At 41.3% G+C, this 234031-nt stretch overlaps 1 protein-coding gene and 2 long non-coding RNA genes across 5 annotated transcripts; 1 reads left to right on the top strand and 2 right to left on the bottom strand.

Moving 5' to 3' along the window:
• Positions 1-1742: 1742 nt before the first annotated feature.
• On the bottom strand, positions 1743-163181 carry gria4b (glutamate receptor, ionotropic, AMPA 4b). Of its 3 annotated transcripts, none has more exons than XM_047378712.1 (16): positions 162887-163165; positions 151224-151382; positions 100440-100679; positions 79158-79342; positions 72059-72112; positions 71627-71785; positions 65108-65275; positions 64203-64307; positions 58298-58408; positions 45219-45425; positions 40454-40827; positions 21540-21738; positions 19994-20241; positions 14855-14969; positions 8499-8636; positions 1743-3253 (listed from the first exon to the last, which is right to left on the bottom strand). In XM_047378712.1, exons 1-16 carry the CDS (start codon positions 163026-163028, stop codon positions 3089-3091), a joined length of 2769 nt encoding a protein of 922 aa, XP_047234668.1. In that variant the 5' UTR covers positions 163029-163165; the 3' UTR covers positions 1743-3088. The 3 variants fall into 3 exon arrangements, with proteins under 3 accessions (XP_047234668.1, XP_047234667.1, XP_047234669.1); XM_047378711.1 differs by lacking the exon at positions 14855-14969 and adding an exon at positions 14151-14265 and having other exon boundaries at positions 162887-163164; XM_047378713.1 differs by lacking the exons at positions 1743-3253; positions 8499-8636; positions 14855-14969; ... (2 more) ...; positions 40454-40827; positions 45219-45425 and adding an exon at positions 56191-57679 and having other exon boundaries at positions 162887-163181.
• Positions 29386-39674, bottom strand: LOC124876164. The gene is made up of 2 exons (XR_007040237.1): positions 39517-39674; positions 29386-29714 (listed from the first exon to the last, which is right to left on the bottom strand). It is a non-coding gene; the product is annotated as an uncharacterized LOC124876164 (long non-coding RNA).
• Positions 163182-163347: 166 nt separating the features above from the next.
• Positions 163348-171321, top strand: LOC124876163. Its single transcript, XR_007040236.1, has 4 exons — positions 163348-163479; positions 163940-164017; positions 166108-166198; positions 171189-171321. It is a non-coding gene; the product is annotated as an uncharacterized LOC124876163 (long non-coding RNA).
• The last annotated feature ends 62710 nt before the right edge of the window (positions 171322-234031 follow it).

Below are 234031 nucleotides of genomic sequence, written 5' to 3' on the forward strand. Positions count from 1 at the left end.
CTGCCTTTCATTTCAAATCACAAACCAACTTTAGGTAGTTAATGTTAACATTGGCTCTATTATTATGCTAATAAAATCAAAGACAGCTAAGTAAAATCTTTCTATTCATCATTTAGAGGATTATATTTAGCCATCGACATATATTAGCCTTTAATGTTAACAACATGATTCCTCAACTGTTGGAGTAGAAATGTCTGTATGAAAAAAGCTCCTTGAGTTAAAGTGACTTTTAGCTACGCAGAACAGAGTTTAGGCTAGCGTGCTGTAATTATAAAACACTGTTTCTATTTTCAACACTTTATTGGGAGTTACTAGACATTCAGAACAATGGTTGTGGCCATGCTTTTTCTTTTCTTCAGCCTTTAACATGAAACTAATTAAGTGAAATTAGAGAATTGGTTTAATTTGTCTCTTTCTCTCTTCGTTAAACCTAACAAACATCAGGCAACAGCTGGACAAACCTTTGAAATCATGGATTTTATGAGTACAGAATGTGTAGGAGATACGTTATGCAGTCATGCATGGATGCTGATTGGAAGAAAATGCAAGTGTGTTTCTGCAGGTGTCGTGCCGAAATGCCCCCCCCCAAGACATTTGAGAATAAAAAAGGTTTAAATCACCTTGGAGTTGTTTGGATATTTAGACTGTCCAGTGTACGAGTCGTTCTTGAATGCACCATAACAGTTGGGAGATGTCCTCTGTGTTGTCATGGTGCAGGCAGCTAAAGTATTTGGACCTTAGCTGATTTTTCTCCAGAACCAGAGATGTTTCCATTCAGTTCTGGTTCCGCCTTCTTTTCTCCATTGTAGCTGCATTAAAAACCTTAATGTTCCCAAGTAGCAGAGTTCGGTGATAGCTGCGAATCCTCTCTGTTTTGTCCTGGTGTCACTTTTTTAAGTTGTCCTGGAGAACGTTGCATTAAACACTTGGTTCCGCACTCGAGTTCAGGTAGAAAACAAACTTAATTTTGGACACGTTGGACCAAACCAACAGGGCTGTATCGGATATTTTAACAGTACCATTACACCTCTGACCAGCAGGAATTGTGCATAAATCTTTGTTCTAATTCAGTGTCAAAGCTCTCTTTCAGAAAGAGCCTCATCTTTAAAATAATCAACCCACTGAGGCGAGATGTGGCCACGTATGCCTGATATCGCTCATCTGTTCTATGGGAAGAATTCAAATTAATCTGTATCATTTAGGCTGCACGGTGGCGCAGTTGGTAGCACTGTTGCCTTGCAGCAAGAAGGTTCTGGGTTGGACTCACGGCCGGGGGTCTTTCTGCATGGAGTTTGCATGTTCTCCCCGTGCATACATGGGTTCTCTCTGGGTACTCCGGCTTCCTCCCACAGTCCAAAGACATGCCTGTTTGGTTAATTGGTAAATCTAAATTGCCCTTAGGTGTGTGAATGAGTGTGTGCATGGTTGTTTGTGTGTTGCCCTGCGATGGACTGGTGACCTGTCCAGGGTGTACCCCGCCTCTCGCCCATAGACTGCTGGAGATAGGCACCAGCTCCCCCCGTGACCCACCATGGAAGAAGCGGTAGAAAATGATTGACTATCATTTAGCATCTCCTCTACTGCAAAATACCTCATTTTCTTAGATTATAGATTCTCACCCATTCCAGGACATGATGATCTGAAGTTTATAAGACACTGGACTTCTCAGTAGAGAAGAGCTTTAGATTTTTTAAAACCTTGTAGAATGCTGGACTCAGTATCTCCCAAGAAATGACACCACATTGTCATTTGAAATAATTTTTTTCTTTACTTAAAAAAGATCAAAATAAAGATGTACAATTAAATCAGAAGTAAAGACGCTTATGTCACGTGTCCGGTCTAGAGACAAATGGCAGGACGAGAATATGAGACCTGGACTCTGTGTAGCTGGTTTCTTCCCCTTCATAAGCATCGGCCTGTTGGAGGACGATCCGGATGAGAAGCTGGACTTCAGTGAAAGCGTCTCATTACGCCACTGAAGGCTCCGGGCGTCTCGTGTCCTCCTGCAGATTGTCCAACTGTCTCCAGGAGAGAGGACACTCTACAGCATGTCGAGCCTCCCCAGAGGATCCACAGTGATTCAGTTAGGACCGGCCCTGATCCCAGTTCAACACAACATAGTGGGAGAAATGGCATTGTTCCATTGATGGCATTGAAGTACTACCCTGATAGTACTCATTTAAATAAGTCATTTTCTTTATTTTTCAGCATAAAAAAATAGATCAAAGAATGGAAAAAATAATGTTCTGAGAGCAGAAATCGATTTCTAAAGCAGCTCTCTGGGTCTACGTCTGCACAGTGAGGACTATGGGTTGGGCTCGTAGGGTGGAGCTACTTAACATTCATCCTGGAATATATTTCATAACTTTTACTGCAACAGATATCAGAGTATTTGGGCAGTCGATACCCTTCACATTTAGAGTTTGGATGCTCCTAGATTAATATATTAACACAAAGTTCAGGTGGCATCATCCTTTTCATTATTGCGACGAATAAAATCTTCGAAGATAGTTTAGAAAAGGAGGAGAAGGTCTCTTCACTACAGCGTCTGCTATGTACATGTGTTTAAAAAGCAAGCACAGAAGTGGTTATGTACAGCTAGATGTAATCAGTTCTTCCTCAGAATATACATATTTACTAATGTTCACAGAATTCTAGATTTGCTCATATAATCAGTATCAATAAATGTAAATTTCTGCTTTTCTGAATATAAATATCCGTCTGCAGGTCTTCCTTCCTGCTGCCGCTCGTTGATATCTGCTGCTGTCTGAGAACAGTCCAGATTTTTCCACACGCTCAGAAAAGACGAACAAGTTTCAAGTTTGCAATTTTTTCTAGTCGTCGTCTCTGATGATATTTTTTGTCCACTCCTATTCCTCCTCAGCCACTGGTCCAATAAGAAAAGAAGAAAGTTCTGTCTCTGGGTTTGTCAGATTTTGGAGGTCCGCTGAGCCCACCTCGCAGTGGGTTTCACTCCTCCTGACCAGTAGAGACCTGTCGCCTGTGTGAATCCTGTGTCTTTGTGGTTCCTGTCTCAGTCGGTGGTGGTGGTATTATTGCAATAAGGCACTTGAGAGGTTTTTGGTTTTCAAGGAAGCTCAGAGGAAACCAGGGCCAGGCCCGAGCTCTGGCGGATGGGGGGCCCGGTGTGGACGGCCTTGGGACAGTCGGGCGTCAGAACCCGGCCGTTCTCCCCAACGCTACCTGTGATGGATAGACGAGCCTTGTTCCTCATGGCTTCTGTGAAGGTTAGCTGAAGAGAAACACAAAGAGGGAATGTGTGCTACACAGCAGCTGAGGTTCTGAAAACCTGGACTGTTGCAGATTGGAGTTACGGGTCAATACCTCAGCAACGGTACCAAGCATCTACCCTCTTACAGATTTACTCAGTTTTTGCTTCTTTGTCTCACATCAATGTTTCAGATAAAAACCTCATGACCAAACCAAGCCAGTGTTAAATCATGGATCAGCTGGTTAATCACATTCTGTTGTTCAGTTTCAGCAGCAACAACCAGGCGTTACTACTGCTGGACCTGTAGAATCAAGAAATCCCATAAGTAGGACCTGTCTAACAAAGTAGGGTTAAACAGCAACAAATGGTGCCCTGACCTGAAGAAATTCAAGAACAGGTGAGAAACAAAGTCACCGACATCTATCAGTCTGGAGAGGCTTTGGGACTTCAGAGAACCAGAGTGAGAACTCATTCAGGAGGTCCCAGAGGAACCCAGAACAACACCTAAAGGTCTGCAGGCCTCATTGCCTCAGTAAAGGTCAGAGGTCATGATTCAACAATAAGAAAGAGACAAAAACGGCCTCTACGAGAGAGTTCCAAAGCCAGAACCATTCCCGACTAAAAGGAACGCAAAGACCCATCTCACATTTACCTGAAACATCTTGATGATCTCCAAGACTGAGAAAATATTCTGTGGACTGAGGAGACAAAAGTGGACCTTTCTGGAAGGTGTGGGTGCCGTTACATCTGGTGTAAAACTAACATAGCATTTCAGAACCAGAACATCATTCAGTACCTACAGTCAAGCGTGGTGGTACCGTGGGGCGGCTTTGGTGTTTCAGGACCCGGGCAACTTGTTATAACTGATGGAACCATGAATTATGATCTCTAGCAGACCCAGAGGAACCCAGAACAACATCTAAAGCTCTGGAGGCCTCACTGCCTCAGTTAAGATCAGAGGTCATGATTGAATAATGAGAAAGATACAAACATGGCGTCCATGGGAGAATTCCAAGACCAGAACCAAAGGCCCATCTCACATTTTTAGAGTGGCCTAGTCAAAGTCTGAACTTAAATCTAATTGAGATGTTGTGGCATGACCCTCCAACAGTTGAGTGGGTCCATATTCCTCCACAGTGATGCTAAAGACTCATTACCAGTCAACACAAGCACACGGGTTTAACAACCAGGTTTTAGGGGGTAATTACTTTTTCATACAGGGCCATATATGAGGTTAAAATTTGATCTGAAACATTTTAGTGGAACAAAAAAGTAACCAGAAATCTCTAAGAGGGTAAAACTTTTTCTCAGCTCTGTATTTAAATGCAGACAAACCATAATTATCCAATAAAATGAAACAATAAGCAGGCGAGTATAATCAGACCAAATAATATTAAAAGGAATAAATTTGGAGGATGGTCTGTATATCAGTCTGTGGTGCAAACGTACTAAAAACCAGATATTAAAGATTTACATTTAGATTTCTTTGTAATCTGAAACATTTGTACATTTGTTTAAATCATGTTACAACGTGTTGATTTGCAGAAAATTAGAGAAACATAAAAAACACTAAAAGATTTTAGTGCTTTTGGGGGTGAAAGCTTGAAGTTTTAACTTGTTTGTAACTCTTCCTGCAGGGTTTCATAGAGCTGCCAGCTTCCAAAAGGTCAATGTTTGCACGTTAATTAATGGCGGACCTTTTCACCAAGAAACGTCCAGAAAACTCCAATCTGCAAAACCTAGAAAAGCACAAGACAAACCGTACAGCCTCCAAAGAGCCAGAGCTTCTTGTTTCTTATAAAGTGTCTTCATCATCAGTTCTCTTTGGACTTTGGCTGTGTTTCAGATCTGGTTCAGCCCAGGATCGATCCATTTGATTTGTTTTTTAATCCATGACCTTTGACCCATTTAGACATAAAACTCAAGGGATCAACCAGAGCTGTTTTTGTCCACACATCAAAGAGCATCTTGGAGCCCTTCATACCAGGAGTCAGTCGCATAGATACACCTTGTTTAGCTGAATCCATCAAAGTACCAAAGATAACATATTTAGATCCTAATCAAGATGCACCGAGAAGCTGGCTGTGGACCGGAATAAGCCGATTATCACCTCAATCATACCTGTACGGTGATTGGTCGGCCAGAAGCATAAAAAACAATCTACAGTGAATACTAAACCCTTTTCAGGTCACTTTGACCATGACCCTCTTCATTGTAGATGTTGTTACTGTGTGAGGAAGACTTGGCAACATTGGCAAAGAGATTTAAGAAACTGCTTAGAAGGAAACTACAGGGGTTGGACAATGAAACTGAAACACCTGGTTTAAGACCACAATAATTTATTAGTATGGTGTAGGGCCTCCTTTTGCGGCCAATACAGCGTCAATTCGTCTAGGGAATGACATATACAAGTCCTGCACAGTGGTCAGAGGGATTTTCAGCCATTCTTCTTGCAGGATAGTGGCCAGGTCGCTACGTGATACTGGTGGAGGAAAACATTTCCTGACTCGCTCCTCCAAAACACCCCAAAGTGGCTCAATAATATTTAGATCTGGTTACTGTGCAGGCCATGGGAGATGTTCAACTTCACTTTCATGTTCATCAAACCAATCTTTCACTAGTCTTGCTGTGTGTAGTGGTGCATTGTCATCCTGATACACGGCACCGCCTTCAGGATACAATGTTTGAACCATTGGATGAACATGGTCCTCAAGAATGGTTCGGTAGTCCTTGGCAGTGACGTGGCCATCTAGCACAAGTATTGGGCCAAGGGAATGCCATGATATGGCAGCCCAAACCATCACTGATCCACCCCCATGCTTCACTCTGGACATGCAACAGTCTGGGTGGTACCAGGCTGGTTCAATTTAGCCATGAAACCTCCCACACTAAAATGACAGGTGTTTCACTTTCATTGTCCAACCCCTGTATATTTTCTACATGCTAGGACAAAGGAAGAGAGATCAAGACTTTGAGCAGATAACAAAGGATGAGCAGAGGGCAGCAAACTTACAGTTTTATCCTGAAAGATGCAGAGATTTCTCCCTCAAACAGTTTCATCTTTGCTTCTAATAATTAATGGTCACAAAAGGCTGGAAGGTCAGAAGAAATCATTTTTACTGCTGTTCTTACATCCTAGTTCTTTCAGAGAAATCTGAATTGCCTATAGCAGGTACTGACAGGTCAAAGCTTTACAAAACCAGACCTCAAATATGTGACAAAATTCTGACCAATGCATCTGGACATTTTAGTTCGAACAAGGTCTTTTCTGGATGTTTTGCTTTTTCAAATTCTAACTTTCAGATTTTCCGCATCTGTTACTTTTTTGCCCTAAACTGGTCCATGTACCCATTCTTTGCACGCTACAGAACATGCCATCATGGTTTGGTACTGAGAAGGTTTGGAAAAAGCAGCCAAAGTCCAAAGAAAAACTTTGAAGACCTTCAGAAAGCATGGAGAGTTGATCAAGGAGTCCACAAGTCTGACTCCTTGGAAGAAAAACACAAAACATTAAAGTGGTTCTGCACAGAACTGTGTGCTGGATAAACCCATTACAAACAGGATGATTTCACAGCGATCGGTGCAGGAAGACGGGGAAGCTGACTTAGCAACAGTGAAGCTAATGAAGAGCTGATGGGGGGACACAACATTGGACAGATATAAGGTGGGGACAGAGCTCTGGAAGTCAAAAACTCAAAGCTGAGAGACATAAGCAGAAGGATAATGTTCTTGGACCTTGGAGGGTTCTGTTCCTGAGTACTTTAACGTTACCATATGCAGTTTCTGAACATAACGTTTATCATAAAGTGTTTCTTTGTGCTTGGGTCACTCCAGGGACAGATTTAAGACAGAAACGTCTCTTATCTCTTTAGGAGGACACTGAGAGTAAAATGGATAAATGCTCAGCAGTTTGATGTAACTTCCCCACAACTATAAAAGTGAGACGTTGGTCCTCATTTATCTCGTCCTTCCTAGAGGTTGAGAGGAAAGGCCAGCATCACCTCAGGTGGGACACTAATTCTAATTCATGGGTTACTGGTTCCAGCTGCTCAGAACTTCAAATGAACTTTAATCCACGTTTTACACTAAACTTATTGGGACCCCCCATCCAACATAAAACAAGTTTTCACCATTTTAAATTGATCAGAGCATTTAGGAGCTTCTATCTGCTGAAGGACGTTCCCACACCAGCCAGAGCTCCAGGTCAGATGGCCTTATGAGACCAGACCAAGTTAACCTGGAGGTTAACTCTTCCAGGACAAACAAGGTACCAGATTCTCTAACTGGGTCTCTGATAATGGCAGTACTGGGAGAACCAGAGCTCTCTGAAGATAATATATATCCCTCTAGGCCTGAATGAGCTGGAGATGGAGGGTGTCGCTGGGGGGGGTTGATGTCTGGGGTTTCCTTCTAGGACCAATACACTCAGAACCCGATGGATGGACTGTAGCTGTTAATTAGTTTCAGATCTCAACATGGTTTCCCTAAGAGCTGAATCATTTCAACTATTTTATATACGAAAGGTCTTTATACACATTAAGATTAGCCAATAAATAGACCAGCCTCTACAGTGCAGAATGAATAGATTTAGTCAGATTGCGGGTTGATGGGGTGCCAATAATGGTGGAAGACGCTGTAGGTGAGAAATGTTTCTGTATGATGATCTACGGTGGTTTCTCTGGAAAACTCAAGTTGAGAATTAGAAATGCATGTTCTGTTTTGGCAGGAAAAAGGTTTCTGTGTGATAAATGAGGTCCAATCTTTGAAGCCACTCAAACTGCAAAGTATTAGAGATGACATCAAGTCTGTGGATGACTCATCACTTCCTGTCACACTGAGGGAAAGCTCAAATGCAGACCAGGACGTCACATCAGCACAAAGTGAGCAGCTAGGACAGGGAGGTGGGAAGCACTTTGCCACTGGTCACCACAGTCACTCAGCATGGCGGAGCGAGCACAGGGAGGTGAGGCGGCAGGTTTCACTTACAGTCTCTGTGCTGGAAGCTAGTGAAGGGAGAGCAAAGGATTGGGTGGACCTTCTACGAAAACCACATCTACATCTTAGCCTCCCCGTCGCTGCCATAACCATTGAAAACCTCGCTAAACTCGGCTAAGTTGGGGATGCTGCCACCACGCATGGGGCTCTGGTTTTGGCTAGGCCCTGGACTATGGCGGGGGCTGCCGGAGGGGCAGGGGTAGCAGCGGCGGTGGGAGTGGTGGTAATGAGGGTGTTGGGACTGGGTTTGGGACGGGGACTGGGCCTCCACCTTCATTCTTTTGGCCTCGTTGCGTGACTTGTAGCAGAATTCAATGAGGGCCACCAGCATTGCCAAACCCAAGCCCCCGACGAGGATGTAGAAGACCCCCGCCACGTTGCTCAGGCTCAGGGCCTGGGACGACTTGTCCTGTTTCCAGTGAGGAGAGAAAAAACTGAAATCAGGACCAGTTCTGACAGAGAGGTCAAAGCATCAATAAATATACGTCAGGCAGGATAAAAATATCTCTTTAAATCCACATCATGCACTCACAAACACGCAGAACTCATCATACTTTAAACCAAACTACAATGAGCCTGTCACTTAACAGGCTGTCAATCATTTTCACATTTAGAAGAACTACAATACTTCAAAATATTACAGAATCATTTAAACCAAATTAAAAAAAGATTTTCTCACTTACCCCCAGGTTACCAGAACTACCAGTATTTAATAGTTTTACGCACAGTAAACCTTGGTCTGCATTTGGTTTTTACTGTATACACTGTAAATAAACTTGTTTTCCTCACTGTGACATTAAATCATATTAAACTGATCCTGTTTTAGGTCAGCTGGGATCACAGACATTATTTCTGTTAGCTACATGTCAGAATATTGAGAGAAAGAGACGTCCATCTCCTCAGTATTTGGTAGAATCACGTTTAAACTGGATCAGATGTTTTGGGTTTCCTTCCACCAGCTCCTCACCAGTTTGCTGAGGTTCTGGCCCTTTCCTCAGGCAGAACTGGTGTAACTGGGTCTGGTTTGTAGGACTCCTTGCTCACACACACCTTCTTCCCTGGGACAGAGATCAGAACATTAACCTTGTTGTCCTAAACCAGTGGTGTGATGAGGGACATTGTCCTTTTGGAAGACCCCTTTGTGTCCCAGCTTTAACCTCCTGTTTGATGGCTTGAGATGCAGTTTTAATATCTAAACATAATGTTTTCTCATGATATCATCTACCGTAAATTTCGGACTATAAGCCGTTACTTTTTTCCCACACTTTGAACACTGCGGCCTATTCAACAGTGCGGCTAATACATGTTTTTTTTTCATGCCGCCAAAAACATTTTGCCTGGTAACAGTAGACCAATCAAATTGATGAGTAGTTCAAAGAGGTCCAGTGAACTTGTACGATAAATCAAGAGCACTTTCACAATTCAATTACCGGTATTGTAAATCAGACATTAATATTCACCCTCATCAACATGGAAAATCACCAACGGGTTTCGAAAGGCTGGACTGCTGCGTGATGAAAGGAACCGGGTGCGCTCAAGTGAGAGCATCAACAAAGAGGCTGAAGTGAGAGACGAGATCCTGAGGCTCTTCAATTCAGACACTGAAGAACAGGACTTTGATGGTTTCAGTGCGCAGGAAGAAGATGAAGAAGGCGATCAATGACTTTTGACCTGGTAGGCTGCAGTGGATATCAGTTTGGAGATATTGGATGTTGTTTCTGCACTGTTCAGTAAAAAAGCATTTGCAATATGTGTGTTTATATTACAGATTAAAATTAAAGTTAAAAATGCTCACATCTTAATATCTTTCTGTGTAAATCATATTACAACGTGGGACACCCGCGGCTTAACATCCGCTGCGGCCTCTACAAGTACAACATTGGTTTTCTTTCTAAAATTAGAGCATGCTGCTTTTAATCAGGTCCGCTCTGCAGTCCGGAATTTACGGTACTTTGTAAAGTTCACCAGTTTCCCTTTCAGCAAAACACCCCCACAGCATGATGCTGCCGCCCTCATGCCTGACAGTTGGGGCGGTGTTTTCAGGCTTTTTCCTCCTAATGTAACGATGATCATTATGGTGAAACACAGTTTTAGTGTCGGACTACAGGACATGTCTCTGCTAATTAAGGTCTTTGATCCTGAGTACATTTACAAACTAATCTGGCTTCTTCTTCCCTGAGTGGCCGTTCAGTCCATGTTGCTGTGGATAATGACTCTTACCAGCTTCAGCAGCATCTTCACAAAGTCTGTTGCTTTTGTTCTGGTGTTGATCCACACATTTCAAACCAACACCTGTTTATTTCTGGGACACAGAACCTGTGACATGATCATCTGGGCTCTTCAGAATTCTAGCATTTAGCAAATAAAATGAATGTAGTTAACCCAAATGGACCCAAAACCCTGAAAGGTTTAGTTTAAATCAATGACAGACAGAATAAAAAGGTTCTGTGTCTTTTTATACAGTGTATGAAAATATCTGGTTCATGGACCCATCATTCATGTTATTAAATATTAATCAAATTGGAGGAAAGACCTAAACTTTTTAAAAGGTTAATTTTCTTTGATGATTCAAGGAAGAACCTAAAAACTATTTAAAATATAATGTATTCTATTGTTCTGTTACTTTGGGTTTTACATTTTGCTCAGAGGGTGGCAATCCTCAGCTTGACCCGTAAGTGGCTGATCAGGCACCAAGGTCGGAGAGGATTTCTGGTTCGTGGATTAGGGAAACTTTACTTGCCATGTGTGACATCTGTGAGGTGGTAAACGATAAAATTAAAGATGCTTTGAGAGATCAGCGAAATCTGTAACAGTTTCCAGCAGAATTTAAATGTCTGCAGCCTGTTTTCTTTTTAAGGTTATTTTTCCAAATTAAAGAAATCTGCAATAGTGAGAGCCCACACCAACTGGCTGAAACCTAGTTGTAATTCACATCTGGTACCACAAGATGGAAGCAACGGACCTGCTGAAGAACACATCTTGATGACCTTCCTCACTGCTGTCGTGGAAAGGTCTCTGCTGCAAATTGCGGAAAAAAAAGAGGAATGAGGACGAAGGACAGCTCTGAGTGCGGGAAATGACATCTCTCAGTCTGAAAAGGTTTCAGAGCCATCTCTACGTCTGTGACTCCAGAGAACCTGAGTAAGAACCATCATCCACACATGGAGAGAAAATGGTGGAGAACCTTCCCAGGAGTGTTGGACCTAACAGAATTACTCCAAAAGCTCATCAATGACTCATCCAGGAGGTCCCAGAGGAACCCAGAACAACATCTAAAGCTCTGCAGGCCTCACTGCCTCAGTTAAGATCAGAGGTCATGATTGAATAATGAGAAAGATACACATCCATGGGAGAGTTCCAAGACAAGAACCAAAGGCACATCTCACATTTTTAGAGTGGCCTAGTCAAAGTCTGAACTTAAATCTAATTGAGATGCTGTGGCATGACCCTCCGACAGCTGAGTGGGTCCAAATTCCTCCACGGTGATGCTAAAGACTCATTACCAGTTATCACAAGCACCTGTTGGCAGCTGCTGCTGCCAAGGTTCAACACTCAGTTATTACGTTAAGGGAGTGATTACTTTTCACATAGGTTGAGGTTGGTTTGGATGCATTTGTAGCTTTAATAAATTAAATCATTTAAAAAATGTATTTTCTCAGCCTATCTGTGTCTGATAACATTTGGTTGATAATCTGAATAATTTAAGTGTGAAAAAACCCAAATATGAGAAATCTGTAAGGATGCAAAAATTTTTTACAGCACTGTAATGAAAAGATGTGATTTTCTTTAGTGCAGCTAATGTTAAGCCACTGACTTCCTGTTATGTCATCAATGCCACCATGTTGTTACCTTCCTTGGTACCCCGAGGTAAGTGAGAAAATCTGGTTTAGTCTTTAATATAAGCTGCTCGTTTAAATTTTCCCCCTTTAAACAGAGCCTGTTTTTTATTTCAGACGTTCACCTTTGAACCTTTATTTTGTTCAAACAGCTGCAGCAGATCTGACCTCTGACTCTGGTTCCTACCTGATAAATCACCCACATCCTTCAGGCACATTCAACTCACAACCTTCTGGCACCAAACGGCTGCCTGTCATGCTTTTTCTCTGTGTGGATGATGGTGTGTGGGTGTGTGTGTGGGTGTGTGTGGGTGTGTGTGTGTGTGTGGGTGTGTGTGTGTAGGTGTGTGTGTGGGTGTGTGTGTGTAGGTGTGTGTGGGTGTGTGTGTGTGTGGGTGTGTGTGTGTGTGTGTGTGTGTGCGCGCTGCATGGATCTGATTAGAATGTGGAGGCTGCATGCAGCTTTGCTTAAATAAAGCTTGCTCCATGCTGCAGAACATCAACAGTGTGGATCAGTTGTAGGTTTCGGACTGTGTGACATACAGAGATGTCGGAGCATGCCTTGGGATCATCTGCAGTGGTAAATAAAGCGTATCTGTAGCTGTGACACATCTAGTCGTGGCCAACGGTTTTTAGCGTGACACAAATGTTTTTATTGTTAACTGAAGCAACTCCATGCATGGACTGCATCAGGAAGCCTCTCTGTTGGCACAGCACTGGACTCATGGTACTAGAGACCTTTTCTTGACCCAAATAATCAGGAGGAATCTTCAGATACATTTATTTTTTCCCCTTGTCTGCTGCTGCTGCCCATCCTTACTTCCTGCATATTTTCAGTCTGTCCTTGATGGTTTTCCTGGACAGGCAGCGTCTTATTTTGCTGCCGCTCTTCTCAAAGGCCAGTTGTCTAAAAGTCTTTGTCTTACTATGCGCACAGATAGACTCTGATCCACCAGCTGCCAGTCTTGGGCAAGCTCTGTACTGGTGGTGATGACCACCCTACCCCTTAGACAATTTGGTCCTTGGACATCTTTAAGCCTTCGCCTGTGACACTGAACCTCTGAACTTGGAGTTCTTTCAGCTCTAGTATTCTCAGCAGTAGTTTCCTGCATTGGTGGCCATTTTGATGCAAAGCAATGATGGCTGCATGGTTCTATTTGGTTTGAAGTAACCATTTGCATAAGATGACACCAAGCAACCACTCTGATGATTCTGCTGCTAGAGTGATTTCAGTTGGAGTCTTTCACAACTCCACCTTTGCTCATGACATGGCTCCACTGACTTAAAGTTAGATTATGACTAGGTACAAAAATATAGTAAAAATACATAGGGATGTCCAGATCTAGTCCCAAGTACTGGATTGGGGTCCTAATTAAAACACTGTCTTGGACTGCACTGAACTCCTGCTACGGGTTGTTGGTCATTACTACTGATGATCTAACAAGCGAGGTTAAGTGCTCTTCAGCCTTTCCAGCGATGTTCACAGTGAAAGGACTGGATTGGCTGCTGCAGTTTGTTGGCTATCTGCATCATGTGATTGGTGCTGTGTGCAGATTGGTGAACTCAACATGTTAAAGGAGAAAAAACTGCACAGAGAGCAGCTGAAACACAACTCACTAAATGTTTTAAGGGTAAAAACAAAGCAGTGAGTTTTTGAAGCAGCAGAAAAACGTTTCCTGTACGTTTTGTCTGCAAATGATTAACTGGAACAATAATGAAATATGTTAGGAGCTGAATTATCAGCACGTCATATCAAAACTGAGACTGTAGGTGTATGTGTGGCCACCCCCTGGCTCATCAGAAATAGGTTTTTGAATTAAACTTTTTAAGCTTTTTAACGCTTTTTGCAAAAAATCAGTTTTATAAAAAAACACCACATTTGTGTCACGGCAGAAACTCGTAGCCATGGCTGCTGTAAGTTGTGTTGATGCCTCCTGTGTGTCATGCGGTCTCCGCCAGGTTAAGCTTCTACCTGCATGTCTGTCATTGGCTGTTTGTCTGAAGGAACAGAACGGTGCTGCCAGCAGGACAAAAGAGTGCAAAGAGACAAAGAGAGGAGGGGGGCACCCAGGCTGGTGGAGACTAACCTTACTTCCAGAGTCCTTGGGTCCACACTCCCCTTTATCGTACCACCATTTGTTTTTCAGTTTGTCTAAGACTCCTGCTTCACTCAGTTTCAATACGGCAAGGTTTACGGGCGTTCTTCAAATCGAGGGGAACAGGGAAGGTTGCGGGGTGGGGAAATAACATAAATAACATCATAGGACATGTTATTTTATGTTATTCAGTCAGAAGAAGCCCAACAAGAGCAGCTTAGTACTCTTCACAAAGTGACGAAGCCAGAGAGGGGCCCCACGGTGGCTACATGTCTCTTTGCTCAGTGATCATCTGATCCCAGGTTTGCTTGAAGACGGGAGCAGAGCTAACAGACATATATGTGTGGGGCCCCGGCTGCATCGCTTTTCTGGAACGGGCGCATACTGCCGGGACCTTTGTAGGAACAACCATGGAGGCTTGTACTGCTGAACCAGAACTATTGGCTCTGTTCTGCATCAGAAACACCCAAAGCGGCCAGAGAGCTTGTCTAGAAGGTTCTGTTTGGAGGCTGAATATCCAAAAACACGGTTTATGAACAGCAAATATTTCTGCTTCAACAGTACTCCTCCTCTTCAAAGGTTTCCGAACGTTCTCCATTCCTTTAGGGATCGACCCGGCAGATGCTCCTGTTCCAACAAACATTTCTCTCCTACCCGCATCAAGGTCACATGGGCATAGCGACATAGCGGCTAACCTTCTCGCCACCGCCTCCGCTGCCACACTCTCCTTTGTCGTACCACCACTTGTTTTTCAATTTGTCCAACAGGCCTTGTTCATTGAGTTTTAACACGGCCAGGTTAACGGCACTTCTTGAAAACGATAAAGCATATTTGGTGAGAGGGTGAGTATGCTGTCCAATTTGGGAGGGAAGGAGGAAAAGGGGGAGAGGGGAGAAGTCAGAGAAGGACAAGGGTGGAAAACAGTTAATCCCAGTTAAAAGACCTGAATGCACTTTGAACACAAACCTCTCCTTTAATTCTTCAAGTAAAGATGATGAACATCTTGATTACATGGTTTAACGAAGCTTTTTGGAACCCATTTCCACCCCCTAAAATTTAATTTATCAGATTAATAAAAGCATTACCAAAACAATTTATTCATCAGACTCAAAATGTAACAGAACATCAACCTTTAACCCCAAAACTATCTACTCTTTATATTAATGGAATATCACTCACCAATAAAAAAAAAACTCAACAGCTACACAATTAGAAACAATCTAAATGAATCTTTATTCCCTGAGAAAATAAATCGAAATAATATTCTTTACAAATTTGAAAAAGAAAAAAAACTGTGGAAAAGTTAAGAATTTTGTATCTGAAACATAAATACAACCAAAAGCTAAAGAAACGCACTTTAAAAATTTTAAATGCAATTTACCCCTCTAAAGACTTACTAAGAAATAGATTTAATACTAAGGATAATAAATGGTCATTTTGTGAAAATGATATAGAAACAATAGACCATATTTTTTACTATTGCAACAAAACCAAAACATTTTGGAATAACTAAGAAAGTTGGATCAAACCAACAATTATACTTCCAGAATATATTTCTAGACATATGATAACATTTGGAATATTATTAAAGAACAAAAAAAAATTGAACACTGTTTTAATCTTATATTCTGTTTGGCAAAATCATTTATTCATAAACAAAGAGTCCTAAAAATCCCCCCCGTTTTCAACATATTTCTATTTGAATTTCACTTATATTCAAAATCTCTGAAATGTATAGAAAAATATGAAGACCTGTTTGAAATGTTAATGGAATTAATACAAATATGCAATAACCTGGACATGTACTCCCCCTTCTAATTATACATTTTTGCTCTTTTTATTTAATTGTTGTTTATAATTTAGTTAATTTTATGTATTTTTGTTAACTTTTATTCTTTTAGGCTGTGTTTAAGTTCGGTGTCACCGAAGCTTGCCTCTTTATGCCCATTGTGAGATTGCACAATTGTTAATTGCCATACTTGTTTGTACATTTCTTATCAAATAAAGTGTGGACAAAAAAAAAGTGCTGAACCCCCCCGCCTATGTCAACAGTATCGCCACCTACTGGACTGGATGCTATAAGCAAAGAGATTGAATGATTTTCTGTAACTGAAATAAATTTCCAACCTGAAATGAAAATATTTATTTTTCAGTTTCCTACTTTTCTTGATCCAAAAGCTGAAGGTGTTTTGTTTATATAACTATAAATAAGATTATTAAAGCAATTATAGATAAAGTGTGATTACAAAGACACACAGATCACCTATTAGTTTAGAGGTTGAGGTTAAATGTCAGTGAAGCCAGTGTGTGTTTTAATGAGCTGAGAGAAGCTTTTATTCTGCTAACAAAAACAACATTCATTTATCTCTGGCTTTAAACTTCATGAGGAACTCCAGGCTCACAGGATGACGGAGTTTTAAAAGACAAATGAAAACATCTATCACCAGCACAATTTTATAAATCAGATCAAATGTATTGTCTAACTGTTACTGATTCAACCCTGAACGTCTTCATATTTCTCCATCTTGCAACAACAAACTAAGATTATTTGGTAAAAGGTTAAAGGACTGAACTTATATAGCACCTTTTCAGCCATACTGACCACTCAAAGCGCTTTACACTAGATCCAAATTCACCCAGACGGACTCACTAATGCTCACACATTCATACACCACTACACAGATCGGTAGGTCTGTGTAGTGGTGGCTGGGCGGGGTTTCTTCTGAAGGTTGGACTGGATTTTATTTAGAGGTATCAGAGCTGGGGGGGCATGCACGTTTTTCCTCCCACTTCACCATTATGAGCTGTTTCCTGTTGGTTGGCTATTTTGAAACAAAGCAGGAACAAGTTAAAGGGGTGTTTCTGTTTTTGCAGGACACTGCACCTTTCATGATCTTTACTTTGCAATAAATCATCACAGACAGACCTAGATGGCAGCTGCTGCAATCTAGAAGCAAATTATCACATTTTAACCAGCCCCGTCTGTCCCAAAGTATCACCTAGTTTGGACCTGTTCAGTAAAGGTATGCAGTGTGTCTGAACCAATTCAGAGCTCACAGGATTTCTGGAACATCATGACTGACTGGTGTCAAATATCCTGTAAAAGCTTTTTGTGGGTTTTCCGCTGCTGTGGAAATGTCCCAAGGTGATCTAAGAAGATGTAGAGGTTTGTCTTTTTGTGCATTTAGATCCTTTTCATTTCTTTGAATCATTGAGAAAATAAAACATTCAGTGATGGGAGCAGATTACAGACAGAAAGCAACACAGTGAATATTTTCCATTACTGGTTAGTTTGCAGGCGGAGTCATGTGAACGTCCAGCCTCTGAGCAACGGTCCAGTCGGCTCTGCATGCTGCTGCTGATTTGTCAGGAAGTGGCTGACAAAACATGATGATCCCCTCCAAAAAACCACAGAGTGAATTCCTGGAGGAGAGGACAACCATGATCTGTCAGAGACTCCTTTTGGTCAAAGCAGCTACTGAAAACTGTCAGCAGCCTGGCAGAAAGCCCCAACCACAGCATCTTGCCCACAACTAACCGGACCCTCCGGAACAAACCACTTTGTCAGGAAATATTTATTAAATGAGGCTCCTGTGTTTTCATGTGAGAGCAGATTATAAAACTTCACTACAGCCTTATGCTCAGGAATGAATTAACATGTAAACCAGAGCAACACTGCATCAAAACATCTGCCTTTAGTGTTCAGGACTGTGCAAAAGTCTGTGGACAAGCAGACAAAGTCAGAACTCCGAAGCAGTCAGGGGAAAGATTTTCCAGGTCTGGATAAGGATTTGTACTTCCAGACTTTATTCCTGGTTTTCCCACCGTCTACATCGAGAACATCAAAAATAAAACAAATAGGTTCCTCAGATCAGATGTTTTATTCTGCACACAAACATACAGGGGTTGGACAATGAAACTGAAACACCTGGTTTTAGACCACAATAATTTATTAGTATGGTGTAGGGCCTCCTTTTGCGGCCAATACAGCGTCAATTCGTCTTGGGAATGACATATACAAGTCCTGCACAGTGGTCAGAGGGATTTTAAGCCATTCTTCTTGCAGGATAGTGGCCAGGTCACTACGTGATACTGGTGGAGGAAAACGTTTCCTGACTCGCTCCTCCAAAACACCCCAAAGTGGCTCAATAATATTTAGATCTGGTGACTGTGCAGGCCATGGGAGATGTTCAACTTCACTTTCATGTTCATCAAACCAATCTTTCACCAGTCTTGCTGTGTGTATTGGTGCATTGTCATCCTGATACACGGCACCACCTTCAGGATACAATGTTTGAACCATTGGATGCACATGGTCCTCAAGAATGGTTCGGTAGTCCTTGGCAGTGACGCGCCCATCTAGCACAAGTATTGGGCCAAGGGAATGCCATGATATGGCAGCCCAAACCATCACTGATCCACCCCCATGCTTCACTCTGGGCATGCAACAGTCTGGGTGGTACGCTTCTGTGGGGCTTCTCCTCACCGTAACTCTCCCGGATGTGGGGAAAACAGTAAAGGTGGACTCATCAGAGAACAATACATGTTTCACATTGTCCACAGCCCAAGATTTGCGCTCCTTGCACCATTGAAACCAACGTTTGGCATTGGCATGAGTGACCAAAGGTTTGGTTATAGCAGCCCGGCCGTGTATATTGACCCTGTGGAGCTCCTGACGGACAGTTCTGGTGGAAACAGGAGAGTTGAGGTGCACATTTAATTCTGCCGTGATTTGGGCAGCTGTGGTTAGCACCCGAACATCCCTTTCAGACAGCTTCCTCTTGCGTCCACAGTTAATCCTGTTGGATGTGGTTCGTCCTTCTTGGTGGTATGCTGACATTACCCTGGATACCGTGGCTCTTGATACATCACAAAGACTTGCTGTCTTGGTCACAGATGCACCAGCAAGACGTGCACCAACAATTTGTCCTCTTTTGAACTCTGGTATGTCACCCATAATGTTGTGTGCATTTCAATATTTTGAGCAAAACTGTGCTCTTACCCTGCTAATTGAACCTTCCCACTCTGCTCTTACTGGTGCAATGTGCAATCAATGAAGACTGGCTACCAGGCTGGTCCAATTTAGCCATGAAACCTCCCACACTAAAATGACAGGTGTTTCAGTTTTATTGTCCAACCCCATCTAACGACCTGGGTGGATGGATGGATGGATGGATGGATGGATGTTGGGAAGATGGGGGGATGGATGGATGAATGGAATGACAACACTGGAAAGTTGAAAGTAGAATTGAATTGAAGTCCAAAAAGGACCATCAGAAATCCTGGAGAACAGGAACATCTGGCTGCCTGGAACAAAACAGAATGCAATGAAGGGTGGTTTAAGTCTTTTGCACAGGACTTTATTTGTAATTTGGGATCAGTGAAACCTGGCTGGAGGCAGTTATTGATGAGTGAGGGCTGGACCTTCAGATGACCCCAGAGATTCAGCTCTAGTGCTGTAATAATAACCAAACAGTTAACTGTGAAGGTAAACTGGACCTTCTCAGAGTAATTACAGGAGATCTTCTAAATTTATAGAAACGAGAAGCTGACATGCAGTTTAAACATGTTTCCCCAAACAGCAAGCAGAGATTTACCTGGGCTGGAGATCTGTAAGAGATAGAAAACGAAATAACCACCACCCCTGCATCATCACAACGCAGCTCCTCATGCAGGCAACAAATACAGATGGCTGGAAGCTGCCCACATACAAACACATAACCCCCCCCACCACCACAAGCAGTGAGTGGAGACAGACATAGAAAGGCGGCACACCAGGGGAGGTGGAATACCATAACAACACGTAGAACATATTGTTACACTATTCCACCCACCTTAACTGTGAACCCTTGGGTGTAGCTACTCCGTAGCCTTTGGAGTCCAGGTTGCCTCCCACTTTCATTGTGTCGCAGGGTTTTCTCTGCTCTGTGTACTCGTTCATGGTGGACTCCAACAGGAAGGCGTATTTCCCTTTGGACTTGCGGACCCGCGCCACTCCTTCAGCCGTGGTCTTGGTGAAGACTGTGGGCTCGGCAGACTTCATGTAGCCCCACATCTTCTCGTAGACGGCAATCTTGGACCGCTGTAGGGTATCAATAGGGTTCAAAGGCAGTTGCAGAGTGAAAAATGGGAAACGACGGCCACACAGTATTTATTGCCCATTCTGTCCTTTTACAACCATGGACCAACCATGGATGTTACGTGACAGACCAACACAAAGGAGTAACCATGACCTTTACTCTGTTACCCTTAAATCAAATCAAGTAGAAAGTTCTGGAGAAATTTAAAGCAGGGTTAAGTTCTACAACAATATCCCAAGCTTTGAACATCTTCCAGAGCACTGTTCAATCCATCATCTGGACATGGCGAAAGGATGGACCAACTGCAGATCTACCAAGACACCTAAGCTGACATCCTGGACAAGGAGAGGATTAATCAGAGAAGCAGCCAAGAGGCTCATGGTAACTCTGGAGGAGCTGTAGAGATCCACAGCTTCAGAAGTCCTGTTTGCAATTTTCCACAGGCCTCGCAGGACACACAGCAACCATGAGGAAGAAGGTGCCCTGATCAGATGGGACCAAAATTTAACTGTTTGGCCTACATGCAAAACAAAAATTACACACCCTGGCCACATCATCCCCACTGTGAAGCATGGTGGTGGCAGCATCATGCTGTGGGACAGGGAAGCCAGTCAGAGTTAATGGGAAGATGGATGGATCCAGGACAAACCTGGAAGAAAAACTGAGACTGGGGTGGAGGTTCATCTTTTAGCAGGACAACGACCCTAAACATACAGCCAGAGATACAATGGGATGGTTTGGATAGTCATGTGGTAGAATGGCCTAGTCAAAGTCCAGACCTAACAGCTGAGAATCTGTTACTGATGTCTCCGTCCAAATCTGAACTTAAGCTGTTTTATAAAAAAGAACAGGAAGACAAGTCATTCTGTAGATGCTCAAAGCTGGCAGAAACACAGCCCAAAAGACCGGTTCTACAGAGTTCTGACTCAGGGGGGCTGAATACAAAAGCAGTCCACACTTTTCAGATTTGTTTCCTAACCATTCCTTCAGCATCATAATTATGTTCTGCTTTGTGTTGGTCCGTCATTCTGTTTGGTTTTCAGGTAACAAAATGAGAAAAAGGTTAAAGGGGTGCGAATACTTTCAAGGTGCAAAAAATACTCATTTTTTGGTTTTATTTTTTAAAAGCAATAATCAGTTTCTTAAAGCTTGACAACAAACAAAAGTTTAAAATTTCATGAGATGTTTTCCTTATGCTGATATCACTGCATGCTGGTTCTGTTTTTCTCTGATTAAATGCCTGGATTGGTTCTCCTGTCTTTTCTGGAGTGGACCATTAACACCAGCAACACCAACTCACCCTGAAGAACTCTTTGGTGGAGCCTGAGTCCAAAGTGCCATAGGCAATGTCGGTCTGTTTGGCCAGATCCTCTGCGCTCTCGATGGGGGAGACCATCCTCTCCACAGTGAGGAAGGCAGCCAGGTTGGCCGTGTAGGAGGAGATGATGATGAGGGTGAAGAACCACCACACCCCTCCAACTATCCGTCCAGATAATGATCTTTGGGAGGGGAAACCAAGGACGAGGGGGAGGACAGGGACGGTTTGGAGGGATTGGAAATAAAGACCAGATGGGGGAAAATGGAGGAAGATGCAAAAAGGTAGAGCAGGAAAATGATAATTGGGATGTTTAAACCGGAAAAATTAGGATTAGGAAGAGAAGAAAGTGAGATAAAAACGAAAAGAATCAGTTAGTATAGTCCTTAAATGTATTAACATCTGCATGAAGACATGAAGCATGAGGGCTGTACAACCACAAGGTGGAGCTGTGCCACTATTCCCAGCTGCCAGAGCTGTGCTTACCCCTCATTAGGGCAGACTGCCTCATAAAAACCTCCACATGCTTTTATTGAGCTGGTTTAATGAAGAAGAGGTGTCAACAGCGTCTGTCCCATCATCCCAAACCCTTCTTTCTGTTTGCTGATGGGATGAAGAGAGCTGCAGCTCCCCTGGTCCGCCACATCAGCCTCTTGTTCTTTTCTCTTGTTTTTTTATTTTTTCTTTCCTTGCTTGGGGGAGACGGATAGCTTGCTGCTTAGGAGCAGGGGAAGGTCGTGAGGAGAATCTTAAACCATAAATGCTGCATTGAGGAGAACAAACAAGATCTCCCCTCGGTGCAAATCAAACGGCGGAGCATACAAACCCCTCAGGCCTCCTGTCAGACGGAGAGGGATGGGGAAGAGACGGCCATCTGCAGCAGGCGGTGCTTTCTGGCCGTCTCATTGCTGACCCGTCACATTCTCTCAGTCCAAACACTCACAGGACACAGTTTGGGAGAACATCCCTTTGTTGGGCCCACTCTGCACACAGTGAGTGACCCGGTAAAAGCCAGCCGGCCCGGTTCCACGCTCAAACATCTTAAAGATATCTGGTTATGAGTACAAATAAAGACGAGCAAATAATGAGAGGAAGCTCCATTTGTCTCTGCCTGCAGCAGCTGAAGAGGAGCTGCAGTGGAGCATGTCTCCTCCACATGCAGGGGGAACTTTGCCCATGAAATAGACTTATTGATGTATTAGCTCTGGATTTGAATACAAATGACTCCTGCTCTCGCCTCAGCCCCATTTCCCCTCTCCTCCACAGTCTACTTCTGTGGATTTTCGTGAGAGCAGAGTTTCACTGAAACATAAGCAGAGGAAGATGAGTGCACTGCAGGCTCCGAATTCAGATTAAAAACAACTTTATTAGAAAGGAAATAAATCTTTATGGAGGCAAAAATAATGACAATACGCTTTAGAATACACAGAAATCTCTAAAATGTGTTTATCTACCACTCTACTAGTTATCTGGGTTTAAGGAACAATTCTTTTATTAATTCACCATTTTAGCTGCACGGTGGTTCAGTGGGTACCACTGTTGCTTTGCAGCAAGAAGGTCCTGGGTTTAAATCCTGGCCAGCAGAGTTTCTGCTTGGAGCTTGCATGGCCTCCCTGTGCATGCGTGGGTTCTCTCTGGGTACTTCAGCTTCCTCCCACAATTCAAAAACGTCACTGTTAGGTTAATTGGTCCTTAGGTATGAGTGTGTGCATGGTTGTCCTGTGATGGACTGGAGACCTGCCTCTCGCTCAATGACAGCTGGAGATAAGCTCTACCCCCTCATGACACAGCTACAAATAGTGGATGAATGGATGGATTTTAGAAAATGTTCTGTTCCATAATTAATCTCCCTGTTGCTACATCTTTACCGTATCATATTCTGCTCTGTCTTCTACAATGCAGTAAAAACACTCTCAATAAGCCCTAGAAAGTTTAATCTGATCATTAAACAGCTGTTCCCTCAGTCACTGAGCGACTGAGGACTAATCAGTTAATAGGGAACCCAGGTCATTATGTCCTCAGGTACGTTGAGCATAAAAACTCCTTGTTTTTCTTTCCTGAATGAAGTCACTGACGGAGCTTTTGTTGTCATTAACTCTGCACTCTTTGTTTTTCTGCGCATAAGAAGTTCTTCTGGAACAGGATACATCTCCTTCTTCTGCTCTCAACCCCAGCTAGTTGCAGCAGATGACAGTTGATCCTGGTTTTGCTGGAGGTTTTTTACTGTTCCTCTCCACTCTCGCTACTTGCTTACTCAGGATGTGGGATTGCTGCACATTTAACCCCCTTGATGAAAACGTTTTACATTAAATGACTGACTGATTTTGGCTGCATTGTGTTATAACAAGGATTGAACTGGAAGTCATTTAATCAGATTCGGACCCCCTGACTGGATTGTACTGGAATTTACTCATAAGGTCAGATTAAAATTAAATCAAAATTAAACCAAGCTGATTCAGTAATGCTGCTCAGTTTCTCATGTTATTTTCAGTATATCTCTGAGAATCCTCCAATCCAAGCTGACAAAGAGACGAGTTGCTGTCTGGGATGTTAGCAGGGCCGGAACAACAGATAAGCAACCCTTGTGACTGCTGAGGGCCCCTAAGATAGATGAATAAATACAATAGCTGAACACAAGTTCTACTAAAGAAAACCTTCACAATTTACAGGCTTTTTCAGTTCTAATTTAATGATTTCTTCTATCTGAGCTGAAAAACATTTCATTGAAAATAAATCTATGATTGTTTTCCAGTTCATCTCGAGCACATGTGGCTGTCATGTTTAATGTAATGTTTAAAAAAAACAATGTCTTTAAACATATTAAACTAATTAAAATGCAAAACAGCTGATTTATTTAATAACGTGTTGCTGATCAGGCTTCACATCCTGGAAATAATTTATTAATTTCATTACATTTTATGCTCTTTTCCATCACCATGGTTTTCACTCTGACTTCAACAGTCAGGAGCACCAAGTTAAATATATGAGGGTTAAACAGGAGAAACCTCCTTCACAATGCTGAGTGATAATGTCATAATGATGCCGCTGAGGTAAATCACCTGTGTGTAGTTTTAGCCCGTTTCCGTGGGTACGAATGTGAGAATGTCCTAATTTTATTCATCTTCTATACCTTCTATTCCATAGTGGGTCACGGGGCAGCTGGTGCTTATCTCCAGCAGTCTATGGGAGAGAGGTGGGGTTCACCCTGGACAGGTCACCAGTCCATCGCAGGGCAACACAGAGACATACAGGACAAACACACTCATTCACACCAAAGGGCAACAATTTAGAGAGACCAATCAACCTAACAGTCATGTTTTTTGGACTGTGGGAAGAAGCCGGAGTACCTGGTGAGAACCTACGCATGCACAGGGAGAACATGCAAAGTCCATGCAGAAAGATCCCCGCCTGGGACGTTCTTGCTGCAAGGCAGCCCTGCTACCAACTGCTCCACCGTGCAGCTCATGTCCTAATTTATTCGTCAAAAATGTATTCCTTAATACCACTTTAGAGTTTTTTTTGTAGTTTATTTGTACTATTATTTATTTTTTCAGTATTGGTAAAATTAATAATATTGAATATCCAAATGTCCAGAACATGCAGGATTTTGTCGGGGTTCTGATGTTTTCACATAATAGTTGCTATGGAAACCTTTATTGATAAATTGTTGAGCATTTGGAGGTTCTAAAGCTAACACATCTGAACCAAAAACATCCATCCATCCATCCATCCATCCATCCATCCATCCATCCATCCATCCATCCATCCATCCATCCATCCATCCATCCATCCACAGATCTTCACATCTTCCATCAAACAGTGGCTGAATCAGGCGCTGCATGGCTGAAGGACGTAACTTGCAAAGCGCCGGAGCTCCCTGATAGGGTTCAGATTTCTGATGAACAGAATGTGTCTCCATTAAGTTTGCACAATAAAACTGAACAGAGAACAGCGAGCTCCAGCTCTTCCTGTTTCTGTAATTTCATTGTTTGTTATTTATTTTTTGGGAAGGTCCTGTCATCATGTTCTCTCCTTTCTTCTGACTAAACTCATGTTGTTCTGTCTGCAGCTGTCTCCTTCCTTCTCTTTCCTGCTTTATTCAGGTCGAATCAGCAGTGGATTTGGGAGGTGTGATGCTGGAACAGGAGGAAAGTCTCTTTGCCATGCTCCCATAACGCTGTGCTGTGTGTTAGCAGGCTGATAGCTGTGACTTTGATCCACAATGACACACTGCTGAGCCTTGATGGGCCTGAAGTAAACAGTGTTGGTGGGGGTGGGTGGAGGAAAACTCAACACGGGGACCCTGGGTAATTTTCAGGCTACATCTATGTCTCCACTGCTTTTCTTCTTGATTTAATTGAAACTTTGTGGATTGCAAAAATAATTTTTCCCATAATGAAGAAGAAATATTTTATTTTGTAACAACTTTAATGAGATATATCGAAATGTCTTAAAATAACTTATGATAAGCAATACTGTACTAAAGTCTTGAGCAGTCCCTAGTTTCTTCTAAGCTTTTAAGCTGGAAAGATTTTCTTTGAACTTTGGTTGCTTTAACACTCTCCAGGACAGAGGTCAGTAATTGACAATTTTAAGCACAAACTATTTTAAATGGGATCTTTAGGAACTTTGGTACAAGCCACCTGCTACAAAAAAAAAAGTTTTTAGCTGAATCTTTGAAAACTACCAAAGATACCACTGTCCACAGACAGGAAACGGTACCTTTGGTCTCAAAAGGATGATTCCAGGAGTGTTCTAAGCTGAAACTGGACCTACAGTCAATGATCAACCGAAGGAGGATGCGTCTCTCAGGTCCTGCTTCAGATCTTTGCTAAGATGTAATTGGTGGTTTATACATTGAGGAGGATAAAGTTGCGGTATTCCAACCAGACACTGTAGGCTTTCATTACACACTGAAATAGTAATGCGTAAGTATAGTATTGTTTTGGAATTTAAATGAATGTAAAAAGTGTGACAACCAACCGGTTCTCCCCTATTGATCAAATGCTTTGCTGTAGGCCTTACACTCCTTTTGTCCTCTACTTGTTCACTTTCTGCTATTTATATCCTCCAGTTACGTTATTGATAATTTGCCTGTTTACCAGTTTCAAGTGAATAAGGATCCAGCATCGCCTTTCAATACTCTGACGCTGAAGCTCATGTAACACGATCTCCTGCTGAGCCAAGCTGAGTCAAGCTGCCACAGATTTTTCAGACATGTTGATAAAATTAATGGGATACACTTTTCAACCTTGGATGTCATATATTGGCTGCATCATAAATGCCACTGAAATGCTTTAAGAATGACCCGTTAATAATGTTACTTATCCTACAACTACACTATGCAGACACTCTGTCTGCACTAATTATTCGAATGCTTGTGGGTACTCAAACTGGGTCTGAAGAATTTTAATAATATCCCAAAATACTTTTCATTTACAAATGTGTTCAGGCTTGTAGCTCACAAAGGTGAGAAAAATGAATGAACAAGTGTGAAGGGGGGAAGGAAGCTAAAAGCTAAGGCAAAGCAGAGGTGGGTAGAGTAGCTAAAAACCACATTTGCTGTTTACTGTATCTTCACCTCCAAATAACTCAACAGACTCAGCAAATATAAAACAACACTAGAACAAGAAAGCTGGCGTGAAAACAAAAAACCTCACTTTTACATCAACTGTAGGTGTGAATCTGGTGCATATTCTTATTCCTCATTCAGTGAAGTTACTTGCAGTGGGTAGAGTAGCCTCTAGTAAGATAAGAGTTACTTCATTATAATATTAGTGATTTTCTGTTTACCTTGTACCTTCAGGTCCATGTAATAAAATGTTTGTCAAACATATTTAAGGAAACAAGCTATCCAGGTCTGACTTCTGTGCTGCATGAAGCTATGTATTCATATAAAAAGAAGAAGAAAGCTCAATTTCTCACTGATGCTATGGTGAAACTTGTTGGAGAGAACTTGAATGTCAGGATATATGAGCTCAGTTTTCCCCTGAGCGCTGGAAACAAGAAAGCCCAGACGGGAGAGTATTAGATGAAATAAAGTGGAAACAAAACAGAAATTGGCTCCAGTGTTGCTGCAACGGGTTTTTCACAGCAGCTTGCTGAGCCTTGGGGACTACAGAAAACTCAATATTGACCAGAAAAAAGAACACTTTCAGCAATTAGTCGGTGGTTTTCCACCATTAGTGCAAGTTAAACTCATTTGTATTCCTTAAATAGGAGAGAAGCACTGCATTATACCGGGGTCCGGCACCTTGTTCATCTGCAAATTCCAAACTTCTCCAAGTTCAAAATTCCCAATTTTCCAGATGTTTCTTCTGTAGTCAGGCTTTAAATGTGTAACCTCTAAAAATTTAGGCCACTCTATACGGTACACCTGTTCAATGACTAACAGTGAATAAGGGGAGCCAAAGACATGGCAGTGGCTCAATGCATTTATTCATCTAGACATGGTGAGGATGACTTGCTGAAAATCAAACTGAGCAACAGAATGACGAAGAATGGAGATTATGTATAAATGACTTAGAACGTAGGGTGATGGTGGTGCCAGACAGGCTGGTCGGAGTGTTTTACTGGGAATGTCAAAGAACCTTCCCTCAGGTTTACAGAGAGAAATCTGAAAGAGTTGAAACATCCAGTGAGCAGCAGCTGTGAGGATGAAGATGCCTTGTTGCTCTCAGAGGTTAGAGGAGAATGGGCAGACTGGTTCCAGATTATAGAAAGGCAGCAGCAGCTCAAATAATCACTGGTTCCAAACAAGGTCTGTAGAACACCATCTCTGAATGTACAACATGTGGAACCTGGAAGCAGATGGGCTATAGCAGTAGATGACCAGGCCACGTCCCATTCCTGTCAGCTAAGAACAAGAAAGTGAAGCTACAATTCATGTAGACTAGCCAAAATGTTGTCTGGTCCAATGAGTCCGGATTTCAGCTGCAATGTTCTGATGGTTGGGTCAGAAATAGGTGGAAACGGCATGAAAGCTTGGATCCATCGTGCCTTTTAGTAACGGTTCAGACTGTAGCTGGTTTTCTTGGTTCAATCTGGGCCTCTCAGTACCAGCTGAGCATCAATGAAGCTCCACAGCCTACCTGAGTATTGTTGCTGACCATCTCCATCTCTTTATGACCACAGTGGACCTATCTTCTGATGCCTGCTTCCAGCGGGATAAAGCTCCATGTCACAAAGCTCACCTCCAAATGATTTCCTGAACTCTAGTGGTCTCCACATTCTCCAGCAGAGAACCTTGGGAATGTGGTGGAGCAGGAGGTTCTCATCATGATCTGCTGCCACAGTGTGATGGAGTCTGACCTGGTACTAGCAAGGTGGACCTAACAAAGTGGTTTGGATGGATGGATGGAATTTGGAAAAGTCTGGAAAAAGAATATTTCTCCAGATTTTTTAGACTGCGTGAGAATCCTGATTATAGCTGAAATTTCAATGCAGAAACAGTGAAGTTGTTGTTTCATTTTGATAGAAGCGATCTGTTTGAAAAGCCTCCAATTAAAGTGACTGTGGAGCCACAAACAGGCTTATTTAGTTTTAAAATCTTTCTGAGAGCTTCAAAGCCCTCCTGGAACAGTTAGCATATAGATTATATGGCATATGAAATGATCTCGTCATGCAGTATGGATTGATGTTTTTCTTCTTTCCATCTACAGCCATAAAAACAGGCCATCTTATGAGAAAATCAGATTGAGACGCTTGGATGAAGATTCAGAGATAATAATCAGGATAAAAGCAAATCTCACATCAAGATGAATAATAGAACAGGCTTTGCACTGTTATCACTGACCAGTTAGCAGCACAGTGTGATGCAAGGCAGAAAAACTTTGAAGGATCTCCTCTTTTATTCGCACAAAATTGAAAGACGCTGAAAAGTTCAGGATGTCTGTGAAGGTTTTCAGAAAGACTTGTGAAAACATAATTAAGACAAGAGTAGAGACAGGGACAAGCTTGTCCTTGAGGAGCTGCTGCTCTTTTCCCTGGATGATACCTGGAGCGAGACCTCGCTGTGTGACTTATTTATGGGAGCAGAGCCGGAGATCGCTGCTGATCCGCACCTCTGCTCCTGGGTCCTGTCTTGTCGGCTGCAGGATCCAATTTAAACCTCTCCATCGCACCGTTAGCTCTCCAGTCAAGCTCTCTCCCATTTAAACGCTGCATAAAAATAAAGATTGACTTCAGGGTGAAAACTCTGACCTGACGAACACAAAGGACATCCAAAGCAACAGGAACATGTCCCACTACAGCTCTGAAGCTATAAAAACATGGATTACTGACATGTTGAGCCTTTAAACATCTGAATTTAAGAATAAACTGCAAAAATGTCCAGTTGTGAATAAAACCAGGATTTCAGTCACTGTGAGAATAAATAAATAAATTATGACCTGGAAAACATCAAGCGGAGATTTCTCAGTGGAAACTAGGAATAAAGACACACCTTTAATTTAACCAACAATGACTCTAACAGAGGTCATAATACCACAACCACCATTTCAGATTGACACAAGTAATTTATAATTAATGACTATTTACAGAGGTGGCGGGCTGGTGTGGGTTTGCTTGTTGCCCCCCAGGTCAGCCGTCTCGCGTTGGGGTTTACCCCGGTGGATGAGTCGTATCCCTGCGCCTTCGAGTTTGGCACAGGTCTCTGACAGGTCTCGTTTCGGCCTACGGGCTGAATGGTAGTGCGGAGTACCCGGGCTTCTTGGCGACCCTGTCGGGGGTGCTGGATAGTGCCCCTCCCTGGTACTCCATTATTCTGCTGGGGGACTTCAATGCCCACGTGGGAAACGACAGTGACACCTGGAGAGGCGTGATCAGGAGGAATGGCCTCCCCAATCTGAATCCGAGTGGTGTTTTGTTATTGGACTTCTGTGCTAGTCACGGATTGTCCATAATGAACACCATGTTCAAACATAAGGGTGTCCATCAGTGCACTTGGCACCAGGACACCCTAGGCAGGAGGTCGATGATCGACTTTGTTGTCGTATCATCAGACCTTCGGCCACATGTCTTGGACACTCAGGTGAAGAGAGGGGCTGAGCTGTCCACTGATCACCATCTGGTGGTGAGTTGGATCCGCTGGAGGAGGAGAAAGCCGGACAGACTTGGCAGGCCCAAGCGCATAGTGAAGGTCTGCTGGGAACGTCTGGCGGAGCTCTCGGCCAGGGATGTATTCAAATCATGGTTAACACGCCTCTTCAACATTGTGTGGCGGTGGGAGACAGCGCCTCTGGATTGGCAGACTGGGGTGGTGGTCCCCATTCATAAGAAAGGGGACCGGAGGGTGTGTTCCAACTACAATGGGGATCACACTCCTCAGCCTCCCTGGTAAGGCCTACGCCAGGGTATTGGAGAGGAGAGTTCGGCCGATAGTCGAACCTCGGCTTCAGGAGGAGCAGTGTGGTTTTCGTCCCGGCCGTGGAACACTGGACCAGCTCTATAGCCTCTACAGGGTACTCGAGGGTTCATGGGAGTTTGCCCAACCGGTTCACATGTGTTTTGTGGACCTGGAGAAAGCATTCAACTGTGTCCCTCGTGATGCCCTGTGGGGGGTGCTCCAGGAGTACAGAATCGGGGGCCCTTTACTAGGGGCCATCCGGTCTCTGCACAAGTTTGGTTCGCATTGCTGGCACTAAGTCGGACCTGTTCCCGATGCATGTTGGACTCCGGCAGGGCTGCCCTTTGTCACCGGTCCTGTTCATAACTTTTATGGACAGGATTTCTAGACGCAGCCAAGGGCCGGAGGGGGTCTGGTTTGGGGACCAGAGGATTTCGTCTCTTCTTTTTTCAGATGACGTGGTCCTGCTGGCCCCCTCTAGCCAAGACCTACATCATGCACTGGGGCGGTTAGCAGAACGAGATCCTGGATACAAGCAGCTGAAATGAGCTTCCTCCGTAGGGTGGCCGGGCACTCCCTTAGAGATAGGGTGAGGAGCTCGGCCATCCAGGAGGGGCTCGGAATAGAGCCGCTGCTCCTCCACATCGAGAGGAGCCAGTTGAGATGTCTCGGGCATCTATACCGCATGCCTCCTGGACGCCTTCCTCGGGAGGTGTTCCAGGCACGTCCCACCGGGAGGAGGCCCAGGGGACGGCCCAGGACACGCTGGAGGGACTATGTCTCTCGGCTGGCCTGGGAACGCCTTGGGCTCCCCCCTGAGGAGCTGGAGGAGGTGTCTGGGGAGAGGGACGTCTGGGCGTCTCTGCTGAGTCTGCTGCCCCTGCGACCCGGTCCCGGACAAAGCGGAAGACGACAAGACAAGACTATTTACAGAGATGATGAAAGGAAGAAAATGGTTTTTAAAACTATTTTATAAATTCAAACAGTGATAAATAGATTAATTCCATAGAAAATCGTTTATTTGAAGCATGTATTTCTGCTCATTTTGATGGTTTTGTCTTGTTTCTCAGAAAACTGTAATAAAACCTTGAGGTACGTCACCATGTGTGTGAAGAACAACAGCTCTCACAAGTCTACACACCCCGGATGAAACTATGAGAAATTATTTCCACACTTTTCCAAGAGAAGATGTGATGTTTATCCTGAACAATCCACCGGAAAAACTGATGAATCTGCTAGAAAGATAAAATAAAAAAGCTGCAATAACCTGGCTGCATAAGTCTGAACACGCCTGCATTAAAACCATCAGACTCACATTTCCATAGGTAACATTTGGTCACTCTGCCTTCAGAAGTTCTCCAGATCTCACAGATTGGGAGAACATCTCTTGTCTGTCTTTAGATTTTCTGTCTGATTTAGTTCTGAACTCCAGCTTTAATATTTCTCTCTTTTGTTGGTTTAGATGTATGCTTGGACTCCATGTGATGGCAAAATTTGTTTTATCACCTTTCTAGCTGACAGCTGACAATTTAGGGTTTAAATGATATTTGGGACTATTTGTAATTTCATCAACCTTCATAAAAACCCAATTTGTATCTGAAGAAATGTAAACCCAGAGCATGATGCTGCTACCACCATGTTTCACTTTGGGTATGATGTTCTGTAGGTGAGGTGCTGGCTTGTTTTGGTCTTTGATGATGAGCTCCAAGTCTTTCTCTATCAGATTTTTACAGCTGGATTTGCTCTTTTTTTCTTACAGGAGCCAGCACCGGCGCCCCCTAGGTATGGTCAGATTTTGTACATTACTAGATAATCTTCGCTCGCTTTTCAGGAAAAAATGTCAATGAAGAAAAAAATAAACAAAAAAGCTTGGAAATATTTTAAGCTAGAATATTTCTTTATTTGCATACAACATCTTCAAAGGCCTCGTCTCCTTCAACACCTTAAAAAGGCCCGTTTGGACTTTGTAATGGAGCACCAAACATGGGACATAAAAAGTTTTATTCTCTGATGAGAAATAATGTATCCATGACCGTCCTCAAGGCTTCCAACGTTAGTAGCATTGTTTTCTACGTGGCACAGTGGAGGGTTTTTTCCTTCAATGTAAACGCTTGCATCAAGCACGCCTCAATGACTGAAGTGATCAACAAGAAGGGTGGAGCCTCTCATTACGGACTCCTTTGTGACTGCATCTGTTTTGAGGGTTTTCTGTTTTTCAAGCTATGGTCTTAAACTTTTGATCATCTGATGAACAGCCAATTGTGTCTTGCTCCAATTTCATCGTGAAGCCCTACTTAGAACCTTCTTAAGATGAAAGCTAATTCTTGCCATTTTTTCTGGTCCTAAGATTTTGATCAGAAGTGTGTATGTTACATTATATGCTGAAATCGTTTTAAAATGATTTAGCAAAGTCTTAAAAACGTATCATTTAACAGGGATGTGTGGATTTTTGAGAGCTGTTGTAAATAAATGAGTATGAATTTTATCTGAATGAAGATTAAATGAGAAAAAAAGTTTTAAATTGCTCTAAAATCTTCTTGAGGCAGTGTTTAAAAGGCAGAGGTGTTTGTTTCTGATAGAAGCAGCATCATTAACGCTGGCTATCAAAATATCAAAGCAGAAAACTCTAAATTGGTGCTTGAGTTTGAAGCTTCAGGCCAGTGGTGAACCCAGCGCAATGAGAGCCTCCAGCACAGCCCATAATATGCAAGAACAGTGCGACAAATCAAGCCAGCATGCAGAGAGGCACTGCTGACATGAGCAATAAGCCATGCAGCAGAACAGCCCTGTGGCGGGCCGGGTAACAAAAGCTAATTGGCATTGCATTGATGGAGCAGTGTGAACGAAGCAGATAGAGGAACTTCAAAGTAATTTTCCTTTTCAAACACAGCAGCTTCTTCTGGCCTGAGCCCACAGCTCAGATTAAAAGTTTCGCCTCATCTGTAGTCGTCAGGAACATTTGCTTCACAATCCGAGCTAATCGACACTAATCAAGCCAGGCGCGGTGAACGACGGCATGACTCGGCAGAAGGGACAAAGATAATCTGTCTGTTGGAGGAAACTGAAACCACCTGGAGCAGCTAGGACCAGTTACATCTGTGAGGAGAGGCATGAGGCTGCTGCCATGTTTCTGATACAGCATCCTGCAGCCTTAAAAGACAAACTTCACTTCCATTCATCTGGCAGTTGTCAATTAAAAGGACTTTCGTGTCACCGTTTCAATTGAGCTCCCTTCTTCTCCTGTAACCATTGGAGACCGGCATATTAATCACTGAATTAATTATTATGGGCTGCCTTGAGGGAGCAGAAGGGGGTATTAACCCTTATTAAAAGGCAGAGGAAGTCGTTCTGAGCTATTTCCAGCTCCTGCTAGAGAGGTGTGGAGAAGCTAGTTAAAAAGATCTAGATTAAGAACAGGAGAGTAACGGTCCTGAAAGGACAGGATCACATGGATGAGCCATAGCTAGCATCACAGGACAATCAGGAGACTGGACGGCCACATACAGGGCTATAAAAAGTATTTGTGTCTGCTTTTTTGTGACACTTAAACCAATGTTTTAATCAGAAAAAGATAACCTTAGCAAATCCAAAAAGCTGTTTTCTACTGATGAATTTATTTATTAAAGGAAAAATCTCCCTGGAGTCATGGGGAAAAGTAATTGTCTTCCAGCACGAACAGCCTGTTTAAGGTCACGCCACAGCATGGCAATCAGATTTAAGCCTGGACTTTAACCAGACCTTTCAAAAACCTTCATTTTGTTTTTTTTTATCCATTCCGGGGTCCTTTGGATCATTGTCCTGTTGCAGAACTCAAATAAGCTTGAAATTAAAGTCAATAACTGATTGTCGGACTTTTTACTTCAGGGTTTTCTGCTAGAGCGCAGAATTCATGGTTCCATTAGTTATAACAAGTCATGTGGTCCTGCAACAGCAAAGCAACCCCAGACCATCACACCACCACCACCATGTTTCATTGTAGGCATGAGGTTCTGCTCTTGAAATGCTGAGTAACGGGATGTACACCATCCACAAACATCCACTCTGGTTTCCTCAGTCCACAGAATGATACATGTCAGTGACATTGTTTCTCTGCTGGTCTTGAATTTCTTTAGATCAGGACATGTGTTGCTTTTTGCCAACTTCGTGCTGTCAGACAGGTTCTACTTAAGTGATTTCTTGATTCTACAGGTCCAGCATTAGTGAGGCTGAGTTGCAGCTGATACTGCACTCAGCTTTGGAAGAAATGTGTTTCATCACAGTCAATTCATGATTTAAAAATAATTTATCTATTTAAACATAGGTCTGAATACATGAAGTGTTTTCTATTTACTCAGATCATCTTTGTCCGATTTAAAAAATTGGTCTGTTAGGGGTAAATAAATTTTAGGGGCACTGTAGGACATTAAGTTAGAGAATAATACAAAACCTGAACAAAACTTAATTGGTAAAATATTTTAAAACGGCATTTATGCTAATATTATGTAAAGATGAGTGTTTGTGTTGGATTTACATCATAGTAAGATATTAAGATGAACAAAAGTTTACTTGAATTCAACCCCTTAGTGTAACCTTTAAGGTAAACCATATTTCTGGCTTGTGCTTTATAAAGACTCTTTTCACCCACGTTTAACTTCATTTAATGTTTCCCCATATTTAGTGAAATCTGTGCATTTTTGTCAGTAAACATATCATCTTAATTTAAGATTTATGTATAAATAATATCTCTATAATGCATTACACTGAATTTATTTGACTCTACTGTTTTATAAGTAAAATTAATTCCTTAGAAGCTTTTATGAATTAGGGGAGGTTGAATGTTTTGAAATGTAATTAATATCCATATGCAACTACAAAAAATGAAGCATCAAGCTCAGTACTTTTTACCAGTTTAAAATGAGGGGTTCTGCTTTGAACTGGGACATCATCGATGAAAACTGACTGACCCAGACCGACCTCTTCTAAGCTTGAGCCCTGAAGCCAGCTCTAAAGCCCAGTCTCCTTTACTAACCGTCTCCCTGCACACTGTTCTTCCTCCTGGTGATGCTAAGGGAATGTGATGGGGTAGCGTCCCCTTTAAAAGGAAAAAAAAACGTCTAAATGTAAGTATTTTCAATAATAAAACGAATGTAGTGTCTAGATCTAAAGTGTTTAGGTGTTCATTTCAAATATCTGTCAGATTTCTTCAACCTATTGTTTTGTATAGTGTGATGTATTGTTGTCTATTTAGTTCTCAAGAATCCCACCCAAATAATGAATATCTCCATTAAAACAGACACACTGGAAGCAGTGATGGGCATGTAAATGAAATGTCTGAATCTGAAAAGAGCTGGCACATCAACAACCTGCACCAGAGAGCCATCAGGAGTGAAGGGATATTGTTGCCAGTTAGTTGCCAAAGCACCCAACAGTTTGGTAAAACAGTGAGCGTGGGTCAGCAGACGCAGAGGATGGTGGAGCGGGTCACATTGTGGGTTTGTGTGAGGCCGGGTTGTCATTACATGCAGGACATGGGGTGAACAACACGGTGCCATGAGGCACACTCATGCATCCAGTGGCTCCAACATCGCCCCACACGCAGAATAACAACCAGCTGTCCTCCTGTGAACCCAGAATGTGGCTTCATCACAGCCTTCGTTCTAGACGAGGCAACTTGAAATTCTTCATTAGAAGAAGAACATTAATGGTTTTATTGATTACCTGATGTTGTCAATTAAACTATCAGAAGCTTTTAAAGCCATGACTTCATTGTCTGGAATTTAACTGATTTTAATGGGAGAGTAATCCTAGTGTATGTAAACTTCTGAATCTGGAGAGTGATAAAAAATCTTATTCTATCAACGTTTAGCAAACAGACATAATATTGTTGATCCTAACTGACCTAAAACAGGAAGTTTAGTCTGATTAATGTCAGACAGAGAAAAATAAGAATCAGTGTCTGTATACAGCATATGTAAACATCTGGTTCCAGCTGTGTGTTTGGTTTTACCTTTTCATACAGACTTCTGTCTGCTAGTTAACTGTATACCTGACAGAAGTTCAGGGGTATTTATGTAAAACACTCAACATCAAAGGGAAACAACCTGGCTGCAGTGGAATATGTTACCCTCATAATGTTTGGATTCACATGTAATCCCTTTAAGCAATATAATTACAGTTTGTAATCTGACTGAAAATCAGACGAGTGTTTTTCACCTCTGACCTCGTCCCTCCCGCTGTGCCACCTAATCGCCCCTGTGTGAGGGCATCTGCATGCTGCCCTGTCAGGTTGAACCGGCAGAGAGGAAGCTCTCCTGTTGATGGACTGGGGCAGAGGGCCCTACGAGATTAGCTGTGACTGGTGGAAAGCGGCCACAGACAGAGAGAGGGGTGAAAGGCAGACTTTCCATTCTGATGCCGACATTGTACAGCTTTAAGGCTCTTATCTGCAGAACACAGGCAGGGATGTGGTGGGCAGCAGTGGTTATGGTGGCAGGTGAATGGTGATCTGCACACTTGTGAGGAAAGCAAGTGTTCTCTTGGAATAACTGTGTTTAATCACAGGCACAGGCCCACTTTAAAGTCCTCTATAGGTTGCTTACGTGAGGCTGGGCTATAATTTCAGAGAAGCTTTAATGTACCTCAGGGTCCTCCATGTTGTTTCTCTGTTCTCCTCCTGTGTGGGCGTGGCTGAAAGATATAGGTTGTCCTTTCATCTCCCAGTATCTTACCAACTCTATTACACTACAACAACCATAAGGGCTTAAAACAGATAAAAGAAGTAGCATATGAAAGAGCTGATAAAGGAGCCATTCTAGCAGCTTCTTAAAATAACCCAAGCAAACCAGCAGCAGGAAGTTTAAGCTTGACAAAGCCATTCAAACTGCTAAGATAGGCTTTGCACAGCATGAGAAACCACTGAGAATTTTATAACAGCGTTTTATAACAGCCTGAAGGCTTCACCATGCCTTAAAACGGGGAGCGTGAAGGACAGTGCACCGTGTTTACTGGGCACTGGTCTGTAGCTCACAAGGTTTTAGCATTTTAAAACAAGGGAGGAGAAGTCACAGACATGTAATGAAGCAAGCTTCTGACAGCTCGTCTGAGGAAACAGAACAAACGTGAATACACGAAAAAATGCACAACTGCTGAAGCTGATCCACGCTGAGACAACCTAACAACGAGCAGAAACCACGAGTACACAACAGACAGAGAAGAACGATGTGGCTGGAGGACGAGGAGACAGACCAAATCAATACCAGCAGACTCACAGTCATAAAGACATGAAAAGTATGATACCACAATTACAGCACACAGAGCAGCAGAAATCCCAGTGTAAATAATAAAAACAAGCACTATAGTTTTACTTATTACATCTAATTTATGCTTAATCTTAGTCCCCATTCAAACTCCCTTATCAACTTACAACTCACTTCTAAAACACAGAAGGATGAGTTCAGCATTTTTGGGAAGAGGAAAAAGACTTCAATAATCATTCATAACATCAATAAGAAGTTATTTTCTCCTTGTCTTTCCTTGTCTACTTACCTCAAATCGTTTGCAGCTGTAATTGTTTCAGCATTAAAACTCCAAGGAGAACCCACATTTTTTTCTTTTTATGAGTTTTTCCCCATTTAAAGGGGGGTTGTGCTGGGTAAGTATAAACAATCAGTATTTTACCAGCTATAAACAGCAATCAGACTGATCTCAGTTTGGAGAAACAGCCAGAAATTCACATGGGAGAGTCAAGCTATCAATAATGTAGAGAGAACTTCAGCCATCTAATGTGAGTGAAATTTAAAACCTTCTTCGCAGTTTAAGCAAATGCTATGTGAGGTATTTTTACATCTAAAGATCTATGCTGACACTTTCCAAGCACCCAAAACTGCTGAAAGTACACTGCCACATTGTACAGCTATTCAGCGTTTAATCCCAAATAGCATTAACAAAAGTAAAACTGAAAGAAAGGCAAACAAATTGTTTTTGGAAAACAGTATGACCCAGCTTATATGGAGGAAGAACTGCTGATAAAAGATGAAGAAACAGATGGCTAACACTAGCAGAACCAGCAACCACTGGTGTAGCAACAACAACCTTGTTCTCTTGACAAACAATGAAACAAATAGCTTCCTCGTGCTAAACTGATAGTATTTAGAACAGAAATAGTTTTTACTGCTGATGGCTGAAAGTACTGAATGTAAATTGGTGAATGAAATGTTAGAAATTCATACTCTAATAATGTCTCATAACCTGATAGCTTTAATGTGCATAACTGTGAGCTTTGCCTGAACAAATAATTTAGCTCCAAGTACCAAGTGCTCAATTCTGAGTGGCTGATTCCAGCTGAGTAGCTGGAGTCTGAATAGCGGTTGGCTGGGCTCTAAGTAGCTGATCAATTCCCGTTTGGTAGCCATTAGCTCTACTTTGACAAACTATGAGCTCATCTCCTCCCTGATAGCTAAATTAAAAATAGCTGTTAGCTTGTTACTGTCATCTGAAATACCTGTTAGCTTAGCTCCAAGTAGCTGTTAGCTTGCCTCCAATTCACTGCTAGCCTCTCTTTGAGTAGCGGTTAGTTCACACGAGTAGCCGTTAGCTTACCTCCAAATAGCTGTTAACTTTGGTATGAGCAATAGTTACCTTTGTAACGAGTAGCTGTTAGCTTGTCTCCAGTTAGCTGTTAGCTACACCAAGAGTAGCAGTAACCTTCGTCACGAGTAGCTGTTAGCTTGACACTGAGAAACTGTCAGGTTTGTTCTGAGTGGCTGTTATGTTAGTTCTAAAATGCTGTTAGCTTGTCTTTGGGTAGCTGCTAGCTTGACACTAACTAGCTTCAGTGTCATTCTGAAGAGATATTAGCTTACCTCTTTGTAGCAATGAGTCAGCTGTACAGTTTTTAGCATAAATCTAAGTGGCTTGTAATATTGACACCTTAATAGCTTTTAGCTTTGCTCCTATGAGAAGTTCTCAGATTCTTCAGACTGAGATCCCTCTGACCGTTGTCTGCTGCAGGCAGATTAAACCAATGAACAATATAACTTATTACATTGACAAGAAAATTTGATTTCACATGTCCCGTAAGTATTCCCAGAAAGGCCGAACTGTTCCTCCAAAACAACATTTATGTTGACACACTTACATTTAAAGATTTCACCTCAAGACAATTACATTCAAACAAAATCACATTGCTGGTAACCAGAGCTTTAAGGATTGAACACCATGCTGATGACTCTTTTTTTCCTTCTGCTCCACTGCCACAAACTACTGCTTGTCCCAGCAGGGTGTTAACACTCACTCAGCTCCCATTTGTGTCAATCAGACATGTTTGAAATATTGATGAAGAACTTAATTGGATTGACAGGCCAGGGATTTGAGCACACACTCCGCTCACACAGAGTGAGAACTGAGTTATGTGTATGATCCAGATAATGCAGCCTGACACAATGTCAAACTGTGAATATAATTGGCCTGGAGGTCATGTACACCCTGAGGAGATAAAGTCTGAGTAGAGTTTGTGGCAAACACTTAATGACTCTCATACTTCTGAGATTAAAGTTTGGTGAAAGTGTGTCCTTACCTGGGGGAGATGTCGCAGCCCTGCTGCATGAAGGCGCCCAGGGAGAACCAGAGGGAGTTGAAGATTCCAAACTCATTGGGGGGCTGGTCACTTGGCGGACCGTCGGTGCCCTCCTCGGGCTCCTCGGTGTGCCATTCGTACGGGCTGAAGCGGCTGACCAGGAAGAGCACCACGCTCACGCCGATATAGGCAAACACGATGCACATCCAGATCTCGTAGGCCAACGGGTCCAGGAAGGAGAAAACACCCGGCTTAGATTTTTGGGGCTTCTTGATCATGATGGAAATACCAAGCGACATAAAGGGTTTGGAGAAATCGATAACCTCCTCCCGGACCAGTGTGATAGTCAAAGGGGCCACAGCGATTTCCGCTTTCTGTGGAAATTAAGAGGAAGAGGAATCAGATTAGTTTCCATATCAAGATTGAATCAAGACTATGAGTTAGGACATACATTTAAAAATACTCTTTCTAATGGTCAAAGGCTTAGCTGCAGCTCTGAGAATCAGTAGGAAGGATAAAATAATATGTCTGAGAAATATGCTTAGAGCCCTGGACAGCGGAAAAAATTGATTGTGTCATCTCCTTGCTCTGCAGCTGTGGAAAAGTGCACACTAGCTTGCTGAAAATCCTCAAACCAGATTACAGTTAGTGCCTCAGCAACCTTGCCTGCTCTTCTTCGGAGCACAGGGCTTACTCTCACACAGAATTTAAACTTTCATCTCGGCCATCTGACTTGTAGGGAATGGAGGAAACAGAACCGGAGGAAAGAAAACAAAAGAGATTAAAGTTCTTACATCCTCAGCAGAAAGTATTAAGATGACAGCCTCGGAGCACTTAGTGTTTGCTAACATACACGGTGGGTTAAAGAGGCGCAGGGCGGTGATTTTGTGGCAGCTTGAGTTTTTTCAAGGAAGAAATGAATGGTCTGTGTAAAAAGTGCTGACAATTCCCATGTCCCTGAATGTTCACTATAAACAAAGCTCTGTTCTGTTCTTCAGCTACGCTGCACTTTTACCCCCAATCTTGTTCCTTTTTCTGGATTTGATTTTTCTCATTGTATTCAAAGTTAAAAGAGGGAGATACAGTGCTGTGAAAACGTTTTAACACCTTTATGAGTTTTTTCAGTTTTTGACTTTTTGTCACATTTCAGTGTTTCAGATCAAACTAATGTTAATATCAGACATTATCTGATAATCTAAAGAGCCATTTTCAAAAGATTTCACTTTTTTGATGGAAAACATCTATTCACACCAACCTGGAAAAGTAATAACCCCTTCAATAAAATTTAAGTCCAAACTTTGCAAAATCTTGAGGTAGTTTTTTTTTTTTGTTTTTTTTTTTGCTGCAGAACCCAAGTAAGCTTGAATCATGAACTCTGACATTATACGAGCAAAGTCAGGCATGAAAAGTTTTAAATGTTTTTCGGGGTTCTTTTGTGACCTCTGAGATGAGTCATCGAGGCGCTTTTGAATTAGTTTGGGTATGCTGGCCACTCCAGGGGGGATTCACTGTTTCATGTTGCTCCATCTGTGGATAATGGTTCTCCTTGTGGTTTTCTGGAGTCCCACAGCCTTAGAAATAGCTTTGAAACCCATTACAGAATGATCTCTTCTTGAATTTCTGTAGATTCGGGCATGATGTGTTGCGATTTGTGAGTTTTTAGCCTACTTCATGCTGTCAGACAGGATGTACTTCAGTGATTTGACAGCTCTGGCAGTAAAAACAAGGGGAATGAAACATTTTCACACTGAGGCAGGATAGTTAGATAACTTGATCATCTGAATGTAGGACAAAAGTACAGAAGAACCATTTCTAGACCAGAGCACTAACAGTACCCAGATGTGTCTGGTTTTGGAAAAACCAGACACATCTGTAGCGGTAATTTATTCCAACACAAAGAAATGTCTGAGACAGAAAGTCTTTCTGTTCATGGTTCTTATTAAAAAGATGGAAACAGAGGAGCTGCACCTCTTGCTGCTCCTGTGCTTTTGACCCGACTGCTTATCCTGCACACAGTGAGGGACTGTGCTGCTCCATCAGTCCTGACACATCCTAAACTGTGACTCTCTGCAGTCCACTTCACTGTGAGTCACTGCAGAGCAAACGAGGAGAAGGCAAGAGGAACAGAAGAAACAAAAACAAAAGCATCTCTTTGTTTCAAGTCCTTCTGTCCTGCTTCTCATTTCAAATATAGGACACCGCATTAATTATTCATTGTTTATGAATTAAACCATCACATACTGATGTCCAATATTCACTTTATTTATATCTAAGAAAAAATATATATAATTGAACTTAAATAATAAAAATAAAACAATTTCTAGCTCAGGTAAAAGTTAGGACACACTACCCCAGAAGTGGCCAACTCTAGTCTTCATGAGCCAGTGTCATGATGTTTCAGGTGTTTTCCTGGTCCAGCACACTTGTATCATATAAAAGAAGTGGATGACAGTTTTGAGGAAGTAATTTAATGATATGAATCAGGGTCACATTTAAAACGTGCAGGACACTGTCTCCTGAGGACTGGCATTGGCCACTCCAGCTCTACCCACTCACAACTAGCCAGTGAGACTCTTCCTGTAGCCATCTACCATCTCTGACATCAGTCTGAGTAACGTTTGCTCCACTCCTCACCTTTAGCTGTGAGATGTTTGAGGGGTTTCTTGTATATTTAGCCTGTTTCAAGTCGCCCCACAGCATCTCAATGGGATCCAGATCTGGGCATTGACCAGGCCCAGGATTTAATTTCTCATTTCTCAGCTAGTTCTTAGTGGATTTACTGGTATGTTTTGGGCCATTGTCATGTTGCAGGGTCCAGTTGTGCTTCAGGTTCAGTTTTATATTACAAATGGTCTCTGATTTGCTTGTGTTATTTAAACCATTTTAAATACGAATAAATATGGAGGTGTCACTACACTAGAGACTGCATTTTTATGACATTTTATAGGATACGTTTTTTTTTCAGTTTTAATTGTTTGGTTATACTGCTTGAATTTGTCATTATTATTATTAATATTGTCATTAAGTAAGGAAACCCAACAGCCTCTCAGAGGGAACCGTATTGTTTTCTCCATGGCTGTATAAACATAAGAAGAACCCATTTTATGTGGAACACTTATTCGCATCAATACAAGATTGTTTTCCATCTGTTTACCTGATAAAAGGTGCAACACGTGAACTGGAATCCCTTCATTACCTCACATTCCTGCATCTTCTTTGATCAACAGCAAGGTCAACAGCAGAAACACGCCTCGGTACCAAATCAAATGCTACCTCTTTCACAAGCTTGAAAAAGCTGCACACCTCCACATCTCCTCTTTGACCTCGTCAAAGGCTGGACTGTAGCACTGCAAACATTTCCTCCTGTCCCTGCCTGCTTTAATAACTGCTAACAATTTTATTTTGGACGGGCTGAATATATCAGAAACAAACACATGAAAACATCTTTTGTCCAAAGAGGAAGTGATGACTATTCAGCAAACTAATCTGGAGACTCACCAAGACACACAACAAAAAATATGGTGCAACTTTAATTGTTTTTGCATTTTGACCCCATGCTGCATACCTGAAACGGTGTAGATGTCTGGTAGTGGTGTGACCTGTGAAACACTTTATCCGCAGCTTCCATCTAGGCTAGAAACAATCATGAATAGATGTTCATTTTATTTTAAACAAGGTTAATGAATGTTTTAGGTCCAAACAGTACTCAGTGTGACCTCAGATGACTATTTAAACCTGGACATTTATGGACTCATTTATTTTTATTACAAACATGGACTCAAGCCCTGTATTTAACATTAACTTTAAAAAGAGTAATTAATGTTATTGCATAGCAACCCTGCACATTACGGGTTGTTGAAACACACTTTCTGTAGCTAAGAAAATGTAGCGACAAAGTAAGTACATCTCTGATGCAAAGGTGAATTAAAATCCAGCCATCAACAGGCCAGAACAGCACCACATCACTGCAGGCTGCAGATGAAGCCCCATCCATCACTGCAGCTCCATCCATCCATCTACAAGCACTTTTGAACAAGATTAAAGATTTTTTTGCTGTTTTTGCATTTCACACTTAAGTGTTTCACATCATCAAACCTTTAATATCAGACAAAGAAAACTTGAGTAAATATAAAAACCTTTTGTCAAATGATGATTTCATTTATTTAGAGAAAAAAGCTCCAAACCAACCTGGCCCTATGTTAAAAAGTTACTAACCCCTCTTAAATCATGAATTAACTTTGATTAACCACATTCTTTGGTTCAAACACAAACCACAGCCAGGCTTGACTACTGCTGGACCTGTGGAAACCACATAAATAGAACCTGTCTGACAACATGAAGTAGGCTGAAGATTGGGTCACACATCGTGACCCAATCTAAACAAACTCAAGAACAGAGAAGAAACAACGTCAATAACATCTAGCTCTCTGGAACGGGTTGCAAAGACACATCCGAGGCTTTAGGACTCCCGAGGACCACAGGGAGAACCATTATCCACACATACACATAGAGGTGACTGTGGCTCAGTAAGAAGAGTAGTTGCCGTGCAATCAGAAGGTTTTGTGTTCAATTCCAGCTTCCTCCTGCCTTATGTCCTGGGCAAGGCACTTAACCTCAAGTTGCCTACCGATCTGTGTATCGGTGTATGAATGTGTGAGTGTTAGTGACTGCGAATGGGTGAATGTGGCTCTAGTGTAAAGTGGTTTGAGTGGTCTCCACAGCATGACAGAAGCTACTTCATGAAGTAAATAAAAGTTACACCTACCCCGTACACCAGCTCCCCGACCATGCCGTTCCAGATCTTCGTCTCTGGGTCCCTGGCGCCGTACTTTCCATCCGGGACGATGGAGATCTTGTACTTGATACCAATGTGTTTGGCAATCTCAGAGGCCAGGTCCACGCAGTAACCCTCGTACTGGTCGTTGCCTTCGTACATCTCCCAGTTCTTCTTTAGCATCACATAGGGACCCTCCTACATGACCAGTGAAACCAAACCGTCAGACAGACCAACAGGCAGCACAGGGTTTGAACTGACACCGCCAGTCACAAAAAATGTTGCTTATCTCTGGCGAAAGGAACATTTCCATTTATTCAAATAGCGCTATGAAGCATTAACTTGATGAAAGCTCTGTTTAAATTCATAAAATGTTGGAAAATCCTTATTTCACAAACAGACTGAAGGTGGCAGCAACAAATCCAAGAAACATCAGTATCTGGCTGAAGAAAACTGCCAAGATATTAAAAAATGTTGGATTTAAATTTAGTTTTTCTAATACGATACGATAAAAGGAAATTTATGAATCAGCCAATTAAAAGCTTGCATTTTACAAAAGGGGGCACTGGAAAATGCAGTAGTACATATTTGAGATAAATGAGGGTTATATCATAATATGAGGGTGTTGGTTGACAAGAAAAATTCACAGATCCTTTCAGATTGACATGAGAATTTAATCCATGCAAAACATAAAAAGCTTAATTTTGATAATACTGAACTTAATAAACAATCACATAGAGTCCAGAATCCCCAACACAGCATATGACAACATTCAGGTGCTTCAATATTTTTCAGTTGCAGTTAGTCTTGAAAAAACAACTTTTTCATATTTTTTTCTGGTAACAACCACAAAGTGACAGAACAACACAAAGTAGTGCAGACCTGTGAAGTAGAATTAAAAGGATCCATCAGTTGAGTGCTTGACTAATAGCTGTCCAGTGGTCAGATCCCCCCACCTGAGCTATGGATCTCAGCAGCTCCTCCAGAGCTCCCGTGGGCCTCTTAATGCTCTCCTTGCCCAGCCGGTCAGTTTAGGTGGACCTCCATGTCTTGGTAGGTCTGCAGTTGGTCCATCCTCTCCCCATGCTCAGATGTTGGACTGAACAGAACTCTGGGAGATGTTCAGAGCTTGTTGTAGAACCTAACCCTGCTTTACACTGAGCCACAACCTTCTCCCTGACCTGTCTGTTGTGTTCTTTGGTCTTCAAGATGCTGGTTGTTCTCGCATGTTCTCTAAAAAAACTCTGAGGCCAGAAGCAGAACAGCTGCATTTATATTGAGATTAAATCACGCTCAGTTGGACTCTTTTTGGACTGAAGACCTGTCAAAGGACGACTGCTGAATTCTGTTTTCCTATTGAGGCGACTCCTGCAGACACTCGGTTGCCCTGGATTTCAATTAGAGGTGTTGCGATATGTTTGCAGAAACTTTTTCAGTAACAGTTTTAAAATCCATGTATCATTTTCTTTCCACATCATAACTGGGCTACTTTGTGCTGGTCTGCCAAATCAAATCCAAATAAAACACTGAAGTTTGTTGATTAAAACTACTTTCAATTCAGACTGTTGCACATTTGGCTCCCAGTTGGGTAATTTACAAACACTTTGTTACAATGCAGGGTGCTTATCTGACAACTGGGAACCATTTGCGTTTCAGGGTTTCATTCAAGGACTCTCCAACATGTGGACAGAAGGAGCCCCAGGTCGAACCACCAACCATGTAATTACGGAGCGGCTCAGTCTACTTCCTGAGGCAGGAGGCATCATGCTGGGGTTAATTTAGAGCCGTGTTACAGGTGTGACTGTACAATTCACCACCCACTGGTTTACTGGGATCTTTCATGAATTGAAGGCAATTTGTTTCCAAACCTAAATACATTAATTTCTTAACATTTAGAAACAGGATCTGCAGGAGAGAAGGTCTGATTATCTCCAACATCTAATGTAACAATGAACCACGATCAGACTTCAACCAGTGAGTCTCATTGTTACATAGGGTAATAAAGGTCTTTGCACGTACATAAAATAAAAACACACCAAATGACTCTCAGAAGCTAGGGTTAAAACTCCTCATTAGACAGAACCAGAAAGATACAGGTGTGTTTATGACATTACATTAATTCACCAATAAAAACTGTAGGGACATTAGACTGATGCTCGACACGACCGACCAAGTACGACCAACCAGCAGGACCAGTGTCCTGACCCAAACAGTATTACTAGACATCAGTTAGACAGTGTGGAGCACAGTGAGCTACAAGGCAAATGGAAAAGTCTAGAAGCTTCATGAATCATCTTTAGCCTCTAACCTGCAAGTGTCCAACTCATCCAAGCATATATAGGATATTAGTATTAATAAACTTGCATGGTTTTAAGTTGATTTAATAATGGAAGAAACATTTCCAGGAGGACAGTAACAAAAAGGTTTAGCATCTCAAAAGAATGAACTGTTACACTCAGACTTACCAGATTTTGAGGATATTTCACCATCTGCCTCTTTAATGTCCTCTAACAATAAAAACAAAAGCCAGTAAGAAGCTACCACAGATAAAGAAACAAAAACGATTCCAGATCTCAATAACCAAACCTTCTCCTCTTTATAAGATTAGCTCTGATAGCCTAGCATACATAATCTAATCCAAAGATAAACCCGGGTGCCACACATTCACATCACCACCACAGAATTCATATAACTGCCAAACAAATGTTCCCACAGTGACCCTCATTTCATGCTATGCTATGCAGCTGCTCTGTCTGCGCTGATAAAGATTCACTCATCCCTCTGGAGTGGCTGACACAGCAGAGTGCATGGCCTTGTCTTCTGAATATTTCCGCTAACAATTACCTGACCACATGGGGGCACCCATAGGCTGTGTATAGCACACTGAACCTTTATTTGCAGATGGTCAGGAGGCTAACTATAATGATGTCAGGGCAAAAGTAAGTAACTCTATCCTTATGTAGCATCACACTATCAGACTTACACGCTAAAATCACAAACTATATGGAACAGGTGCATCATTGCTAAATGCAGTCACTTTGTAGGTGATGTGTTACAAAATGCACATTTATTCTCTGAATCTCGATGTCAGATGAATTTTAGATACACCAACATATGTGGCAAAATAAACTTTCTGAGATCAGCTTAGGAGTACGGAACCCGTGAAGGGACACTTTTGCGTCCCCACGCAATACTTTTACGTTCGCTCGCAATACTTTTCGGGTTCTTACGCAAAGACATGGGTGTAGTGTTTGTTCCGTTTTTGCAGTTGTCTGGTGTGGAAACTATCCCATAAACTATTGCGAAATAACGCAAAGACTACTGCGTGAGAATGCAAAAAGTATTGCGTGGGGACGCAAAGGTATTGCGAACGAACGCAAAAGCTTTGCGTGGGGATGCAAAAGAAAACAAAATCCCCCCCATGTCCCTTTGCGGAATCTGTATATGAGTTTGTACGTAAACTTTACAGCGACAAAAGGGCATTTATCTCTGACCTAAAGATTTTTATTTCAGATATCCGAGTATTTCACAGCGCTCATGATATCATACTCAGGTAGTGTGGAAGAGAAATAGGCCCAGAGCATCATAGATCCTCCACTGTACAAAACACTGGGCACAAGCTGCTTTTGCACATATTCTCTTGTTAATGTCAGTTCCAGTTTTTAAACTGCTTAATTCTCTCTCTGACTGTGGAAAAGTACAAGTTTAGGCCAGTAGCAGTTTTCTTGTATACACTTCCCAACTTATGAAAATAAACACACACCTGCCTCACCTGAATGGCATGTTCTCTTGTTCTCTAATTTTGAAGAGTGGCTGAGAGACTCCAAACAGCTCAAATGTACTTAAAATAATTGCTGGATTTTTCAAAGTTTTTGCAACTTAAAAATAATTGTAATTTAGTGCAAAAGAGGGCAAAAATGGGTCCTTTTAATGTAACGTTGCCAGGGACCATGAGAAGAATAATATACAGGTCCTTCTCAAAATATTAGCATATTGTGATAAAGTTCATTATTTTCCATAATGTCATAATGAAAATTTAACATTCATATATTTTAGATTCATTGCACACTAACTGAAATATTTCAAGTCTTTTATTGTCTTAATATGGATGATTTTGGCATACAGCTCATGAAAACCCAAAATTCCTATCTCACAAAATTAGCATATTTCATCCGACTAATAAAAGAAAAGTGTTTTTAATACAAAAAAACGTCAACCTTCAAATAATCATGTACAGTTATGCACTCAATACTTGGTCGGGAATCCTTTTGCAGAAATGACGGCTTCAATGCGGCGTGGCATGGAGGCAATCAGCCTGTGGCACTGCTGAGGTCTTATGGAGGCCCAGGATGCTTCGATAGTGGCCTTTAGCTCATCCAGAGTGTTGGGTCTTGAGTCTCTCAACGTTCTCTTCACAATATCCCACAGATTCTCTATGGGGTTCAGGTCAGGAGAGTTGGCAGGCCAATTGAGCACAGTGATACCATGGTCAGTAAACCATTTACCAGTGGTTTTGGCACTGTGAGCAGGTGCCACGTCGTGCTGAAAAATGAAATCTTCATCTCCATAAAGCTTTTCAGCAGATGGAAGCATGAAGTGCTCCAAAATCTCCTGATAGCTAGCTGCATTGACCCTGCCCTTGATAAAACACAGTGGACCAACACCAGCAGCTGACACGGCACCCCAGACCATCACTGACTGTGGGTACTTGACACTGGACTTCTGGCATTTTGGCATTTCCTTCTCCCCAGTCTTCCTCCAGACTCTGGCACCTTGATTTCCGAATGACATGCAGAATTTGCTTTCATCCGAAAAAAGTACTTTGGACCACTGAGCAACAGTCCAGTGCTGCTTCTCTGTAGCCCAGGTCAGGTGCTTCTGCCGCTGTTTCTGGTTCAAAAGTGGCTTGACCTGGGGAATGCGGCACCTGTAGCCCATTTCCTGCACACGCCTGTGCACGGTGGCTCTGGATGTTTCTACTCCAGACTCAGTCCACTGCTTCCGCAGGTCCCCCAAGGTCTGGAATCGGCCCTTCTCCACAATCTTCCTCAGGGTCCGGTCACCTCTTCTCGTTGTGCAGCGTTTTCTGCCACACTTTTTCCTTCCCACAGACTTCCCACTGAGGTGCCTTGATACAGCACTCTGGGAACAGCCTATTTGTTCAGAAATTTCTTTCTGTGTCTTACCCTCTTGCATGAGGGTGTCAATAGTGGCCTTCTGGACAGCAGTCAGGTCGGCAGTCTTACCCATGATTGGGGTTTTGAGTGATGAACCAGGCTGGGAGTTTTAAAGGCCTCGGGAATCTTTTGCAGGTGTTTAGAGTTAACTTGTTGATTCAGATTATTAGGTTCATAGCTCATTTAGAGACCCTTTTAATGATATGCTAATTTTGTGAGATAGGAATTTTGGGTTTTCATGAGCTGTATGCCAAAATCATCCGTATTAAGACAATAAAATACCTGAAATATTTCAGTTAGTGTGCAATGAATCTAAAATATATGAATGTTACATTTTCATCATTACATTATGGAAAATAATTAACTTCATCACAATATGCTAATATTTTGAGAAGGACCTGTATATAGTGCAGGGAAACATGACTAAGCAGAAAAAAGATGCAGATTTAGAGAAGTGACAAATAAGCTGCAGTCAGAGTGGATGACTTATTACCAAAAACAAGCTCGTCTCAACTGGAAAACTAAAAGCCATCGCAGGCGGCTGCATCTCACTGGACTGTGACCAGTTCTACATCATTAGATTTGCCTCTCCTCAGAAAGTCATCTAAATGTAAGCCTCACATGCTTTTCCCTGCTCATGTTTCCAAACAAATTGCTTTTGTCATGGAAGGCAGCATGTTGCATATTGAGAAAGTGAGCAATTTATCCCAGAGACGTGTTTGGCTGACATTGCCCCAGGGCCACAGCGAGGTAAACCAAAGACTCCTCAGTGGGGAAGAAAAATGAAAACGTTCAGCTGAGCCTACGGCAGGATTAAATATTACCGCACAATATAATGATGGCACACAGCACCGGTGTCAGGTCAAAATGCAGCAATGTGTTCAGGTTTGGAAGTCAATGTCTCGCTGCTTTTACAAGGAAATTACTGATATTACTGTGGTTATAATTATAAAATGGGTTATTAACTGAAACTAATGATGGTGCCCCACAATGTAACAATAAGAAGAGGCAGAAGTTTCAGAGCAGTCCCAATTTCTTCATATTTCCCAAAGGAGAATCTTTCTCGGAATTTTACAGGTCATCTTCATCGATAGTTCTCCAAAGTTTCTTAAGGTCTTTGTTCTTTGGACTTGAGCTGCTTTTTTTCTCACACAATCTCATCCTTCAAGCTCATTTACTGAAAGCATTAATTTATGGTAATTTTGCTGATTCTGGCTCACAGCTAATAAAAACCCATTACCTTAACAGAGTGTTGTATCCAAGTATATTAATGGAAAGTTAAGTGGAAGGAATAAACGAGGTAGAAGAAGCTGCATAAGCAACAGGCATAACTGCAACCTTGAGAGGACTGTGAAGTAAGATCCATTAAAGAATTTAGAGGAGATCATAAGGCCTGGACTGCAGCTGGAGTCAGAACTTCAAGAGCTGCTACGCACAGGCTTAGGCAGGAATTGGGCTACAGCTGTCCAGAAACACAGACGTCAGAATAGTCTCACCTGGGCTAAGGAGAAAAAGGACTGGGCTGTTCCTCAGTGGTCCAAAGTCCTCTTTTCACATGAAGGTCAATTTTGCATCTGGAATTCAAGGTCCTACAGTCTGGAGAAAGAGTGGAGAGGCACAGAATCCAAGCTGCTTGAGATCCAGGGTGAATTTTCACAGTCAGTAATGATTTGGGTGGCCATGTCATCTGCTGGTTCTGGTCCACTTGACTTTCTGAAGTCCAAAGTCAGCTCATCCATCTACCAGTACATTTTAAGGTTCTTCATAGTTTGTTCTGCTGACAAGCTTTATGGAGATGGATTTAATTTACCAGCAGGACTTAGTACCGGCCCACACTGCCAACAGTACCAATACCAACATTATTCACCATGGTATCACTGTAATTTTGGTCATTTAGATCAGGGCATCATATGTTGCTTTTTAAGAACGTAGCGCCTACTTCATGTTGTCAGACAAGTTCTATTAAAATTATTTCTTTATTCTGCAGGACTGGGAGCTGATAGTGAAGTTGAACTAAAAAATGTGATCAATCACAAGAAATTCATGTTTTAAGGAAAGAAATGGATTTGAAATTTGTTTTCTGAATTTCTGAAAAAAAAATTTTTTTTAATGATGTTCTAATCTATTGAGATGCTCCTTTAAATAGAATAAAGCAGATGAACTGTATCTGTCTATGCTGGTACACCCATAAAGTACCTTCTGGGGATTGTAACCCATAAAGTCATCCCCCTGTCACCTCTACCTGTAGACGTATAGTAAAGGTCTTGGTAACCCCTTAACTGTGCAGCTGAGATGTTTCTGAGCTGTTTGTGTTTCCACACGATGCCCTGCAGCACTTCCAGAGGTGACACATGAGCAGCTACCTGCTCAGACAAACTACGCACCTCATTTAATCTGGATGGATGACAGCAGGACCAGACCTGATGCCAGTCAGTCAGAGTAACATGGATGAAAGGTGCATCTTCAAAAACATGAACACCAAACCGAAAGGGGGTCCACATTTCTTTTTATATATTCATATTCTTTTATATATTAATATTCTAATAATGTTTAACAGAAGACACAACGCCTTGCAAACCAACTCAGACATCCTGAATGTGTCCACATCTTCTCACATTACAGCCACAAGCTTCACTGTATTTTACTGGGATGACGTGTGACAGACCAACATAGAACATAATTGGAAACTGTAAGAAAAATTATACATAGTTTTAACAATTTTGTGGCATGCAAGTGTTTTCAGAACTCTTTGCACTAAGACCACTCATTAAAACCCAGTTCAACCAACCGAGGCCAGCTGTGCGATTTAACTGCAGATGTTCTATGAAGGTCTCAAAGGTTCTTTAGAGAACTTCAGAGAACAAACAACATTATGAAAACCAAGCAACATAGCAGGCAGCTCAGGGAGAAGGTTCTGGAGAAGTTTAAAGCTGGGTTAGGTTCTACAACAATATCCTGAGCTTTGAACATCTCACAGAGTTCTGTTCAATCTATCATCTGGACATGGAGACAGGACATGCATGCCCACCTTAACTGGTAGGCTGGACAAGGAGCGCATTAATCAGAGAAGCAGCCAAGAGGGCCACAATATCTCTGGAGGAGCTGCATAGATCTTTGGCTCAGGTGGGAGACTCTGTTAGTTGTGCACTTGAAAATCTGCCGTTTTTGGAAAAGTGGCAATAAGAAAGCCATTGTTAAAAGAAAACCATCAAAATTCTTGTTTGCAGTTTGTCACAAGCCATGTAGAAGACACAGTGGAGAGCTTGGAAAGAAACAAACAACACACATCACCCTGAGCATGCCATCACCAAAATGAAACACCATAGTGGCAGCATCAAGCGGGGATGCTTTTCTTCAGCAGGGACGAGGAAGCTGGTCAGGGTTGATGGAAGCAAGGATGGAGCTAAATCCAGGACAATCCTGGAAGAAAACCTGTTAGAGACTGCAGAAGACCTGAGACTGGGGTGGAGGTTCACCTTCCAGCAGGAGAACCACCCTGAACATACAACCAGAGCTACAGTGGGATGGATAAGATCAAAGCATACTCATGTGTTAGACTGGCCTAGTCAAAGTCCAAATCTAAATCTAAATGAGAATTTGTGGCGAGGTTTGAAAACTGATGTTCACAGATGTTCTCCATCCAATTTGACCACGTTTCATAAAGAAAAATAGGCAACAAATGTCAGTCGGTAGATGTTCAAAGCTGATAGAGAAACCCCAAAAACCTGCAGCCAGAGGTGATTCTACATGGTACTGACTCAGGGGACTGAATATATATATACACCTGCCACATTTTTAGATTGTTATTTGCAGAAAATGTTGTAAACCATGAATCATTTTCCTTCCACTTCACGATGCTGCACTACTTTGTGTTGGTCTCTCACATAAAATCCCAATAAAAATACAATGAAGTGGATAAAACTATGTCTCTATACTATATCTCAATGGTGAGGGTTAAATATACCAGAGTTGTTCATGCATACTGGGTGGATCAGAGTTGTGATTCATGTTGTTTCTGAAAGATGGGTTCTGACAGCACAAACCGGTATAGGGAGGTGAAGTGGGGGGGTTAAGATGAGGGAGGCAGTCAGTGTTTCTGGCACGAAAGAGAGAAAGAGAGAACAATCCTTCAGAGGTGTTCCCAGTAAAGGCCAGCACGGCTGACAGCCTGGTCAATAATCACCGCTTCACTCTCCGCCTTATGACACTAATTAAACACCCGGTCCAAAACAAACACAACACAAATCCATACGTATACCCACATACAGTATGTACCCACAAGGGACCTGTTTGCTAAACGCAAGGTCTGCCTGTTTGGGTCTGTGTTTGAGTGTTTGTGCTGTGTGCAGGACAAACACTCTGCTGCTCGTTCTGTTTGGTCAGAAGCAGTAATCAGCAGCAGATAGATGGTCAGCAGTCCAAATGACTCAGTCCAAACATACATCAGTGCGCTCTGAGCTGTGACTCATTCCACTCGAGGCATTATTGTAGTTTTTATTTCTCTGAACGAAAGACGAAACACTTTAAAACGCCCATGAATGGTTTTTACATGTTCCCTGTGCTGTTTTAATCCACCTGAAGAGTCCTCGGTGTGGGGCTGCAGAGGGATGCTGTGGTCTTAACGAGGTTTAAGATCACCATGATGAATCTCAGCACTCATCCAGACAGTGTTCCCCACAAAATCAGGAAATAACATGTACATGTGGATCTTTTAAGATAAAAAGACTATACACTGTTTAAAATGAATCTTAGGTTAAATTTTCAAGCTTTCTTCTGAAACAACTGAGAGTTTAACATTCAGTTCACAAAACAAAATGAGAATGAGATGAACTTTGAAAAAACTGCATTTTTTTCTTTTTTCACACTAAAATTTGAAGAAATTCAATTAAGATACTCTTTATAAATTGCTCTCCAATGCAACTTAAAAACTTTCAGGGTCTTACTATTATCAGCGTAACCATGATAATACAACGTCCCAGTTTTAGATTATTAATCCCTGTTCAGTTGCGATGTAATCTGTCTTCTAGGGTACCAGAGCATCTGACGTAATGTACACACATTAACAGTACAAGAAAGCCAGCCAGTCAAGTTTTCTGAAATAATTAGCATGTAGAAAAAAAAAGAATAAATCCTTGCAGCCACATCGTGCATAAAATTGTGTCTTTATATAGTAATAATATAATAGTGTTCTTTGTTGGATGGCTTTAGAAGCAGTTTAAGTACTCCACTGCACTCTGCCCCACAAAATAAAACATTTTCGTCACGGCCCAGAATTTCTTGCAGAGGCGGAATCACACTGGGAGCTTCTCTACAGTTTGTTCTTTGTGGCAAATCGGTAGTGAGCCAGGTTTAAATTGCACTGGAGGAATTTAAAGTCCATGAACGCTTTAGGCTCAATCTGGTCAATATAATGACAGTCAGACTTTGTCCCTGTCCAATTCTGTTGGTGCGTTACTCTTCCAGGCAGAAACAACCAGAGACCTCACAGATGTCTGTTACGTTTCAGCGCTTCAACCTTCAGACAAACAAAACACAATGATTGGGGGAATAAAAACCCCACTGTGAAAACACTAGAACCTTGTTTTAAAAACTGCAAACACCCTTTATAGCTCCTCTAAGTTTACATACAACTTATGTTTAAAATTAAACACACCAACTTTATTATTTTAACTTTACTTTGTTAGAATGATTTGACTGTTTTTTTGTTTTTAGACAGACTGTCCGAAGTACAGAATTTGAAGATAAGGATAATAAACAAATGAGCTAATGAATGGAAATAGAAAAAGTTGGCATAAAGGTGTTTATTGTTTAACTGGAGCTGTGCAGAGTAGACAGACCATATCTTACCTGCAGTGGGCAACAGTCAGAGTGATCTGAGTTTGAAGTGGACAAAATCTTCACGAAGTCTCTAAGGAAGCAAAGCTAAAATGTTTTTGTTTATCCTAGCAGCAAACTAATGAAAATCTAACAGCTAGCTAGAGTCAATCTAACAGCGATTGAGCTATTTAGCTAAAGTCAAGCTAACAACCATCTGCACCAGAGTTGACCTAAAAGCTAAAAAGATTCAAGGTAATTTAAAGATTTAAAGAACATTGGCAACAAGGACAAGAGTGAACAAGGATGACTAAATCACAGGTGTGAAAATACTTAATCTCTCCTAACACTTTTATATTTTAACTATTGTTCTCCAGTTGAATGGAACATGATACATGTCACATGAAGGATAGGAACAGTTTTGAACTAGTTATTTTGCTCTTGTTTTTTTTCACATAAGGATTCCACATTGCATATCAGCTATAGTTATGTTTAATTTAAGAGAACACAGAGATTTAGTAAATTTTAGAGCTGCAAACTTTCTTTGAATCCAATCAATCTTAAAAGTGAAACAGATTTCATGCCTCTGTGTGTAGTCCAAACACAGTTGCAAGATATCATTAGTTTATATTAATCTAGCCACTCCTCATTTGGTACAAAAAATGAAGGATCCTCAAATTTTAAAAGACAAATAGGTAACATTAGGTGTTTCACTGAGTCTGTGCCAAACACACCACTGACAAACATGCTGATCCAACATTAAAAGGAGCAATGAAAAGAAGCCGTCACAGAGAAACTGTAAAACCATGCTACATAGAAACGTGACGGATATGAATTGGGATGATTATGGGAGCATTAGTCTTTCTAAACTGTTTTAAGGCTTAGAGGATGTCCTCTGAGTGTGTAATATATTCTAAGTAAGAGCAGGTAGTCTGACAAAGTGACAGATTTAGAGCAAACAGCAATTTTGTTACTATACAGTCCAGGCTCCATCAGTCTTTGAGAAAAACATCCAGTTTTACACCTACATGGACCACTGTGTGACACTGGCTGCAAACACAAACACTCACTAACATAAAGGTGTACAGTACAGTTGAAATGGGAGCTTGTTTGTGAAGAGACAGTGTGCTGTTAGGAGTTGGAGACCCATTTCAGTTTTAAAAGATGTCCATCCATGAGCACTTCTCTAAAAAACAAAAATCAAACAGCTTTTTCCTTCATATGCATTTCATTTTCCTCTCCAGGGGCTTCATTACAGCTCTGAGTGGCTCCATTTCTTTCTCAGATTTCTGAACAGGGGGTCCATTAACATAGCTGCTGTGTCTCTCCTCTTGCCCAGGTTCTTTAGGGCCTCATTTCGGCTCTGGATGTTGTGTCCATCACTCTGCCATTAAGAACTTTCATATGCTGCTTGCGTCCAACTGGGGATCAGTTTCTTAAAATGGGGTTCCTCATCAGGGGCTGAAAAGAGGGAGGATTGTGCTGAGCTGTGACTCTCGATTTCCCACCTCCTTCCTTCCTTTCTTCCTCCACTCTGCTGCTACATATAACGCTCAACATCTGGCTGCAAAACTCAAGTCAGCCATCTTAGAGTCACTGTTACAGCCAAAGATTCACATGCCATGCAACGGCCATTCAGTATGACAAATGCTTAAAATATTCTGATCGTTTTGTTGTTTGGCTGTGCTGTTGGCAGCTTATTGTTGCTATAAAAGAACAAAATCTGCATTCAAATAGTGGAAACTTGTTCTATATTCGATTGATGCTTAAACAGAACTTACAATTTCATAAATAAAACCAATCTTTCATGAGTTTATTGGCTGAATACAATTGTAACTAAGCATGTTTTAGCTAAACTGTTTTTGATTTGTAGCAGAAATAGTAAAAAAGCTGTATTCACGGCATTGCAATGAAAAATGTATTCATAAAAACCTTTAAAAGAAGCCAGTTTAGCATAAAAGGTGTCTGAGAAACTGAGAAAATGACCTGCAAGCACCTCTGAAATATTACAGATTTAATCATAGATAAAGCGCTGCATGCGTGAGTGTATGTGCTGGCAAGCGCATGCTGGTCTCTTACCATGATGGTAGTAACAATAACAGTTCGGTTTTCCATGCCAGTGGTGTCATTTGGAAGCAGCGGGGAGTCTTGGATGAGCACCAGTTTGTCTGCATCATTCCAATAGCCAATCTGCAGGGAGAACAAAGCATGAGAAAACTAATGTACTAATACTCAACTCATATGCACAACTCTATCTGGGAAATTAATTATTATCGACAGAGTATCATCAAAGTTTACTGAAGATGTTCTGGGTGACAGAACAGAGAACCTCTGAGTGTTCTCAGACAGCTAACATAGTGTGACAAAGCTTTTCACACAATGTTGACATGAAGCTTGCTTTGTGAGTAAAACAGTCTAATGCATTAGCCAAATAATGGGATTTTGATCAGTAAAAAAGTCCATAATCTAATTTGTTTTATAAAACTCATTCCATGAATGTCAGGTGGGTCTCCATCAGGAAGGTTCATCACCAGTCATTTCAGTTCAGTTTTGGTCTTCTCAGGACAATTAACATTGCACAATGCAATTATCTGTATGCTGTGTTCAAATATACCGTGCATAGGCCACTATGATCCTGACGATACTGATTAGGTAAATGTGTTTACAATTTTATGTCAGAATAAAATGTTTACAGTTTACATTAAGGAGCACACACTTTGCTCTAGCTAAAAATAAACCAACATGGTATTATTTGGTAATTAATTATTGACAAATGTTGAAATTTTGATCATATTTTGTTTAAAAGCTTATGATAAAAAGCCCTTAGCTCTGGCCCTAGGCGCGGGCAAGGGCCGGAGGGGGTCTGGTTGGAGGACCAGAGGATTTTGTCTCTTCTTTTTGCAGATGACGTGGTCCTGCTGGGCCCCTCTAGCCAAGACCTACAGCATGCGCTGGGGCGGTTCGCAGCCGAGTGTGAAGCGGCTGGGATGAGGATCAGCTCCTCCAAGTCCGAGGCTATGGTTCTCGACCGGAAAAGGGTGGCTTGTCCTCTTCAGGTTGGAGGGGAGTTCCTGCCTCAAGTGGAGGAGTTTAAGTATCTCGGGGTCTTGTTCATGAGTGAGGGAAGAATGGAGCAGGAGATCGACAGACGGATCGGTCCAGCTGCTGCAGTAATGGGGACGCTGTGGTGAAGAGAGAGCTGAGCCGATAAGTGAAGCTCTCGATTTACCGGTCGGTCTACATTCCTACCCTCACCTGTGGCCATGAACTTTGGGTCATGACCGAAAGAACGAGATCCTGGATACAAGTGGCTGAAATGAGCTTCCTCCGTAGGGTGGCATGGCACTCCCTTAGAGATAGGGTGAGGAGCTCAGCCATCCGGGAGGGGCTCAGAGTAGAGTCGCTGCTCCTCCACATCGAGAGGAGCCAGTTGAGGTGGCTCGGGCATCTATACCGGATGCCTCCTGGACGCCTTCCTCGGGAGGTGTTCCAGGCACGTCCCACCGGGAGGAGGCCCAGGGGACGGCCCAGGACACCCTGGAGGGACTATGTCTCTTGGCTGGCCAGGGTACGCCTTGGGCTCCCCCTGGAGGAGCTGGAGGAGGTGTCTGGGGAGAGGGACGTCTGGGCGTCTCTGCTGAGTCTGCTGCCCCCGCGACCCGGTCCCGGATAAAGCAGAAGACGACGAGCCACGAGCTTATGATAAAAAATGATGAAAGAGCTGATTACATAACAGTTGGGCTCTCATAAGTTTATTATACATTACAAATGAATCAAAATAAACAAATTGGTCAATATTTCTAATTTAATCATTACCTATTAAACAAAATGTGATAACAAAATTATCAAGAGCAATTTGCATTACATTTTTTAGCTCCTTGCTCATTTTAAGTGGACTATTAACTAATCATCGTACTTTGCAATTCATTAAATGTTCCCACATTAGGACTAGCATTTCATCAGTTGTTGGTTAAACGTCACTGTGGGGCAGAGCGTGGGATAGCGGTGGGACTGGCAACCCACGGAGGCCGTTAGATCCCAGCACAGCCGTCCAGGGTAGATTCCTGACCTTTGAACCCTTCGCTGCATGGCTTCCCCCCTTCTCTCTGGCCATTTCCTGTCTGACTACTTTGAATGAAGCCCGCAAAAAAATCTTCAAAGAAACATAATTTTAAATGTGCTTATCAGATGGTTTATATTTACTGTATAATTTGATATGTATTAAATGACAAAAAAAAACCCGATCACGTAGTTCATCTTAGTAATTTGCATTTAACAGTATTCCGTTTCTGATACATTCCTTAATATTTTTAAACTGACCATTACCTACTTAAACACAATTTAAAACGTGGTTATAAAACCATTTGATCCTAGCAAATAATTAGAAAATATTGCATTTTAACGATATCTAATTTCTGGCACTTTAGATAAATGTATGAAGTTTTCTACTTGCATTTAGCATTAACAGTTAATATATAGCAGTTAGTATGAACAATTATTTGTTTCTGATCAACAATTTAATTTAATGAACCGAATGGGATCCCTAGTTACAAACGTAATCATTGACTAGTTCCTCATTAGTTCTTATGTAATTTATCAGTTTATGGTTCTTAATTATTAATTAATTTAGTTTATTTTAACCATTTAGCAGCACATCTATCCTGTGCAACGTCTTCATTGGTATGTCAAAGTGAGCTGCTCGTGCCTCTGAAAATTACTGACATTTGAGATTGGACTGGTTTCTGGTTAAAATCCACTCTGAATAGTTCCAAATGTAACTAGCCTTTAACTTTACTCCTACCTGAAATGTTCTTCCTTATTCTCCAAACTTAAATGATTTCAGATGTTGAGTCCAGCACCAGCTTGCATTCTGTGGTACCATTTTAACCATAAAAGTTTTAAGATCTCTTTTCATCTTTACATTGAGCTGATGTTAAGAGTCTGTTTCCAGAGGTCCTCTGGGATCAATACAACTGACAGGAACTGACAGACAGGATGTGTTGCAGTCCCCATATTGGGATATTGTGACTAGGGAATGTCAGAAGATGAAGGCTTGGAATGGGCAATACCTGATTTTATGGTAAAAAGCCGGTATCTGAAAAGCAATATTGTGTCAGATTGATATACCGATCATAGAGTGTGCAAAGGCTTTGACAGCAGCTGTAAACAGCCATAATTCATCCAGACTGGAGGTAGTGGGGATGTAGAGTGCTGACGCCTCGTGTGTGCTGAGGCCTCAGAATGATTGAAGAACATGGAAAATGTGGGGAGAGGCTTTGACCCTGCACAAACACACACTTGTTCCCACACATGGATTGCATCCTGAAACAGCCCTCACTGTGGTGGAGCAGGACAGGCCAAAGCAGCTTTTGATTGATGGGAACTCCTCTTCTCCCTCTCCTCTAGCAGCCTACCTTGATTGCCTTCTGTTTCATTTCATCCTCTCCCCATCACTCTCTCAACTACACTCTTACTCCTTCTTTTGCCTCAATTTCTTCAACACATATCCATCCTCTCAGACCCGGGGCAAAGATGCCTGCAAAGGATGTTTTTTTACACCTTGCTTATGATAACAGAAAATAGCACAATAGACATTAAATACTACCAACCCTAAACCACTTCATATAACAACACAACCTGGACAGAGCTCTGATATTATACTTATAGACAATGAAGAACAGAGGAATTTAGATTTGACCCATTTTTAAGCAGCTGATGCCGCAGCTCTGATGAGAAGCTACAGGTGAGAGGACCCTGACATCTTTAGATTAATCCAAAGTAAACCCAGTAGAGTTTGGAGATCCAGGCCTTACCAAGCATCAGTTCTGTTTGCCCACTGAAGGACTGACTCCAGCACAAAATCCACGATTATGTGGATTACTTCTAGTGCTGCACAACATCATGATACACAATTCCAGTGTGTGCAAAATCTCAATCGCAATGTACTATTTTGATCCAGTATTAATATTTATAGGACTGTGCATAAAAGTTCTGCTTCCTAATAATATATTTGCAACATGGATGGACTTTCACTGTCCGTCAAACCCACAATTGATTGTTCTGATCGAGATTGTTGCTCATGGAAAGTGGTGGGGTCACTGGGACAAAGGCAAAGAATGAGGATGTGGGAGAGTGAGTCCGTCCGTCCATCCATCCATGTTCTAGAAAAATATTGCATGATTCTTATGCAGTCCTTACTTCTTCTAATCCGCACAGGGTCAAATGTATAAACAATATACTGTACATTATATATCAATACATCACCACTAATATTTGTCTAAATGTCTCTAAGCACGTTGGACCTATAGCACATGATCACCACAAAGCTTCTGTCATCATTCTGGCTGGATATTTGAACATTGTTCCCAGCAAAAGAGGAAAGATTTATTTGAATTGGTTGTTTTCTGGTCTCTGACCAGGCTGTCAAGTCTTGCCCAAAAATTTTCAACAGATTTCAGGTCAGAGCTTTGGGAAGGCTGTTTGTAAGCCAGCTCACCCACTCAAAAACTACGACGGATGTGTGTTTGAGTCCATGTTCCTGGTAGAACGTGCAACTGTGTCCAAGCTTCAACCATCTAGCTAGGGATCAGAAGTCAAGTCTGGGAAATCTGAGGTAGTCTCTTTCTTTATTTTTCCAGATACGGCATGACACAGTGTGCTATGCAACAGTGCCACTGGCAGTAAAATAGATCCTAATCATGATCCTACCACCATCATGCTTGACAATTCACCATCAGTTATGTGGTCCTCACACATCGAGCCCATTCAGAAAATGTGCAGGTACTTATTTGTATTGTTATCCACTTTTTAGACACAGTTTAGGTCAGAAATGTACATCAACTCACTGACATTAATGTAATCTTACTTTGGGGCTTTTAATGACGCATTTTAACAGTTCTTTTCCAGGGTGGTATGATTAGACATAAAACTAATTAAAGAAGAATTGGATGAATCTTATGTCATCCTTACAGGGTCTAAATTAAGTATAAAAGGCATAAATATTACTACACATCCCCATTAATATTTAATTCAGTGTTTCATAGCAAGTTGTACCTTCACAGCACAGCAGTCAACAAGCTGCTGCCATCACTCTGGGTCGGTTTCCACCTTAAAACCAATTTGGATCTCTGTTTTCGGTTCATTGTCCTGTTCATCTGATGGTCCTAGTTTCGACCCTTTATCTTTTGATTTAAGTCAAAGTTGAACAAACTGGAGGTACATATCCTTTTTATTGTTCCATTCACTTTGTGCAGTACCCCCGGCAATGAGACATACACCCACCATGCTTGACAGTTAGAACAGTGGTCTTAGGTTTAAAAGCTTCACATTTATTCCTCCAAACATACATCTTGTCGTTGTGGCCAAACAGCTAGATCTTTGTCTATCTGACCATCAAACTTTTCTGCTAAAAACATTTGGCAAGTGGACTGCTGCTGATTTCAGTCGATAATTAAAAGTGTCAGCTTTGGAGCAGGGGATTGTTTCTTGGATAGGACCCTGTCAGTCCATTCCACAACCACCAAGTTGGAACCTTGGTTGTTCCTTATTCCTGAACATCCTAACTATAGGGGACAGGGGGGGTCTTCTTGGCAAAGTGCTGACCCATCTGAGTCTCATCGAGGTCTTGACCTTTCCCATTGACCTTAGTGTTGGTCAATCCAAGGCGAGCTGTCAAGCTAATCTTTTTTATGCTTCAAAGAGAAACCACCAGCTGCAGTCAGTCAGGAGCACGAAAGAAATGTCTGTAGGCCTTGTTGGGTTTAGACATAATCTAGAACCTTCAGCACCACTTATCAGTTGCGATTAATTAAAATCGAAAATAGATTTAAATCTGTTGCTGTCGGTTCTTGTGTTTAAAAATCATCAGAGCTGTATGCAGTATAATCATCCCACCCTGGAAAGATACTGTTCAAATAAACCATGAAAAGCCCCACATTAAAATGACTGAATCTGTAACAGTTTGTACTGTGTTTTTATGTCTCACCCTTCTGGGTCCATTATTCTTCAGCTCAAAAACGTCCATAGTGTAGTTGACCCTTCGGCCATAGTGGTCAAACTGAACATTACCTGTTAATCCCTGCAGCCGGACCTGCACAAAGGGGGAGATAAAAACACACACAGATACAGAGTGACAGGATGCAGAGGGGGACAAACAGATGCATCTGCTGTAAAGAAAGGGTGAGGGACCTTCTGGAGACAGAACATCAGCGTTGACCACCGTGAAATACACAGAGTCAGATCAATCCTTAGAGATAGTGACAGTGAGACAGATCTCTGCTCTCTAAACATTGCATACAGAGTCTTGCAGAACTTTTCCTCATTCTGTCACATTACAACTGCAAACATCAGTTCATTTTCTGGGGATTTTTACAAACAGGGATCTGAAAGGTGTGGCATGCATTTGTAGTTAGCCCCCCTGAGTCAGTAAAGGTATAGAATAACTTTTCAAAGCCGTTCTAGCTGTAAATCCTTGTGGGTATTTCTCCACCTGACAGGACAGTATCTGTAAACATCAGTTTTCAATTCTCGATACAGAGTCCCATTTGAATTTAGGTATGGACTTTGAATACGCCATTCCACCACCTGAATCGTTTTAAGCCATTCTTTGTTTCTCTGGCTGTATGTTTAGAGCGGTTGTCCTGCTGGAAGGTGAACCTCCACACCAGTCTCAGGTCTTCTGCAACCTCTTACAGGTTTTCTTCACATACCATGCTAATAAATTACACTGAAGTTTGTGGCTGGAACATGAAGATGGTGGGTGAATAATTATTTAAGGTGCTGTAACTACATTTCCTGCAACAATCTGCCTTAATATCCTTGTGAAAGATATAAAGGCAATGGGTCTGCCTTTGCAAACCCGTTCTACGATAAGATCTGTGCTTCTCTTGCCTGTTTTAGGGTGCGCTCCATATCGATGCCCTGGTTCCATGGGGCGGCAGGGTTAGCAAGGCAGTCGCCAGCATTCCCCCGTCTGGAGAGGTCAACCTTTTGTCTGCGCAGGCTCCTGAAGGCCTCGGCCATCACCATCACCCCGTCGTACGTCAGCGCTGACGTGTACTGGAAGACACAAGGAGGTGTTCACAGATAAAGTTTTTCAGACACTGTTAGAGTAGCTCTATGTTCTAACTATTAGGAATCACTGTTCTGCTCTGGCCTTTTAGAGTGTAAATCTTAGCAGGCAGAGATCCTGTGTTTTGTAAATGAAGGTCCTTGTAAGCTGTTCTGTCTGTTTAGGCCATACTGCAGGGAAGAGACCCGACCCGAGGTAAAGAATGAGCCCAATTAAACGCTGATTTAGCCGAACAGGTTTAATGTTCTGCTGGTCAGATGTTTTTAGAGGGCATGGAGAGTTTCTGCAGGGCCAAGCACTTCCACGTAACGGGAACAAGAGTTTTACTCCGCTCATTATTTTGTGGAAACACTGAGGACAAGGAAGATGAGAGCAGAGCAAATCCCCTCACAGTGTAAACCTCCAAATTTACCCTCATTTATCTCTGACCTGAAGACGCTTTGCTGCCTGTTATTTGTTCTGCAAAAACCTCTCTCCCCCTCAAGAGCCATAAATTTTCCTAAAACTAACCTGTGGCACAGCAGAGAACTAATTAAGTGAATGACGAAGAGGCAGTCTAATTTGGGAGGGGGTGTTTTGTCCAACCAGGAAGCAGCCTGGCATTAATTATGCTGTCTAGCAGGAGTGTATTAGGTCTGCCTGCAGCCGTTGGTGAATCCTATTCATTATCCTGCTGCTCGCTGTGACATCATGGCTGGACCCCGCCCCCTGGACACCTAACCAATCATAACCTGACATCTGGTTCTGTTACATCTTTATCTGTTATTCACCAAATACAAACTTCCATATAAACTAGATATGTGTAAAATTTTTCTGTTTATTTTTGAACACCAATCAGGCATAAAATTATGACCACTGACAGGTGAAGTGAATACCAGATTCTATTTCTGTCTCTTTTAGATCAACAGACTGTAATATCAGAAAAAATAACCTGATTAAACACACAGTTGTATATATTTCAACTGTTTGTTTCTGTTAATCCAGTTTTTATTTTTTTACTTTCAGATGATATAAAACAAAATTTAGTTTCTCAGGACATTATATCAGACCAAAGAAAATGATTTTAATCCAGGAATGTGGACCTACTGAACAGTATGTCCATGTTCTGTTCAGTGTCTGCACCTGTGCATTGAAAAGAGGAGAGCCAGCGTAAAATATCGGAGTCAGAACTTATGTTGGTCATGTCCAACTTTGTAGGACGCTGCAGAGACAGAGACATCGTAAATAAGGGGAATGTCTGAAACTAGCATCCCAAAGCTGCTGATCCGATCTTATTAACAGAGCGATTCCTGACTGTGGGTTTACACAACAAAGCTGTTTGGTTTTTCATTTTCCCTGACGTCAAAGCATGTCCTACTAATATTATGGTATAAAATGCAACAGCACCCATTACAACATTAAAATACTCCCATTATCTCATAATTTCCTAAGAGCTTCAGCAAAAGGCAACTGGACTTCATCACCTTAGTCCATTTGCTTTCTACTGAAACACGTAGGATTGTCACGTCCTACATCAGCATGTCTCATAACACCCTGCGCACACAGCAGGAATACCTGCAGCTCTCAGAGAATCAAGAAGTGAAGCCCATTGAAGAGTCTGGGGGAGATTCACAAGGTGTGGACAGGAGCAGGAGTCAGAACGTCACCATTCACCACACGCAGATGTTAGCAGGACTCATTCCTTGAGTTAAACCGCTGCTAACCCAGAGATGATGTCAGATGAGTTTTACCTAGACTCAGTAATGTTGTGCAATAATATGCTTTTATTATCTATTTAATTAAATAACCATTTGGTCTGTATTGTCCTGGGAGTACCAGCCCAATATGGCGGTGGTATTACAACAACAGATGAAAGAGTGATTCGAGCTCCGGCGTTACTGAAACAGCAATCATTGCACATACATGGAATAAATTCACCACAGCGTCTCTCCAAAATATAAGAATTTATTAACAAAAACAATTCAACTCCAAGGTAAACATATTTCAGATAAATTCTTTACTAGACTAGAAACAATTCAACTAAACAACCAAGCAAAATGAATGAATAAAGAAACTAATTAACCATATAAAAATAAAGGAACAACAATAAATTGATGCAATGTCGATATTTATGTTTAAGAACCAAGGTTTATCTTGAGGACTCTTGAGGTGGCAGCTCCTGCCACTCGGACAGGAAGGCATGCGATGCTACGTTTCTGTCATCTTCTTTCAGGCATGGGGAAAAACCGCTTCACTAGACTGTTTCATCTGGGATAATCTCTGGCTCAAATTCCTCTTCTGTGGACACTCAGTAAGAAAAGTATAGAACAAGCTTGTCTTCATGACCTTGTTTAGCTTGATCCCTAGAACAACAGAAAATTATCTAACTTTTCTTGTCCTTGATCGGCAGGTACATGAACCAAGGATTCTTCAAAGTGGTAAAGTCTTATACCCACCAGTGAGTTTCAAAGACACAGGTCAATAAGAACAAGGCGGGGCTTGAGAAGTGTTTTGTTAGTGGCTCCATGACATCACTGGGATTCCAGCTGTGACTCCTCCTTCCTGGGTTGGACTAAAAGTCGGTTAATGCCGTAATTAAAGATGCAGTTTTCTACCAGCCCCTTTGATTGAATACAGTTCAGTCCATGTTTCATTCCATGGGGCACAACAATGAAAACGGACTGGACTGTTGCTTTTTCCGATTTTTTTCCGGCTGGACTGGGAATTCTGCTTACTATTCTGAGATGTAAATCTGTCCAAGATCTTTAGGACTGTCCTCGCTGTCCGCAGCATCTCATTAACTCCCTACCTGCAGATAAGTGGAACTTCTAGACGGGAAGCATTGCTGTTTGTTTTTATTTTGTTAAGAGAGTAAACATGGCAGAGAAAAGCCTAACCCTCCGTGGTGTTCATTGATTAGCGGAGAGTTGGGCTGACGGTGACGCAGGTTGTGGACGACTTAGTGAGGAGCAGAGTAATTTAGGCTGAGTGGGTTTCCAGGAGAGAGCAATTTATCAAGAAATACAGGGAGGATAAACACACACACACACACACACACACACACACACACACACACACACACAGAGCATAATATAATATCACACTGTGGGGTAAACTTTTAATTTCACCCAGCCCAATCCATCAGACACACATGTATGCATGCATGGAATCAGCTCCACTCTCACCACTTCCACTCTGCTGCTTCTGGGTTTAAAATAGAAATCTTTGCTGGACACACAGATTTGCTCCAGGGAGGAGGTTTGCAAACCACCATGGCTTGATACCTCCTTGCCCTAGTGCCATTTGACATCTGTGTGGCTGAAAAGGATTCAAACTGGGTCAAACTGTCACATCGCTACATAGAACAGCAGAGGATGAGAGACAGACAGCTGATGGCGAGGCCTCTTTTTATCTGTGTTTGCTCCTTAGCCTGACCTCTTATGTGTTCTTCTGTGTACAGATGCCTCCCAAATGGCCAATTCCTCTGACTTTTACACAGCAAACATCAGAGTTTGGCATCAAAATGTGATTATGAAACTAAATTAAATTTATTAAAGTTTAATAGCATGTTGCTGCATCTCAATGTGTTCCAAAAGAAAGAATACAGGGCACAAAACATTTCCACATGAGCAAACTAGAACCAAGTGAGAGAGCTTCCTCTTCTTTTTCAACTACTTGGCTGGTTTGATGTTGACTTTGCAAGAGCAACAACAAGCAGAAGCCTCATTAAACGACAACGCTACTCTATTAAAAAATGGAACAAAGGTGTGAAGTAAATACCCGGAAATAAAAACTGCAATAGTGATCTCGCTCTCTCATTAATCAGATTCAAACCTGTTAACTGTCAAATGAAGATAATAGAAATAGAACATAACATAGAATAGATAATAGAAACCTTTTTACAAATTTAAATAGTAACCTAAACTTGACTCTATTGTTTAATAATAAAAACACGATTGGGTTTCAATGCATGCAGTCATATTTAGTAAATCAGAATCTGTGTCCCAATGAGGCCCGTTTGTCAGATAAAAAGTTCAGTTTGTCATCTTCTATACCTTCTATTCCATAGTGGGTCACGGGGCAGCTGGTGCTTATCTCCAGCAGTCTATGGGAGAGAGGTGGGGTTCACCCTGGACAGGTCACCAGTCCATCGCAGGGCAACACAGAGACATACAGGACAAACACACTCGTTCACACCAAAGGGCAACAATTTAGAGAGACCAATCAACCTAACAGTCATGTTTTTTGGACTGTGGGTAGAAGCCGGAGTACCTGGTGAGAACCTACGCATGCACAGGGAGAACATGCAAAGTCCATGCAGAAAGATCCCCGCCTGGGACGTTCTTGCTACAAGTCAGCCGTGCTACCAACTGCTCCACCGTGCAGCTCATGTCCTAATTTATTCCTCAAAAATGTATTCCTTAATACCACTTTAGAGAAATACTTGAGAGTTTTTTTTTGTAGTTTATTTGTACTATTATTTATTTTTTCAGTATTGGTAAAATTAATAATATTGAATATCCAAATGTCCAGAACATGCAGGATTTTGTCGGGGTTCTGATGTTTTCACATAATAGTTGCTATGGAAACCTTTATTGATAAATTGTTGAGCATTTGGAGGTTCTAAAGCTAACACATCTGAACCAAAAACATCCATCCATCCATCCATCCATCCATCCATCCATCCATCCACAGATCTTCACATCTTCCATCAAACAGTGGCTGAATCAGGCGCTGCATGGCTGAAGGACGTAACTTGCGAAGCGCCGGAGCTCCCTGATAGGGTTCAGATTTCTGATGAACAGAATGTGTCTCCATTAAGTTTGCACAATAAAACTGAACAGAGAACAGCGAGCTCCAGCTCCAGCTCTTCCTGTTTCTGTAATTTCATTGTTTGTTATTTATTTTTTGGGAAGGTCCTGTCATCATGTTCTCTCCTTTCTTCTGACTAAACTCATGTTGTTCTGTCTGCAGCTGTCTCCTTCCTTCTCTTTCCTGCTTTATTCAGGTCAAATAAAGCAGGAAAGAGAAGGAAGGAAAATGATTTTGGACTGTGGGAGGAAACCAGAAAACCCAGAGAGAACCCACGCATGCACGGGGAGAACATGCAAACTCCATGCAGAAAGATCCCCGGCCAGGAGTCGAATCCAGGACCTTCTTGCTGCAAGGCAACAGTGCTACCAAATGTGCCACCATGCAGCCCCAGGTAAAAAGTGTCTTTTGAAAATAACCTTTAAGCAGGTATTAAACATACTTCTCATTAGGTTCGCATTTCTGTATTAAAATGTTATATTTTCATCTAAAATGTTGTGTTTTCATTGGCTGGAAGCAGAAAATCATCATAATTCTGAGTTTATGAATATAACAAACTGGAAGAAAAAAGCCTCATCTTGACTCCTGCAAACATAGGAGGAGTCATTTGTCATTGTGATAAAACAGCTCAATCTTTGTCTCGTGTGACCATCAAACTTTCCCCATGAAGACATTTAGCTAGGAACAGGGTCTTCTGATGCTGGTTTCACCCTAGATGAAGCAGGCTTCCAGCTCCTTGCAGGCTCAAACCTTGAGGCTTGTTGGTTTCCGATTTGTTCCTGAACATCTTCACCAATGTCCATCCATCTGGGGGTGACAGTTTGGGTCTCCCACAAACATCTGTGCCTACCTTGGTGGGAAAGTAAAAGTTACAGGTTAGGGTGCGGTGCGTAGCACAGTGGTAGAGCGCGAGCTGCCCTGGGTTCAATTCCGGACCTCAACCCTGCTGATAATGTATGGACTGTACTGAAATGCTGGATTGGTTCCAGGAGAGCAACCAATTATTATGAACTCTAGCAACTCTGCCAGAATGACACCAGAACCTTTCTGGTGTCTACAAAAAGTCTGAGTTTAGGCTGAAACTTTCTAAGAGACATTTAGCCAAAGATTTGCAGGGTGTATGTAAATATTTTAGCCTGTTCATATAAATTAGAGTGGAATAAAAAAAATCCTTAATCAGTTTAAAGTTGCTCACACATGTTTTGCTTTTAAAACCCACTAAAGCTGTTTTTTTTTTTTTTACAATAATTCCACGCGGTAAAAGAATAATTCAAATTAAAAGGCTAAAACTGATGAGACATGGATGCTCATGATGAGTGGATGCAAACCTCTGACTACATCTGTGTTTGACCCAGAAGTTTTGCTGCTTCACAGCTTACATCTCAGAACAGCAGCGTCTGAACGTCATTTTCTTAATTTAAAGTTAAACTGAATCATGCTGTATGACAGCACAGTCGGCCCCGCATGTTTAAAATCAGACCCGTGCTCTCAGCGCCAGCAGGAAGAACTTAGTGCTGACCCCTGGTCAGGTTTTTATTTCACCATACCTTTGGTGGGGCGTCTGAGCCTGGGTATTCCCTCTGATCCAGTTTGTTCCAGCGCTGCATCAGTTTGATGACCATGGGGTTGCTGAAGTCCACCAGCTGGAACCCTGTCACGTTGGCTCCTCCGTGCATGAAGCGCTCCAGGTTGATGTCCTTAAAGCCCTTGAAGGGAAACGAGGTGAAAGATTTTAAACTCTGAGCAAGAGCCAAGCATCTTACAGGAAGGACAACAAAGCAGAGATGGCTGATAATTATATCATTTACAGATGAACTGATGCTTTTACACCATTAGACATTAACTACCAACCAGATACCACTTACATACATTTTCATTAACTGTATATAAGGAGACACATAAGGGATTAAGACCAAGCAGGCAGAAGATATGGAGGTAGAAACCATGAAAGGGATTTAGTGAGCAGTGATTTCTCTCACCAGATTGGCCATGATGTAGTGGTATCCCTTCACATGCTTCCCGACACTGACAATCTGCAGGAAGACAAAGCAGAGTTAATCGGAGAGGATTACAGGATATCACATGTTAATTACATTAAATGCTGCTTATGACAGTGGAGAGAATGTTTGCTGACCTGTGGAAGTCCGTTGCTAGTTGATAAAGAACCCACAGAACCCAACCAGGGTGATAAAAACACTTTAAATAACTGAAATCAGCTGAGAAATTTGCTAAAGCGTAATTAAATTAAATTCAGTTTATTTATATAGCGCCAATTCACAACACATGTTGTCTCAAGGCACTTCACAACAGTCAGGTACATACATTCCAATTAATCCTAACCATTGAACAGTGCAGTCAGATTCAGTTATTTATTCAAATTGGATAAAAAGTTTTTCTATCTAAGGAAACCCAGCAGATTGCATCCAGTCAGTGACTTGCAGCATTCCCTCCTCCTGGATGAACATGTAGAGACAGTGAACAGTCACTGGCATTGACTTTGCAGCAATCCCTCATACTAAGCATGCATGTAGCGACAGTGGAGAGGAAAAACTCCCTTTTAACAGGAAGAAACCTCCAGCAGAACCAGAACCAGGCTCAGTGTGAGCAGCCATCTGCCACGACCGACTGGGGGTTTGAGAGAACAGAGCAGAGACACAAAAAGAACAAAGAAGCACTGATCCAGGAGTACTTTCTATTGGAAGGAAAAGTAAATGTTAATGGATGTAACTCCTTTAGTCGTTTCATCTAGAAAGAAAGAACAGATAAACTCTGAGCCAGTTTTCAAAATTAGAGTCTGAAAGAGAGCACATAGATTTAGTTACAGTTAAGCTCAGTCAGTAGCCATGTCTAGGAGAGAGAAAGGGTTAAACAATGAAAGATAGGGCTATGTAGATCATCTGTAGAAGGTGAGCATTAAGTTGTTGCCAGCAGAAGCTCGGATGATGCCCCTCTCCAGAAAGGTGTCACAGGTAGACACAGAACCAGGCCAGGTGTAGCTTCTAGGAAGAGAATAGAGAGAGAACAAAGTTAAAAGCTGAAATAACAGCAAATAATGCAAAATTGGAGTGTAGTGTGAGAATATAGCGAAGAGGATGAAAGTGGCCATTATGTCCTCCAGCAGCCTAAGCCTATAGCAGCATAACTACAGAGATAGCTCAGGACAACCTAAGCCACTCTAACTACAGGGGTTGGACAATAAAACTGAAACACCTGGTTTTAGACCACAATAATTTATTAATATGGTGTAGGGCCTCCTTTTGCAGCCAATACAGCGTCAATTCGTCTTGGGAATGACATATACAAGTCCTGCACAGTGGTCAGAGGGATTTTAAGCCATTCTTCTTGCAGGATAGTGGTCAGGTCACTACGTGATACTGGTGGGGGAAAACGTTTCCTGACTCGCTCCTCCAAAACACCCCAAAGTGGCTCAATAATATTTAGATCTGGTGACTGTGCAGGCCATGGGAGATGTTCAACTTCACTTTCATGTTCATCAAACCAATCTTTCACCAGTCTTGCTGTGTGTATTGGTGCATTGTCATCCTGATACAAGGCACCGCCTTCAGGATACAATGTTTGAACCATTGGATGCACATGGTCCTCAAGAATGGTTTGGTAGTCCTTGGCAGTGACGCGCCCATCTAGCACAAGTATTGGGCCAAGGGAATGCCATGATATGGCAGCCCACACCATCACTGATCCACCCCCATGCTTCACTCTGGGCATGCAACAGTCTGGGTGGTACGCTTCTTTGGGGCTTCTCCACACCGTAACTCTCCCGGATGTGGGGAAAACAGTAAAGGTGGACTCATCAGAGAACAATACATGTTTCACATTGTCCACAGCCCAAGATTTGTGCTCCTTGCACCATTGAAACCGACGTTTGGCATTGGCATGAGTGACCAAAGGTTTGGCTATAGCAGCCCAGCCGTGTATATTGACCCTGTGGAGCTCCCGACGGACAGTTCTGGTGGAAACAGGAGAGTTGAGGTGCACATTTAATTCTGCCGTGATTTGGGCAGCCGTGGTTTTATGTTTTTTGGATACAATCCAGGTTAGCACCCGAACATCCCTTTCAGACAGCTTCCTCTTGCGTCCACAGTTAATCCTGTTGGATGTGGTTCGTCCTTCTTGGTGGTATGCTGACATTACCCTGGATACCGTGGCTCTAAATACATCACAAAGACTTGCTGTTTTGGTCACAGATGCGCCAGCAAGACGTTCACCAACAATTTGTCCTCTTTTGAACTCTGGTATGTCACCCATAATGTTGTGTGCATTTCAATATTTTGAGCAAAACTGTGCTCTTCCCCTGCTAATTGAACCTTCACACTCTGCTCTTACTGGTGCAATGTGCAATCAACGAAGACTGGCTACCAGGCTGGTCCAATTTAGCCATGAAACCTCCTACACTAAAATGACAGGTGTTTCCGTTTCATTGTCCAACCCCTGTACATTGTCTAATAAGATAAATAATAAATTTTCCTTAGATCAAGACTTTGTGATGTCCCCTCCAAAACATTGACTTAGTTGTTTTTGGTCCATTTTCTGACTAGTTTGATGGTCTGCATCAGGCGTATCTTCACAAGGCCTTTATTTATCTTTTTTTTTTTCTGGGGTTGATTCAAACATTTCACATCAAAACCTGTTCATCTTTGTGTCAAAGAACAAAACCCTCAATTTCATTGTCCAACCCCTGTATAAGCTTTATGAAAAAGGAAAGTTTTAAGCCTAGCCTTAAAAGTAGACAGGGTGTCAGCCTCACGGACTAAAACTGGGAGCTGGTTCCACAGGAGAGGAGCCTGATAACTAAAGGATCTGCCTCCCATTCTACTTCTAGAGACTCTAGGAACCACCAGTAAACCTGCAGTCTAAGAACGAAGTGCTCTGTTAGGAACATATGGACCAATCAGATCTCTGATGTATGATGGAGCTAGATCATTAAGGGCTTTATATGTGAGGAGGAGAATTTTAAATTATATTCTGGATTTAACAGGGAGCCAATGAAGGGAAGCTAAAGTAGGAGAAATATGATCTCTCTTTTTAATTTTCATCAGAACTCTTGCTGCAGCATTTTGAATCAGCTGAAGGCTTTTAACTGCCTTTTGTGGACATCCTGATTGTAGTGATTATGAAAGTTGTCACCAGGAAGTGAAACAATCTACCATAGAAATTAATTAAATTAATTATAAAGTAGTTTGTGGTTTTCTAAATCCAACAAGAAGCTTTTAAAGAAGTCAGATAAAGCTCAAATGAAGGAATCTGCGTGGTTTTGCTTCTGTTAAGTAAATCTACAATTGGCTGGTTTGATAGAGAAAAATCATAAACAACATTTTATTTGTTGGAGTTTTAAATGCAATAACATTCCTGATCTCCATCCTGCAGCTGCTCAGTCAGACCCGACAGAAACCGTCTGCGTTCGTGTGGCTGCTGCCTGTTTTAGTCGGTCAGACAATAGTGATGAAGCATTTCCTGTTCTGTCACATGCTGCCTCACTGAAGCCTTTCTGAACCCCTGACTCCACATTAATAACAGCCGGAAGCTTGGCCCACATCCCTCCGTGACTCACTGACTGCATTTTCTCACCAGTTTCATCATTAATTTGATTAGGAATGCTGCTGCCTCACGAAGCAGATGAAAACTGAAGGATGAGCCTTCCACAACTCCTAACCCTCATTTGCATGCTGTATATTCTACTAGTTAGTTGGATATTTGTAATTTTCAAGTGAAAAATATGAAAACGGACTTTTAAAAGAGTGAGGCCTTATTAGGGCTGTACGAGATTAGGAAAACGTGATATGGTATAATACTGACAGTCACAATGAATAAACAAACAAACAAACAAAAAGTGATACTTCCCTTCTACTTTGGGTTAATAGCAAACCCCAGATAGTGATTAGTCAATCAAGATAATCACTATTACATTTCATTCACACTGATGGTGAAACAAGAAAAATAAAAACTTGATAGCTTGTAGTCCCAAATAAAATCAGAGCATAAGGTTAAGATGCATCATTTAAGACTAATTTCAGAAACTTAAACGATTAATCTGCATTGAAAAAATTATTTTGAGCTTCAATCGTTCAACAAAGCACATACAAATAAACATATGGCACAAAATGAGCCAAAGAGATGCCAATGTGAAAATTACATTTTAAAAATTCTGCTAAATACAGGTCCTTCTCAAAATATTAGCATATTGTGATAAAGATCATTATTTTCCATAATGTAATGATGAAAATTTAACATTCATATATTTTAGATTAATTGCACACTAACTGAAATATTTCAGGTCTTTTATTGTCTTAATACGGATGATTTTGGCATACAGCTCATAAAAACCCAAAATTCCTATCTCACAAAATTAGCATATCATTAAAAGGGTCTCTAAACAAGCTATGAACCTAATCATCTGAATCAACGAGTTAACTCTAAACACCTGCAAAAGATTCCTGAGGCCTTTAAAACTCCCAGCCTGGTTCATCACTCAAAACCCCAATCATGGGTAAGACTGCCGACCTGACTGCTGTCCAGAAGGCCACTATTGACACCCTCAAGCAAGAAGGTAAGACACAGAAAGAAATTTCTGAACGAATAGGCTGTTCCCAGAGTGCTGTATCAAGGCACATCAGTGGGAAGTCTGTGGGAAGGAAAAAGTGTGGCAGAAAACGCTGGACAACGAGAAGAGGTGACCGGACCCTGAGGAAGATTGTGGAGAAGGGCCGATTCCAGACCTTGGGGGACCTGCGGAAGCAGTGGACTGAGTCTGGAGTAGAAACATCCAGAGCCACCGTGCACAGGCGTGTGCAGGAAATGGGCTACAGGTGCCGCATTCCCCAGGTCAAGCCACTTTTGAACCAGAAACAGCGGCAGAAGCACCTGACCTGGGCTACAGAGAAGCAGCACTGGACTGTTGCTCAGTGGTCCAAAGTACTTTTTTTGGATGAAAGCAAATTCTGCGTGTCATTCGGAAATCAAGGTGCCACAGTCTGGAAAAAGACTGGGGAGAAGGAAATGCCAAAATGCCAGAGGTCCAGTGTCAAGTACCCACAGTCAGTGATGGTCTGGGGTGCCGTGTCAGCTGCTGGTGTTGGTCCACTGTGTTTTATCAAGGGCACGGTCAATGCAGCTAGCTATCAGGAGATTTTGGAGCACTTCATGCTTCCATCTGCTGAAAAGCTTTATGGAGATGAAGATTTCATTTTTCAGCACGACCTGGCACCAGCTCACAGTGCCAAAACCACTGGTAAATGGTTTACTGACCATGGTATCACTGTCCTGACCAGAACCCCATAGAGAATCTGTGGGATATTGTGAAGAGAACGTTGAGAGACTCAAGACCCAACACTCTGGATGAGCTAAAGGCCGCTATCGAAGCATCCTGGGCCTCCATAAGACCTCAGCAGTGCCACAGGCTGATTGTCTCCATGCCACGCCGCATTGAAGCAGTCATTTCTGCAAAAGGATTCCCGACCAAGTACTGAGTGCATAACTGTACATGATTATTTGAAGGTTGACGTTTTTTGTATTAAAAACACTTTTCTTTTATTGGTCGGATGAAATATGCTAATTTTGTGAGATAGGAATTTTGGATTTTCATGAGCTGTATGCCAAAATCATCCGTATTAAGACAATAAAATACCTAAAATATTTCAGTTAGTGTGCAATGAATCTAAAATATATGAATGTTAAATTTTCATCATGACATTATGGAAAATAATGAACTTTATCACAATATGCTAATATTTTGAGAAGGACCTGTAATTAGAGACCTTTATAAATGATTACAGCCTGGAGGCAAAGTGTGAAAAATAAAACGTTAAATCAAAGTTTTTTGAGCAGTTTTGAATACATCAAAAACTACTCTATCACATGTTCATTTAGTTATGACACAATGACCTGACCAGTTTTTATTTGAGGCAAAGAAACGTCATGTTATTATTAATTTTGAACTGAACCTGCTGACCGCGATACACAACTAATGAGGCCCAAATATGAATTTAAATGCTGATTCTGGATCAGGTTAATTTGAAATTATATATAAACAGAATAACAAGTACATTTTTTTTCTCGCGCAAGTCCGATCTAAAAAAGCTTTCATTAGAAAGGTCACGTCTACTTGAGTAAATGCTTAATAAAAGAACAACCTGGCTGAGAAAGTAGCTCATCTGCAAAGTAATCTGATGGTGACAGTGGAAGTGTAGAAGAACCCTTCCCCCCACAGAAAGATGGAGGGATGAGGAGGAACATGTGAAAGAGGAGAAGGGAGGTGCTTATTTTGAGTGTGCTGATGCCAGCTACCACCACTGGAGATCAAAACAGACGTTTTCAGGTTCAAACTTTTCTAATTAACAGATCTAGCATGCTCAAAGCACCAAGTGACAGTGAGGCAATCAGCTCTTTGAAGACACTGATATGCTGGCGCCGCCTATAATGTTCCATAAAATCATCCCAGTCTTAAAGCTGACTTTGCAGTCAACATGCAAGTAGCCGGTATACTGTACAGAAATATCTGTGGACTGGACACCACTGGGTCAAAGTGGGAATCACCTCCCAATGCGGTGGAACAAAAACCAAGCTAAGATCCTGCAAGACGTCCAGATACAAACCGACTAAATGTTTATGTCAACCCAACCAGACTTTGTGATCATTGATCAGCAGCGGAGAACATCAGGAAAAAGAACCACAAGAAAGTGGAGAAATACCAAAGACTCAGGGATGATCTAGAGGGAGCCTGGCTGGTGAAGGCAACATCAGAGATCTGATTGGTCCATATGTTCCTAACAGGGCACTTCGTTCTCAGACTGCAGGTTTACTGGTGGTTCCTAGAGTCTCTAGAAGTAGAATGGGAGGCAGATCCTTTAGTTATCAGGCTCCTCTCCTGTGGATCCAGCTCCCATTTTTAGTCCGTGAGGCAGACACCCTGTCTACTTTTAAGGCTAGGCTTAAAACTTTCCTTTTTGATAAAGCTAATAGTTAGAGTGGCTTAGTTTATCCTGAGCTATCTCTGATGCTCTTCAGCATGTTGGAGACGCAGAGCAAACAAACAGGTACATGCCTACATCATGGCTGCATCACCTGTTCCAACATGTTCTGCAGTCTCTCAGCCTCCAGGTCGATGACAAACTTCTTCTCCTGTCGCCGGTCCAGGTCCTCCAGCAGCCGTCGATAGTTAGCATCGTTAAAGCTTTCCACACAGATGGCGCTGACCTGCCAGTTGTTCTGTCCAGCTTTCTCCATGATGGCCTGCAGGATGGCGTACCCTGATCAGATGAGACAGAGGATAAAAAGATTCAAGTTCTGCAAGGGTTTAGTTTGGGCCTCTCTCATTTTACAGCGTAAATATTTAGAATACTGCAAAGACAGATCAGTTATCTTAATTTATCACATAATATACTTTTGTGTTAGAGGATGACATCAAGGTAATTAAGGCAACTGTGTGCATCTTCTTATAAAACAAGCATAAACCTGCTCTAAACCCATTTGAAGGGATTCATCATGTAAACAACAGGACCAGGTATAAGGTCTGGAGATGCAAATATTCCTATACTAAATTCAATTTTTTAAAATTTTTCCCTTCCGGTATCTACTTAAATCCAAGACTTTTCCACACTCTTGAAAAATGTGGAGCCACTGTCCATATTCCAGCCGAACAGAACCCCCCCACAACAGATCACCTCAAGGCCAACAGGGGTCAACCTTCTGGGGCAGGGTGTGAGCAGGTAGGAGCCTGAAGTCTAAGGCTCAAAGTCAAAGTTCACAATGTGTGAAGAGTCAGTGGGGATTTGTGTCCTGGTGCAGGGACACATCAACAACTGAAGTATCAGAACTGTTTATTTCAGAAACATCTGCAGTTAAGACATTCAGGAGAGTCTGGATTTTCAACTGCAGTTTTTATCAACAAGAAATTGCCTGTGTGTCTCTGAACACTCAATGCATTTTCTGCTCTACGAAACATTTGTAAAAATAAATTTGAAATATTTCAGAGCATTTATTGCTTCTGTTGGTGCCTTTTTATGCTGCTTAACAACAAACAGGATATTATATGGAACAAAAAGCAATAATGTTGTCAGCTTGGATTTTCATTTCTTTGTTAAACTCAGATTTTAAATGCTTGGTATCTACACACTTCTTTTGCTTTTCCGTTTCTCTTTCAGGGGTCATCTATCTCCATTTAACCCTGTCTGCAGAAATGTGTGGATGTGTCATCTATACACTTCTGCAAAGCTTTATAAAACACCTCAGCACACTTTACAATCCCTGTGTTTTCACATTAACTGCAGTTTGTCTGGTTAAACTAATGCTCCATATGCAGATACCATTTCGTAATATTTGTGTCTTTACAGTTTCAGCTCTGTGGATGTAGTTTGCATCACCTTCTCCATATGTTCACTGATTAAACTAAAACAAACAGCCTGGAGTACATACTGCCAAGTGTTTATGATTGCTGGACAAACTCCTCTTATCTCTCTCCAACCGGATCGTGGATTCTGGTCCATTTGGGGGAAAAGACCCCCTGTGTTGGAGGTAAAGCCAGACTCTGGGAAGGGTTGAGGGCCTCATGGCTGTCAGGTTTGTGTATGAGGAGTGTCACAGAGAGGAAGCTACAGAGAGCTGTGAGGGCGGCTGTTCTCCAGCAGGAACAGATGTCCCCCTTAAACGGCCCCTCCTGGTGGCCATCACAATCTGGCAACCCGAATCCCTCTGCTCCCAATTAGTGGTTTAACCTGTGCTCTGGCAACCTGGTTCCCTACACCTCCTCTATCCCCTGCCCAGCCCTTCGCTCCCCATTAGAGAGTTATCTGTGCCAAGAAGGACAAACGCACACACACACACACACACACACACACACACACACACACACACACACACAGAAATATGTCAGACAGAATATCCCCAGATGTCCCAACACAGGGAAAACAGTTCATGGCATTTCGGCATTTTTACAGCCAAACCTCCAAATGGGACCAAACTGTTTCCAGTTGAAGGGGGAGATGAATGAGATTCAGTGCTGAAAACAAGAAAAACAAATTTTGAGTATCACTGAGGGATTTTTGGGACATTTTCAAGCATAATGTTTTAGTATTTATAATATTTCATAAATTCTAATAGGTGTAGAAAATGTGATAAAGGGTTGCTTATGCAAAAATAACCAGTGTTTAATGGTTATTTCCTACATCGGTGCGGTAAAGAACTTACTGAAAAAAGGTGTCACATTTTGTATGAGGACTTATTTCTTGATTTCCAACAATTAATCTTCCATGTTTATTGGTAATTATGGCCAGTCTGTTTTATTTAGTTAATGTCAGCGGTCACAATCAATAGTATTTAGCTTTAAAATATATATATATATATATATATATTAAGACCCACAGCCATGGATCCAACATGAAAGATGAGGTACAAACTTTTCTGGAACTTTCAAAATAAATTGTATTTAACCGACTTCCAGCAACTGAGGAAGGGGGTGGGGTGGGGTGGGGGGTGTAGCAGCAGACTTCCCATGATGCCACTGCCTGTATAAAAGCACCCCCTTTCCAAGCAATCTTTCTCTTCCACTGCTCCTCTGCGGGATCAGGATAGGGAAGGCCCAGCGCACTGATGTCTCTTTGCTGGAAAGCAGACATACAGGTCCTTCTCAAAATATTAGCATATTGTGATAAAGTTCATTATTTTCCATAATGTCATGATGAAAATTTAACATTCATATATTTTAGATTCATTGCACACTAACTGAAATATTTCAGGTCTTTTATTGTCTTAATACAGATGATTTTGGCATACAGCTCATGAAAACCCAAAATTCCTATCTCACAAAATTAGCATATCATTAAAAGGGTCTCTAAACGAGCTATGAACCTAATCATCTGAATTAACGAGTTAACTCTAAACACCTGCAAAAGATTCCTGAGGCCTTTAAAACTCCCAGCCTGGTTCATCACTCAAAACCCCAATCATGGGTAAGACTGCCGACCTGACTGCTGTCCAGAAGGCCACTATTGACACCCTCAAGCAAGAGGGTAAGACACAGAAAGAAATTTCTGAACGAATAGGCTGTTCCCAGAGTGCTGTATCAAGGCACATCAGTGGGAAGTCTGTGGGAAGAAAAAAGTGTGGCAGAAAACGCTGCACAACGAGAAGAGGTGACCGGACCCTGAGGAAGATTGTAGAGAAGGGCCGATTCCAGACCTTGGGGGACCTGCGGAAGCAGTGGACTGAGTCTGGAGTAGAAACATCCAGAGCCACCGTGCACAGGCGTGTGCAGGAAATGGGCTACAGGTGCCGCATTCCCCAGGTCAAGCCACTTTTGAACCAGAAACAGCGGCAGAAGCGCCTGACCTGGGCTACAGAGAAGCAGCACTGGACTGTTGCTCAGTGGTCCAAAGTACTTTTTTCGGATGAAAGCAAATTCTGCAAGTCATTCGGAAATCAAGGAGCCAGAGTCTGGAGGAAGACTGGGGAGAAGGAAATGCCAAAATGCCAGAAGTCCAGTGTCAAGTACCCACAGTCAGTGATGGTCTGGTGTGCCGTGTCAGCTGCTGGTGTTGGTCCACTGTGTTTTATCAAGGGCAGGGTCAATGCAGCTAGCTATCAGGAGATTTTGGAGCACTTCATGCTTCCATCTGCTGAAAAGCTTTATGGAGATGAAGATTTCATTTTTCAGCACACCCTGGCACCTGCTCACAGTGCCAAAACCACTGGTAAATGGTTTACTGACCATGGTATCACTGTGCTCAATTGCCCTGCCAACTCTCCTGACCTGAACCCCATAGAGAATCTGTGGGATATTGTGAAGAGAACGTTGAGAGACTCAAGACCCAACACTCTGGATGAGCTAAAGGCCGCTATCGAAGCATCCTGGGCCTCCATAAGACCTCAGCAGTGCCACAGGCTGATTGCCTCCATGCCACGCCGCATTGAAGCAGTCATTTCTGCAAAAGGATTCCCAACCAAGTATTGAGTGCATAGCTGTACATGATTATTTGAAGGTTGACGTTTTTTAAACAGAAGATTGATCATAACCGCCGTCCGCGTTTATGCATTTTAACCCTTTTATTAACCCTGGTATTTTAAAGGTATGTGTTTGATTCTGGCGCTAAGCTATTAGCTTCTTTTGTTAGCTCAACTGCTAACAGCTGAGAACACGTGCTTGCTGCTAAATATTTACCCAGAAAGGTTTAGTTTTCAATCCAGTAAATAATGTGTCCCTAAACATCATTTTATTAAATTTGATAACTAAGTAAACACCATTAAGCCACATTTCTCCAGAAAGATTTGGCTCTTTTCCAAAATATTCCCTTAATAATATATCTTTAAATATTATTTTAATAAATAAATTCAGCTAATTAGACACCATTGAGAATTAGTCATCCAGAAGGTTGGTTTTATTCAGCAGATCATTCTTTAAAACATTATTTTAATAAATAATATTTTATCTGATCTTGCATTGTGAATGGTTGTCTAAACGTTTGCTGATTATTGTCTAAGTTGGTTCCAAGACTAACTTAACTTAATTTCCAGATTCTTCAAGATAATCCTTGGTTCTCAAACATAAACATTGCATGGTAATGTTGCATCACTCTTTTGGTCATGGTTTCAATCATCTTTAATCAAGTTGTTGATATTGTACATAGTCCATTAGTCTTCATTATTGTTTAATTCTGCTTGGTAGTTTGAGTTGACTTATTTTTGTTAATAAATTCTTGTATTTTAAGAAATTGTGTGAATTTATTCCAAATATGTGCAGAGTTTATGCTGTTCAATAATGTCAGAGCTCGTCTCACACCTTTCTATTTTGTCCATCCAATACCATCGCCTTACTGGGCTGGTATTCACAGGACAACCCTTAACAGACCCAAATATTATTTGATAAAATATTAAAATATTAATATTAAATATTAAATAATCAGATTCATAGTCAGAATATATATATATATATATATATATATATATTAATTAAACTTTTATAGCGCCAATTCACACAACACATGTCGTCTCATGGTCAATTCAATCGGATCATACAGATTTCAAGTCAGGTTCATACATTCCAATTAATCCTAATCATTGAACAGTGCAGTCAGATTCAGTTATTTATTTAAATTGTATAAAAAGTTTTTCTATCTAAGGAAACCCAGCAGATTGCATCCAGTCAGTGACTTGCAGCATTCACTCCTCCTGGATGAGCATGTAGAGACAGTGGACAGTCACTGGCGTTGACTTTGCAGCAATCCCTCATACTGAGCATGCATGTAGCGACAGTGGAGAGGAAAAACTCCCTTTTAACAAGAAGAAACCTCCAGCAGAACCAGAACCAGGCTCAGTGTGAGCAGCCATCTGCCACGACTGACTGGGGGTTTGAGAGAACAGAGCAGAGACACAAAGAGAACAAAGAAGCACTGATCTAGGAGTCCTTTCTATGGGAAGGAAAAGTAAATGTTAATGGATGTAACTCCTTTAGTCGTTTCATCTAGAAAGAAAGAACAGAAAAACTCTGAGCCAGTTTTCAAGGTTAGAGCCTGAAAGAGAGCACATAGAGTTAGTCACAGTAGAAGCTCAGTCAATCGCCATGTCTAGGAGAGAGAAAGGGTTAAACACTGAAAGTGGATCATCTGTAGAAGGTGAGCATTAAGTTGTTGGCAGCAGAAGCATGGACGATGCCCCTCGCCAGGAAGGTGTTACAGGTAGATACAGAGTCAGGCCAGGTGTAGCTTCTAGGAAGAGGAAAAAGAGAATATATATATATATATTATTGGGTATGATGCTACCTATGACTGTGGCAATGTAGCTAATAAATTAATCAAATTAGTTAATATTAAAATGACAAGTATCACTATGATCGTCAGAGGAAGACATTTTGGGCAATATTGCTAGCCCCTGTGTAAACTGTTGGAAGTTTTCGGAGCAATTTTGAGAATATTTATGATTTGAAGCTTCCATTGTTTGGTGTTTGAGGGTTTCTTGTCCAGATGTTTGTCAACTAATAACTGAAGAGGGTCATCAGCCTAGCCCTGCATAGTTTCCAGTACAAAACATCAGAATACAAGGAATTTCCAATGACTGGGAATTTAATTTTAAATGCTTTGAGCAACATAAGTCAAATCAGCTGTATAGATGTAACAAATCAGTTAATTTAAATACACACAAAATGATGACTCTAAAGTTTGAGGGTCTTTCTTTTACATAAAATAAAAATAATTGTGGATTATTCTAAGCAGAAGAAAAACATTTCCTGGAAAAGTCTAAAACAAATAAGATGGAGGAAACAGATAAGCAACAAGCTCAAGATTTGAACCCTGCTGCTTCCTGCATGTTAAATATTCAAGATCGAACAATGATCTAAAAAATAATTAAAGGTGACATTTTAATGAACAAACTAGGTTTTACAGTTCAATAATGTTAATGGCTAACGGAGCACAATTAGGTTAACATCCATCCATCCAGCCAGCCAGCCAGCCAGCCAGCCAGCCAGCCAGCCAGCCATCCATCCATCCATAGTAACTGCTAAACTAACTCTGGAGAGCTTTGTTTATGGTGTGAATAACTGAGTTTTCACTTTGTGAAAAGAAACCAAAACACTGGAGAAAGTTACAGGTCAACAAACCCATCAACTAAGCAAAAAGAAGGTGTAAAAATGACCTAAAACTCACAACCTCACCTGTATTGGAAGACTTAAAGTCTCCCTCCCAGCAGATGTAAACCATCTCACACATCAGCAGCGGCTACCTGCTCTGTTTGCAACACTGTGATAAGGCATCATGTTCCATTGTGCCACATGGCGCATAAAGAGCACAGACAGGAAGTTCCAGCAGTGGCGGCTGAGGGAAGCAAAGCGTGCAAAGGGCCAGCTGATTACCAGCTGATAAATGTGTAGCCTGGAGGCTGTATGAAAAGCAGCAGCCAGCTGCAATCAGCATCAGTGTCAAAGACACAGCCATGGGTGGGTGTCGGCCCACTGACGCTAACGCAGGCTGTGCAGAGCTGAGCCGTGTCGAGCCGGACGCTAGATGGAGGCAGCTGCAACATGTGGGGAGTGAGAACATGTTGTTCTGTTTCACCTGATCCTCCTTCTTTACCCTCAGTTTCCTGAACAGTTTGAGTGAGGCGTTCATCCATGTATGGCAAACTGATTTACTACATAACAGCCGGGGACATTAGTATTGAATACGATTTTTAATATAATATATTTCTAATAAGGGCACTGATAAGAAATTCACACCAGATGTCAGTAACAACTCAAATAATCCACATATGTAAAGAAATCCACAAAAACTGAACACATTGACTAAATGTTATGAGGTTAACACTCAGTATAAAAATCTAATTATAGCTTCAAGATGTATGGAGAAATTGACTTTTGGTCCATTCTTCCACACAAACTGTCTTCAAAATATGAAAGTTCTGGAGGTCTCCTCTATGCACCTTGATCTGCAACTCGTTTTTCATGGATTTACGGTTGGATAAATCCAGCTGACAGACGTGGACATTTCAGCAAAAATCAGGTGAGAGTGTTCTTGGTTGTGTGTTTTGCTGAAAACTCCAGACTCCTTTCTTGAGTGCCATATACTGACAGACAGCTCCACACTATGATTTTCCTTCCCCCAAACTTCACCGTTGATAGGTTGTTTTTGAGGTGATGTGCAGTGCCAACCCTTCTCAGAACATTTTGGTCTCATCGGGCCAGACGATATTCTCCCAGTATTTGTCCAAATGTTCAGGAGCAAACCATAAATAAAGTTAATCATGCATTTTCTTCTGCGGTGGAGTCTTGTGCAGTGAGTGTGCAGAAAGACCACGGTAGTTGAGTGTGTTACTTTTTATTTTTATAGGAAAACTGTAATTCCAGGTATTGCTGAGGCTCTGTGGTGGTGGTCCGTGTCTCTTGGACAGCTCTTCTGTTAAATATTTTCACTCCTTTCTCAGAAATCTTGGGAGAAGCACTGGATCCTGGCTTGATAATGTTGAAATTATGTTCTTCCCATTTCTGGATTATTGCCCCAACAGTGCTAACTAGAGAATTCACAAATACATCTGTAAGCCATGCCCTCATTATGTTCTGTGAATGTCTATAGAGAGCTTTTACTCATCATGAGATGCTTCTTGTGTTAATCCTAGTGTAAGAAACCTTTTTATTGGCCATCATTAGGGCTAAATCAGCTGATATTATTAGCACTGATGGTTATAATCAGTCTGACAGAGGGAGGTATCCCAATCCTTGTGGTTTTTAGTATAACAATGACCATCAGTGGGACCCTTTGTGGGGTTCCTTGAGACGACATTGTTGTAAACAAGCGCCGTTTAACTAAATAATCTGAACTGAAACTATCTGTGTAGTTATGCTGCTATAGGCTTAGGCTGCTGGAGGACATAATGACCACTTTCACCCTCTTCGCTACAATCTCACACTACTCCAATTTTGCATTATTTGCTGTTATTTCAGCTTTTAACTTTATGGTCTCTCTTTTCTCTTCCTAGAAGCTACACCTGGCCCGACTCTGTGTCTACCTGTGACACCTTTCTGGAGAGGGGAATCGTCCGAGCTTCTGCTGGCAACAACTTAATGCTCACCTTCTACAGATGATCCACATAGCCCTGTCTTTTAGTGTTTAACCCTTTCTCTCTCCTAGACATGGCTACTGACTGAGCTTAACTGTGACTAACTCTATGTGCTCTCTTTCAGACTCTAACCTTGAAAACTGGCTCAGAGTTTATCTGATCTTTCTTTCTAGGTGAAATAACTAAAGGAGCTACATCCATTAACATTTACTTTTCCTTCCTATATGAAGTACTCCTGGATCAGTGCTTCTTTGTTCTCTTTGTGTCTCTGCTCTGTTCTCTCTAACCCCCAGTCGGTCGTGGCAGATGGCCGCTCACACTGAGACTGGTTCTGGTTCTGCTGGAGGTTTCTTCCTGTTAAAAGGGAGTTTTTCCTCTCCACCGTCGCTACATGCATGCTCAGTATGAGGGATTGCTGCAAAGTCAACACCAGTGACTGTCCACTGTCTCTACATACTCATCCAGGAGGAGGGAATGCTGCAAGTCACTGACTGGATGCAATCTGCTGGGTTTCCTTAGACAGAAAAACTTTTTATCCAATTTGAATAAATAACTGAATCTGACTGCACTGTTCAATGGTTAGGATTAATTGGAATGTATGAACCTGACTGTTGTGAAGTGCCTTGAGACAACATGTGTTGTGAATTGGCGCTATATACAGGTCCTTCTCAAAATATTAGCATATTGTGATAAAGTTCATTATTTTCCATAATGTAATGATGAAAATTTAACATTGATATATTTTAGATTCATTGCACACTAACTGAAATATTTCAGGTCTTTTATTGTCTTAATACGGATGATTTTGGCATACAGCTCATGAAAACCCAAAATTCCTATCTCACAAAATTAGCATATTTCATCTGACCAATAAACGAAAAGTGTTTTTAATACCAAAAACGTCAACCTTCAAATAATCATGTACAGTTATGCACTCAATACTTGGTCGGGAATCCTTTGGCAGAAATGACTGCTTCAATGCGGCGTGGCATGGAGGCAATCAGCCTGTGGCACTGCTGAGGTCTTATGGAGGCCCAGGATGCTTCGATAGCGGCCTTTAGCTCATCCAGAGTGTTGGGTCTTGAGTCTCTCAACGTTCTCTTCACAATATCCCACAGATTCTCTATGGGGTTCAGGTCAGGAGAGTTGGCAGGCCAATTGAGCACAGTGATACCATGGTCAGTAAACCATTTACCAGTGGTTTTGGCACTGTGAGCAGGTGCCAGGTCATGCTGAAAAATGAAATCTTCATCTCCATAAAGCTTTTCAGCAGATGGAAGCATGAAGTGCTCCAAAATCTCCTGATAGCTAGCTGCATTGACCCTGCCCTTGATAAAACACAGTGGACCAACACCAGCAGCTGACACGGCACCCCAGACCATCACTGACTGTGGGTACTTGACACTGGACTTCTGGCATTTTGGCATTTCCTTCTCCCCAGTCTTCCTCCAGACTCTGGCACCTTGATTTCCGAATGACATGCAGAATTTGCTTTCATCCGAAAAAAGTACTTTGGACCACTGAGCAACAGTCCAGTGCTGCTTCTCTGTAGCCCAGGTCAGGCGCTTCTGCCGCTGTTTCTGGTTCAAAAGTGGCTTGACCTGGGGAATGCGGCACCTGTAGCCCATTTCCTGCACACGCCTGTGCACGGTGGCTCTGGATGTTTCTACTCCAGACTCAGTCCACTGCTTCCGCAGGTCCCCCAAGGTCTGGAATCGGCCCTTCTCCACAATCTTCCTCAGGGTCCGGTCACCTCTTCTCGTTGTGCAGCGTTTTCTGCCACACTTTTTCCTTCCCACAGACTTCCCACTGAGGTGCCTTGATACAGCACTCTGGGAACAGCCTATTCGTTCAGAAATGTCTTTCTGTGTCTTACCCTCTTGCTTGAGGGTGTCAATAGTGGCCTTCTGGACAGCAGTCAGGTCGGCAGTCTTACCCATGATTGGGGTTTTGAGTGATGAACCAGGCTGGGAGTTTTAAAGGCCTCAGGAATCTTTTGCAGGTGTTTAGAGTTAACTCGTTGATTCAGATGATTAGGTTCATAGCTCGTTTAGAGACCCTTTTAATGATATGCTAATTTTGTGAGATAGGAATTTTGGGTTTTCATGAGCTGTATGCCAAAATCATCCGTATTAAGACAATAAAAGACCTGAAATATTTCAGTTAGTGTGCAATGAATCTAAAATATATGAATGTTAAATTTTCATCATTACATTATGGAAAATAAGGAACTTTATCACAATATGCTAATATTTTGAGAAGGACCTGTAAATAAACTGAATTGAATTGAATGAGGGCAAACTACTTTCTAAATGCTATATATTTTTGCTACTTTCTTGCCTGAATGCATGTGTTCAGTTCTTGTTCCTGTGTGATTCTCCTTTGCTACACATCAAATTTATGGATTTACCTGTTTTTCTTGGTATGTGTAGATTTATTGGGTTGGTACCAAGATCCCAGGTTAATTTCATGTCTATAGGCTCATTAGAAAATCAATTTACTAAGGTAAATGTTAATGTGTTCAAAGAAAGAGTTCACAACAGATGTAGCTTTGTTTGTCAGACAGACAGCTGACGTTTTTTCAGAGGCAGACATTTTAGGGTTTTATGATTGATTTTATGGAGAACTGTTGTGAAAACAGCTTACATTATTCTCAGGTTGTTATGCAATGTGATCAGATGCAGATTCATTCACTGCAAAGAGCTTTAATAGAGATCTGACTATTTTCAGAAACCAGCTTTTACTGTACTTTAGCACAAACTGATCAGCTTGTTTTCATATTGTACCCTTTTGTCCTTCATTCCTCTTGTTTGCTAAGCTTCACAGGTTCACATTATTCACCCATTGTGTATTTCCTTCTCTTTGTGTCTATTTCCTACTTTCTTCACGACTCTTTTCTTTTCACTGTCTCTCATTTTCTCATCCTGACCTTTAATTCTTTTGTTCAGGTTGAGTTTGTCCGTTTTTGTTGTCCTGTAATGTTTTTCTTTGTTCCATCTTTGCTTTCTCTCACCTTTTGTATTCTTCTTCCCTTTTATTTTTAATCTTCCTATATTTTCTCTTTTATTTGTTTCCATTGCCTGCTTGTTTCAATTTATTTCCCATTTCCTCTTTTCATCCTTCCTCCTCTAATCCCATTTCCTCGCTTTGGAGTTCTTCCTCCTTCTTCCCCCCAAAATCCTCACCTCTCAGATTATTCCTTTTTTCCACTTGCCTATTTTTTTTCTTTCACTCATTTCCTGTTTTCTGTTTTATCCATTTCTGCTTCCCTCTCCCCTTTTTACTTTTTATTGTTATTTTCAAATAGTCTTTCCTCTTTATCCCTGTCCTGTAGCTGCTTTGTGGCTCCTTTAATCTTCCTCTTGTCTTTTGTTTTTTTTCTGAATTCTCTGCTGCTGACTTTAACAAGCTCTACAAGTGCATCTAAACAAATATTTTCTCACTATTCAACATGTTTGATATTTTCCTCCTTCCTCTCCAATAAAATCATCTTTATGTAAACTCTTTACTGCTACTTTTTACCTATATTCTTTATTTGCACAACTCTTTTTGTCCTCTTCCTTCCATAGAGTCCTATAAATTTACATTTTTCCATATTTGATCTTATCCTGGTTGGCTTTTTTTCCCAGTCCCACGGTTTTTGTGAGGCCATCTGCAATTTTTGCCTGCGTCAGTGAACGTATGCATTCATGGCAGACCTGAGTAGAACAGCAGCTCTGTAAACACACTCCTACAGTGTCTCCACTGTTTCAGCGCAAGGAACCAGAAGGCCACTCATTGACGGAGCTCAGCGGTGCATGGGCTGATTCTACCTCTAATATGCTCAGCTCTTGATGAATGCCTGGTGCTGTGTGTGGGGAAAAAAATCCCCCAGGCTAAAACGTTGCAGCCTTCACCCAGAAGCCCCCTGAAAAGCACTTGCTTGCGCACAGAAAAGCACGTGATTCCTCAGAAAAGCATCAATGACGTGTAAATGAAAGCAACACTCAGCCCTTCTAGACAGCAAAAAAGTCTGACTGACACAGTTTCCATCAGCCTCCCCCTAACACCCTGACGCTCAAGTCCGACGGTGTTTACAGTATGAAGCATCCAGAGGAATAAAACCCGGAGGAGGGAACGTTCAGGAGCTCAACACTCAGCCCATTCCAGCTCAGTGAAGAAAGAAAATGTTCTTATTAGAAGTGGGAGAAAAGCACTCAATCTGCGGCACACAGCAAAATGGACTCCACAAATCAAGACTGAGCGTAAATTGAAGAAAAGAAGCATACGGCAGCTTGTGCTAAAGTCTTGATTCTTTTCAGATTTCTTTTTACTTTATTCCAAGCAGTAACTCCTTTAAAATGGTCTTGAACAAGTAATCTTTCCTTTTACCATTATTATCCATCTGGAAAATATTTAAATCAAATTTCATACTTTTTCAAACCGATGAAAAACTAGGTTTAATAGAGATACATCTGTGTGTGGTTGCTGTGAAGCTCTTACTCCAGCGGCAGTTTAGCTGTGAATCTCCCTTAAAATCTTGAATGGACTTCACAGTTATCTCAAGGGAGTACACAGTTTTTCCTTCAATTAAACTTTCCTTTAATATGCTTGGAAAAGCCCTCTGAACAACCATCTTCTTAAGCAATGGGCTTTGGTGACTTGTCCTCCTTGTAATGGGGGTCAGTGGCTGTCTGCTGCAAAACAGGCAGGTCTTCCCCATGATTGTGTTACTCATAACATGGCATTTAAATAGTAAAAATAATTTTTTACTGGTCTGATATAATGTTTTTATTTCTGTGAAACCAGAAGTAGGAATTTCCAGTAGTATTTTAAGGTGGTCTTGATAATTACTTCCAGTTTTTCTGTAGATTTTAGTGAATTTTCAGTACCTGACTGTAAGTGCCATTTTGTAAAGCTCATATATTCATAAATTATGTATAGTGTCTATTAATTTTTTGTATTTCATACTTTGTATTAATCTGTTAAAAATAAATGCATTTCATTTATAATGTTTTAGATTCAGAAACATTTGTGAAGAAAATATGTTGTATGCAATTTAGCTATAGAGGGCGCTGTTTTGTTGTTTTTGCCCATGAAGAATAAATAGTTCTTTACTTGTCTTGAGCGTAATAGATGATGGCTGACGGAGTAGTTTTACCGTGCTGCGGCGGCCACACGGTTTCACAATTCGCACAATTTCTGTAATCAGTAAAGAATAACCCAGCCCAGGTTTGACTTTACATACAGTCAAATTCAACAAATTCATTATGTGTTCCAATGGGGCTCATTTGTCAGATTTAAAGTACTTTTTGAAAATAACAACCTTTAAGCAGGTATATCAATTTCATTAATCCCACATTTCTGTATTAAAATGTGTTTTATTGGTCGGATTTAATATTCTAATTTTAAATGTTGTGTTTTCATTGGCTGGAAGCAAAAAATCAGAATGAATCGAAACTAAGCTTGAAGTCAAGTCAAGTTTATGTATATAGCCATTTTCAGCAACAAGGCACTCAAAGCGCTGTACATGAGGAAAAACATTACAATGATACAGAAAATCAAACACAGACAAACAAATCAAATGACATTAATAATGCTTGGGAGTTTACTGGTAAGAGATGGTTCTAATCCAATCTTTCTAATAGAGGTAATTAGCTCATTAAGTCCTCTGTGGTAAGGAATTCATCCTGTGCTAGAAGAAAAATGATAATAATAATACTTGAGGTCGCTGGTATGAGGCAGCTGTGGTCCCATCATTCAAATAAGCTGGTTCACTGGTATAAGTTTATTTGTTAAACAAGTTTGACACATCCAATAAATTTAATTCCACTTCACGATTGTGTCCCACTTGTTGTTGATTCTTCACAAAAATTTTTAATTTTATATCTTTGTTTAAAGCCTGAAATGTGGCAAGAGGTTGACCAGTTCAAGGGGGCCGAGTACTTTCGCAAGGCACTGTATATAATGTTTAACTTAGTGAAATAACGTTTAATAACAATCCAATTTATTGAAAAGACTGTATTATTATCTTGATGCCGGTTTTTATTCTTTTTTTTTTTTCTTTACGAATAAAATAAATGTTTCAGAAACATCAGCCTCTGTTTATTATAGAATAATCCAGTTCAGCTTTGACCACTTAAAATGCTGTCCAGATCCCTTAAAAACTATGAAATAGTCCTTTAGTTTATGGAAAGAAGTAATGATCCCAACATTAGCATCATTAAGTAGTTATTACCACAGAGCTTAGAAACAGAGATGTCTCTCTGCCAAGTATCCAAGATGATTTAAACCCATGAACTTTTAAAAATAAATTGTTTATTAAATGCCTTTGGCCAAATATTTATATTGATATTGCTGCATTATTACATGAAGAAATGATATATTAACCACTTATGATGTGAAATTATGAACAACATAAATTTTACTCAGTATATTAGGCTCTAAATAAACATTTACATGTGTTGCAATTTTAGTTTTGGTCTTTAATGTATAATAAATGTATATATAATTTAAAGAATTTGTGCACCGACTGTAACAATAACAACAACAACAACAACAATAATAATAATATAATGATAATAATAATAATAATAATATGCCTTTAAAAATTAGCATACACACATTTTCAGCAAAGCTCTAGAATGACATGATATTTAAGTTATTTGCACTGTAATATGGACGATTTTTTACAGTTTATTACTAGTCTAAAAAGGAGTTTGTCCTCCATTAAAGCTCAGTTTCTTAGGAGGTGAACACGGCCATCTTGGACTTTTAATAAAAACCATCTCTTGACACCTCAAGTACTTAGATCCTTTACTAGAGGACGCAAGACAAGTACAGGATTCAGTACCAACTTTGCACCAACCTTGTTAAAGAGGTGGAGGTCTTAGAAACATGTATATCAAAAATTATTTTCAGGGTTAAAAGAGGTTTATTCTTATCTATGTTCTCCGTCAACCCAGCGAGAAGTTACCAGTTCAATCTGTCCGCACACAAGGGCAGCCCAAGAACTACTTCCTGTCTTTCTTCAAAGGTAAAGCCTCAAACCCTTAAACTGGTGTCAAGCAGCTTAAGTTGATACATCAGCTGAACAAGGCGCCACAACACAGACAGACTCAGTGAAGGAGCTGTGGTTTAATCTGCATTCAGAAGCACCACCTAAACATGATATGGTCAGAAAGCTGATCCGGAAAGTTCAGCAGGTTCTGATGCAGCCATACCTGGCATAAGAACAAGCTTCACCTCTGATTCACAGTGCACTTTTTCAACCCTACGGATCCATCAGTGAAAGGAAGTGAACAACAGCACCGGTTGAATGCAGCTCAGCACCACGGACAGAGCTCTACAAGCTGGACTGCCACAAACAGACCAATAACTTCTACAGTTAAACACACAGTTTCAGAGAAAAACATCTGCATCCTTATAAAGGTTAAATACTGTCATTTATACTGCCACTAAAAAGTATACACCCTGCCCACATGTTATCCGTTTGGTTGCTTTTATAAATGAAATCTTTCAATTTGCACAAACATTTCATGTCACAGTAAAGACAAACAATTTACACCAACAATTAATTTAAAATATACAGAGTAAAAGATGTGTTTGAATAACTACTCACCCCCTTAAGGGACTGAGCTAATTCAATAGAGGTCCAGCTAACTGCAATTAATGACATGGAGAAATACCTGTGTCTGGGAGGTCCAGTCTCTGGTTCATCAGTATTTCTGCTACAACATGAAGACAAAAAATCTCTCCAAGCAACTCAGACAGAAGATCATAGAAGAGTTTAGGCCAGGAGATGACTGCCAACATTAAAACACCTTCCCCTGACATCCTCCTTGTCACTAGAAAAATTAAGAGATGTAACTGAAACCAGATGTAAAGATGTTACATGATCTTTTTTCCTGACCCTCTCACATTAAATCAGACTCAATGTGTCCTGTTTTAGGCTAGTTAGGAAAACATATTTCTGTTTTGTGAGAGCTTTTTACTTGGAAGCACATCTGTGGATGTATTTCAAGGCAACACCTCAAACACTATGATTCCCTCTGTGGCATCAAGGAAAAATCAAAAGAATGCAGCCAAGATATCAGGAAGTGAAATGTTAACCTCCACAGGTCTGGTTCATCTTTGGGTCCAATTTTCAGATGCCCAAAGGTCATTATTTGCAAGTATATACATCATGGGAAAATCCAGCCATTATAGCGTTGAGGAAGGGTTTCATTCTTTGACACAAAGATGAACAGGTTTTGGTGTGAAATGTTTGAATCAACCCCAGAAAAAAAAAAGATAAATAAAGACCTTGTGAAGATGCTCCTGATGCACACCATCAAACTAATCAGAAAGTGGGCCAAAAACAACTAAGTCAATGTTTTGGAGGGGACATCACAAAGTCTTGATCTAAGGAAAATTTATTATTTATTTTATTAGACAATGTACAGGGGTTGGACAATGAAACTGAAACACCTGTCATTTTAGTGTGTGAGGTTTCATGGCTAAATTGGACCAGCCTGGTAGCCAGTCTTCATTGATTGCACATTGCACTAGTAAGAGCAGAGTGTGAAGGTTCAATTAGCAGGGTAAGAGCACAGTTTTGCTCAAAATATTGAAATGCACACAACATTATGGGTGACATACCAGAGTTCAAAAGAGGACAAATTGTTGGTGCACGTCTTGCTGGCGCATCTGTGACCAAGACAGCAAGTCTTTGTGATGTATCAAGAGCCACGGTATCCAGGGTAATGTCAGCATACCACCAAGAAGGACGAACCACATCCAACAGGATTAACTGTGGACGCAAGAGGAAGCTGTCTGAAAGGGATGTTCGGGTGCTAACCTGGATTGTATCCAAAAAACATAAAACCACGGCTGCCCAAATCACGGCAGAATTAAATGTGCACCTCAACTCTCCTGTTTCCACCAGAACTGTCCGTCAGGAGCTCCACAGGGTCAATATACACGTCCGGGCTGCTATAGCCAAACCTTTGGTCCCTCATGCCAATGCCAAACGTCGGTTTCAATGGTGCAAGGAGCACAAATCTTGGGCTGTGGACAATGTGAAACATGTATTGTTCTCTGATGAGTCCACCTTTACTGTTTTCCCCACATCCGGGAGAGTTACGGTGTGGAGAAGCCCCAAAGAAGCGTACCACCCAGACTGTTGCATGCCCAGAGTGAAGCATGGGGGTGGATCAGTGATGGTTTGGGCTGCCATATCATGGCATTCTCTTGGCCCAATACTTGTGCTAGATGGGTGCGTCACTGCCAAGGACTACCAAACCATTCTTGAGGACCATGTGCATCCAATGGTTCAAACATTGTATCCTGAAGGCGGTGCCATGTATCAGGATGACAATGCACCAATACACACAGCAAGACTGGTGAAAGATTGGTTTGATGAACATGAAAGTGAAGTTGAACATCTCCCATGGCCTGCACAGTCACCAGATCTAAATATTATTGAGCCACTTTGGGGTGTTTTGGAGGAGCGAGTCAGGAAACGTTTTCCTCCACCAGTATCACGTAGTAACCTGGCCACTATCCTGCAAGAAGAATGGCTTAAAATCCCTCTGACCACTGTGCAGGACTTGTATATGTCATTCCCAAGACGAATTGATGCTGTATTGGCCGCTAAAGGAGGCCCTACACCATACTAATAAATTATTGTGGTCTAAAACCAGGTGTTTCAGTTTCATTGTCCAACCCCTGCATCTAAATATCTGTAAATGAGCTCATAGACGACCTGAAGGCTTCGATTTCTATGTTCTTCCTTTGGATTTTAACCTCAGAAATGGGAATGATGACTAGTTTCAAAATCTATGACTCTTAACACGTAGCTTTAATAAAATACTATATCTTACATATTTTAAAAGTAAAACTTAATGAACCTGTGGATTATCTCTCTTTATTAGACTAAATTTCATCTTTCTCTTTACATTAATAATTAGGCTCTACAGGCCACATCAAGTCAGCCTTCATTAAAGCAAGGACGAGTATGCACTGAGAAAAGGATGATACAAACAGGTTTTCAAGGTCTTTTTGGGTTTTCTCCAATAGAATCTGCTTGGAAACCAGGTTAGGTACTGGAAATCTTAGCAACAAATCATAGCAGGAGGTAAAATTTCAAATGAAAGGAGACGGTGCTAACTTTCAGTGCAGCAAACAGTGGATGTTTCTGAATTTCAGACATCTGTCAGTCATCTACCATGAAACCAGCTTATATTTCTGGATCATCATCAGTCTTCATCAGCTCTGACAGGCTGTGTTACCTCACACTGTTTTGCTTCCATGTATTTCGTTCCTTTTTTAGGATGCAATGAATTGAGTGCTTCTCCTGTTTATGCACAATTACTGGAAAGTTTCACATGTTGTGAAATCATCTGCATTAAAGTCACGTCCTTGGCCCATCTGCAAGGTGGCGCAGTCTCTCAAACAGGAACCCATGTTGAGTTTTTGGAGAACACTTGATCAGATACACGTCGCTTTTGTTGAGAGGAGAGAAGGCTTTTTACCCAGTCAAGCATGTGTGACCCCAGATAAGAGACGGAGAGGCGGGGAATGAGTTTTCAAAGGAGATTCGGTCCGCACGCCACAGCCTCATTCAGCCAATCTGCTCAAACATTTACTGAGGCACAGAGAGAGGGAGAGGAGAGCTCTGCCTGCCTTCTGGAAATGTATGAGAACAAGATGTGGAGATGTGATCCAGGCAGCAGCCCGTATCCTTTCTGTCTTGTAATGGAAATGTGACATGGTGCAGCGAATACGTACAAACCGGCTGACTCTGCTCGCAAGAATGTCAGAAGTCATCTTTGTGTTGGGGAATAAAGCAAAAGACTTTTTAAAGGTTTCACTTTGATATTAAACATTAAAACGAGTGATACTTCTGAAAAAAACCAAGAAGCGACGCAGAATAGGAAATATAACCTGAGAAATAATTTCCCGAAAGGGAGCCTTTCATATGGAAAGTTGATTTAAAATTTTTTTTTTATGTTTCGTTGACAAGAAACATTTTCACAAACTTTTGTACAAATGGATTGAAAGACAGATTTTATTTATTAAAGGAAAAAACTACCCGAATCACGGTTAGAAAACGCTATCACCCTGACACAATCTAAAAACCAACAGATGAGAAACAAAGTCATTAACATCTATCAGCCTGGAAACGGTTACAACGTCATGTCTAAGGCTTCAGGACCCCAGAGCACCACAGACAGGAACAGTGGAGAACCTTCTTAGGAGTGGTTGATCTACCAAGATTACTCCAAGAGCTCAGCAACAAAATATTCAGGAGGTCACAGAAGAACCCAGAGCAACATCTAACACTGTACAGGTCTCAGTTAAGGTCAGAGGTCATGATTCAACAATGAGAAAAAGAAACCGGGCAGAAATGGCCTCAATGGGAGACTAGAACCCCTGCTGATCCAAAAGAACACAAAGACCTGTCTAACATTTAATAAAAAACATCTTGATGATCATCGAGATTTTTAGGAAAATATTCTGTGGACTGAGGAGACAAAAGTGGACCTTTCTGAAAGGTGTGGGCCCCGTTACATCTGGTGTAAAACCATCACGGCATTTCAGCAACAGAACATCATAACTACAGTCAAACATGGTGGTGGTAGTGTGATGGTGTGGGGCAGCTTTGTGGCTTTAGGATATGAAGGACTCGCTATAATTGATGGAACCATGAATTCTGCTCTCTAGCATAAAATCCTTAAAGAAATGTCTGACCATCAGTTCATGAGGTCAAGATCCCCCAGAGAATGATCCAAGGCCCTCCAGCAAATTCATCTCTCAATGGCTCAAAACAAACAAAAACCAAAATGAAGGTTTTGGACTGGCCCAGTCAAAGTCTGAACTTAAATCTGATAAGAGATGCTGTGGTATCATCTTCAACAGGTTTGTTCAAGCTGGAACACCCCCCAATGTGTCTGAATCAAAACAATTCTGCAAAGCAGAGAGGGTCCAAATTCCTCCATGGTGACGTTAAAGACTCATTAACACTTAATGGCTTAATTAGGTTTTGGATGTGATTACTTTTTCACATAGGGCCAGGTTAGTTTGTATGGATTATTTCCCCTAATAAATGAAATCATTATTTTAAAAACTGCTTTTTGTAATTACTCAGGTTATCTTTGTCTGATGTTACAATTAGTTTGATGATGTGAATGTGTGACAAAAACCTGCAAAATCAAATGTTTAACAACTGAGCCATTTTCATTTAATGAAAATATAACAATAATAACAATAATAATAATAATAATAGTTAGTTGTATTATTGTATAATAACTCTAACTATAATAATAACTATTATTATAGTTATTATAACTATTATTGTGCAGTAGAGTAATGGTGCAGTAGAGCGTGTGTTTAGAGGCTGCACACAGATTTCTAAAAGCAGAGCCAGAATGAAAGTCTCACACCTTTCATTCATTCTAATGAGCAGCATGGTTGGGAACAGACTAAAAGCTGGCATAGAGCAGATGGTTTTTAGGTGAACAGAAATCTATAGTAGAAATATTTACAGTATGAATATTTACTTAAGTCAATCTACGTTTTCACGATGTGTTTGCATCATGTCCCATTTACCAATAATGGGACAGCTAAACATGTTTTAGTTGTGATGCTTTGCTTCATGACCAACCTTTGACACTGAAACATCAATTTCAAAGCTCTGAGATCAGTTTGCAGAAATCAGAGCACTTTCACATTTTTTATGAATCGGATCTGACTGACCTGACTGGGCTGCATACAAAAACAGGGCTCCTTAGTTAACATGGACAGCTGACTGTCATACAGAGAAACTGAACCATGATCCTCACTCACCTCGGTCCGTGTCGTACAGGAAGACAAACTTATTCCAGTCGTAGTGGTCAAGGAGGGACAGCAGTGCCCCCCGGATGGACGGCCGGAGCTGCAGGGTGAATTGGCTCTCGCCCTCGGTGGGAAAACTGGGCGTGATGAGGGAGATGTGCAGGGCGCTGCAGAAGGACGTCAACGTGTGGACCGAGCGCTTGTCATACAGGCCGAAGATGGCGAAGACACCGCGGGAATACTGTGAGCAAACTGAGGAAGAAGGAAGAAACATGAGAGTTCATTACTGAGGTGTAAAAGTAGAGAGAAGATTTAACAAATTTTCTGAAAAATAAAAGATAGAGGAAAAAACTGCTGCTCTGGATCATATGTGTGTATGCTAACAAAATGCCAAGATGGAAGGACATCAGCAGCAACCCTAGAAGAGCAAATGCTGCTGCCTCGGAAGGGTTATCTGAGGTCCATCATTCCATTAACCAAGAGGAGAACATCTCAGACAGCTGGCAGTCTTCCCAGTAGTGGACGTCCCAGCAGATTGAGACTAAGGTCAGAGCTCAGAGAAATGACCAAAACCCCAGAGCTCCATCTCAGACTCGACAGGTTAAAGGTAATGACAGGGCAATTAGAAAAAACCTGAACACGTATGACTTGTTTGAAAGGGTTGAAGGAGAAATCTTCTCTGAACACAATATGAGGGACTTTATGAGTTTGAATTTACTTGTTTTCGGACACTGTGAACGCATCAACATCCCATAATAATTGTTTCTCTTTAATCCATCCCATAATAGTATTTTTTTCTAACTCTGCGGGACGTGACTCTGCCCCGCTCAACTGCTCAGAGTTCGCTGCCTCCTCAGTCGAGCATCGCTCCTCATCAGTAAATAAGTAGCAGTGAAACAGAATCCAGATGTTTCTGTCATCAGTGTGTTCCTTTAGTTATTGGGACGCTCACGTTGCCGGTTCAGCCATGTTTATGGGTCCATGAGGCTTTATGAGGCTGCATCTTTCGTTGTGTGGTTAATTCCTAAATATTTTAATTGTTGAGTTATCTGTTCAAGTAATCTGCGTTGGTAATCATTGTTTGTTTTCAGCATAGTATCCATTATTATCGCCATATCTTGTTGTGTAATACATCTTAATTTGTTCTAATTTAATGTTTGTTGTCGCACACTTCATTCAGGAACCATTGGAATTGTCAGTATTTGGCTAGAATTGACATAAATCGGTATTATTTTTACTAATGTTACGTTGAAGTTCATATGCAATGTCATTCTAAATAATTATTCACATTATCTTGTGGTAATTTCCATCTGTGTTTAGATAGATTGCATATACTTTACATTGTCTATTTGATTAGTTATTGTAATTTATTTCTGTTTCAAAGGAACCAAAACATATTCATAATCATCACCAATAATAAAGGGTGGCATGAGTGTAACTGATGTCTACGATCAATTTGTTCTGGCCGGACAACCTGAGGAGATCGAGGATTTGAATCAGTCACCGTATACTGCTTTTTAGAGGTCACAAGTTTGGATTATACCAGCACCTCCATTACAAGTATGACTTGTTTGAAAGGGTTGAAGGAGAAATCTTCTCTGAACACAATATGAGGGACTTTATGAGTTATGAGTTGAACATGTTTTAGTTGTGATGCTTTGCTTCAAGCCCAACCTTTGACACTGAAACATCAGTTTCAAAGCTCTGAGATCAGTTTGCAGAAATCAGAGCACTTTCACATTTTTTATTAATCGGATCTGACTGACCTGACTGGGCTGCATACAAAAACAGGGCTCCTTAGTTAACATGGACAGCTGACTGTCATACAAAGAAACTGAACCATGATCCTCACTCAGCTCGGTCCGTGTCATACAGGAAGACAAACTCATTTTGCTTTGGATCATACGTGTGTGCTAACACAACGCCAGGATGGAAAGACATCAGACACACAGATGGAATTGTAAAATTTGGCATTTTAAGTAAAATCTACTGTAAAATGTGGATTTCAGCAGAATTAATGATTTTGTTCAAACAAACCACAGCGGCTGGACCAATCTAACCAATTTCCTTCACTGACGTCCACAGTAAGGTTGAGACCCTATTGGCCGCTGCTGCCCCCTGTCTGTCTGACTGATATTGCATGCTCAGCCAGCACTCAAGAGAGAGTGGTGCGGAGGAGGCCTGAGCACAGGCCAGCACACTCATATAACACACACCATCAGCCTCTAGTAAGGTGGTAGAAGAAGGAGAAAAGTTCTGTACGTCAGTTTTGGATCTAACTGGACCCAACAGAAAACCCGTTACAAGCCGAAGAATCAATGAGGTAAATCTCTGCTTCGCTGTGCAAAGACGATGCACGGTTACTGCAGGCAGCTGACAATATTTTAGAAATGAAAAATAATCAATAAATGATGAAGCTTTGTGTGTTAAGGTGACGTACTGTTCGAAGATAAAGGCAACTCAGCAGAACTCTGCAGCAGAACCTCCTGGAGGGATAAAATATCAGTCACTGTCAAAACGCAGCCGCAGCTTCCTGTTTCTCATCATTGCTGGGGTGTGTTACTGGAACCCAGTCCCAACACTACTGTAAAACATCCAGCACTAACAAATTATACCACAAATAATTCGTTTATATTTGAAGATGTTTCTGTGCTCTAATACAAAACGTGTGGGCTAATAATTTAGAAAAATAAACATGGGAGAAATAAATGTTGGAAAAACTAAATCAGATTTTGTACACCTCTGAAAACAGCTGAGAAATGACTTTGTTCCTGTGGAACCTCAATAAAAGCATCCAACACAAACCGAGGACTTTGAAAAGACCTGTTAAAAATGTTTGGTTAAATAGAAAATAATCATTGAAGAAAAACGTCTGTTACTTTTATGTAAAAGTTATTACATACATTTTCTGCTGAGAAATTAATTAGGAAAGCTCAGCACAAATACGTCAGGTTGACATGATGAGGTTTGTTCTGCTTAAACCTCAGACATTCAGTTTGGTGCTCCTGATCTTTGAAGTGAGAGTGAACACCATGCTGAGATCCAAAGATCTGTTGGAGGCCTTCATGGAGAGGATTGTAGCAGCTGAGGAGTCTAAGAAGGGGTTTAACTTGGAATGACAGTGCTCACACTCCAAACCTTTGGAACGCTTTGTACCGTGCTAGAATCGGGTTTCTGGAGTGGTGTGAACCCACCCCAGATACTAAAACGGACCAGAGAATTGTCCCCTTGAATGGTTACAACTGCTGGTCTTGGCACAGTTTATCTGGACCCAGGAACAAAGGAAGAGAGCAAATCAAAAGATGAAAATGTTCTGTCGGGATAGGTGGAGTAGTGAAGAGGTGCAGGTGTACAACTACATTAGAAAATGAAAGTAGTAACAGAAACCCAGATGAGATGGATATTCTTCTACATGCTTTTTTTTCTGGATCATTCTGAATCATTCATTAGGTCACCGAATCACAGCAGCCATTTTATAAAACAACCAACACTCAGGACTGAAGGAAAAAGCTTCTAGCAGCCAAACATTTGCTTCTTTTGATGATGAGACAAATGGACTGTCCATGCGTCCCATCTGGCTGGGGACATAATCCTGCTCTGTTTGAAGCTCATACAGCTGCCAACTTGGTTCCTGGAAGGTTCCTGCAGAGCAGAGGACGAGGATTGGGGAATTTCATTATTAATGCTTCAGCATTAAAAACCGAGCACATTATTATCATCCTGAGGCTGCCCTGCATATGTTGACCAGTCAGCACCAATGTTTTATGCAAAACTGTCGATCTACAGACCTGACTGGTGTTAAACTCATCTGACAGCATGACAACCACTCCAAAAATGCAGTTAGAGGCATTAATATGAAGAAGGGCCCCTGCTGCAATACGCCTAGTTCAAAGAAACAAGCTTCAACATCCTGACATCAGGTTCTACAGAAGTTGTTCAGGATCCTTCAGCTTAAACGGCTAGAACAGAAGGTGTCCAGTTCCAGTCCTGGAGAGCTACTATCCTTCAGCTGTTAGATGTGTCCCTTCTCCAACACGGATGAATCGAATGAATGGCTCATTACCAGGCAGAGCTGAATGACTGAATGCTGCTGAGGGAATCCATCTATTTGATTCAGGCGTGTTGGAGAAGGTTGCAGGATAAGACCTCTCAAAGACTGGAGTTGGTCGCCCCTGATGGAAAACAACCCAGTGGTGAAACCAAAAGACTAGGAATAGTAAACACTGCTCTACACAACACATTTCCATGAGCTTGAACCCTTTTTCCATAAAACCAGAAGACAAATAGAAGCCTGAACTCTCTCACAAAACACTGGCAAGAGACAAAAAAACAAGCTGAATATGCGGCAAAAAAACTGAAACTCACATTTTCCCCTTGGTGCAAAGCTGGGGTGGAAACCTCCGGCTGGCGGTCAGGACAATTAAAAGTGAATGTGGTGCAATTACAGGCCTGAGCAGCCTGCCATGAGTTCCCCATCTCGTGTTTACTGATGCACTGTTCAATAATTTCATATCAACAATTGATTGACTGTGGAGTTATGAATCACAGATTTATCACCAGCTCCCAGAGTCCGTTTAGGATTTTCCAGCTCACTGGTTCGGTGTTAAATCCTGTCGTTTTTACTGTTTTGGATCAGTCTCGCCGACTCTCAGCCTCTCAGATAAAAGCTGAGGCACGAGGGGAGCCGGCTGGACTTTCCATTCATCAGACGAGCAGAAACCCAGATCCACATGAAGAAGGAGGAGGATGTGTGCAGGAAGCGGAATTATAAGCAACTATTTGGCAACATGTTGACTAACTGTAGGCTGGACAATAATCACTGTGGTGTTCACAGCATGCTAACCTGCCCCCAAGAGGCCAAAGACACAGGCACCTCTGATACAGGTACTATAAGCTGTAGATACATGTGGAGAGTGTCATATGTAGTTTTAAGTTGGACCCAAGACACAAAGGGAACAGGAAATAGGACGGTCGTGGGAAAAATAGACAGAAACACGGAAAAATCCAGCAATGAACAATGACAACAAGAGAGCTTACATACTGGGGGAGGAGTGGAGAATGACAATGAAGGAATAAAAAGCTGAACAATTTGTACAAACAGAATAATTTCAATAAAAGCATAAAGTTCCTGAAGAAAAAATAAGTCCAGAGATTTTTACATTTTTATATGACTCAACAAGTGCATCAATTCATTAAAATCTAATTAACAAGTTTACTTATCTCAGGAATTCAATTAATTTATTGAATATGACTGTATATTCGGTCTACACAGAGTGATATATTACGGGCCTTTATTTTTGTTCATTTTGATGATTATGGCTGACAGTTGATGTTAAAACAACATTTAGTTTCACTGAAAATTCAGACTTCACAAAACTGTAACATAAACCCACAGATTTTGACTTTTTAATTATCTGGACCAAAAACAAATATTGTCCTACTTTGATATTTGTGAACTTCTTAGTGAGACTTAAAGCTTCACTGAGAGAAAAGCATTCAAACATTCCCACATTTTGTCAAATAAAAAAAAACGTATTTAATAGACCAATATACTATTATGAAGAGGAAGGAAAATGTGGAAATTATTTGTTTTTAAATAAAAATCTGAGAAGTAAAGACTCTATCCCCTCCCTGAACCACACTGATGGCAGCATCATGATGTGGGGGGATGTTTTTCTTCAGCAGGGACAAGGAAGCTGGTCAGATGGGAAGATGGGCGGAGCTAAGCCAGGACAATCCTTGAAGAAAAAACCTGTAGAAGACTGGAAGTTCACCTTCCTGCAGGACAACGACTCTGAACATACAGCCAGAGATTCAGTGGATGGTTTAGATCAACGCAGATTCATGTGTTAGAATGGACTAGTCAAAGTCAAGACCTAAGTCAAACTGAGAGTCTTTGTCTAGACTTTAAAACTGGTGTTCACATATAATAATAATAAATTGTATTTATTATGCACTTTTCATTCCAAGGAATCTCAGAGTGCAACAACATCAGAGAAAAATGGATATTTACCAGTTTAAAGCTCTCCTAAACAGGAATGTCTTAAGTCCAACTTTAAAAGAATCCAGATTCTGGACTTCTCTCAGCTCTGGAGGGAGGCTATTCCAGAGCCGTGGTGCAGCAGAGCAAAAGGTTCTGTCCCCCATGGTTCCGAGCCTGGTAGAGGGGACCTGGGGGAGCCAGCATCTGGACCACCTAAGGGTGTGGGTGGAGGTTTGGAGTGGAATGAGTTCTTGTAGATAAAATGAACCGTGGTTGCTGATGCATTTATAAGTGAGCAGAAGAATTTTATATTGGGTGTGAAATGGGACTGGGATTCTGTGGAGGGAGAATAAAATGGGTGTGATATGCTCTACTTGCTTACTTGCATGAGGACTCTTGCAGCACTATTCTGGATATACTGTAATTTCTGAATGTTGTTGGAGGAGATCCCGGTAAAAAGCCCATTGCAGTAATCCAGTCTGGAGGAAACAAAGGAATGGAGAAGTTTTTCTGCATCAGAGCGTGAAAGAAGTGGATGGATCTTGGAGATGTTGTGAAGGTGGTGGAACAAGATCTTTGGTAGATGTTCTCCATCCAATCTGACTGAGTTGATTTACAAAGAAGGGATAGAAATTTCAGTCTGTAGAGACATACTTGACAGACCAGCAGCTGGACCTGCAGAGAAAGGTAGTTCTATAGTATTGACTCATAGGGGCTGAATACAAATGCATGCTGCACTTCTCAGATTGTTATTGGTAAAAAATGTAGAAAATCATTAATTATTTTCCTTCCTCTTCATAGTCATGTGATACATTGACAGATAAAATCCCAGTAAAACACTTGAAAATGAAATGGTTGAAACATGACTTCTGAGGGACAATTTAAAGGGTGTGAAACATGTTGCAGGCCACTGCAGTGTCTTTTATTTAGTTAAACCTGCTACAGTGGAAAAGCTAAGGTCAGATTTATTTAAACTGCAAAGCAGCCTAAGAAAACCGATAGTCAGACTTTCAGTGATGCAGTAGGAGATGCCACAAACCACAGCAGAAATGATGTCATGCTTCAAAACAATGAAATCCTGTCACTGATGCTGATTTTTCTGCAATAATAACCCCACCCAGCAGCACAGCTGACCTGGCATAGACACACAGTTTGTAAGCAGGTGAAAAACAAGATCAGAATGCATTATAAAACGGTGTCCCAGTGGGTTGGACTGGAGTCTAAAGTGTGATTGTTTTCGTTGGATCACCACACAGTAAAGAGACAGCTGAGGTCAATACCAGCCATCCATCAGAGTCGAGCTGCATCACACAGATGTCTCCATGTGATGTAGTGGTGATGTGACACCAGTAGTACTGACAGCGAGTGGGCGGCGGTTGGAGACAGGACGGCCTCCTGGACTCAACCCACACAGCGGTGACCCTGAAACTGCATCCGCTGGCCTCACACTCCACTGCACAAACAGGTCAGAGCATGCACACGCCCACTGCAGTGTGCCCTGATCAATGAGGGTGACACACTAACAGAGCAGCACGAGCCCCCCTGCCATGTCACAGTGCACCTGTGTGACTGCAGACAGTTCTGCTGGAGCCCATCAGAGCATCAACCTGAAAGGAGCACAGCGAAACCGCCAGAATCTCTTGGTCTCTGGCCCATCAGACCCAGCAGGGCTGAACTGCTTCGTCATCAAAGTTCTGCGTAGATCAGGTGGTTGGATGTGCTTCAGCACCACTGACACAGTTTTCCATCCCAGGTGTCAGGCCCCTCCTACAGCACAGAGAAGTTTGACGATGAGTGCTACAGACCTCTGTGGGATCAATGCATCGAGCTGAGCTCCACAGAACAAACCTCCATTATTAACCATTTGTTTTAGAGGCGAGAACGCCCAGCGCTGGTTCAGCAAACCTGCTAACGTTTGGTAAACGTTCTTCAGGGTTTAGATTACGTTTCGGGCCAAAGTGAAGGATGAAAAGCAGCTCTGAGTGAATTAAATCTGCTTTGCTAATAGCCTGCTGACATTTACCAACCCAAACACCTTTCAGCTAAATTATTCACTACAGGCGCCGTTCCACAGGAAGCAGGAGGTACAGAACCATTTAAAAATGTTCACACCACTGACCTTTCTCACATTTTCTCCCATTAAAACAACAAGTTCCACTTTATTATACTGGGACGTGAAAGACCAACACTAGGATTTATTTCCTACCAAAGAACTTCGATACCCCCAAATAACATCTAGCCAATGGCCTCCAGACGTTACCTCATCATTACATAGAGCCCACCTTTAATCTCAACACCCATTACAGACCAGCTGCAGCTCCTCCAAGGGAGCTGTGGAGATGATGGGACATCATGTAACTCAGGGGTGTTCAAAGAGCGGTCCTTTGGGCCCCGGGAATAATTATGTGTAGTTCCTGACCGCAGTTCAAGAATGGTATGAATTTGATCCTCCAGCAAATGGAGCTGATGCAGATGGACACTTTTCTCTTAAGTCCGTTCTTTTCTACTTTGTTTCATAAAAATATTGTATACTTAGTTTACTGCTGAGCAGGTAATTTAGTAGTTCATTGTAAACTAGGACCTGTCGTCTTCCGTTTCATCCGGGACCAGGTCGCGGGGGCAGCAGACTCAGTAGAGACACCCAGACGTCCCTCACCCCAGACATCTCCTCTAGCTCCTCCGGGGGAGCCCAAGGCGTTCCCAGGCCACCCGAAAGATGTGTCCTGGGCCGTCCCTCTAGGCCTCCTCCCGGTGGGACGTGCCTGGAACACCTCCTGAGGGAAGCGTCCAGGAGGCATCTGATATAGATGCCTGAGCCATCTCAACTGGCTCCTCCTGATGTGGAGGAGCAGCAGCTCTATTCCGAGCCCCTCCCAGAAATTTATTTCTCATTTTCCTAAAAACATCTTCAGAAAACCTGTGGATCTACTGATGAAGATCACTTTAAAAGGAAGCAACATATACTTTTGCAAGATACTGTAGATGTTCAGAAAACAAAGACCTTTTCTTCATCAGCATCAACTTAAATATGAGAAACAAAATGGGAGCAGCTTTAATTTCCTGGCTGTGTTTCAGTACAGAGGACCGTAGACCTATACCTGTATGAGGAAACTAGGAACCTGCAGCAAAGTATCAAATAAACCATATTTGACACAAACATGTCGCTGCTGTGCTCCTACTTTCTGCAGCTATACACTTAAACTTGGCACCCTCAAGCATGCTGCTGCTGTGTGTGTGTATGTGTGTGTGTCTGTGTGTGTGTGTGTGTATGTGTGTGTGTGTGTGTGTGTGTGTGTGTGTGTGTGTGTGTGTATGTCAGAGTGAATAAGGCGTTTGAGCCACATGCTTCTGTGCTCGAGTATACTCTTCTTGCATAAGGCTGTTTGTGTGAGGAAACCCACTAATGGGCACAAAAAGGGACATTAATCTCTGTCGATGTCATTGCAGGGCCCGACATGCATGATGACACTGTGTGTTTTCATACATGTCTGCATAAGCATGTGTGCGTTGTGCAGCCTCTTGCAGCCTGCTTGACTTTGTCTCCCACCATGCCCTGGGTGAAGGAGAGGTGGAGCATGGGAGGAAGAAAAGCTGAAGTTTGCTCCACTCATCACTGACACACCCCTCCTCTTCCTCACACTCTTTGCATTTTCTTGTAACCTGTCTCATAAACCAGGAAGCTTGAGGCTGAATGCTGGGCGGATTAGATGTGATCTGAGCATTAAAGGAGGCGTGTGTAGATCCTAATGAAATGATGCTGGATATTGAAATACTTTTTGTTTCACTGTCTGATGCTAAATAAGACCAAGTGTTTCTTGCTTTAGCTTCTAACTTGATGCTTTATAGATAAACTGAATTAAATCAAACTAAATTTCGACCTTTTGAATTAATTTCTCTTATTTTTGTTTAGATCCCGAAGTAAAAGTGCTCTTCAGAAGGTAAAAGATTCGCCTGAGAGGATAAAGCTGCCTGAAGACTCTCCAACTTTATGAACCCGCTGTGGAAGAATCTAAGATCTAAGATAGTGTGGTTGTAACTCTGCAGCATCGCTAACGCAGATCAGTAACTCTACAGTATTACAAGCTTATAACACTTATGACAACAGGTAAATAAAGTGAGGGTTGACTTTTAAAATAACAACAAAAAAAGTTGAAACAGTTCTGTAGCAGACATCCTCAGGGAGGTTCACCAGGAGGCACCAAATGCTTCTAAGTGTGAATATTTTAAGTGCAGCACTGAGGGATGAGTGAACTAAACTCCTTTAAATGCTTCATCACTTAGCATCCATAAAACATGAGGGAACCAGGAGGGAGAGGAGAGAGATGATGACAGACATCAGTCAAAGGTCCAACTTATACAAATAAGAGCTTTCAACGTCACATGTGAAGGGAAACCTGGTTGGAAATGATCATCTGTTTGATCTAAATGCTGAGTTATCTTCAGGATGAAGCAAAGAGACGTGGCTCAGCTTTTCTGGCTAACTAAAGAATGGGAAGTGGACATCAGATTGGTTGTTAAGGCACTCATTTTTTGACACTCCTCAGGTGTTCCAACTACTTCCAGGACAACAGGGGTTTAGAATCTGGCATCCTGTCATCTAGACTGCTGCTGCAAACATCTGTGAAAGAATGGGTTGCTCTCATCAGCCTAGTAAATCCCAGTTTGGCACCATAATGGGATCCTACCTCTGTGTAGGTCTACTTGGGAGATTTCTTTGTTACAAAATATTCCCAAATCATCTGTCAGTGGGATTATAACAAAGCAAGAGGGACTGGGAACAACAGCAACTCAGCCATGAAGCAGGAGGCCACATAAAACTACCAAGCTGGGACAGAGGTCACCAGCTTTCTGCAGAGTCAATAGCTACAGACCTCCAAACCTCATGTGGCCTTCAGATTTGAACAACGTGTAGAGAACTTCATGGAAGGGGTTTCCATGGATGAGCATCTAAACAATACATGAAGCTCAATGCAAAGGAACAAATGCAGTGGTGTGAAGAACGCTGCCACTGGACTCCAGAGCAAGGGAGAAGTGTTCTCCAGAGTGAAGAATCTGGTCCAATCCACTGGAAGAGTCTGGGCTTGGCCGCTGTCAGGAGAACAGTATCTGTTGGACCACATTGTCTGAAGTGTAAAGTTTGGTGGAGGGAGGATCATGGTGTGGGGGTGTTTTCCAGGAATTCGCTCTGCCCCTTAGATCAAGTGAAAGGAACCTTTAATGCTGCAGCACACAGACATTTGGACAATTAATGCTCCCACCTTTGAGGGAACAGTTTGGGGATGGTCCCTTCCTGTTTCAACATCGCTGAGCACCAGTGGACAAAGCAAGTTCCACAAAGAGAAGGATGAGGGAGTTTGGTATGGAGGAACTTGACCGGCAGAGTCCTGACCTCAACCTGATAGAACACCTTCATGATGAATTACTGTGGAGACTGTGAACCTGGCCTCCTCGTCCAACATCAGTGTTCAACCTCACAAATCGCTGGAAATTCCCATAAACACTCCTAAACCTTGAGGAAAAACCTTCCTAGAAGAACAGAATGTGTTGTAGCTATGAATGGTGGACTGACATCTTAAACTCTCTGGATTAAGAATAGGAATCACTCAAGTTCATAAATGAGAACAGAAGAGCAAACATTTCTGGCAAAACAGTGCCCACTTTGTGGGAATTGGTCGAAGTCAGTTTCAATGTCTCATTGACATTTCCATATATCACCAGATGAACTGGAGAAGATGGGGTTTGGACCTCCGATTAGTCGATGACCTGTCCTCAATCCTGGTCTATTTTACTGAAGTGTCCTGATAAAGTATTGGTGCCAGTAAGGCAGCAGGCCCGCTCTCAGGAAGAAACTGCTGCAGCCCACAACCTTCAGAGGACTTATCTTCATACAATGTACAGTGAAGCTCTGACCAAGGATTACTTCAGGACATCTGTTTCAAACCCACTGGTAAAGAAAAGGACCAATCAGACCTGCTCTTTTAGAACATTTCTTCTAAAACGAATGTATAGTTTTGTGGCTGTAGCTCCAGAACAACAAAGCTGTGGTCTACTGTGAAGTTATAATGTTCAACATCAAAGCCACTCAGTATAAAATGAATTAATCATGATTCATTTTGGGCGTGTTTCCTCCTTCTGACCTCCACATGTAAACAGGTCACTGTGTGAAAAAGAACAAGAAAATGCAGAGCCTCCAAAACGACTCACTCCCCTTGAAGTTCTTCCAATGTTCTCACATTCCAGCCACAAACTTTGATGTATTTTATCAGGATTTTATGTGACAGACCAACAAAACTAGTGCATGTTTGTTTCCACCAGCTTTAAACATCTACAGGATTTATTTCTTCTTTGTAAAACAGCTTTAGCTCAGATTGGATAGAGAACATCTGTGATCATCCGTTTTCAGGTCTTGCCACAGATTATCAGTTGGATTTAGGTCTGGACTTTGACTAGGCCATTCTAACATATGAATCTGCTTTGATCTTAACCGTCCCATTGTATTTCTGGGTGGATGTTCAGGGTGGTTGACCTCCTGGAAGATGAACCTCCACCCCAGTCTCAAATGTTCTGCAGCCTCTAGCAGATTTCCTTCCTGGATTTAGCTCCATTCATCTTCCTACTAAGTCTGCCCATCTTTCCTGTCCCTGTTGAAGAAATGCATCAGCACAGCATGATGCTGCCACCACCATGTTTCACAGTGGAGATGATCTATTAAGGCTTATGTGCAGTGTTAACTTTCTTCTACACAGCTTTTTGAAAATAGTTTATTGTTGGTCTAATCTGATCAGAGTACCTTCTTCCACATGCTTGCTCTGTTTCCTACTTAGCTCATGGGAAATTGCAAGCAGGACATCTTCTGGCTTTCATTCAACAATACCTTTCTTCTTGCAACTCTTCCATAAAGGTTTGTGGAGAGATCACAACTAATAGCTGTCCCATTGACAGATTTTTCCACCTAAGCTGTGGATGTCTGCGGCTCCTCCAGAGTTACCATGGGGCTCTTGGCTGCTTTGTGCTGGTCTGATACATAAAATGTCAGTAAAAAACATTGAAGTTTATTAGTGTAATGTGACAAAATGTGGAAAAGATTAAGGTAGATGAATACTTTTTGCAGACCCTGTGTTTGTGTGGCAGGGTTTTTTGCAGTGGTTGTTTCCCACGTTGTTTTTCTTCCTATTAATTAACCTCTGATAATTTTATTGCCTTAACATTTGCTGCTTTTTCAGCATCAATGGCTCCAACCATTTCACAACTTTCTCAGCCGCATGCTACACACTCACACACAAACTGGGACAAGCTTTAAATCCCAGGTTGAAACATGTCAGCAGGAAAGCCAGTAAGCAGCAGCATGGCTCACCTGACAGTCACCGCTGCTGCTTCATATCTGCAGCGACAGATTTAAAGCAGCTGCCAGACATTGCTCTGCAGGTGATCTGGCCAAAGCAGACGTGCCCTTTGCCCAATAAAGACATTAAAAATGTCATGAAACAGATGACTTACAGTAGCAGCAATTCTCAAAGCCTGGATCTGGACCCCTCCAGGCCCAGATTGATTTCCATGGTGCCTACCTATAAACAGAATCTACCATAAAACATGGAATATTTGGTCATTTGTGGATTTTATCTAACAAATGCAGGAATTTCCAACAAGCAAAGTTTCAGTGTGACTGTACACTGACATTTACAGTGAAAGAGGGTTTATTTGTTGCTCCTGCTTCATGCATGTTGTGTGATTTGACCCGATCAGCTGAGGTTCAGCTCTCCCTCAGACTAACAGCCGAGTGGTCGAGACCAGGGCACAGTGCAGCACGTTGCTATAATGCCATTTATTAATAATAACACTTGAAGCAAGAGAACAAGTCTTCCTATTAGTTTCATCCACAGAGGATTAAGTGGAACCACAAAGAGAACATGTTGAGTTGAATTTTTAACAAGTCATATGAAAACACAGAGGAAAGCAAGCTGATGTTAGTAAACCCCTCCCTTTGCAAAGACCCGGTGTAGAGTGAGATGTGTGTTAGCTGAAGACCGTTTGTAGCCATATGAGTCGAGTCAGAGTCCTGCAGAAATAAAGCATGCAGCTTTGAAGCTTTGCCTGCTTTAGGTGAGATGTTGTTACAACAGTAAAGTTTACTTATAAAACACCTTTCACAGACACAAAGTCACAAAGCAAAGTACCAGGAAACCATGTTAAGATCTACTTAAAAAGCACAATAAAAGAAACTCCATAAAACCAACTAAGCCTGCTGTTGAAACGCAGATAAGAGTCCAAACCAGAAATACAGTTCGATAAGTGAGAAGCAGATTTTTAAGGAATTATATAAAAGCTAAAAAAAACTGTTGGATGTTTTTATTTTCAGTAGATCTGATCACTGCATCCATGTCTCTACTGGTCTCTTTAAAAACGGTCAATCAGAGAGCTGCTGCTAGAGTCCTGACCAACACCAAGAAAATGGATCTTATCAGAACCGGTCATTAAATCACTGCACTGGCTCTCTCTTTGAACTGTTGACATTTTATTCAATAAACGGTTTACGTAGTAAATCATGGAACTAAGAAGTTCAGAAAACAGCAGCGACCCAACAACTCTGACCAAATAAAGCACCTGAAGACAGCACCAGCTGCATCTCATGCCCAAATCTGTCTAAACCAGATATTTACACAGATACATGACCTTTTTATTCTCACTGTCGGATATCATATCAGACTAAATACCTCCTGTAAATACTTTTAGGATTAACTAAATTATTCCTGTTCACTAAATGCCAGAATGAGATTTTTGTTTTTCTATCCTCCAGTTAAGTTTCCACCCATCTCCTCAGTATTTGGTGGAATCAGCTTTTAACTGTCTGACTTGGATCAAATGTTCTGGATTTCCCTCCACAAGCTTCTCCGTAGTTTTCTGGAGTTTTGGTCCATTCCTCCAGACAGAACCGGTGAAACCTCGTCAGGTTTGTAGGCCTCCTTGCTCACACACCTTTTCAGCTTCTGGCCACACATTTTCTCAGGGACTGAGATCAGGACTCTGTGATGGCTGCTCCAAAACATTGACTCTGTTGTTCTTAAGCCATTTTGAAGCTAATTTGTTGATAGTCTGAGGGACATTGTCCTTTTGGAAGATGTTACGACCCCACTTGGTCTAGGGGTAGGGGGAAGTAAACATTCAAACCAGGTGTTGTTGGTTTTATGAAAGAAAGAGTAAATTTCTTTTTAGTTCAGTTTCCGTTATTAACAAAACAAACAAAAGGAGGACACTTAACAAAGTACAAACCGTTTGAAAATAAAAAGGGGTAAAACCCAAAATACACAATAACCATAAATTTAACAAAATACACAACCATCAGTAATTTAACTAAAAATAATCACCCAAAAGGAGGGACAAACTAATTCAACAGTTTCCTAAATCAAAAACGTCCCTGCTAACAAAAAGCAAACAAACAAATCAAGACAAAGCCCAATCAACTTTAAAGAGACTCCTTTGAGCCAAGATGGAGTCATCAAGCAGGTGAGCACACAAAAATACCCAAGCTTCCCAACAAGCAGGTAAGCATACAAAAATAACCAAGCTTCCCAACGAGCAGGTAAGCATACAACAATAACCAAGCTTCAAAATTTTACAACACCAAAGTCAGAAGTGGCGAGCTGTTCTGTCCAAATACCAGCTGCCTTTAGTGGCAGGTGCAGAGAGTTTATATAATGTAGTCCCTTCTTGATTGGCGGCGAATTCAGAAGAACCAGGAAATGAATAGTCCAACATGAACTCCCGGAGACGTCCAGCAGGAGGAGTGCAGAGCACGCAGGGAGATCAGAGTCCGTCAGGAACAGCGAAGAAGAGGGTATCCAGCGAAGAAGAAATCCGATCCTATCAGAAACAGCGGTACCGATAGCACGGAGGAAAACGGTGCTTTTCAGCGACATCGGCTGGCCAGTCTGTTGATGAAGGTACAAAACAAACACACATACGGCCACCAGCCGTAACACCCCCCCCCCTAAAAATGTGAAACAAAATGTCCATCCCTTCACTTACATTTTAATAACAAACTCTTGTTTTCATAACTCCTGTCTTGATAAAGCATCAGCCAAGATGTTTGCTGAACCCTTCTTGTATCTGATGTTCAGATTAAAGTCTTGAATGATTAAAGCCCAACGCATGAGTCTTTGATTATGGTTGTACATACGTGCTAGGAAGACAAGTGGGTTATGGTCAGTGTAGACCACAATTGGAGAAGGACAGGATCCAAGGTATACCTCAAAGTGTTGTAAAGCCAAAAGCAAAGCCAAGGCTTCCTTCTCAATGATGGAATAGTTAAGCTGGCTTCTGTTAAACTTCCTAGAAAAATAACAAATGGGATGATCAGCTCCATTTTTACCTTCCTGTAGGAGGACAGCACCAGCTCCCACTGCACTCGCATCAACCTCAAGTTTAAAGGGCCTTTCTGTATCTGGGGCAGAGAGTACAGGAGCATGACATAACAGAGATTTAATGCTATCAAAAGCATGTTGACATTCTGGGGTCCATACAAAGTTGACTTTTGGACTTAATAGACCAGTCAGAGGATGAACAATAGTGGAAAAGTTGCGACAGAAATTCCTATAATAACTTGCCATACCAAGAAAACGGCGTAAAGCCTTTCTAGTGCAAGGCACAGGGAACGAAGTAATGGCAGAAACTTTTTCTTTTAAAGGTCGCACTTGCCCTTGGCCTACCTGTCTACCAAGATAGGTCACTGTGGCATTCCCAAAGTCACATTTGGCGAGGTTTAAGGTCAAAGAAGCTTTAGCAAGGCGAGTGAACACTTGTTTTAAAACAGTTATGTGTTCTGTCCAGGTAGAAGTATATACTACTATATCATCCAAGTATGCACTGCAGTTAGACAAACCAGACAAAACAATGTTTACTAGGCGTTGGAAGGTTGCAGGGGCATTACACATCCCAAATGCCATCACATTGTACTGTAAAAATTGGTCTGGTGTAACAAAAGCAGAAATATCAGAAGCTCTCTTCGTGAGGGGTACTTGGTAATATCGAAAGGTCTAATTTGAGGTGAAGTAGTGGAATAACCAACAGAAGAGGAGTTTACTGCAAAAGCAGGAACATTAATTCTAGTCTGAGATTCAAGCTCTAACTGACGTATTTTTATGGCAGTGTCTGCTTCAATTTCCAACCTTTTCATTTCTAGTTGGAACTGCCTTTGCTGTGCCTTCTCTTGGGCCTCAAGGTGCAGTCTAGCGAGTCGGACTTTAATCCGAGCATCAGCCTTTGACCCAGCCGAACTACTGGCGTCAGAGAGAGAATTAAACCGAGGGAGTGTGTAAGGAGTCTTAATCCCCACACCCACCTCAGCATCCACATCTGGAGAGACTGCTGGAGGTTTTCCCAAAACCTTCTTACCACCTTCATCAGAAGAAAGGGCCTCGGACTGAGCTACAGCAGCAAAAGTCAAAGCAGGTTGAGCCACAGAACTCGCAGATATCTCAGAACATACAAGAACTCCTAGTTCTACCAATTTCTCCACTACAAGATTCCTTAGTTCCTTCTTAAGGAGTTGTTTAGAATAATAAATGCAGAAATGTGCTGCAATTTGTGCCAAATCATCCTTTCGACATGACTCTATTAGTTCAAGAGAGGGACTTTCCAAAAACTGTTTTAAGTTAAACTGTGCCATACTAAAATTTTGCACAAGTGACAACAGGGGCCTACCAAGACCTTGTCACTTTCTGAACTGACAAAGCTAAAGTTTACACTTTCAATCACAGGATTCATTTAAAGAGATCCCGGACGAGCCCCCATTAAATGTTACGACCCCACTTGGTCTAGGGGTAGGGGGAAGTAAACATTCAAACCAGGTGTTGTTGGTTTTATGAAAGAAAGAGTAAATTTCTTTTTAGTTCAGTTTCCGTTATTAACAAAACAAACAAAAGGAGGACACTTAACAAAGTACAAACCGTTTGAAAATAAAAAGGGGTAAAACCCAAAATACACAATAACCATAAATTTAACAAAATACACAACCATCAGTAATTTAACTAAAAATAATCACCCAAAAGGAGGGACAAACTAATTCAACAGTTTCCTAAATCAAAAACGTCCCTGCTAACAAAAAGCAAACAAACAAATCAAGACAAAGCCCAATCAACTTTAAAGAGACTCCTTTGAGCCAAGATGGAGTCATCAAGCAGGTGAGCACACAAAAATACCCAAGCTTCCCAACAAGCAGGTAAGCATACAAAAATAACCAAGCTTCCCAACGAGCAGGTAAGCATACAAAAATAACCAAGCTTCAAAATTTTACAACACCAAAGTCAGAAGTGGCGAGCTGTTCTGTCCAAATACCAGCTGCCTTTAGTGGCAGGTGCAGAGAGTTTATATAATGTAGTCCCTTCTTGATTGGCGGCGAATTCAGAAGAACCAGGAAATGAATAGTCCAACATGAACTCCCGGAGACGTCCAGCAGGAGGAGTGCAGAGCACGCAGGGAGATCAGAGTCCGTCAGGAACAGCGAAGAAGAGGGTATCCAGCGAAGAAGAAATCCGATCCTATCAGAAACAGCGGTACCGATAGCACGGAGGAAAACGGTGCTTTTCAGCGACATCGGCTGGCCAGTCTGTTGATGAAGGTACAAAACAAACACACATACGGCCACCAGCCGTAACAGAAGACCTAATTCTGCCCTAGTTTTAACATCCTGCCTGATGTCTTGAGATGTTGCTTCAATATCTCCGCATAATGTTCCTTCCTCATGGTGCCATCCTCAAGTGCCTCCTTCAGCAAAATACCCCCCCCCCCACAGCATGATGCTGCCACCTCCGTACGTCACAGTTGTTGTTCTCAGGTCTGAAAGCTTCTTGTCTGGCCACGGTGATCATCATTACATTTAGAGGAAAAACTCTAAATGTAATGATGATTACCGTGGCCAGACACTATCATTGGACCGCAAGTCAGGTCTTCAAAACTTCAATCTGGCTTTTGATGTTGCTTCAGGAGTAACAGCTTCTTCCTCCCTGAGTGGCCTTTCAGTCCATGTTGGTACAGGACTTGTTTTACTTTGGTAACCGACTCCTTCACATCAGCTTCAGCAGCATCTTCATGAGGTCTATGGCTTTAAGTCTTATTTAATGTCAGACTGTAAGAAAAAAGTTTCAGAGTTTTTATCTTCGGAGAAGAAAATAAGTGCAGCACAAAAAAATGACATAATGCCATGAAGGCTGTTTTATTTTCTTTATATTAGCTGGTTGGAGGATGGGCCTCCGCTAACATGTAAGTTAATGTTTTATGACTCAGTGGATGGTCAGAAAGCACAGTCTGGGCCTGAGGAGAGAGCAGCACCACAAAGCCTCCCTCTGCTCAGCTTGGTCAGGTGGCTGCTGGTCTGCTGTCAGCCCCGAGACCCAGCTCGGAGCTGTGCCACAGGACCTCGACCGGAGACCCACTGTAGAACATAATCTTTAATAGGATGTGTTTCAGGTCATGAGAGCGCACACGTGCACACAGTCAGACATCACGGGAAAGGGCACCTCGAAGCGCTCTGCTTCACTGCTTTCTGAAGCAGTGGATCCACCCACACAGACAAATACTAGCAGAGCTGGGAGACTCTCGGTCTGAGGACAACAGTTCATTTTTGGCCGACGCTGTCACATCCGCTCATCCTCAGAGCAGCGCGGGAACATGCAGGCAGGGCCTTCCCAAACTCTGTTTATACAGCATCCCAGAAAAACAACTAGAGATAAGATTTATGCAAACATACAGAGGAATATTCATGGCACGCAGCCTCAGACAGCCTGAAGGGGAATAAATCCATCATTCTGCATCTAGAAGAAGGACAGGAGGATGAAGCAGGTCAGGGGAAAGAGATGGCAGGACAAAGAGTCCCTCTCTGTGTCTCACTTACATCACATGACTCTATCAAGTGTCTGATCCACCCAAGTAGCTCCAAGACTTTCATGTAAAAGACAATAGTTGTTTATGGTCATGAATTAATATGACATCCTCTCACTGTCTCTTTCATTCAAAGGCTACACAACAAGACAGGAAAATCAGGCCAGAATTCCCTAAACAAGTGGCAGAGCTGATGTTTCCGGTGATCGCTACATATCCTGCTGATAACATCTCTGCTTTGACTCCTCTGCCTTCTGTCTGAGCTGCCTGGAAACTGATGGGCAGTTTGGACCAAAATCAGATGAGTCTCATTTCATTTAAAGCTTCCATCACCTTGTCATCCGAACTCATTCTTTATGCTTTTGGCTTTCAACACATTCATAATGTCTCATGCACTTCCTGGAGAGCTGTGATCCCATCTGTGAAGATGCCATTATGTTTTTAATCTGTAATTTTATAAAACTGATGGATCAAATGACTTAAAAATGGCAGGTGTTACTGGCAGAACTGAACTCGGGGGTCATTAAAACAAACAATAAATCTGAAATGGGACCTAGAAGTTGATTTCGCCACCGGACCTGACCCACAAACTGTGTCCTGCTTCCAGAAACACAAATCTTTCACAAATCTTTCCTCAGAGTCCGAGGAAAGTAAAACAAAGGTTCTCATCATTTTCATGGATATCAGATTTATTTTAAGGTTTTAATTAAGCATTTGAATCAGGGGAATGATGACTCAACCTTCAAATTTGAATTAACCGTATGAGAACTGGCTCCAAATGTTTGAATACATTGTGTATGTTCTCTGATCCACACAGCGTCTATACAGGCTCAAATAAAGTACTGTCAAAAAGTATTTACCCCCCTACAGATTTCTTACGTTTTGGTTTCTTTGTCCCACCTAAATGTTTCAGATCAGACTAATTTTATTAACTGAGTAAAAACAAGCAGCAGTTTTTAAATGGTGAATTAATTCATTAAGGGAACAAAGGTATCCAAACCAACCTGGACCTACGTGAGACCTGCTAGCTGCTAGTTTCTGTTTGCAGCATGAACAGAATTAGTTGATGGTTCTCACTGAACTGACCTACACTCAGCTCAATGGGAAGGTCTGAGGAACCTGGCTTCAACATTTCTTCAGATCTACAGCTAGATGGTTAAAACGTGTTTAAACCTATTCTAAACCAGGTCCTTGTAATAAAACCAACTAATTCAAGAGAATTATACCAAGAACCAGTTAACAAAACCAGTTAAGAACCAGAACCAGGCCTGGTCTAGCACGTGGAACAGCTTAAAGTTCATTATAGCATTGAGACCAGGAATCAGTGTTAAGTCCTGGATGATGGTTTACAGGCAGGTTGTCTGAGTTAGAATAACGCGACCTGGACTGGTTTAAATGTTAAGATTGGGTCTCTGCTTACTGGTTAGCAGAACTCTTTAGAACATTGTAACATTAATGTAAAACAACACAAAGGAGATCCACACTGTAGAGGAACGCAGTCCCGGCCGCATCACCTCAATCACGCAGCTTCTCTCCTGTCGTTGCTTTGCACTAAGCACTGTAGAAATCCCAACTATTTTTAGAAAGAGCTGAAAGCATCTCAGAAGCTCAGACAAGCAGAAAATATCAAAGAGCACACAATATATTTGCAGAGTTCCCCAGCAAAGGCATGAGTGAGGGAGGAGGGGGAGGGTGGTCCGCTTATTTATAACACAAAGGTGAGAATCAGCGCGGATTCCCGGGAATGCCAGGAGGAGCTTCTGCTCTCATTGGGACAAGAAGCAGAGGCACTGCCGTGCAGCTCTGTAAATCAAAACATTTTTCTGCTGTTTACTAATCTGAGGTGGATGTCCATGAACTGCCATTCCAGCTAACAACAAGCTATGCCATAGAATGGGAAAGTCAATGCAATCCAGTAACAAGGTCATCATTTCAGTGCCAGCAATGATAGCCTGGGAGCCTGTGCAAATACAACGTGAGGCTACGCCTTCCTTTGTCATTTTGTTTCAGCTTCTGTCAAATGAAGTCAGAACAGGGGCTGAAGAAACATTCAGGTTCTCATTCTGTCCTTCAGAAAACGGTGACTTTCTATACAACATCTGCGCAGCAGGAGCATACATGGTAATAATTGGTTTCTCGATGAATAACAATATCTGTGCTGGAAAAATAAGTGTCTTTCAGAGAGTCCTCATGCATTAATTCATATATTAATAAGTAAATATATGGTGGTGGTTAGTCTAATGCACAAGATAGGTCGGGCTTTATGGATCTGCGGATATTGTATTTCAAGATGAGGTGAAACTGCTCCAAGGTGACTGAGCCAGGCATAAAATCCCTTGACCGGTCCAAGCTGAACATGACTGCTGAAAGATGCAACGATCTGCAGAATCTCATTTATGTCGACACAGACCTCACAGCCGAAGCGCACACAATGCATTGTTCACGAGCACCAACTATTCCATTACATTAATTAAGCAACTAGAAGAAAAGTCTGCATTTTATTCTGTACAGTGAGGGCAAGGAATATCAACATTATATTGACTTGGTAAAGTATTCACAACCCTTGAACAATTTTCCATCTTGTTTTGTTTAAACCTCAAACTTCAGTGTATTTGATTGGGATTTTATGTGACAGAGCAACACAAAGTGATGTCAAGTGGAATGAAAATGAATCTTGGTTTTCAACATTTTTACAAATAATGATCTGAAAAGTGTGGCAGGCCCATCCTCTTTCCATGTCCAGATGTTGGATTCAGCAGAGTTCTGTGAGATGTTCAAAGCTCAGGATATTGTTGTAGAACCTAACCCTGCGTTAAACTGAACCAGAACATTCTCCCTGACCTGTCTGCTGGGTTCCTTGGTCTTCATGATGCTGGTTGTTCTCTAATGTTCTCTAACAAACCTTGTTTCAATTAATCTGATTGTAGCAAATGTACAGTTTTTTTTAATAAGCAGACCTGATAGGTTAGCACCTCTTCTATCAGATCCTCTGTGTGACTCTAACTGTTTCCCTCCTGACTGGTAGCTAGCCACATCAACGCACAGTCACTGGAGTTCAACAAAACAGAAAACAATCTGTCTCATTTTCTGCAAAAACCTGTTCTTGTGCTGAAACACCCCTTCCAGCAGACAAGCTAGGGGACAGTAAGGACGTCTGCTGCAGGACCAAATGCAGTGACATAAAGGACACCTGAGGCAAATTAAGAACCACCAATTAACCTGAGATGGATGGTGATGGGCTGCAGGAGGAGACCAGAGCACAGAGAAACCTAAACCCAGTATGAGTTGTCCTGATTAAAGTGCTCCTTTCCTCCAAGTCTAGAGTTGGTGATGTGCCAGTTTATCCAGTGTGCTGGAAACAACACACTGGTGCTCTAAGCATGAATTAACCACCAGCGCTGGTGTTATTGATGGTTCTCAGTGTCTGGGGCTGGGTGCTTTGGTGTTTGCCAGCTCACTCTTGGTGGCTGCCTGCCAGGGCCTGAGCCTGGGCCCCTGGCTCTGTCGGGCCTCTGCTTGGGGGATTATGTGCCCCGGGGTCTTGGGTCTCTGGGTCCATGGCTGGATCTACTCCGGCGTAGACGGCTGCCAGTGCGACCAGTGGGCTCAACGCTGCGGCTCCCTGGGGGTTCTTCTCTGTGGCTGCTGGGTGGTTTCCCTGGGGCTCTCCTCTGCTCTTCTCTGGGAGGGTTACGGTAGTCCTGGTGGTGGTTCTCCTGTGGTTCCTGTGCTCTGAGGGGCCTTTGGAAGTCTGTGGCTCAGATCTCCTCCGTGTCCGTCTCGGGTCCAGGGGGGCAGGTCTGTGGCTCCTCACACTCACTATTGCATATTTTTATGGAGAAACCTTGTATACACAAGCGTGCTCACACTCAGACCCACGGGTGTTTAGATTCAGGTGTTAACAGATACACAAATGTTCTATATTGACCCGCGTTTAAAACTAATTACATCTTGCATTCATTAGTACCGTGCAGGTTTTGGTAACAATGCTGTTATTATATATGTTTCTGCAAGTGTAGAAGCAAGCAGGGTGTTATCTTGTATTCTCTTCATCCTTCTTTCTCTCCTCCATTCTTTTCTTTTCTTTTCTCCTCTCCCTTTTTCCTTTTTGCCCCACCTCTTTCTCTTTCATGCTTCTTTATTCCTTTTCATTTCCAAAAATTATCTTTCCATTGCAACTGAAATAAGCCCAAAGCAGTTTCTAATAAAGTTCCTTTTATAAATATCAGGCAGAGCTTTAAAGCATTAGCTGTAATGCTCCACTTGTGAAAGTAAATATGTTGGGCTTTTTTTTGGCACTCAGACAATTGTGAGTTCTACTCTGTGGGACAGGACACGGTTAAAAAAAATAAAGAAAACAATTAACCACCAGTTTAGCAACAGATCCAGTTTAGTGCACCCCTACCAAAATCACACCCTCAGGAAATAAAAACGTTCAGTTTTATTGAACTAAATTCTAACAAAGAAATCCATTAAACCAGCATAATATTAAACAATTTTTAGAGTCAGAATATATAAGCATATCATGTTAAAGAGTAAAAAACCTGCAATAAAAAGAAAAGATTTAACTCAGAAGGATTACGCCAACTCTTAACTGGAAGGCTACAGAAGAAGAGGTGATTGAGTGATGGAGCTTGGAGAGCACGCCTCCATTTAAACAACTTGGAACCAGATGGGTGGGTTAATGAGGAACAAGTCATGCCTGAACATGACGCTTTAGTGTTGGGCTGCACCAACAGGGAGCACTGAGAAGCTCCTCTGGGATCGTGTGTGTGTGTGTGTGTGTGTAAGGGTTTACAGTAAGCGATGTGTGCAGTAAAGGACTGAACACTGAAGATAACGACTGCATCAGTGCCAAACACCATCTGGATGCTCAGAGAACTGTGGACATCCAGGGTTTTATCACATGCACACACAAGAGCAATTTTCCCAGTCCTACTGGGACTCAGACTGGCAGATCCAACGTTCCAGCTGGCAGCTATGCAGTGAACGTAAACCTAAGCACCATATTTTTAAAACTCATTCAATAAATTCCCCAGACCCAGATTTTGTTCTGGACCTCACCACAATACATAAACTGGTTTCAGTTTATGTATTGTGCGCCTAACAATCATATGATTAATGATTAGCAATTGTAACCATTGCTATAGACGCTATAAAATACTCCAAATAAGCAACGGCATCCTCCTTACATCCTCATTGAGGAAATGAACATCTCCATATGTCTTATCCTACAGAGATTGTCTTTGATTGAGATAAAATAACGTTTTTAAACCAATATTATACTGCAAGCAAATATCGTTATATGACTCTAATAAATTATGTCTACCAGCAAGAAGTCACTTAGTCTTTTTTTCCAAGAGTCAACAGGTCCAAAAGGGAATCAGAGGCATTTTATTCTAAAAACATTTTTGATAATGATATGCATCCGTCCATCGTCTATATCTGCTTATACTGCAGGGTAGAACATACAACCATGCACACACAGACTGCTTAGGGCAATTAAACAAGACTAATCAACATAACATGCACAAGTTTTGACTGTGGGAGGAAGCCGGAGTACCCAGAGAGAACCCGCGCATGAACGCGCAGATCTTGTAAAACCCCTTGCAGAAAGAGTCCAGACTGGGATTTGAACATAGGTTCTTCTGGCTTCAATCCAACAGTGCTACCAACTGTTCAACCTTGCAGCCCATAAGAATCAAGTCTGAGCATTATTATAACCATTTATCACCATAATTCATGTAAATACTTCATGAAAAATGAATCCATGTACCTTGATGGAAGAACTATGGTATGAAATGGTAGAAAGGGACAAAATGGCGACCTGTGGGGACGGGCTAGCGACAGGGCCTAATTAACCCGAAGCTTTAAATGATTGAGGCATAAAGTTTAAAGATCCACCTGGCAAATGACTGTTGACTCGAATAAGATGCTTTTTTTCTCAACGTACCGAGTGATTCCTGGTAGCGTGGATTATGTGAGGAAGAATGAGGAAGACTCAACATAATGTTATGTTAGAAAGGTTAGCTATTTTTAGTAGCAGGGGTGTTTAAGATGATGCAAGAGGATGCACAGGGATATCTCAGGCTGTTGAACAGTAAACTATGTTCTAGTCATGCGGTTCATTCAGGCTGCAGGAGAATGAGAGAGAGCAAGACGTTCATTGGATAACACTAAGGCTGAAACTGTTACAGCAAAGCTGCTCTTTTCATTCTTTTGAGCGTTCAGCCTGTTCTAAAATTTGCTGGATTTGGAAATACTGGCAGCCTTTGGAAATATCAGTTAGGGTAAGGATTTGCATTCTTTAAATTATACACCTGATGGCTCAGCAGAAGCTAAAAGCAACCTTCATCCATGGTCATCTCAATACTCAGACCTAAATCCTGTAGCAAACCTCTGGGCTGGTCCAGTGAATAAATGCACTCAAAATAAAGGTTGGAATATTATTTCCTATGATTACTGGGTTAGAGTTCTAAAAAGATGAAATTCCATCAATTTTAATTTGTGTCTCTCCTTGGTATTTTGCATGTTCCAGCTGAGTTAATATTCCTGTTCCCACTTGCCATTTTCTCCTCCTTGTCTTGTTCTGTAGTTGTTCTGTCTCTAATGAAGTCTTTCTCTGACTGTGGAAATGAAATGATTTGGTGGTGGGTTCTCTGGTCTCTCCCTCCTCCTTTTGCTGCATGACTTCAATAAAGTAGCTGTGAATTGCTTCAGCCTGTCTGTTTAATTGCTTCTGTCTTTCAAGAAGGTTCCCTGCTGGCCCAGACACACAAACGAAGCTTCGCAGTAATAACTGCTGCTGTGGTGTTTTAATTGGGACAGAACCCGCCAATCCACACCAATAACCACCAGTCATGATGTTCTCCTGTAAATGGATGATGCTGGAGTAGAGCCTGACCAAGTGTTCATTAGTGAACAGCATTTCTTTCATCAACAATTTAAGTTATAATAAACTATACAATGAGGACACTAATGATGGGAAGTTAGGCCCAGTTTGGAGACAACATGGATCGATCCTGCCTTTTATCAGGATGTTGCTCCTTGTCACAAAGCTCAGATCATCTCCAACTGATTTCATGAACATAACAAGGAGTTCACTGACCTCCAGTGGTCTCCACAGTCACCAGATCTCTGCCCAACAGAGAACCTTCGGGATGTGGTGGAACAGGAGGTTCTCGTCATGTATGTTCAGATAACAGATCTGCAGCAACTGTCTGATGCTATCATGTTAATATGAACCACAATCTCTGAAGAGTATTTCTGATGCCTTGTTGAAGCTCTGCCATGAAGAATTAGGACAGTTCTAACCCACAGTAGTCAGTACTTGCAAGTTGTAACTAATAATGTGGCCTAACCTCCTAAGAGTTTTTGTATTGCATTTGTAAAGGCTAATTATTTAGATATAATAGTATTTTAGTGATTTCACTGTTCAACATGGTAACGCCTCTAACTGTGATGCTTTGAGATCTTCTCCAGTGTTGCTCTGATGTCTTTCACTTCAACCTTCAGCATTCTCCGTAGGCTACATCTTCCTTCCAAGATGAAGAGCTTTAATCCAAGATGAAACTAAGGTGTTAAAGTTAATCCCAGGTATGGATCAGTTGTGGTCAGACAGCATGAGACAGAATAACAGCCAGAAGTGACAGCCTTTACCTGCAGACTTGGACACAATCCAGCAGTACTCAGGAGTTTACTGGGTCTAAAGTCACTGTACTCCATTTAGTCCATATCAGATCACAGGCATTCTCCATCATCTCCATCACCCTTCGTGGTTCCAGCTGGTGAAGTAGATCCATCTTTATTGATATGTGCCTTAGAGGACAGCTGGACCTCTTCATCTCTGTATAAATCTCCATCTGAGGCAGACAGCGGCGACTCTGACCTCATTACTGCTGGTAACAAGCGTTATCATTGCCGTTTGAGCTCAGGATTTATCTCCTTCCATCCCCCTGCTTCACTTTCTCTTTTTGCAGATGTAGAAAAGTGCTGCACTGAGGCAGAGCTGAAAGGCTTTCAGTGAAGCTGTAGGACCACAGTAACTGAAGGTCGATTGGGTTTATTTAAATTAAATAAATAAAACTAGTTTCTTCATTGGGAAAATGTGGAGTTTCAGCCATGCCTTCAGCGTGGATTTGACCCAAGTAAAGTTGTTCTTCTAAAGGTTCTTTTAATTATTCAAACCATGTAGTAAACATGGTGGTGATTCAAGAGTTACATTTTTTTAAACTTCTTTGAGTTTACTTTTACATACTATATTGCTTTAATGTATCATCGAACACCCTCTCTACACTGGATGAAGACCCTACTGCAAACCTTATGACCAAGATGGCCGATTACAACCATCTGTATTGCAGCAGATTTTGGCCAAATCTTCCTCAGGATGAAGGATGCTGCCTTACTCTTTTCAACGATTAGATTTTTCTCTCCTTCTAAATGTCTGAGATGCTCTCCTGCATCCCCCTGCATCTCCTGCATCCTCACCACTGTCTTTCCTCCACCATGACCCAACCGCTGATGCCCACTTTCCCACCATGCCCCTTCCTGTCACGACTCCCTGACTGCAGGAGGAAGCAGATACAATCTGGGAAACTTCAATATTACAGCATGATGCTTGCCCAGTGTGCAAAACATCCCCATAATGCACTCAGTGGCCACTTTATTAGGTACATATTAGGTCTTGGTACATTTTGACATGATAACTCAATTGCTGCAGATCTGTTGTCCGAACATCCATGATGAGAACCTCCTGATCCACCACATCCCTGTTGGTATGGAAGCAAATCGTTACCATATTTCAAATGAAAAAGCATTTTCAGAAATGCTTTTTCATTTTAAGAATGTGGCTGCATTGTTTGATTTATAAATGAAGTTAGTGATCAATAATCCTATTTGCATTTGCATTTTCTTCTTCAAGACTGCTCATTCCTTCAATAAATTAAAATGAAAAAGAAAAAGACATTTGAGATTTATTTTTCAAAATATGCCCCAGCAAACATATACCAAAATTCAATTTGAAATGTAAAATTTGAAAATGAAAAAGCATTTCCAGAAATGCTTTTTCGGTATCTTGTTCGGTAGGGGGCGCTGTGCACGTCTGCATTGCATTACATTGCAAACATGCCGAGAAATTGATTGAATTGCAGCAGGACCGAGCTCAATTTGTGGCAGTGGCAGGCAGAACTGGTAGTTCCGGTGGCAGGCTGTGGCATCCTTATGGCCTGGGACATCCAGCGTGTTTTTAAGCATTTATTTATTTATATTTTTCTGTGAGTGACGATTCAGAATAGCCGCTCGTGCTCTATAATAAACCGACTGTTTGTGCAATAAATCGTCATCCTTTCAACACGTCACACATACACATAGTGCTATTTATTTTCCATGTCAAGTAAATACAATCACCTTATGTTATGGGTCTAAAGCTGTTTACTAAATAATAATCAATAATGAAATCATTATTTAAAGGTAACAGGCTATAACAACAATGACATCCTGTTTGCCGATAATCAGCAATAGCTTCCACAAAAACAGCGGCAACAGCATTGGCAAGTTTTACGGCCGGTCTGGCACCTTCTGGCATCCTCGCGGAATCCCATGCCACCCTGCGGCAGTTCCGGTGGCAGCTTCAGTGGCAGGCTGTGGCAGAACTGCCACTGCCTGCCACTGAAACTACCAGTTCTTCCTGCCACTGCAACAAATTGAGCTCACCCCTGCTGCAATTCAATCAATTTCTCGGCATGTTTGCAATGTAATGCAATGCAGACATGCACAGCGCCCCCTACCGAACAAGATGGGTAGCTCGGTCAGCAGGGAGCTGAGGAAGAGCGGCTGCTGACGTCACTCTGCTGCGCCCGCCGCTCGGAATGCTTTTTCGTTTTCGAGTTCTGGGCAGTACTTTGCGGGCAGACCACGAAAACGAAAAAGCAATGTCTGCTTTGTTTTCTTTTTGATTATGGCATAAAATGTGCAGTCATGAAGAAGAAAATGCAAATAGGATGATTGATTACTAATTTTATTTATGGGTCAAACAATGCAGCCACATTCTTAAAATGAAAAAGCATTTCTGGAAATGCTTTTTAATTTTCAAATTTTACATTTCAAATTGAATTTTGGTATCTATTTGCTGGGGTACATTTTGAAAAATAAATCTCAAATGTCTTTTTCTTTTTCATTTTAATTAAGTGAAAGAATGAGCAGTCTTGAAGAAGAAAATTAAAATGCAAATAGGATGATTGATCACTAATTTCATTTATGAATCAAACAATGCAGCCACATTCTTAAAATGAAAAAGCATTTTCTGAAATGCTTTTTCATTTGAAATATGGTAACGATTTGCTTCCATATGTTGGGACCCACAGCCATGGATTTCAACATTAAACTCCGGTACGGACCTTTCTGGAACTTTCAAAATAAAGTGCATTAACCTTCTTCCGGCACAGCAAGGACACGGGATAACTGCGGACTTCCTGTGATGCCACTACCCAAATAAAAGCACAGCTGTTGCTACATCCGCCCTCTTTCCACACGGCCTTCGAGAGGGACCGGTCAGGGGAGGCCCAGTGCGCTAATGTCTCTTTTGCTGGCAAAAGACATAAACTCTTCAAACTGGATCCAAGAGTGTCATAAGATCATCGATCATATGCACAAGATAAGTATGAGTGGAGCACTGTTTGTGTACCCAGTGATTTCATTCATGAACGGGGAAATTAAGGTGTAAGAGTTGCTTACCTTTTCTCTCCGAAGCCCCCGCAGAAGCAAAACGGTGTCGCAGAGAAATCCCCAGTAGAGAAGCTGTTTCTACAAGCCGAGTCTGAAGGAAAGACAACGGCCCGCACCGCTGTGTTGACAGACAGGACGGGCCGCCTAGCTACAGCTCCGGAGCTAACCCTTTTGTTCACAGAGCGAACGCACCTTCCACCCCGGAGGTTAGCTGAAAGCTAACCGCTTGTTGACTGTGGACGTTTCTTCAAGCTTTGCCCCTTGGACAACGTTTCCTCACCACGGTTCATGAGGTTAGGTGTTTTGGGCAGAGAAAGATTCAGGATGAAATTATCTAAACGTTTTTCATTTTATGAAGTTTGTGTGAAACTCGGCTATCTTAGTGCTAGCAGGCTATCTGTAGCACACGTGCCGGTTTGTGTTCTTTGTATGTTTTAAGGTTAAGATAAACTTTATTTAAAGTGTGGTTTTAAACAGAATATTGCTCATAACGCGCCGTCCGCGCTTATGCATTTTAACCCTTTTATTAACCCTGGTATTTTAAAGGTATGTGTTGATTCTGGTGCTAAGCTATTAGCTTCTTTTGTTAGCTCAACTGCTAACCGGTAAGAACACGTGCTTGCTGCTAAAGAGTATTCAACAGAAAGGTTGTTGGTTTTCAAGCTAGTGAATAATAGTTCCTAAACATCAGTCAGTCATTTTCTACTGCTTATTCCACAGTGGGTCATGGGGGATTATAACTGATAAACCACAGTTTTTAGAAAGCTGAGTTAGATTTCACCAGCTGCACCCAGGCCTGATTGCTGCCAGACCTGCAAAATTAAAAGACCAATAAATACGAACTTCTCTAACAAGATGTAGGCAAAAACATCTCAAAAAGCAACACATGATCTGAAGAAATTCAAGACCAGATGAGGAATAAAGACACAGACATCCATCAGTCTGGAAAGTTATTTCGAGTGCTTTCAGAACCACAGTGAAAACCATTATCCACACATGGAAGCGTAGTCAAAGTTCAGACTTATCTCTGATCAAGATGCTGTCTCATAAACTTAGAGAGGTCGTTAATTCTGGAAAAACCCTGCAGCGTGGCTGATTAAAAACAATTCAGCAAAGCAGAGTGGGTCAACAATCCTGCAGTGATGAAAAAGACTCATTAGCAGTTATTGCAAATGCTCACCTCTGACGGTTTTGTTTTATAGATCTTTCATTGAGTAATTTTTAGCTTTTTGTGTGATTTACTTTTGTTTCAGTCTGTCGGTGTGTGTGTGTGTGTGTGTGTGTGTGTGTGTGTGCATTTTATATTAGGCTGATGTCAGAGAACATCAGAAAATCTCTCCTTCCTGCATCTCCTCTGTCCCCTGAGCACACTTGCTTTTTACTCACAGTCTTTCACTCTCCAACTTTTTGTTTCGCTTGTTTTATTTTGCAGTTGCCACAGAAACCGGCCCTGTCCATCTAGAACATGATGACAGTTAAAAATGTGGATGATCATTTCATTCATCACAGATTTATTAGATTTTCTTTCCTGCATTTCCTCGACAACAAACAGACTGGTTTGCATAATAGCTGCAAAAAAACTAAAGATGCACCGATCAGGCCAAAACTGATTTCTGGTCTTCATTGATTTCTGATCTGCTGATTCTGATTGTGACCGATTCAGATCTTTGTTCAGTGCTGCAGGTTCCTTGAATCTAGCAGAAAATGAAGAAATTACAGGATTATCCCCATTCATGCTTCATCATTCAAAGCTAGCTTAAAAGACAGACTAAATAAGATAAACACGAGTCATGGTGTGGAAACTAACGGAGCACCACCCATCAATCTTATTAAGGTAACAATGTTTTAAGACTATATTTTTTTTAGCTACAACCAGCATGTTTGCAAAGCCGCTGAATGCAGGCTAGTTATCTGAGGAGCAATGCTCTTTAAAAAGGAACAAAATGTACATTTTGTCCAAGAAGCATTTGAAAAATGTTCCACTGTGGTTGGAATTCAGGGTCTGGAGGGTCATCCAGATGGCCTCACTTTCTGCTCTTCTTTACATGTTTTCTCCTCTCCTGTCAACTTTTTCAAAGCACGCTGTTCTTCTGAACATCTGGACCGACCCATTTTACTCAGGAGCTCTCTATAACCTGCAGGTAGAACATCTGCTGCCTTCCTCCCTAAATAAAAGCACCTGTTGGACAGAGAGAAGGACCTCACTGACTGAACTTCATACTAATATTCATTTGAACAGCAGTTACAGTGTGCATGTAATGACTGTTGACTCTAAGGGTTTTCTAGTATTTTGCTGAACATCACAGTAAATTATTTGCCAGGCAGAAATATAATCTTTTCTCCAAGCAGTGACTGATTTGGTTATTGATGTTAGGCTGTCATTTTAAACACAACAGCATGTTTCAGTCAAGGTTCTGAAGCAGAGGTTACTCCGGACCGATCTACTCCCAGTTTCACAAGCCCAAACTGATGTAACTAAACCATTTCTGTCCTCTGGAGAATCAACACCACACTGAAGGAAACAGTTTTGGAAGATGTAAAAATATATGATCGAGATTTTTTTTCAATCAATATTATTTTTATGGATTTTATTTCCATTTCACTTTATTTTTGTTATTTAAATTTTGGTTATTCAAGGAAAACATATTTTTTTTCAGTTTATGACCTCAGAGGTCAGCTGAATTTTAATCAGTTTTAGCTTTTATATCACACATTTTCCTGCTTTTCTTATGCAGCATAACAGGCTTAAGGAACTTTGGATGTTCTTTACTAGGAGGAGCATCATCTGGCCTGTCTGCCTCATTAGGCCACCCTCTGCTCCCCACAGAGACAGGAAATAACACTGGGAGGAGGGCTGGATGATTCCAAGCGCTATGAATGATATATGTTTCTATGTGAGAGTAAGTGTGTTTTACGGGAACCGGGGGTGAGAATGGAGGCTAAGGAACACCCAAACAAAACCAGGAGGGAACAAACAAAGAGTAACACATAAATCTAATCTAAAATGTTCCCAGTAAATCAAATTCATACCATTCTCAGAACCCACTGTATGCTTCATTGTTACTGGTGCCTCATATCACAAGGCTCAAATAATATACCCAGGCACAAAAAATTACGCATGCAATAGATACAATACAGAATCTTATGCATGCATACATTATCTACATGTGGAAAATACCCGATACTGGATGAAGCTAGATTTATTCTTTAATTCATTTCTAAAGAGATTGTTCTGCTGTCCATTGTAGGAAGTAGTGCACATGGTGTCTATAGAGGTCTGCAGAGATGGAGAGATAACCTTGTTGAAGTCAGCCTATATTCTCTCTATGAAAAGAACCAAAGATCATTTCAGGATGTTTAAAATCACCTAATGTTACAAAACAAGGATTTTGGGTTAAAGATTCTTGCATGCTTCCAGCTGCATCAAAATAACTTATTTATATGAGAAATTCAATTCTAGTCCATTCTTCATACACACAGTGACTTACTTCAAACGTTTATTTCTGTTCGTTTTGATGATTTCAGCTTAGAGCTCATGAAAACCCGTGATTCAGAACAATAACATAAAAGCAGAACTACTACTTCCTCCCAACCACACCTCCTTCCACCTTTCCCATCAACAACCACGGCCCCTCTTACCCCCAACCACTCCTTTTAAGTGAAGTACAGGGGTTGGACAATGAAACTGAAACACCTGGTTTTAGACCACAATAATCTATTAGTATGGTGTAGGGCCTCCTTTTGCAGCCAATACAGCGTCAATTCGTCTTGGGAATGACATATACAAGTCCTGCACAGTGGTCAGAGGGATTTTAAGCCATTCTTCTTGCAGGATAGTGGCCAGGTCCCTATGTGATACTGGTGGAGGAAAACGTTTCCTGACTCGCTCCTCCAAAACACCCCAAAGTGGCTCAATAATATTTAGATCTGGTGACTGCAGGCCATGGGAGATGTCCAACTTCACTTTCATGTTCATCAAACCAATCTTTCACCAGTCTTGCTGTGTGTATTTGTGCATTGTCTTCCTGATACACGGCACCGCCTTCAGGATACAATGTTTGAACCATTGGATGCACATGGTCCTCAAGAATGGTTCGGTAGTCCTTGGCAGTGACGCGCCCATCTAGCACAAGTATTGGGCCAAGGGAATGCCATGATATGGCAGCCCAAACCATTACTGATCCACCCCCATGCTTCACTCTGGGCATGCAACAGTCTGGGTGGTACGCTTCTTTGGGGCTTCTCCACACCGTAACTCTCCTGGATGTGGGGAAAACAGTAAAGGTGGACTCATCAGAGAACAATACATGTTTCACATTGCCCACAGCCCAAGATTTGCGCTCCTTGCACCATTGAAACCGACGTTTGGCATTGGCATGAGTGACCAAAGGTTTGGCTATAGCAGCCCGGCCGTATATATTGACCCTGTGGAGCTCCTGACGGACAGTTCTGGTGGAAACAGGAGAATTGAGGTGCACATTTAATTCTGCCGTGATTTGGGCAGCCGTGGTTTTATGTTTTTTCGATACAATCCGGGTTAGCACCCGAACATCCCTTTCAGACAGCTTCCTCTTGCGTCCACAGTTAATCCTGTTGGATGTGGTTCGTCCTTCTTGGTGGTATGCTGACATTACCCTGGATACCGTGGCTCTTGATACATCACAAAGCCTTGCTGTCTTGGTCACAGATGCGCCAGCAAGACCTGCACCAACAATTTGTCCTCTTTTGAACTCTGGTATGTCACCCATAATGTTGTGTGCATTTCAATAGTTTGAGCAAAACTGTGCTCTTCCCCTGCTAATTGAACCTTCACACTCTGCTCTTACTGGTGCAATGTGCAATCAATGAAGACTGGCTACCAGGATGGTCCAATTTAGCCATGAAACCTCCCACACTAAAATGACAGGTGTTTCAGTTTCATTTTCCAACCCTTGTATTTCACTGTATCTCATTATTTCAGAGCAACAACTGCTCCTGTTACTGCCAGTTCAAAACACATTTTAAAAACTACTTTAATAACAGCTACAGTGGTAAGCTTTTATCTATTGAAACAAAATGTTGATGTAAAGGAGGCGGTTCAGATGATCCATGGAACGGTAAAATCATTTTGCCAAAGCGTGCATTAACCAACCTTAATAAAGAGATTATAATTCCAACCAGGCCACTGAGGGTCGTTTTCTGGCCAATGAATGCATGTCTCAAGCTTATAATCTGTGTAAAACTGGGTGTACTTTGTGCAGGTATCTCTTCATCCTACACCACCTCCTGTAAACAGGTTGCAGTAACTGCCTCTGCATTTTTCATTAAGGAACCTGTTTTCAGTCTTATTGATAATGACAAACTGCTCACACTTTTCCTTTCTCCATCCAATCTGGTCTCTCCTGTCATCATTCCTCTCGAACTCTGGCCTTTTTCTTCTTCTTCTCCTTTGCTTCTGATCCAACGTCTCATTGGTCGCGGTCAGAGTGAAATGACGCTTCTCTGCAATTAATGTGCATCATTGCGCAGTCTGTTCCCACAGGAATGAGCAAGTCAGCGGATTTAGTTGGGGAGAGGAGAGGAAGGAGAGTTAGGGTTAGAGATCTCCGGTCAGAATTCAAGGATGATTCCTTATCACAGTCAAGCTGCAGAAGGGCATGATGGGAGCCGGCTGTAGTAAAATAAGTGAGGTTAAAGGGCTTGATAATATGAGTTTTGATTCCCTGACTGTGCTAAAGTGAGGAGCCAGGACATATCAAGGGCATGGCATGAATAATCCACTTCTCCCTATTGCCCTTCAAATCTCTGCTAGCTGTCTCAGAAAACAAGCCTGTGTCTGGGTGAATGTTAGCTGACAGCTTTAAAAGGAAAAGCAATGAAGCCGACTCAATAAATCTGCAACATAAGCTCTATATTTTTCTCTGTAGTCAGCTACAAACAGAAGCAGCATAACTGGAAGGTTAGCTGTTTGTGCAATTGATAGGTTTAATAAGTTGACAAGTTTTCATTGCTTGTATAAGTTCATTATGGGTTCAGCCTGACCTAGGAGAAATAGGAGGATCTGCACAGATAAAGAAATTCTTTAAACTTTAGGGATTCATTTTCTTCAGAGGGATTTAAAGGAAATAATGCAAACTAAATATAGAATGGACCAGATGTTCCAGTCGTTATGCATTGACCTGTTAAATTTCAGCTAACAGTGACTCAGCTCTGTTTACTTTACAAGCTGCTCACTTGCTTCACAGCAACTTTTTGGGTCAAGAGTTCATGGCTGAAAATGTGTTTTTCTGAAATGAAATAGAGATATTTTCTTCATTTTGGTAAGGAAATTGTTTTTAGCGCAGGAAGCTGATAAGGAAGGTGATGAATGAATGATCGTTGGTGTTCAGACCAATCAGTTTGCTTTAGACATGTGTTGGCCCCTGTCTACAGGAGGCGAGAGCCAACTGCTGAGACAAAGGAAGAGCCTAAAGAAGCAGTTATGAGCATTAAAATCTGCTGCAACACCAGTGGTTAAAAAATAAAGGGTCAGCATCTGGACCAGGAGGTAATTAGAAATGGTACAAATGTTCCCTCTGGCTTGAAAGCATTTAATATATGGAATGTAAACGTAGGAATGGCTTCATAGACTGGTAAGCGGAGGAAAATGACAATCTTAAAGCAAATCCGCTGGTGCTATAAGTCAAGAGGTCCAAAAAACAGACCAATTCAAGGCAGCAATAAAACCAAAGTTAAATTTAAAGCCCCTCAGAGTTTTACCTCTGATTTCTTAGTGTTGCATACTGTGAGACTCAGAAAAATGCCTCTTTTTTTTTTCTGAAAGCTAAAGAGGACAAAGAAGATTCAGTGAAGGCCCTGAGGCTCTGGAACAAACTGCCTGCAGTAATAGGTCGAATGAGTCAGAGACCTCCTTTAACTCCCCTGTATTTTTTTCCTGTTTAAATCCACTTTTATCTCTATTTCTTGTTTTAATGTGCCCCGTTTTAAAAACTGATGCTTTCGTGGCTCATCAGATTTATTTTGCTGATCTTGTCATTGTCGTTTATGATGAAACTCTCCAATCGAGAGTTTAGATTCTAAATAAATCCTATATAATATGAAATACACCCATAAAAATCAGCTGATGATGGATTTTCCACCCAGCAGGTTCTTCTATAATCTGAGATATTTTGGTGCATCCTTTCTTTGTAATGTCTACTTCACACTGGATTGAGACGGCACGATAAATCAGCCAGGATTTGGAAGGTTTCTGCAGGGCAGACACGGCCCAAGGCAGAAGCAAACTAAGCCACTGCCGAGGGTCCCCAAATCATCAGGGGCCTCTCTTAAATTCTTCAATTTTAACAGAGACCCTAGATCTGGCTTGTTGAGAATGAAAGTACATTAACTTTTTATTTAACATGTTTAAATTTGAAATTTAAGATTTCAATGAATTGGCCAGCTTACATTGTAAATGTGCATAGAACAATCCTCATTGTTTGATTTTTGTGTCACTATGGTTACACACTGATGATACCCATTTAATCTTTTCTTTGTGTTTGAGATCGGTTTGTTCCAAAATATATCTTAGTAAATAACAACCAATGATTCGTTTAATTAAACTTGGCCCCATCTCTCAGATTCCACCAAATCTGTATGAAAACGATGTTAGTGGTGATGATGCTCTTAACAGTAAGAGGGGCCCCAAATCAGGTTCTGCTAAAGGCCTCATAAGACCTTGGGCCAGATTTGCTGGGGCTCCTCTTCAACCAATATGGTGCAAGAGACATTAATTGTGCATAAAACATCAATTGTTAGTCTAGTAGTTCATTACAATTGGGTCCGTGGGGCTGGTGACTGGTCTATGCATGAACTTGAAATGGTCAAAGATATTTTCTGTGCTCTTTACAGAATCCTCCATTGCCTCCATCCTCTGCTCCTGATAAACTGATTAAAGTCCTGATGGTGCATCCTCCTCCACAGCGGCTGAAACTGTTGGGGAAGGTGCAGAAACCTCCCATGCGTAGAGAAAAGTTCCATATGTTGTGAGAAAATACCCAAATGCTGATGTGACACCTTTGGTAGTAGCATTGTTGTAGGATTGCAAGGAAAGCCTCAGAAGGGAACTTCTGTGTTGAGCACTGAAGAAGGTTTTCCAAGTTCTCCAAAATTAGAGGTTATGGAGAACTTTGCGTGGTTTTACCCTGGTCTGGCACATGCAAACAACTGTAAGCCCTCAAAAACATACCACATGTATCTGACTGGCAGAACAGCAGAAAAAGCCTAACTTTTCCTAATCAGTTCATCCTCTTCCTCTTCGTGCACACTGACCACCGTGGAGGAGAGGGTGAATCTGCTATGATAAAAGCCTAGTAATTGGCCAATCATGCTGCAATCAGGGGCTTTTCTCTGATAGACCGCTGGAGAGAGTTCAAAAGCACACACACACACACACTAATGGTGAACAGCTTGTGCAGAATTGATAACTAGTAATCATCCGATCTAATAATAGTCTCATCATGAGACAGAGTAGTAGTAGAGGGTGATTGGCCAAAATGTGCGTGAGATGAGGCTCTATGTTGTTGTCAATCAACACACTGTGCTGTATGCCTCCATGTTAAGACACTGATGACTCCTATGAGGAGTATGGGGGTAAAAATCAGTGCTGGCAGATGCAAAGTGTCCGCCACAGTCTCACTAATATCTGTCCTGCTTCGAAGTAACAGCAGGCTAACAGACGCTAAAGGATCTTCCTGCTTCAAGATCTTCCTGCTTCAAGTCAGGTTATGGAAGAACACAACACTGACTGTGGTTTTAAGATGTTTTCCATTTGTTAATAAAATAAGGTGATGAAGAAAAAAAAAGAAATTTGTTAAAAATCAATTATTTGCGTGTATTTATAGGTTGAGGAGTTGAAAATGAAGAGGTCACAGCTGCAAGATGATGAAGTCCGGATCCATTTCATCTCCAGGACCTTTGAGTTTGGCTCAAACTAATGAAGAGGCTTGAAGACCTCTTTTCACACTCGAGATCAATGAATATTACATCAGATCTTCTTATTATTATTGTGACACATCTACTCATTCAACTGACAGGTAAGGTACTTCTTCATCCTGAAGCTCTTCATCATATTAGCATTTAGTTTTATTACATCTAGTCAGTTTATTTAAATACCTTCAGCCCAACAAGATAAATATTTAAAGCAGTAAAGTTATTATAAATAATTAGAACAAGACATGTAATATAACTGCATATAATATATTTGTATAATGAATGGCTGGGACTGGAGATACAGAAGGTTGGTGAGGTTAAGAACCTGGGGTTAGTCATCCAAAGAAACACATATTTACTGCACAGCCCATCAGCAAAGCCAGTTAATATCACCAACATCTCCATGTTATTCATAAATAAACTGGGATTTGCTGCATGAACTGACCCTTGAACTTTTAATGTTGTATCTCTAAATTTCCTGCTGATTTTAAACGGCCAGCTAGATTTTATCTTGGCAAAATGGACTCTTAGTCTAGAGCAAAGAAAGAATCATTGCAGGAGTCTCTCAAAGCAGCGACTGATAATTTCTGTTTATGTAAAACCACCAGCAGCTAAAGGACTCTGTAAGAGATAAAGCACAACAGGAAGGTTTCTCCCCTTATATCTTAAATCATTCAATTAAGATTCAATGCTGATGTTCTACATGCAACTATCACTATTATTATGTGAAACTACAAAATTTTAAAATTTAGCAGCTCTTAGCTGATGGTTTTGGTTAAAATTGGAAATATTTGGGATTAAGTCGCCCATCCGGAAAATGTCTACCATTGCAGAGAAAGAACTCCCTCTGATTGGCTGGCTTCAGACACCCTTCATCTCATTGGCTTGATAAAATGTGGCAACGCCCATGCCGCCTGCTACCTGGGTAACGTAGTCAAGGCGAAAGCACTGGTCCTCAGAACCAGACAGTAAAACAAACAAACCAGACTTGACCCGAATCAACCCAGAATTGATGATCCTAAACAATCATAAAATCAACACAGTTTTCAAACAAAAGATTTATTTTTGTACATTATATTTTTGACATGTTCCACTTTTTTGATGTGCTCTTACTTTGTCATTTTCACCACAGTCGGGCTAAATATAGTTTCTGTTATATATTTTTATCTTTGTTTTACACATAATTTGTTTCTAGATTATCGAAAGTCTCTAAATTGCCAATTTTCACAGCTGTCCTTTAAACACAATAAATCAGCTGGTTTTCCCAACTCAAGGAATAATCATTTTAAATCATTTTGATTTCAATATTGAGCCAAATAATCATGAATATAATTTGTACGTGATTGATCAGCCCTGGTTGAGGTGGCTGCACCATGAAGGAGAACTAATGAGTTTCCAGGGGATTAAAAAGCAGCATCTGACCCGTGAGAGAACATCCTTCATGGTTCCATTCCTGTACTGGACCATTCAGTCTGAGTCCAGAATGCCTCTGACAACTTGAGTCCTTTGTCCCTCCCAATAACTCTTGGAGCGTAGCATAATTAGTAGAATCATCTACGTATCATCTTGCAGATAGTAGTAAAACATTGCTAAAAAAAACTTCATTGAGGAAATGTATTTCTTCAGGTAAATTTGACCTCAGAAAGGATGCATTAGGTTTCTGTTGTGTTTTGCTCCTATATTTTCAGTCATCTAACGCCTGAATCCTGCAGGAAAATGTGCATGAGCTGCATCCTGCACAGTGCAGCTCTCCTGGAAAGAGTTTGTTCCTGCTAAAACCCATCTGTGAACTCACACATCTTATTCAGTGTGATTTGAGAGCAGGCATGCTGCTATTTCTCTCCCACCTCCATCTTTGCCTGTGTTGATCCTTTCAGAGATATTCTGAGGGTCCGATCTGTGAAAGCAGTTCACATCAACCTCCAGGGAAACCCTTGTTGGAGAGCTCAAGTCCATGTTTAGTTTGGTGTCCTCCATAAAACATGAAACTGGTTGGTTGTAGCCCAACACATCATAGGGTTTGATAACAGAACCGTCTGTCCGTCCATCTCAGGCTTCATGTGGAACTGCAGAAGCTTCTACTCTGGTTTCGCTCTGGATGTTGAAGCTCTTCTCCTTATCTCTGACGAAGCTCCTGCCTGCCCCACAGAGGAAGCTCATTTCAGCTGTTTCTATCTGAGATCTTGTTCTTTCAGTTATGATCCATCGTTTCCAGTCAGAGAACCAAGACTTCAGAGATAGAAGAGCTGACTCACAGGGTGAAAAACATAAGTCTGAAATAAAATAAAACTGTTTCTCAGGCAACTTTTAATCTTTTACTTTATTTAAGCAACCCATGTGTTGTTGAAATTTAATTTTTGTAACCATCCAAACAAAGTCTTAGGGTAGAATGTGTGTTACTTAGTTAAATGAATTCATGGTAAATGCTTTAAGATTCTACAATCCCTACACAAAAACAGCCTACTTTCCATTTCCCCCTAATCTGTCTGAGAAAAGAAACTCAGAGTCACTGAAATCTGAATGGAAATCTCTAAATGATTAACACAAAGCAATGGGAATGACTTGCTGTCCTACTTTGTTGAATATCATCAGAGCATCAACGCATCCAAAAATAGACTTCTGATTGAAAAAGACCGTGATGGAGCCGCTGTGTCCCCCAGGTGGCTCTTTAAATGTTTAGCGCTTCCCTTCAAACGACGTGTCCTGTAAAAACTAATTACTGCAGCTCCTCTCTGCCCATCCTGCTCAGCGAGACAATCTTTCAACCACGAGAACACGGCAGGTCAGTCTGTCCCTTTCAAGCCTCAGATTTAACCTCAGCATGTGGTACCTTCATCTCCTGGCCTGGAAGATTTAAAACTGTTTACTCATCAGCCTCCTTAAATTCACCATAAATTAAACTAAAGAGAGGCGAAACAAAACACTCTCCTCATCATTTGTGAGCCTCTTCAGAAGCATCTCAACAAATCTCTGATCATTATGATAAATTCACTCATTCCACAGAAATCCACGATTTCACCTGTAAAATACATACCTACAGCTCTTAAGGGACATCTCATAAATGCAGCGCTGAGTAAACAGAAAAAGCTGTTTTCAGGTGAAGATTTCTTGAAAACAAAAATGATCCAAACTACTGTGGCCTGTGTGAAAAACTAATCACCACTCTTGTTAAATTATGAATCAAATGTGTTGAGTTCTGCTTCACTAGTCTGACTAGTCAGAACATATAAATAGAACTTTTCTGACAGCATGAAGTAGACTAAAAGATTTCAAGCAGCAACACACTCCAGCCTGAAGAAATTAAGAAACAGATGAGAAACATCAGTGAAATTTTCAGTATAGAAAAGGTTGCAAAGCCATTTCTAATGAGTTATACAGCAGAACAATGATCCAAAGCACCCCTTCTTCTGAACTGCTTAAAAAAACAAAGGTTCTAATACATTGTCCAGTGTTAAATATATATTTGAATTATGGTTTGAGGTTCAGTGCTGCCCCTCAGTGTCTCCTCCTCCTCATCCTCTTCATTATGAACACACTTATGATTTCTCATGTCCTCGGCTAACAGCACAGTCTTCCCATGCTTAGCCTTGTTCAGCTGATTGTTCTGTTGTTTGTTTTTCATGGCCTCCAGATTTGATCTTATTATGTAAAGCACTTTGTGTTGCTGTCGCTGTGTGTTAAAGTGCTCAATAAATAAAGACTGAATGATTGATTTAAGAGTTGCTAAATTGTTCTGCACCCCGAGTCAGAATGCTCTGTTTTATTCTAGGCGCTTAGATTTCCCTCTGTAGTTTGTGATGCTTACTTTGTTATTTATTTCTTCAACTCTTCCCCTCAGACTTTAATAACAGAACTAATCAACCATCTGAACAGTCATATCAGCACCATGAATAGTCTCTTTGCTCTTCCTCAAGCTGTGCGTCCATCACTAATGATTAAATACACCCTTCCAAACACACCTCTGGGGAGGTACTGAGATCACTGGAGCTCAGATCAGGAGCTGGAGGAACAAGGAAAGGAACAGACAGAGAGCAAAGCTGCACAGACTGACTGAGGAACCGCAGTCTGGACTGGAGGACCCAAAGATTAAGGCAGCACAAGTTGTGTGGCTGCAGCACAATTATAAATGATGTCAAGTGTAATCAGCGCGGTTAATCTTGATCTTTTTTGGTGGAATAGCCATAATGCTCACTGCTTCTATCTAAAATTAAATCTGTGCATTTGCCTTGTTTGGTGTAGAGCAGATGGTTTCCAGGTTTTTTAAAATAACAGACAAGTGAAGAGGTATGAAACCATGGATGAAATAAAGTCATGTAGTAGATCTGGAAGTTGGACAAATCATTGTTAAAACAGCAGGTTGTCAGATAAAAGATCAAAATATGTTAATGTGTTTTCCTCCTTTAATGTGACAAATATTCTACCTCATTTTACTGAAAAACCAGCAAATCTCCTGGCTGCATAGGGGTGCACACCTTTATGGTGCTGAAGCAGCTTGTGATTCATCTTCACATTCAAATCAACAAGGGATTAACCTCTCCAGAAGGAAAATAACGTTTCAGAACGGGCCGAGCCAGAGTCCAGAACCAAGTCTGACAGGAAATCTATGAGATTGCCTGAAGGGGACTGTTGACAAGAGATGTCTTCATAATTTTGGAGTGATCTGGAGAACTTTAAAGGCAGAAGCAATGAGAGGACAAGATGCTAGATGTTGCTAGACTCTTCGCAAAGGTTGAAACTCGTTACAGCCAAGTATTAGGTCAAGGATATGCATGCTTAGACAACCAGTTCAGTGCAGCCTACCAGGTTCTTGCAGTTTGCCTCTAACAGGTTTATTTGGTTTTCAGTTGATTTACAGCAGCATATTAATCACATTAAAGATGGATAGGTGTAGAAATCAGTTATCAAAGTCTCATCTTGCTTGTTTTCATCACACAAACCTTTCTACAGGGGTGTACTCTACAACTTTTAACTATTTTTACATACCCATCACTGCAACAAACATTGATCTCTCTAAATCAGAGGTGCCCAAGTCCAGTCCTCGAGAGCTACCATCCTGCAACTTTTAGATGCATCCTCTCTCCAACTCACCTGAATCAAATAGCTAAATTCCCTATCATCATTTCATTCATCTCTGCGTGTTGGAGAGGGGATGTATCTAAAGGTTGAAGGATAGTAGCTCTCGAGGACTGGACTTGGGCACCTCTGATCTAACCCCTGTTTCTCTGTGTTGCCGTGCGATGGACTGGTGAGCTGTCCAGAGTGTACCCTGCCTCTCACCCACCGCTGGAGATAAGCAGCAATCACCCCCTGCAGCCCTGCAAGGGTAACGGCAATGAATTGATGTCTTGAGGTTATCTCAAGATGTACGACTTGGCCTTCATTGACCCACAGAGGGGTCCCGACCCCAACTTTGGGAACGACTTGCATATTTTTAGGGGTAATAACTGACGGTCACATTTGTAACAAAAAAAAACATTATTTGAAGCTTATAGGTTTGCCTCATTGTATCAGAATGTTGGACTTAAATGACATGTCATGAATCCTTGATAATGGTTGTGTGGTCGGATGGGGAAATCCTAACTTACACTGCGAAGACATGGAAATAACTTCAAGATAAAAAACCTAATTTCTTACATAATTCTGCTTATATTTGACTCTTTACAAGGTTTGCCTTTCATCTCCTAATTATTCCACATTATTCCACCTTCTCTCCTGCTTCACTGCATTAAACTCTCATCAGTAGATCCACTCCTTTTCTCCCGATCCCGACTTTTACAAGCCATTTCACACACAGAATCAACCAATGACAAAAGGACTGTGCATTTCCTTCCAGGCGGAGGCTTCTCTGGACAAGGAGGAGCATGGGCGGCCATTTAAAGGGCAGCAGCAGCAGAATAGGGCCCGCGGAGGGAGAAATATTAGACCTAAGCAGGGATAACATGCTGAACGGGCTGCACGCAGGCCAAGGAGATGGTGAAAGGAAACGTTCACATGAGGGCTGCAGAGAAATCACGGCCTCTCTCGACGTTCAGAGTGGAGGCAGGAGCAGAGGTGGCTGCATGCTGTCTGGATCTAGAGTGAGTCAGAGCGCCATGCTGAATATAAATGACTCAACGCACATTAAGATCTCACTGTTTCAATGAAGGCGAAGGCCGAGGCAGCACGTAGGAGGGACACATTAACCCCTTCCTCCCTCACAACCCTTTCGCACCTCAGTCTGGCTGTGTGGACAGGCAACCACCACCACTAAACAATGAAACAGCTCTGCAGAGAGGAAAGTGACTGGCTCTCTGAGGAGCAGCCGTATCGATCAGCTTCTGTTTTATAATGGCGGGGAAAGTCTGTAAATCTGCTCTTAATTTGACGTTTCTAATGAAGCTGTGGAGGTAGCGCTCACTTTGACTCCGTGCACTGTGATCGCACACTGCCCTCCAGTCCTCCCTCTCATCCACATGAAATCATTCTGTTAGTGACTGCATTATAAATGCCTGACTCTCACCTCAAACCTCAGCTAACCAAGCAGACATGGCACCATGACAGAGAGCATGGAAGTGATCATCTCACTGGCTGCGTGTTGCACAATGAGGCAGCCAGTCTGTTCAGTTGGCATTTCCACACATCTGATTGGACATCTGAAGGGATTTTATTTTCATTCAGGGAAAAACTAAACAGATGGAAATCTGCACAAGCATGTGGGCTTTGACTTTTTCATTTCTGTTGGCTGCTTTGTCTTTGAGTCTGTTGATCCTGTCAGTCTCAGAGGGTCCTGAAAAAGGGCGCCCAATCCTAGTCCTCCAGAGCTACTGTCCTACACCTTTTAGACGCATCTTTTCTCCAACACAACTGAGTCAAATGGCTGAAATCCCTCATCAGCATGTAGCTCTGCAGAGGCCTGGTAAGGAGACATTCATTCGGTTCAGGTGTGTTGGAGATGCATCCAAAAGCTGCAGGATAGTAGCTCTCCTGTTGATTTGTCTTCCAGATCTCACCCCGATTTAAATAAAAAAATAAATGTTTTTGACACTGCAGGATATTCATGAGGGAACAGCAGAAGGAGGCACTGAAATTGTTGGATTTCAGTCAGTATTTTGATTGGGCCCCACTGATGACCTAAACATACTGCTCACATGCATGAGCAGGAATCAAGTGCTCGTTCTGAGAGCAAGTGTGCTGCATCCACTGTATGAGGTTGCTGTTTACCAGGCTCTGCACTGATAAACAGAGATGAACTCAGTTCATGCTTTAGTAAAATAATGACTGATGCAGGCTGTAGAGTTTTAATAGGACCTCAGTGTGTATTAACTGTTAGAGTGGTTAGTTCAGTGGAACCAGAGTCAGGAATTACAACCTGAGTCCAAATAATCAGACCAGACTTTTCATTTTTTTAAAGATACTTTTAACAATATTTGGATCAATGGAGCCTTTTTGCATTGTATTTATTTTAGTTTACACAACTTTACCTGTGTTTATGCCAGTGGTCTGCAATGTGGCCAACTTGTGCATTTTTGGTGGAATTTACTTTTTTCCTACCTTTAAAATTTAAAGCATTGTTTGACATTGACTCCCATTTAAAATGCATATTTTGAATACAGCATCACTGCAATTTGATTTCAGCTTGGCTTTTATCAGATTCTATGGAGGAGAAATCTGTTTCCAACTTTAGGTTTTATTGTTTTCCACCAGGTGAAAGATATATTTATTTACTATCAATCTCCTAATTGTCACATATGAGATGGTAATAAATCCATACAAAGACTCTTATCAGCCTTCAAGTGATGAAAAGATATTCTAATAACTGATTATATTTGTCTGCTAATCTTGTGACCTTGGATCTCAGATGGTTTGTGGTCCTTTGGGGAAAATGATTGCCGTCCCTGAGTTAGTGGATGTTTGTGTAAACAGCTGAAAGTTGTGATTAATTTTATATCTTCAAAAGTAGCAGCCTCAGTGTGAACTGTAGACCATTATAAATCAAACGTGTGAAATAATTTGAGTCTGGGTCCACAGGAAGATTATCAGTGACACAGAGAACATCTAGCATCATTTGGCCCCATCCTTCTCCCCCCCAATTATCCCCATCAGCCTTCCTGCCAGCAGCTCTGCACAGTCTAATCTCTCCCAGAAAATTACCTCCGTCTCTCATCTCCCCTTCCCAACTCTTTCCCCTTAAACGTCACATTCTAACATGTCCACTCATATCCATAACTTATGAGGATCTGATATTGAAGCCAAGCAGCAGCTGAGGAGAATACTGGAAAATGTAAAACGAAGGGATGGGGTTGAAAACAAGCCATGTGGTTCGATCTCAGATTCCCAGCTGACCCTGAGCTATCACAGCCATTGACTGGCTCATGTAATTCTGCTCTGATTTGGCTTGGCCAATCAATGAGCTGCAGACTGGCTTTCAGTGTATGTGCAACCATTAAAGTGGGAAGTGGAAAAGCCTACGGAAAGCCACGTCCACAGCAGATAAACGGCTTTTCACCGGATAATTTCAGGATCTGATGACGCAAAACACAACATTTCAAGCTGACTAACATTTAGTTTTAGTGGCAAAAATAACAAAAAATCGGGTGTTTGCAATAAACAGATTACACAAGAACACTTAAAATGGTTGAAAACGGACACTGGAAGAACTTTATCCAAGTTCAGGACCAAATCGTACTGCCGTCTCAACTGTTCAACGTCCTGAAGAGCATTAAGAGCAAACATCTGCATCAGGTGTGCTTGAGAAAGAACAGCTCAGATCCCTGCCAGGCTGACCACCCGATCACCATCATACATGCAAAGTCCCAGAGAGACTTAAGACTGGAGATATGATAAACTACATAATAAAACGATACATCTGAAAGGCAAAAATAAAACCTCAGACCTTACAGACACAAACATAAATTAAAGTAACAAAAACAAGATGAATATGAGTCTACGTAAATGAATGAAATTTAATTTACTGTGAGGACTTAAAACCCAACAACTGAGGATCTCAATCATACACCAACTTCAGTGTGGTGAGTTAAGTCCAATTTATCTATGTAGCACATCTAAGAAACAACCACAGTTGACAAAAAGCTTTATATAATAAAAGATCAACAAAAAAACTGCAAAATGATGAATAAAAATAGAACAACAAACATGGTGACTCTAATTTTCAAAGCCGGGCTGTTCCAGAGCTGAGGAGCCCCCACAGAAAAGGTTGTGTCTCCTCTGGTCTCCAGTCTGGGTCTGGAGGTCTCTAAGAGCAAGGGATCAGCTGATCTAGGAGTCCTGGCTGGGATTTAAGAGTGAATCAGATCAGATTAATGGCATTACAACAATTAAAAGCCAGCAGTAATATTTTAAACTGTGTTCTGTAATAAAAGGGAAGAAAGGTTTCCAGTACAGGGCTGATGTGATGGAGCCTTCAGCATCCAGTCCGGAGGTGAACTGCTGCAACCTGGAGATGCACCGGTATACTAGTGATCCATGGGAGGTTTTAATAAATGCATGGATCTCCAACTAGCTTGCCAACGTTAGAGAGTTTTTATTCGCCCTCAGGTTCCACCTTTAAGGACTCTGAAGGGAAACTCAGTGGATCATCTGATGGGAGGTTATTCCTAATGCAACTTTCTTACACACCAATTTACAGTAAATCTATGAATGCAGGTACATGGAGCATATGAATGGTAAATCACCCCAACCTGTGAGATCCAACTTTTTCAGAGGGTTTTCTTAGATGGTATCAACCCCCACTTTCTGCCTGTAATTCCCTCCATCTGTCTTGGTCTCTGCGGGCCAACAGGCCACACTGTCGTTCTTTACTCCCTCCTATCGAACATAAACCCACAAGTTCCTGAAATACAGCTGCCCCGCAGCCTGCCCTCCACTGCTCCACCAACATAAAGCCACTTCATTCTCTGCTTAATTTAGCCATTGATTTTTTAAAACAGCAGATTGCATCACAGATAGTGGAAACATCAGGCTGAGGTGTTTTATGGTCCTCGCTGGAACCCCCACCCCTCCTGCAGCCGCAAGCGGGGTGAGAAAGGGAGGGAAGGAGGAACACGTTTCTCCTTGCCTGCTGCTTTTAGGTGATGCAAGTCTTCTCTGTGGCCCGTTCGGCATCCTGTCCCTGTCGGAAACCTAAATCACGCCCTTTTTTGGGTTGGGGGGGTATTACACCAATAATATAAGCTTAATTATCCATATTATCATTTACTTTATTGCTCTTACTTCCAGTAGCAGATGGTGGTTTAACCAAACACTCACTTATCTCTGCCAAGTGCTCTTAAAGAATCCGTAGAAATCCATCACTGCTCAGTAAAACTCTTTGAATTCTAAATAAACCAACTATTTATTTTATTACCTTCCACACAGTTTCGCAAGTCGGTTTATTTATATTGTGCCAATTCACAGCCATTATTCAAGGCAACTCAATCTGACCATACAGACAGATTGAAAGTCAGTTACAATCATTCTAGTTTGATCCTAGTTATCACACAATGCAGTTCAGTTTATTATTCAAGTTACATAAAAAGGAAACCCAGCTGACTGCATCGAGGGTTTGACCTGCAACGTTCCCTTCCTCTTGACGAGTATGTAGCGACAGTGACAGTCGCTAAGTTTTCAGCAATCCCTCTTCCTGAACATGCATGTGGCGACAGTGGAAAGGAAAACCCTTTAACAGAAGATAAACCTCCAGCAGAACCAGAACCTGGTTCAGCGTGAGCGGCCATCTGCCGCAACCCACTGTGGGTTTGAGAAGACACAGAAGCACTGATCCAGGAGTACTTTCTATGTTTAAAAAAAGCACAGTTGTTACCAGTGAGTCACAACCTGCAGAACACCTACTGAATCGTCCAGAACCCCTGCATTGGTCTCAGACGCAGCATGTTTTAGTATGTTTAGCATTTGACCCAGACTCTTCAGGTTGCCAACCTTCTACTGCAAAACTGCTGGAATCTACAAAAGAAACCTTTTCACCCCAAAGTCAACCAAATCTTGACACTGATGCAGTCCCTCACTTCACCAGTTGGTTGACTAAGCATTGGCAAGTGACCTTTATCAATGTACACAAAGATTTTCAGAAACAACGGCTTCAAAATGGCTAAAATCGGGTGTGTTCTGACCATTTTTCAGATTCTTTCAGCCTGTTTTATTCTATGTGCTCAAATCAGAAGGAAACAGAAACTTTAGGTCAGTTTAAATCTTGGAAAAGATTATTAACAGCTTTTCACTGTTTCCATTCTGCAGGTGTTCGAGGTCACCACATAACTTCAGGAAGTTTGACTCACAGGCGTTGGTGACGGCGAAGCTGTTGGCCGTTTCAATGTTGTCCACATGAGGCACCAGGTTGAATGGGGCTTCCGACGCGTTGGGGCTCGTATTGTGCAGGAAGATGGCCAAGCGAAAGGCGGTGTACTCCTGATCGGTGTTTCTGATGAACAGACCACCTGAAGACAGGGAGGAGAGACAGGTTTCATGAAGAATATCTGTTTAACCCAGCATTCACTCAGGGTAGGTTCCTTAAATGATTTAACCAGAAAACATCAGGAAGGAAAAGGCCCAAATCATCACCTGTTTTTCTGCTCCTCAGTCACTAAAACTTCACCTTCTTCATTTGAATAATGGAGGTTGATTTAGGAGATCTAAGGGAAACTGCAATAATTTAACCAGCATTTGATGCAAAACATTCATCAACAACGGGTCCCCAAAGTCTCGTAAATTCTGAGGAAAAACAACACTTATGAAAAGTGTTGGCGGCGTTAGACCTGTGCACTATGAGAAAAATTGCTGCTTCCTGTTGATGGTGATGTAAATTATAAATGAAAACACAACAACCCAGGAATTGAGAACCGAGGCATAAACTGACTCAAAGCAGTGAAGCTGCTGGAGCACAGGGAACCAGGCGTGGAGGATGCAGACAACCAGAAACAAGATAATCTAGCAAAGGAGGGAGGAAACTGACTGTCTTTTAAATGGCTGGGAATGTGGATGATTGGCATGAGAGCCAGGTGGGACCAATCAAGACAATGCAGTGCAGCTGGGGAAGAACCTGAGCAGGAAAATTGAGGGAAGGTGACTAATAAACACACACATGACCACAGAGGCAATAAAACAGGATACAAACAGAGGACACTAAACCAGAAACTAAGGACCAAACCTCAGATGAAAAACCAAACCAATAATAATCGTATGAAACATGTTTAATGTATATAAAGTGCAAAATAAATTTGCATTGTTCATCCAATCCATTATCTATACCAGCTTCTTCTGTACAGGGTCGAGGGGGGGCTGGTGCCTATCTCCAGCAGTCTACTGGCAAGAGGTGGGGTTCACCCTGGACAGGCTGCCAGCCCATCACAGGGCAACACAGAGACAAACAACCAACGCACACACCCATTCACACTTAAGGGCAATTTAGAGAGACCAATTAAACTAACAGTCATGTTTCTGGACTGCGGGACGAAGCCAGAGCACCTGGAGAGAACCCACGCATGCACGGGTAGAACATGCAAACTCCATGCAGAAAGACCCCTGACTCCCTGGGAGTTGAACCCAGGACCTTCTTGCTGCAAGGCAACAGTACTACAAAACTGCACCACCGTGCAGCCAAAATATGCATTATTTTCAATAAATGTATAAATAATCATAAATATTTTCTGAAAATGATTTTTTAAAATCTGAAATAAAGACTAACTTCTTTAAAATTCCCTTTCATGTGTGTGAAGACATTTGAATATAAAAAATAAAAAGCTTCTTGTGAGAAATAAAGCAAGAATCTCCATCCATCCAACTGGTAACATAAATGTCTCCATCAGTTGGTGGAAATAATTGAATGCAACAGTTTGTTTGGCTGCACTTGGATGCTTGTATGTTTGTTCCATAGGACTCATTCAGCTTAGCATGACAAGCTGCCTGAATTCAGAAAGAAACGGAGAAATATTCCTCAAAAATCAGCCTGATGTTCATGGCAAGTCCTCGCTCTCCTCAGGTTTTAAACTTCTGTCTGTTTGACTTATCATCCTGTTCATATACAAAGACCTAAACTAAGCCGCTCGTGGTTCTGCAAATGTCACAGGTGTTACAAGTGGTTTGTTTCATATTTTAAATTTGGACTTAAGGCAACATTTCTTGGGACGAGACTGTAAATGTCATTTAAAGCTAAATGTCAGAGCGTTCTTTTCATGGCTGGCCTCTTTAAAAAAGGCAAACTTCAGAATGATTTACTCTTCTTTACGCCTGGACACGTGAACCTCGTTCTGCTGTCATCTGATTTAACTGTGACTGCTTTATGTTCATACAAACGACACCTAATGGCTTATGTGTTTTATTAGAAGTGGAAATTGATGTTTTTTTTATGGTTTTATATAAAAGTAAAAAAAAAAAAAAAATCTTATCTGCATTCAGACCGCATTACTCTGATACCCCTGAATAAAATGAAGGGAAACCCTGTTGTCTTCAGAAATTAGGAGAAAAATAGCAGACAGCTCAGGGAGAACGTTCTGGTCCAGTTTAAAGCAGGTTTAGGTTCTACAACAACATCCCGAGCTTTGAACATCTCCCAGAGCTCAATCCATCATCTGAACATGGAGAGAAGATGGACCAACTGCAGACCTACCAAGACATAGAGGTCCACCTAAACTGACAGGCTTGGCAAGGAGAGCATTGATCAGAGAAGCAACCAAGACGCCCAGGGTAACTCTGGGGGAGCGGCAGAGATCCACGGCTCAGGTGAGAGAACCTGTCTACAGGGCAACCATTATTTGTGCTCTCCACAAATCTGACCTTTATGGAAGAAAGGAAAGAAGAAAACCGTTGTTGAAAGAAAGCCAGAAGAAGAAGTGTTTGCATAAACCATGTAGGAGACACAGCAAACACCTTGAACAAGAAGGTCTTATAAGAGGAGGCTTAAATAGATCTTTTGGGCCCACGTGCGAACATTATGGCAGAAAACTGACTCTGCATATCACCCTGAACCCATTATCCTCACAGTTAAACAAGGTGGTGGCAGCATTATGCTGTGGGGATGCTTTTCTTCAGCAGGGACAAGGAAGCCGGTCAGAGTTGATGGAGAAATGTCTGGAGCTAAATCCAGGACAATCCTGGAAGGAAACCTGCTAGAGGCTGCAGAAGACCTGAGACTGGGGTGGAGGTTCTCCTTCCAGCAGGAGAACCACCCTGAACATCCAGGCAGAGATACATTGGATGGGTTAGATCACAGCTTATTCATGTGTTAGAATGGCCTAGTCAATGTCCAGACCTAAATCCAACTGAGAATATGTGGCAGGACTTCAAAACTGATGTTTACAGATCCAATCTGAGTTTTATAAAGAAGAATGGGTAAAAATGTTCGGTCTTTAGATGTTTAAAGCTGATAGAGACAAACCCCAAAAGACCTTCAGCTAGAGGGCGCAATACATTTTTCTCAATGTTATTAGTAAAAAATGTTAGAAACTATGTAGGTTTTTTATGCTACCATTGTGTGCATGAATGACATTTAATGCACTGTGCAGCCCATTATTCACACTATTGTGTTGCTGTTTGGAGCAAAGTTTAATTTAATCTTTTTATACAGATTTTATTTGCAAAATCGCATATTAATCAGTATTTTAGATTCATGAAAGTTTTCTTATCATCAAAAAAGAAAGAAAAAAAATTCATACTTTAATTTGCCTCTCCTGATGTTGCTTTTTTACTGTTTGCATGAAGAGAAAAGTGGAAATACAGAAAAAATACAATTAATAACAGATAAAATGTGTTTTAAATGCCACTGAGTGGAGTTAGTGGCTGATATCCTACAGATCCTGAATTCTGGTCCCACAGGTTGGGTTTGTGTTGAGCACAAATCATTCAGTAATCAATTACAGATGCTGAGCTCAACTCATTATGTGTCCACCTGTCTTCAGAACCAAATTCTGCCAATCCAATACATCCACCACCATGGACAGACCAAAGAGCTGTCAGAGGACATCAGGGAGGACTTTGTTATTGTGGTTTAGAAGGTCCATTGAAAGCTACATCTGAAATTTGCCAGTGGACTCCTTGAAGATTCACATATGGTTTGGGACAACGTGATGTGGTGAAATGAGACCAAAATAAAGCATCAACTAAACCTGCATCTGGAGATGGAGAAATACCCATTGAACAACCCCCTCAGTCAAGCACAGAGGTGGGAGAATAATGCTAGGGGCCTGCCATGGGTACAGCAGAACTTCAGTGTATAGAAGAGCCAAACGATGAGGTATATGACCCATATGAACCTGGACGAGAACCTTTTTTTCTCATCCAGAACACTGAAGGTGGGTCATGGATTGCTCTTCCTGCATGATAATGCAGAACGAACCAACACAGCAGCAAAGGAGAGGCCAAAGAAGAAGCAGATTAAAGCCATGAAGTGGTTCAACCAGTCTCCAGACCTCAATCCCACAGAACATCTGAAGAGAGAGCTGAAGGTCTGAGACACCCAGCAGCAATCCAAGAAATCTGAAGGATTTTAGTTTGACATGAGAACAGCTTCACACAGAGATGGCGACAATCATGATGACTGAAGGAGAAACCGTCCATTTGGACCATTTCTGTATAGAGGAGCGGCCCGAGGTATAAGTACACTAAGTTACTGCTTAGGGCCCCTAAACCCTCAGGAGCTTGAATTTTAATACATAAATCTAAATCACGTGTTTATTTTTGTTTAATAGAGAATAAATAGAGAATAAAAATACTGTTAAAATGAACAGTTTCAGCATAAAGTTAATAGATTTTAACTTAAGATTTAAATTTAAGATTTAATGTAATTGCCAGGTTTACATTGTAAAAGTTTAAAGAATGATCTTCACTGTTTGATTAATGTGTTACCATAGTTACAGTCTGAATCTACGAGTTTAATCTTTTCTTTGTGTTTGAGCTTCGGTTCAGCAGGTAATAACCAATTATCTGTGATCGCTTTTAGGTTCAGCCAGTTGAACTCTGACCCCCATCCCAGATTCCACCTAATCTGTGTTGATACCCTGTTAGTGGTGCTGATGGTCTAAACAGGAAGAAGGGCCCCAAATCAGGTTCTGCTTGTGGCCCCATGCAACTTTGGGCCAGCTCTGAAACAGAAGAATCTGCATGCTGTGGTTGGCAACCAAGGTTTCTCCAACAAGCCCAAAGTTACTGGAGGATGAACAACTTCTTTCACTTAAAAACATGCAGATCACCTTCTATGCAAATAGGTTTTTTTGTATTTTTGGTTGATATTTTGTGTTTTCACATTAAAATGAAACTGATAGTAAATTGATAGTGTGCATTTCTTTGTGAGACAAAAATCAGGAGATTAAATATTTGTCTTTTTAACTGATTAAAGAACTTATAAAACTAACTTATAAACAAACTTTATCCTCTTTTGTGTCCTTTGAAGCAGTTCATACAGTCTGCAGCCATTCAGTGGATGTCATCTATGAGACATCGCATCTATTCATTGACAAATCCAACATAATGCATTGTTTAGGGTTGTTTCTCCACATTGTTCATCTTAAAAGTTTGAGACTTTGACAAATATCACACATTGTGCCAAAAAAAAGCTTCATTGTTTGTTTGTGAAACCAAAATTAGTTGCAACACCTGAATAATGGAGCAGCGCTGCAGGTTGTTGGATGTATCTGTATTTTAATCTTCTCCACGGAACCAAACACATTCTCAGTATCTTGATTGCTACTTGCATTTGATGAAACCCTTTAATACAAGTTGTTTTAGGCTCTGGATGAAACGTTCTGACATGATGGCATCACTCAGCTGCTGCTGATCTGTCGGCTGAATATCCATGACCAGAAACCTCGTGCGCCACCACCTCCCATAGGTTCTGTGTCAGACGAAGATCTGGTGACTGTGGAGGTCAATGGAGGTCATTGAACTCATTGTTCAATTAACCAACTGTAGATGAGCTGAGCTTTGTGTCATGGTGCATTGTCCTGCTAGAGGTTGCCATCAGAACATGGGTCCACTGTGGTCATAAAGGGATGGAGATGGTCAGCAACAATATTCCATTAGGATGTGGGGTGGTACTGATAGGCCCAAAATGTGCAAAGAAAATATCCCCCACACTATTATACCACCACCACCACAAGCAGCTTGAACTGTTGATACAATGCAAGATGGATCCAAGCTTTAAGCTCAAATTTTGACCCGACCATCTAAATGTTACAGCTGAAATCCAGACTCATCGGACCAGTTCGATGTGTCCAGTCAGTTCTGGTGATTCTGTGAGTTGCAGCCTCAGTTTCCTGTTCCTAGCTGATGGGAGTGGCACCTGGTGGGGTCTTCTGCTGCTGTAGCCCATCAACTTCAAGGTTCCACACAGACAGCACTGTGTAGAACTTGGTTGCACTGAGAGGTTGTTGGACCAGCTGTTGCATGTTTATCTTCTCCAAGCAGTCTACCTGTTCTTCAGACATCAACAAAACATCTTCATCCAAACTGGATATTTTCTCTTTTTTGTCTGTGAACCTGAGAGATGGTGGTGGGTGAAAATCCCAGCAGATCAGCTGGTTCTGAAAAACTCAGGCTAGCGTGTCTGGCACCAACAACCAGGTTCAAAGTCAATTAACTTCATCTTCATTCTGTTGCTCAGTTTGAACTTCAGGACGTCATCTTCAACCGGCCTAGATTAATAAATACACTGTGTTGCTGACAAGTAAATGAACCAACAATGCGTGTTGGTGCGCATTGTTTTGTTTTGTTTTTTGCTTTAAAACGGTCTTCTGTGATGGTACCCGGAGCTCTCTCACCAGAGAAGAACTCATGAACATCAGGGCTACTACACCAGAGGAGTTATTTCCAACTTTTCTGCCTACTGCTCTGGAATTTTTGGACATTCTGGTCAAAGGTGTGCTCACCTTTGCTCACGCGGTGAAACGCCGGAAGAGAGGGAAACGGGCTGGGGTGCTGGTACGTCTTCGCCAGCGTGGACTACGAACACCGTTACCTGGAATATTTCTCTCTAACGTGCGCTCACTTCCCAACAAAATGGAGGAACTACAACTGTTGTTGGGGAAAAACAGGGACTTTTATTCATCGGCAGTTTTGTGCTTCACGGAGACGTGGCTGTGTGGATTAATACCAGACTCTGCGCTGCAGCTGGCAGGATTCCAGCTCTACAGAGCGGACAGAGACACGGAACTCTCCGGCAAAGCGAAAGGTGGAGGAATCTGTTTTTACCTCAACAGTGGTTGGTGCAACGACGTGACAGTGATTCAGCAGCACTGTTCTCCAGACCTGGAATCCTTCATCATAAACTGTAAGCCTTTCTATTCCCCCCGTGAGTTCGCTTCGTTCATCCTGGTCGGTGTTTACATCCCGCCACAAGCTAACGTGCAGGTCGCACAGCGCATGCTCGCCGACCAGATACTGAGTGTGGAGCGGACCAACCCGGACTCCTTAGTTATCGTCGTTGGCGACTTTAACAAAGGTAATCTGACCCACGAACTCCCCAAATATAGACAGTTTATAAAATGTCCGACCAGAGAGGACAACATTCTGGATCACTGTTACACGACCATCAGAGACGCTTATCACGCCGTCCCACGTGCTGCACTGGGCCAATCCGACCACATCATGGTCCACCTGATTCCTGCATACAGGCAGAAACTAAAGCTCTGCGAACCTGTTGTGAGGACGACAAGGAAGTGGAGCAGTGAGGCTGTGGAGAATCTCCAGGCGTGTTTAGGCTGTACAGACTGGGATGTGTTCAGGACCACTACCAACAGTCTGGACGAGTACACAGAGGCTGTGACTTCCTACATCAGCTTCTGTGAGGACAGCTGTGTACCATCAGACACCAGGGTGAGTTACAACAACGACAAACCCTGGTTCACAGCTAAACTCAGAAGGTTAAGACTGGATAAGGAAAAGGCCTTCAGGAGTGGGGACAAAGACATATACAGAGAGGCAAAGTACAAGTTTGGCAAGGCAGTGAAAGAGGCCAAACGACTGTACTCTGAGAAGCTCCAAAACCAGTTCTCAGCCAACGACTCTGCGTCTGTCTGGAAAGGGCTCAAGCAAATCACCAACTACAAGCCGAAAGCCCCCCACTCCATCAACGACCGACGCCTCGCCAACGACCTGAACGAGTTCTACTGCCGCTTTGAAAGACAAAGGGACAGTCCTGCAACCATCTCCCACGACGCCCCCCAACAGCTGCAGCCACAATCCACCACCCCCATCTCTCCAACCTCAAGAGGGGCCTTGGCACCTCCAACCCCCACCCTGAAGTTCCCCCCCACCAGCCCCCTACCCACGCCGAGGACGGCTCTTTCCATCCAGGAGAGGGACGTCAACAAACTCTTCAGGAGACAGAACCCCCGGAAAGCTGTCTCACCAGCCAGCCTGAAGCACTGCGCTGATCAGCTGTCTCCAGTCTTCACAGACATTTTTAACACCTCACTGGAGACATGTCATGTGCCAGCCTGCTTCAAGTCCTCCACCATCGTCCCTGTTCCCAAGAAGCCAAGGACCACAGGGCTTAATGACTTCAGACCCGTCGCCCTGACCTCTGTGGTGATGAAGTCCTTTGAGCGCCTTGTGCTCTCACACCTAAAAGACATCACCGACCCCCTCCTGGACCCCCTGCAGTTTGCCTACAGAGCCAACAGGTCTGTAGATGATGCAGTCAACCTAGCCCTTCACTTCATCCTCCGGCACCTGGACTCCACAGGAACCTACGCCAGGATCCTGTTTGTGGATTTCAGCTCTGCCTTCAACACCATCGTCCCAGTTCTGCTACAGGAGAAGCTCTCCCAGCTGAGTGTGCCCGACTCCACCTGCAGGTGGATCACTGACTTCCTGTCTGACAGGAAGCAGCGCGTGAGGCTGGGGAAGCACGTCTCTGACTCCCTGACCATCAGCACCGGTTCCCCCCAAGGCTGTGTTCTCTCTCCTCTGCTCTTCTCCCTGTACACCAACAGCTGCACCTCCAGTCACCAGTCTGTCAAGCTTCTGAAGTTTGCGGACGACACCACCCTGATCGGACTCATCTCTGATGGTGATGAGTCTGCGTACAGATGGGAGGTGGACCATCTGTTGGACTGGTGCAGCCAGAACAACCTTGAGCTCAACGCTCTAAAGACAGTGGAGATGGTTGTGGACTTCAGGCAGAACCCAGCCCCACCTGCCCCCATCACCCTCTGTGACTCCACAATTGACACTGTGGAATCTTTCCGCTTCCTGGGAACCATCATCTCCCAGGATCTCAAGTGGGAGCCAAACATCAGCTCCCTCATCAAGAAAGCCCAGCAGAGGATGTTCTTCCTGCGGCAGCTGAAGAAATTCAACCTGCCAAAGACTATGATGGTGCACTTCTACACAGCCATCATTGAGTCCATCCTCACCTCCTCCATCACCATCTGGTACGCCGCTGCTACAGCCAAGGATAAGGGCAGGCTGCAGCGTGTCATTCGGTCTGCTGAGAAGGTGATTGGCTGCAGTCTACTGTCGCTCCAGGAACTGTACACCTCCAGGACCCTGAAGCGGGCAGGGAAGATTCTGGCTGATCCCTCCCACCCCGGTCACAGACTCTTTGAGACTCTCCCCTCTGGCAGGAAGCTGCGGTCCATCCGGACCAAAACCTCACGCCACAAGAACAGTTTTTTCCCATCTGCCACCAGCCTGGTTAACAAAGCCCGGAAACCACCCTGACACTGTCCCTTTCCCCCACACCCCCCCTTTTTTTGCTGACAGGACACCTGTAACCTGTAACTCTATGCGTTACATTAACGCTCAGCTTGGACTCCTGCTTTACTTGCACTGCTTTACTTGCACAATGATCACCTGCACTGTTGTATTGCTCTTGCATCTTATAGTGCTCTATATTTACTCTCACTCACTTAAAACTGTGCACATATATTTATATTATATTGTAGATATGTTTATACTGTTTAATTTGTACTGTATTGCACCGACTACGCCAAAACAAATTCCTTGTATGTCCAAAAACGTACTTGGCAATAAAGCTTTTCTGATTCTGATTCTGATTCTGATTCTGAAAAGGTGCACCTACTAAAGTGGCTGGTAAGTTTGGGCCTCCTGTGGTTCTGTGATTCGCTGACTGGACCGGTGATTTCTAAAAAGCCTGAAGAGGCTCAGAGAGGGACTCGTCTCTGTTGCTGTCTGATGAAAAGAGGCTTAAGGCTTAGCTTCAGCCTAACAAACTCTCTTAGTGGGTTTGGTGTAAAACCAGAGATAAATTAGCTAAAAATCACATCATACAGTTAAGCACGGTGGATTATCTGTGATGCTGTGGGCCTGCTTTTCTTCTAAAAGCCCTGGGAACCTTGTTAAAGATGATGGCATCATGAATTCTTAGAAATACCAGGAAATTTTAGAGCTACTGTCCATCTGGCGGCCTCTGCCAGAGAACAGAATGAAACAGGTTTTTCATTGGGTCTTTCAGCAGGAAAATGATCCAAAACACTGGGTCACATCAACCTTGTTCCATGGTTATCCTGGTCCCCCGACCCAAATTCTGTAGACAACCTGAAGAGACAGCCTCATCAAAGAGGAACCAAGACTTTGGACCATCTAGTGACATTGTACAAACAGGACTAGTTGAAGACATCTCACTATGCTCCAACCTTGTTAATGTTAGAGAAGAAAACTAAGTGGTCTCCTGTTAACAGCAGGGCTGGAAATAATTCTGCTATAAATATATATTTTATTCTCGGCTGATTAAACGTACTCAGATTCGAGGTTGGATTTTCCACAATAACTAAGTTAAGGCTTCATTTTTCACGTTTGCCAGGGATACAAAGAAATATGGCCGGCTCTGTTCGTGTGTCTGTTTCTGCATGAGTAAACATCACATTTCCACTGATAATAATACGTGCTAATTTACTGGGACAAATCACTTGAGACCAAACTGTTGATTGGGGGACATGTTTGTCCTCCCCTGGAGGCTGATGGACTTTCAATAAAATGTAAAATAAAGTCTGCGGCATGAAGAAACCTGTACTCCCCTACAGGTCAGATTGGGCCCGATTTGGGCAGAACGATGACATGGGGATTGCATAAGCAGCATTTCCCATATCTGGCAGCAGTTTTGTTAAACAAATGATAATAAGCTCTGATTGTGGGTTTAAGCAAATATCTGGAGAGTTTATTAGCGATGGCAGAGTAGTCCCCGCCCCATCCCTTCACACTCAGAAATGCTCATTACATAAAAGCTCAACATGATAGCAAAGCATTTCTCGTCCCCTTCATTCCCCTCACAGCAGCAGAGGTGATATTCTGTAACAAACCCCGAACTTTGGCCTCTCTGTGGGGAATTGAATGCTACAGTAATATGGAAAGACAAGGAGAATGATTTGAACAGCTTGTCATTAATCATCAGCCTCACTCTAATCTACAGGCAGGGGTTCAGTGGAGGGTAAATCAGTACAAAGTGCAGGTTTTATCAGAGGAATAAAGGTTTCTGGCCATGATAAATGGTTTTAATGAGATGGAAGGACTGCTTTTAGTGGTGATCAACAGCTAGAGGTTACAGTTTGCCCTTCTTTAATGAAAATCATAAAGCTGTCACCTTTATTCCTCCCTTGACAGAAGCTGCAAAGTGGTTAAACTGGATCATGGAGAGGTTTTACAAAAGAAGGCAGCTGGGACTCTAGACGCAGAGTGTTAAAAGCAGTCAATACAGGCAGCCTGCATGCAGAACACACACACAAACACACACACACACTACTGCTGTGATCTGCTGCAGTGGCAGCGTGTGAGTGCGCTGGGATCCACAGTCAGTGTAACCCGCAGATACAAAGCGTATTAACCCTCCTGGCTGCATGCGTTAAAGAGAACAACCCGAGCACGGAGGGGTGCTCTGCAGCTCTGAGGTGTTAGATGAGCGGACAGGGAGGCAGCTGCATGCTGGACGTCCATGCACACAGTCACCGGCATGCTCTGAGCTGTTTGGGCTGACATCAGAACCATCACTCACCGATCTGGACGCTGCTCGGGAAAGCTCCCATCGCCAGACCCCATGAGCCCGAGAACATCAACAGGATCCAAAGGCGAGAAGAAATCCTCATTTTGTTTCGGTTGTTAACTGAAGAGAAACATCGAGCAGGTCTAATTCTCATCCTCCTGGGGCAAAAGCAACATCTTAGAAAAATGATCAAAGAGCTTCTGAAAGAATTCTTCCCCGGTTAAACATCCATATCTGCTCTGGGTGGCTTTTCTCCCCTCCTATGTCCTGCGTCCCCTCCGTCCGGCGCTGGAGATTTTGCGCACAACAGCACCAAGATGAGGGACGAGGCGGAGAGGACAAGGAGGATGATGATGAGGAGGAGGAGGAGAGGGGGCGGGCATCAGCCAGCGGCGGCCAGTGCGTCTGGATGCGGCCCAACTGGCATCAGAGCCACAAACACACATGCGCCTTTTTTACATGACCAGTTCGGCCAGGAGGGGCGTCAGCCAGAGGGTCCCCCAGCAGGACCCCAAACTTTCAAAACTGCTGACATAAACCCACTGAGAGATCCTGTACGGATCGGAAACAGTATGAACCATCACAGACTACAGGGCTGGGAAAAAGTATTTACCCCCTTACAGATTTCTTCTGGTCTTACATTTGCTGTTGAATTTAAATCTTTCAGGTTTTCAGACAAATTTTATTTTCAGTAAAAAATAACGTGAGTAAATACAAAAAGTGGTTTTTAAATGATGAAGCTCCAAACCAACCTGGATGTGTGTGAAAAAGTTATTACCCCCCCTCCCATGTTAATTCTAAAAAATAAACTGTAACCAACCACCTTTTACTGGTGCAGTTTCATGTCCAGTCCTGAAAACTGGCAAAGCTGTAAAATCTAGAAATCGCTTTAACTTGAAGTTCCTGCCGATCCTGAGATGTTTGAGTTCTGATTTTCTTTTGTGTATTTTGACCATTTCTTTGCTGTTTATTTTGTTCTTCAGGTCTTGCTTTCTTAAATTTATTTGAGGTGTTCATTTTGTTTGGTGTCTTCCTTATTAGCTCTTATTTTCTGTTGCATCTCAGTTAGATAATTCCCCCTGGGTGTCAGGAAGGGCTCCTGGAGCTGGACCCAGTTGCAGACAGGCGGTCAGAAGCAGTAAGGTGAGTAGAAAGATTTAATTGATGAAACAATAAACTTACAGCCAGACATGATATGGCAGAAGCAGGCAATGAAACGGGCAGACATGGCATTAATAAAACAGTCTAGGATCAGCTGAGCAAACAGAACTGAAGAGTATATATGGTGCCACACACAGGTGAGACGGGAAGACTGATTGGTACAATGCAGGTGGACTAAATGAAAATGATATGGTGGCAAAGGGTCAGATTGGAACCAAAACACCACTGGAAACAAAACAGAAATACAAGGACACGATCTAACCAAAGGAAATGTTTTACACAAAGAACTGAAAATGAAAAATGAACCATGAACAGAATACAAGAATAAATAAAAAAACTAAACCTAAAACCTGGAGAATAGAAACAATAATGATCTTTTGACCTGAACAGTAATAAAGAGATGTTGAAAAAAGCCCAAAAGAAAAACAAAACCCAAATATCCTCAAGTTTTGACAGAACCTTTTCCACAAGGGCGGATACCAGACGACCCCAAAAAACAAAACAAAATATGAACTTTCGGGGTGGTCACGGCGACCTAGGATGCCAACATTGGCGTAAAGATCTTGAGGCCAACTAGGCAGCTGGAAGCACCAACGAAGAACTTTGTCTGGAGACTGACCATGAGACTTGCAGAGTCCATTAAAAGGGTTAGGAGACTTGGACTCTGGATGAAACTTGGGTGACTTGAACTCTGGGCAGAGCTTGGGAGACAAAAACCCATGAAGAAAGTTGTCCAGAGGCCCACCCCGATGCCTGGAAAGCCCATAATGGAACTCTGAAGTCTTGGGCTTTGAAGCCTGGAGAACCCTCGGCGGAGCTCTGGAAAACGGCGTGGAGAATTTAAGAATTAAACATACTTCTAAATATTTAACTCAAAGAGAATGTTACAGAGATCTAGGTAAGTGTCAGCTAATACACGACCCTTACCTTCTTTGTAATTGATCTGCAGGTTAAAATCCCGCAGCAACAAAGACCAGAGCTTAAGTCTTTGGTTGTGCATTTGGAGAAGAAACACTAATGGACTGTGATTTGTAAACCCTTGTACAGGTTGCACCTGATCCAACCTAAACTTTAACAAACTCATGTTTGAAGAGGTTTAATGCAGATTATTGAACATATAAATGTGGAACCTTCAAGTATCTGGAAACCGGACCAAGGATGAACCAGATCTGTGCACGTCCACAGTTCTCTTCCTGATATCTGCGCAGATTTATTTTAGGTTTTCCATGATGCCACACAAGGTAGCAGAGTTTGAGGTGTTGTTCTAACATACATCCACAGATGCCCCTCAGTTTAACTCGGATGTTGTGGTCAAAAAGCAGGCTACAAAGCCATGACATCATCATATGGACTTTCTCAAAGTGTGTTTGATCCAAAGTAACACGAAATTCTTTGAAAAATCTTTCTCATTATTCTGGCAAACAGAAATAACATAGTTAATTCCAGCTGATCTAAAACATTTAGTCAGATTTCTGTCAGACAGAGAGGAAAACGAGGTTCTGTGTTTGTTCATGTAGTGTATGTAAATATCTGGGTCCATCTAGAATTATTAGGGATGCCTCTGAGGTCATTTGCTGATACAGCGATGGATGTTTTCCGGTCAAAGCAGCCTTTCTTGTGTTTCATGTGCTGAAGTATTTCCACACGTTTATCTGTGATGCTGGAGGAGAGGAGCACTCCTCTTCTGGCAGGACTTCTGGCCTTGGTTGGTTCTCCAACTGAGCATAGTTGTTCAGTTCCTCTGGAGGAGAAGTGTTTACTACATCAAGATTGTATGTGATCCTCCAGATGTTCCTGATGTTTTGGCTGCTATAGAAAGATTCAATGTTTCTCTGTGCTGCCATTAATTAAACAGTCCCATAAAATTCTCAGAGTGGGAAATCAAAGGAAACACAAACACTGGCTGCCAAAAATGGACACTTCTCCTTTAAGTAATGAGTTCAAACTGTCAGTCAATCACCAGCAGTTCAGACCTGCTGCTTCAGTTTCTCTCCAGAGATGTAATAAGGATGAAGGTTTTGGTCTGAATCTTTAGCTTAATTTAAAATAAATGACATCAAACTCTTTTGCAGAGTGTCTTGGTGTCCTTGGGGTGAAACGGGGAAGGCAGTGACCGCAGGAAGTGCTGAAGCGGTGCTCAGCTCCAGTTCTGCTGATTTTAAGGTTTGCTGTTCCCCCGCAGGTGTAGAAACTATTGAAAATGAGTAATTATGTGTGAGAGAGCTGGAGTTGATTGTGTATTGGGACTGTTCACCAAATGTTTAGCAGTCGGCGTGTTAGAAAATCTGCAGGAACAACTGCTGTTCAAAGCAGAAACAGGGGACACAAATTCAGGATCAGGCCGGAAGAGAATGAACATATTTTCATTTTAACTAAACTGAATCATCTGCAGACACAGGAAGTCCGAATGCATAAAGGTAACAGCGAGGAATGAGGAGAATTAGATCCAAACATATAAGTCAAGGACACAGATCTAAAAAGAAACACCTGAAAATAAGAGATACTACTGTGGAGATGTCTTCACTCAGTCATTCATTCTAGACAATATGCTTCCAAGCAGCCAGACTTTTCTGTCATCTACTAAAATGTTCTTAATCAATAATCCTTCAGACTTCCTGAAGATCTTTTCTGTGGACTACAGATACTGCTGCTCTCTTTTTCTGTCCAGACGGTTCTCAGAGCAATTAATTTTATAAGGCACTGATTCTGAGCTACAGAGCTGTGCAAAGTATTTACAAGCAGTCCTAATTACTGACAAACCTTCAAGAATCACTCAAGCAGAACCTGTCTGACAACATGAAGTAGGTTACAATATTTTAAGAAGCAATACATCATGCCCTGATATAAAGATACTCAAGAGCAAATGAGACCTGAGTAATGGATATACAGTATATCTGGAAACGTTTCTAAAGCCATGTTTAAGGCTTTGGAAACGACTCCAGAGAACCATCATTCATACATGGAGAAAACATGTGAAGAACCTTTCCAGGAGTAGTCAGTTTACCAAAACTATTACAAGAAAGCATAATCGACGCATTCAGGAGGTCACATAGGAACCTAGAACAAAATGTAAATTTCCAAAGGCCTCACTGCCTCAGGTCATGGTTTAACAAGAATACTGAGCAAAAATGGCCTCCATGGGAGACAAAGTGGAAAGTTCTGGAAGGTCTGTGTTCCATTACACCTGGTGTAAAACTAACACAGCATCATACCTACAGAGAAAAATAAGCCAAAGTCCAAAGATATGGACTCCTGGTGGTCCCAACAGATGGGGCCACAGACAGCTGAACTGGCTTGCCTAAACAGTGAGCAAAGTTTGAGCTGCTCTCTCTATGCTAAGCTAAGCTGGTCTCTACTGGGAACAGTGGTGGGAAAGCAGCTAAAGTTAATCATCTGCTCACCTTTTGGTGGGCTCCCACTTGGGACCAGCCTGGGCTTTGGATTATGGTTCCAGGTCCCACTGGGGGCAGCCCTTGGTGGGCCAAACATTTTGCCACAATGGACCTAGTGGGGATCCCACACAGGCATGTTGGCTGAGTACTGAACAAACTGCAGTGATGATTCATGTTCAGTGTTCCTTCATTGACTGAACAGGTTCAATATGTACAATGTTTTACAAATGTAAACCAGTTGTAAAGAAAGTCTCTTTCATTGAAAACAAACCTTTTTTATAACAATTTTAAAACATGAAATTGTTAGTTGATTTAATAACTGATCAGGTAATGTTTGTTTTTACCACAGGATGAAGTTATGCTTTTGTACGGTAGCAGAGAACAGATTTCTCATTAAAAATTCATTTGATTTGAATCTTGCAAGAAAATTCTACTGATTTTACTTTTTGAATTAATGATGCTTCTTAACCTTACAGAGAGAAATATTCCAAAAATATTCCACCTAAGGTTTGGTTTTGTTTACATGTACTTTATGCTATATATACAAAGCGTTTACATACACTTTAATGATCTGGGGAAGCACAAATGATGATGTAATAGCTTTAAAGGCTTCTGATAGGTTACCTTAACGTCTCAGGCACACCTGTGGATATAAACAAGGTGTGTGTGGTTCAGTACAGAAATAAAGTAAGTTCTATCAGTCATTACATTTTAAGACTTTATTTTAGAGCTTCATTTAAAAACGAACGTAAGAGAAATAAAATTTATTTTGGTGTTTAAATAAAATAATGAACTTCTGATAATAAAAAAGTCCATTCATTCATTCATGCTAAATTTGGCAAATAAAATGCAAATGAATTACTTAAAAATCACACAATGTGATTTTCTGGATTTTTGTTTTAGATTCCATCACTCACAGATGAAGAGTTCCTATGATAAAAATTAAAGACTTCTACATGCTTTGATAATGGGAAAACCTGCAGAATTGGCAGTATATCAACTGCTCCCTATAAGGGATGGGTTAAATGCATAGGACAAATTTCGTTGTAATGTACATGTGCAATGACCAATAAAGATGATGATGATTATTATTATTATTATTATTATTACTTGTTCTCCCCACTGTAAGTTAAAAACAGTGGTTGATTTCTCTCACTGGGCTGAAGGCCAAAGAGAAAAAATAGGTTTTCAAGGGAGATTTAAAATCAGCTATTGAAGGAGGCTGCATGATCGGGGTGGCAAGGCATTCCAAAGGTTAGAAACTGCAGCTGCAAAAGCTCCACCACCATGTCGAAGAACATCTGGTCCACTGATGTAAGTGACCGAGACGTTCACAGGTAAGATGCAGTACAACCATTAGGAGTTATGTCAAGTCAAAGTTTGATTCTATAGCACATTTAAAACCAGAATAGTAAAAATCGTCAGTAGCATAAAGAGTAAAAAAAAAAAAAAAAACACAGATTAACAAAAATATATTAAATAAGTGTGACAATTAGTGCACTAAAAACAAAAATAATCCGTTCAACTGAAAGCTAAAGTGTAGAGGTGGGTTTTTAAAAGAGGCGTACAGTGATCAACAGTTTGTGTAGCTCAGATGAGTGAGTGCAAGTTGTTCTACAGGCTTGGGCCGACCAGGGAGGAAGCTCGGTCAGCTACTTATGTGCCAGGATCTGGGAAACTCTAACAACAGCTGGTTTGTGGACCTTAAAGCCCTGAATGGAGTAGAAAGCTGCATCAGCTCAGACAGATATGATGGAAGCAGAGAGCCTAAAACTGGGCTCATGTATTTTCACTTGATTGTGCCAATTAAAAACCGAGCTGCTGCATTCTGAAAAACTGTCACATTAAATCTGCTAAATATTTTAAAATTATTTATCATGTTTTTATAACACCTGGCATTTTACCAGAAGTGTGTAAAGTTTTCAGGCCACTGCAGGTATTGCGGTATTTCCATGTAAAATCTTAAAATTATTTCTAGTTCTCAAAGGTATAAACAGTTTAGACAGAAAATAAAGGAAAATGCCAACTTGGCTTTGTTTAAACCATCTGCTAATACCTTTTAGGCTCCCTAATAAACATTTCAGGAGTTGATCGATAAAATAAATGTTTGCAAGCAGATTTAGTGCAGAACAGGCGGCTCAGAATATCAGCAGCTTCATGGAGAGCTGCAGCAACACTGATTTGAAAAATGTAAATAGTCATTAAGTCAAGGATTTGGTACAGATTACTGTTTAATACAAAGATACAGAAACAAATGGACCCAGACATCATTTCTTATTTTTGCGGTTTATATTTCATAAGAGAAAATATTTTGTGTGCAGATCGTCATTGCCTGTCTGTATTAGAGAGTTATGTATGAAAACCAGGAGAATGGAAGCACCACAGGAAGCTCCTGAAACTGAAATAATCGTATTCATTCCTAAAGTAAAACTGTAAAGAACAATGTTACAGCTCCTCACATTAGAGGGAAAATCGAATCTGCTATTACAGATGCCAAATTTCTGCTCAGTGGTGGTGCAGCTGTCAGAGCAGATTTCAAAGGTCTGCTGTGACTGAACAGCATAAACCAAGCACATTTATCAAGAAGACAGGCAGACATTACCTATGAAGGGCTTTGCCTCCACAAACAACTCTGAAGGTCCCTTAAACTGATTTCTGTATCACTAAAATGACTGAAACTCAGCAAACAACAGGAACAATTCCTCCTCTTGGTACGAACTGTTAATGATGGGCTGCATATGTGTCTATTTATATAATAATTAATGTGCAGTTGAGTGTTCTCTATAAGCCTACATCTCCATTTAATATGGTGTTAAATATAATACATCTCATGTTGTACAATTCAATAAATAAAGTTTTCATAGCGTGTTTGCTATGTTTGTGGGATGCAGATTTCAGGTGTTAGTGTCAGTTTATCTGGCCGTTTGCTAAATAAAGTTCAGAGTCTAACAAAAGTCATGTAGGAGGGTTGCATTTTTCTGTTAAAACATATGTTAACAATGACAAACGAAACCAAATCTACCCTTGTTGTTCCTGTTTCTGTAGAAGCTAGCATAGGAGTGGGATATTATCAGCCTGCATTACAGTTCTTTCAGCACTGAGTCAAATCCTCCTATTGCTAAATGGATGATGAGCCCGTTTTAGCTGGGGTACATTTGACATCATGTTAGCTTGCTAGCAAAAGCAATAGCATTCTGGCTTCTTGTTTTTATTAAAATCCATAAGTAACCAGATGTTGAAATTAGATAACTTAACCCTCAGATGAAAAACACAGTTCATAATATTTAAGAGTTCTCTGACCGCTTCAAATTAAGATACGAAATAGCAGCTAAGTCCTCTTAATCAAACCTGCTTGATTCATCTGGTGTGTGTGATTTGCTGGTTTTAGAGAGACAGAGAAACATCTGACAGAATTACTCTAACATATCAAATGTGCTTTTCCTGTTTGTAATGTTAATATAAACTAAAATAAAAAGACCAGCTTACTTTCTGTGTATGGATTACAGAACATCTGGATACATCAATTTCCACTGTCCCCACATGCTTGCACATTAGGGTGAGGCATTGCTGCGAAGGGATCGATGCAGCTGAGCTTCCTTAGATAGATAACCTCTTACTAACTGGCACCAAATGATTAACTGACTGATTGTACTGATTAAATCAGACTGCATGGTTTGGATCAGAACGTGACTCTGTGATTGAATTGTATTGTATTGTATTTTTCCCTCTACTTACCTAATGTGGTCTCTTTTCTCATCTAGCAAGAGCAGCGCCTGTGAGTGGGCAGCAAAGCCTCGGTGACCCGTCCTCCCCTTGTCTGTGTCATGATGTTTGGATGGGTTGTACTGGAATTCTAATTTCCCCTCGGCGATCAATAAAGTATCTTTGAATTGAATTGAATTGTATTGGAATTACCAGAGTTATATGAATTTGGACCAAACCGGTTCTAAATAACAGCATATGAAGTGGACCAGTTGGCCTTTTAAAGTAGCTTAAGATGAAATTTGTTGTACTTTGGAGCTTTCCAGATAAACTGAATTAAATTATTTTACTGTTTCTTATTTCAGGCAGAAAAATGGCTTAAAAACGTCTAAATCAACCCCTAAACACTGAACTTCCATATTAGGCTTTGAGGTCTGAATGTTACCAACTGTATGAATGAGGTTTGTGTGTGTGTGTGTGTGTGTAAATGGACCACTGCCATATCTGTGGAGCTGAACAGATGGGAAGCCTGCAGTAGGTTTTTCCTCCTCACATCGGGGGTGACAGAGAGTGCTGTTCAACCGCTGTCAGGGAATTCCAAAACAACATCCCAAACTCAGCACATTGTCATCTCCGACATGCAGGTGTTTGGATGTGAGTATGTGCTTGTTTATCACCTGAAAAAGAAAAAAAGGGCTTAACATTAGCTATTTTTCAGCGGCACTTGGCAGTTAGACTTCTTAGCTACCTGTTTTTTAGGCTCGTATGAAAGTGTAAAAAGTTCCAAATGTGTAAAATAAAAACAAGAAAGTAAACAAGAAGGCATTGAAATGAATATAACTGGTTTTAGGTTAAAAGCCCAAACACAACTGAAGTCAAAAGCTATAATAATATATTTCCTTGAAAGTAGCCTTGATCGGTAATGCTGCAGGCCCAATGCTCTTTTTTAACTTTGGCTGCTCTGCTCTGACCATTCTCAAAGAAAACAGTTGTTCTTTTAAGCCACTTAACTCTGCATCATCCAGGCATAAAAGTGCTCCAAAACTTATATCTATACATAAGAGACAAATTAGCAAAGAACCAGTTTTAAACTGGATTGTTAAGGTCTTTAGTACTGGTATCAAAATATAACAAGAAAGTAAAATGTTATGGATTCTGCCCAGTTCCAGTCCTGAAGCAAATTAATGTATAGTTACCAGGCCTCTGCAGTGCTGAATGACTGAATGCTGATGAGGGAGTTCAGTCTTTTGATTGTTGGAGAAGAAATTCATTTTAAAGCTGCAGGACAGCACCTCTCCAGGACTGGACTTGGACATCGCTAGTTTAAACTCTTTAATGAGATGACAGAGAACGTGCTGGAGTAACCATGGTTTTCTCCATCTGTGTAGGCCATTGAATAATGCAGTGTTGCCCCTCCCGTACCTGTTGCTGTGCACTGTGGGTCGGATGGCTGAATAAAGGCTCCTACATTTTCCCCTTGCTTACAGGAAAGACCTACAGAACTACAGGAGAACCTCCAATCTCTCTTATTAAGGAAACAATGAAAACTACAGTTGGTGAACTACCAGCAGCATGTTTGTTAAACAGTCGACTGGAGCTTCTACCTGGGCAGATAGCCCAACTAACCAATCAGCTAATATCAGTGTGTTTGGCATTGGTTTCCTTATAAAGAGCAGAAGAAGTCAATGCTATTGTCAGGACATGTGAGGGGGTACAGCACCACATCTATTAGGCACAATAACAGGAAGATGAACTGACTGAGCAGCCAAGGGGACCACCTGGACAAATGGGATTTTAGGACCTTCCACAGCACACAAGTTTTAATAACATTTTTACCATATTAGAACATTTTTGAACATAATACAGTGGAGGAAAAATCAAACCTCTTCTGCTATTCCTTCAGCAGTGGCCATCGTGGTTGAGGGGAATTTCAGGTCTCACATACAAAGACATGAGCAGATTTTCTACGAAAACAATCCCTACATTGGAATCCTTAAAATTGCTTACATACAAAAAAATCCAGGCATATGAAATTGTGCGTAGCCATAGATCCAAGCAAATTTCCATAGTACATCCCAATTAGCAGATCAATATAAAGTAGATAAAGTTCTCTCTTAAGGTGAGAAGAAAATAAACTTCACAGAATGTGCGCTAAAGAGGCTCCTAAAGGATTCACATAAAACCACCAACTTAACTAAGATTTTATTTTAAAAATCAGACCTACCTTACTGTTATACAACACTTAAATGGATCACACACGGTTATTGCAAATGAGTGCAGAAGTGTGTAGGAGAAAGATTGAGGCTGTAGCATCTCAAACGTTATGATTCTGATTTTTCACATAACTACAGCAAACACTCCAGGTCTTGGTGGAACGCTCTGAAACCCCAGTTTAACCAGCAAAAACAGGAAATCACTGACCTTATATACTGGACGGTGTCATTACAACACTCTTTGATATTAGGACAATCTAATGAATTTACTCATCCCAATCTATGCCAGCTTGTAAACAGATCCATAATAGGCTGTTTATTAGAATGAATTAAACGTGCCGGACCACCTTAGTTAAAGGTATTTGCACATCACATTTCACTGATTAAAAATGCTTCCCAGTAACATGAGCACAGTCATCAGTAATGGTGCTATTAGCTGTATGCGTGCAGCTAAAAGCTCCAATTATACTGAAAGAACTGGCACCACTGCAGACTTTAATGATGGCCAATTCAGCTGCATTTTATGGCAGTTTGATAAACCTGCCTGACATAAAGATGATACTCAACTGGCATGGCTTCCCTCAGGGTCCACTGGCATGGTCTTTAGGAGCCCCAGTATGGCTCCTCACCACACTGCCCTACAAACCCGGATAAAACTCTTAGGACTATGCTAACAGGATGGCAAGGATCGCGCCACAAGGAACTGAATTTGAAGGTTTGATGAAACAAAAGGTTTGGAGATGAGTCACGGAGAATGTAATGAAGAGACATCTGGGGTGACTTGTCAGAGGCTTAGAAGGAGGAGACTCAGCGTGAGGTTATGTTTTCAGGGAACTGACATTTCCCCAGCCAACTTAGGACCCCACAGATGGTACCTAGAACAGGAAGGAGTGAACAGATGTGAAGAATGAGGCGGTGAAGCAGGGGGGAAGATGGATGAGGGTGTTATGGTTTGCGAGATGGAACCCCAGAATGCAGACAAGCAGGCAGCGTGATTGTAAGTGAAAAAAACAATTTAATAAAAAACAAAAACTCACTCTAAAAAGAGGCAGGAACAAAACAACGAACGGGCAGGCAGAACAGGCAAAAAACAGACTTGGCCAGGCTGGTCGAGACAGGCGTAGCGTGACTACAGGACAAGAGCAATATTTGAATAATGTTTCCGCGATGAACAACTGAACAGGAGTGAATATATGGAGAGTAAACCAGGTGGAGCTAGGAGACAGATTAGTTTGGAGCAGGTGAACCGGATAAAGATAATTAACAGACAGAACAGAACGTGGCTGGAGCAAGAACAGAGACTCTTGAATACAAACAAAAACTAAAGCATGACCAGAACCAAAAACCAAACTGGACAAAACATGAACAAGACTAAAACATGACCAGAAAAATAATAAACAGAAGCATGATTCAAAAACTGTGAGACAAATATAAGAAAAACCCAGAAACCGAAAACCAAACAACCCCAAATCATAACAGAGGGTGAGGAAGCTGCAGCTAAACTAGATGTGTGATAAGAGATGCTCCACATTACTGAAGAGCACAGAAGTTAAAGTGAAGCAGAAGTCACATTTAGGAGAAAAAATGGTTTTGTTCTGGCATTACCTTTAATAAATACATGCATAGTTCAGCATCACTTATGGGAAAAAAGCACATTTGCTTTGGCTGAATTAACATCAGAAATAAACAATCACCATCTGCTGCCCTCAAATAATGAGAAAATAAAGGTGTGTCTACAAGATAAGGAAGCAGGCCCGGCAGAACACAGTGCTGCAGCCAGAAATAATAACTAATAAGAAATGTGTTACGTTGTCTACATTTTAGTACACAAAGTAACTGATTTAGTACAAGTAGTGAAGCATATTTGCAATGGATGAGCAAAGAGAGTTAGAGAAGTGTGTAAACAGGATCTGAAGGTCCTGTTCTACAGGAATTCTGCATCAGATGCTTTGGAGAATCCAGATCTCAAAATGAGGGCTTTACTGAAACAAACCACAGTAGGACGGGCTGAGTGGAATAACTGGTGCTTCTTCAGTGACTCAGAATGTCAACCTTTCCTCAGCAAAATGTATAAAATGAGCAGGACCGGAGCTGTGACTTCCAGAAACAAACCAGAACTATTGACAGACTCCGTAACACAAACTAGTGATAACCAAGCGATTCATTTGTTTGTCACTGATGCTCCTACTGTGCTCCTCCACTGAATGAGAAAGAGAATAGGCACAAGGGGAAAAGCGCAGCAGATTAATTACACGTGCAGTGCTTGATAGATAAGCAAATATCACACCAGTGATTGGCTGGTGACCGGGAACACAAAATTTGACCCAAAGAAAATACAGCAACTTTATAAATAAGAAATAAATTTGAACATTAGCAGATATTTTGATCAGTAAAAGGAACCCCATCTTACACAGTGGAAAACAGTAAAGCTGGGCTACACAACAGCCAAGTCCTCCAAGACAGCACAATAAGCTTAGAAGGTCCAATAGAAGACAGAGAGTTCACTAGCAAATATGGTTCTGTTGAGTGATGGGCTGATTGTGTTTTTCATCTTTTAATAACAGCATAATTCCTTGTGTTTGTTTTATAGCTCACAAGATAAATATATCGGAAACATTATGTTAGGTATTATTTAGTCAACTCAGAGGTAAGAACGATACAGTCAGAGTTACTTGCAGCAAGGGTAGCCCACTTTACAGTGCAACTACAAAGTTTTGACACCCTATCTCTTTATTTATATACACAATTCAACAGACAGTTCAGACAGGGTGTATGTGTGTGAGACAGAAAGGAGGCTGGTTCTCACGAAGATAACAATGATCTCACACACACAGGGAGGAAGGCATAGTGCAGGTGCCTTGCAACACAAAGTTTTTACATTAGTGATAACAAGTTTTCGCAGCCATCCAACAGTCCCTCCTTTTATCACAAGTAAAAACATTTAATATAAAAACGACTAAGAAAAATACTCTGTATGAGCAGAAACCCACGGACGGTAAACAGATTACATTTTGTGGGAAATACTCGTACGGTCCCGCCGCGCTCGGCGACCATTAAAAGTTAAATGTTGATTAATACTTGAAATCATAAAAATAAAATAATGATACTTGAAATCATAAAAATAAAAGAATGATACTTGAAATCATAAAAATAAAATAATAATACTTGAAATCATAAAAATAAAATAATGATACTTGAAATCATAAAAATAAAAGAATGATACTTGAAATCATAAAAATAAAATAATAATACTTGAAATCATAAAAATAAAATAATAATACTTGAAATCATAAAAATAAAAGAATAATACTTGAAATCATAAAAATAAAAGAATAATACTTAATGAAAACAGTGAAACATAATAAAGGAATTTAAAAATCTGCCCTGTTTATGTCATCATTGTACTTTTTCTCATTTCACTTAAGCAACAACTTCTTTCGATTTTCTGCTGTAAGGTCATTTTATGAAATACAATGTATGAGTACACTCAGGCTTTCGATGTAATTTATTTACAACATGTCATCATAATCGTCCCCTTCATTTTCGTGCATTTCCACCTGGTTCAGTGTTGCATATGCCACCGTGACTGACTGAGTTACTATTCTTTGTACCATGCATTTGCAACATGGGATAATACATATTGACAGGAGACACAGAAGGCCCATGCATGCTATTACTGCAACTAAGAGAACCTTAAACAGATTTATCCATCCCCCTGTGAGCATCCAATCTAACCAAGAAGAGTTAGGATCTGGGTGGTCATGTGCCATGACATTTTGCAGATTCCGTAGGTTGTTTAATGCTCCCGTTATGTTTGCAGAGTGTATATTATCTGGGATATATGTGCAACAGGTGTTATTCAATAGAACACAAACGCCCCCCGTTGATGCTGTTAGAATATCCAAAGCCATGCGGTTCTGAATTACCATGGCTCGCATAGCGCTCATTTCTGTGTTTTGACCCTCTTCTACTATTATGGAGTTATTTGGAAACAGTCCAAATCGATAACTTAAAGTTTCCACTCGCAGCATTAATTTGCCCACACCTAACCAGGGTAAGAGAGATAATAATGTTTTATCATCTTTAGACCAAAGTTTAAATTCATCTGGGACATTTGTTCCCCAAATGGGGTCATGTGGTTTAACATCTATTTCCTGGAAAAAGTCTAAACGTCTGTTAAAATCTTTTTGTTTTACCATAGAGAACTGACCTAATATTATTATGATAATGTTGATGACTCTAATTTTTACATAACATGAAACAGACATTTATTTCACAAAAACAGAAAGTCAAATACAGACATTTGGCCACATGAAAGTTTAAATACCCTGTTTGTAAAAGAATTATGAAAAATTGAAGACGGATCTATGAACTTTCTTATGGTTATCAGTATTTTCAATACAGGTAGAACCTTTGCCATCTTTATATGATTTTTCGGAAAAGACTCTGGAAACCTTATCAAGATATAAGTTTGGCAATGATCATCAGAACATCAGACCTTTATTGGCGCTTTTAAGGTCCCTCAAAGATGCATTACAATGAAATCAGTCATTCCCATTCACACACATTCACACACTACTTACTTATTTCTCTGTCAGAGTCATTTTATTTGCAAAAAGTTGAACATAATTTGACTTCTATTATTCTTAAAATGCACATCGTTTCCTCATAACCCCTTTTGTTTCCACTAGGTCTGTTTTGAACGCTTCAATTCTTTTTTATACACCAAGAATCAATAAGGTGGTCTTAGTGGGGTCCACCTTAAAGGTGTTGTCTGTTGGGTGTCATGTTATCATTGTCAGGTCGGTGAGGTTCATAGGTCAGTCAGAACCTTGGTCATTTTCTCTGTGCTCATAATGTTTCATAGATCCAGGCTATGATTAGTCAGCAAAACTTCCACCTATAGGAGAAAAATTGATTGTTAATAAATGAGCTGCATTTCCTAGGAACACTGTCTTCCTCCTGGATGAGCATCACCTGTTGAAAAACTTTCATCATTGTTTGTTTCACATATTCACTCACATCTTTATATTATACCAGTAGGTGAAGTTGTTAGTATCTCATGTAGACTGACATATACTGTTGCATTTGGAGAAGATCTCAAATTAAATAAACATAGTTAGAGCTTCAATCCAGGTTCATTTTGTCTCTGCAGACTTTAGCCAATTTTTCTTTTTTTTTTTATACATAAAGAGCAAGATTCAAAACATTTTCAAAAGGCAGATTGTGGCAGAATGTAGACAAAACTGCTTATTGATTGACAAGATAACATTCAAGCACACAACTACCATATCAAAGGCTCTACTTCTAGAGAATCACTAAACTTCTGGGGTCCAGTTTTGGCTCGCGGACCTTGAGTTTGACACATGCAGGGTAGAGTTACAATCTTTATCAGAGCTCTCAGCAGAGACAGGCTTCTGCTGTTTGCAGAAGTTTTTCAGGCAGCTGCATCTCTTTGTCAAGGTCGTTTCACAGAGCTGAAATTTAACTTCTCTCAAAGAGGAAAAATCAAGAATGCACACAATCTGAGCCAAATATGGAATTATTTCCCTGTAAAATGAATCTTTTGCATTTTATCATGATATTGTTGGTAGTATAACACCATAGAATGATTTTTAAAGCACCTGTTTTTCACTAATGCTTGCCTACAAAATCGTTTACTCTCAGATTACTTTAACAACATTCTGTTCTCCCTTCTCTAGTCATTGTTCACTGGGTTGTCCAGTTGGACAGTTTCCATGTTGTCCACATTGTCACCTCCTCTTTTAACTTCTTTTACCACGTCCTCTAAAACCACCTCTTAGTCTTTATAATTTGGGGCTACCTTGGTATTCTAAACTGGGATGGGTGGCGGTCCGCCCCCCTTTATTTGTTTTCAGTTAAGCTGAACGTTTTTTGTTTTTCTGTGCTTTTCTTAAGGCCTCAGTATTATGGCTATGTCAGTTAAAGGCTGCTCTTGTTGTTTTTTTTTTTTTATTCATCTTTTTGTTTTAATCTGTTTATCAACTGTGTGCACTCAGGGACTGAAAGGTCCCCTTTGAAATTATAATCTGGCGAGGTTTTTTATTGTCTCTTGAATCTTTTGAATGCATAATCTCCAGTTTAAGATCTGCGTGTAGTTTTAGGATTTCAGTGATAATTAAGTTACCTGAAAATCTGCATTTTTATGCCATCGTGTACATATTTCTGTTAAATCAGAGCTTTTTCTGTGTCCCTTCCCCATTGTTCTTTGTTATTTTTCTCTTTTTAGTTTTCATTATTTCTAATTTTAGATCCCCTTGTAATTTTAAGACATCCTTTGTATCTAATTTGCCCAAAAACCCATGTTTTTTATTTTTTATTCCATCTATGACAGATCGTACCTGCTCCTTTTACATAGTTCTCCATAAACTTTACATCCCCTTCTAAGTCAATTAGTTTACTTTGTTTCTTCCCCATTATATTTTGTGTTAGTTTAATTGTAGTATGAATGTCCCAGATAAAAGGTCACTGGCATGAGACTTTAAGGAGAGGACATTAACACGGCCTTCTACTGTGACTAATTCGCAGCGGTGTTAATTTTCTGGAATGAAATCCGACCTGAATCTCCAAAGTCACCAGTACGTAGTTTTAATCTGGGCAAAAGAAAACACAGGACTAGCAGAATCCTGCTATGATTCTATTAAAATGCTTAATCCTCCATATACACACAACACAGTCACACAGTTAGTTTCAGGTACCTTGTAATTTTTTCTAAGTTAACTTGGTGTTATTTTATGAGCTCAATTTACTCCGTTCTTTTGACTTTTATAGCGCTTATTCTATTCCCTCGCAGGGAAATAACCCTTAGTCGTTTTATTTGGCCCCCTTCTTGGCGGGGCCCTACCTTAATTTGTCACTATTCCTTTCACGGTGGAATAAAAACCTTCCCAATGCAGTGTCCTTACCGGCGACGCACTACCAACGACTTTTAAGTACTTTTCTTCTTTTATTTATATAGCGCTTTACTCTATTCCCTCGCAGGGGAATAATCCTCAGTCGTTTTCTTTAATCCCCTTCACGGCGGGATTGTACCAAATTTGTCACTATTCCTTTCACGGTGGAATAAAACCATCCTAATGCAGCGTCCTTACCGGCGACGCACTACCAACAACTGTTAAGTACTTTTCTTATGAACTGTATTTTAAAACTGTCTCACCTCGGAGTTGACTTCTTGGTGACTCTCTGGACCCTGTGAGAGTCACTCCGCGCCGAGGAAGGCGATAACCCACTGGCCAGGTGTGAATTCACACACACCGGGACTTTCAGCCACTCCGGCTAATGGAGGCTGTGCAGCGGTGCTTCGCTCGACGTCAGGCTTCCCCCACGGATTCCAGAGTCACTGTTAAAGCAAAGAGAAATAAAGTTATTGAATTAATCCGGCTCGAAGGACCAAATAGTGTTAGGTATTATTTAGTCAACTCAGAGGTAAGAACGATACAGTCAGAGTTACTTGCAGCAAGGGTAGCCCACTTTGCAGTGCAGCTACAAAGTTTTGACACCCTATCTCTTTATTTATATACATAATTCAACAGACAGTTCAGACAGGGTGTATGTGTGTGAGACAGAAAGGAGGCTGGTTCTCACGAAGATAACAATGATCTCACACACACAGGGAGGAAGGCATAGTGCAGGTGCCTTGCAACACAAAGTTTTTACATGAGTGATAACAAGTTTTCGCACCCATCCAACACATTACATCTGAATGGCAGCCAAGAAGCACAGAACATTCAACCATAATCATCTTATAAACTCAACACAAGATGTGAGAAAAGTTATTATATTATCTCGACTTGAGAAAATAACCTTTACCTCAAGAGATGACATTTTAACAACGAGATCATTTTCTTATTTTGAGAACACATTTGTATGGCTGCTTTCAGCTTCTGTGATCAAGTAGTTTACAGATGGTAAAATGTAAAAACTAAGTCCCAATCTAGAGAACCTCAAAAACAGATGAGAAAACAGATCAGAGAGAACCATGATCCACAATAATTGAGATCCAAACTAGTTTGATGTTGAGAAGAAATGTGGAAGGGAGTAAAGACTTTTTTTCAGAGGACTGTGTCTAATATTCGGATTTCCTCAGAAACTGGAAAGTGGGTTTTTATTGGCTGTAAGATATAATCATCACATTTAACAGAAGTATATAAATCTGTGTGTGGAGTCTGTATAAAATATTTCTTTCACCTTTTATATTAAATTACTGTAATAAATGAATGTTTCGATCATGTTCCTATTCATTGATTCCTCAGTGATGTCATTAAATTAATATATTATTTCTGAACTATGAGAAAGAGGAGAAATAAACATTAAATATGACAGATCGGGTTGGGTAGCAGAGGACCTACTGACTTTATATAGAATATAAAATGTTTTTGATGTCCTCTTGGAGGCGGAGACTGTGTGAAGCTCTGCTGAATCTAACTGACCATTCGCCTCAGCGGGCAGACCGGGCTGCATGTGAACGGTCATGTAATCTGAAACAGGGCTCACACACTGATGATGGCTCGGTACCATTAGCGATCACTGCAAGTGGGCTCCCTCGTTCTCTGCTACATGGTGCATCTAGCAGGCTTACATAAGCACAGTTCTGGATTAAATGGCTGCACCTGCAGAGAAGAGCAGAGGACAAAGAAAAGAACAGAAGGTGACAAAGGGAAGGAGAGCAAACATGTTGGTATCATCTGGACACAGATAATCCATGAAAAACTGTTAAACTGAAGAGGTGGAGTCTTGAGAAGGTGTAGGATTGATTTTCAGAGGAAGGAAGGAAACAATATGGAACAAATTAAAGATCAGACAATCATGGCTCCAAAATAAGCAGGGAGAATGCAGGAATTTAAAAAAACAAAGGGGAAATGAACAGTGGGAAGATAATATGCAGGTGATACAAAGTCCTGCAGCCATTCCTGAAATAAGAACCTGAAAACACGTTCTGATTCACAAGATGCAGAGATTTCAGCTCCCATGGCAGCATCTTCATCAATGACCCAGCCCAGGATCTGTGTCAGAGGTGCAACAAGTGCTGCTCTGAGGAAGCTGGACCTGCAGGTAGAAGAACCAACCACATCTGTTTAACCTTCAGCTGCTGGAAAAAACTCCTCGACACAGTTCACCTAATCCCTCCGATTCTGAAGTCACACACCGCTCATTACTGATCTGGCTGAGTCACAGTTTTCCTGAAATATGCTCCAGGCTGGGACCAAATTAAGGACAGACCCACCGTTTGTGGTTGGGAATGCTCTGTTTGGCTTTCATCACAATGATTCTGATCAGGAGACATGGGAAGCCATGCAGAAATAAAGATGTTTTAAGGAAAGGTGCCGATTAGGGGAAGGATTCAGGATGCAAAGTTCGTTTTTTTCCTAGGAGGAATTTCTTATTCTTTCATTGTCTTTTACGTATTTCAGTTATGTTCTGTTGAACCCATTAACTGGCCGTACAGCTGTGTGACTCCCAGCCATGGTTGTTTGTCAGAGCCAAACCATCAATCAGCTTTTAGTTCAACTGAGTTTAAAACTTTTGAAAATCACGTTTTTGGGCTGTGTTGCCATGGTGACCCATTGACTTATACCAGTTTTATGCAGAAAAAAGGAACCTATAAACTTTTTTCCAGGTTGATTAAGAGAAAAAGAGCTGATCCCTAAACACTCTTCTGTGCTAAACTTAACTCCACTAAAATAAAATCGTTTTTCTTTTACATTTTGGTGTTTTTGTCTCCCTCTCATGTTATTGCGGTTTGTCTGTTTCTTTGCACCTCAGTAAATATGTGCCTTTTTAAGGAATCAGTGGTAGTGAGAAGAATTCATGGTTTCACCGATAAAAACAAGTCATCTAGATCCTAAAGCAGCAAAACAGCCCCAGACAATGACACTGTCACCACCATGTTTGACTGTCGGTATGATGTGTTTGTTTTACACCAGATGTAACGGGACCATAGAATATTTTCCCAGAGGTCTTGGGGATCATCAAGATTTTTCTTTGGCAACTGTGAGATGAAGTTTTGTGTTGCTTTGGGTAAGCAGTGGTTCTGGTCTTGGAACTTTCAGATGGAGACCATTTCCGCCCAGCCTCTCTTTCTTTTTGATGAACCATGACCTCTGACGGTATCTGAGGCAGTGAGGCCTGCAGAGCTTTAGACAGGGGTGGACTGGCCATCGGGAACACCGGGACATTATCCGGTGGCCTGGCCGTTGGCCTCAGCAATCACTGAGTGGGGGGACCAAAGGTTTGGTTTGGGTCACTCTTAAAAGACAAGGAAGACTAAACGCTAGTTGCGAAGAGTAAAAACACTAGTATAGTATATCCAGCATAAATAACTTAAAGAGGTTAGTTACATTGTGATGAACCAAGGGGGCCAAAACTGACTTAATAAAATGTTTTAAGGTACTGCAAATGTTAAAAATTCAGTTGAAATTAAGAAAATATTTGTTGTTATATGAATATAGCCAGTGCATAAAAATAGTCAGTAAGTGAATTTGAATAAATGGGAAATGATGGTTGGATTTGGGGTTTGTTTACAAAGGTGGTGAAGAAATCAGTGTCAGTACAGTGAGCAGCACTAGAGCTGTCAGAGCTCCTGCTGTCATGGAAGTGGTGGACAGCAGCAGGAAGGGGTCAAAGTAGGAACCTTCAGGTACAATTTAAGAGCACAAAACACACCTGCAGGCTATACTCTTAGAATACTCTGTGCCTCACTCATTAAAATCTGTATGCAAATAACTTTACAGGTATAGGTTATTTAAAAAGGTTAATTTCATTGCACAGAGAGAGAAAGAGAGACCCCCTCCTCTCCAAGGATTTAAATTTATTTTTTCAGTACCACCCAAATCAGACAAGTCAAAGAATAATTCCAAATTGTTTGTTGCATAATTGCGACCTATGACTGATTGTCATATTCCTAGTGAGTTTAAAAGAGTTTATACATAGCATCATGTAGGATAACATAATTTCAGGTAATGTGATTTGAGTACATAACATTGCATCACAACAGAAACATTGATTTTGTAGGTATTCAGTTGATGACATGTGCCGATGTCGCGCATTCAAAGTGTGCTCAATTTAACTCAGTCTTGATGGTTTGCGTTAATTTGCTGGTGGTGTCCTGCTGGGGTTGTATCCTATTCCTGGCTTGGATTATTGTCCCAGTCTGCCCATGGGTTTAGATGTTGTTCTGGTTTGTTTTTTAACCTCCTGAATGAAACACTGATGCCCTCCTGGAGTAATTCTGGTAGGTCGGCCTCTCCTGAAAAGGTTCTTCACTGTTCTATGTTCTCTCCATGGGTGGACAAAGGTTCTCACTGTGGTTCTCTGGAGTCCTAAAGCCGTAGAAATGGCTTTGTAACCCTTTCCACACTGATAGATGTTAGTGACTTGGTTTCTTGTCTTTCTTGAAATTCTTTAGATCTGGGCATGATGTGTTGCTTTTGAAATCTCTTAGCCTACTTCATGTTGTCAAACAGGTTCTTTAACTGCTCTTTTTTTGTTTTTGTTTATGTTATTCCCATACTCCGTCAGTGCAAGCTGACTAAGCTGGCAGCAAAGGTTAATGGATAAATAATGCATTAGATCTAGGCCTAGCCTTGGAGGTTACATCTTCTGCAGAGAAACTCAGGATATTCAGGATCAGGTGTGTAAAGACATCTAGCAAGTCTTTTCATTATGCACTTTCAGTTATCAGGTATCAAATGTTATCAATGCTGCATTTTTAAATGTTTAAGTAGTTTTTTTAACCATTAACAGAGAATGAGATGATGGAATTTTCTTCCAACTCAGTACTCAGCTTTAGCAGAGTAATGCAGTCCCAATCATAAAAAGTTCTTGTTTAAGTGGTTATTTACACTGCTGGTGTTGTTGACCGCACTTTTACAAAGAATGCATTAATACACCAAATCTGCATTGAACTGAGTTATTAAGCAGCACCCTCCAAAATTATAAGCACTCCTTGCAGAGAAGCAGGGTGAGGTTCTACAACAATATTCAAGCTTTGAACATCTCCCAAAGCTCTGTTCAATCCATCATCATCTGAAGATGAGGAGAAGATGGACCAACTGCAGACTTACGAAGACATGGACGTCAACCCAAACTGACAGGGCAGGGGAGCATTAATCAGAGAAGCAGCCAAGAGGTCCATGATAGGTCTGGAGGAGCTAAAGAGATCCACAGCTCAGGTGGGAAAATCTGTCACATCTGGTTGTTGTGGACTCAACACATTTAGAAGGATTGCAAGAAGAAAACCTGTTAAAGGCTGCAAAAGACCTGTGACTGGGGTGGAGGTGCACCTTCCAGCAGGACAACGGCACTGAACATACATTCAGAGATACAACAGATGGTTTAGATCAAAGCAGATTGCTGGTAGAGAGAAAGACCTGCAGCCAAAGGTGGTTCTACAACCAAGCTTTTCAGATTTTTATTCAAGAAAGAATATTTAAAAACCATGCTAGGTTTCTTTTCTACTCAGCCATCACTAATTGGAGTTTGTCACATGAAACCCAAATTAAATACATACAACTCCACGGTTGACAAAATGTGAAAAGGTTTAAGGGGTATGAATACTTTTGTATGGGTCTGAAGTAATATGAATAAAATCAAACTGTTGAGAAAAATTCCTTCAGTGATTTGAGTTTTTCCAGTGAAATTAGCAAACTGAACTCACAGGTCTGGACCGGTTCCTCCCTGCAGGCCAGACATCAAGGACTGAAATTAATTAGTACATAAAAGAGAATACATCCCATATTTATACTGCAGCAGGAACAGTTCAGCTGGATTCAGTACATCTGTATATTTTGCATCATCCTGGCAGTTTCAAACAGCCACTAGCCCTCTCTTACTCTGCAGACCAAATGTGACCAATTGCAGCAACACTCCACATTCAGGCCCTCTGGGTGGTGTCCGCATCTTATATTTGTGCAGGAGTGTACATGTGTGCAGGTATGTGGCCGCGTATGGGAGCCGCTGTGTGTTATTTGTAATCTGGGCTGCTGCTGCAGGCGCAAGAAGAAGGGAACGGTGCTGGTGTTTTATGATAAATAGACTTTTCTTGCCTCAAAACATATAATGCACACACACACACACACACACACACAGCTAGCTCTCATCCAGACAGGCCTCCTCACTGAACTCGCACACATGACATTTGCTGGGGCAAAATTCATTTGTTGTATACCGAGCTGAAGCCTGTTTCCCATCAACCTGCGCCTACTCCTTCCCCCAAAGGCTGTTGGGCGCCAACATCCTTGAAATTCCACGAGGGAAGGCTTTATTGACTTTTAGTCCACATAGCTTGTTTTAGTGATGGCATGTAGCTTTTGATGCAGCCCAGAAGACGTAATGTTATAGACCCACTGAGCCCCCAGTTACAGTGGATGAGGATGTCCAAGACAGTTTGAATGTTGTTGGACCTCAGAAAACTAGGGAAACCTCATTTAGTGTAGAGGGATACATGAGCTTTTCTAGGATGCCTCCTCCCAACCTACAGAGAGTTTCCCTGTATAAAACAACAGCTTCTGTGCCTCCGACAACACTTTCAGTCTTGCTATGAAGATTGGAAACACCCTCATAAATTTCATCAGTTAATCAGCAGAATGAAAAGATTCTGTTAAGGTTTTTTCTCTACACAAACATGTAAAAAATGCAGACAAAACCAGATATTTACATAAATTCTGTAAAAAGAAGCATAACCTTCATTCTGTTTCTCTGACATTAAATCAAACTAAACATTTACTGTTTAATGTCGGTTAAGATTTCGTCCGTTATCTTTTCTTGCTAATTATGCAGGAGAAAGACAGAGTTGGAAGTTTACATTCATTAAGCAACCTTTAAGAAATTTGGGAAAGTCCTGTTGATGTCATGACTTTGTGAGCTTCTGATTAATTCACAACATTTGAGTTAAGTGGAGGCTCAGCTGTGGATACCTCAAACACTTTGCTTCCTTGTGTGACGTGGGCTTGCCAGCCTGAGAACACCATCTCAATGGGATGGCAGGCTAATGCTCTGGCAGTGTCTTGGTGCAGGAAGGACTGGTGCATGTCACAAAACAGATGGTATCATGAAGCATCATCTAAAGACATCAACCAGAATGTTAAAGTTTGAACACAAATGGGTCTTCCTAAATGGATATTAAGGACAATTGAGTCACAAAGTCCAGGACCCTGGCATTGGTCCCCCTCTGATCCTTTCTTTGACTATTTATGATTGATACTCAAGCCTGCAGACCAGGCAAACTCAACCACAGCTGCAAATTTGGAAATGTTCTGACTCAATTGTCTACTCCTCAAAATTTGATCTTCAGGATTCTGGGATGCTGTGTAGCTGAGCAGACGTGCCAATCTAAGCTGTCTAACGTATCCGTGTTAATATGGTAAAAACAACGCTAAACTAAGTCTTCAAGTGGGCAAATAAAGCATAAAAGGCAACTGATGTGGAATGGATTCACGACTTCGAAACAAAGACCGAAAGAAATATAAGAAAGATGACAAAACTGTTGCTGGCAAAGAAGTGGCTAAAGCTAATACTAGCCGAGGCGAGACAGACATGGCAGTTCTTAACGTGAACTCAAATCTGGGTGAATCAGAAGATGGTCAGTCCATGGGAGTGCTTTCAATTGTACTCTGGGAAATTTGTGACTCTTTTGGAAAAAATTAACTCGAACTCGGCACAGCTCCAAACGTCCATCAATGGAGTGAAGACTACGTTGGATAAGGTGCTGACCAGGGTAACAGAGGCTGAGAATTAAAACAACCTGAATTCTGTATCTTCATCAGGGAACAGATTAACCTCTTCATTTTAACAAATAGACCGTCTGCACCTTATATTTTAATTTTTTGGGACACATTAAAAGCCTTTCTGAGGGGCCAAATTATATCCTATACTAAGTGGATAAAGAAAAAACACAACGTGGAGCTTAATGCTCTGGAAAGAAAAATTAATGATCTCGAGAAAACATACCAAAGCACCCCAACTAAAGACAGGTACAGAGATTTGGTGAATCTGAAAATAAAATACAACACTATGAATACATAACAAGCAGAGAGGGCAATAACTAGATCTAAACAACAATTTTATGAACTTGGGGAAAGGGCACATAAAGTACTAGCATGGCAACATAAAACTGAGGAAAACAAGCAAACAATTAATGCTATAGATAAACCGTCAAAAGATATAACGTATAATCCCAAAATAATTAATGACGCCATTAAAAAGTACTATTCGGATCTTTATATTCACAATCTCAAGGGGATTTACATGAAATTGAGTCCTTTTTATCCTCTATTGAATTACCCTTCGTTACGGCTGAATTATCAGATATTAATTCACTTCCTAGAAATAAATCACCTCGGGAAGATGGCTTTCCATCCGAGTTTTATAAAGAATTTCAGGATCTTCTTATACCACTGTTGATGGATGTCCTTGAGCAAAGCAGTAGAGAAGGTTGTTTTCCAAACTCATTCCCTCAAACTTGTATAACAGTCATCTACAAAAAAGGGGAGGATCCTTTAAAATGTTCCTCCTATAGACCAATCTCACTCCTCAATACCGATTATAAACTAGTTACAAAAATGATAGCAAAGAGATTGGAAAGGTGTCTACCTCTTTTTATTAACCCAGATCAAAAAGGGTTTATTATAAACAGGTTCTCCACTAATAATTTGAGGCATTTGTTTAACATAATACATCTTGCTAATAAAAAAAGACACCTAAGTGTAGCTGTCCCACTCGATGCTGAAAAGGCATTTGATGTTGTTGAATGGCAATTTCTGTTTTGTGTCCTCAAGAAATTCAGTTTTGGTGTTGGGTTTATAGATTTGATACAGTCTTTTTATAGATCCCCTCAGGCTAGAGTTATACCAACTGTCACGGTTTACTTGATATTGGACCCCAGAATGCAGACGAGCAGGCAGCGTGATGGTAAGTGAAGAAAAGGTTTAATTTACAGAAACTCACACTCAGCAGGAGGCAGGAACAAAACAAACGGGCAGGCAAGACAGGCATGGCATGATCAAAAAAAAGACAAGACTTGGTTAGAGAACTAGACATGAGCATGAGAGATGTTTCCGCGACGACTAACAGAACAAGTGTGAATACATGGCGTGAAAACCAGACGGAGCAAGGAGACAGATTATCTTGAAGCAGGTGAACCGAATAAACTTAATTAACAGAACAAAACGTGACTGGAGCAAAACAGAGACTCTTGAACACAAACTAGAAAAACATGAAGCGAAAGCATAACCAGATCCGAAAACCAAACTTGACAAAACATGAACAAGACGACAAAACAAAAGCATGACCAGGAAAATAAACAGAAACATGATTCAAAACTTGAACAGTGAAAAACATAAGGAAAAACCCGAAACCAAAAACCAAACAACCCCAAATCATGACACCAACAGGATTACCTCTGATCAATTTCGGCTCTACAAAGGCAACACACAGGGAGATCCAGTAAGTCCCGCCCTCTTTGCGCTTGCCATTGAGCCCTTAGCAGAGGCCAGTAGAATAAACACTAATATTTGTGGCTTTGAGATTGGTACTGATATACACAAGATTTCACTTTTTGCGGACGACATAATTTTATTTTTGACCAATCCGGAACACTCTCTTTGTTACCTTTAGGAACTACTGGGTAAATACAGTTCATTTTCTGGATACAAAATTAACCTGGAAAAAAGTGACGTTTTGCCGCTGTCTGTATTTGACTACAGTAGAGTTCAATGCAAGTCCACTTTCAAATGGGCTCCTATGGGTTTTAAATATTTGGGAGTGTTTGTTGACAGTAACCTTAAAAATCTCAATAGGCTCAGCTTAGCCTGCCTCATAGGGTGAGTGAAGACTTGGGAAAATGGATGGATTTGCCTCTCACCTTGCTTGGTAGGATCAATGTCATGAAGATGAATATCGGCCCTAGATTTCTGTACATGTTTCAGTCACTTCCGCTTTCAGTCACGTCCCAATAGCATTCTTTTCCTGTCTTAAAAAAACAATCAGAAAATGTATTTGGCATTGTAAGACACCAAGACTCAGTATGGATAAACTATCACTGGAGTTGGAGGATGGATGTCTGTGTCACGTTCTGTGTTCAGAATGGACCAAAGCGCAGACAAGAGCTTGGGAGCAGCATGTTTGTAAGAGTCTTCAGAATTTATTTCCAGAGGTATTTACAAACACATAGCGAGTAACTGCAGGTACTACAAGAATCCAGACAAAAACTTACAAGAGAGTTCTCTGCAGGAAAATGTAGAGAAAACAGAACCAGGGATAGTGACGGAGAAACCAGCGGGGAACAAAGAACACAGACCAACTAATATACTGAGAGACATGAGAGGGAAAAAAGGGCAGACAATCAAAGAAACAGGGAAGAGGTGTGACATGGACGCAGGGAGACAGAGGGAGGAGGTGAACCTAATAAGACTGAATACAAAAACCAAAATAAAAACATTTGGACAAAATAAACAACAAGAGACCATAAAACAAAAACCAAAATGTCACACCGTGACAGTCTGAAGCTCCCTCATTTTCAGTTGTACTGTTATGCGGCTCAGTTTAGGTTCTTGGCACAGATGTTTTGATATTGAGACTTCTCCTTCATGGCTCAAAATTTTAATTAACAGAGATGAAAGAGCAGACGTCAATACATTTATTGTATAAATGGGATAAAACAACAATGAAAACAGCAACTGATAAACCTTTAATCATCCAATCAATCCAAATTTGGTACAAACTTCATGAAATGTTTAATTTAGAAGGCTTTCTTTCTCCTAAAAGCCCTTTATGGGGAAATGGATTGCTACAAAAGTTCTTTCAGATCTTGGCAGGAGAAAGGTATTAGCCAATTAGAACATTGCTAAAACAATTTTATGTTTATGTCTGTAGAACAGTTAAAAGAGAAGTCTAAGCTGACAAATAAAGATTTCCTTAGCTACCTCCAATAATGTGACTTTATTAAATCCAGTCAAAAAGGAAATTGGAAGCTACCTCCCCTGTCTCCAGTCGAGTATATGTGTCATACCGGCCAGCCATTATTCAGAACTATCTAAAGGGTGTTTATTGCCCTCATGTCGACTCTAACAACAACAGATATGGATTGTTTAAGAATTAAATGGGAGAAGGAACTGGGAAAATCTATTGAGAAGCCGTTATGGAAAACGTTGCGCAGAAAAGGGATCACCTCTACCCTAAATGCTCGATTTAGGTTGGTACAATTCAATGTTTTGCATCAGCTGTATATTACACCACATAAATTACATAAATATAACTCTAATATATCCCCTCTTTGTTTTAGATGTGGCATAGTGGAAGGCACATACCTCCACGCTGCCTGGCAGTGTTCTAAATTGCAGGGATTTTGGCAAGGGGTGTGTGAAATTTCATCAAACATCCATGGAGTTACAATTCCACTGGACCCTGAAATTTGTTTATTAGGGAACTTTATGAATTCCAGTCTAGAGACAAATCATGCTAAGAAGCTTACAGAAGTCCTTTTGGCAATTGCTAAGAAGTGTATTGCGATAAAGTGGAAATCGGATGGCCCCCTTCCAATTAAAATTCGGCTTTGTGAAATTAATAGTTGTGTGATCCTTGAGAAAATTATCTACTGGATGCAGAACAGAAGTGAGACCTTTTATAAAATATATGTTGGGATTATGAATCTGAGAATATTATTTAATATTAATATTTAAATATTTTATCAAATAATATTTGGGTCTGTTAAGGATTGTCTTGTGAATACCAGCCCAGTAAGGTGATGGTATTAGGACAAAACAGAAAGGTGCGAGACGAGCTCTGACATTATTGAGCAGCATAAACTCTGCACATATATGGAATGAATTCACACAATTTGTTAAAATACAAGAATTTATTAACAAAAATAAGTCAACTCAAAGTCAAACATATTTCAATCAACAAACTCTTTACTATGCTAAAACAATCCAACTAAACTACCAAGCAGAATTAAATAATAATGAAGACTAATGGGCTATGTACAATATAAACAAGTTGATTAAAGATGATTGAAAATCATGACCAAAAGAGTGATGCAACATTACCATGTAATGTTTATGTTTGAGAACCAAGGATTATCTTGAAGAATCTGGAAATGAAGTTAAGTTAGTCTTGGAACCAACTTAGGCAACAATCAGCAAACGTTTAGACAACCATTCACAATGCAAGATCAGATAAAATATTATTTTAATAAAATAATATTTTAAAAATGATTTGCTGAATAAAACCAACCTTCTGGATGACTTTATTTATTGAAATAATATTTAAAGAAATATTATTAAGGGAGTATTTTGGAAACGAGCCAAATCTTTCTGGAGAAATGGGGCTTAATGGTGTTTACTTAGTTATCAAATCCAGTAAATGATGTTTAGGGACTTTTATTTACTGGATTGAAGACTAAACCTTTCTGGGTAAATATTATTTAGCACCAGAATCAAACACACACCTTTAAAAATACCGTTAATAAAAGGGTTAAAATGCATAAGCGCGGACGGAGCGTTATGAGCAATCTTCTGTGTTTAAAATAACCCTTCAAGTAAAGTTTGACTTAACTTAAAAACACACAAAGAACACAAACAGGGCACGTGTGCTGCAGATATTCTGCTAACACTAAGATAGCCGAGTTTCATAAAAACAAAACTAAACTTCATAGAATGAAAACGTTCAGATCATTTCATCCTAACTGTTAATCTGCCCAAACCTAACCTCTGACCTGTGGTGAGGAAATGTAGTCCAAGGGGTGAAGTTTGAAGAAACGTCCACAGTCAACAAGCGGTTAGCTCTCAGCTAACCTCGATAGCTTCGTGGGGGGTTGAAGGTGCGTTCGCTCTGTGAACAAAAGGCTTAGCTCCGGAGCTGTAGCTGGGTGGCCCGTCCTGTCCGCTGCGGTCTCTGCTGTCTTCCTTCCAGACTGGGAGACCGTGTCTTTGCAGGGGTTTCTCTTGAACACTGTTTGCTTCTGCAGGGCTCAGAGAGAAAGTCAGCAATGCTTATACTTTAATTTCCCCTATTTATGAATGAAATCACCAGGTACACAAACAGTGCTTCACTCATACTTATCTTGTGCATATGATCTTATGACACTCTTGGATCCAGTTTGAAGAGTTTATGTCTTTTTGCCAGCAAATGACATTAGCACACTTTGTCCCCCTCCTATCCCAATGAACACCAGTGTGGAAGAGGTTGACTTGTTGGAGAGGGGGTGCTATTTTTCAGACAAGAGGCATCATGGGAAGTTTGCTGCTACACCCCTTTTCTCAGTTGCTGGAAGTCAGTCAGTCATTTTCTACTGCTTATTCCATAGTGGGTCATGGGGGAGCTGGTGCCTATTTCCAGCAGTCTAGGGGTGAGAGGCAGGGTACACCCTGGACAGGTCACCAGTCCATTGCAGGGCAACACACAAACAACCATGCACACACTCATTCATACACCTAAGGGCAATTTAGAGTGACCAATTAACCAGGCAATGTCTTTGGACTGTGGGAGGAAGCCAGAGTACCCAGTGAGAACCCACACATGCACAGGGAGAACATGCAAACTCCATGCAGAAAGACTGCTGGCTGGGAGTTGAACCCAGGACCTTCTTGCTGCAAGGCAACAGTGCTACCAACTGCACCACCATGCAGCCCTGCTGGAAGTCAGTTAAATGCAATTTATTTTGAAAGTTCCAGAAAGGTCCTTAATGGAGTTTAATGTTGAAATCCATGGCTGGGTCCCAACATATGGCAACCACTTTTAAGGTATATGCAAAATCTACCAGCAAAATGGATTGACTAACATCTCTGTACGTACGTTCTATGAACAATAGATAGACCATCAGTCTCTCCCTCTTTCTCTGATTCCTATTATGTAATCCCCCCCCCCCCCCCCCCTTGTATTTTTGTTTTGTTGTTTATTTTTGCCATGTCATTGTAAATTTATTTCATTTCAGTTGTGTCCTACTTAAGGGATAAAAATGCAGTTCTCAGACAAATTGTAATGTTACGTCAGACCAATAATAAATGTCTTTTAATGCAGAAAGGTTCTGTTATGTCCAACACAATCATTAGGGGACTGCTACTTCCAGGCGACAGTCATTCACACTCTCCACAATAGGGGACACCAGAGAAGGTCATTGCTACAAAAGCTGGTTGACCAACACACACTTCTGACATTGTCTCTGGTTCAGAGGTGGCTAAAGTGAAGAAATGTAAGAGTTGTAACTCATGTCCTGGATCCATCTGTCTGGGTGTCACTGTCAGTCAGCAGTGTTCTCCATGGTTGTATCAACCAGAACAAGGACATTTCTGTGTTAAAACACATCTCTTTATTGGTCAGATGTAAAATTGTGCTCTTTTGAAAAACTAAATTTTTATTTTTCTATCTTTAGGCCAGAATCATGAAAGTGAACAGAAATATAAATAGCATGACTACGTGAAGTGCATCTATGTCAGTGTAACTTCTTGAGTTGAAACACTGAAATAAATGAACACTACAACAATATTGTAATTAATGAGTACTCCAGTGAGGATATGAATGCAGATTTTCAGTGTTGTAAGAAAAAGCCTCTGTGGGCTCATCTACAACCTAACATCTCACACACTGGATCCAGCAGCTCCTCCCTGATGTACCAAACCATTGAACCACCGCGCCAATGAGAGATTTTTGCAGTGTTTTCCTCTTTCCTGTTCTGCTCATCTGATGACCAAGAAATGTGAAGTCCCTGATGTGAGCTTGGATGCTGCCACTGCAGAAGGTCCTAACCATCAGTGAGAGGGATCCGTAGTTACGAACCCCAGCCTTTTGCACCGCTTTCATGCTCTCCTTTGCTTTGTTACTGGTGAAGGTGGGCTGAAAAAGAATGAAAGCCATCATTATGGTCTGTTGTGCTGAGTGTGACTCACACTATGAATCACTGTGTTGTGGAGCTTCTGAACACCACCACCATGTGACTTTTACAAGAAGGTTAACCTGTTTGTATGCAGCCTAGCTTTCTGTGTCCTAACAATGCAACACAAATACTAAAAGGTTACAGCAGCTTTATTTCAACCTTGTCATTTTCATGTGTCTGGTATTTCTGTTATGTTTGCTTTAAGTTTTCAGACCCTCATGCAGAATCACCCTAAGGACTCAATGCAAACAGTAAAGAGCTTTATTCACAATAACAATGATTCAATTCAATTCAGTTTATTTATATAGCGGCAATTCACAACACATGTCGTCTCAAGACACTTCACAAAGTCAGGTTCATATGTTCCAATTAATCCTAACCATTGAACAGTTCAGTCAGATTCAGTTATTTATTCAAATTGGATAAAAAGTTTTTCTGTCTAAGGAAACCCAGCAGATTGCATCCAGTCAGTGACTTGCTGCATTCCCTCCTCCTGGATGAGCATTTAGAGACAGTGGACAGTCACTGGCGTTGACTTTGCAGCAATCCCTCATACTGAATATGCATGTAGCGACAGTGGAGAGGAAAAACTCCCTTTTAACAGGAAGAAACCTCCAGCAGAAGCAGAACCAGGCTCAGTTTGAGCGGCCATCTGCCACGACCGACTGGGGTTTTGAGAGAACAGAGCAGAGACACAAAGAGAACAAAGAAGCACTGATCCAGGAGTACTTTCTATGGGAAGGAAAGGTAAATGTTAATGGATGTAACTCCTTTAGTCGTTTCATCTAGAAAGAAAGAACAGATAAACTCTGAGCCAGTTTTCAAAATTAGAGTCCAAACACAGATCAGGTTCTACAGTTATTTCCAATGTTGTCTCACTTGCTGAGGATGAAGTAATCATCTTCAGGAGTATGTCAAAGATTTTCTTTTTAATAGAATCAATTTTATTTTGGAAGAATCCCATAAAGTCATGGCTGCTAAGAGCTAAGGGAATGGATGGCTCAACAGAGCTATGACTCTGTGTAAGTTTAGCAGCTGTACTGAAGATAAACCTAGAATTATTCTTGTTCTCTTTTATTAATGATGAGAAATATGCTGTTCTAGCTTGGTGAAGTGTCTTTTTATACAACAGTAGGCTATTTTTCCCGATTAAGTAGGAATCCTCTAGGTGTGTAGAGCGCCATTTTCTCTCCAATTTTGTAACATTGTGCTTTAAAGTACGCATCTCTGAATTAAACCAAGGAGCTAGCCTCCTATGAATAATTACCTTCTTTTTCAAGGGGGCTTCATTGTCTAATGCATCACGCAAGGATGAAGAAACACTATGAACAAAATAATCAATTTGTGAAGGGGAAGAAACAAACTTATTGCACTCCACTGTGCTTTTCAGTGATAATGAGGAAATTAAAAGTGGAACAGATTCTTTAAAGGTTGTTACAGCATCGCCTGATAATGATCTAATATAATGAAATTTTCTTTCAGGTGTGGAGTACTCGGTTAAATTAAACTCAAAGGTTATCAATAAATGGTCAGACAGGACAGGGTTATAAGAAAATATTATGTCTTTACACTCAATGCCATATGTCAGCACAAGGTCCAGAGAATGAAGACAAAGGTGGGTAGGTTTGTTAATGTTTTGAGCAAAGCCAATTGAGTGTCAACATGAATGTTAAAATCCCCCACTATAATAACTTTATCTGTATTTAACGCTAAATCAGATAAAGGTCTGAAAACTGATCTAAAACTTGAGAGTAAGGGCCTGGTGGACGGTACAAAACAACAAACAGAAGTGGTTTTAGTGCTTTGCAATTTGGATGAGGAACAATAAGGATTAAATATTCTTTTCCAATGGTTATAATCAGTCTGTCAGAGAGAGGTATCCCAATCCTTGTGATTTTTAGTATGACAATGACCATCAGAGGGACCCTCTGTGGGGTTCCTTGAAACGACGTTGTAAATAGGCGTCGTTTAACAAACAATCTGAACTGAAACTATCTGTGTAGTTATGCTGCTATAGGCTTAGGCTGCTGGAGGACATAATGACCACTTTCACCTTCCTCGCTACATTCTTACACTACTCTCCAATTTTGCATTATTTGCTGTTATTTCAGCTTTTAACTTTGTTCTCTCTTTTCTCTTCCTAGTAGCTACACCTGGCCTGACTCTGTGTCTACTTGTGACACCTTTCTGGAGAGGGGCATCGTCCAAGCTTCTGCTGGCAACAACTTAATGCTCACCTTCTACAGATGATCCGCATGGCCCTGTCTTTTAATGTTTAACCCTTTCTCTCTCCTACACATGGCGATTGACTGAGCTTTTACTTTAACTAACTCTATGTGCTCTCTTTCAGACTCTAACCTTGAAAACTGGCTCACAGTTTGTCTGTTCTTTCTTTCTAGATGAAACAACTAAAGGAGCTACATTCATTAACATTTACTTTTCCTTCCCATAGAAAGTACTCCTGGATCAGTGCTTCTTTGTTCTCTTTGTGTCTCGGCTCTGTTCTCTCAAACCCCCAATTGGTCGTGGCAGATGGATGCTCACACTGAGCCTGGTTCTGGTTCTGCTGGAGGTTTCTTCCTGTTAAAAGGGAGTTTTTCCTCTCCACTGTCACTACATGCATGCTCAGTATGAAGGAATGGTGACTGTCCACTGTCTCTACATGCTCATCCGGGAGGAGTGAATGCTGCAAGTCACTGACTGGATGCAATCTGCTGGGTTTCCTTAGATAGAAAAACTTTTTATCCAATTTGAATAAATAACTGAATCTGACTGAACTGTTCAATGGTTAGGACTAATTTGAATGTATGTACCTGACTTTGTGAAGTGCCTTGAGACAACATGTGTTTTGAATTGGCGCTATATAAATAAACTGAATTGAATTGAATTGAATTGAAAAGAGTTGTAGCTATTAATTGGTCTGGGACTAGTCAATAAATCTGACTGAAAGATGGTTGCTACTCCTCCTCCTCGCCCAGTATTTGGAGGAATGTGAAAATTTAAATAATTAGTAGGAGTTGACTCATTTATAGTAACATAATCTTCTTGCTGCGGCCAGGTTTCTGTGAGGCAAAATAAATCTATCTGATTGTCAGAAATCAGGTCACTAACTAGCAAAGTCTTTGAAGAGAGAGACCTTATGTTCAGTAAGCCACATTTAATTGTTTTATTTTTCTTTCTAGTCTGAGTTGTGTTTATTTTTATTAGATTTTCCTGATTTCCTCTTTTTAGATTTTTTTTAATCTATTCAATTTTGGCCGTAGGCGAGACACTGTCTTAATAGGGTAATGGGTGGCTAGCAGTACAGAAGCTGCAGAGAGGAGTGTTAAACTATGACCCTGCTTCCTGGTCTGAACCCTGGGTTGTCAGAGTTTTGGAGAACTAATAAATTCGGCCAGATTCCTAGAAAGAAGAGCAGCTCCATCCAAAGTGGGATGGGTGCCGTCTCTCCGGATCAGACCAGGTTTTTCCCAAAATGTTCGCCAGTTATCAAGTTAGCCCCACATCGTTTTCTGGACACCACCTAGACAGCCAGTGGTTGAATGACAGCATCCGGCTAAACATGTCGTCACTGGTCCGATCGGGGAGGGGACCAGAGAAAATTACGGAGTCCGACATTGTTTTGGCAAACTTACACACCGAAGCAACACTAACTTTGACGTAACCGGGAGTCATTACCGCCAGCGTGAATAACAATCTTGCTGTATTTACGCTGATCCTTAGCCAGCAGTTTCAGGTATGATTTGATGTCGCCCGATCTGGCCCCTGGCAGACATTTGGCTATGGTCGCTGGTATCTCTAGTGCCACGTTTCTGACTATGGAGCTGCCAATTACCAGAGTTGGCTTCTCAGCGGGTGTGTCGCTCAGCGGGGAAAATTTGTTAGAAACGCAGACAAGTTGGTGGTGACCTGTGGGCTGGGATCTAGGACTATGCTTTCTACGTACCATCACCCAGCCGGCCTGAGGCCCCAGCTGCGCGGGCTCTGCTGGAGGACTGCTACGGGGAGTTACCCTCTGCTGGTTTTTCAACAGCGCGGAGCCGGGCCTCCAATTCAAAAATGTTACAATTCAAAGCTACAAAAATGCTACATTTATTACACGTACCATTATCACTAAAGGAGGTGGAGGAGTAACTGAACATCTGACAAGTATCCAGTATCTGTAATCCGGCAGCGTTTGGAGGAAGAGAGGAGCAGTTAGATGGAGCGAGGGATAATAATGGAGATTAATCTTTTAGAGGTGAGGATAAATTTAAGGGCTTACTTTTTCAGGCTTGAAAAAAGTTGGGGCAAAATGGAAATCCTGGCGATCGGTTGTGTATGGAGATGTTACAGCACACAGTCTTGTGTTCCAGGAGGGATTTCAAGGACCAGAGGGGGACTGTTTTGGAGAGTGGGCAGGCAGGCAAAGGCTGGAGAAAACAGAGCTACAAAAGACGACCATGGAGAGGTTGAGTTTCCAGTAGAGATCTGTCACTGAGAGAATTACTAGAAAGATCTGGGGTTGGTGTGAACCCTAACTCGAGCTTCAACCTGGGAGACACAGAAAACCTGAGGGGTCAGCAGAGCAGAGGTAAACAAATGCATGCAAACTAGCTTTCCACAAGGAGAGCAGAATCATCTCAGGAAATGCGATGAGGAGAAAACACGTGGAGGTTTAACTCCACCACAGAGGCTGATTCGCCAGGTGAAGAGCAGTCGTCCATCAGCTCCTACATGCCCTCCAGCAGAGATCCTCTGTTCAGGAAAGATGTCTCACACGCACCAGGATCATGACAGCTACAGATGTTAGTAGTTGTTGCTCAGACGAGAACTTCTGTCAGCTATTTGTAAATGTAAGCACAGGTTGGTCACTTTAACACCTGGTCCTTGTGTTACTTATGTCCTCCGTGTATTTATTCATTTACAGTGCTGCCGAAAAAGTATTTACTCCATCTTCTGCTTTTATGTCACACTTAAATGTTTATGATCAATATAAAAATGTTATTACCAGACAAAGATAAACTGAGTAAATGCAAAAAGCTGTTTTCAGCCCATTTCATTTATTGAAGGTAAAAATCTATTCAAACCAACCTGGTTCCTTGTGAATAAGTAATTACCCCTCCAAACCTAATAACTACTAGTTTCCCCTCTTGGCAGCAACAGCTGCCATCAAGTGTTTATAATAACTGGTGATGAGTCTTTAACATCCCTGTGGAGAAATTCGGACCCATTCTGCTTTGCAGAATCATTCTAATTTGGACACACTGCTGGGTTTTCCAAAATGAACAGCCTGTTTAATGTCATGCCACAGCATTCTATTTAGGTCTGGACTTTGACTAGGCCACACCAGAACCTTTATGGAGTTTTTTAGTTATACAGAGGTGATTTTGCTGGTGTGCTGTGGATCATTATGCTGAAGTAGTAAAGTAGCCCCAGACCATGACACTACCACCGTTCTGGGTAGTTGTGTCATGGTCTGGGGTTGCTGTGTTCCAATTTTGTCTCGTCAGTCGACAGAAAATACTGCCAAAAGTCTTGGTGCACATCAAGAATTAGCGTTGTTACCCTCTTCAGACTGATAGAAAGTAATTCCCTTTGTTTCTCATCTGATCATGATGTGCTGTGATTTGAGATCATTTAGCCTACTTCATGTTATCAAACAGATTCGAATTAGGTGATTTCCTGATTCTACAGGTTGGCAGTAATCTGGCCTGGGTTTGGCAAATCAAACTGAACTCAGTTTTCCAGAAAATGTGGTTATCCACACTGAATTTATGATTTATAAAGGAAGACAAATAAAATCAGATTGGCTTGGATACTTTCCCCCTTAATAATTAAAAACTGCATAATGTATTTCAAAGCTTTTTGGGAGAGAAACAAAGAGCTGAATATTTGATAAGAGCTGGACCAGCCATTATGGAATAGAATAGAATAGAATAGAATAGAATAGAATAGAATAGAATAGAATAGAATAGAATAGAAAAGAAAAGAATAGATGTAACCTTTATTGTTCCTCAGTGGGGAAATTCAGGCGTATCAGCAGCAAAGTGGCAGGCACATGTAAACAGGCTGAATCATACAATGATAAAAATATAAAAACTATAAGAGAGTGTATAGGAAAGGCAAATTAACAGCATAACAAATTTTACTGTACTGTGCTTTTATATGAAACAAACAACATAAAGCAAAAACAGCTTGAGGATTGAAGGTCAATCCTTTTCAAAATCAAAGTTCTGTTCCCTAAAAAAACAGAAACATATTTGACAGCCTGCCCGGAGATTTTAAGGCAATTCGAGGCCTATAATTTGGGTTTCTCTGCTTTGCTTTGAGTCTTTTAACCTCACAGATCACTTCAAGCCAACACGTGATCCAACATCTGCAAAACAGCAACATCCCAAAAGGTCAACTTGTATCCATCCTGGTCTTCCATCAACAAGGAATTACTGCTATTAATGGATTTAAAATCCTGGATCCAGGACGGGATGGAGGATTCCGATCTTCTGGACTCATCCACCAAAACAAAATACTCATCTATCAGGACTGTGTGTGTGTGTATGTGTGTGTGTGTTCTGTTCACTGCAATCTCACCTTAAAGTGTGCCAGAACCCACCTGTCCACACAGGCAGGGGCATCTCATCAACCACCTTCCTCTGTTTTCTGCTGACAGAGCAAGTGTCTGTGCTGCTGTGATTAAAGCTGCTGTCACTCTGTTTCCATCAGAAGCCTCTTCTCCTCTCCTCTCTTCTACCTCAGCTCTATGAAGCAGAAACATCACTAGAGGCTGGACAGCCTTGTGAAGGGGTCGGCACGGTAACGGCAATGATGCGAGCTGAGGGAAGAGGAAGAGCACTATGAGACCCGTAGCTCAGGTTGTGAGTGCGCAGCTATGCTTTGGACATTTTCATATGAAGTAACTGCCTGGTGTCCAAATTGATTTGCGCAATTTAATTCCAGTTTATTAGAACTTTTGTTCTAGTTTGTTGCTCAGACTGTGACTGTGAGCCATCCAGATAACAGTGTTTTGTTGGGAGTTATGATTATTGATTGATTAATCTTGATCAATAATTATAATTAAAAATCATAATTTGACTAAATCAATTTCTTAACCAAAATCCTCATTTATGAATCAAGACCAGAGATGTTTCTGGTGTTGTTATTGTGGCTCAACGCCTTTGACAATTACAACCGTTAAATACTCAGTAATAATTAATAACTATTACCAGAGATGTCACTGTTTAATCGACCGTTTCTACCGAAACGTGGGGAACTTTAACCTTATCTTGTCCGACGAATCACTTGTGCACAAAATAAACACAGAATGCCTTCTGTTATCATCTATGTGAATATTTATTAAATCACCGCCTGGTACAATCCGTTCTTCCGATTTAATAATCTTCACCTACTCAACATGCAAAGTTCTACATAAAAGGGGTAAAATATCTAACTAAGCAGAAATAAAGCAAAACAGCAGTGAGTGTTTATTGAATCAACCAGCAGTTATGGCAAAAATAACAATATGACAAGCGGTGTGGTGGTGAGGGGCGGTGGGGCGCAGCTCCAACTGTAACTCAGTGATACTCAGTCATAAAACCTCCCCCAACTCTTGAGCAGACAAAGAGTTATAAAACTTTTGGCGGCAAGCTAGCAAGCAGTGAGGTTGAAGACAAAGAAAATGGGGAATGTCACCATGAGGTTATTTTAGCAGTCCAGTCTCACAGCGCACCTGCCCTTACTCTCAGGTGTTCAATACCCCACAAAACACGCACAGAGCTGGGAGCGCAGCGGCTTCCAGATGTCAACACAGCACATCAAAGTTTCAATAACAAGGTTACATGCACATATCATTCAGAACACATTAGATTCTAACTGCACTAAAAATCTCCTTCCTTCTAGGAGATTCCTTCTAGGGCAGCGAGTGAGAGGGAAAAAGGGGGGTGAAGCGTTTGCTGCGCGTCCGCAGTTAAACTCCAAGAAAGCGATCAGTCTTCGTCCTCTGGCCTCCTTGGCGAAAAAGGACCATCAAAGTCGACTTCGGATGAAACACGGTGGCGGTTCGTCTCCTCGAAACTCCGTGTTTTTAGTTACGTGTTAAACTCACGTCTTCAATCGGCAAAGTGAAATTTCTGGCCTTCCTAGTCCAGAAACCTCAGTTATGAAGTGTTCGTTGGCCAACGAGAGAGAATAAATGAGATCCACTCAGGACTCTTCTCCAGGTGATGCTTCAGATGTTGGTGATCGGGTCACGGTCTCCAGCTGAAGGCGGGGTGTTCAAAATGGAGGCCCTGTTATATAGCGTCTTGTGACGTCAGACTTGGGACGCCTCGTCATATCAGTCGTAGTGTTCGACGGGATATGTCGGAGCGGACTGTTGTGGATACAAAATGGCCGATGCCGTTGGAAAGGCATAGTGACGTCCAGCACCGTGCAAGTAGTCCAATATTCAGCAAACAAGTGGTCCAACAGTTTGTTCCAGAATAATTGCTTTAATTTGGGAATTCATTAAATGTGGCTTTAATCTGGATACTGATCACCATTTTGGAGTTGGTTATAAAGTACCAGGACTGCTCCATTTGGTTTCAGGGCCAGTCTCAGCCTCAGATGGTGGAGTTCTGGTGACTTGTTGATGAGTGATGGTAGGATGGAGCTGCAGATATGTGTCATGAGTTGTGGTGGAATTGACAGGAGAACAGAAACCTTACACTGAAAACAACCAACTAGGGAAACTGGAGAGCATCAGACTAGAACAAAAACAGAAACACGGTCAACAGGTGAGAGACAGGACATGTAAACCCGGCAGGGCTGGTAACGGATGGAGCTGACAAGGAGTGAAATAAATTGACCGACAAATAACTGCTGGGGAGGGGATTAACCACATGGGAACCAGGTGAGTTAATATTAACAGCTGAATGAGGACATGAAGTCTGGAACTGAGGGAAAATGTTAAATGAACACAGAAAGGAACATGCAGTCTAACAAGACACAAAAAGATGCTAATAGCCCAAAAACTGATCTAAATACAAAATCAAAGTGACAATAAACAAAGACCTACAAATCATTCTATTCTATTCTATCATATTACTCAGACTGCAGCCTTGACAGTTGCAGGTATCCCTGTTGCTGTGCATATTTTCTGTGACATGTTTTGCCTCCACTAAACTTTCCATTAATATGCTTGAATTCAGTGCAATGTGAACAGCCAGCTTCTTTAGCAACAACCTACTGGGATTTACTGTACTTTTGCTGGGTGTCAGTACCTGTCAGCTGGACAACTGTCAGGTCAGCAGTCTTCTCTAGGATTATGTAGGTCATGACAGAACATTTCTGAATAAAAACATTTGTAATTGGCTAGATGTAATATTCTGCATTTATGAAAAACAGATTTTGGGTTTTCATTTCATCAGATTTTCATTATTTTTCAAAAGTAGCTGTGTGTGGAATAAATCTATAAAATATAAGTTTTGTTTTTCTAATTTATTGATATGCAGTTGCACGTTAATGAAAAATGACGCAAAATAGTAAAACAGCTTGTAAAAAGCAAAACAATTCTCAACATTCAGATTCAGTCAGCTAATGGCCAGCTTTTAATTACTACTTTGTTTCTACCCTAAAGATTGTCTCAGTTATGCACCTGTCTGCAAATGTTATTAGTTATTTTTAAAGACATTTTTAACAGCAGATAAAGTATTTCTAGTGAAACATAAAGCAGACTATTAATAAAGTCCCATATTTTACATTATTTGTGTTTGTTTTTGCAAACCAGTCATTATAAACCAATCTGAACTGTGACAGAAATTGAAGGATATAAAATTCAAAGGAATCTTCTCTTTCCTTAGTATGCTCGCCTGAAAACAACTGCATGTGCAAGAACTATATTTAATAGAAATTAGCAGGTGAAATACCAGGCCGTTGTAAGGTTATTTATGACAAAACATTGGATTTCCAGCTACAACCTAATTTGCAGATGTTTCCCTCCCAGCAGTAGCAGTTTAGATGTTGGTTGGGGTCATTTTCTGAGAAGTGGGTAAATGACAACACGCTGACAGCACATTAGGAAATTATTAAAGGTAATTTTAATACAGCTGGACTAATTTACAAAACAGGAGACAATCTATCGGAGGAAAAAAATCAAGTAGGTACCTGCAATTAAATTCATTAGCCATATAAATACAGGAGAATAATGCTTCATGAATTACTTTACTGAAAGACTCATTGCTACTAATTGAATTAAAACCCATGGTTATTGCAGGACTACCACTCTGGATAATAAACAGTGGAATGAAAAAGTATTTACACCCTTACAGATTTTCCTTTGTTTTAGCTTTCCACAAGAATTACTACCATAGCACCAGTTTGACAACATGAAGTACCCAAAAACATCTAGAAACAGCAACACACCATGCCCTGATCTAAAGAAATTCAAGAAACACAGTCACTGACATCCATCAGTCTGGAAAGGGTTACAAAGCCAGGTCAAAGGCTTTGGGCTCCTGAGAACCACAGTGAGAACCATTATCCAAACATGGAGAAAACATGGAACAGTGGAGAACCTTCCCAGGAGGGGTCCACCCACCAGAATTCCTCCAAAAGCTCATCAATCTCATCCAGGAGGTCCCAGAAGAACCTAGAACATCTAAATCTCTGCAGGCCTCACTGCCTCAGTTAAGGTCAAAGGTCATGACTGAACAATAAGAAATAGAGATTGCCTCCATGGGAGAGATCCAAGGCCAGAACCACTGCTGACACAAAATAATACAAAGGCCCGTTTCACATTTGCCAGAAAAATTATTGATGATCTCCAAGACTTTTATAAACAAAGGGGGACCAGAACGTAATTTCTTTTGTATATTTTAAATGCATCATTTTACTAACACAGTCCACTGCAAGTTCCTCCAGTTCAGTTTGAAACTAAAGTCCACAGAGGATTTAACAACTTTTGTCTCTGCTGCTAACCCACACTTCACATACAGGCCTTCAGCACCGTCAGGCCTTCTGCATCGTCAGGCCTGCTTAACACTTAAATGCAAATCTGCAAACATATTTCAACTAGCTGATGTGCCTATTTACTGATTTCTTTAGAAAACTGCAGACAACTTTTTAACGCTGCCATCTGGTGACCAAAGTTTGTAACTACACAAAACAAGGTCATGGACTTGTATCAGTGTGAAAACATGTAAATAATGGTGCTGGGAAATTGGAACGCCCTCGAAAGTCGTAATTATGAGTCGGAAAGTCCAGGCAACCCGACCATACCAGACTTCCACGTTCAAGATGGTTACTACTCGCATCAAAAGTAGTAAAAGGTTCTTACTTTGACTGTTTCTAGCAGTTCTTTATCATTTATGTAACATTTAGTCAGTAGTGCACGTACTACTGGTCAGTGTTTATAAGACAATATGTTTTATTGCTGTTTATATGCACGAAATACCACATAGAACAGTGTTATTGTCATTGTCATTGTTGTAAGACTGCTGTTACAGTTGCTAGCAATATGAACAAAAACATGCAGGAAACTGGATCGCTACGTAAACTCCCACTTCTCAGTTCCAACATTCGAGGTAAATGGAAGGCAGCATAACAACTAATAAGAAAAGATAAACAGGTAACACTGTCTCTGTCAGATATAAAGTATCTGAGACAGTAACACAGATTTAAAGACCCACTTTAACATCTTAAAGAGATAATTATTGGACTGAACTGGGAAACATCCTCCTAATATTACCACCCAGCTACATTAAAACATGTGTGATGATTTGAAAAATTTAAAAGTGGCAAAAACAGAAATAGTGTGTTATGGGGAACACCTCAGCACTGTATATGGGTATTTATTAATAATGCTCCTGTTTGTTTCACCCCTCCTGGGTACTGTAGCCATCATGCTGGAGCTGTCCTCTTGAGAGATTGCTGCACTTCAGCAAGTTACACAATGAATTTGATACCATAAACATTTTTGCCAGGCAGATTGTTCGGTGAGTGTGATCTCCACCGCAATACATCACTGAATCCATTCATTTCACAACATATCATCAGCAGCAGATCCACCAGATACTGGCTGACAGTGGTGCAAGTATCATTATTCTTACATGGGAGGTAATATGTTTCCTCATACAATCAAATGCAACAATGCTAGGGTCAATAGCTTATGCAGTGTGACAAGCTGGCTGCAATAACTAATGAATTGTTTCTCATTATGTCTTCCAGTCTGAGCTTATAGGAGCCGTTAGTCCCATTACACTCAGCTGAGCAGCAGCAAACAGCAGCAGACACGCATCGATTTCTAAATGCAAAGAAACACATGAGGTTTCATTTAACTATTCAAATGTATCCTTAAATATTTTAGTTATTGGTTTGACTAATAGTGACTAACAGTGCCATAAAGCTGGAAAACGAGTGCTGTTTGCATGCAGGAAGTTTATCTACTGCTCCGGCTGTGTTTTCAGGAGTTAATTAGGATTCTGGTGATCCCTGTTCAGAGTGGAGCTGCCTCTCAGCTGCTCTAATGCTCCTGCAGGGTATTAGAGGAACGTAGCTCCATTATAAATAATGCTAATTAGGACACTTTCAAGCAGTGTATTTAAATGACCTCCTGTAGCAGTGTGTGTGTCAGCAACTGACAGGAGATAAACGGAAACTAGCTGTGTGATTCACATCGATACCAGAAAAGCTTTTTTAACAGCTGCTCTCATTTTTGGCACAATTGTTTCATTTTCTACTGCAGAGACACATCTGTAATTAAACCATGAACTATAATGGGCCAACAGTGAGTACTCTAAATCAATAGGTTAATCACAAAGGGAGTCCACTAATTTTGTCTTAACCATCATGGTGTCCTGTATACGCCTTCATCAGAAACCTCCCTGAAGTCCTTACGTTGGCTCATTTTGCTTCTGGTGAACATGAATTTTACAAAGTCAAACACATATAATCTGAATAAATAGAAAATGCCATTTTAAAACGATGACTTAATTAATTAATAGAGAAAGAAAGCATAAAAATGAACAGATCATTCTCCGATCTGAAGACATTTCTAAGGGTTTGGGATTAAATACAGATGGAGAATACATGGAACAGTGGAGAACCTTCTCAGGAGTGGTTGACCTACCAAAATTACTACAAGAGCTCATCAACGACTCATCCAGGAGGTCAGAGTAGAACCAGAACATCTACAGCTCTGCAGACCTCACTGCATCAGTTAAGGTCCCAGCTCATTAGAGATCCAATGCCACCACCTCTGCTGGACCAAAAGAACACAAAGGCCCGTCTCACATTAACCAGAAAACATCTCGATCATCTCTAAAAATGTTTGGGAAAGAAGCACATGGATTGATGAGACAACAGTGGACCTTTCTGGAAGGTGAGTGTCCTGTTACATCTGTAAAAATAACAGAACATCATACCTACAGTGAGACATGGTGGTGGCAGTATGATGGTCTGGATGGTCACTAGCTGAAAATCCTGAAGGAAAATGTCCACCCATCAGTATGGACCCTAAACTCCAGTTCTGGAGCAGGACCTTGATCCAAAGAACAGCAGCAAGTCCACCTCTGAATAAGTCAAAATGGTGACCTTGTCAAAATTCAGACTTAAAATGATTGTGTCATGAAATCCCTCCAATGGCTGAATATAAACAGTTCCTCAGAGCAGAGTGGGTCCAAATTCCTCTCCTATGATGTAAAAGACTCATTACTAGTTATCACAAATATTAATGTAAACTGCTGCTACAAAGGATGGAACAACCTGTCATTGGGTTTAGAGGGTAAATATGTTTTTACATAAAACCAGGCTGGTTTGGATAGATTAATATCTTCAATAAATAAAATCTTAATTTGAAAACAGCTTTTTTATTTATTCAGGTTATCCAATCAAAGCACTCGGCTCATGGTCTGCTGCGACAGTACGGACTGCATCCAGTACTCCCTAAAGTCTACCTTGGTCTAATATTAGTCTGAACTAGTCTGTTTGATGATCTGAAACATTTAATTGTGACAAAAACAGTAAAAGCAGAAGAAATCTGAAAAGGGGTAAATACTTTTTATCATCACTGTACCATTTCTCTCTGTACCTCAGTTCATGCTTCTCCACAGCTGCAGCTCATCCAGTTATTTATCCTCACCTGTTTATTGTTCTGCTAACCACTCCTCACTCTATCTAAAGTCTCCCTCTCTTTCATTACTGCAGTCATAATCATGTCTCTATCCTTGTGGTCCCTCTTGCATTCTCCTGTTGCCTCGGTTCTCCATTTACGTATTTTTTTATGATGATTCTGCCTACCTCCTGTCTGCTTTTGGGTCCTGCACTACTTCAACCCATCACAAAAGATTTTTTTGGAAAACATGAAGAAGGCATAAAAACCTCAGTGGTTTTATGCACCTAAATGTAGATCCACTTTAATTTTTGTGTACTATAGAAACTATTGTGGGTAGGGAACCCAAACTAGCTCCAGCACACATCATCCTAAATCTGCTCCTTTTTTTTTGCTGTTTGTCTCTGAGAAAAGGTTCATTTAAACATCATTTCTCACGTACCTCAACCTTAACAACTTGCAATGTTCTCTTCTTTTTATCAACCTCCTGGTGATTTTTTAACACCTCTTTGTGCAACGTTGCAATAGATCTGAGGAGAAAACCCCCCAGTCCTACCACTGCAGCCAATACTGACACCTTACCTAAATAGTGTTTGGATTTGCTTGGTGGTGATTATTAGAGCTCAGAAATGCATCTCTGTTAGAGGACAAAGTATCTGAGACTGAGCAGAGGAGCCAGAACACTGCATTATCTCCACACATCCAGTCGTACTCCGACTCTCAGGGGCTGACCCTTGATCCCATCCTCTAGTATATTCCAAATAATTACGTTGCCATTGAAGGGTAGGACACTAATCGGGTTTGTTGCCAACACACTCTCCACCCCAGCACACAGAGTGCCCATCCATCCGTCCACTCCAGAGAAGCAGCTGAAGGTTCAATATGTCCTTCAGTTCTGAACAGTCCGTCCTGTCTCTGTTAACTTTCAGTGCGATCCATTCATCAGCCTCACTGGTTAGAATAAAAGCCGGTCACCTTCCAGCTACCAGACACTTGTCCACAGTAGGAAAGGACAAAGAACTTCAGCTAGAATGCAAAGGCCTGAATATTTAGACGTCATTTTAAAATGTTGAGCAGCTGAACCATTAAACATCCAGCTCTGCTCAATAGTTTACATCCTATCATCATCTTCATAAATATCTTATTCATTTTTGGCTCCCTGGTTTAATTCAGAGATGCGTACTTTAAAGCATAATGTTAGAAAATTGGAGAGAAAATGGCGCTCTACACAACTAGAGGATTCCTACTTAATCTGGAAAAATAGCCTACTGTTGTATAAAAAGACACTTCACCAAGCCAGAACAGCTTATTTCTCATCATTAATAGAAGAGAACAAGAATAATCCTAGGTTTCTCTTTAGTACAGTTGCTAAACGTACACAGAGTCATAGCTCTGTTGAGCCATCCATTCCCTTAGCTCTCAGCAGTCATGACTTTATGGGATTCTTCTTAAATAAAATTGATTCTATTAAAAAGAAAATCTTTGACATACTCCCGAAGATGATTACTTCATCCTCAGCAAGTGAGACAACATTGGAAATAACTGCAGAACCTGATTTGTGTTTGGACTGTTTTGATCCTGTGAAGCTTCCTGAGTTATCAGAAATATTAGCTTAATCTAAACCTTCAACTTGTATGTTAGACCCAATCCCAACCAAATTATTTAAGGAAGTGTTCCCTCTGATTACCAGCCCCATTTTAGATATGATTAATCTATCTTTAGTAAATGGATCAGAACCACAGGCTTTTAAGGTAGCTGTAATTAAACATTTACTTAAGAAACCTTCGCTTGATCAAGATGACTTAAAAAATTACAGACCTATATCCAATTTTCCATTCTTATCTAAAATTCTTGAGAAAATAGTTGCTAATCAAATGTCTGAGCAGGGTGGAATATGCTGTAGGGATCAGGGGAACAGCACTAGGCTGGTTTAAATCTTATCTGTCTGACAGATTCCAGTTGTTCGTGTAAATGATAAATAATTTTTAAACTCCAGGGTTAATTGTGGAGTACCACAGCGTTCAGTACTCGGGCCAATTCTCTTTACTATATATATATATATGCTTCCAATAAGTCAAATTATCAGGCAGCATAGGATAAATTTTCACTGTTACGCTGATGATACTTAGCTTTACTTATCTATAAATCCTGATGAGCCCAACCAGTTAGATAGACTACAAGCATGTCTTGAAGATATAAAAACTTGGATGACTTTAAATTTTCTGCTTCTAAATTCAGACAAGACAGAAGTTGTCGTCTTTGGACCGGAGTCTTTAAAAAAGAAACTGCTTAGTCAATCACTTAACCTGGATGGCATTAAATTGACCTCCAGTAATAAAATAAAAAACCTTGGTGTTATTTTTGACCAGGACATGTCATTTAAATCCCATATTAAACAGGTTTCTAGGATTTCTTTCACCTCCGGAATATTGCCAAAATTAGAAATATTCTGTCCAGGAGTGACGCTGAAAAACTAGTCCATGCATTTGTTACTTCAAGGCTGGACTATTGTAATTCGTTACTATCAGGATGTCCACAAAATGCAGTTAAAAGCCTTCAGCTGATTCAAAATGCTGCAGCAAGAGTTCTGATGAAAATTAAAAAGAGAGATCATATTTCTCTTATTTTAGCTTCCCTTCATTGGCTCCCTGTTAAATCCAGAATATAATTTAAAATTCTCCTCCTCACATATAAAGCCCTTAATGATCTAGCTCCATCATACATCAGAGATCTGATTGTTCCATACGTTCCTAACAGAGCACTTCGTTCTCAGACTGCAGGTTTACTGGTGGTTCCTAGAGTCTCTAGAAGTATAATGGGAGGCAGATCCTTTAGTTATCAGGCTCCTCTCTTGTGGAACCAGCTCCCAGTTTTAGTCCGTGAGGCAGACACCCTGTCTACTTTTAAGGCTAGGCTTAAAACTTTCCTTTTTGATAAAGTTTATAGTTAGAGTGGCTTAGGGAGCCTTCCTCCCTCCCTGTTGGATGAAGTAAGGGGGAGTCAGGTTTAGCCTAATCCAGCTCAGTTATGGTTGAGGTGCAAACACACCTTCCATTTCTGCTACCTGTATGACCCCCTCTCTTTTCCAATGATTATAATCAGTCTGACAGAGAGAGGTATCCCAATCCTTGAGGTTTTTAGTATAACAATGACCATCAGTGGGCTCTAGATGGACAAAATGTATCATTTTATTATTTTACTTAGTACCCCTACATATAGCTCATTTCAAAATGGCCAAACTCTAACACTCAGTAGTTTAATATAACCTCCTCAACAACCTGCACCATTCCAAACCCTTTGTAAAGGTGCCTTGAGACGGCATGTGTTGTGAATTGGCGCTATATAAATAAAACTGAATTTAAATTAATTTTTCACTTTGATGTTTTATTTCAACCCTGTTGGTTTCCCACTGAGCTACAGGTTTCCTCCTCTGGAGGGCGGTGCCAGGCAGAGTCCCCCTGGAGCTCTTGGTTCCATCAAACTGGAGACAGAAGGCCCTGCCTGATGTCATTCCTCACCTGAGCGTCAGCTTAGATGGTATCTTCGAACCCTGCTTGGTTCTCCCAGTCCAGGGCTCTGCAACCTTTACAATCCAAAAGTCCAGCTGAATGAAACGCGTTAAGAGCCGCTAATGTTACCTAACTTTTTAAAGAAGACAACTTATTATTCTGGATAAATATCTGCTGCAGAAAACAAGTTGCCGATTTTGAAGAAGCCCCATTCTATTTCTTTTTTTTTTGTTTTTCGTTTTACAATAAAGAAAAAATATAAAACTTTTTTAAAAACAGGATTTTCCTCTACGGTAAATGGATTGAACTTATATAGCGCTTTTCCAGTCATATAGACTGCTCAAAGCGCTTTACACTAGAGCCACATTCACCCAATTGCACTCACTAATGCTCACACTTTCATACACCAATCTGTAGGCAACTTGAGGTTAAGTGCCTTGCCCAGGGGCACATCAACCTATGGCAGAAGGAAGCCGGAATCGAACCCACAACCTTCTCATTGCAAGACGACTACTCTTCCTACTGAGCCACAGTCACCTCTATGGGATATTTATGAAAAGCACCTGGTTTCCAACCTGATGACAAGAGAAATGGATCTAAAACATTCTTACTGCTGCTTTTAATGCCGTTCTGTTGTAGAAATGTAATGCAATTATTTCATGAAAAACAAAGAGCGGTTCAAGAACCCCTCATGACAACTACAAAATCGAGGCACGTGACGTCGCCTGGTACGGAGCCAGGCCTGGGGTCGGGACTCGTCGGAGAGCACCTGGTGGCTGGGTTGCTCCTCGCGGGACCCGGCGGGCCAAGCCCGAACGAGAGACGCGAGACCATCCCCCATTGGGCCCACCACATGCAGGGGGAACCGTGAGGGACCGGTGCAAAGAGGATTGGGCGGCGGACGAAGGTGGAGACCTCGGCGGCCCGATCCCCGGATGCTCAGGCTGGCTCTAGGGAGGTGGAATGCCACCTCGCTGGGGGGGAAGGAGACTGAGCTTGTGTGGGAGGTTGAAAGATATCGACTAGAAATAGTCGGGCTCGCCTCCATGCTGCCCCCGCGACCCGGTCCTGGATAAAGCGGAAGATGACGAGTATGAGTATTTCATGAAAAAATTTGAAAAACTGCTAAAACCATTTATTATTAGGTATAATATTATTATTATATAATAATTGGGGCCTGCCATAGCAATGCATGGGAGGCACCTATTATTATTCACCTGGTCAAAACCTATCCACTTTAATGCGGCCCGAACCGCCGCGTGCACCCCCACAATATATACATCAAAACGTCCGGCTCGGTCCCGGGAGGTGTTCTATTACTTTTATTGGCGTTTCGAGTTACCATGGCGACGTAATTTACGAAAAACCATCCCCCCAAAATCCCCATAGGAATGGATGGAGTCAGGGGCGAAGGAATCCTCAAAATTCACTGTTTTTGAGGCTCTGCTGTATCACCATACTTTCGCCTAGAAACACAGTTTGACTTTCAGTTTGTAGAAAAATCCGCCGGTACTTCAGAAGTGAAAACAGTTTGTTGATAACTCCTACGGTTTCTCTAAAATTTGACTCCAAGCGACACAAAGTTTGCGAGAAAATCACACTGGAGATGGCAGTTACTAGAGTGTAGAAAGAGGGGATTTTTCCTATGAAAATCTCCATGATTTTTGTCTTTTTCTCCATTTTCCCCCTCTTTTCACCTTGTGTTGTGCCTTTATTATTATATTTTCAAAAATAAAGGATGAATATTAATGTTCCCCTGTCCGTTCTGATAAAAACGGTCCAAGAATGACATCGATCACCCCTACGGTTTCCGAGTTATGGCCAGTCGTTCGGGAGCATGCGCCTCCATGTTATAAAGCCTAGACCAGGGGAGACAGAGAGTGAGGTGCTGCGTGAGTTAGAAACAGCAGGTGTCAAGTTACACTGACGCTCTTTGCTGATTGGCTGATTCATTCCTCACTGTTCTATTTATAGCTCTGTGTATCTCCTACTGTATATGTCTGGATGTGATTCTGTCTTTCTTTCTGCCTCTCTGTGTCTCACACACAGACACACACCCACACACAGACACACACACAGACACACACACACACACACAGACACACACCCACACACACACACATCCATGGATTACTATCTTTGTGAGGAATTCCCTTTATTGTCTTCATGTCTATGGCTTAAACCTGACCCGACCCCTAACCCTTTGACCATCTTCATAGGAGGCAACTACATGGCGGCCATTTTGTGCATGTACTGCTGTTTCAACACCCAGACAACTGTGATTAACCCTAAAGGGCAATTTCTTTCATCAACCCTCCATGCTTACTAATGATTTTTGAAAGCTGATAATAGCATACACAATGATTTCAGAAGAGCACTAAAACTTTCAAAATAAAAGCCTCAACCTTCCATAATTATTATTGATTTTCTTAAGCTGATAATTGCACACACAATGATTTTTGGAATAGCAAGCAGGTTCTATATAACTAATGGAAGTAACACAGATCTGAAAAGACAACCATGCTAGATTTTCAATATAAGACAAAACATGCTCTACAAAATAAAAGCCTTTACATTTTCAACTATAGATCATTGCAGAACTGGGCATTACACTACTGTTGGAGTTAACCCAGTGTTGGAAATGGGACTATGCTGGTCCTTTCAAACAGGCTTACTGAAACTTCCAATTTTGTGAGCTGACAAGTGCATAGAAAATTATTTTTAAAAAGCAAACAGGTTCTATATAACTAATGGAACGAACCCAGACCTGAAAGTACAACCAGGCTGGACTTTCAAAATAAGACAAAACATGCTCTACAAAATAAAAGCCTTTACATTTTCCACAATAGATCATTTCAGGACTGGGCTTCACACTAATGTTGGAGCTCACCCAGTGTTGCCCATTTAAAATAAGGCTTACTGAAAATTTCAAAATAAAAGCCTCAGTCTTCCAGAGTCACTAGTAATATTTTAAGCTGATAATAGCATACACAATAAAAAAATAGCAAGCTGCGGTCCGAGAAGCACGAACCAAGAGGCAGGCCCCGTCTAAATTCCTTCCGAAATTTTCTAGTAATAATATTAGTATTACTTATATTATAAGTTATTAAGAGCCATTGTGGAGGATCCAAAGAAAGTTGCAAAACCCATCTTAGCTAGTCCCACAATTTCCTGCAGAACTTACCCAGAACTGCTCCAAAGTTGAACTGGTTATCTCTCCTGATGTTTCCCTCTGATGAATCTCCAAAGATATCTGCTTGCTGTTACCTGGACTGCTTACCTCCATGACCAGCAGCTGGCAGCTCCTTCCTGAAGCGTCTTTGAGCTCCTGCCTGTCCGTCAGTAAGGAACTCCTTGGACCATTCTTCTGGATACTAACTCACCACATGGACCAGCATCTCCAGGACCCAACCTGCTGCTCCAATAAGGAAACAAAATATTCATTTCTGTTTTATAGCATTTCGTTCTGTTTATCTGTCATATTAAATCCTCCCCTGTCGTCGCAGACGACATTAAGAGGACTCCTCCATACCAGAAATTAAGTCATTTCCTTCTGTCAATAAACCTTTTTAAAATGTCTTCTTGGTTTCCTTGGAATTCTCTAGGATGTTTGTCAGATATTTGCCAAAAACACATAAAGGCTAAAATAAATGTTCTCCTGGTCAAAATCTGAAGACTGGGGAAGAAATTACAAATATTAGCATTTTTTTTTCAGGTCTTAAGGAGTGTTTGTATATTTACCTAAATATTTACTGAGTGGTGCAGAAGGTTCTGGGGTAGCTGGTAGTTTCTATTTTTGCAGAATAAACAGGATTCATTTTGTTGGGACCCACAGCCATGGAAACAACATGAAAGATGCGGTACAAACTTTTCTGGAACTATGGGGTAAAAACGCTGTCAAAAACAATGTGTATGTAAAGACGGAAATGTGTGCATATTAGTCAATAGTTGTGCATAAGTAAAATCCAAAAGAGGTATTGTATATTTTCTCTATAAGAATGCAAAATAAAATGTTACAGCTTCAAGAAATTACAAACACAAAGTTCAAGTTTACAATTGTGGTTTATTCTTTATGAATACAATATGCTATAACAGTTAGTGAATATGATTTATTTTCTTTGAGAATATGAATTTACATCAGCGACTTGGTGTCACGTGATCTCAGGCTCAGAATATAGTGGGTAGAGTTATACAATGATGTACAGTAGGTGGCGCTATGCACCTCTGAATTTGTTGCGAACCGCCAGCAGAAGAAGGGAAGAAGAAGAAGAAGCAGCAGCACTAGCGTCAAGATGACAGACTAAGAAACTACGGTACAAAGCCAGGTAATGGACTTCCCTTGATGCCACTGGCCGTATAAAACCCCCACCTTTCCAATGGTCCGATCTCTTCCACACCGGTGATCATCGGGACAGTGGAGGCACAGTGCGCTAATGTCTCTTTGCTGGCAAGGGTGTCATAAGATCATCGATCATTTGCACTAAGTACTGATGAATTACTGTTTGTGTATCCGGTATTCATTCATAAAAAAGGGAAATTAAGGTATAAGCATTGCTTTACTTTCTCTCCGAGGCCTGCAGAAGCAAACTGTGTTCCAGAGAATTCCCTGTAGAGACGCTGTCTCTATGAACCGAGTGGAGCGGTTTTCCCTGTCTGGAAGGAGGACAACAGGAGCTGCATCACCATGGTAACAGTAACTGTTCAGTTGGTTGGTGGACAGAACGAGCCGTCTTTCATCCACAGCTACAGAGGTTAGCCAAAGCTAACCGTTTGTTCACAGAGCATGTTTCTTCAAACCTTGTCGCCCCGAACAACGTTTCCTCAGCCGGTTCATGAGGTTAGGTTTTGAGCAGAGAGATAGAAGTGATTTAGAATTAAATGATCTAAACGTTTTTCATTTTGTGAAGTTTGGTTTTGTTTGTGTGAAACTCAGCTATCTGGGTGCTAGCAGGCTATCTGTTCAGCACATGCTCCGTTTTGTGTCCTTTGTTTTTGTGTTTTTAAAGTTAAGACAAACTTTATTTAAAGGGTGATTTTAAACAGAAGATTGATCATAACGCGCCGTCCGCGCTTATGCATTTTAACCCTTTTATTGACGGTATTTTAAAGGTGTGTGTTTGATTCTGGTGCTAAGCTAAATTATTCAGCAGATCATTATTTAAAACATTATTTTATTAAAATAATATTTTATCTGATCTTGCATTGTGAATGGTTGTCTAAATGTTTGCTGATTATTGTCTAAGTTAGTTCCACTGAGCTGACATCAACAGAGGGATCATAATGAGAAGCTTTTGGAAAACGAGAGTTTATGAAAAAAACTCTTAAATTCAATTCAGTTGTATTTATATAGCGCCAATTCACAACACATGTTGTCTCAAGGCTCTTCACAAAGTCAGTTCAATCGAATTGTACAGATTTCAACTCCTGTTCATATATTCCAATTAATCCTAACTATCAAATAGTCAGATTCAGTTATTTATTCAAATTGGATAAAACGTTTTTCTATCTAAGGAAACCCAGCAGATTGCATCCAGTCAGTGACTTGCAGCATTCACTCCTCCCGGATGAGCATGTAGAGACAGTGGACAGTCACTGGCGTTGACTTTGCAGCAATCCCTCATACTGAGCATGCATGTAGCGACAGTGGAGAGGAAAAACTCCCTTTTAACAGGAAGAAGCCTTCAGCAGAACCAGGCTCAGTGTGAGTGGCCATCTGCCACGACCGACTGGGGGTTTGAGAGAAGAGAGCAGAGACACAAAGAGAACAAAGAAGCACTGATCCAGGAGTACTTTCTATGGGACGGAAAAGTAAATGTTAATGGATGTAGCTCCTTTAGTCGTTTCACCTAGAAAGAAAGAACATATAAACTCTGAGCCAGTTTTCAAGGTTAGAGTCTGAAAGAGAGCACATACAGTTAGTCACAGTAGAAGCTCAGTCAATCGCCATGTCTAGGAGAGAGAAAGGGTTGAACACTAAAAGACAGGGCTATGTGGATCATCTGTAGAGGGTGAGCATTAAGTTGTTGCCAGCAGAAGTTTGGACGATGCCCCTCTCCAGAAAGGTGTCACAGGTAGACACAGAGCCAGGCCAGGTGTAGCTTCTAGGAAGAGAGAAGAGAAAGAACAAAAAGTTAAAAACTGAAATTACTGCAAATAATGCAAAATTGGAGAGTAGTATGAGAATGTAGCAGAGAGAATGAAAGTGGTCATTATGTCCTCCAGCAGCCTAAGCCTATAGCAGCATAACTACACAGATAGTTAAGATTGATAAATGTTGAGCATTGGCCAAATTATCATCCAGTCTTCCAGGTTGTACTAGAATAACTCTCTGAAACAAACATTTTCACCCAATTAGAGACATGAGATGTTTCCTGGGGAGGTCGAGCTGCTGGAGAAGCAGGCAGATGGGACGTGCTGACACGGATCCATCCTGCAGAACCGCTGCTCTTCATCTGCAAACAGATGGGACTGAATAGGCTGTCTCCTCTATGCCAACTGATTAACCCTTAAATCACAGTTAGATTTAAAATTAATCAGCTTTGTTAACAGCATAATACAGAGTAATTATAGTCATTTCGTGTTAAATCATAGAGGGGATAAACTGGAGTTTATAGATTAAATCAATTACTCCCATGGAAATAATGTGATATATGAACAGTCCATATGTCTGGTTTTTTGGCAGTAATGCAGCCAGCCTTGTGTTTTTCTCTCTTTTCTCAGCAAACTTTCTGTCTGATCCTGAAGAAACGGCGGCGGTAATTGGTCAGGTAAAGGCGTACAGATTAGGAAGGATCTCCTCTGGTCTAAACCAAAAGGGTAAATTAACTAAATCAATGAGAAATGCCAGCTCGTTATGGTTTTAATAATGCACAAAGGAGAAATTAAATATTAATGAGCATTTTATTAAGTGCTTATTTATTAAAAGGATGAGAGGCAACTTCATTAATTTTTTAAAAAGGGGAATCACCACAGGAATTATTATGAAGGTGTTTATTTTTGCCCAACAATAAGATGCTCAAAAGGACACATGTTGAATGTCTATACATGAAGCTTAGAAGGTGATATGATAAATATATTAAAATGAGCTTTATTATCCTGTGCCTACTGCTTGGATTACAGCCATGCAGGGCTGTAATTTCTCCAGAACCACAGTGAAACAATCACAAAGACTTAACCACAGTTGTGTAAACTTTGCATATCTGCTGTAGTCATAATATCTAACAGAAATTGACTTTGTTTAAAAAAATGTCTAAGAAGAAGGAGATGGTGTTAATGTCTCTGTCCGTAAGAACTCAGAAATACTCTGTGACTCCTGGCAAATAACAGCTGAAGCCTCTTCTGGGTGGACTTTGCATGTGTGGATTTTTTCTGGGTGGATCAGGACAACATGTATGAAGAAGACACAAAAAGTCAATTATTTTGCCAACAGCCAACACCTGATTGTTGTGGTGCTCAGGTGAAACATCAGAGGCACATTTGACAATAATTATGAGAAATTTCAGGCAGTTTGTGTCTTTTTTATTCAAGTCCTGGACAGTTAAAAGAGTAAACAATGTTCAATAAAATAAATGTTTTTAAAATCAAAACATACAGTATTAAAAAAACAGCACAACTATATATAAAAGATGGTTTATTACAGGGCAATGATGGATGGATGGATGGATGGATGGATGCATGGATGGATGGATGCATGGATGGATGGATGGATGGATGGATAGATGGATGCATGGATGGATGGATGGATGGATGGATGGATGGATGGATGGATGGATGGATGGATGGATGGTCTCTGGACAAACTGATCATTTTGCATACTTTCCTCACCTTGAAAACACTAATCAAAGTTCCTGATTGTTCTGACTTTTCATCACAATGTGATCCCTGTAATTATTATTAGTAAATATTAATAATTTAAAATTTAAATGTAAAAGTGAACCAATTTTAATAATTAGCATCCCTTGTAAGGTCTGTTCCTGCTCACTGGAGGAACTTGGTGAGAAGCAACACAGAAACCTGAGTTTTTTATTTAGATGCGCCTTCACAAACAATAGAAAATGGGCTGCATGCCATTCCTGTCCAAACAGTTTGAATCAGATATCTCCTTCTCCCTTTGGTATCCTGCCTCACCCCAGTGTGCACAGCTGGTGTGTAATTGGTCAATCTGTGCTCAGATTGGGTACAATTGGTGGCTGTGACACCAACCAGGCTTGGAGCCTCAAAGAGCCCAGAGACTTCTTCTTTTAACATCAGGTGAAAGTAAAAAATCTGAAAAACTGCACAGATCCAATTAATTACAAAGGTTTGGGCACTTATGCATATAAGAAGGAAACATATTCCCATCAATGGCACTGGTATAAAAACTGGAAGGGGAACCTCACAAGAACATCTGTAAAGTATTTCAAATCACTGCTGCAATTTAAGTGGAATTCTTTGTTTCTTCCTGGTTCTGAATGAATGAAACAGACATGTAGGTGGAGAAAAATACCTCCATATGAGCTCATTTCATGTTAGTGCATAATTGTACTGCAATATTTTTTTCTTCTTGAGTCAGTGCCTGCAAGACACAAAGGTTCCATTTATGCAGCTCTTGCCATAAATAGAAACATGTCACCCCTTGTAGGCAAACCCCCCACCCCTTTAAATTCAAGGCTGGCCTAATCCCTGAGCAGAGCTGAGAGCTGTGCAGTGCTGAAATCTCACTGTAAGGGAGTGCACCAGTAAACGCTTTGATTCTGCACAACACTTACTGAACCGAGCCAATGAAGCCTGGCTCATGGCTCCAGTTTTTTGTTTCTACCCGACATGTTTCACTCACTCACACAACTGTTTCTGAGCAATCTGGAACAAGTTGTTCACTTGACCTCTAATGTGCACTCACCTTGTAGCTCTTCACTCTGGAAAATAGATATTATTTATGAACACACATACAGATATACAACAGGTGAAATAGGTATAAAACACCAATGTTGTAACTAAATATATTTCAACATGAAATTCTCCCAGATACGTGTACCAACTCATCCAGTTCACACATCCATTTTGGTCGCACCTTTTGACATGCGCAGCTCAACAGGCGTCGCAGCTCTGACGTCACCAAGAGTATAAACCAGCCGAGGGGGAAAGTGTCGTCGCCATTTGACAGGACAGCGCAACGGAGGCGCATATCTGGAGAGACAAAAGCTCGCTGGTGAACTTTTGCTCCACAAGGCCATTCCTGGAAGAGCTTAAAAGCTGGAAATCTGTCTGATACAAGACAATCAGCAGATTTATTTGCTGATCGAAGACCACGCCAACACCCAGCGCAGGTGGAAACCCACAGAGGTTCTATTTCAAAGAAGATGAGTTTCCTCCCTCCTTGTTGATCCAGTCGACTAAAGGTTCCTCATAATCTTCCCCTCCTGGACGGAGGAGAAGTTACCGTTTTTTCTTAATTTGATCACGGAGGCGTGGTCTCCCCCCCCCCCCCTCATTTTTCTTCAGACCTGATCCATCCTCAACCGGTGGAGAGAATAAATCAATGTAGTTAATCTAAGGTATCTACTGATTGAAGTGTTTTATGCTGAGCTATGTTTTGATTTGCTGCTGAATCATGTGTGTTTTGTCCGGTTGATCCCAAATCAGCCAGGAGTTAGAAGTTGGACTTTTAAAAGTTTTTCATCCAAAGCAACTGAGGTCTGGGCCTCGCCTGACCACTCTTTGTTCCAGTTTTATTGCTGGAGATTTTCCACTGAGATCCCGCCTCAGAGTTTATGACCCTTTGTCAAGATTTGGGGCAATCAGCTGTACGGCTAAAGGGGCGTGGCCCCACCGTTTTATCAGCTGATCGCTGCGATCGCGACATCAACACCAGGAGGACATCTTTCCATTTAACCCAAATTACAAATTTTTTCCATAAAACTACTGGTTTGATCTTCATGCACACTAAATGCGCATATATTTTTGTTTTATTATTATTGTTAGGTAGTCATTTTTATTCCCTTTGTGTAGAATGGTGCTTGTTAGGCGTTTGTGTTTATTTCGTGCAAGAGTGATTTATCTGTCAAAACAAGGTCAAAGATCCTCCAGCTTTCAGTGAAGCGGTTGAATAAACAGGGACAGTTTGTGGTTTTGGTTAATAATTAATAATTATTAAAGAGCTTTGAGCCCGTAATCACACCAGAGGACATCTCTGATTTCTATTCGTAAGTAATGATTTTTGGTTAAGAATAAAATTTTTGTTTTCAAATTATGATTGAAAATTATAATTCTTGATAAATATTAATTAATCAATAATCATAATCCTTACACATGCAAAGAAATCAAACCACAGATGTCCATAAATTATGTGTTAAAATGAAATAACAGGGAAAAAATATTAAACACATGAAGAAAGGGAGGACCAATGTGGCTTGGAAAGTCACGACACCAACTGAAATCCACCTGTTATAATAAGGCAATCCTACTTACTGCAAATAAGTATCAGCTGGTTCAGTTTCAAGTGTTGGCCTACAGAAAGTTGTCTCATTACCAAGATCTCACACAGAAAACATCTCATGATGGGCAAAACCAATGAGCTCATAAGACCTTATCAACCTTACAGGTGCTTCTCAAAATATTAGCATATTGTAATAAAGTTCATTATTTTCCATAATGTCATGATGAAAATTTAACATTCATATATTTTAGATTCATTGCACACTAACTAAAATATTTCAGGTCTTTTATTGTCTTAATACGGATGATTGTGGCATACAGCTCATGAAAACCCAAAATTCCTATCTCACAAAATTAGCATATTTCATTCGACCAATAAAAGAAAAGTGTTTTTAATACAAAAAACGTCAACCTTCAAATAATCATGTACAGTTATGCACTCAATACTTGGTCGGGAATCCTTTGGAAGAAATGACTGCTTCAATGCGGCGTGGCATGGAGGCAATCAGCCTGTGGCACTGCTGAGGTCTTATGGAGGCCCAGGATGCTTCGATAGCGGCCTTTAGCTCATCCAGAGTGTTGGGTCTTGAGTCTCTCAACGTTCTCTTCACAATATCCCACAGATTCTCTATGGGGTTCAGGTCAGGAGAGTTGGCAGGTCAATTGAGCACAGTGATACCATGGTCAGTAAACCATTTACTAGTGGTTTTGGCACTGTGAGCAGGTGCCAGGTCGTGCTGAAAAATGAAATCTTCATCTCCATAAAGTTTTTCAGCAGATGGAAGCATGAAGTGCTCCAAAATCTCCTGATAGCTAGCTGCATTGACCCTGCCCTTGATAAAACACGGTGGACCAACACCAGCAGCTGACACGGCACCCCAGACCATCACTGACTGTGGGTACTTGACACTGGACTTCTGGCATTTTGGCATTTCCTTCTCCCCAGTCTTCCTCCAGACTCTGGCACCTTGATTTCCGAATGACATGCAGAATTTGCTTTCATCCGAAAAAAGTACTTTGGACCACTGAGCAACAGTCCAGTGCTGCTTCTCTGTAGCCCAGGTCAGGCGCTTCTGCCGTTGTTTCTGGTTCAAAAGTGGCTTGACCTGGGGAATGCGGCACCTGTAGCCCATTTCCTGCACACGCCTGTGCACGGTGGCTCTGGATGTTTCTACTCCAGACTCAGTCCACTGCTTCCGCAGGTCCCCCAAGGTCTGGAATCGGCCCTTCTCCACAATCTTCCTCAGGGTCCGGTCACCTCTTCTCGTTGTGCAGCGTTTTCTGCCATACTTTTTCCTTCCCACAGACTTCCCACTGAGGTGCCTTGATACAGCACTCTGGGAACAGCCTATTCGTTCAGAAATTTCTTTCTGTGTCTTACCCTCTTGCTTGAGGGTGTCAATAGTGGCCTTCTGGACAGCAGTCAGGTCGGCATTCTTACCCATGATTGGGGTTTTGAGTGATGAACCAGGCTGGGAGTTTTAAAGGCCTCAGGAATCTTTTGCAGGTGTTTAGAGTTAACTCGTTGATTCAGATGATTAGGTTCATAGCTCGTTTAGAGACCTTTTTAATGATATGCTAATTTTGTGAGATAGGAATTTTGGGTTTTCATGAGCTGTATGCCAAAATCATCCGTATTAAGACAATAAAAGACCTGAAATATTTCAGTTAGTGTGCAATGAATCTAAAATATATGAATGTTAAATTTTCATCATGACATTATGGAAAATAATGAACTTTATCACAATATGCTAATATTTTGAGAAGGACCTGTATAGTTGCAAAACATGCTGATGGCTTTGGTTACAGAAGGATTCTCCAAACTGCTGAAAGTTCCAGTGAGCACTGTTGGTGCCATAATCTGGAAGTGGAAGAACATCATTGCACCATAAAATGACCTAGTGATTCCCGCAAGATTTCAGACAGAGGAGCGACAAGTTATCAGAAGACATGTCCAAGAGCTTCAGAAAGACCTGGAATTAGCAGGTATAATTGTTTCAAAGAAAGAAAGTAATGCACTCAAGTAAGCATGCTCACTACGCAAGACTCCACTGCTGAAGAAAAAAGCATTTTGAACTGCCTTTAAAGTGTGTTAAACAAGCCTGTGAAATACTAGGGGAATATAGTTTGGTCAGATGAGAGCAAAGCTAAACTCTTTGAATGTCTGAATAAACACCATGTCTGGAGATCAAAAACCACTGCATATTACCCCTAAAACACTATACCAAAGGTTTGGAGGTAGGAACATCATGGTATGTAGCTCATGTTCAGCATAAAGCCATGACAGACTTCATCCAACTGAACAAATAGTAAGTGGACGAATGTTCCAAAACACTTGAGAAAAATCTGCTGTCTTCTACCTGGATGTTAAGGATGAAACAAGGGTGGAAGTTTCAGGAAGATCATAAACACACACCAAGGAAAACTCTCAGTTGGTTTCAGAGAAAGAAAATAGAGCTACTAGAGTGGCCCAGCCAATCACCTGACCTGAATCCTACAGATCTATGGACAAAACTAAAGCCCAGAGTTCATAGAAAGGACCCATAGAACCTTCAGGATTTGAAGAAAGTTTGTGTGGAAGAATGGATCAAAACTACACCAGACCAAAGCATCTGACTATTTTCTACACACAGTAGCAGTTTGAAGCTGTCATCATCAACAAAGGCTTCTGTATAAAGTATTAAATACATTTAAGTCCACGTGTTTAATACATTTAGGCTGTGTTATTTCATTTTATTACACATAATTTATGGTAATGTGATTTCTCTGGACTGGATGGGCTATTAGGGAGAAAGTTCCATGTCAGTTGCACCTTTACTTACCTGCTGTGTATGTATATGTGTGAGAAATAATTAAGTTCATGCTAGCTGACCTAAAAAAGGAGAAGTTAAGTCAGATTTTATATCAGACAATAAGAAAAAACAGATTATGTGTCTTTCTATACAGTGTAAGTAAATGTGGTCTCAGCTGTGCATAAAGGTTATGTCATACTTTAATGTGTTGTCATTGTGTTTTTTATTTTGGTGTATAGTACAATAACGTTACATTTGGCAGTCAAAAAATAGACAAAAAATAAAATTATTCTTAATTCTTGGGGAAAATTAATCATTAAGACAAACTGATTAGTTAACAAAATTGCTGATTGGTGAAAAAAATCGATAAATACATTTGTTTGTGGTAGCCTGATCTAGAATCATTGCTGGAGGTCTGTAGAGTTCAAACAACGACCACATGGCATTTAGAGCTGCAGTTTAACTACATGTCTAGCCAAAAAATAATCCAGATACACAGTTTAGATGATAAAAAAATGTTCTGATGTTCTACAGTTTAGTCAGAACCTACATGTGAACTAAATTTGTTCTGGTTGTAAATATTTTAAAGTAAAAAGATTTAATGGGCTAGATTAAATTATTCAGCCCATTAGTATGACTGAGGTTCTGTTAAAAACCCAGACAGAGGAGGAAACAAAAACATTTGTTTCCTGTCCAGCCCTTATCAAGGTGAGCGAAGCACCAACAGCTGCTTTCTTCTATTCACAGCAGCTGTGAGCCTTTTTCTCAGGCAATTAAAACACGCTGCTTAAGGCAGCATTTGCCAAATGAATGCTTATATAAACCCCTGCGTCACCAACTAACCACATCCTCCTGCTGAAAAATTACATTCAGATAAGAGTTTTTAATAGAACAATATAATTAATGGGGTTGTCAGTTTAATGAGAAGGAATGACGAAGTGAAAATAAATTAATAACAGAACGTTTCTGCAGAAACACAATCAGTACGAACATCTGTACATATCTGCACAGATGAAAGCTAGAGAACATCTGTGCAACTGTGGAAGTGATCCCCAGCTACAGGTACCAGGGTGTATACATATCCAATAACCTCACCTGGAGTGCAAACACTTCCTGTCTGGTCAGGAAGGCTCACCAGCATCTCTCCTTCCTTAGGAAACTGAGGAATGCTGAATTTGGGGGTCAGTCCTGTGTAGGGGTGAAAGTAGTTTTAAATTCTTGCCAGTACTTAGGGGCAGCTAGGGGGGGCTTGGGAGGCACTGGGGGTATATATGCATACATATATATACAGGTCCTTCTCAAAATATTAGCATATTGTGATAAAGTTCATTATTTTCCATAATGTCATGATGAAAATTTAACATTCATATATTTTAGATTCATTGCACACTAACTGAAATATTTCAGGTCTTTCATTGTCTTAATATGGATGATTTTGGCATACAGCTCATGAAAACCCAAAATTCCTATCTCACAAAATTAGCATATCATTAAAAGGGTCTCTAAACGAGCTATGAACCTAATCATCTGAATCAACGAGTTAACTCTAAACACCTGCAAAAGATTCCTGAGGCCTTTAAAACTCCCAGCCTGGTTCATCACTCAAAACCCCAATCATGGGTAAGACTGCCGACCTGACTGCTGTCCAGAAGGCCACTATTGACACCCTCAAGCAAGAGGGTAAGACACAGAAAGAAATTTCTGAACGAATAGGCTGTTCCCAGAGTGCTGTATCAAGGCACCTCAGTGGGAAGTCTGTGGGAAGGAAAATGTGTGGCAGAAAACGCTGCACAACGAGAAGAGGTGACCGGACCCTGAGGAAGATTGTGGAGAAGGGCCGATTCCAGACCTTGGGGGACCTGCGGAAGCAGTGGACTGAGTCTGGAGTAGAAACATCCACAGGCACCGTGCACAGGCGTGTGCAGGAAATGGGCTACAGGTGCCGCATTCTCCAGACCTGGGCTACAGAGAAGCAGCACTGGACTGTTGCTCAGTGGTCCAAAGTACTTTTTTCAGATGAAAGCAAATTCTGCATGTCATTCGGAAATCAAGGTGCCAGAGTCTGGAGGAAGACTGGGGAGAAGGAAATGCTAAAATGCCAGAAGTCCAGTGTCAAGTACCCACAGTCAGTGATGGTCTGGGGTGCCGTGTCAGCTGCTGGTGTTGGTCCACTGTGTTTTATCAAGGGCAGGGTCAATGCAGCTAGCTATCAGGAGATTTTGGAGCACTTCATGCTTCCATCTGCTGAAAAGCTTTATGGAGATGAAGATTTCATTTTTCAGCACAACCTGGCACCTGCTCACAGTGCCAAAACCACTGGTTTACTGACCATGGTATCACTGTGCTCAATTGGCCTGCCAACTCTCCTGACCTGAACCCCATAGAGAATCTGTGGGATATTGTGAAGAGAACGTTGAGAGACTCAAGACCCAACACTCTGGATGAGTTAAAGGCCGCTATCGAAGCATCCTGGGCCTCCATAAGACCTCAGCAGTGCCACAGGCTGATTGCCTCCATGCCACGCCGCATTGAAGCAGTCATTTCTGCCAAAGGATTCCCGACCAAGTATTGAGTGCATAACTGTACATGATTATTTGAAGGTTGACATTTTTTGTATTAAAAACACGTTTCTTTTATTGGTCGGATGAAATATGCTAATTTTGTGAGATAGGAATTTTGGGTTTTCATGAGCTGTATGCCAAAATCATCCGTATTAAGACAATAAAAGACCTGAAATATTTCAGTTAGTGTGCAATGAATCTAAAATATATGAATGTTAAATTTTCATTATGACATTATGGAAAATAATGAACTTTATCACAATATGCTAATTTTTTTAGAAGGACCTGTATATATATATATATATATATATATATATATATATATATATATATATGAATAAGTGATAAAATATATACTGTTGTGTGTACATGTCATTGACTAAATATGTGCTACAACACGCTCAACATTTGTTCAGAATCAGCTTCTTATCGCTGGTAACGACGCGGCTTTCCTCTCACTCATTCCTGCAGCTTCACAGCGCTTTAAACAGTGAGTTCAATAACAAAGCAGAAATACTGGGCTTTGTCCCGCCCATCGGACAATCAGCATCTCTCGGGTCTATGGGGCAGTGGGCTGGCCACGGCTGGCCCGGACGCTCACCTTCTAATGATGATTGGATGATCTGTCTGAGGCTGAATCCCTTTTTGATTGACAGTGAAATGAGCGAATCAGCGATACACACACACTGTGTTGTTGTAATTCATCAAAATAACATGAACCACAACTAGTTTTTCTCCCTTTGCTTTTAACTGGGGTATTTAGCAGCGAGCAGACAGACATTAAACGTAGCGGTGCTCGTTTTAAAGGCTGGCCGTTCATAATAGCCTCGAGCTCCGAGGGGAGAGAAGCAAAGCAAGAGCATTGAGGCTCCATCATAGCAGAACAGTTCAGAAACAGTTTGGAATGAGGGGAAAATAACTATATTTATAAACAGATTAAGTCGTATTTTAGACTGCCTATTGGTAGCGGATCTGATCTTCTTTGTGTGCTCGTGAGTTTTTGCAGCCGTAACTGGTTCTGGATGACGGCTTCATAGCAGACAGCCGTTCTTCCCTCTTCCCGGTACTGCGTACTGGCACAGGACCTTTTAGTTGTACGCAGTACCGGACCGTACCGGCTCACTTTCACCCCTGGTCCTGAGCACCTTCTACCACTGTGTGGTGGAGAGCGTCCTCTGCAACTGCATCACCAAATGGCACAGCAGCTGCACAGCTGCTGAGAAGAAGACTCTGCAGTGGGGGGTTAAGGCTGCACAGAGGACTGTGGGGAGCAGTCTTCCTACCACCTCGGACCTCTACACATGCAGGGGAGGACCCTCCACATCATGAAGGACTCCACCCATCCTGCACACAGACTGTTTCAGCCCCTCCTCTCAGGCAGGCGGCTGAGGAACATTCAGAGCGAGACCACCAGGCTCAGAAACTGAAGCTGTCAGACTGCTGAACTCGAGCAACACTCTGAAGACTCTCACTAAACACTGACATGCACTAAACACTTCACCCACCAAAGGTGCAATACCTCACTTATTTAGAGGTGCAATATTAAGGACTAACTCATGCTTTACATATGTATTCAATACTTTGCAAAGTTAATTTCAGCTTCAATATTTAACTCCATATTTCTTTTTTTGCCTTCGCTGCATATATTTTTACTGGTTGCTATTTATTGTTAGATTTAGCTTTGCTTGTTATACTTAGTTTTCTTTTTACTGAAGTATTAGGCTCTTAACCGGGACCTGAGTCTGAATTGCTGACCTTAACATACAAATGTGAGCTGGTATGACAATAAAAAATCCTCGAATCCTTGAATCTGGAGGATGAATTTTTTTTCTCAAATTTAATAAAATTAAAACAAGTCTTATTACAACTAAATGCCAAAATAATGGGAGAATGTTTATACTCTTCCAGTTTAGAGGTTCACTCTCACATCTGCTTTGTATTTGGTTGAACTGCTTTCAAACTGTCAGGGTTAGAACTAGCTTCTCACCACAGTCTGTTGGAATTTTGGCACATTCCTCCTAACAGAACCGATGGAACTGGGTCAGGTTTGTAGGTCTACTTGCTCATACCATCCTTTTCAACTCTGACCATAAATTGGCTGATTTCTCAAGTTTTGTGACACTGAAATCATTTTGTTAATCTCAACTGACCTAAAACAAGAACAGTTTAGTCTGATTTCATGTCAGACAGGGAGACTTTTTACGCAGTGGATGTGAATATCTGGTTTCAACTGTAGAAAAGAAAAGGGAAATGGAGAAAAAGTCAAGTGACTTTGTCTATGCAAAGTGTGACTGGACTTTAAGACTGTTATCCCAATTACATGTTTTACTTATATTTTAAATGAACAAAACAGGTAGAAAAATAAAACTCCTGAAAATGAAAACAGAAACACAGGTTTTCACACTGTAAATGTGTCTCTAAATAAACATATTGAAAGCAGACTGATGATTATGTTCATTAATATTCAGTGAGTCCTCAACCTGTGTCCCATTCCTCATGCATGTAGGTGTAAATTATTGAAAGGCAAAACATCACTTTCTTTCCATTATAACACAACAACTGAAGGGCTGTGATATGAGATAATGGAGCAATTATCCCAGTAAAGTAAAGGTGTATGACTAAACTAAAAGGTTCAGGCTAGAAGAATCATTGTAGAAAAATCTAAGTCCTTTAAAACAAAAAGCTGGCTTTGATGTTATGTTGGAGGAAAATTGCATGAAGACAAAAGTCACATGAGAGGCATGAGAGAAGAGGGGTGCTTGAGGAATGAAAACCTGGAGAATCGCAATAGCTGCATTTTATTACTGTTACAGGTGACAAAGATGAGCTGATTCCTGATTTCTAGTCAGGAAGATCAATTCGAATTAATCCTAACTATCAAATAGTGCAGTGAGATTCAGGTCAGCAAGAGCTAACCTGAACTGAGCCATCAGAGACGCCAAGAGGACATACTACAAAATACATACAAAGTCACTTCCAGGTGTCCAAGAATACCCAACAACTGCAGCAAGGCATGAGGTCAGTCACAGACTACTTTGGACTGTTTGATGCATTAAAACACACAGACAATTAAAACGCCAGGATGATCAGGCTCTTTGTCTGGACCTAGCTGAAATACATCAGTCCTTGAGGCGAGTCAACCCAAGTAAAGAGGCGGCCCAGGTAACATACCAGACCTAGTACTTAAGGAACATGCAGACCAACTGGCTCAAGTACTTATGGACATATTCAATATGTCACTAAGCAAGGAGGCCGTGCTTTCCTGCTATAAGAGAGCCATGATAATCCCAGTTTGAAAAAGAACACTGTCACATGTCTTAACGATTACCAGCCCATAGCACTCACACCTGTCATAACAAAGTGATTTGAAAGGCTGATAAAATATCACATCACCACAGCACTGTCTTCAACACTGGACCCACTACAATTTGCTTACCGTCCCACTTAGGATGTTGTGTCCTACGCTCTCCATCTGAGCCAGGCACACCTAGAGAGGCCAAACACCTGTGCCCAGATGTTGTTTGTAGACTGCAGCTCTGCTTTTAACACAATAACCCCCCAACGCCTAGTGGGCAAAGTGGACCATCTGGTTCCCCCCATGTGTCATTGTATCATGGACTTTCTCACCCCAGAAACAGGTCCAAACACCATCAGACTTATCAGGTCTCAGTGTTAAGCCCACTGATGTTCACCCTGATCGCTCACGACTGTAGGGAGCACCTTGCAGTATCATGGAGCATCATAAAGTACGCAGATGATATAAGAGGGATGTGTCTCATCCAGGACAACAATGAGATTGCATACCAAGAGGAGGTGGAACCTTTGGTGGACTGATGCACCAACAACAACCTGAGTTTGAATGTTGACAAGACTAAGGAAGTTCCCTTTCTACAAGGGAACAGTGGAGAGCATACTGACCAACTGCATCTCAATCTGGGATAAAAGCTGCACAGTTTCAGACCAAAAGGCCCTGTAGGGAGTGGTGAAGGCCAGTCAGAAGATCACTGGTATTCCTCTTAAACCCAATAAAAATATTGCCCACAGTTGCTTCTTGACAAAAGCCTCCAAAATCATTGGAAATCCCACCCACCCCAACCATGGACTGTTTAGACCTCTGTCCTCTGGCAAACTGTACCACTGCACTGGTTGCAGGACATTCAGATTTCGCAACAGCTTTCTTTACCAACACAAATTAGACTTTTAAATTTACACTGACTCTTCACCACTTCCCCACACTCATACACACACACTCACACATATACACAACTGTTACTTTAGCAGGATGAGCCATCAAATAAATGCATATATGTAAAACTGATGCCACAATGTCCTTAGATAAAATGTAGAAATCTGACTTGTGAACTCCCCAGGCAGATTTCATAGGTCTGAACGGTCCAGTCCTCTTTCTAATTGTCTCCTGTATATGTCCATATGTTGTTTTCTCATCAGATAGCAGTCCAGTATTATGGCAGTAAAATCATCAGAAACCAGCTCAGAATCTCAGCTGTGGCCCACGCAGATGATTTAGAGGTTACCACAGCAACATAGTCACATTATTTCCTATATTTGGGAAACAAATGGCATAGCATTAAGGCATTTATCAAACTTTGCAACTAAGAAGATTTATTTTATATCTGATCATACATGATGACATTGTCTGTTACAACTAAAGAAAAAGAACAGGAGCAAACCTAATCTGGGTATAAAAAAAAAAACAGAATAAGCTGAACTGAAACATTAACGGTTCCTCATTCATCCATTACCAAACTTTCTACTTAAAAGGCTTCATCTTATTTTCCCCCAATCTTCTGTGAACTCCTCTGCTCAGTCTGATTAGAAGGAAGACAGATATGGAGTCTTGGTGTCAAGTGATCCTCAGCTCTTCATCCAGCCGTCTGCTTCACAAAGCGGCCCTCACCAATTCACCAACTTACCTGTTCGCAAGAAAGACTGGAGGAGAAAATTAAGGAGCTGGGACCCAACAAGACCGACATTATCATCAACCAGCAGACCAAGGAGAAAAATAAAGTCTATAACCAGAGTTTTTCCAAGAGTTGGTTTGAGCGCAAGACATGGGTGACCAGCTGTGGAATAGCCAATGCACTTTTCTGTTTTCCCCTCATTCTTTTCAAAAGTGCCAAATGTGATTTAATGTGGACACAGTCAAGACAGACCGAGTTGAAGCATCTCTCCGAACGCATTAAGCATGAACAATCAATATGTGTCAAGCTAGCTCTGCTCGGAAAGATTAGCATAGCAGCGCAGCTGGATGACGGACACCTCATTGAGGTAAGAAGGCACAATGAAGAGGTTGATAGGAATTGTTATATTTTATCAAAACTCTTTGACTGTATTAAGTTTTGTGGGGCTTTTGAACTGGCATTGCACGGGCATGATGAAAGTGATGTTGTTGTTTTTATTCGTCGTCTGATTGCTGGTTCCATTTCATATATTGGAGTAGGTAGA

Source organism: Girardinichthys multiradiatus, chromosome 11, assembly GCF_021462225.1.
Source record: "Girardinichthys multiradiatus isolate DD_20200921_A chromosome 11, DD_fGirMul_XY1, whole genome shotgun sequence".
Lineage (NCBI taxonomy): Eukaryota > Metazoa > Chordata > Actinopteri > Cyprinodontiformes > Goodeidae > Girardinichthys > Girardinichthys multiradiatus.

What these genes read in the sequence shown, in the direction of transcription:
- gria4b (XM_047378712.1), bottom strand. Translation starts at nt 163,028, where the DNA reads ATGAGAATTAGACCTGCTCGATGTTTCTCTTCAGTTAACAACCGAAAC. An exon ending in TGCAGAACATGTTGGAACAG is followed by an intron (nt 72,113 to 79,157) that starts GTGATGCAGCCA and finishes GTCTTCCTGCAG; the next exon opens with ATTGTCAGTGTCGGGAAGCA. An exon ending in ACTACATCATGGCCAATCTG is followed by an intron (nt 71,786 to 72,058) that starts GTGAGAGAAATC and finishes TTTCCCTTCAAG; the next exon opens with GGCTTTAAGGACATCAACCT.